The 288,358-nt window shown below is 44.2% G+C and overlaps 4 protein-coding genes across 7 annotated transcripts; 3 read left to right on the top strand and 1 right to left on the bottom strand.

The window, feature by feature from the left end:
• The first annotated feature begins 61,441 nt into the window (after positions 1–61,441).
• On the top strand, positions 61,442–65,952 carry DUSP4 (dual specificity phosphatase 4). The gene is made up of 4 exons (XM_061477175.1): positions 61,442–61,872; positions 64,438–64,574; positions 64,930–65,149; positions 65,355–65,952. Exons 1-4 carry the CDS (start codon positions 61,476–61,478, stop codon positions 65,738–65,740), a joined length of 1,140 nt encoding a protein of 379 aa, XP_061333159.1. The 5' UTR covers positions 61,442–61,475; the 3' UTR covers positions 65,741–65,952.
• A 1,037-nt stretch (positions 65,953–66,989) lies between these two features.
• On the bottom strand, positions 66,990–206,796 carry TNKS (tankyrase). 3 transcript variants are annotated; one of them, XM_061476963.1, is made up of 27 exons: positions 206,254–206,796; positions 195,507–195,731; positions 171,713–171,808; positions 134,065–134,101; positions 133,102–133,177; positions 112,424–112,518; positions 109,535–109,601; positions 109,037–109,223; positions 106,903–107,024; positions 105,332–105,423; positions 105,164–105,242; positions 96,269–96,440; positions 92,576–92,655; positions 91,433–91,578; positions 90,249–90,414; positions 87,385–87,604; positions 87,008–87,117; positions 84,305–84,493; positions 82,738–83,011; positions 81,998–82,080; positions 79,245–79,365; positions 78,525–78,622; positions 77,099–77,173; positions 75,822–75,927; positions 74,788–74,974; positions 73,868–74,024; positions 66,990–72,034 (listed from the first exon to the last, which is right to left on the bottom strand). In XM_061476963.1, the coding sequence occupies exons 1-27, from the start codon at positions 206,756–206,758 to the stop codon at positions 71,948–71,950; spliced, it is 3,852 nt and encodes a 1,283-aa protein (XP_061332947.1). In that variant the 5' UTR covers positions 206,759–206,796; the 3' UTR covers positions 66,990–71,947. The 3 variants fall into 3 exon arrangements, with proteins under 3 accessions (XP_061332947.1, XP_061332957.1, XP_061332968.1); XM_061476973.1 differs by having other exon boundaries at positions 82,774–83,011; positions 206,254–206,795; XM_061476984.1 differs by lacking the exons at positions 171,713–171,808; positions 195,507–195,731; positions 206,254–206,796 and adding an exon at positions 134,270–134,523.
• A 5,937-nt stretch (positions 206,797–212,733) lies between these two features.
• Positions 212,734–247,212, top strand: MFHAS1 (multifunctional ROCO family signaling regulator 1). 2 transcript variants are annotated; one of them, XR_009747469.1, is made up of 4 exons: positions 212,734–216,074; positions 241,543–241,669; positions 243,150–243,579; positions 245,039–247,212. XR_009747469.1 is itself a non-coding variant. In XM_061476730.1 (3 exons), exons 1-3 carry the CDS (start codon positions 212,888–212,890, stop codon positions 243,151–243,153), a joined length of 3,318 nt encoding a protein of 1,105 aa, XP_061332714.1. In that variant the 5' UTR covers positions 212,734–212,887; the 3' UTR covers positions 243,154–243,580. The 2 variants fall into 2 exon arrangements, 1 of the variants encoding a protein (XP_061332714.1); XM_061476730.1 differs by lacking the exon at positions 245,039–247,212 and having other exon boundaries at positions 243,150–243,580.
• A 1,338-nt stretch (positions 247,213–248,550) lies between these two features.
• ERI1 (exoribonuclease 1) lies at positions 248,551–261,741 on the top strand. Its single transcript, XM_061476716.1, has 7 exons — positions 248,551–248,699; positions 249,606–249,781; positions 252,059–252,269; positions 253,526–253,609; positions 254,284–254,393; positions 257,211–257,325; positions 259,214–261,741. Exons 1-7 carry the CDS (start codon positions 248,619–248,621, stop codon positions 259,454–259,456), a joined length of 1,020 nt encoding a protein of 339 aa, XP_061332700.1. The 5' UTR covers positions 248,551–248,618; the 3' UTR covers positions 259,457–261,741.
• Positions 261,742–288,358: the final 26,617 nt, after the last annotated feature.

Genomic DNA, 288,358 nt, shown 5'->3' with positions numbered 1-288,358 from the left:
ACTTGCCCTCTTGACGTTTTAACCCACCAGGAGGTTTGGGAATGGCTCCCACTGTGTCTGTACTACTTTTGGATTCACTTTCTTTATTCTGGTTCAGGTCTTCACCATCCAGAGCCTTGGGGAAAATGTGCATTTTACAACTGATTCCAAGAAAGGAGAGCCAGCTTATGTGCTGTGGGTCAGGATGGGGTCTCTAGGCCATTCAGCCACCTTCACTGGAGCATCCCATCAATCAGAGTTTGGATGAATGCTCCAGCCTGTGCTTCAGTTTGTACCATGTTACCTCTGGTCCTTGTGTCCTTGCTGAAACATATCTGGATGAAGTCCAGGAACACTTTCCAGTTTCAGGCAGTCTAACTCTACCTGCAGTAATAATAATGATAATTAGATTCTTTTTATCATACCCATTTGCTGCCATTCCTAAGATCAAAGCTCCTATAAGCACCTGAAAGCTGTGTTAATCTGAAATTCTGACTGTCTGAGCAGATGCATTTGGCAGAGTGGTTTCAATCGCAACAGGCTGAAGATCTTACTCTTGCTGAAGTCTGTGGCTGAGTCTTTGCAGATAATCATTCGCCTTCTTTACTCCATTCCTAATGGAAGCCTGCATCTCACAGGATGTAAACAGCATGCCTGATGTTTCTGCTAAATTAAGGCAATTAATTGAACCACTCCTGCTGCCCAAGCAATTTAAGGTAGTTCTTTGCTTTTGTAAGCACCTATTATTTCCTTGGTCAAGTAAAAAGATTATTGTGGGAGTGAAGAAAAAGAGACTGCCACTCAGAGAAAGATTTGGGGAAAGAAGATGGAAAGAAAAATAAAGGTTTGAAAAGCTCCCATGGTCTTGCTTTTTGGGTGACTCCACTGGAACTTAACCCTTTCCTGCCAGCGCAGGTTTTTTTCCTATTTACAATAGCATTAAAATTTCATTTGTTCTCCCACTTTTTGAGTGGCAGAAGGAAGGCAGTGTAGCATAGCACACCTACATCTGCTTTCCTTTGCTATTAGATGAGCAGCTCCAAATTTCATGAAGTTTGTTTCAATGTCATCAATTTTACTGTTTTCACACTTGCTTCTTTTAAGCAGGTGCTGATGAAAAACAAAGCACAATTTCTGAAGGCTATGGTAGGACTGTAAAGACTGTAAAGACTAATACCTGCAGAGAATGAATCATCTCCTCAGCTTATACACCTACCCTAGGATGAGATGAAGCCCATCTGCAAATAACTGCATCAGCTCGCTCAGTTTGAATGCCTGCATGTCAGGTGATCCATCAGACACAAGGGAAAGGGTTCATAAGCAAATCTAATGTGTCACACTGGCACAGTAGTCTAGGCTTTGGTTTCCCTGTTTTCTTTTTGGCTTTGAAGACTCCACCAGCTGTAAATATGTGTTTCATAGGTGGGGGAAAAATGAAAGGAGCTCTCAGCCCAGGTAAAAGTCTGCCAGCACGGGGAGACCTCAATGACAGGACACGTAGCAAGAATACCACCACCTCTTCATAGAGAAAAGGGATTGCAAGTGAGCTTGAAAGCTGAAGCAGTATTAGAACCAGGTCTGTGATCTTGATAAAGGTGATCCTTTTTCTTAAGAGAAAGCCATATATTTGGTGCACATTCACAAAACTAAAATAATTGCTTGTTTATCTTCAAACCACAGATAAAGATAGATAGTAAAATCAAAGTCTCACTTTAGCCTGTGCCCACCTTGTGTGCCTCCATGAAGGACTTCTCAGCTCCTGACAGGCTCCTGGTGCTGTGTGCTCAGCTCACAATGCTCAGCCTGACTCTGATGCTCCTGATTCTCCCCTCTACTGATGAGACAAGATGTGACAAGACCATTTTCTGCACTACATGAACAATAGCTATGTCTAGGACTAATCCTGAACAAGAATCGAAACTAATGCTAAATCGAAGACAGCCGTAGGACAACCACATACCAGGGTGGCTTCTTTGGTGACTTGGACTTGGCTTGAGCTGCAGTTCCCATTCATCATCAGTTGCTGCATTGAAGAGCCCCAGCACTAAAGCAAGCAGGATGGGAATAATTTCTCCAAGGGCATCAAGGATCTCAGTAGCAGAGCTAGTGTCCAGGAGCTGTGAGGGCCAGCCTTAGGTCATCCCTAAAGGCCAGGAGCCAAGCATGGACACAGGTGGCAAAGCAAGGGCTTTGCAAACCAGGGCCCAATTCACAGTACCCAGTTAGTCAGGCCTAGATAGCAGCCAGGTTCAGCCAAGAATGAAGATCATCAGGCAAGTTCATGGTGCCAAGACATGCCCTAGGGCAAGTCAGGAAGCCAGCCTGCAGATGAAAGCCCCAACCAATAGGGTCTGTGGTGAGGCTCAGGCATAGCAGTGGCTGAGCAAAACCAGAGCACAGCTCTATCAGGAGCTGAAGGCCAGGGCTGGGCTTAAATGGAGCCACTGTTTATGATGGAGTATGTTTCTATGCATATGGAGTGTGTTTATGTGCACTCAGGGCCCTGACAATTCAGGAGACCTGGCTCACAGCCGTCTTCTTGGGCAACCAGACCATACTGTTGAGTTAATAAACCAGGTAACTTGAAAAACAAGTGCTCTGATTTCCCATGTTTATTGACTTGCACTATTCAAGTCGGACCTTCTTTGTAGGTCCCTGTGCATCCGTAGTCAGTTGAATGGCTGCAAGCCTGTTGAGTCATTCCAGGGTAAACTGGTCCTTCTGCAAGTTCAGCGGAAGGACAAGAGAAACTGTTATTGATGTTTTGCTTACCCAGTAATTGCACAGAATACATGACACTGAAAAGGTGCTAATGAGCAGTACTGGAAGAGTTGGTGAATATGCCTGTTCCTTTGGAGAGGAGAGTACACTTCCTGAGAGGCCTGTTCTAGCTGTTAGAGGCTAAAAAGACCTGTGCACAAAGACGAAACCTGGCAAAACTAAAAGCATTGTTCTTTTCCCTTCATAGAGTTTTCACTAGGAAATACCATAGCATCAGAAAGAGGTTTAGGTGGGAAGGAACCTCTGGAGAGTTGTCTCTAAACCCTGCACTTTGCAGGGTCACCCTAATTGCTAGATCAGGTTGATCAGAACAAAGTAGAGAAGTCCATCTCTTCCATCCTCTGGACTTCTGGAATGTCTCTGCAAGTCAGAGCTCAGAAAGGAGCTGGGTCCAAGATGTCAATAGGAACAGGCCTGATTTCAGCGTGCTTTTGGTTTATTTATTTTTCAAAAGAGCCAATTCAATTGCTAGACCTTATTCATAATGCAGCTTAACACCCAAGTATGGCTCAGTCTTATTTGTGACTGATGTTCTCAGGAAAACCTCTTCCTTTCCTTTTCTTTTCCTCATCTGAATCACACAAAATGAGGGATGCAGCCTCCTCTTGCATGCCTGCCATATGTCCTAGGAAGGTTCTATGGCCAGCTCTGGACTGCAGGCAGCATGCAAGGTCTTTGGACCATACCTACCTTGCTGCTCCTGCCTGTGAGGTCATGCCTGTTTGTATTGTGGTCTGTGCATTCCTTCGCTGGCCTCCTCCTGGGATCTGAGTCACTGTGCCCTCTCTTAGGTGCAGAGTAATAGCAAAACCAGTGGTGAATAACCAGAGTTAATAATAATGCTTGCCTAAGGTAATTTGCTCCCAAATATCTGTTGAATGAAAACACCCTGTCTGCTAGGGACAAGCAGTGGCTGTGCAGTGCTGTGAGATATAACAACATCTGACAACAGCCGGCCCCTGTGGCAAGCTGTGGGTTTCACCCAGCCATTGCTGAGTCCCTTTTTTCCGTGGAAGTGCTGAAAGTCAGTGAAGCAATGCTCTTCCAGTGAATGAATTCCCCCAGCGGCACGCAGACCAGAGTGGATCCATTCCCTGGGTGCTCTCCCAGGAAGTCATTAGCAGCTTGCAGGCAAAGGTCGATCCCATTACCATGGTTTTGTAACACTGCTGGAAAAAGTAAGCTAGTGCCTTAGGACAGGAGCTGACCTTGAATGAGCAAGAAGGAAAAGCCGCGTCTGGAGCTTGTTACTTTGTGGGCTGAAATGTGATTCTGTTGGGATTCTAATTATGGGGAAAGCAATTTAGGGGAAGAAGGTAGTGTTGGAGCAATGTCTGGGAGGTGGAGCAATTGTTTTGTCTGCCCCCAAAGAAGAGCATTTCTGTGACCCCTTGTATCCTCCTCAGTATGACTGAAAGACATTTGGAAAAGGACCTGATGAAGGCCTCACTAATTGGTGTGATGATCTCTGTGCAAATATTTGGGCTGCAAGCAGGTAGCAGTCAGTTGCACACATGAACAGCCTCCAATCCTTTGCTTGCAGATAGCTCTCATTTTGGTGCCTTTCCTTTAGGGCTAGTGAGTCATTTCCATGAATGGAAAGTAGATTCTTTCCACCAGTAGATCCTGGATACATGACAAGTACCCAGACAAAATCCAAAACTCAGGGAGGCTATCCAGCTACATGAGTTTTACATTAATCCATGCTCCTCCTCAGTTGGATTTTCCTCCTCTCTGCAGTTTTAGCTTTCAGAGTACCAGTGCTGGGGACTGCAGGTGGTTGTGGAGATGGGGAAGGTTAAGATGTCTCTTGCTGTGGGCCCACTTGCCTTTTTCTGTGGCTTGGGTGGATCAGGAGGAGCTCCGTCCCAGATAGCTACATGATGTGCAAGGTGATCTGAAGAAATAAACACACTGTGGTTGATACTCATGCAGATTTAGAGATGGTTCCTGGTGTCACTAGATACTTTCTCATCCATATCTGGACTTCCTCTGTTCTTCCTAGCAGGATCTTCTCTGTGATGGCCTCTATTAGATGAGTCAAAGCATACCACCCACTTTGAATGCAATAATGCAAGTATAAGCTGCTTCCTGCTTAATGTGAGTCCATTTGCTTCCATTTATGATGAATTAATATTTTCTTCTGTGCGGCAAATGGTAGCACTAAGCATACAGCAGGTAGCTGCTAATTTTGTCAGCAAAGCTGGTTAGGGAAGGAGATAAAAGGGGAAATAATGAATCACTGAAGGGAAGAGCTGGCTCAGGCACTGCCATGTTATCATCATGACTGCACAGCAGTGTCTGTGCCCACTCACAGTGTTCAAGGCCAGGTTGCACAGGGATTTGAGCAACCTGGTCTAGTGGAAGGTGTCCCTGCCCATGGCAGGGGGAGTTGGAACTGGGTGAGCTTTAAGGTCCTTTCCAACCCAAACCATTCCATGATTCTACAAAACTGTCTTTCCTTTAAGCTTCTCAGCAAGCTCTGGGCTCAAATGAGCTGGCAAAGAGGTAGCTCCAACCACTGGGAACCCTCAGAGCATTCCTGAGAGCAAAGCCCTGCGTGATTCAGTAGACAGAAGCTAATGCAACTGCTGGAATCAGATGTGAAGCAGGTTAAGGACAGGATGTACCTACCCTTATTACCTGGGAAAGATTAAATCCTGGGGCAGCTCATCCAGTAGTTTTTCTGCATTCTATACAATGAGAGAAGGTGTCACTTTCTAGATGATCCCATCAGATGAGATTTGTCAGAAAGGGCACACTGTTCTGAGTGACGGGAGAACAGGGTTTCAGAAGCTGACAGAAAAGTGGAAGAAGATTAAACGCTATTTGGTAGTCCTGGATCACCAGAGGTCTCTGTAAAATGAAGATGAATAAATTGTAGTACAGTCCTTACCGTCTGACCATAATATTTCACAGTGCTGCTGCTATTGGGTCCTCCTGGCTCCCACAATTGCTGCATTAGACACTCCAGGTTTGGTAACGGTGCCCACATGTTACTATGGCTTTGGCTGTGTAAAATTGTCTTTCACAAAAAGAAAAGGGTTTGTTCCAGGACAAACAAACCCTTCAGCTCAGTCAGAACTGCTTAGAGATAACCACACAATGCAGAGACCATGTGATACCAACCCAGGTCCAAGTCCAACATCTCCAAGCTCATCTGCAAAACACCTTGAATTCCTGCAGAAGTGCAAAGTGGTGTTTGTTTTAGAGTAAACAGCAGAGAAAATCCCCCTCTTCTTTATTTTTCTTCCTCCATATCTACAAGTAAAGAAATCAAAGAGGATAAAAAGAGCATCTTAAGGGGGAGAGTTACCATATGCTGTTCTCTGTGTTAGGAAAACAGTATTGAGTCACACAAATAATTTTAGATGCTTCTAAATACACTGTGCTCTCAGCAGGCAGCCTTTCCAGCTGTAATCTTGCCTGCTGCCCCTAATTCTGAGCACACAGTACACTCTGCTTCCTTCCTTGTTGCAAATGAGTCGGAATTTCTCTCTGTCACTCACCTGAGCCAAAAGGAGTTCACCAGCTTGGTGCTTGAACACTAATACACGATTAGAGAATGTATTCTCTCTCCCTGGAAAAAAGCCCTCACAAGCCCAAACCAAAAATGTAAGGTACAATTGTGATTCTCTACTGAAATGTGACAGCTGGGGAACAGTTTTGGCTCTGTTGGTGTGGATGAGTTTAGGATTCTCAGGAGAATAGTTCGTGTTTGTACACTGCTGTCTGGATGACAGTAGCGCTGGGAGGGTAAGAGATGTGTCTTTTGCAGGGCTTCTCTGTAAGATGTAGCAGAGTGAAAATCACTCTGTTTTCAGGAGCTCCTCTACTAACAATGTGTTTCTCTCCCAGACTGCCTGCTAGAAAGGACAGGACTGCAGAAAGAACCTGCAAGTTCTTGAGCAAGTAGAGCACCCACACTTCAACAAAAGCTGTAACACATACCATGGCTAGACCACAACACACATCTTGAGTATCTGAAGCACAGAAGAGCCACAGGGTATCAAACACTGATTTAGAGCCCTGTGGATCATCAGAGAAAGCTATCTCCTGCAATGCCACTGGTATGACTTCTTTGATGCATTAAATCAGCACATTTAGGCAATGGAAGCCTAACAGCCCTTCTGTAACTGAAGTAACAGTGTCCAAGGGATGATTTTCACATCCAGCCACCTAAATATTTTTAGGGGTCTGTTGTGACTTCTTGCTTCAAAGCACTGAAACATCAAGCAGACCCCAAACCGTGTCCTAGTATGGGGAATAAGTTACCTGGGAGAGAAGAGATGATAGCAGAGGACCATGGTGTATAAGGCTCAATGCTCTGGCAGTATCTGTCTATGGAGAGCACTTCACCACTCTGAGAAGGACTGGTGACAGAAGAAGAAAGAATAAAAAGAGATAGGACATAGAAGGAGGAGACATCTCTCTTTGGTGTCATCCGAAGAAACCACGGAAGCTGAGCAGACAGCTCAGAAGTACTTATGTCAAGCTTCAGCTTTTGGAGGCATGTGATGGAGGAAATCTCAGCTGTTTTTTTTTTGTTGTTGTTGTTGTTGTTAAATAATATTTTAAAGTAAATTTGAAAATTCTGCCAATCCCAACATGGAAAAGGTGGAGAGGCCAAACTGAGTCTTAGATGAAGTGATATGTTTGTCCAATTCTATATTTTTATCAGATTAGAAGAATTTAACTACTTTATTTTGTCTGTAGAAGTTGGCTAAGTGAAAGCGCTCTGGTATTTTGCTTTCATGTGCTGTCCTTCTCTCCTTCTCTGTATATCACCTTCAGTACAATCTTGTCCACCTCTTCCAATTATTTAACCTAGATGAGCCTTTGGTTTTATTTGTATTTGTCCGTTTCTGTATTCAGTATACACAATCTTTTTTATTCACTCAAAGAAAACCAATAACAAGTTAGTCAGGAAAAAAACCTTATCTAAAAAGCTCTGGTAGGTTTTATTAACTTCATTTCACAAGGGCAAAAGAAAGGGGATTGCCAGAAGTAAAGATCTGAAGTGAAAATCAAGGAATAAATTGGAGAACACATAAAAATTAGAATGCAAATGAGAGAAGAGTAATGCTAAGGTGCTAAGGGGAAAAGTAATCTCGGGTAATAGTAAGCACTCTCCAGAAGAGTAATAGGATCATGACTCAGGGGTTGTTCTGTCATCAAATGCAAACCAATGAAATGGCAAGAGTGCAGATGAAAATTAAGCCATGGTAATGCACAGAAAGAGCAAGATGTCACCAAAGGAGATGGAAGTGTCTCCGAGGGATATCAAGAGCAATTTATTATCAAAAGATGTTGAACTTACTTAAAAAACCACCACTACTAAATGAAATGTTGTCCAAGTGTTCTCAGGGGAAGAAGGAGGACAGATGTCCAAATGTTCTCTGGGGAAGGAGAAAGACAGATGGCAAACAGACCCAATAGCTCCCCCAAGAAGGCTGAAAATTGCTGATGGAAATGACAATGTTGAAAGAGCAGGTGATGAAAAAGTAGTGCATCTGAAGACAGAATGAGCCCCACAAGCAGATGGGACACTGGGCACCTGCTGGCTGAGACTGAAGATATGCTTTTGGCTACTCTTTCCCAAATCAAGTGGATCAGATCTTGACGACAGGGAATATCCCTATGGTGTTCTATAAGCTCTGTGGTCCTTTGAGGAGAACAGTGGCAGCCATGAAATTCAAATGCAGTGTGGGGGTGATGTGGCTATCCTTAGTCACTGAGAGTTGTACTGCTTCTTGAATTCCTTCTTTCTAAACTGCCACTTTGGAAAAAGTGAGAACAAATGACTGGAAAAGTACTTTATAACCAATACCCCCAAAGAGAGTTTTTGCTAAAATATGAAATACAACCCCCCCTAAAAGTTGGTGGCAAGAGCTGAAATCCTTCTGATCACCTGAAGTGCATGGCGACGGTATGGAAGGCATCAGTATGAGCTGGATACTTCATATGGCTTATATGGAGATGCATTCAATGCCAGCCCCACTCCTTTTACCATTGTGCTGACTCAGTTTTCCCATTGCCTTAGGAACTCTGACATCAGGATAAAGTGCTTTTTAGGGAGCAGCACCAGAGACCCTTTCAGTATCTGCCACCCCACAGGGTTCACTCTGAATGCAGAGCTTCCTGTGAGCACAGGTCCTCCTCCAGCCATGCAGCCTTCTGTAGCCAGGGTGTGATCAGTTACTGTCCCTGTGACTTGGCCTCTGTAAAACCTGCTCTAATCTTCTTGTGAAAAACTTTGTGTGCTGCAAACCTCTTCATTCCTGACCTCTGCTTGGGATCTTCTCATCAGTCCGGACTGCCTTTGGAGGGAGAAATCTTCCCACGGAGAGCTGTGTCAGCACACAGGGGAAGGAAGGCATTAGTGGCTAAGCTGAAAAGACACCAGCTAGTCCAACGGGTGCTCAGCTTCCTCATACATGTATGTTCAGAAGAAACTGTGAAGGAGGTATTTTAGTTCCAACACAACTCAAGGGTATTTCTGGAAGTCATAGAATCATAGAAGAGTTAGGGTTGGAAAGGACCTTAAGATCATCAAGTTCCAGCCCCCTGCCATGGGCAGGGACACCTCACACTAAACCATGTCACCCAAGGCTCTGTCCAACCTGGCCTTGAACACCGCCAGGGATGGAGCACTCACAACTTCCCTGGGCAACCCATTCCAGTGCCTCACCACCCTCACGGTAAAGAACTTCTTCCTTATATCCAATCTAAACTTCTCTTGTTTAAGTTTTAACCCGTTACCCCTTGTCCTATCACTACAATCCCTAGTGAAGAGTCCCTCCCCAGCATCCCTATAGGCCCCCTTCAGATACTGGAAGGCTGCTATGAGGTCTCCATGCAGCCTTCTCTTATAGGCCCCAACTTTCTCAGCCTGTCTTCATACGGGAAGTGCTCCAGTCCCCTGATCATCCTCGTGGCCCTCCTCTGCACTTGTTCCAACAGTTCCATGTCCTTTTTATGTTGAGGACACCAGAACTGCACACAATACTGCAGGTGAGGTCTCACTTTGTTTAAAAAGAAATTCTAATAACTGAACCCCAGCCTGAGTTGTTGCCTAAAAGTTTCTGTGCACTGGGGCTCTGACTGAATCTGGGTTTCACCAAGCCCAGCCCAGCATTACTGCTAATGAAAATGACTTGAGAGAGACATAAGACTGCTGAGAAGCAGAAGACTACTACTCAAGGCCATGTCCCATGTTAGGCATGCAAGGGACTTGAATCAGAGCGTCAAATAACAATGGCAAAGTGCTTTAGAGACCAGCTGAAGGCCACAGAGGTGGAGCAGACCTCCTTCTTTCACAGTAAGCTGCTGGTTAGAGAAAAACTGCTACACCTCCATGGAGAGGCAGGACTGCTTTTGGAGCATAGGAAATCATTCCTGTCTGTATTTTGTATGTTGTGGTTGTTGTCCAAATCAGATGGTGCAGCACAACCCTATGCTGATTTCTTTTGTTTAAATGCTAAGTTTTTCTAGCTAGATGTGGGCTGTTGCTCTGACTTACTAGTGAGCTGACAAGATAATAACTGAGCAATCACTCTGCAAGAGCAAACTGTATGGGAACTGATTGTATTACAGTTGTATTATAGGCTGCACTGGTTGCAATGCCTCTTGTTATGATTGCCTGATGCTTCTAAGAACCTATTTGGGTTGCATCTAACTTAGAATGTCAGAAGTGAAATTCTCAGTGTCACCCTCTGCTTTGGGCTGACTTTTTTCAGCCAAAAGAAGTCCAGTGGCTTCTGAAAGGTGGGGGAAAATCTGTCCCTTGCTCCAGATAAAAAACAAATTCAAGCCTTCCAAGGTTTGTGCTGCAATTTGCAATCGCTCTGGGAGTTGGAGAAAAAAACATCCAAAACCCGGTGGCTGTATAAACTGCTGGGGGACCTCAGTGCTCAAGTGCCCAGATTGACCTTTTTTAATCCTAGTTTCCATGTAGGATTGGTGGGCAAACCTTCCCCTGTCAACAAACACTGCCATGAGCTGGGGCAAATGCACATTGTGTGGTGGATGAAAAGTATAATCTTGTGGGTAGCTGGAAGTCTCAGAAAAGAGACTAGAGTGTTGTAACAAAGGCCAATGGCTTGATTTGCCCTTGGCTTTGCTCTTGCAAACAGCTGAGTCAGTTGCCATGAAGATTTGAATGTAGGTGGGGAGTTGGCAGGAAAAATGGGAACCCAAAGTCTAAGCAGCAAAAGACAAAGGAATTGTTCAGGTAGCTCCCTGTGCTTTATGGCTTCTTCCTTTTCATTGAGACATGGGCATTAGATTGAATCTAGTTGGAATTACTTCCTTTTTTGTTATCTGCATGCTAACAGCTTCTCAAACCTGCCCGAATATAGCAGAAAATGCAAAAAGCTAGTTCACAGAACAGGACTAGATACCACTTCACCCCGTGCTTTAATTACTATAAAAAATGGAAAACACTTTCAGATTTTATTTCCTCATAAGTTCTTCTCAGTGTGATTGATTCCTGTCTTTGAGTGGGTTTGTGCATTACTGGGGCAATATCACTCACTAACAGATGGAAACATATGAATTATCTCCACTTGTAATGGAAAAGAAAATAACTACGCTTATATTTTTTTTCAGGCATATTTTTTTGTGGGTTTTGATGTGAAGTTAAAGAATGCTGTGATAAAAGCCTTATGCTTATTGATGGCCTGTAGTAGCCATAGATGTTGTAAAGGAGAGCCACACACTTTGCTGAAGGGACATCCTTTTTGATGGCTTCTGGGATGGAAAGCAAGAAGCAGTGGATGTCATGTTGGCAACCAAAATGCATAATCGGTTTTCCTCCGGCTCTGTCCTACCATTTAATGCACCTATAAACTGCACATGGTCATAATCAAGACCTGTGCTTGATTTTGGTTCAGTAACCAAAGCAGTTACTGAAAAGCAGCCTGATTACCAAGAGCCATTAACAGCAAATGTTGCATGAAAACAAAACTCTGTGGAAACACTTCAGTGCTGCCAATACATTTATGGCTGGTATGGGAGATTATATCAAGTTAACCTAATTTTCTCATATGGTAAGTCAGTTAGCCTTGAAATCAGGGCAGGTCATAAGCACGATATGCCTTGACAGAAGATGTTTTGAGATTGCCCCAGGTGACAGTCTCAAGATCAAGTCAGGAATTATAGCTCAAGTTAGACTTTTGTTAAAAATATAGAATGGCATAGAACAGAACAATCAAAACAGAATACTTCAGTTTGAAGGGACCAACAATGATCATCTAGTCAAAATGCCTGGCCAATTTGGGGTTGACCATAAGTTAAAGCATGTTAAGAGGCATTGTCCAAATGCCTCTTAAACTGGAGTTAGTGGCTGCTCACAAGTGGTACTCCCCAGGGCTCCGTGCTGGGGCCAGTTCTGTTTAACATCTTTACTGACCATCTGGATGAGGTGGTTGAGTGCACTATCAATAAGTCTGCAGACAACACCAAGTTGGGTTGGTGTGATCTGCTAGAGGGAATGAAGGCTTTACCAAGGGCTTGGATAGGGTGGACCAATGAACCAAGGACAACTGTATAATATTCAACCAGGCAAAGTTCCGTGTCCCGCATTTGGGCCACAACAACCCCATGCAACACTGCAGGCTTGGGGAAGAGTGGCTGGGAAGCTTCTCAGTGGAAAAGGACCTGAGGGTGTTGATCAACAGCCAACTGAACATGAGCCAGCAGTGTGCCCAGGTGGCCAAGAAGGCCAACAGCATCCTGGCCTGTATCAGAAACAGCGCGGCCAGCAGGACTAGGGAAGTGATTGTCCTCCTGTATCTGGCACTGGTGAGGCCGTACCTTGAATACTGTGTTCTGTTCTGGGCGCCTCACTACAAGAAAGACATTGAGGTGCTGGAGTCTGTCCAAAGAAGAGCAACAAAGATGATGAAGTGTCTAGAGCGTAAGTTTCATGAGGAACAGCTGAGGAAACTGTGTGTCTAGCCTGGAGACATGTAGATGTGGCACTTACTTAGGAACACAGTTTAGTGGTGGACTTGGCAGTGCTAGGTTAAGAGGTAGACTTGGTGATCTTAAGGGTTTGTTCCAACCTAAACGATTCTACAGTTGACAGGCTTGCCGCATTAACCACCTCTTGAGGAAGCCTGTTCCAGTGTTTGACCACCCTCTTGGTAAAGAAACACTTCCTAATATCAAGTTTAAAAACCCTTTGATGCAGCTTTGAGCCACTGCCATGCATCCTGTCACTGGATACCAAGGGGAGGAGATCAGCACCTCCCTCTCCACTTCTCCTCCTCAGGAAGCTGCAGAGAGCAATGGGGTCACCCCTCAGCCTCCTTTTCTCCAAACTAGGCAAACCCAAAGTCCTCAGCTGCTCATCATTGGACATGCCTTCTATAACCACCCTTACTAAAGAAAGAAGAAAAAGAGTTAACCGTCAAACTGGAAAGGCTTTACAGGATATAAGGGATAAATCACAGTCTAGTCAACATTTCAAATTTCTGTTAATAAGTTGGACAAAGGACCAAGGGACTTGCTGTTTAATTTGTGGGGGTAGATCACAGGAACTTTGACAGCAAGGATCAGAAGCTCAGCACGATCTGTTGAACTGGAGAGAAGCTCTGAAATCCATGAGGTAAAATTTGATAAAAGAGAGGAGTAGCACTTTGCACTTCAGGAGAAGTTAAATTCCCAATGCCACACTAGCTGGATGGAATGAAAGGTCTTGTGAGCATGTGAGCTATGTTTTTTTTTATGAATGGAAAATAACTGTCTGAGCAGCTCTTCAGGAAAGCATCTGGGGGTTATAGAGGAATATAGGCCAAGTGTGAGCTGTCAGTGTGCTCAGAGATGCACTAAAAGCGTTGTTGACTGTCTTCTAATAAGTAAGTGTTCCTGAAGAGGCAAAAGACAACCTGTGATTCAGGAGGAAAAATATAAGATGCTGTCTGGAAAATTCATCTTCTCATCTCCATTACATATGACATTTCCCTCCTCCCAAGATCAGATGATGATGGAATTTCTTTGGCTAACAGAGGTTGGACTAAGTAAACTAAGAACGTCATCACATCTCCCCAATCCTGTGAAATAAAATCACAAGAACTCTTATGAAGTAAATAATTTGCATGGTGCAAGTAAATGTAAATCTGCATCTTTAACAGCACAGATAATTAATTAGTCACAGGAACAGCATACCCATACAGTTTGAAGGACACTTTGTCCAGCGGACAAGTCAAGACCAAACAGTCCTTATGTTCAGCACCAACTAAGATTCTGGTCTTCCCACAGGAATTTCTATCGTATGCAAGCCTTCATGCTAACTGAACAGAAATGCATTTCTGTTAAAATTTATGAGCCTTTTTCAGCTCCCAACCCATTTAAATTACTGTATTGCTCCCCTTTTGTCTGATGATGAAGCGTGAAAAGACATTGGCAGCATCTGCTAGAACTTCTTCCCTGGCAAACCGAGCAAAGGACAGCAACAAATACTCAGAACAGAAGACTGTTTGCGGTCTTTGCATCAGCTAATCTGTGTTGTAAACATTTCTGCTTTGGCCAAGCAGAGATGTGTCTGCTGTGAGGGCAGCTCCGAGTTCAGCCCTTACTGTGCTGTTGTGGGATGGCAAAACCTACCCAGAGCACCTCCGCACATCCTCGTCTTTCAGGGAGGTAAAGGCCTTCACTTGGATCTGCCTCATTGCCACCAGAGGGCTCTGGGGGAGCAGCCCTCAACAAGGAGGTGTGCCCTCCAGTTTGGACCTTTAAACTGAGCTAAGCAATTGCAAAAGTCTGTAGAAAGGCAGCAGAGACTAGGTTGGCGAGGAGCAGTATGTTGGCAAGGGTCTGGAATAATCCACCAGTTTTAAATCTGCCGTGTCCACATAGCTGTTGTTTGTCGGGACAGCAGAAGAATCAGAGTGGTTTGAGTCAGGAAAGCTGGAAGAAGCCATCCGGAGTAAAAACCCTGTCTTCTCAGGCCTGATGCTATCTGCTCTGCAGCAAGTTGGCTGCAGGCCGTCACTTCCACAACTGAGCCACAGCTTGGAATTTTTATATTCACAGCCTGGACAGCAAGGCCACTGTTGAGCTTTGGCTGATTCCTTTTCTGCTAGAGGCTGATTTCACAGAGCAGCCAAGGCACAGACCAATATCTGGCCAAACTGGACTTCTCATCATGGCAGGACAATATGCTCTATCATGACTTACTCGCCCATCGAAAAGAAGCTTATGCTGAGGTGACAGTAGGATGGGCTAGGGGAATAGGGAAAATGTACACCAAAAGCCAAGTTAGCAGTATGTGTTTGGGAGAGAAAAATATACCTTTTATTTCCCAGTCTTCCCACTCCAAAATCAGCAGAAGGTTTTATTAGATAAGTGGTTTAAAGCACACATATGCCCCTCTTCTTCCTGTTTCTTGAACACATCAGATGTAATGAGGTAGTAAATTAGGCATTTAGGTGGAGTATTGAAATCAAAGACAACAAGGCCATTTTCTCCCTTTTCCCCATTGTAATTTAGTTTCATTCACTTATTCTATAGTAATTTAAGTAAATGGCTGGGAAATTATGAGCTCTTTGCTGCATACCATGTTGTGATGATGAATTCATTCAGCTTTTTCTTAAATGTCACAGATGGTTACAAATGCAAGCCCAGAATGAGATGGACTCACTTACTAGAGATGTAGGCTAGAGGAGGGAGGAGGAATTCCCCTCATAGCAGAAGTTCCTCTTCACTCAGCAGACTTAAATTATTCTCAGACCCTTTGAACAGATGTATTTGGGAGGAATACCAACCAAATAGGACGTGACCAAAGATGACTGTGGATACAGAGTTGTATAAGAAAACCTCTCCTGTCATGTACCAAACTAGTAACATGAATAAAGCCATGGCATGGAGGCAGGGGGAAGAAGGAGGGAGTCTTGCACACAAGAGATGCTATTGTTTAGATCTGGATCTTAAGACATCAGAAGGTGTTTGGGGAACAGAGGAATAGACAATGTCCCAGGATTGGCATCTCAAGAAGACCAGCAACAGAATGAGGCCTCTTTCAAATTGCCATGGAAGTTGATGGGAAGGTTTCTATTGAGTAATTGCCTTTTGAATAAAACCTGCAAGGTGGAAGGAAGTCAGACTCATTGCTTGGAAAACTAACCCCCAAATCACCATCTGTCCTGGAGCTGAAACCTTTCCCTTCAGAGGGATGGCCTCTGGGACGCTCCGTTAAGGGGCAGGTTGGTGAGAAGAAGGGAAGGGTTTAACTCTTCAGCATTTCAGCATCCTGTGTCATTCTGAGAGCTGCATTAAATTGCTCCCTTCTCTCTTCTGAGGTTTTCCTGTGGGTAATTAATTACAGAGAGAATCCAAAGGCCTTTGTGGGTAGTTTGCAACTTGGTGCTATGAGTCAAGAGGAGTGCACCTCAACAAGGCCTGGAATGTGGGCTGGGCTCCATGAAGCATTCCCAAATTTGGTAGTTTATCTGGATTTGTCTGGGACATATTGTATCCTCTCTGTATGGCCAGTCCATCTTGCTTTCAAGGCAGCACATGTCATAGAGCATGCAGCAAGCAACGAGAGTGTTGGCAGCCATCATAGTGTCCCAGGGACTTTGACTTGTTTTCATATTCATCAAATCAATGCAATATTGCAATGTCTTTCCTCTGGCTTGCCCTTGATGTGGTGAAGAACAGCAATGCAGAAAGAAAATGATGATGCAGTTCTTCTATTTTATATATAATAACAATTGTGACAAGAATATGAAAATCCAGACTTGACATAAATGTTTTCCTTCCTTCCTATTAAGCAAGAGACTGAAGGAATACCTACCCATAAACATCCCTTTGATCTCCAGACTTCACTGTTAAGCCCAAACCTATACAACACACCAGCCCAGGAAAAGCTATGCCTTTTTAAACAACTGGGGAATTTTGGGCATGACATGGGTTCATCTCCTTACCATCTGTTCAGAGTCCACTTCTCCAGGAAGTATTTCCTCCTGCTTCTATATAATCTTGTGGCTCTGGCTCATGGCATTACTGCTGTGGAAATTCAAAACACTCAGTGTTCAGCTTGCAGAGGTTTGATCATAACTTGCCAAGTATCCCCTGGGGAGAGGCTGTCTTATTTGAAGAACCTCAGGTCTGTGGGCAAGCTCAGGTTGTCTCAGCAGGAACTGGTCTTATTTGTGGTTTATTACTATGCAGTGAGCTGGAAGAAATAATGGGTGACTTCAGTGATCAGTCATACAGCCTAAATAACAAATGCATTGACATCCAGATGAAGTTGAGGGTCCACTGGCTGATACACATCAAGCAGATATTCAGCTGGATTAAAAGTAGGTTCGTAGGCAATTCATGAGCAGTAAATTGGTGAAATTATGCCAGAAAGAATTCAACAAGCCCCAGTTCTCATCTCCCCAGTCATCTGAACGGTGCAGTCTACGTTACATGTGTTCACCTTCTGCCTTGCTTATATCACCGCATAAACCCTGCTAAGTGAAACAGTCTTAAAAAAAGAAGGGAAAAGATTCATAAGAAATGCAAGTGAAATAGCACATGTGTGAAGGAAAGAAGGATGTTTAAGGATCAGCGTTAGGGCCTCAGAAGTAACTGTCTTTTGGAGGCTTCTCTATTTTGGTGCTGTGTATTGCAGTCTGTATATTGCAATATGTGATTTTTGGATGTGTTCCCATGTTACAATTGTTGGTCTTGGTCTTCAAATCACAAACAAGAGAAAGAGGTGATAATGGGAGCACTTCAGTAATCACAGGCTTAACAGAAGAAAGAAATTGGACTTGTTTGTACCAGCTGTCTAGGCTGTCAGAGTCGCATGGATTCAGCCAAACCCTGGCCAGTATCTGGGCAGACTTGGCAGTCGCAACTGATTTGAGCTAGTCATGGCTGTACTGCTAGCACATGGCAGGGCTCAAGTAAAACCCCAGTTCTCTGTATCCTCTGGGCTTCCCTTTCACCACAACTGAGTCTCCTCATGAGAAGGTGGAACTTTTCCATCTTTTCCGGACTTGACTCATGGTGGGATCCTGGAGACTGCAAGACAGATCCCCAGGACTTCTCACTTGAGAGTGCATGTGTGGCAGGAGCACAAGGACTTGAGGAGCACAAGACTTGGGCTAAAACAGCAGGAAAAGCTGTTGACACTTGTGTGCATGGAATCATAGAATCGTAGAATAGATAGGGCTGGAAAGGACCTTAAGATCATCAAGTTCCAACCCCCCTGCCATGGGCAGGGACACCTCACACTAAACCATGTCACCCAAGGCCTCGTCCAACCTGGTCTTGAACACTGCCAGGGATGGAGCATTCACCACCTCCCTGGAGCTGGTGTTTGAAGGTACAAGTACAGAAGCTCATATATGAGCCTTGAACCTACCACCCAATTTCCTTTCAAGGATGATTTCAAAAGCCTTTGAATTGAATGGCATTGTCCAAAGGAGATTTCAGCAAAGCGGCCTCATATTTTCAGATGTTTTTCCTAAGCTGCCACGAAGATGGGATGGGAACTTGAATGTGTAAACAACCCATATGTTAAGGGAAGGTTGTGGACATGCGTTGGGCTTACTTTCCTGGGGCATAATTATTACAGATACTTAAGTAGCAGAGTGGTTGCACAATACCTTAATTACTGTGTTTAGATGAAGCCTGTTCATTGTAGGAATCATACTCTGTGGCTCTACTTTCCCTTCAAGGTGTAATTTGAACAGTCATTGATGAGACGCATGGGTGGCCAGCATGCACTAAAGTTTTCTGTATGGTTCATACAGTTTATAAACGGGTATTCTTCACCCTACCATTCAAGGCACACCACTCTGTGAGCTCGTGGCCTGTTGTGTAAAAGGTGCCAAACCTTTGAAGTTCAAAGAAGGCAGATGAAGATACATGTGCAATGGTGATTGCTCTTACAGGCACCTTTTGGTTGTTTCCTCTTTATGTCTGAAACATATGTGCATCTGCACATACTTGTACTACTGAATCTGACTGGTATACAAATTGTTAGGGGAGCAGAAGGAAATTTGCAGATGAATTTGAGCAAGATTCTGCTACAGTGCACCACAAATATGTCTGGTTTCACATAAAGCCCATGATGCAGATCCAGGAGAGGCGGTACCTGGCTTCCTGGGTCTGCAATCGAAGTTTGCTACTCGGTGCCAACATAACTAGTGGTGAGAGGAGGGCACTGTAGGAAGTGGGGTCAGTAAACTTCTTCCCTCTGTTCAGGGACTTGTCTCACCCCAATGGCGAATCTGTTGGTACAGGAGTTTACAGTCCTTGTTCTTTCCCATCACAGTCTTCAGTAAAACTAAATGGATCAACCAAGGAACCTCATCCCTTTTTCTCTTCCCCAACTCAGCACTGGGGGTGCAGAAACATCTGAGGATGCTGGAAGAGGATATCTGGAAATGGAAGATCATCAGGTGGTTTCTCCCCTCTCAACCTTGGAGGGCAACTGGCCAGAGCCATGTCATAGGAGATAAGGAATTTGGGCAGGCAGATCAGTAGGAAAAAAATGAGCAGCAAATGAGCTGTGGTCAGCACTTCCTAACAGAGGTACCCATGACTGGAGTACCTGTATTGGACCTCAAGGACTCCAGCTTCTCTCAGTCGTGTCAACGCTGTCAGCACAAGTAGATTCACTCAGCCACCTCTCAGGTTCATTCTGAGGAGCTTAACACCTATAGTTCTGCTGCCAGTCTATGCTCAGTATCCCCAAATGGGCCATTTAGTAAACCACAGACAGGTTAGTTAGGAGTCCTTCCCTTTGGGGCCCCTCACTGCGAACACGTCTTCTGGATCCTGCTGCATGGCATAAGCCTAAACAAAATATTAGTGCCTCATGTCAGCTCATGCTGTTTGCTCAGCTGGCTCTTCCCCCAGCTTTTTTCCCTAGCTGAATGAATAAACAAAGCCACCCAGTTTAAATGCCTGTGTTAAAATTTTTGTCTGAGCAAGAGAGCATTTCCCAGTAGCTATAGCCACGTGCACAGGAGTAAGGACCTGTGGCAATTAGCAAGTGTGGGGAGAGAATATTGGGTCATGTTGAGGCAGGTTTTTCAGTAATTGTATAGGGGCAACAATTAGAAGAGGCAGGAGGCTCATTAGATAGGCTAATCCCCTGGAGTAGGCAGTGGATTGCAGAACAGCCATCCAGTCCAAAGGATTGCTCATAGCTCATGGTGTGCCTGAAGTACAGTGAAAGAACCTCACCCTCTTCTGAGGGGCAACTCTTATGGGTGCACATCAGTGGTGGGGCTGGGGGAAGCAGTGTAGGTTCTCTGCACCAGGATCCCTTTGCTTTGCAGAAGCTGAGGCCTGTGACTAGAAGGGGCAAAGACTGATATCAGTGCTTCAGTGGTGGTTTCATTTGTTTCTCTCCCCCTCATCCTCTACCCCACAGCACTCTTTGCTCTGTGGTGACAATCACAAACTGCAGTGCTGGCAGCTCTCACAAGCAGGGCAGATACAATCATCTGGGATATGAGAAGCACATGATGTACAGATGGAGGTGCTGAGAGAGCTGAGTATGCTCAGACTGGAGAAGAGAAAGATTTGTGTGTATGGGGGGAAGGTGTCTGCTGTCTGTCTCTGCCAAATGGGGGATTACAGGGAAGATAGAGTCAGACCCTTCTCCACACTTAACAAGTCCTTCAGCTTCTGTCCTCATATGCTCCAGACTGACCATCTTGGTGGCCTCTACCACATTTGCTCCTGTTTATTGATACCTCTCATGCACTGGAGGGACTCAAAATTGGACACAACCCTTCACTGTGATGCAGTTGGGCTTCATCGCTGTGAGGCACACTGCTGAGTTATGTTCACACTCTTGTCCACCAGAACCCTCAGACCCTTTTCTGCAGAGCTGCTTCCCAGTCAGCCAGCTGCCAGCTTGTCCTGGTGCAAGGGTAGCTTCATCCCAGGTGCAGGAGTCTGCCCCTGCCTTGGTTAAACTTCATAAAGTGCCTGCTGGCACAGTACTCCAGCACATTGCAGTCCCCCTGAATCACAGCCCTGCATGTCTTCCAGCACATCAGTCACTCCCCTCAATTTGTTGTCACCCTTGAAATTCAAGAGAGTACTCTCAGTCCCATAAATCCAGCTGATGAACAAGTTGGTTTATGTATTGACAGCCCCTAAAAACTCAGGAGATCTAAAGGAGGCAATAAACGCCTTGAGAACAGACTCAAGTTTTTCTACAAAGTGGGAAAGAAATGTCTATCTTCTGGGGATATTTAAAACAAAATGCTGAGATTTTCTCAGAGACACAAGATTCTGGGGCCTCATGGTTTCAGAGGTTTCAGGAAATACCATGAGACCTCATAACACGTTAACACTTACGCTTATGGTTTAACTACATGCCTTTTGGTGTTTTGTAGTTTTATAGTCACCTGTTCTGTCTGGGATTTCTGTATATCCCTAATATATTTCACATGGGCTACAGTGATGTGCAGTAGGGTCACAGCAAGGTGAAAGTTGTTTACTGCACTTCTGCCCTGCCCAGAACTGGTTCCTGTGATTTTCTCACAGGACAAGCTGTTTATATTATCCGTGGACGAGCTCTCTGCGAAAAGTTAGTGCTGCTGTTTTGAAGCTCCAGTTCTCTGGGACTCTGGGATCTTTGGTCTCTTTTTTTCTTGAAAGAGACTAATCTTATCGAATCATAGAATCATAGAATAGTTTGGGTTGGAAAGGACCTTAACATCATCTTGTTCCAACCCCCCCATCATCTTGTTCCAGCCATAGGCAGGGATGCCTCATCCTGGACCATGTCACCCAAGGCTCTGTTCAACCTGGCCTTGAACACTGCCAGGGATGGAGCATTTACCATTTCTTTAGGCAACCCATTCCAGTGTCCCACCACCCTTACAATAAAGAACTTCTTCCTTATATCTAACCTAAACTTTCCCTATGTAAGTTTAAACCCATTACCCCTTGTCCTATCGCTACAGTCCCCGATCAAGAGTCCCTCTACAGCACCCCTATAGTCTCCTTTCAGATATTGCAAGCCAATGGGCTTGTTTGGTTCATTATGAAGCCAATGAGGGGTACGCTCCCAAGGACACTCTAAAAGGTGTCTTTGCATGTCCTGGGATGGATTTTGTCTGTGGCCACAATTAGGCTGCTACATGAAAAGGGTAAGCAGAAATAGTGCTTGAAAGAAAGACGTGAAGCACACCTTACTTGAACGTTGAAGACTGACTACAGCTAAGTATGGAGGATGATGCTGCATCTATGGATGCCACTGAGCTTCCAAGTCCATGACTGCTGTGTCTTGCCTGGAGTTAAACAGGCCATCAAATCTGTAGTTGGGGTGGAATTTCAAGTCGTTTTGGCTAGCAAAAGCAGGGTTAGTTTAGTTGTTGTTTTGCCTTCTGTTACAGGGATGTGGTCTAGTTACTAAGCACACATGGGAATTTCACTTACCAAATTCCTCTCCCTTGCACACACCAAGTATATTGGCAATAACCTTCAGCTCTCTTCCTGTCTTCCTAAGTAGGAGTTTTTGTAGGTTTTTTAGTAGAGAATCTTAACCTTGCTGAAGAGGATTAGGGTTTCTCTATAGCTCATAGAGTTGCTTAATAGCTCATGGAGTGCCACCTTGTTTCCCTATCAGGACTGAATGATTCCTCAGTGGTTGCCTCTGACTGCAGGAGGCTGGATTAGACAGCCTAAATGCTCCTGCTAAGTGTTCTACATCAAGCAAAGCAGAGCAAATCACAGTCTTGTATAAAGGACAAGCGCTGCTCTTCTGAACCACGTTCCATCAGGAAAAGTTGTGTATTACAGGGTCCTCAAGACCAAGCCACCAAGATCCAATCCTTGCTGAACTGCTACAACAGCAAAGTTTTGCCCTAGGCTCTAGACCATTTCTCAGCTCTCTGCTGCCCTGATTGGAATGAAAATTGTAATGGCTTTTAAAACAGGTCTTCTCACAGGTTTGCTCCAGATGGAGTAAAAAAAATATGCTGGGGCATGTGTAAGCCCCCTGTGCATCAGAAGAGAAGCAGGTATGCCACCAAGTTGCCAGACTGATTGTTCCCAGGCTGTCCACACATCCTCGGTGCCACAGAAAAAGCCCAGATGCTTCTTTGAAAGGCAAACGAGTATAGGGCAGACTCCATCTTGTGTAATACCTAATAGAAAGTCTGAGCCACCTCCCAAAAGATGGGTGTCATGTCTCCCCACCTTTGATAAAACATTGTTGACAAATAGCAGGTTTGCCATAATTAGAAGCATAATAACTAGGAAGTGCAGCTCAGAACCAATTCAGGCATCTAACTCTCTCCAGCTGCTATTAAAGCTGATGTCTCAGGCAATCAGCTGCAAATGGGTATTATTTTCTAATTGAATCCACAGCTCCCTACATGTGAGATGTGAATGAATGAGGTAAACACACGTGCAGCCAGCAAAAGTCGCAGCTGGCTGTCATCCCTTCAGCGCCACTAACATGGTCCTCATTTATCCCAGAAGCTGTGGGGACCTTGCTACAGTTTTCCAGGGTCCTTATGGTCCAACACAGTTATCTGGAGAAACTGCATTTGCTTTGCTTCTGATGGTTTGATTAAAGACCAGCTTAAGCTGCACAGGGGACTTTCAAACACACACCTAGGGTGTAAGCTATGCAAGCCATACAAAAGGGCTGAGCTGGGAAATATGCAATAGCAATTCCAGCATGATAAATCACTCCACCTGGTTTATGTGGTCTTGGCTCCAACCTTCATTCTGATGGAGGCTGTCCTGTCTTGTGAAAAGCCTGTCATAAAAGAACTTGCAAGAGACACCATGGTGTTAGAGTCCCAGATGAGCACTGTGGGGAGACTAGCAGCACCACACTGACCTTTCCTAGTTGGAGTGCCCCAGACGTACCCCACAGGAATTCTGCCAGTGCATTCTGTATGTGTGAATGGATAGAGGTGTTTTTCTTTGCCCCTCCTTGTAAAGCTGTGATACCTGTGCAGAGCGGGAGACTGTAGGGTCCCTTGACTCTTGCAAGTCCCTCATGCCTCCTAGAAGTGGTTCAGAGAAAAGGTATCATGTCTCTGGTACCCATCGACATAATACATGAATGTTTGATCAGAGCACAAGGAAGGATGAAGATTTCAATAGAAGCACGTGGCAAGGCTGCTTCGGAGATTTCATGCATAGTGTGCCTTTCTCCCTTCCATGCAAAGTACTTGCTTGAAATGTTAATTGATGGAGGGCTCTCCATACTCCCCAGGTACTCCACTACCTTGTTTAGAAAATGTTTGGCTTTGCTTTCAGCCTGCATTTGTCTGGTATCCATGTCCAACCTCTAGATTCTGTTTCGTATTTGCCTGTAAATTAGAAACCTCAATTGTCAGAAACCTTTCCATATGGATGTATGTAGAGGCATGAGGTCTCTTTCTAGTCTAAATGGATGAGCTTCATCACCTCCCATTGAGAGGGAGGCTATCCAGCCTGTGTCCTACCATTCTTGCTACTTTTCACCTGAATGCTTTCTGTGAGTCAGCAAACACCGTGTGACTCAATGAAAACACACATAGGGCAAAACAGCCATGGACTAAATTCAGGGCTTGCTAAAGAACGTGCAGGTGTTATTCTGGGGATCAACAAACCTTCTAATGATAATACCAAATGGATTCCGGCCAGAAAGTTGTGCTGTGCTGAAGGAAGGTGGGAGGAGGGCCTGGGAGCAATGCAGCAGGATTTGGAAAGAAAGAGTTGGCTCCTTGGAGGCACAGTTTCACAGGATTCACAGCAGGGCAAGAAGGAAGGCTACTAGAGGGGAACTGAGTCTGTGGATAACCCTAAATAAGATAGCTACATGTTGTGGAGGCAACAAACAGTACAATAACCTGCCCCTTGGAGTTGCCTTCTCCAGTTCAGCTGTGAGGTACTACTATTGCTCTGAAACAGCCAGAGATTCCTAGAGGCAGACCAGCTCCCATAGAGCCTGCTAGTCTTGTTGAAGTCAGAGCACAAGATGCCCTGCAAGCATGAAACACAATAGAGGAATCTACAAGAAAACCCTCCTTATTCTGAGAGAAGCAGGTCAAGGTAGAGAAAGACATACTGAAAAGGCTGGGATGGTGAGATACTGATGCAAAGGACCTGACGCAATCATCTCAGCACAGTTCCTGTTCCTCCTGGCTTGTGTGAGTGTTTCCTCAATGCATGAGACATGCATTCAGAGGGTGACACCACTCCTTTCTCTACCCTTCCCATGCCCAGGAGCACTTCTGACCGTGAGAAAGTTCTGACATGCAAAGAAGACTCCTGTAACAACGCCTTGCTTGCTGTCAGCTGAAAGCAAGTGACACCCTCTCTAATGACTAGTTTCAGAAAGAAAGCAAATACACAAGGATGCGCTCACCTGGGACAGGTGTCTCCCACGGGTGGAATTGGTGGGGCTTTTCAGCACATGTGTTACTAGCTCTGTCACCAAGGTGAGGACACGTCCTCCCTGGGGAATCAGAGGGCACATATGGACCTTCATCCTAGCAGATGCTGCTCTGAATATTGTGCATCTGGACACTGCTTGTGTAGTGCAGGTGTATTTCCCAAAGACTTCTCTCTTCTTTGGTATAAAGGTGCAAAATCCTTTCTATAGCATCCACAAGTGGGGAATGGAGCAAGAAGTAACTCCAAAGCTTTATTTCTGCATATTTTCTTGAGGTTGCTGGCCCATAGACTAGAACTGATGCACATACTGAAGACCCTAATGCCCCCTTTCCTTCCCATTCCCACTGTACTTGGCAAATGGCCCCATGGGAGCCTCTGGCTGGCAGAAGCAGAGAGCCATGTTGTGCATGTGAGGGTGATTTGGGAGCCTGGCTCACAGCATCCAGAGGGAGTGTCTGCCACTGTCGATAGCATTTCCAAAGAAAGGAGCCAAATCCACCCACATGGGTCACGGGGTCTGTGTCCTGCACATGCCTCCTCTCTCTCCCAGCCCTGGCAGGGCCCTGTCGTTCCTCATGTGTTGCCCTGCATGCTGAGGAGACGAGCCAATGCCTGCCAGGCTCTGTGGATCTGGCTTCAGATCCAAAGCATCTGTCCAATCCAGGCATTTTGGGGGAAGGACTAGGATTTGGGCTGTGATTTGGTTTGACAGAAGGAGTGGGAGTTGTAAGGTCAATCACAAATCTGCAGATCCCCGTAACGTGATCGAAAGGATATGCTAAAAATAATAAATAGTAATACATAGGGTTCTGGTTCATGGAAAAGACAAAACAGAAGAGGGTTTTCTGACCCAATGCTATGATTTTTTTTCCATTCTTACAGACTTCCCATGTTTGTTTTCCCTATAGCCACAGCTTTGTGGTTCTCTGCAGAAGTAAAATCATTGTTATTTCAGCATCCCCTCCAGATGTGCCAGCCTTTGCTCCAACTTCAGAGGCTGCTGGTCACTTCTAAGACAGAGAGCCCAGAGTGAATCCCAAGCAGCTGGCTTCCAATGTTTATCCATCTTCTCAAAACCTTAGGCTATTAAGGAGACCTATAAGTTCCACTCTATTGCTCTTCCAGAGATCCCCATGTGGCTTCTCTTGCTTTGGGTGTGGGCTTGAAAGCTCTTCTTTTAGGCAGGGTGTATGTGCTCTTGAAACAAAACTAATAATTACCTTAAAGGTTTAAAGTGCTGGTCTTCTGTCCGCAGAGGGTGCCGCATGTACAGAGGCAGGAACAGAGACCAGAGAAGTGGCCAAGAGAAGCAGTGGGATTTCTCCCAGCAGCAATCCCTCCCTCCTTCAGAAATGTAGATCCAGATACAGCAATTTCCTTAACTAAGAGTTTAAATTTAAGCATCTGGGTCAGTTAAAGCCCTCGTGAGCTGCATTATGTGGCCCAGCAGAGCTTGGAGTGGCATGGCACGCTGCTCTCTGCTATCCAGAGAAAGTAGCTCACAGGGCAAGAAAATCCTCAGCGTCATTGTACAGAACTATGGAAGATCCCAGCAGCCCTGTTTTCTGGCATAATTTGGCTGAGGAAATATCAGTAAAGAGATGACGAACTGTCAGCCATGGTGCCCAGGGCCTTTGACTGTCCAGTGCTTTCCCCATTTTTAATAAATCTACTAGCATGGCAATCAGGAGCAGTTCCTCAAGAGTGGAAGAAAGCAAGTGCTGTTCCCATCTTCAGGAAGATCAAAAAGGAAGATATGCGGAAGTACAGACCAGCCAGCCTCACCTCACCTAATCCTGGAAATAATTTCCTACCCATGAAGGACAAAAAGGTTATGAGGCGTAATCAGCAGAGAGTTACAAGGGGAAAATCATGCTTAACCAACTCAATAACCTTCTGCAATGAGGTGCAGGATGGAGGAAGTTACCATGCTGGCTGTGAGCTATACCACTTGTTTGCATGATTTGTACAACCTTGTGTGGCCGAGGATGCGATGCTGGGAGAAGCCAATTGCTAATCCCAAGGGATGAAACTTGGGAAGCTGGGATTCTGGGGAACTGCTACCACAGGGTTGGGCCTTCCCACTGTCCTGGGAGACTGTCAGATCCTGCAGTGTGCAACAAGACTTTAGGGGAAATTTCATCTCTGCTTTGCCTGGACATCAGGAGGTAAGCACCTTCTCAGATGACTTCCAAGATGCCTTAATAAATTCATCAGTCAGCCTTCAATGGCTGTTTGTCTGCCTGTCATAGTTGAAAAACCAGCCAGCTGCTGTGTCTCAGTGGTTTTGGAGCTTCTGTTGCAGTCTTTTCTTCCTTTTCCTTCAAACACCTCCTCTCCATCCAGAGGCTTCCCTGAAATGACATCAGGTTTTCCATCACTGGGAGGAAGAGAGAGAGCAAGACCTGCACACAGCAGTCTTTAACACCAGCTTGTCCTCTCCTGGTCAGCGAGAATCTGTCCATTTGCATCACTCAAAACCTAGAAGCTTCCCTGTTATCCCACATTAAGCAACCATCTGTTTTTGTTTTGGAAGATCCATCCTTCTCAGGTGCCCTGTCCTTGCTGGGCCATCAGCTGGGCATGCTGCTCTTTTGCTGACATTTGACAACTTTGGAGCTGAATTGGTGTCTCTGTCCTGCCCTGCCAGCAGCGTGGTGGCACCGAGCTGTGCTTGTTGCAGATGCAAGGGAAATGGATGGCACTTTAATTATTACTGTTTTTTTCCTGGCTTTCAGCTGCCTGAATCTAGTCAGAACAAGAATGCTGTTACCTGTCCTGAGTGCTGCGCTGGCAGAGCAAGCCTGCTGCTGGTACCTCCCTACTTCCTCTAGGGAATGTCATCCGGCAGTGGTGGTGCTTAAAGAGCGTCAGACAGAGGAAAGGCAGTGGGAGAGACAGCTTTTGTAAACCAACCAGTGACCTACATTGCAGCCTGCTGCAGATATGGAAGGTGTCCAGCATCACCATGGTTAGGATCATGTTCCTGTCTTTTCTTTCCCAGACGCATTGGTGTACACACAGAAACTTGTTACAATACCGGAAACCATGTCCCTGGCATTTTCAGACCTGCCTCCATCAGCAAATGATAACACATATGACCACACACACAGTCCCATGCATGCAATTCCAACCCCCCCCCAAACATTTTCCGTGGGAAGGAAATGTTGATGCTTCAGCTGAAATGCCAGAGATATTTCAGACAGAAAAGGGAGTGTTTCAGAGCTGGTTAGAACCATCCCATAGAAAAATCATCACTTTTGACAACCACCCCCCCCCCCCCCATTACTTTGACAGAAGAAAAGACAATGAAGGCCATGTTGAACAATGCAGTCAGATGGTATCATATTTCTCATCAGGCATAGTTAGTTCCAGTCATGGAGTCATGGACAGAACTCAGCCAGGTGAGAGCATGCTGCAACTGAAATCCTCAGATAAAATAAAGAGGTGTCTGTACACCCCAGCTGCGCCAGCCGCTCCAGCCATCAGTCACCTGAAAAAAGGCAGTGGAAAGCAAGAAGCACCTCTCATGCTGTGTGATGGATGTTCCCTCTACAAGGAGGCTAGTCTAGCTCAAAGGTAGGACTAGAGATGAAATCCACTGATGCATCAGAAGATAGTGCTGGTCTTGGAAAAGATCTTCAAATAAATCAGCCCTGGCTTCTTTTAATTTGGTTGTACCTGGAATGGGGGAAGTCACTGCAGTAGTCTCCTAACGATTCACGAGGTGCAAGTATTTCCATGACTAGAATCTCAGTCATGGATATCTTGCACTCAACCAAGTGGAAAAAAAAAGATGCGGAGCTCAACCAAGTGCCCTTAAAACATATCTTGTCCCCCTTTGGTTAAAACCCCATTCTCCCTGGTTTTTGCACACTGCGGAGCATTCACACATGTCCCTGCCCCAGCACTGATTTGATCTGTGCTGACCGAATTCCATGCAAAATCTTGAGGCAAATTCACCTTTTGTTTGTCAGCTCTCCCCATTCCTTGACTGCTTTTAAGTTGAACCCTGATTTTGAGCACCTGTTATTTGTAACACAACCCAGGTATTGTCAAGGTGCCTCAATAAACTGAAACATCTTAACCAAAATGAAGACTAGCGTGTTCATTAAGAGGACATGCCAAATTTTAGTTAGGACTTTCATGTAGCACCAAGATTTACTGCTGGAGGTGGCCAGCCCACCATACCCATCTTCCTTGTCTCATTTTGCCTGTCAGGATCTTGGATCTTATCAGGAGATCAATTTGTGACAAAAATCTCAAGAAAAGGGTGACAGAGCATGGCACTGGAGTACAACTGAAAAAACCCCAGCGAGGCCTCATGTTCAGGGCAAACATCTTTCTTCTGACGGTTGATATTGGTGTGAATCAGAGCAAACCATTTTGATTTCTTGTCCAGTTTTCTGATTTTTAGCCCTTAACTGTTCCTTGCCTTCCTTGCAGGGTTTCTTCCATTCATTTCCCCCCCAAAGGCAGAGATCTGGCAGTGGCATGACCCAGATTTGGTGAAACTTTGTGAACCAAAACCATTTCAGATTTCTCAGCGAATATGCATTTGTAAAGGAGCTGAGTGGCCCTTTACATACACCTGAGATGTCATCAGCACGCACAAACACACCCATGCACACCGATAATGCACGGGTACTCACACAGTAATTAGAGACAGCTATTGTCAGATGCACAGAGGTTTATTAGGAACAGTAGAAAATAAAATAAACAACTATTAAGAGCAGCCCAGTAGAGCTCTATTAACTCTGCAGGAAATATTTGTCCTTTCTGACAGGATGACAGGTTTACACTGATATTAAATACAATAACTTTGTCTCCATAACCCATTTCAGTGACAATTTTAGGGCCAACATTTTGCTACTTTAATTAAATTCTCTGGCACACTCAACCCCATCCTTTGGGGTAGGTGTGGGCACCTCACAGGTTTGTAAAACTACAGAGTTTAGGTGGGAAGGAAGGTCTGAGGGTCTCTGTGCCCCTCCCCTCCCCAACACCCTCACAGCCAGGTCGGACCTGGTGGTGGATGGTCCCCAGGGGTGGAGATGCCACCATGCCTCTCCACAGCTGCCATGCTCTCCTGGTGCAGATTTATTTCCTCCTATCTCATCAGTGTTTGCCTTACTTCATGTCTTTGCTCTGATCTCAGTTGACCTCTCAAGCACGGGCTGTTCCTTTTCCTTCTAGATCAAGCAGCTCTGGCTGGGCTGTCTTTCATCTCCTTTCTCTTGACTATGGGGAAAGGAACTATGGTGTTGTCCTAGCACAAGGTAGATTGCAGTCCACATTTATTGGGAAAAGGAGAGGCAGGGAATAGCAGAGAGACCATTAGTGTGAGGATCTGAACCCAAGATGCAGATTAAATCTTCCACTTGTATCTGGGTATCCTGTATTTTCCCTTTCGGACAGCTCTGTATATAGCCTTTTCTAATACGTGAATCATCTAGGTATGCTTGTTAAAAATGAGGTCATTTAATTGAAATGCTAAATATGGCCTAGGATACAATTTCTATTTTTACCACATCTGGGTTTAGGACAAATAATTCCCTCCCTTGATGGTGAGCAGAATGCTGCTCAGGACACATCATTACATGGAAGTTTCTCTATCACTTCACAGAGTGAGCACTGACAGAATATTCACCACTCTGTTTTGTGTAAGCTGTCCACTACTGAGCTGTGTTTTCCAACAGTTCAAGACCGGGTTTCCCTTTTGACTGTAAAATAAACCAAATTGCATTAAGAACCACCAAACAACAGAACCAAACCAGAATCAAAACAAAAGCAGAAGGGGCCCTTAAACTACATAAAGTTGTGTACACTCAGACCTGCCTGATGGAATGGAAAGACCATATGTGGCAAAAGGTGACTGAGCAGTCTGTGAGGCCCATGTTAGGAAAGGGAGTTGGTGACTAATTTTAGGTGACTCCTTTCTTGCTCATTCTCCGAAAACACTATGTCCTCTTGATACAGAAAGCTGCCTTGCCCTCAGAAAGGGGTGTGTGTTGCTCCTTGTACAGATGGGATCTGCGCCCAAGGAGGGGTAGATATCAAGCTAAGCCAATGTCAGACACGCTTGTTGGCTGGGTGGGAAAAGTGTCTGATGTCTCTTGAGATGGAACAAACAAGAGATCAATAAAATCAACGATCTAACCTAGTGCATGAGATGCATGGGGAGATGCATCCTCAGCACTTTACTATGACCTTTGGGATCTGTCTAGATGTCGTGGTTTAAACCCAGTCAGGTAACTTGTTCACTCACTCCCAGTGAGTGGTGCCAAGCTGACAACAATCAAGGTCCGTGTTCGTCTCCCCCCCCCTCCCTGCACCGGGGCTCTCCCCTTCCCCGCTCCCGGAGGAACGGGGAGGAGGATCGAGAGAGTGCAACTCCTACGGGTTGAGACAAGAACAGTCCAGCAACAAATCACCACCGCTACTATCAGCTAAAACAATGATAAGGGAAAATAACAAGGGAAGAGAATACGATACCACCGGCCAAGAAAACGAGTTCCACCCGGAAGCCCCTGTCCTTCCGGGCAACTCCCAGTTACCCCCCACCCCGGGCATGACGTGCTGTGGTATGGAATACCTCCCCGGCTAGCCCGGGTCAGGCGCCCCGTCTCTGCTTCCTCACAGCTTCCCCTCCTCCCTGGCAGAGCATGAGCCTCACAAAGTCCTTGGTCAGGGTAAACATCACTTAGCAACAACCGAAAACATCGGCTTCACCAACGCTGTTCTCAAAACTAGAAGTCAAAACACAGCACTGCACCAGTTAACACAAAGGAAAAAACATGACTGCTACTGCTGAACCCAGGACATTATCCACCCCTTATTCCATACCATTCACGTCGTGCTCAGATCCCACATTTTCAATACACCATCGCTCTCCCACATATATACATCCATATACATACAGACCAAGAGGAAAAAAAAAATCATTTTCTTAGTGCATGGACCAATCCCTATAATGCTGCCGAGTCCATTCGGTCCATGATGTTCCAAGTTCATTCTCTGTTGGGATGATGGCTGGAGGGAAGTCAGGGCCAGTCGCTGGTGACCTGGAGACATCTAGTTGATGGGCTATAAAAGCATTACACAGCAGGCAACAGCATACAATTGAGTTCACTGGCTGTTTTCCCCTAATATCAAATCCCCTTGAGGTATACATCGGACTTCCCCATCTTCCCGCATTACCCACCAAGTATATCCAGGTCCCTGAGCAAAAGCAATCCCACGAGTGGGTTTGCCTTTACCTGAAGCAGGAATAACCCAGACTGTCTTCCCCAGCAAATTCTTCATATGCACCACGGGAACTCTGTCCCCCTCTACAATATGTAAAAGTTCTGACTGGGCTGGGCCAGCCCTGTTGGCAGATCCTCTGGTGTTGACCAACCAGGTGGCCTTTGGTAAATGTGTATCCCAATGCTTGAAAGTTCCCCCACCCATCGCTCTCAGTGTAGTTTTTAACAGCCCATTGTACCGTTCGATTTTCCCAGAGGCTGGTGCATGGTAGGGGATGTGATATACCCACTCAATGCCATGCTCTTTGGCCCAAATATCTATAAGGTTATTCCGGAAATGAGTCCCATTGTCTGACTCAATTCTCTCTGGGGTGCCGTGTCGCCACAAAATCTGTTTCTCAAGGCCCAGGATGGTGTTCCGGGCAGTGGCATGGGGCACAGCGTATGTTTCCAGCCACCCGGTGGTTGCTTCCACCATGGTAAGCACATGGCGCTTGCCTTGGCGGGTTGGTGGCAGTGTGATATAGTCAATCTGCCAGGCCTCCCCATATTTATACTTCAACCATCGTCCTCCATACCAAAGAGGCTTTAACCGCTTGGCTTGTTTAATTGCAGCACATGTTTCACACTCATGAATAACCTGGGCAATAGTGTCCATTGTTAAGTCCACCCCTCGGTCACGGGCCCATCTATATGTTGCATCTCTGCCCTGATGGCCTGAAGTGTCATGGGCCCACCGGGCCAAAAATAATTCACCTTTATGTTGCCAATCTAAGTCCATCTGAGCCACTTCAATCTTAGCCGCTTTATCCACTTGTTGGTTGTTCTGGTGTTCCTCAGTGGCCCGACTCTTGGGTACATGGGCATCTACATGACGTACCTTCACCACCAGATTCTGCACCCGGGCAGCAATATCTTTCCACAGTGCAGCAGCCCAGATGGGTTTACCTCTGCGTTGCCAGTTGTTCTGCTTCCATTGCTTCAACCACCCCCACAGGGCATTTGCCACCATCCATGAGTCAGTATAGAGATAAAGTACTGGCCACTTTTCTCGTTCAGCAATGTCCAGGGCCAGCTGGATGGCTTTCACCTCGGCAAATTGACTCGATTCACCCTCTCCTTCAGCAGTTTCTGCAACTTGTCGTCCAGGACTCCATACAGCTGCCTTCCATCTCCGATGCTTTCCCACAATACGGCAAGAGCCATCAGTAAACAAGGCATACTGCTTTTCACTTTCTGACAGTTTATTATATGGTGGGGCCTCTTCAGCACGCACCACCTCCTCCTCTGGTGACATTCCGAAATCTTTGCCCTCTGGCCAGTCCATGATGACTTCTAGAATGCCTGGACGACTGGGATTTCCTATTCGAGTTCGTTGTGTAATTAGTGCAGCCCATTTACTCCATGTAGCATCAGTTGCATGATGTGTAGAGGAGACCCTGCCTTTGAACATCCAGCCCAGCACGGGCAGCCGGGGTGCCAGGAGGAGCTGTGCTTCAGTGCCAATCACTTCCGAAGCAGCTCGAACCCCTTCATAGGCTGCCAGTATCTCTTTCTCAGTTGGGGTATAGCTGGCCTCAGATCCTTTGTATCCCCGACTCCAAAAGCCGAGGGGTCGACCTCGAGTCTCCCCTGGAGCTTTCTGCCAGAGGCTCCAGGTAGGACCGTTCTCCCCAGCTGCAGTGTACAGCACATTTTTTACATCTGGTCCGGTTCGGACTGGTCCAAGGGCTACTGCATGAACTATCTCGCGTTTAATTTGCTCAAAGGCTTGTTGCTGCTCAGGGCCCCATTTAAAATCATTCTTCTTCCGGGTCACATGATAGAGAGGGCTTACAATCGAACTGTAATTTGGGATGTGCATTCTCCAGAACCCCACTGCACCCAAGAAAGCTTGCGTTTCTTTCTTATTAGTTGGTGGAGACATTGCTGTTATCTTGTTGATCACATCTGTGGGGATCTGTCTACGTCCATCTTGCCATTTTATTCCCAAAAATTGAATCTCCTGTGCAGGTCCCTTGACCTTACTCCGTTTTATGGCAAAACCGGCTTTCAGCAGGATTTGGATTATTTTCCTCCCTTTCTCAAAGACTTCTTCCGCTGTATCGCCCCACACAATAATGTCATCAATGTATTGCAGGTGTTCTGGAGCTTGCCCCTGTTCCAGTGCAGTCTGGATCAGTCCATGGCAAATGGTAGGGCTGTGTTTCCACCCCTGGGGCAGTCGGTTCCAAGTGAACTGGACACCCCTCCAAGTAAAAGCAAACTGGGGCCTGCACTCTGCTGCCAAAGGAATGGAGAAAAATGCATTGGCAATATCAATCGTGGCATACCACTTGGCTGCTTTTGACTCTAGTTCATACTGAAGTTCTAGCATGTCCGGTACGGCAGCACTCAATGGTGGTGTGACTTCATTCAGGCCACGATAGTCTACTGTTAGTCTCCATTCTCCATTAGACTTTCGCACTGGCCATATGGGGCTATTGAAGGGTGAGCGGGTCCTGCTGATCACCCCCTGACTCTCCAGTCTACGGATCAGCTGATGGATGGGAATCAGGGAGTCTCGGTTGGTGCGATATTGCCGCCGGTGCACTGTTGTGGTCGCAATTGGCACTTGTTGTTCTTCAACTTTCAGCAACCCCACAGCAGAGGGATCTTCTGAGAGACCAGGCAAGGTGGACAGCTGCTCAATTTCCTCAGTCTCCAAAGCAGCAATACCAAAAGCCCACCGGTACCCTTTTGGGTCTTTGAAGTACCCTCTCTTGAGGTAGTCTATGCCGAGGATGCATGGAGCCTCTGGACCAGTCACAATAGGGTGCTTTTGCCACTCCCTCCCAGTCAGGCTGATTTCAGCCTCCAGCACAGTCAACTCTTGGGATCCTCCTGTTACTCCAGAAATATAGATGGGTTCCACCCCTTGACAGCTTGATGGCATCAGGGTACACTGTGCACCGGTATCTACTAGAGCCTTATACTTCTGTGGGACTGATGTGCCAGGCCATCTGATCCACACAGTCCAGTAAATCCGATTGTCCCCTACCTCCACCTGGCTGGAGGCAGGGCCCCTCTAATGGTCGTCACAGCATTGGACACTTAAGTCGTGTTGAAAGGGATTATTCTTCGTTATCACAGGAGCTGGAGTAAAATCAGCTCTTCCACTCCATCTGGGAAACTGCTCACCAGAGACTGAAGCCGTAGCTCTCATGGGACGATCAGTCTTGGCCCTTGCTCCCCTCTTCAGTTCACTCACCCGTTCCTCCAAAGCTGAAGTAGGTTTTCCATCCCACTTTGTCATGTCTTCTCCGTGATCCAGCAGGTAAAACCATAGGGTACCCCGTGGCGTATACCTTCTGTATCTCCTCTCTTGAACAATAGGACGTCTTTTGTTAATAGCTGAGACGCGTGTTGGTACACGTGAGGAGCTGGATAAATCAGATACATCGTCCCTCAATTTGTCGAGGTCCTGGGACAGTTTTTTCACAGCTGAGATGATGGAAGGAGTGAGATTGTCTTCGAACTCTCGGAGTTTATGAACCATTTCATCCACTGTTAGTGGTACTATGTCATTCCAGGTCACTGTTGCCAATGAATGGGCATATGATGACGGTGCATTCCGTGTAAGTTTTCGCCACATGGGTCGTGTACATTCAACTTCATCTGGATCTATAGGTGTATCCCCGTTATTCGGCTTGATGTGATAGATCATCTCTACGATGGCCGATTCCCTCAGAGACTGGATGCCTTTGTCTATAGTAGTCCACTTGGCCGAACGACTCGTAACATCGTCCTTGTACGGAAACCTTTCTTTCACAGCTGCCAAGAGCCTCCTCCAAAGGCTGAGGGACTTTTTCTCTCTTGCAATTGCTTTGTCAATTCCCCCTTCTCTAGCAAGTGATCCCAGCTGCTTGGCTTCTGTACCTTCTAGTTCGTGACCATCGGCCCCATTGTCCCAGCATCGGAGTAACCAGGTGATGATGTGCTCCCCTGGTTGACGGGTAAAATCTTTTCGCATATTCCGCAGCTCGGTTGAGGTCCGAGGTCGAGAAGTTACCTCTTCTTCTTCTTCTTCGTCATGTGAGGATGACTCCTGATCAGATTCTGGACCGGGTGGTGAATTCATTGGTTCTTCATCTCGCTTCACCCTTTTTGCCTCCTTTTTGCTTGTTCTCTTGCGTACAGGGGCAACTGATATTGGTACGACTTGGTCCTCTGGTTTGGCTGCAGTGATTATCACTGTGGTTTGAGTAGCGACTGTACTTGTTGCTGGGGGTGGTGTAGCTACCGTGCTTGGAGCTGGGGTAACCGCGCTGTCTGTTGCAGTTGAAGTTTGAGCAGCTGCTGTACTTGCCACTGGGGTAGCTGCGCAGTTCATTGCAGCCAAAGTTTGAGTAGCGACTGTCACTTTGCCCTCAAATCCGCCGACATTCTTTTCCTTTTGAAGGTGCTGAATAGTGTTGAACAAGGCCCTGTAAGCATAGGCCAAGCCCCAGCACGTTGCCGTGATTTGTCCATCTCTGGTATGGCCAGAATGACCACACACCTCATTTAAGTGTTTTACTAATTCTTCTGGATTTTGCAGTTGTTCGGTAGTGAAATTCCAAAATACTGGAGGGGCCCACTGACCTAGATACTTGCCCATACTATCCCACACACCCTGCCACTCATGGCTGTCCAGCCTCTGGGAAAATCTCTCGGTCCTCCTACATCGTCGTTTGACCCCAGACAAGACCCAAACCTGAATCTGCTTAACTCTTGAAATCAGTAGTGGGCAAAACACACTCTGTATGCGTGTTAGCATGGTGATTCCCATCACCATCAGCAAACAAGTCTCAAGAGCATTAAAAGGCCATTTAAAAAATTCAAAACTCTCAAATGTAAATGGTCTGGGGGGACGACTAGGAGGGTAAAAGGATGTCTCCTTCACAGGTTGAGCACCTGAGAAGGAGAAAAAAGATGTGTAATTGCTAAGCACCTCCATCATATACCTCCCAAAGTATAAAGGTGGTGACCACACTGGGAACATAAACCAGATCAGTTTCATGATCAATGATTCTATTGTATTACAAGTCATTACCATAAAGTACAATGGGATAAAAACCTTAGCCCAAGCCCCACACTTGAAAAACACTAATACAGCCAATACCGGATGGACGTAAGATATGGTATACTGAAACTGTGAGATCAAGAGGAAAAACCTTGAGAGCCAATAAATCAGCATTGTGACGAGTGACTATCAATCCAGTCAGATCTGTTCTTATCTCAACCCCTCGAGCCCCACGTTGGGCGCCAAAAAGAACTGTCGTGGTTTAAACCCAGTCAGGTAACTTGTTCACTCACTCCCAGTGAGTGGTGCCAAGCTGACAACAATCAAGGTCCGTGTTCGTCTCCCCCCCCCTCCCTGCACCGGGGCTCTCCCCTTCCCCGCTCCCGGAGGAACGGGGAGGAGGATCGAGAGAGTGCAACTCCTACGGGTTGAGACAAGAACAGTCCAGCAACAAATCACCACCGCTACTATCAGCTAAAACAATGATAAGGGAAAATAACAAGGGAAGAGAATACGATACCACCGGCCAAGAAAACGAGTTCCACCCGGAAGCCCCTGTCCTTCCGGGCAACTCCCAGTTACCCCCCACCCCGGGCATGACGTGCTGTGGTATGGAATACCTCCCCGGCTAGCCCGGGTCAGGCGCCCCGTCTCTGCTTCCTCACAGCTTCCCCTCCTCCCTGGCAGAGCATGAGCCTCACAAAGTCCTTGGTCAGGGTAAACATCACTTAGCAACAACCGAAAACATCGGCTTCACCAACGCTGTTCTCAAAACTAGAAGTCAAAACACAGCACTGCACCAGTTAACACAAAGGAAAAAACATGACTGCTACTGCTGAACCCAGGACACTAGATCACTGGCAGGACCAAGACTCTGCTATAGCAGGTACCAAGCAGGAATTAACAATACTACCCTCTGCGAAGAGGTGGTCAACAGGGTCCTGATGTCCTCAGATGTAGACAGGTTTTTGCATTCAACAGCAGGAGAGTCTTGAATTCCATGAAGGCTAGAGCCAGGCGGCTCACCTAGACAATGGTATTGGAGGAATCACAGACAAAATTTTGACAAGAGGTTTGCATAAAAATTAATGTCTGGAGCATGTACAACATGCTCCCACTGCTGAATATTCTGAAAGCAAACCAAGCTCTGTTATGCAGGTAAAACCTGAGCATCACATATATTTGCTTCTGTGTGTCAGAGTGCAGGTGGGCAATGGAAGGGAATGAGAGAACGTGCGCTTCTCTCTTGCCAAGGCCTGCAGGGTTGTTTCCCTTTAACCATGCCAGTTTCCTCTGGTCCTCAACAGGTATCTTTAGAATCATAGAATCATAGAACAGGGTTGGAAAGAACCTTAAGATCATCTAGTTCTAGTTTATCTTTCAGATAAAGGTGATTGAAGGAAGATGCCAAGTAAAGAAACAGCCTGAATGGGTAGAAAGACCAAAAGACCGAAGTGTTAGAGATGTCTTCCCATGTTGCAGAAGTCACACATGGGCACCCAAGTTCATCATGACAATGAATGATGGAAAGAAATCTCTTTCTTGGAAAGAAATGCCACAAAAACTTTGGATCATGTTGTAATTCTCATTCTCTTCTGCTCTGTGCATATTTACCCCTTATCTATATGCCTGGTATCTAACTCTTGCTGCTGTGATGATAGGCACCTGCAAATGTGCAGATTCAGATGAACAGCAAATCCAGCCCTGCTGCAGGTAACAGGAATTTCCACCCCAGCAACAGCAACTTTATTAATTGGCCGAATCACATTGGCTCAGGATTAATTACGCAAACCATGATAGCACACATGGGCCCTACGAGCTTGTTAATGATTCATGTGCATTTTAGCCTCTGGGAAGAAAAAGTCAGCAGGAGACCGGGATGGTGCCTTCAAATCAAAGGTGTAGTTCGGGCAAAATGGCATCGCTTTCTTCTCTGCTTCTTCACATTAGTGATAGATCTTGCTCCTGGGGACCTTTCCACAGGGGTCACAGATATGCTCCAAAATAAAATGAAAAGTGTTTTGGGTATTTTTTCTGGACAGTTTTGTTTGTAGTCTCATGACATCACTACTTGGAGGGAATTTTCTTCCTAGGCAGGAAGCCCTGTGTAGGCTTGTGGTATTTCCCAGGTCAACATCCTATGGCCATAGTTCACATGAGACCAGCGCTACTCGGCCCATCCATCCTCTCCCTACTAAGGGCCAGGGAAAAATGCCTTACAAGAAGTAAAAGCATGGGGGTAGCATGTTCTGATGCTATCTCAGGCTACTGTCCTGACCTCCAGGTGTGTGGGACTGATGGAATTCCTGAAGCAGAGACTCTGTCTTTGCAGTTAATACCCCTTGATGGATTTTTATGTCATGAATCTGTCTAATTGCTCTTTGAACTTGAGTGAGCTTTTAGCATGCACAACATCCTGTGTTTCAGCGTGTCCATGCTTTAACTACACACTGCGCAAAGATGTCCCTTCTCTGAAAACTGTCACCTGGTGTCCTTTGCTTCTCCCAGCCCCTGTACAATCCCGGCTCACCGACATGTGAACCAAGCAGCTCTGGCCCGGGTGCTGCTTCCCCCTGTGACTCTCCTCCTGCCTACTCTCCTTTAAGAAATTAGCCACAAGCACACACAAAAGACACTCTGTTGGATCCAAACTTAATTTTATATGGAAGGGAAAGACAATATATTTATAAGACAATTGATGAGCTTTGCCAGCTTGGTGCCGGACATCACTTTGGGCTTGATTCATCCAAGTGGTAAGGGTCTGCATGGCTCTTCCTTTTGTGGTCCTACTAAGTCAGCTTTTGCAACAGCAATCAGCCTATGGAATGAACATGTCCAGGATAGGATCAGCAGAATATTTACAGATATTAGAGGAGACAATCTCTGAGCCATGAAGGAAATTGAATAGCAATTAAACATTCTATTAAGAACAATCTCTTCTAAAAGAAGCCCGACTCCTGGACCATGTGTCTGAGACCATACAGAGAGTCCTGGTAAGCCACTGCACTTACAACTTGGTAAGCCACTGCACTTACAACCTCCATAACAATAACATAACCTCAGTCAGAGTCTTCACACCCATAGTTTGCTGATGGCAGATTGAAAAGGTTCATGGTAGGTGATTTTAAATCATTCATAAGGATAATGACTGTGGCTTAATGCTCTTTTTTCAGAATAAACCTCACACCTTATTGGTGCCATCAACTACAAGCAACCCCTGGACACCAGCTGCTATGCACTGTGTGGTAGTAACGTGCCAAGTGCACAGCTGAGCTGCTACAGTACTCTGTCATCTTCTCATCAGGTTAGGAGGAGGATCACGCAAAGAGAAAGACCTGCCATAGAAGGATATTTGTTAACAAGCCCAAATATCCATCCTCTTTGGAAAAGTGATTTTCTGGTGTAGTTAAAATAGTTGGCCTGGCTGAAGGTGGTTTTTTTCTCTTTCACAGGCAGCCTTCATCAACTACGTTTTTGTCCTCCATGTCCCTGGCTTCCTCTCCGCTCGGTTTTTCTGTCCTTCCATTATCTTATAAGTTGTTGCATGGTTTTGGAGAAAGCTTTATTAAAAGTCCTAATCCATTTACACAATTCAGGAAGCTTTACCATGCTGCTGAAGGTGATTCATCCATCAAATGAACTTTTGGAGCTTTCTGGGGATACCTTCAAGGATCATGCTCTGTTGACCTTTCTTTTATTTCTCTTAGTCATAGAGGAAAGAATGGACCATTACTGTTGAATGTGTCTATAGCTCCCACGATTAATGTCTTAAAGTGGCAAGAAATTCCTGTGATGTTTTCTAGCCGGCTGCATTATGTATGTATCGGCTGCTCTGATTTTCTCCACATCCTGCATGGCTGATCTGACCTGCCTGTTAAATCTGAGGCACCCAAGGCCCTCTACCAGAATCTGAGAGAGCTGTGCAAGGATAACTGTATTTTGTGGGCCTGGGGTTTAGGGATTTTAGGTTCTATTTTTAATGATTCAGTTGTTTTTCAAATATGTTTGAGAGTGCAGTGCCGACTGAAAAGTGTCACAGGTAGGTCGGTGTTACCTGTGAGATACCCCAGTTATAGCCAGAGAAGCCAGTTTAATTGCACTAATTAAACCGTTAAAGAAGACTTGCATGGAAAGTAAAGTGTTGGTTCATTGTGTGAGCTTTCTACTGGTCTGAAGGATGCTAAATTAGACATGTCTTCCTGGCTTGTCTTCGCTGGCAGGTCAAAGTGACTTGTAACTTGACTTACAAGCTGGGAATCCAGCATGAGTCCCATCAACAATTCTGGCCTCTTTGAAGCATGGTTATGTTTAACTGTCATATGCTAAAGGCTAGCTTTTTTAACATCATAAACCCACTCTCCCAACCCAGAGTTAAACACCCCTACACTGATGTGATGGCCTGTGTTGAAGATCAAGTCCCAGTAGCCTTCAGATGCTTAGTAAATCTAGACTTGATCTTGCTAATGGTCTCACATGAGATAGGTAATATCAAACAGCCAGTATCTCAAAGCAGGACATCTGAACTCCTGTTGTGCTGATGCAGAGGAGCATCTGCATTGGATGATTCATCTGAACTGTCTTAGGAAGGATGAATCACTGGCTGGCAGCGGCTGGGTCTCTCCCTTGCCTATGACATGAGAGATGGCAGTTGCAGCCTGGGCCTTCAATGTCCATCCTTCAAGATGAACCTTCACTGGTTTCCTGAGACATGGGTTGAACTATCTGTGCTTTGCTGCCCTGAGAGCCAGCAGCAGCCTACAGGTCCCAGCCATGACTTAATTTCTGGTACTGTCTTGAAGAGACCTCTTCCCATACTGGGTTTTCAATCCTAGGATACAAAGGCATAGCACACCCCAGGGTTTGAAAGGAAGGACGATAAAATCAGAGAGGAATTGTCAGCTGGACCAACAGCTCATAGCATGAAGTGAGCTCTTTATCATGTAGAGCCTTTACCAGAAGCTGCGCATCTCTAGGTATGGCTAGCAGTCTCCCTGTCACATGCCAAGGACTTCTCTGTCTTATTAGGGAACAGGAGGGGTCTTGAGTGCTCTTAACAGAGGATGTCCTTCCTAAAATACTGATTATTTTCCAGTGACAGGTAGTGTCTAGCAACAGTTGACATTTAATTCCAGGCTGAGCCATTGCCTGCCTGGGAAGAGCTGAGCTGAGCTCCTGCCAGGTTCTTCTCTCAATTTTATTTTCTTTAATTAAGTGAGCAATAGGTCTCCAGTGTCTTCTTCCTGATGTCTGAATTAATTACTTGTGTGTGTGTAGAGTGTCCTGCCTGAGTCTGATGAGTGGCTGGATGTAAGGGAGCATTGGTAAGAGTCCTGTCCCTTCACTCATTCAGCTGTGAGCCAATGCTATGATAGGGGCTGACTCTGCCTGTGCATGGCCCTCAGCTGAACCACCTGACTTTATTTTTCATCACCTCCTTTTTCTTTTCTCTTCTTCCACTTTTCCTCTTAGCTTCACTGCTCCTCTGTGACGAGCCATGTGTAGCTGTGGGGCTCCATATCACATAAGGAGCTGGCAGATGCAATCCTGATTCATTTGCCCTATTATCTTGTTATGGGTTTCTTTTATGGTCTTTATGTCATCTAGACTACAGAGAAGCACTCCCGTCGTCTTGATTCTGGCAACTGGCATACCAGTGACGTCTACCATTACTCTTCCATTATTTTCTCTTGGGCAGGAACAGCTGTGGCAGTGAAGGCCTCTCAAAGCTCAGCTTCTTCCCTGTGCACACATTTCTGTGCACGCTTTTGTAAAGGTTGGACTCAATGATCTCAAAGGTCTGTTCCAACCCAGCTGATTCTATGATTCTATGTTTTTTACCTAGTCATACAGACACACCAGAGCCTAAGCTTCTACATATGGGCCTGGTCTGAAGCACATGGAAAAACAGGGTGTCATAACTCACTCTGGACTGCAACCCAAAGCAGCGATAGAAAACAGGCTAAATACTATGGCACCTGGAAAACAGTGCTTAGTTCATGTTTTAAGTGACTTTTGAATAACAGTACCAGCACATCAGTGCAAAGGAAACTAAAAGCCACATCCAGTGGCTGTGACATGTTTTGAGATGAATTGTTTTGAAGATTCTGCATGCAAAAAGCACATCTGTCTCCTTGGGTCGGAACAGACCCTTGCACGTTGATGGTCAAGGTATCAGGGTTACAAAGACATCTTGTGTGTCCGGACAAGACAGGGTGCGGTGTCTCCATCTGACTTCAAAATGGGGTTTACTGTTAAAGGGAAGCAATGACATGGGACACTTCATCCTTTGAAGGGTGCAGTACACAAGGACACGGCATTGTGCAGGAGCATGTGTGCCATTTAGTTCCTCTTAATTCTCCCTTCTGCCCAGAACCTTTAAATCGGTTGCACATATCAATTAAGTACAACTCACACACCCTATGAGGCAACTAAGTGCTATTTTACTTATTTTATTATGGATGGGGAAACAAATGCGTAGAAAGGCTTACTGACACGTGGCTTCAAAACCCCTGCAGAACACAGAGCTGATCGTCTTTGCTGCGTCCCCTGGGTCGTCCTTCTCCCCTGTTGCTCCTCTGGGTGAGATGGGCTTACTCCACCACGCTCCCACTGCAAAAGTGCCCATCTTCAGAGAGGGCTCTAGGTGCTTCTTACATGGCCCTGGGTGAGCTAAGGGTGAGCCCCACAGGGTCTCAGTCACCCACACACAGTCTGCTTTTCATGGGCAGGAGAGCAGCAGCACCCATCAGCCAAGCAGCCTGTGTTAAGGTCTGAGGGTGCCTGGTGAGCACCAGTGTTATTGGTAGGGGCAGAGTAATTGGTTGTACTGATTAATTCTGGGCCTAGTGGGGGTCACATATTAACAATAAACTGGAAATGCCAACTAGGCTGCGTTCATGCTTGATTGATGCGGCATGATTTAATTAACCCAGGCTTACATTTGAGCATTGCCCATTAGCATCTGGTATTAAAAACTCTGAACTGTCTGAGCTTAGCAGCTACCTTAAGGAAGTCATTTGACATCTATTCAGGAGATTTAATTGTGCCATTATGTGCCTGTGTAAGGTACCGAATGCCATTTAACCATTGCCCTTGCTAGCTGATTAATTACTAGGCCTGAGTGAATAAGTGTGGGAGCTCACTATATGGTTCTCCATGGCTGAAGCAGAGACAATACCACATTCAAGATGAATGCCAGCCTGGTTGTGGCATGCAATGGATACGTTTGGATCTGCAGGCAAAACCTGTTTGTTTTACTGAAGAGGCAGAAAGTATTAGGAGCTGGCATGAGCCAGAGAGGAGTTTGTGTGAAGTAACCCAAGAAGCTTTCCAGCTCCAGGGCTTTTTGGAGAAAGAGGCCAGCACTTAAAATAGCTAAATGCATTTCAACTCCGACAGAGTTCCCCCCCAGGGAGGGGGAATGTTTTAACTGATGTATTATGGACACCAGTGGGAATAGACTGCCAGGATGCCTTTTCCCCTTCTCTTTTCTAGTCCTGAGCTCCCTGGGCAAATGAGTTGGGTTCATCCAGTGGGACTGAAGATGCTGTGATGGAGAGCCTGCTTGGGGAATCAGGCAGAGACCCAATGAGCACGGGCAAGCAGAGGGGCCCTGCGAAGGGCAATTACTCGTGCAGGCAGTCCCGCTCGCTGTGTTTTGCCCTTGAGCAATGCGCCTGTAGGAGTGTGTCAAGGCGGTGGCCGAGGCAGGTCTGCGGCGTTACCAGCTGACGCCCACCGCAGAGCAGAACCGGCTCTAAAGCATCCCTGCCAAGCACGAGTGGGTCCTGCCCCAGGCACGTGGGGGAGCTGTGGGCGACGGGTGGGAGCAGGGCCCAGCATGGAGGTGCTGGATGGTGCCGACAGCCTCCTGCTCGTGATCTGACCCAGCACCGAATGAAGAAACACAGGCTGGAGTTGGCGTGTGCATAAGAGAGGGTTGAAATTTAGGAGGCTCCTGCAAAAGCAGGTACACACACACGTGCCTCTGCTGGGCTGGGCACCTTCTCCATGCGTGCATTCACTCTCCTCCTCAGATAACATTACCCCTCTTTTAATTTTGCTGGAAGGAAGCAGACAGCAATTTGGCAGGTCACAAGAGAGCCCAGCATCTCTCCGAGCCTGCAGCAGCCCATTTCCGGCTGCGGTTTGATCAGGTTTCTGTATTCATCACTGCGTTTCCTGTGGGGGTATTTCTGATAAGCTCTTCACTTCGCATCCTGTGGTGCCCCCTTTGCCTCTGGTGCTCACAGGATGTTCACTGCGCTACGAGCAACTCAGGGCTGCTAAATCACTTGCCAGAAATGAGTAATTGCTGGGTGTTGTGGGCATTGTCCCAAGGACGGGGTGAGTGGAGTGAACCATGACACTGGCAGGCAGAGTGGGCTCCAGGGGCTGGGGGCTATGCCAAGTCAGATCCCCAGCTCCAGGGGCTGGCTATTTAACAGTTACGGCCTATGGACCCAGGAGAGCCCTAGGAGATGGTAACTTCAGCCCAAATTTTGCTCAGTCCCTCTTGGGTGTCCTTTTACCTTCTCTGTGGAAACGCCCCACTCCTGCTGCATTCAAGGACATGCTGAGCTGAAGGGTTCAGCCTGAGTTATTTACGTACAAAGAGAGAGGCAGAGAAATTCAGGAAGTGGGGAAATAATACAAAGACAAGAATTATGACCACACTTTCAGATGAACCCCATTCCCTCCTGGCAGGTCCATATATCAGTGAATACCGCTGATTTCCTCTCATTGCATTTCCAGCAGTGATATTTAACAGCAGAGCTTAAAGTCATCTCCAAAGGGAGATTTAGGGAATTGATGTGATTCCCAAATTGAAGACCGGGAAAAAGCATACTTAATTGACTTTCAGTACAGATTTTTATTCCTCACCAGTGGAAACCCGCCATCTTCCTTTGACACCCATTACATTTACATGGGGTTTCCTTGACTTCCTGCTTTTTTAATAATCAAAGCCTGAATTTTGTTCTGTTGTGCTGGTGTAAATCCGGGCCAGCTTCGTTAATGCTCCCACACTTGGCTGAGCGCAGTGGCTTGTATGTCAGTGACTGTAAGCATGCCTGCGCCCTCCTGCAAGTACTTTGCTATGTATTTTCAGGGGCTGAAACGAGGAGTGGGTTTTATCTTTGTGAGTCATCTGGGAAGGAGTTTCCCAGATGGGAAGCTCAGCAATGGGGAGCAGTATTAGGCTGTGGCTGGGAAAGAAACCCAGTCAACAGTTCAGGTGCCCTGCTTTAGGGGGAAAAGTAGCTTAATAGCATGGATGTGATGGCTCTGTCACAGGCTGCTCGCAGGGTCTGCAGAAAGGGCATGAGAAGGTCCTGGCACTTCTTGTTTTGTGAATCTACAAGTATCTGCAGTTCACTGTAGGTACGACGGCTGTAGGCTCATATGAAAAAGCCATGTCAGAAGTTGTAGTTCCCATTAAAAAAGGAAGAAAAGCCTCATTAAACAGCTTCTCATCTGCTAGAGGAGAGCATGGGAAAAGTCACATAAACAACCCCTGATTTCCAAACAGATACAGTCTCCCACTTTTCCAGGGTGCAACAAATAGCTGTCACACCCCCCAGGATCTTGGCGCAGGGAGCCAGGGACGTAGCAAGTGCCAAATATTGTAAGCATTTGTGGAGGAGTGCACCTTGGCCAAGGGAGACAACTCTTCGGATGGGAGCCAGGGTGCGGCTGACTCCGGCACGGCTGTGGCTGGGAGGGCTTCACCACAACCCTGCCTGGATCAGCACGTTTCCAGCACAGGCAACCCCCCTGCACTTCAAACCTGCCCAAAATCCAGGATATGGGGCCTGGCATGACCCTCAGGCTGGATTGGGGTGGGTTCCTGCTGGGTAGCATGGCCCCAGTGTAGGGGGTGTTGGTCATGATGAGACATGGGCAGAGGCTGGTGCCCCACACGTATGGGGCATGGGCACTTCACCATCCCACTGGAACCTGAGAGCACTCCAGGCTGGGTCTCACACCCAACCTCGCCTCCTGGATTGCCCGTAGAGCATGGATTAGTGCACAGACACCGGTAATTAGGGCCATGTGCACTGAAAACATAAACAGGCTGTTTCATCAGCACCCGGCCCCCAGCCCTCACTGTGGTCGGATGCCTGTGAAGCAGCTCGCTGGGATTCATGGCCTCTTTCTCCCATGTTTTACAGCCTATGGGCAGGAACCACATTATTTGCTTGCTGGCTCAGTTGCTCATGGTTTGCCAGACGCTGTGGAGAGCTGAAAGGAAATGCCACTTTATGGCTGCCTGCTGTAGGGGGCTCTGCACATCCTTGGGGTACACAATGGGCAGTGCATGGATACAAACCTTGTACAGCAGTCATCAGCTGACTAGGGAAGGTTTTTAAGGCTAACACTAAATGTCCTCCATTCAGCACAAGTGGAGCTGGAGTTAGTTCTGGGATAACCTGGATGTTGCCCTGTGTGGGACAGGTACTGAGCCACAGTGGGCTTTCACAGCTCTAACTAGTCTTCCTACTTTCAGCAGCCAAATAAGTACAACCTTCCCCTTTGCTGCCCCTCTTCAGTAAGTTTCTCCTGAGAGTCCCATCATGCCCTTTGGGTAGGCTTGGGTTTTTTTGCTGCCCTGCACTCAGGCCATGAGGGCCATAGCCATTGGCTTGAGGAACGGAGACTTACCTGAACTTGGGATCCTAAATGAGAGACTACAACAAAGCACGGTGAGAGGCAAGCAAGCCAAGGACTGGCTGAAGGAGACAGGCCAGGCAGGGGCTCTTTCAGGCACTGCACCAGGAGCCAGGGAGAGAGACAGACAAGCAATTATAGCTAGGGTCAGAGGAAGAAGCAAAGGGAGGCAAAAGCAAGGCATCATCTGCTTGCAAGGCAAGTCCCCTGTAACATCCTTCAAGATGTGACGTCTGAGCGAATAGGAAGTACAAGGAATTGGACATGGAAAATATGATTGGGATGGACATTTCACCCTTGGGAATTTCCCTTGGGCTGTGGAAAAAAAAATCACGACACCACCATGCACAAAATAGAGCAAATGCTGTTTATTTATACTGCTGCCCAGGGCTGTTCCTGTGCCTGGGATGCAATTTCTGCTCTCTGCTGCTACTCTGTGTTTCTCATCTAACCATTTCAACTGTGGTTCAAAACAGTGCTCCTCTTGGGTTTGGAAAAGGAGATCTCCATGCTGGACACAGCACTGAGGAGGAGAACAGGTAGTCATCAGAGCACCTCTGAGAGATGCTGGTCCTTTGGGCTGCACGAGCATCCCGACTGGTGACAGTACCTTTTCACAAACAGGAGTGATGCAAATTAGGAGCAGCCTGCTGAAACCCATTAGCAGGCAAGCAGAACAAGCTGTCCCATCTGCTGTTTACTCCTTTCAGGTTCCCCAGGGGGAAGCTAACCACAGATAACGGCTTCACAGACCCAGACCCCCGGGCTCAGCTTGGAGCTGCTGGGGATCAAACCTCCCTGCAGCAGCTGCATAGAGCTCAGGCAAGGGCCCCACTAGAGCCTGGATGATGGTGGCCTGGGATGGTCATCACTTTGTGCCTTCAAGGGAAGCTCAGGGCTGAAAAGCTTCCCTGCTTCCAGGTTATTTGACACAGGAGAAGCCCAAAGCATCGCAGCGCAATGGCTGTGCGTATGTGCATCCTAGAAACAAAAGCTCTGCAGTCAGCCCCGACAAGCCAAAAGTGGGTCAGGTGGAAATGCGGGAGACCAGTGACTCATCTTGTGGTTGACTGGGCAATTTGGGAGGAGGAAAAAGCGGTCGCCTCTAGGAAATGGAATATGTTTCCAAACCTTTCTTTCTTCTGCCCCTAATACTAACAGCTCTTCCACCAACAAAACGATAATGCTAGAGTCAGTTCTTAATGCCAAAGAGCAGTGGCTCTCAGAGGAAGCATCTAAGGGCTCAGATATGCCAGAAGGACGAATATGTGTTTGAGTGGAAAAAAGCCTGCCTCCCCAACTTCCCTGCCCCACAATTGAGTGAGATGGGCATTAAATTGGCCTGAGTGGGTGGGTATCTGGGTTTAAGCACATGCATCCTTACACCATCATGTGCAGAGGGGATCCGAGAAGCCACGTAGCAGGTATAATAGCTGCTCTGGCCCAGAGGCTGCAGGACCAAGGGAAGGGGGAAAGGGGCCATGCTGGCTGGTGCAGCTCTGCAGAGCATCTCTGCTGGTCCCAGCTTGCAAGAACACATGGTGTTGAGAAAGGAGATGCCTACCCTGACACCCTAACAGTGCTTCTGTGCATGGAGAAGGGGGAGGGAAAAAAGCCAGGAGATTACAGCTGCTTGTTAACAGTATTTGCTCAGTACCTCAAGCAAGCAGGGTCATTCATGAGCCTGGCCAGCCTTCCCTGCTGGGACTTTGTGTCTCATGGCCAGTGGCCACAGCAGCTACCCAACCTCCCTGCCAGCACCTGCAGTCACGGCAGAACACTGCCTGCTGAGAGGTGAACAATGCGGGATGCAGAGCTGCTGGGGGAAAAGGGGACAAAGAGGACATCTTGCCTGCCAGGGATTTCAGACTAAGGGATGCTGTGGGAAGGCAGGTCTGCAGCCAGCATTGCTGTGCAGCGAGGAGCAGTCTGTGCTGCTGTGATGGTCAGATGAGGAGGAGGATGGTGTGTTCCAGACAGGGCTGACCCGTGTGGCTCTATGGTGGAGGTTAAAAGCTGAGTCTGACGTGCTTCGAGCGGACGCTGAGGCAAAGTGGGCCCCCTCTGCTCCTTCCCCTCCAGCCCCAGGGCCCCCTTCACCTGGCATGGCCTTCAGAGAAGGGGATGTGGCCACCACCCACTTCTTCCTTTGCAAGTGGGTAGGAAACAACACTAATGCAAGACAAATTTCTCCTTGTCAGGGAGGAGGAAATGGGCTGATACAAAACCAGTCCATGCCGGCTAAGCGCGCCTTTGCTCCCCCTGCAACGGGCACTGGCAATGCTTAGGGATGTGTGTGGCCCAAAACAATTCAGTGTTGAACTGGTAAGACTGTGGCAAGAATTCATGTGTAGAAATGAAAACAGTGGTTCATCCCAGTCCCTTTCCCCGTGAGACCCTGCCACCACAGGCACATGCACACCAGTGCTTGCGGTATGCCCTGGGTGCACTTTCCTGGGAGGAAGAATGCTCTACCCTTGTGGTTTTGGTGTTTCCAGGCTCTTTGGAGCCTGGCAAAACAGCTTTGGCATAGCTATTTTCTTCCAACGTCTCAATCAAGGAAGTCCAGAAAACAGACAGTGTGTTGTAAGAAATGGACTCTTTCCCCATTGACCTTTTCTGATGGACAGGATGTGGGGTAGGAGGAGATGGGACATCTCAGTGATGCAGTGGGTTTCCTCGACGGTCCAGCCACAAAGCTGACAGGGACAAGTGTAACACAGGGGGGGAAGGGGGAAAATCATCACAACAGGTTTCACTAGGATTGGAAAGTTCAGCTTGAGACCTCAGCAGTTTTTCCCAAGCACACAGAAAGAACGAGGCCAGCCCTCACGTGAGGAAGCAAACGTGAATCCCTGACAATTTGCTCTCCAAATACAGGGAGGAAAGTCAGGTAGGTTTTCCCTTGGTCCAGGAATTTTGCAGGAGGGATACCACTGTGTCCCTCAGAATTCTTCTGCAAAAGCAGTTGTGTGGCCATGCTGACAGGAATTTTCCTTGCAGACAGAGTGAGCTTTTCCAATGCCAAATGAATGCAATGGAAACCTCTGGAAAAACCTTCTGTTGGAAATTTTCCTTTCCTCTTCTGTCCTATACCACTCACTTAAGCCCAGGAGGAGTTTTGGGTAGAACTGAAACTGGCACACGGTGCAAGGGGGTGCAGGGACTACCATGGGTTGCAACTGCATCTCTGGCTTTGACCTTAGCAGGTGATCCCAGGTGCTAATCCTGATTAATGAGGTTCCCTTAATGTGGTGGTAACCTTGCTGAGGTCCCTACTTCTGGGTGAATTGTCTCAGTTTAGCTTCTCCAAACAAAGCCTCCTGGTTTCGAAATTATAGTTTGGGTTTACTTTTCTAAGCAGCGCATTCAGAGCTGGGTCAGGTCCACCAGCTGGGCATTCCTCTATTCAGGAGGTACCCAAGGATGCTGAGTTTGCAGGATGTTGCAGGATGCTCCAAAAGCAGCAGCTGGGGCTGGCTGTCCCAGAACTGGTGCTGGATCCCTTCTCTGCATGAGGAAGCCTAGTAGATACTGGGAAGGTTGTGGCCGCCCCCAGGGGATCCCTGTGATTACAGACAACCCCTCTCCCCTCGCAGCAAGGTGTGTGGGATCAGCATGTGGCAGACGGGGTTCAGGTTTATGGTATTAGCAAGGGCAGTGCCTCCTAAAAAAGCTCACAGAGGTGGCCTGGGAGGTCTGAAGCAGGCAGCTGTGAGGCCCCCCCTGTCACCAGCTGGCCACACATGGCCCCATAACGTGCTCTGGGGACTTGGTCTTGCACACCTTCCCCAAGGAAACCACGATCTCAGCCCTGAAAGGCTGGCAGTTCCCCATTTTTTTCCTTTTGCTTCCTCTTTTGTGCGCTCTGTCATCATCGCTCTGCCCTTTGGACAGCCTGTGGGGCTGCACTGTCTGTGCCCCTTCCTCCTCCTCACTGTATTTTCCTATGTCAGTCTTTCCTCATGCCCAGCACTGTCAGTCACCACGCTGTTCCCCAGCCTCTGAGTAATGGTCACACCAGGAATACTGAAGGAGACAGATAGAGAAAATTCAGTCAGGTTTTGCCAACAGAAAATGAAAGAAGGAAACCCAACAGGGAAAGTCCACCCAGGGAGAGCAGCCCGACCATAGCCTCTCCCTGCTAAAATGCAAGGGAGTAAAGAGATGCCTTAGGACCTGGCCACCTTGCAGCACAAGAGGGATGCGGTGTGAGGCTGGCAGAGCCTGGTGCCATGGTGCCCACAAGTCTCTCACTATGGCAGCTGGTGGCTTTCAGCTGGCATGGCTGAAATGGCTTTTCTTAGCAAGCTTGGCAGTAAGCTGGCTCCGAAGGAGGCAGACTATTCATGCTGGCCTCTGCTAGCTGCCAGCTGTCATGGCAGAACAGATGGCCTTGTCACTGGAGCTGTGTGCCGGGGACTTAACAGCAATGATGCTGAAAACAGGTGAGAACAGCCCCCAGACCCCGTATACACATTTGTCTGCATACATGACTTGTCCTACTCATACGTTTTGCTCCCCTCCTATGTGAAGCTTGCTGGAGACTATGTATTTATTCCTCTTTGCATTCAGAAGTGTTGATCTGGGCACTTCTCCCTTTATTATCAGTCGCCGGTGAGTGTGTGCCAGCAGCACAGACCAGCACAGACCAGTGCAAATGTGCGTGGTCTCTCATTTCACACCAAACTCTGCAAAAACACCACTTCCTCTCTGCTAATCATTACACCCCATGAGCCGGAGCTCAGAGCCCAGAATGATAGGACTTGGATGACCAGCCACGTGGGGAGCTCTCACCTCACAGGAAGACTTCCATAAACCATTTCCATCCCCTGAGAAGAGCATGGTGCTGTATGGTGTCATTCCCAGAAGGTGATGTCCTGAGAAAACAGTTTAGCAAGTCTTGATGATGGAGAGCAGATGCTGAGCAGAAACCTGGCTGTGCATACTTATGTGACACAGCAAACAGGCTGCACGAAGGGCAATGTTTTCCGGAATTAGTTGGGCAGGATTATACTTAGAGCTCATTAGTTAATTCAGGGCAACACTGTTAGGTCCCCATATACAGCAGCAAGCAAGATGCCATTTCTTCTGCTCCCATAGCTGTGGGGCAGATGAGTTTGAAGTGACTGCCTCTTCCAGGACAGAAATAGAGAGAAACAGTGAAACAAGGAGGTGGCGGGTTCAAAGCAAGCCCAAGGAAGTGGCCGTGGCATAATGAAGCAGTGGAACTCCTCGCTGCAGGATGCTGAGCATTTGCATGAGTTCAAAAAGCACCTGGGCCTATTCATGGGGGAATAATCTATTAGGGGTCATTAGGGACACAGATCCCAGACCTGGCTCAGGAAGTCCCCGAGGCACATTGCATGAGACAGGAAGAGTTGCCTGGGAAGCGCTGGTTTGCTCACCCAGGTTCATGCTGTTTCGAGGTGCCTGAAGGTTAGCTGCACTTGCAGCTAGGTCATTGATCCGGATGGGCTTTTTCCATTTCTGTATTATAGATGGAGTACAAAAAGCTCCCGAGTGCTCCCAGCGTTGTTGGACTTGCTGGGACATCTACTAAATGCACCTGTTTTGTGTACAGTTTTACTGTTTGTGCTGTTCCTGCTCTTCTCCTGCTTACTATCTCTAGTGTTTGGTGAGTTTCCCTCATTCCTTTTGAGCCAGCACTGCTGGCGCTTGACACCACTCCTGGGGCTGAGCTATCTGGTTTGGGGCAGGTGCTCGGACAGTCAACAGGGCAGAGGTGGACTCTGGCTGGGCAGACACCAAGGACCGTTTCCTATTCATCTAGGGGTTTTCTTTTCCCTTTAATGAGCTCACTGGGCAAAGCAGAGAGCAGAAAGAGTGAGCTCCTTTTCAAGGGCACAAACTCGTGCCAGCCAGGCTGTGGCACGTGCCTATCTGTCTGCGTGCCAGCTGCTGCACAAGTTGATTTCAGCCACGAAAGCATCTGTTTGGCAGCAGCCTGACAGCCTGAGGTCTCTGCTGGTCCCCTCTGTCCCTGCTGGAGCTACCCAGGGCTTTATGATGAGTGCAAAGGATTAGGCCTTTCTCAGATCAGGTCTTTTATGGCAAGAGACCTCACGCTGGCACAGGAAATCACTGAGAACTGAATGGCAGAAGGCTGGAAGAGCTGTCCAGCCCAGTTTCACATTCCTTACGGAGGCACAGATATTGCCAACAAAGGTTTCCCATCCACCTGCCCCTCCAGAAGAAGGTCCAGCTCCAAAGTTTAGTGGGGACACTCGGGGTGAAGTCCATGAAGCCCTTCACGGGTACAACCATCTGACGCATTTTGGGTGTGAGTCAATGCCTGATGCACCAAGACAGGAGGTGAATCAGCCACAGGGCTCTGCTGGGGGTGTCTAGGAAAACATCACGGCAGCTGTGATCACTTCTGACCCCCTGGGCCATCCACACTTGACCCTGTGGCTGCCTCATCTCCGGCAGGGGACAGCAGGGCATGACAAGCCAGGGCCATGTGTCCCTGCTGGATTTGTGTGATCAGGCCGCAGCGGGAGCTGAGATCATCTGTGAGGCAGGGAAGGAAGATTAGCCAGAGGCACAAAGGAGCCCCACAGGGATTTCAGACTTTCTCCCCTTCCACAGCCTCCCGCAGACGTTGCGATGCTCAGGTCTCCAGAGGCCATGGCTGCTGGCACAGGGACCACGAGAGGGACTGCGGCAGAACCAGTGATGTGCAACTGTTTGCTGTGCTGAGACAGTGCTCAAGGCAGAACCCAGACTGGGAGGCGATGGAGAGGGAAGAAGCGTGGCTTTAAACTTGAACCTGACTGGGAGTTCTGTCTCATCGCAAATATGATGACTGCTGCCTCAACAGCCATTTCTGGGTTTGACTCTTCCTCTGATTCTTTATATACAGCTGCCATTAACTTGATCCCCAGCAGGCATCAGGCCATGCCAACCAAGTTACACCCACACAGCCAAGGCTGCATTAGCCTAAGTGTGGCCATTTTAGTTTGGACCACTCTGCTCAGCAACTTTACACTGAGCAGCACCAAGATCAGGGGCAGATTTATGGGAACAGAGCAAGTGTATGCTGTAAGGACTCCAGCTACACTTCTAGCCTCTGAACATCTCTGTGTTTAGTAACCCCTGAAGATATTTGCTTCCAGGAACGTATCCTTTTGTTTTTGAAACCCGGTAGACTCTGAGCACACACAGGGTCCTGCAGCGAGGCAGGTAAACACTGCCCGTGAGCTGGTGCTCCTTATGCTGGTTTGACCTTGGCAGCTGATACTTTTGGTTCCTGTGCCTTGACGCCTGGGAGAACACTCCACATCTCCAAGCCTCATCACAGGGCACAGTCCTGCTGACAGAGCCTCCGAGGAGCCCTCCTCCTGCCTGGCACACTGCTTGAAGGACAAGAGCCCAGGTTCATCCCGGGAAAGACAGCAGGTTTCCATTCCCATGGTGTCCGCCATTTGGGCCTTGGGATCACGAATGGGTGCTAGGGAGCTGCCTGAAGCCAGCTGCACCCACTGCACCTGTATGAGAAGGCACAAGTCACCTCTGTATAATTTGGAGGGGAGTCCCAGTTACTGCTGACACAGAGCACCACGCATTTCCACTGCTGTTTCTAAACTCAAACAGGTACCACTGTTACATTCATAGAAATTAGTGGAAGATTTGTCATTCATAGCCTGGTTGGACGAGTCTGATGCTATGTATAAATAGGTTATGGTCACACTTACATAACACTGCCTTATTTGTGATCTTCTTAAGCCCAGGGGAGAAATGTCTCTTCCCCAGCCCTTTCTTCCTAGCAAAAAACGTCATTCAAAGCTCAGCTTCAATCCTATCACTGAGGCCGGATGCTTATCCAAACACAGGGAAATTCGAGTGAGGCATTTCTCTTTCAACTTGCAAACAGTGATGTCCCCAAATGAGGCAGCTGCTGGGATCCGCATGCCTGCAATTAAATACCGCACTGGGGCTCTAGAGCTTTCAGGAGTGATCTCTGGCTTCACAACCATGTGGGATCCAATGTACGTTCAAGGCAAAAATGTCACGGGTGATGTTAAAGGTTAAAAATGCCACATCTTTCACTGGCTTCAATCTAGTTTCCAAAGCAAATTCCTTACACCAAGTCTGTCTTGCAGCAAATTGAGAGGAGGGGGTCAGCTTGCTTCACAGAGTCACTTTTCTGGCTCTGCTGCATCCCCACATCCTACAGCCAAAGGTACTAGTCTAATGCCCACAGCACATGGAATTTTAGGGGTTAAAGGGACCTTTGTGCTTGTTTAATCCACCTCACCTACATATCTGCTTTATAATCCGTGGTTGTGATAACATGATCATAGACCATGTGCACCCTGACACCTGCAACGGGGAAAGCTTCAGGGCTTTTGGAGAAGACAGGAGAATTGAGGGGATGGGCAGAGGGTGCTGATGGGGTCTGACAGCCAGCACAGTGCTGCAGTGGTATCAAATGTGACAAAAAAATGTCAAGGACAGCTCATGCAGATTCTCCTGTCAGGAAGCAGCTTGCCCGGGTAGCTTGCCCTTGTCTGCCATGGTTGTAGAAATGACCCTACATCCAACCAGGCACCACTCAACTGAGCCATGTGCTGGAAGATGCTCTGCCCAGGGCACAGCCAGACTGGCTCTGCACCTGCTGGGCCCTGTGTCATGGCTGGTCTCTGGGTCCTGGTGAGACTGAGGGGCAAGTCTGCCATGTCTGTGGGATCACTCAGCTCCTAAGTCCTTTGGAGCCAGAGGGATGCATCAGATCCACAGGCACTTACCTACCATCCGGTCCTTGGGAATGCCACCAGCAACTAACCTCCAAGCCTTGTGGTTTGTGTCTCCTCACGCTTCTGCCCCAGGGAAAGCCAGGTCAAAAGGAAACAGCATGGGGACTTCCCACAGGCAAGCAAACCTGCAGCAGAAAATGGCTTGGGCCACTTTGCATCCTGCTGATTTGAGTGGGTCCTGCCCTGATCACGTTTGCATGGGCGCAAACAGGCTGCAGCTGTTGGGGACTTGGAGTGCCCTATTGCTGTTTTGAAGAAGGGTTGCTTTTTCCATCTCCTCATCTAGATCAGAGGAGGGGTGCCTCCTATCTAGTGATTTATAGCTGATTTATTCTCCTATTTAGTAATTTATAGCTGACATCCCCCTGACAATAAACCCTCAGTCTGTCTGCTATTGCAGGGCAAAAGCAGCAGATTGTTTGTCCTTGTAGAGATAAAATCTGTAGGGCAGTTCACTGGTGTGGAGTATTAACTGAGGCCTGAGTACACAAGGCAGATGTGCCAAAGCTCCCAGCATTTTTCATGCGCTGTCAGAGGCTTTTGGGCTGATGCGTGGGCACTTGGTGTTTGAGGCAACAAGGATTGTGGCAGGTTTGGGTGAAATGGTATAGTGGGAGGTGTCCCTGCCCATGGCAGGGGGGGCTGGAACTGGATGATCTTAAGGTCCTTTCCAACCCCAACCATTCTGTGATTCTATGTGCTACAGCTGCCTGCAGCCCGGTGTGAAGGAGCAGGGTTGAGAAAGGGAGGTGCTTCAGCCCAGCCTGGGTCAAATCCGCTCCTCTGTCTCCATTACACCCTGCACCAAGCACAGCGCTGCCGAAAAGCCCTCAGAGATGCTCTGCTGGAAGCGAGTTGTATACGAGCTGCTCTGCTGACAGCCCACCAGGAGCTGCATTTTATCTGGATGCCTTGGAGGACAGGGTGATGATTTGGGACACGCTTGCTGAAACGTGCTGCCACGGCCCTGGGTTTAAAGTAATGCCTGGGTCGATGTGAAGCGTAGCCACGAGAAGCCAGCACAGGTGGGTCTGAACAGCCCCCTACGCTCAGGTACTCCCTTCCCCCCCAGGATGTCCCAGGCTCAGCAAGGCACTGCCCTGGAGCTCAGGCTGCTCACGTGCTTTTGCAGCTGAGGGGTTGGAAAGTGCTGGAAATGAACATTTTCCCCTCCTCCACCTCCTTAACCAACCTTGCATAATTTTCCCTTTAGCCTCCCTAGACAGGTTCGTTACAATTCCCCTCCATTAATATGCAAATATGCCCTAGAGGAAAAGAGAGCCTGGATTTATTAACATGAATCTGTTAACTCTGTCACTGCTGCACTGCCCTTTGTAGACAGGAGGATGCTTCCCCCAGCCTAGAAAGCTGGGAGAAAGACACTACGAAAGGAGAACCACAACGTGCAGCATGAAGACAGAAAGGAGCAATGACCCCGCAGCACCCCGGCAAGGCTGGGTTCTGTGGGTAAGTGCAGACTTGCGAGTTGTTAAGACCTTGATTCTGCCTTTCACTTCTGCCACAGGCTTCCTGCACATGCCAGGGCAAACCACTCAACCCTTCGGCTAACCGCTGGGAGCTGCTGGGGGAAGGTGCCAGCATCCTTACGCTGCAACCTCTGCCACGTGCTGAGAGCGGCAGGGACACAGCTCAGCACAGCCAGCTGACCAGGAGGACGGGGGGGAATCGAGCTCGTGGGATAACTCCTGCAAAGCAAAACCCTGGCCCGTCTCCAGCCCAGGTGGTACAGAGGGAGGCACATCTGCCCTGTGGCTGAGGCCTGTGTCATGATGCAGCATGCCAGAGCCCCACGTGTGAGCGCTGGGGCCAGGAGCTGGGGGAGCAGGGCCAGGAAAGCCTGGAGGAGCCCAGAGGGATCTGGGCTGAGCTCAGCAGGTTGCCCACCCAGGGGAACTCGTGCCTCAGCATTTCTCTGGGCCGGATAAGCCTTCAGATAGCCAAACAAATGGGTATCTATTGGCTGGCAAATTCGCAGCCTGGATCTAATTTGGTTTCCACTGCCACAGTGACATGAGGTGTAAATTCCTTTTCCTTAATTCAAGGTACATATTGACATTTAATCATGCAAATATGTGCCTCCTTTGGCAATTCATTTCCCTCCGGCTTCTTTCAACAACTACCTCTTCTGGCCAGGGCCCTATAAAAGATGATTCTTTGACTGTTGCAAAGGAAATGAATGTCTCTTGCTCTCCCTCTCTTTTCTTTTGGTTGGTTGTTTTCCAGCAGGGTATATTTCAGTTTATGCTATGCAGATACCGATTGACAGGAATATTAGCTTTCACGCTTCTCTAGGTTTGCAAAGTCAGAACACGAAGCCATATCGGCTTCTCCCATCCCCTCCCTTCCCCCTTTCCCCAGCCCTTCCTGCACCCCCTGCCCTTCCACCCCAGGAATTGTGTTGGTTCTTCTGCCTTGTGGCTTCTGCCTTTCAAGGTGGTTCTTGGTTGTCCCATCATAACAGACAAGGTTTCCTTCTCAGCTAACTGCTGAGATCCCTTTTTATCCCCAGTGGTGGATCCTGCCTGGGTGCCATTGACTTGGTCCTGTTTGGGTGCTCTCACCTTCGGGTTCAGCCAGCAGTCTCTGAGCCATCACCATCCTCCTGCACCATGTCAATGCTGTCTTCCTCTCCGACCTCAGACCATCTTGGTCCAGTCACATGCTGGACCAAGAAGAGAAAAATGAGGATGCCAGGCCCTGCCTCCAAGGATATATGCTCTGTGCCCTTGGTCATCCAATTTTAGTGTAAAGGCTGAAGAGAATAGTGCAGTGGCATTGAAGCCAGCAGGCCAGATCATCACATGATAGTGGCCAACATCTCCTGCCCAGGGGAAGCAAAGAAACAAGAGTATTTTGGCATCAGCTCTTGAGTAAAGCTCCCTGAGACATTTCTAATGGTCCAGCTTGAGTTCCAGTCACGCTAAGAGAGCATCACTTCCAATTACTTTGAAATCACATTCTCGGTTTGAGGTTTTTTTGGTCTCTGGTAGCGCTCTCTAAAGGAAGAAAATGTGTCCCTGGCACGTCGCTGGCCACTCAGAGTTTACTTCAGTAGAAATAGGTTTCTTCTTCCCTTGTGCCTGCTGCAGGTTGGAAGGGGAGAAAATCAGCCTTCCACCCCTGCTGCATTAGGCAGCAGGCTCCAGTAGATACCTGGAGGGGGTGTATTACACAAATGGCAGCTATGTTTCCCCCATAGCTCTGCTTGGCTGGTGAAGGGTTGGCATAGCACACAAACGGTAGGGGTGCAAAGATCAGGCTGACGCAGATGGAGGGCAGAATCCAGCAGCAGTCAGAGAGCAGAGTGTGCGGGAGAGGCAGCAGTGGGACACAGCTATAGAACATGCGTGGTAGGCTGTATTCCTCCCAGGTGGACACGCACAGCAAGGTGTTACCCTGTTCAAATCAACAGCTATGGGCATGCAGGGGAAGGGAATTCATGCTGCCTGTCCAAAATGCTGCTCTCTGTGGAAAGCAGTGACCGGGGCAGATGGGCTTGGGTAACCATTGGGCCCTTCACCTTACTCCCACAAAGTCCAGGTCTTACATTTGGGCACTGTCAGGTCTCTGGAGCAGACCCACCTGGAACTGGCCAGCATCTGTTCTCAGGAAACGCCCTGAGCACAGTTGCTGGCAGTGAGGCTTGTGGCATCGCTTTAGTTTGAAAGCAGCCTGATGGGGACCAGTGGGTGAAGATGACTCTGTGTAAGGCGGCGGTTATGGGGAGGCCCTCTTGGGGTCACTTCAGGGCTGTCAATTTCCCCCTGTGACTTTTAACCATAAACAGTTAATAGTCATATAGTTAACAAATCCCATGTGAGGAATCAGACTGAAGAGCCTTCCGTGGGGCTGCTCCTTAGGCAGGGTGCTGTGGTGCTTTATGTGGCTGTTTTCAGACAGCGACAACGTTGCAGTGGCGGCGTGCTCCGTGTGGCCCATGCTCTCTATGTGCGCAGTGGCAGGCACACACAGCGTATACAGAGCGGGCTGCGGAGCTTCCTGCAGATCCCTGCTTCGCCCTACCCAGCCCAGCCGGGACAGGAGCAAAGCGACAAAGCAGGGATACGCAGCCGTGTGCGTCCTATAGCGTGTACCCCGCCGCCTGTGCATACATGCGCATACCCAGCGGGGTACCGGGGTGACACCGAGCGCGGGCGTCACCACCCATTTCCCCTCTCCCCTCCCCCCACAAACTCCTTGCTCCATTCACAAAACCGAGGGCGAACATGGCCGGAGTTTTTTTTTTTTTTGTGAATGGGAGGAGGCGGTGACGGCGCGCGCGCGCGCCCCTTCGCCCCGCCCCGCCCATTCATCCCGCGCCGCGGTTCCCGCGGCGCGGGATGAATGGGCGGGGCGGGGCGAAGGGGCGGGCGCGCGCGCGCTCGCCCGGCCCGCCGCTCCCCTCCCCCCCCCCCCTCCTCCCTCCCCCCCCTCCCCCTCCCCCCGGGGTAGTAAAGGCTCCGCCGTCCGCCGCGCGCGGGGGTGCGCGAGCGGCACCGGCAGCAGGGTTCCCTCCCCCTCCCTCCCTCCCCCCCCCCCTCCACCATCCCCTTCCCTCGCTGCCGGTCCCGGTCATTCCCCGCCATGGTGGCCACGGAAGGTCTGCGGGAGATGGAGGGCAGCGCGCTGCGGAGGCTGGTGTGCCGCGAAGAGGCCGGCGGCGGCGGCGGCAACGGGAGGTGCCTGGTGCTGGACTGCCGTCCGTTCCTGGCTCACAGCGCCGGGCACATCCGCGGCTCTCTGAACGTGCGGTGCAACACGATCGTTCGGCGCCGGTCGAAGGGGTCCGTGAGCCTGGAGCAGATCCTGCCGGCCGAGGGGGACGTGCGAGCGCGGCTGCGCGCGGGGCTCTACGCCGCCGTCGTGGTGTACGACGAGCGCAGCCCGCGCGCGGAGGCCCTGCGCGAGGACAGCACCGTGGCGCTCGTGGTGCGCGCGCTCCGCCGCGACACGGCGCGCGCCGACATCCGCCTCCTCGCAGGTACCGGCGGCGGCGGCGGCGGGGCTGGGTATCGTGATAGTGGGGGGGGGGGGGGGGGGGGGGTGGTCTCCGAGGTACCGTGAGCGGGTTGGGAGCGACCCCGAGAAGCGAACCCCCCCTTTGGAAGCGTGTGTGTGTGTGTGTGTATGGGATCCCCCTCCTTGCCTGAGCTCAGCCCCACGCTGCCGGTGCCCGTCTGCAGCGGGCAGAGCCATCCCCACATGCCTCCGTGTTTGCGACCGGAGCTTTGCCCCCGCCGCGCTCTCAGCGCCGGCATGTAGTGAATGAAGTGCCGCGGGTGGTGGTGAGAATTGCCGTGAGGCGGTTGAGGGGAGGGGACGCGCGGCTGGGGCTGCTGTGGGGGCTTTCTTCTTTGTTTATAGCCTGAGAGTTAATTTATCCCTTGGTTTACTTACAGCGGGGGTGAGGATGTGTATGCGGGGTAGCAAATCCATTAGGAGGGTTGATAGATGGGGGAGCTGGCGCTTGTGTTGTACTAGGCACAGTAAAACCAGCAGGAGCTGTTCCGCGGATGCGATACGATGCGCTGCTGCGGGAGCGCCGGCACAGCGAGGGCTGGCTCGGGTGCACGCTCTCTGGTCCTTCGCCATGAACCATCGCGGTGCTGGGAGCCGTGCGTGTGTTAGGAAACACTGGCGGTGCTTCAGGGGTGGCCTTTGACAGCTGAGGGCTTCTGGTGTCCCTGTGGCAGAGTGCTTGGGGTTTCCAGCCCTTTACTTTTGAGGAACGGGCTCCTAGAGACTCAGTCTTGGCGCAGGAGACTTCCTCCTTCCTTACCACGGAGCTGCTAAAATGGTTGGGCTTTCACAAGAGCCGTGCTAGCACAGCACTGTGCGGCTCCGAGTGCAGATGTATCGGGTGCAGGTCACAGCGAAGACCTGTGTGTGTTTTGTGTATATCAGACTGCGGCCAGGCTCCCTGTGAAAGTGCCCTGCTGGGTGCTGCTGGGCCATGGGCACCAGTGTGGCATGGTTCCTGTGTCAGGCAGGGTCCACATACACGGCCAGCAGCAGCAAACCGCTGCATGGAGCAGCTGGATGTGGTGCTTGCTTGGCCAAACAGGCATTAGAGCTGATAAGGGTACATTGAAGAGATACCCCTTTGTTTGAAAGGGTCGGTTTGCCTTTCCAAGGCAGAAGGTGTGCACACGTCACCCTAAGCAGCTCAGGATGGTGCGATGGCCACCTGAGTGGGATGTGTGTGATAGACCCAGGGATTTTGGGATCAGACCTCCTGAAGATAGACGTGTAGCAGGGGCACTTGGTTTTGGGTGCGCTTCCAAATTGAACCAGTGGGGCCACAAAAGGATGTCAGGTCCTGGAAGCAGAGCCTCTGCAAACTGTCCTGCTCCTGTGGGAGCGACAGTGCAAATTCAGGGATGCACACGCCTGTTCCCGCTTCAAGGTGCCAGAGCCTTTCCTTGTGTAGGGGGATGATACCAGGAAGGACACTGGGATACAGGCAGTGTCTGTCTCTAGTTGCTTAGGGATTCCTGGGCCGCTTTGCTGCGGACACTTACATCCACTGGTGGTGTGACTGTCTTGATCGGGGCAGTCTCAGAGCTGAGGCTGGGTAAGGAACGTGTCCTTGTGTGTGTGTGCTCTGGCAAGCCCAAATGCAGGCACAGGACCTGCAGTTAGGGTGAGCCTTCAGGAGCTATCCTGGGAATCAGGGCTTGGTCTAGCGAGATTCCTGTGGTGATAGTTCAATACCTGATTTCCGTTGGTTTTAAGGCTCAAGGTCAGGCTCCACAAGGATGCCAGGGGTTTTGATTCGATTTGAATGGGAGAAGGAAATCTCACCTGAAGTGTTTATTTGCAGCCAACACGGCAGTTTCTCTGGCCTGGGAAGCCAGTGGGGTTTGCTCTTGTTTTACCTGCTGTTAGGAAGACCTGAGGTCACCTTTGCTTATCCCCCTGGCAGCGGGTCAGGGAAGCAGCTGCTCTTTCACAGGGCACTTGCCTGTTCAGCTCACACCTGTGTCCTTGAGAGGCAATGGGCACCTCTCCGGAGAGCTGCTTTGCTGTGGGGTTAGCTTCAGTGTACCTGGCCAGCGCCAGGGCTCCCCTGACCCATTGTTTCTGGTGAGCTCGGGGCTGGAGGGTCAAGCTGGGAAAGCTGGAGACCTCCCTGTGCTTTGCAGCAGGATGATGCATCTGAGGAAGCTGGGAACCGAACAGTCCTTGGCATGGGAGCAGCTTTTCCCATTGAAGTGAGAGGATGCTTGCATCAAATCCCCTCTCCATCGTCTTTGATGGCTTTGGTTTGGGGTTTTGGCTAGCGGTGCGTAGGGGACTAAACCTGAGAACAGGGACTTTGAGGCAGCCAAGAGCATTGCAGAGTTCTTGGAGCTCTGGTTCCAAGGGAGTGGTGGGGCCTTAAGGATTCCCCCTGTGCTGCCAGGAGCCTACTTGCGCATCCTGGGGCAGGAGACCACTCTCCATCACTGCAGCATCATCTAGTGGCGAAGGGCATGGAGGGATGCGTCAGCTCCAGCTCCGGTGTTCTGCAGTGGGATAACGCTTTCTGCCTCTCTCCTTGCAGGGGGTTACGAGCGCTTCTCCTCGGAGTACCCCGAGTTCTGTGCAAAAACCAAGTCCCTGAGCAATGTGTCACCCCCCACCAGTGCCGAGACCCTGGATTTGGGCTGTAGTTCCTGTGGGACCCCCTTTCATGACCAGGTATGTCTAGAAGCCTGGTCCTGCTGGAGTTTCAATCTCTCCCTGATTCCAGCAGAGCCAGAGCCTGGCTTCCTTTCCTCTGTATGGTGGTCCTCCCGATCCCAGAGTGTTTGTGCTTCCTGGGGAACTGACAAGCCCAGATCCTATTAACCACGCTGGCCTGTTCCTGAACAGGATGGGGGGGGGGGGCAAAATGGGTTTAGCAGCCCAGAAGGGCAGCCTCTGCTCCCTCTTTCCAGGGCCTGGACCAGCTGCCAGGTTCCTGCGCTGCTCAGGGCCTCCAAGCCATCTGGACGTGTCTTGCCCACCGCTGTCCCCTGGTCACCCCCACAGCTGTTGTTTTCCTCTGTAACAGGGTGGCCCTGTGGAAATCCTTCCCTTCCTCTACCTTGGCAGCGCCTACCACGCTGCCCGGCGGGACATGCTCGATGCTCTGGGCATCACAGCCCTCCTGAACGTCTCCTCAGACTGCCCCAACCACTTCGAGGGGCTCTACCAGTACAAGTGTATCCCGGTGGAGGATAACCACAAAGCCGACATCAGCTCCTGGTTCATGGAGGCAATCGAGTACATCGGTGAGTGCTTGTGTCTGTGTGTGTTTCACTGGGAGGGAGGTTCCCGCCTCGAAGTCCTGGAGGGTCAGAGGGGCCTGGGGTCCAGCAGGTTCCAAGCCAGTTGTTGCTGTGGTGGGAGGGAGGTCAGCACCTCCTGCAGGTCTGGTGAGGGGTTGGGCTGTGTTGGAAGCGCCGTGGTCTCACCTCTCATGCCGTTGCCCTCCAGACTCAGTGAAGGAGTGCTGTGGCCGGGTCCTGGTCCACTGCCAGGCTGGTATCTCCCGCTCAGCCACTATCTGCCTGGCTTACCTGATGATGAAGAAGCGTGTCAAGCTGGAGGAGGCCTTCGAGTTCGTGAAGCAGCGCCGGAGCATCATCTCCCCTAACTTCAGCTTCATGGGGCAGCTGCTGCAGTTCGAGTCACAGGTGTTGGCCACCTCGTACACAGTGGAAGCCGTCAGCCCCTCTGGGAAGCTGCGGGAGCGGGGCAAGGCCACCTCCACACCCACCTCTCCGTTTGTCTTCAGCTTCCCAGTCTCGGTCGGTGTCCACGCCACCCCCAGCAGCCTCCCCTACCTGCACAGCCCCATCACCACGTCACCCAGCTGTTAGCTCAGGGGCTGAGGCCAGCCAGGCAGAGGGGGCTGGGCATGGAGTGGGGCAGGAGGGCATGGAGCCCTGTGATGCTAAAGCAATAGTGCTGGACACTGCCATTCACCCTGGACTCGATGTCTTCTTTTCGTAGGGAAATTTCTTACCTCATCTTGGTTTTTTTTGCTTTGTAATTTTATGTTTTGAAAGCATGAAAGTTGTAAAAGCCACAAGCCCTGACACCGTCCAGGCTCTTTGGGGAAGGAAAAGAATGGTATACTGGGTTTCCTCAAGTGCCTGGGCTTCATCTCTTTCCATCCCTATTTGATTGTCTTCTTTTTAAAAGAAAGATACAGCTCCCCTTCTCCCCATACTTCTGCCCCTAGCTCATCCGGGTTGAAAAGGGAGCACACCCTCTTTTGATTGTGCAGCTGTCTTCCCCCTTGCACAAAGAGACATGGGTGTGTGTGGTGGGTGCTGCTTACCTGAGCCAGTTACACTGGGTGAGGAGCAGAGCTGCAGGCACGGCCTTGGGGTGAGCAGGAGTGGTGGCACAGTGGCGGCTGCCTGCAGTCAGCCTCAGCCTTGCCAGTTGCTTATGGAAGTGATGCAGGAGCTGGGAGAGGCACCAGCTAAACCCATTCCTGTGGCTGGGAGGGGGTTAGGACAGGGAGATGCAGTCCTAAATGACTCTTTTCTTGCCTCTGTGGGTCCCTGGTTCCTACAAAACAGGTCCAATCTCCTGTGGCTTAGAGAAGAGAACGAAAGGGTGAGGGCAGCAGTCTGGGCTGCTTCTGATTACTCCCTCTGTTTCCTCCCCACCCATCCCACCGCTGCTCTTCCAAAAAAGGCAGGATGGGATGTGGGTGTAATGGAAGAGAGAAGCAGCCAGGTGGAAGAAAGGCTGGCCCAGAGACATCCATCCAGCATCTTCAATCTTCCTCCAGCCCTTCTCCACCTGAGCTGGGTGTTGTTCACCTGTACAACACTGCTGCAGCCTGCGGTCCAAGCCTGGAGAATGCCTCATCCTCAACCCACCTGGAGCCGTGTTTCCCCCCCGTCCCATCCAGCACATGAGATGCCCGTGTGGCTGATGTACATATGTATGGTTTGTTCCCTTTTTATTTTCTAGAAATTAACTTTTTATTTATTGCCTGAGGGAGGGAGAAAACAAACTGTTTGGAGAAAATAAAAATAAACCTGTTTTCAACAGTTGTGGCTGGAGCAGGTTTGTGCTAAAGCCAAGAGACAATGGCAGCTTCTACAGAGCAACTGTTAAAAATGTATTTATTGAATTTTAAACTAGTACAAGTATTGCAGATCAGACATTTAGCCAAGCACATTTATAGATCAAACTCGGTTGTTACAGAGATGTTACCTAAAGTCCACCGTGTGTAGGTAGGCTGAGAACCTGCCCATCGTCTTCTTTGAGAGAGAAGGTAAAGGAGGAAATAAATAAATGATAACCCAGTCCCAGGTAATTGGCAACCAAGAGAGGAAACACGCAGGGCTAGTTATGAAAACAAGTTATACAAAGAAAGGTCTAAAAACTCAACTCCCAGGTACACTGTCATCTAAGTTGGCAGAGAAAGCAACCGAAAGAAGATGCGCAAGCTCATGGGACTGCGGCGCAGAAACATCCCCACTTCAATGGCCAGAGCTGAAGCAAGTTCTGCAGCTGTTAAGGAGGAAGTGTCAGAACTACCATCTGATGCAGGGACTCTTAATGGTCTGTATTAGTAATTAACAGAACCAACACTAAAAATTGCCACCAACAGGATCAGTAGGACAGAAAAAGATGTATCGAAACCAGTCAGAGAATATGACCTGACAGGCATACGTGAGAGTGTAATGGGAAATGCATCTGTTTCTCACGTCCCCTGCTGGTTCCTGGGCTCGTTCACCTCGCTTCAGAAGTTGTAACATTTGCTGTCTCCTGGTCCTCTAGCTTTCACAGGTGGGAACACTGCCACTCCACCTCTGCTGCTCCCTGAAAGATGAGGAGAGCATGCTCTGGGCTGTGCCAAAGCCACCACCTCTGATCATCAATAGATTCAAGTCTATGGTGGCTCACAGGCCACTCACTACCCAAGGCTAGAATTGCATCTGTACTTACCTACATCTTCCCCAGCAGTGCTGCAGCATAGCTTAAAATGACTGAAGCGTGCATTAGACCTTCAGCTGAGAAAGACCAGCAGTGTTCCAACTAACCTGTTCTGTGTTTGCACCCTTCCTTTTACCCATCTTTCTGAATAATCTGGGTAATTTCTGTTAACAGTTCCATATGGAAATTCTAGGTGGTGCAAGTACTGTGCAGGAGCTTGGACTGCACTGCAGGGATGCAGGAGTTTCTCGTAAGAAGATCTGCCGCTGTCTTTAGTTCTGCAGGCCACGCAGTGGCACATGTTAGCATCCCTCAAGCGCATCTTGCATTCACAGTGAGCAGACATTTCCTCTAACCTACAAAAAACAGTAGGATCAGCTGGTTTCCAGAGCCAAGGAAGCACCCTTCTCCAGAAGCTACTCTGTCCCCTGTACCACATGCCTCTTGTGTGTCTGCTGCTCACCAAAGCCAGCAATGCAGAACATTTTGTGGGGCTTTCTTTTTGCCTAAGTAACTGTAGAGGTTAGGTTTGGGGTGCTCCTGTTATCAGTAAGCATGGTAATAAAGTTTGCAGGCAAAATAAATTCCTGCTGCATAATGCAATGGGATTCCATCACATGCAAACATTCAAAACGAAGGTTAGAAAAACACATTGCTCATTCCTTGGACTGCACACCAATAGTGACCGCAAAATGGTGGAAGTAGCACAAGAGGTTTGTAACAGTCTCTGTGGAGCTGGGATCAGAACAGAGTGGCAGATAAAAATAAGGGTGAGAAAATAAGATACAATAAGGTGTACTGTACTCTCTGCTTTTAATCCTAACAAGTTTTGTTGACAGCATTCAGACTGCTGTGTCACTCTGCACCATGTACCCGATTCATCTGTCTCATGGAAACAATGTCAGCAACGGAGAGCAGAACCCTCCATTCTTCGCTACGTGATGAAGTTTCTTTCTGTTTGCCTATTAAGGTCCTGACGTTTCAAAACGCTGCCTCAAAGGGACATGGGCAAAAATCAACAGGCCTGAGAGAGACAACTGTCCTTTTCCCAGCAGACACCACGCCCTGTCCCAGGGGGAACAGCTCTTTCTGGAGCCAAGTGAGAGGTGCCCAGGCTCCCAAACCTATGAGATGGCTTAGCCCAGAATGTTCTTGCATCCTCGGCTCCTCCTGTGCCTCCACTGGTGACTCAATGCTGCAAATGAGCAACTGGTGAGCAGGGGACTGCCCTTCCCAGGAAGTCAGAAAACCATTTCTCAGGAGACAGCAGCTGCCTGGTCACAGGGGCATGCCTTTTTTAAGGTCCCATTCTCTAGAATTAGGAAGCATCATGTTAACTCCCTTGGCTGAAGCAGCAGCATCTGTACCGTTAACAACCTGCCAAATGCAGCTCTACCACCAAAACCATCACCAGCTTTCTCACGGGTAACTTTGATACTGATGGGCAGATCCTCACTTTGTTTGAAACTGGAAGAGGAGCTACAACAACATACGCCAGGAGAGGCAGATGCTACTCCCGTACAGATTTCTATGACACACAGACGCACCATCAGGCCTAGGTATTCCTCTCTGTCTGGTCACGAACAGACAGGAGATCACATCATTACAAGACAAAAACCACTGCAAAACGATTTCCTCACACAGCACCTTTACTCTGCACGGAACATCAGGTACGTTAACACTGGCAGTTCAAAGATACTGGACAGTATTTTTATCCTCTAGAAGTTCAAGGCTGCAGAAGAAATCCAGACTAGCCATTAGTTCAATCAGCACACAGGAAACAACAAGCAAGAACGGAATCTGTGCGGGCTTGGTGGGGTTTTTCTGTTTTTAGGTTTGTTCGTGCTTTTGAAAGATGTAAAGCTGTTAACTTCCACACTGACATTAACCATTTTGCTCACCTAAGCAGCACAACTGTTTCACCATTTAAAACTATGTCTAACTGGGGATGGTGAGCAAACACGCACTCTCACTGCTATCTGAAACCCTAGCGTAGATAGGCACATCTCCCAACTCCGTTATTAGCTAAGTTAAAAACAAACCCCAAACTTTAATGATGAATACAAAGCTTCAAAGCCTAGTGGTGATCTCTGCAATCCTAACACTATTAAACAAGTAGCCAAAATACAAGCACCCAATTTCATCAATGAAATTTGATTAAAAGGACAACTAGGCTAGAGCCTGCCTTGGACTTCAAAGCTACATATTTAATTAGGTCACAAAATGAAGCGAGAACCATAGATCCACTGCCAGCTTAAGAAAAGTAAACCCCAAAGTTCAAGGATTTGTTGGAATATTGCTACTTCTAAGGTTTTCTCTAAAGAGAATTACAAACAGATGATGTGCAGGTAGCCATATTGCACTAAATGACTGGTTTTACAGTGGGTGAAGCTCCTCTGCGAGGACAGCTTGCTTCAGCATTAATGTCTTCATGCTAAAACTGAAACTGCGTGTCTTAATGCTGAAAGTGAAAAGCTCTTCAGGTTTAAGTCTGTTTTATCCAAACACGTCTGCAAACTCCCACTTACGGGGAGCACATCCATTTTTACAAACGAAAAGCATGCTATTCTGCCGTTTCCTTGCTTTAAGGGGGATGACACCTAAATGCATGAACTGGACCATCAGATACTCAATGGTGCTGGTTGACAGGAAAACATACGGCACGTTGTGTTCCAAGGAACGTCTTTTTCTCCAGTCGTTACATGCTCAACACTGAAGCACATCTCTTGGTATTGGTTGGTAAGAAAACAAAACGAACACGGCTCGGTTTTCAGCCTTCTCTGAAGCTGTTAAACCAACAATAACAAAAAAATCTGTTTCTACTGCTGTTAAATGCATATCCTCCATGAGGGGGACTTCTGAAACTGTTTGATGCTGTGCTATGCAATGCTTAAAAATAACTTTCTCTTACCCAGTGAAATAAACCTGGGAACTCGCGGGGAAGGGGATTCGAGTGAATAAATCCTAGCTTTGTTCTCTGGTATACCTGCAAAGAAAGCCACTTGCCCACTGGTGTTTTAAAAGTTCATTCTCATCAAAATGTAAAATCGATATTTAAAAAAATTACTATTTTTTGTAAATCCTTTAAACTCTTCAACTGTGATGTCACACGCAAAGGTGTGACACAAAGCTGTTATAATACACTCTTCACGACCAGTCTGAAACCCATATACTGGGTCTCATATCACAGAGGGACATGAACCAGATATGCCCTCATGCATGCAATCTTCTGACTTTTCACCTGCTATCTCCCAGCAAAACCATGCGCCACTGGAACCGGAGAACGTTTCACAGACTTCATGTACTTAATAGAAGCCTTATAAAACGTTCTTTTAGAGATGCCAGCAGAGGGCATTGACCTGCTTTATGAAGTTGTTCTTCCAAGCCCAAGAGCTGGTTTTACCCTTGCAAACACTTCCTAGGGCTTCCCCCAGAAAACTCACACAGACAAAGCAGTGAACTGACATGATTTGTTTCCACTCTAAAGCTACACTCACTCATATTATCATTTGCTCAGAGGTGTGCAAAAAAACCCCTATATTGAAGAACTGGACCTAGCCCCTTCTCAGATTAAATTCATATTGCATTGTTAACAATTTTAGTCAACTTGACTTTGTGCAAAATATCTTTAAGAAGGTTCTGGCTCAACTTCAGAATACAAAAGGAAAATAAATAGTTGACTAGGATCTCTTGAAAACATAAAATGAATGGTGTATGCTGAAAAGAAAGTTATGGGCTTAATGCAATTGGTCTGCAAATAACTAGAATAGTAGTGTCTGACAATTTAACATGTGAGATGGCACTGATAAAGATTTCTGTTTGCACAATAATGTTCCCAAAGTCTAGATCAAAACAACATTATTTTACACAAAGTAACTGCAGAGACTAGGAGCCTGAGATATGTTATTAAAAGGCAGTCCCTTGTAAACTTTCCTCAAAAGGAACAGTAGCAGTTGAGTATGCAAGAGTTACTCATATCATATTCATCAAGACAGCAATGCTTCATAAAAGACATACAGCTTATTTCCAGGTTGTTAACAATTTTATATGATACTGATTTTCTGAAACACGCATCCATCCAGTCCAAGATTGAAGTCACATCCTTCTTCACTGCTCTGTAGCTACTAGGTCTTTTGCTCTGCTGCTGTTGCTGTCTGTGAGGGAGCTTCTGGCTTCACAATCTGGTACGTAATGAGATATTCTGGGTAAGCCTGGAAGTGAGGCAATAAAAAAAAAAAATAAAAAATCATTGCTTTATGCAAGGGTATGCTCAGCAAGTTCACGCACTGGATTTCACAAAACAGTGATCAGGAAGGACACTGCACGGAATCGGCTCCGTGTTCTTAGAGTGCAAAAGAAAAAGCAGACTTCAAACCTAGCCAGCACTAAGTGGGACCTCCTTAATGCAGTTAATACCTTCGGTAATGCACTAGCATAAAGAAAGATGGCTCTTCCATGCAGACACTGCCGGAAATCGTGTGCGCAACAGGAATTCACAGTCAGAGTTACTCTCCTTGTTAGCTAACCCTATAGGTCAGTCAGTGCCTGTAAGTCACTCAGAAATCTCAGACAACCAACACAGTCTAACCCTAAAATGCTGACTTGCCACGTGACCTGCAAATGCCTTTACTGGCAGTAAAATACTTAGCACGTCCAAAACATGTAGCCCAGTCATCTGTCCAGGGTTTTCTGAAGACAGCTGAAGTTGCTGGAGGGCAGGACCCCACTCAGAAAGAGCCAGACAGATGAGAGGAGACTGGGCAAACAGAAGCCTCAAGAAATCCAGCAAGGGCAAATGCACCTCGGATTAAGTCCTTGTAGTAACATCGCAGGATGCGAAGCAGTTCTGCTGAAAAGGTGCTGGGTGTCCTTGGGTGACGGCAAGCTAAAGTGGAATCAAGCATGTCCTGGCAGCAATAAAGGCCACCAGCATCACGTGGTACATCGACAGCAGTGTAGCCAATTAACCAAGTGTAGCAGTGATTGCCAGTTATTCAGTACTCACTTGAACACATCTAGACAACCGCATACAATTTTTAGGCCTTCCAGTACAAGAAAGATGCCAACAAGCTGGAGCCAAGTTCAGCAAAGGACCAGTAAGACAGTCAGCAGGAGAGAGCACAGGGTAAGAAGAGGCTGAGGCAGATGGGTTTGTTTAGTTCAGAAAAGGAAAGGCTTTGTGGGACCTCATAGCAATCTTCTGGTCACATATGGAAGGCTACCGAGAAAATAGACCCAGACTCTTTTCTGAGCTGTGCATCAGGAGAACGAGATTAATTAAAACACGGGAGGTTCCTATTGGATTTTTTTACTCTGAGGATAATTAAGCACAGGAACAAGCTGCTGAAGGAGGCTGTAAAACACTGTTCTCTGAGGGTCTTTGAGACCTGTGTGGTTAAAGCAAGCCCTCAGCAATCTGGTCTGAACTGAGTGTGAACAAGAGGCTGGCCTAGGTGACCACCCCAAGGTTTCTTCTAGCCTGAACTTGATTTATAATCCTGGAGCCATCCAGAGGAGTAAGCAACCACTTTTCTAGACTAAAGGTCTAGATTATTATCTGAGTTATTCAGATTAAAAATCAGCTCCTGAAGATTGCTTTGTTTTCAGCTGCCATTTAAGGGTACTGTCTGGCAGCCAGTGACACTGCCATTGCTGGCAATCTACAGGTAAAAAGCCCAAGATCCTCAATATATACAAGAGACCCAGAAATTCACTGTTCTTACTACGGCAGTAATGCCAATAAAACACAATGGGAGAAACAGTGCCTACTGAGAGAAAACTAAAACTCTTAATAGGCTCTAGCAGTGCAGCACAGGAGGAATTAGGCAATTCTGCATGGTGTAAATGAGAGCTGCTCGGTGGATAGACATAGCATTTGCTGGCCCGATACAGTTCACTGACTGTTTCCACATTTAAATGGAAAACAACCCTATAAATAATAAATCTAATCAACCTGGCTTTCACAGCGAAGTCGGTATGGAAACCAATCATTCCCTCTCCAAGCTCTTTGCCCTTGCAAAGCCAGTCCTTGCAAACCTACATACCTGTTCTCCTCTATAGATAACATATTCAGCGTATGCAAGTCCATTCACGCTTGGCCTGCCAATAACAGAATGGTGCCCTGGAGGGGCATGAGCCATTTTCATTGTGCTGAACTGAAGAAAGGATTTTCCAAGGGTCACTCTGCAGAAGAGCATTTGTCTAAAAGGAAAAGAGAAAGCATAATTTTCATATCTCTTACTAGGAACTGCATGCTTCCAGAATGATTTCAAACTTGTGCTTATTTCATCACAATTAATTTCTCAAGGCTTTTTGGAGAAACAGTTGTAGAAAGCAGTTCTAAGGCTGTATAAAACCTGTCACACACAAACAAAAAAGTCTTTCTTGACATGCAGAAGGGAAAACGCACACTTTGTTCTTTGTTTGGCCTTCGCGTGAAGGCCTCTCCTAGTTCATTCTATATAAAGCTATTGAGATACAAAATTGTGTTCCTACCAGCAGGGTACGGGCAGGTGTCAAAGTGCAAAAAGCACTCTGATCTGCTCCAGTACAAAATAAAGCTGTGATTAAGTCCCATTCACCACCTCCAAAATCATCTGATCCATGGTACACTATACCACTAGACCACCACTCTGCACTGCAGTTTTGTTCTGATAGTGCCTGGAGTGTAATTGCTATTTTCATCTGACACTTCATTTTCAAACTTGCTGTTTCAGGCCTCTTTCCTGAGACACAATTCACTTTGATTTATACTCACTGTATGCTTAGATGTAATTTTTGACCTTTCTGTGTGACTCGCTGTATTTATAACCTTTTATGTTTAGCCTTGACAAATGGAAAACTGCATTTTTCCAGCCATGACCAAGCTCAAGTGGCTGTTCTTTCCCTGCAATTCACCCTGTGCCAGGATCATAAAAACCAGGGCAGCCAGAATTATGCATAGGGAACTCTGCTGTACTCATACCTGTGGCAGATATAACAGGACCTGTCTTTGTGTGTGGGACAGCCCGTTCCTCCCCCTATCCCATACACATATTGGTTGCTTTTCGAGGAGTTCTCAGCGAAGTAAATCCCAGCTCCAAACATTCCTCCAATGTATGCATGTCTTTCATCAAATCCTTTGTGAATGATAGCGTTAATAAAAGGAGACCCTAGAACAGAAATGACATGAAATGATACATACTCGTTAAGCTCTATCGTAACACAGGACTCTCTGTCAAGAGGAGCTTGTCTGCCTCAAATAGACCATTAAATACCACAAAGCACACTCAGTCAGCTGGAAGGGGGTGATACCCAGCAGGATGCAGTGATGTGTGGGATTTATCGTTATATACCAAGATCCCACGTGTGACTCATATTTCTTACTCATTTCCCAGATCTCATTAAATGGCTTTCCCCCCACTCACATTTCAGTGCAATTTATCTTGTCAATGCACACCTTCTCCAGCAGTCAGTACTGATTACGATGGGGTAAGGTCTTAGGACAATCATAGCCAAAACCAATTTCCTATGCAGAATCACAGAAAGATCTAGGGCAGAAGGACCCTCAGGCAACTGTCATCTGTAGGCACTTCTGGATGCTTCTAGAGAACATCTGGCTGAAACTCATGGTTGGTTTTGATTTCTTACCCTGATGGTTGCCTGCAGCACCAGAGTAAAATGATTTTACTGTGTGTTGCTCCCCTCTTTTAGAAGATACTCTTTCTCATAGCAATGTAACATCCTCCCAGCAGCTTTACTGGAAATGACTAAGACACGGCTTAGCAAAAAACTTTTCTTTTGGAAGAAAGAAAAAGTATTTTTTCTCTATTGTAGCTTTTCAGATTGCAGTAACCACACAGACCAACGTCACCACCCCCACACCCCTCCATTTCCAATGTACAACTACTGTACAGGATGGTGACACAGCAACGTTAACATTGCCTGTGGGTCCTTGGAGGCTGGTTGTTTTTTTTTTTGTTAAATACCAGTACTTATGAACAGAGATCGCTTCCTTACCATGAAACAACATGCGCTCATTGTGATGATTATGATTCTCCTCTGAGACCTCCTTCTGCCTGTGACAGAATCTCTCTCGCAACTTCTTGTTCACGACCTTTTGAATCTGCAGTGGTACAACAGGCCCAAGCATACTTGAATTGGAATTGAAAGGGAATGTAGTTTGACAGTTTGCATAAATTTGACAGGGAAATGGAGTAAGACATATGAACAGTATAAACAAACCCCATGGCTGCTGCGCATGCGAGGCTCAAGCCTTTCAAACAAGCTGGTAGCACACGTTTACAAGGGGTTAAAGCTACTGTGAAAGTGCAGCCAAGAGTTCTCAGGCTCTGTCCCTCAGAGCCTGTAATACCACCAAGACCTACAAACTGCCTGAAATGCCTTCCGTCTCTGCTTTGAGCTCTGTTGAACAATCTGGGCCAGCTTTCTGAAGCCTGCTGTCTGGCTTAGGTTGAATTTTTTATGAAAAGAAACAGCTTCCGAGGAAAGAAATTAGAAGATATGCTGTTTAATCTATCTCGAGACATGGTTCCAGCCATGTGCCCTAATGCCACTGTGGTTCCTTATAAAGGACTTCCTCTTTGGTTGGGAGTAGGATGGAAGCAGAGTTTACGTCAGATGTACGATCTACTGAGACAATTGCAAAGGTTCTGCACAAGCTCACTTTTCAAGCAGATAGGTAGCAGGGTGCTCAGGAACTGAGTTCTGTTCTGATACCCTCTACTTCCTCTTCCTCGCAAAAAGGAGCAAGTGTACTCTTCCTCAGAAATACAGCAGTCCATTTTCTGATATGCCAGGGCTTTTAAAAGGTATTTTTCTAGTTGTGAGATGCAAAGGAGGTGGTGTCAAGATCCAAAGTAGTATAGGGAGATAAAAACTTTTAATAGAACGTCATGCTCATGCCTTCCCCCTCACCCAAAATCGCCTTTAAAAAGGCAAGAAAAGACTCACTGAGAAAAAAAACCTGTGCTGCAAAATCAAGTACAGAAGTTATAGTCCTCTCAAATTAAAATCAGGCTGTGAAACGTAAGGCAGGCTCTTCAATATCAGTTCCTCAGACTGCTTTTAGAGCGCAAGTGGACACTTCTCCCTAATCCCATGTGCAGAGCACACAGTCTAATTTTAGCATTTAGTACTTGCTGTAACTCTGCTCATGAATATTATCTCAACAAAGAACTTTAAATATAATAGGGCAATCCACTTAATCAATTGTGCCTGCTCGCATAAGTACCAACTGATTTTACCTCACAGAATTAAGAGGTTTTGGAACTTACCCTGATGACATTGTACCTGTTGAAGATCCCACCAGCATTTCCACCATCCCGATGCTCCCGGATTGTACTCTGCATCTACATAAATGAACACAGCTGAATGTTCAGCACATAAAGCTTGCTAGCAAGGCAAAGTATTAATGCAATACCTCAGTATACCACTGGCAACAAGAGTCAATCTTCTGGACAATTAAAAGGTGTAAAAAACCCAACCCCAATTCTCAGTTTTGAACTGCTGTAGACCCTTTTTCTCAGGCACCCAATGTGCTATGCTGTTTGGCAGTAGAGAAATTGGATGATGCAATTACCCAACCTTGTAATGAAAATCTACACAGGAAAAAGGAGAATAGTGGCACTTGTTATCAAAATTACACACAACTAGAACACCCGCTTTAGATCAGAAAAAAAAGGAATCTTTGAAAATGAATACACAAAAAGATAATTTTGATGTAATAACAGATGTGTTTCTAATGAGTTCAGTTTATATTTCCTAGTGATAGGAAAATGCTTGCACTGTAGATTTTCGCATGTTATTAGCAGCCTCTGAGAATTTCAACAGATTCATGGTGTCTTTTCCAGAGGTATTTATAGCTACAGCAACGTTTAGTTACAGCTCAAATAATTACCCCAATTTACTCTGGCAGACAAGTCCCCCTTTCTGTCAGAAAAGTTTATAACAGGGATCTGCACAAACTCCAGTTTACACAGGCACTAAACAAAAATATATCAGGTTAAGCTGGCAGCAATCCTGAATATTTAGACTTTTAAAAAGACTCCAAACACTTCCATGCCACTGTATAGGAACACTACACAAATAGCAAGTGCACAGTAAAATGGAGTTATCTTCCAAACACAACTCTTTGGAGCATCTCTTTTCTGTTATGATTTTTCTTTCAAAATGGTATCTGCTTGGAGTTTACTCAAATAAAAGAGCATGTGTGTGTGGGAGGCAAAATTACAGTCAATTTTCAATTATCCAAGAGCTGTTTATCTGGGTTACAGATTAACTACGCCACTGAGACAAGAGAAAACAAGCTGGTTTACAGCCAGAAAAGAGTCTGAGCAGAAAGAATGCCTACAGACTTGCAAGACCGTAATCCCTTGTTCTTCATGGGTCCACCTATCTATGGAAAGCTATGGAAACCCTTGCTAAAAACACAACAACAACAAAGCAAAATTGGGATAACGCTAAGTAACCAAACAGAGCACTTAAAAAAAAATAGGCAGGACACAGCAAAATAATTTCCATCATTGCTCTACAAAAAAAGACAAATGAACAGCCCTAAATTTCATGTCTGATCTACACAATTCATACATCGAAGCATATTTTATCACTTTCAAGATGCAGTGCATGCTTTAGTTCTGATGGGCTATAAATGAACAGAGAAATACACAGTCACTGGAGCTTTAAGAAATGTATTTGCAATACCTCCTCTTCGACAGACTGATACTCCTTATCATCAGGAGCAAGGTCAAGGAGAATGGTCCCCTGACTCACACAGTGGAAAGTCAAATAAGGATTGGTGCCTGCAAAGAGAAGGAATTAAATGAGTAAAAATCAACAGGAGAAAACAATAGCAGCTCTATTTGTATTCATCGTTATTACCCCTCTTAAATAACCCCAGTACAGCAGGAAATGGAAAACAAACACAAGGCAGAAGCACAACATTAAAAAGATAAAGTGCTTCCGTTGGCAGCAGAAGCTTTTAAAGAGAGATGGCAAATGCATGTGGGACATAATTGCGTTTTATTGTTTCCGCTGTCAAGAGAAGCATCCTAGAAGTGTGAAGTAGCAAAAAGCTCCATCAGGTCCATCCTTCAGGATCCAGCTGGCCTGTGGGTAAGTGTGTAGAGCAAATCAATCCAAAAGCTCCTGCCTGGGTCAAACAGAATCCCTGGAAATGGGCACAGCCTCCGCAGCTGTCTCGGGGATGTCCATTCTCTGGAAAGGCAAGTGACTACTCACACTCCTGTATGCCCTCAATATACCCATTACTTGTCACAACCGACCCAGCCACCAGGTCTGCCAGCGTCATGCTCCTGACGTATGGACTCTTTCAAGTCCCGGTGACAATGCCCACATTTACAGAAGATGACTTCTGGGAACCTCCTGTATGCTTAGGCTGACCAGTAAAAACGTCATATTTACCTTGCTGCCCTCCTAGAAGCCTCTCCACACCTTTTATTAATTTGTGGCGGTGTCCATACGCATTGATCCCAATTTCCTTAAGCTCCTCGTGCCCCATGTCTGCCAACACGTCCAGGGTTATCTGGAAAGGCAAAAGACCACAAAAATCAGTTGCCAAACCTGGCCCGATTCCCAAGATTGAAGACCCATCAGTTCAGAAAATGGAATGCATTCACGGTGCAGCCAAGAGAGTATATGTATTTTATGTTTTACTGCACTTCTAATTGCTGCCACCTTCTGGCAAGAAGCCTCTCCCTATTACAGGACCATACCCAGCTGCCGCAGCCTGAAGCTGTGCAAAACTTCATTCTCTTCCAGCAATTAACAAGAGCTGGTTCTCACAGGAAGTTCTCCAAAACATTTTTACTTACATAGGCAGAGGATGCATGGAAATGCTGGGTCAAATCTGGGAATATTTTTGAAGCAAAGTTTCACATTGCTGCACAATTCATTACTTTCACTACACAAACAGAAATGATTATTCTATAAGCTTAATAATAAATGCGAAGTGTGTTTCACATCAGCATTAGTATGGTGTGTGCTACTTTTGTGTATATGCTTGCATTTGGATCAAACTCATAGTTCAGCTATGCTAAATCATGCTCAACTATTACACTATTTTTGGAACTAATCAGCAGTAGGAGGACACAAAACTATTCACTTGGTCGCAATCTATGAATACATTTACAATCACCTAACATGGTTTTAAATTTCAAGGTCACAGATTACTGGTCCAAGCAGAAAGGCAATAAAACATGATGTCAAATCAACATTTCTTCAAAGAACAGGAGGTAAAAGCTAAATAAAGTACACATTTTTATTCCTACAAAGCAATTGTGCACTGAGGCGATTCTGTGAAAATCGAAGATTTCATCTGGACAAGACAGCTGTATAAAATCTACTTCCAAATTCACATGTTAAACTAGAATGGGAAGCTCAAAAAATAATGGGAAACCATGTAAGTTGATTTGAAAGGATCTGTATTGTTTGCACAACTGAACTTGCAGGTCTGCATTCTGTCCACTACAAACTGAATATCTTTAATTCAAAAGAAAGCAACTCAAGCAAGGAATTAATAGCCACACTGAACATCCGTCTAATTGAGCAGAAAACAACCTACTGGGACTGCTGTGGAAAAACTACTGAAGACATTCATCACACGCAGTGTTCAAGACCAGGTTGGACGAGGCCTTGGGTGATATGATTTAGCGTAAGGTGTCCCTGCCCACGGCAGGGGGGTTGGAACTAGATGATCTTAAGGTCCTTTCCAAGCCTAACGATTCTATGATTCTCTGCAGCAGAACGTTAAAAAAATGCAGAAGAAACCCAGACATTAGACAGCATCAGGAGGAGGCTAGAGCCAAGGTGAAAAAGCGTATACAAAGGTACTGCAGTACTTGGGAAAAGCAGCTTGAAACAATAAACTTAAGGAAGATGAGCTTGTTTTCACCTCCTCACAAGAGGAGCTAAATGGCTTCAAAATGATGAATGAATGCAGTGAATCTGATCTGCATTATTAAATGTTATTAGTAGGGGAAGATCTTAAAAACAGGTTAGGAGTTGAAGAATCAAAAACAGAACAAAAACTGCACGATAAGAGGAGGGTGTGAAAACAATAGGAAAAAAAAGAAATGTGAGTAGAATATAGGCTGGTTTGAGGTTGGTTTGCTTAACAGAAGCAGTTCCAAATTAAAGAGCTTATGCTTCATATTTAAGAAAGAAAGAAAGACTATATGGCATTTTAACTTTGGGGAAATACCTCCTGTAATATTTCGTGGAAAGAGTTGGAACTTTTTCTGTCAGTGACACATTGCATTTCATATGTTTGCTTCCTGACCCCTCATAAAAGATTAGCAGCAGAGGCCTGGGGAAAAATGACCATCAAATCCATTCTCTTACACTGGTACCTGGTACTTTTTACTTTCACCACTGTGTCCATCTCACTCATGTGAACAAATAATCTATTTAACCCTAACATGTTAAATTTAAGAAACGGGACATAAAAAAAAAAAAAAAAAGAGTCTACAATTACATTAGAGGTATTTCTGCTCTAAAAAGTAATGTAAGTTTGAGAAACTGTTCCATTAGTTCTATTCTTCTCATATATTGTGTCAGTGTTTTGCCCCCATCTCCGAATTCCATTTGAGACTTGTTAGCCCTGTAAAACCCAGTTAGCGCTATAGTCCTAACTTGTTAGGAAATACAGGTTCTGCATTCTCTAGTGTGATTACACCCTAGTAAACTAGATGTTTTAATTCAGCTTACAGTCTAACAGGAAGGTTTCCTAGATCTAATCAAAGTATCACATGCAGCACTGCAGGTGGTGAAAGGCTTGTCTGGATTTGAAGACTGCTGAAGGACAAGCGCAAGTAACATTCCAACCCACCTTTGTTACAGCTGTCATGTTCAAAGTTCACAAGGTGCAAAGTAACTCTCAGAATACAAGCCAAACTGGCAGTCATTATGTATGTATAAGAAAGTGAAAGATACTGGATACCTGAATCAAACAACAAAAGTGATTTTCACAGGTTTCTCCACTTCCCCATAAAGTACCTGGAGACTCATTCGTTGTTTTCTTGGATATACTTGTTTTTCTGTACATGTGAATTTGTGTTTTTTTTGTTTCCCTTTTTCAATTAGAGAATGAAAATATGACTCAAATTCGTTAGATTAATCTGTCTTTTAAACATACAGAGATGAGGCTTGCCATTTACCTGTTCTGTCTCAAAGATGTCCCGAAGGTGTTCAAGACCCAGGCTTTTTAGGAACTGGGTAATGTTCATGTCAAGACCAGAAACTATAAGAGAAGAAACAAGACATTATATCCTATGCACCTGAATTTAAAACAATCCACAAAATAAACTAAAAATCAAGCAATACCTCTGATTCTCTCAAAATTCCAAACTCTGATTCTTTTTACAACCTAATAAACAATCCAATTCCACATTGTGTAAAAGCTCAGTGCAAAGCTCAACACTGTTCCCTCCTCAGAATCAACTATTAAAAAGCATAAGTGATCTGTGGCAAATACAGGCTCATATTGCAAAGAAAAGGAAAGGAAGGGTGAGTGTATTTTTGCTATGTAATCACCCAGATGCTGACATAAAGCATGCATTCCAGATACTAATCAAAGGGTTTAAAAAGCCTTAGCAAAATCCCCCAGCCGCCACAATCATAATTCCTTCATCAAAATAATTCTCATTTGATTTTTCTGTATAAACTCAACAACGAACATCTGGATATCTAATCAGATCTGCTGTTGTTGTCAGACCTAATCGTTGATGGCAAACACAGATGAACAGCCAACAATGCTCCTAGAAGAGCACATGAAAACAAGAGCAAGCATCAGACACTTCAAAACACAGATGACGTTTCAAGTTGCACAGTATTTTCTGGCTAGTCAGAAATGCTTTTCAGATAAAGCAAGGCCTATTGTGATACTAAGCTACTGTACTTCTGGCAACGTAAACTTGTCCAGCAGCAAATGCACCTTCTCCTTCCTTCCTTTCAGTTCCGGCTGCTCCATCACCAGCATTTGATGCACCTCCAATGGCTAGTTCTGCCAGTGGCCCAGTGAGGTTATCTATACTGCTGGCAGCAGAGAGACAGGATGGCGTAGATGCTGGTGAAATCACAGAGGCACTAACAACAGTAGCTTGAGGCTTAAAGCATGTAGGCAAAGCTTCTGGAGGCATTGCATCTATCAGCAAAGCTCGGATATCATCAGCCTGAAAAACAGAAAGAACATTCAACATGAGGTTATGTTCTCCTAAGTCATCAATCTCTGAAATGAATTCTTCTTTGAATTTGTTTTTGTTGATTTCTCTGTTACTCCATCAAAAGGAAAACACCAATGCAGGAATTCATGGTTGCAAGAACATTCTGATTCATTGTGATAGATGAATTGGGTTCTCCCCACTTCTAAAGGTAGGTAAGAAGGTACATCTAATTTTCTTTCTGGCAGAATGACTTTATAGGTTTTAAAGCCAGGAAGAGCGATGCAGCAACTTTACCTGAAATCCTTCAAAACCTAAGCCAGACAATGCCATCTCATCATTTCTCTGTCAGGCTTAACTTCTAGTGAGTATTCTGTCCTGGATCAAGGTTTCAATGGAAAGACTACAACTGCCTTTGCTATAATCACATCTTACACGGCTACCATAAAAAAAAGGAGCTACAGAAGTATGAACAGAACAACTGCATTCAGCCTTTGTTGACTAAATTAAACAGGACCCTCATCTTCAAGAATTTCCTCCTTGCACATTCTTGTAGAACATGATTAAGACATCTTTATATTCCTCCAGAAAAATCATATCCCTCATCACAAAGCAAGTGTTCTAGAGCTCAGGTTATTCTTGAGGATATTTCTGGAACTCTCCATAAATCAATAGCCTTAAAAGGTACACTATAACCAGACAGTATCCAAGTTGGTTGCATTATCTCTTCCACCAGGTCTGGTTAATCTGGGACATACAAGCTCATGTAAGCTTATTAGGCTCTTAACCAGCCACCACTAACAAAAATGTTTCTGGATGCCAGTTTTAGAAGAGGTTTGATGGCAGATCTTAGAATGTTGTTTTGGAGCTAGACAGAAAAAAGACTGAGGTAATATACAGGCACTGAACATAACTGTCCTCTAAGTGATCCCATTCCTCTAAAGACACATCTGATTTTCCTCCCAGGTTCAAAGAAATCATCACCAACAGGACACAGATTGATCTCATCAGACACATTTCAGAGGTTTATTTCTGACAATGAGGATATTGATCCCAGGAGTGAATCAGATCCATCCCAGGAGTGGAGCAAACATTAAATCACAAGTCACATTAAGATTGCAGCCAAAGAAAAAACCTGGACCTATGGGTAAAAAGTCAGACAGGCACCCTGGAGATGCTCATCTCCTTCTACATCAGCACAGTGAAAGCTGAGGACTGCTGATGCCATGGAGCCATAGAAAGCCATTTAATATGCTGAGCAAATCCTCCAGGGCAGCTGTGGCTGGCATGCTAGCATGAACTTACTGTTGCCAGGTCTAACGGTGTCTGACCCTCTTGATTCTTCATGGTTGGATCTGCTCCATGAGCTAACAGCAGAGCACAGAGCTGTGTCCTTCCTTTTTGTGCAGCTTCATGCAACGGTGTGAACGCCCATTTATCTGTTGCGTTTACGCATGTATTATATTTGATCAACAGTGCTGCTATATCCACATGCTGGAAAACACAAGAACATCTTAATGAATGTGACACCGGTAAAACATATATTTCCTTTTTCCTGATGGAGGTAATGGTGCTTAGGCATCCCTGTAATTTCCATTAACTCTCTTCTCTGCCTCCTGTGTCTATGTAGCAGCACACCTCTTTGGGTACCACTTTATACTGTAGCTCCAAGGCCATCTGTATCTGTACACTACCATATCATCCACCAGCACATGTAAAATTGTTATCAGGCACAGAATTATATTTCTGCCAAATCACCCCAAGTGCACAGCACGAAGTTCATGTCATCTGCAGGAGCAGACATGCTACCTGATCCAGCATAAAACTGGTAAGAGTTAACTGTCAAATATTTGCAGACAAATTTACAGGGCTGCAACATTTGCGATATCGGAAGCTCTAAAGATCTATGTGTGGTACTATTGGGCCACCACTTAAATGTCTGTACGCAGAAGTCTTCATTGTACTTTATGCCTGTCTTGCGATTTCTTGCAAGACTTCGCACTCATCTGTGGCAGATTGTTCTTTCTCCAATCATATTAGTAACAGGACTGATAAAACACATTACGTGTGACATAAGGAACAACTGTCTTAAATAAGCTATAAAAGTAATGGACTTATAACAGCACAGTTCCATCAATACCCCATTCCTTTAAGTTTTTCAAGTTCAAATCAGGGAACAGAAAACCGGCAGATAAAAATTTTGGCTGAAATTACTTGTGCGATACAACTAAGAAATAGAAAAGAAGGCAGTCAAAATGAGTTACTGGGAACATGAAACACTGCAATTGTAAGCAAAAGCACAAAGACTTGCCAATAGATTTCATTTATCCTTTCAAAGGCAACCAAGTGACTCTCAGCAGCTCTCATAAAAGGGCTTGCTCTCTGAATAAGCATGGTTTGAAAAGACTGGCAATCTTATTCTTCCTCTCTGCCAAGCCTTTAAATCAATTGCTGTTCCTGTGACTTTTCTGCCACACGAAACTACTGAGGGACACACAGCATGAAGTGCTGGGTGGGAGAACTGAAGATACTTTGTGAGAAAAAAGTGGTGAAACTTTGCCAGCTATGAACTCGTGAAACCAGCACTCATCTCCTTTCTACCTCCCATCACAGAGAGCTGAACGAGCCGATGACAGCTCAGAGAGCAGTGTGGGCTGCCATGGAAAAGGTATACAGCAGCTCTTAACCAGATAAGCTGAATGGAAAAGCACCAAACACGGCCTCATTAACTTTTCTGAGAGACAGCAAGGCAACCACATTAGACTGGTATTATGATTTTTAGAAGTGATAATCAGCTTGAACCAATTTCTAACATTTCCTATGACAGTAAATAATGTTTTGCCTTCATGTAAAATATGTGCTTTTGGTTTCCTGCGCTTGAAAATAAAGAACACAATCTTTGCAACAGAATTTATCTTTAGATCTAAGCAACATCCTGGGAATTTAATGCTTATGGCAGATGCTGGTGAACAATACTGCTTGGTATTAGGACCCAGTATCAGAAAGAATTGTGTTGCATTTCCAAACCTTCAGCAGGATTTGGAGCTTTTTGCTCTTTAGGATACTGGTATCCCAGACTAACAGAGAACCAATGCAAATGATGCAAGCTGAGTTTCATTGAGATGCTCTCCTTAAAAACAAGGTGAATACTGTACTTTTTATTTCATTTGGCTCTCAAATGAAAGCAATCCTGGTTCTACTACAATCATTTCTCCCAGATTTTGCTCTTCTTGTGCCAGCTAATAACAGACAAAGCACGTCATGAGACCATCAAAAACCCTACCTCTTGAGCTTCACGTCCTCTGCCTAACTGTAACCACACTGTTATGATTATTTGTAAGAGACTTCTTTCTCACCTCATCCACAATTAACAGCTCCTTACAAGCAATCTATCAGGCATCTGTGCAACTGGTATGCACACAGATGCTTCCTCCCACACAGAGGAGGGCCCACCTCTTCCAAAACGGCTTGAATCAACTACTGCACCCCCACTGCAGTAGACAGCTTGCCCAGGACAACATTCATACTACAAACTCAGTAGTCCTTCAAGACTATAGCTTTAGCAATAGTTCTCCACCAGATACCAGCTGTAATAGACCTCCGCTTTGCTGTCATCACCTAGATATGATCCCCTGACATTGTTTTCTTCCTTCCATCCAAGTCTTTCAGCAAAAATTTGAGGTCTTTTCTGTTTCAACAGCCACCCCAAATTTAACACTGTTCAACGCTATGCATCTGCTTGCCTGCATAAAAGCTATGTTCTAGCAGACTTTCCAAAACACAGCTTTTAACTGCTACAACACCTGAATCTGTGTCTGATTTAGATCGGTAGGGCTGCAAACAGGACTCACAATAGCAACTTAGCCCAAGAAGTATTTCATGCCATCAAAACCTATGAAGAAATAAAAACTATAGTCACAGCAAGACAGCTGCAAAATAACTGGCCTTAGATGTGACTTTAAGGAGTTCCCTTGTTGGTCTACTCAGGGCAAGAATGCCTGCACTTACCCCATAGGATGCTGCATTGTGTAGGGGGATTAACCCTCCTTTGTCCTGGGCATTAACATCAGCACCATGCTCAAGCAGGTATTCAGCTACTTCCAAATTGTTGTAACCAGCTGTAGAAAAGGCACAGGAAAAGAAAGCAGGTATTAGGAGAACCAAAGAAAAATTATTAGACAGAAAAGCTAAAGCAATTTTCTGACTGCAAAAGCTTCTCTTTCCTAGTAACTGTATTACCTCCTGAAATACAGCTGCCATAGTTAACAGCTGTCTGTACAGAACAATCCTCTGACATTCTTACTATACCAATCCTGGTTTTGGTGATTAACTTCTGTAGCCCTATCATCAGTATACAAGCCTTCAAACCCTGGTGAGTCACCCACCTGCAAGATGTAGCGGTGTTGAATTTCTTCCCTGGGTGTCTCTGCAATTGATATTTTCTTGAGTACACAGCTTCTGCACTCGTGCCAGGCACCCCTTCTTGGCAGCATCTAGCAAGGCAGCATCTCCTCGCAGCAAGTCCTGGATATCCGTGTCTCCTTCTTTCACCAAATCTAGAGGAGTGTTCCCATCTCGATTCTTTTTTGTTGGATCAGCTCCATGCTGGAAAGAGCGAAGTGGAATGCTACTGTCACAACCGTGAGCAGAGCGCTGCACATCAGTGTGTCACTATTTTGCCCTATCCACAAGATAGGAGGTGGAGGATTTTGCCCATCTGCTATCATGAGGTAACCACTGTATAGATTAGTAGGCACATGAGAATAAATTCAGAAGGCTGAGGCTTAAAGCACTAGTCTGCAACACAACTGTGCAAACCTCAACTCCACAGGCAAGAGTGTTGCCTACCTGCAGCTGAAGCAGGTTCAGGAGCATAACCTGCATATAGCTATACTCTACTATCACAGCAGGTGCTAAAGAAAATCCAACTGCTGATACCTTGCTGGCCAGCCCTTCCTTTCTCCTGCAAACTGGCTGACAGAGGTGCTTTCTCAGCACATCTTTCTGATCTAGTGAAGCCAGGCCCCGAGTTGCACTAAATGCCACTCTGCTATTGAAAAGCACTTATTTCAGAAGAAAATTAGAAAAACACTGATTTCTACACTTTCCAACAGGTAACAGCACCATCTCCAGTGGTTTACAGGTCCTGGAAAGCAGTGAAAAAAACATTTTGGTGGGCAAGTGGATTTGGATGACTGCTGGAGTGTATCTGTACTGGTAAAGCACACAGATCAGCCAGTGATAGGAACACAGTACTGGAGCACATGATAAGGAAGGGAACATACATTTACATACAGCATATGGTGTGAATCATTTCCACATACAACTTTGTGGGAGGACAGCTCCTTCTCTGTTCACTCTCAGCAACAGTAGGGATAAAAACAAAGACAGATAAGGCAGAGGCAGCTGCTGGCATAATAGCTCTCTGGCTGGCCCCTTCAGAATAATCAAACACAGTGGTCCAACCCCTGCCAGTAAGATTACTCTGCCATTTCTCACTGGGTATGCTGGCAAAGCTGCATTAGTGTGTACCACAGGGAATGAGGTGGAGGTGGGGAGAACATAAGGAATTAACTGCCCTGTTTTTGGAAGCAGCAGAGCAATGCTCAGGGTGTGAACGGTAAACAGCAAGGGACAGAATATTGATTACACAGAACCAGTTACATATATATACAGTGCTTTTGGGAAGAGAGGGTTCTTTCTACAAAGCCTTTGCAACTGCAATGACTTCTCCAAGATAAAACCTCAGATCCCTTAACTTAAAACTCATCAAAATCAGAGCTATTCAAATACTCTCCAGAATAAACACCTAAATTAAGAGGCAGTGCCCCTTGAGACTTCTTCAAAGACATAGAAACAAATGAATGAAGTAATTTTAAAGAAAGGTGATTAAAAAAGAAAGTCTCTCCAAAATGCCTGCACTTTTGTTTCCTTCTTCAAGTAAACCAGGACAGAAAGAGCGCATGTCAGGAGGAGTCAAGCTCGACATCCATGGCTCAGGAGAACTGACAGCACTGCCAGCTGGCATAAGAGATGCAGCAGGAGAAGCCCTGAGCAAACTGCAGTGTGAGAACATATCCATGGACACCCAGAGCCTTTACAAAACTGTGTCACCTTAAGGGTGTATTTAGCTCTAGTGCAAGAGAAATTTCAAAAAGAAAGATTTCAGCACTTCTCTGTTTCCTGTCGTACATTCATTCTGGACCCCTTGAACACAAAAAAATGGCTACATCCACAGTGGAATTATCAGAAAAACCCAGATACCTCCAATGTCTATAAAGCAACGCTGTGCTTGAGATATTTCGAGTGCTCCTAGCTTGAGCTAACATCTGTACCACCTGTGTTACCACCACGCCATAAGCGTGCTTGCTTCACAGATATCTCTGAATATCTTCCAGTTTCTACTGCAGATGCATTTCGAACGGATGTGTTACCCCCTTTGAATGCTTTTTTTTTTTTTTTTGGTAAGCAAGTGAAAGAATTCATGGGATAAGGGGGAAAGAGTGGGGCTTTACAGCAGCAAATGAAGTGGATGGGGAAGAGCCTCATCATTTTAAGACTATCCATATCCATACTCCTCTTTTAAATGCTGTGCTTCAGAGGCACACGAAGTAAGCAAGACTAAAAGGAAAACTAGGATATGCAAGAAATACTGCTCTAGCTCTCTCTTTACCCTCCAATGGCAGGATATGACCTTCTATTAAGAAGTCTCTCAAACTCCTGTTTCTCACTGGAAACATGTAGGCATTACCTCATGCCTTTTATGATTTCTTACACTAATTATAATGAATATTTATGCATTTCCTCCAGGAGCCTGACAGATTAGACATTAACGTTGCAGTTTTAAATTTCTTGTGTGCCAGACACCATCTAGGACCCACCTTCAGTGACTCCTCTTGTATTTACAAAGCTTTACTTAGCTGCGGTAACTGCTCCAGAAAGGAATGAATAGGATAATGTGGTGACTTTTTTTTGTTTGCTATTTTTACACAAATCCAGCTTCTTCTTCCATTTTGAGAGTCTTGCCCTACTTAGCTAAGAGCATTAATACACGAACTGGAAAAATTAACTGCACTGATGATCCTTTGTAAGTGAACTGTCATTACACAAGAAACCACCTGACAACTGAAAATAGATTCAAAGACACCATAAAGAACTCACTGAATGCAATTAAGTTTGCATTAATTAATCTTCAGCAATAATAAACACATACACATTTAAAGATACATCTAAGAACTCCAGCACATACTTTCAAAAGCAGCTTGCAGATTTCGTATTTTCCTTTTGCTGCTGCTTCATGTAGAGGAGTGAATTTCCACAGGTCTGCTACATTGACAGAAGCACCGTGCCTCACTAAGAGCTCAGCCACTTCGTAGTGTCCGTAAGAGCAGGCATTGTGCAGAGGTACTAAGCCACTAATCAAAGAGAAAGTATTAATAGCTACAGAAAACAAAATCCAATATGCAATCATACAAAGTTCCAGTCGATAAAACTCCCATTTCCACAAGACGTTATTGGTATCTTTCAGTTGTTCCCATTTTCATGGCTTTATTTCCCTGCTATTAAAACTTTAATTAAAACTTCATTATCCTCCTTCAGTTCTCACCCATGAGACCTTTAAATACTTAGCAAGCATCAATGTTACTTCTTCCACAAGCAAGTAAAACCAATGCTATTAACAACAGCCAAAACCTAAATTGCAAGAATCTCTACATTCTGACTTTGGCTATTTGAGTGTAAATTTCAGAAAAGGTACATGACACTATAAAATGGGTTTGAAGCAGTTGCTAGTAAGCACTGCACACCTGATAGATACACAAAGATACCCAAACATTTCTTTCGGGGAGAGCCTGAAAATTCAGTATTGGAAATGTTTTAGCATTGGAAATTAATTATTCCCACCCTGAACCAATGCACTGCAATGAAAGATCAAACATAATGGTGCTATTCTATAGGGTTACTTTGCAACTAATGCAAAAATTCTGCAACTGGTTCACATAATTTAACTGACTATTAACTGAGTAACTATATAATAAAAGCTATCTAACAGAATTAGAAAAATTAGGAGAAATAATCCAGGAATTTTACCCATGCAACTCAAACCTCATTTTAGAACACTTGAAATAACTTAAAGACCTCTTTTAAGCAGATTAAAGTCTCCAAATGGGCAAAAGGGGGAAGAGAAGGATCATGTATTATAGTGACAAAGATGTACCTGACAACAGCTTTGCCAGAAAGCTAAGTATGCCTTAACGGGGGCCATAAATCTCCCTACAGTGATTTCAGGAACAATGCAGAACAAGAAGAAAGAAAAGAGAAAAATTTTCAAGAGAAAAATATGATGGTTACTGAATCCAAAGCAAAATGAACAGAGGGGAGCAGAAGTCTCACACTAATAGAAAGCAGCAGAGCATATCGTGGAATGAAATGTACCCTTTATCTTTGGCATGTACGTCTGCCCCATGGTGCAACAGATACTCCACTACCGATACGCGGTTATATCCTGCAGCAAAGTGCAGTGGCGTTGAATGACGGCCTTCCAAATCTCTACAGTTCACATTCTGAGGGCTGCAAAGTTGCTGTGAAGACAAAAGAAGAAACCAAAATCTAGTACAGAACTAAAACAAATCAAGTAAAAAACCAAACAAGAACAGTCAAACAAACAAACTCCCAAACCAAAAGAAAACCTTACACTACCATCCTAACACAAAATCTGATCCATTTATTATTACACACCAATTTTTAGAAGTTAGGTTTCAGGAAATTTCTTTCCACTTAGGCAAAGTTAAAAAACAATGGCTGCTTTAAACTTATGACTGGACATACTTCTATAACAAACAAGACTTAGGCGATGGAAGCAACATGAAGATGCTCCTAATGTATTAAAAAGGGTGAGCCTCTAAATCATCAAGTGCCAGGAGGTCCAAGGCCATGTAACTTTCTTCAGATATTACCATTTCCAGCTTATGCTGTCTTCATAAATCCTGAGCTTGGCAGTCACAGTTGTTGCTGGTGCACAAAAGTGCTGCTGCTAGAACTTTAATATGTATCACACTGAAGTTCAAGGTGAGAATGCATGCAGAATGGTTTATCTGCAGGCTCTTTTGCTCATGAACAAGATCAAACCTTTCCGTGATGGTGGGTTTCTACGGCCCAACCCCTCACCCTCAGATTAAGGATGGGTTAAAACGTGAAGTCTGCTACTCATTAACAGTTCTGTTTGCTTGCCTTCTGATTGAACCATGCACCTGAGGCTTGCTTCTACTAAACTGTGATTCTGAGGATCACAGGATCCACTTCAAAGAATTACAGCTGCATCTGCAATACTGCATCTGAGACCATCAAAGACATGATGGTGCGAAGGACTGGGAGAATGAGCAACCCAAAACTCAGAGAAACACCTTAGGACATCTTAAAGCACTGATTTCTACAAAAAACAAATATGAGATTTGCCTTCCAATTTTTTACGATTTACCATCCACCATGCACTACTTCCATAACTCTCATAGCAGAGGCTTCCACAAGCTTTGCACAGCAATGCAAAGTGGAAAATTAACATGAATTGCTGAAACCTACCTTCACAGTTTCCAAGTCTCCAGCTTTGGACGCTTCTAATAACCGATAATCCACATCAGATGTGCGCACAGGTGTACTTTCTACATAGGGAAAAAGAAGTTTTAGGATTACTTAGGATCATTAAGTTATATTAACTTGTGCTCAACATTTTCAAAACTGGTGGGGGACAGTCTCTTGTCATTTGTAAAAACAAACGTGGAGTTGTGATGTTCAAGCTCATATTACCTAAATGGATATACAAGGAGCCTTAGTTTCAGTGTAAACCAGACAGATTTAGACTCCTGACATTTAGATTAAACTCTTGTCAGATTTAGAGCTGACATTATTCTGCCAAATGGAATTTCAATGCTTTGCTCATCCTATGTATGGTAAAAATGACTACTTCTGCATGTAAGAAACCTACATGCTCACTGGGACACAGTCAAAGTTTTGCTGATGATCAGAAGCACCTTTCAGCAAACTGAATTGGGGCCAGTGAGCAGCCAGGGGTAAACATGCTCAATCCAGCATCTGAATTACAGTTTTTGCACTCTGCACTTGTGATTAGATCTCATACTATGAAGCAATGAAAAGGGAATGGGATTTCTAAAATGACCCTGGCCACATGGTTAAGTGCCTGCAGTTGTGTACTGCACTCCAGAGTAACAATGAGATCAGTCCCTTGTTATAAACATGGAGTGGTTAAAAACAGAATCAGAAGAATGATACGTGACTAAGAGGAAACCTTAAGAGAAAAAATGGTATCTCTATAAATTACTGTAAAATAATCACAGGTTGTGGCGTCAAAACTCTTTTTTACCCCACTTTTCATTAGAAATATGGCTGTGAAAAAGGAAGCGTGCACTGAGGGAAGAGGAAGAAGTGGCTGGAAAGGAGCAGTGGATTTAGCTGTCCCTACAGCTCTTCAGTGTGGCTCAAAAAGGAGCTGAAAAGGCAGTCTTGATTACTTAATTTTTAAGAGAAACGGCTTTCTATTGTAGAAGCCACTCCTCTCAAGCTCAAGGACTTATGGAATGGATATTTTAGCAGCGTGTTGCCTGATCAGCGACAGAAATTACTTCCTAATGCAAAACAAACTGGACAAGCTGAATTTGGGCTTGTAATCCTCTGTGTAAGAATGCTGTAAGGAAGTCACTGTCTTGTTGTAATAAGCTAAACATATTCTAGATGGGCATGCAACTCCATCAAAAATACTTAAAAGACTTCTTTAAATGTAGAGAGAACTGATACTATGTCCCAGTAGGAAAATGCAGTGATGTGAGAAAGTACTTCTTACAGGCTAACAGTCCCTGCAGAATCCAGTCAATTCTTGACGTTGCAATATAATCTGTAACTGCAGTCTCCACAGGAGGGGAAAAGTAGGCATCATTACAGAAGGACATTAACCTGTCTATCACTTCAATGTAACAGACGATCTTAAGGTCCTTTCCAACCCTAACCATTCTATGATTCCATGATTTCCTATTGCAGTCCTATTTTCTCTTCCTAATCTGTATTTTGTAGCCTTTTGTTACCTCCTTGCCTCCATACTCACTGCAGGAAGAGGAGGAAGAGGAAGTGAGAAGCAACTCCTACAAGCTCAACTGCTAGGTGAAGAAATGCTCTCAGTTGAAGGAAAGGCTAAGAAAGCTCAGGGAAGAGGGACAGTGGCATGTTTAATACAGCCAAAACTGCCAGAAACTTTCCTTGAGTCTACCTCAGTCCTCAGGAGCAGTTCCACTAGCAAACAGTTAGAATCTATGATCTTAAAGGTATTTTCCAACCCAAATGATTTTATGATTCTAAGTGATTCAAACAGATGCTGCAAGAGAAGGATGGCAGCAGGAGTTTGACACAAATGCTAGTGACTGTGGCAGAGTATAGCATGTATCAAACTCCTGTTGTTGGAGCAGGTTAAGATTTCAGTTCACAACTTCTTCACCTTAAGTTAAGCCTTCCCTTACTCTTTCCAACAGCATCACCAACTCAGTGTCCTGAGGTAGGGATAGGTGAGGCTAAATCCTACACTGGATTCAAAGCTCTGCTCCTTAGCAATTCTTTATTTCTTCTCTCTGGTTCTTGTCTTCATAAGATAGCAAAGACACTAACTTTGGTGAGGATAAAAAAGGAAATCAATCAGAAACACAATCTAATTACTCCAGGAAAGAGAAATTTCAATTCCACTAGACTACAACTTGAGTACCAAAAAGTTGCACTGAGCAATGAAATAAAACCAATCTTACTCTTCAAGAAAAGCAAAAGTAGCACCATTTTCTAATGCATTTGAAAAAATAAACAAGCTCAGTTTACAAGTCTTCTTATATTACACGGACATACTCCTACCAGTTGCAACCAAAATCACAAGCAGCTAGACTAAAGTGGTATCCACTGGCTATTACGCCATTAGAAAGGTGTTGCCATGACTTTTCTCACAGTTGGGAAGTAGTTCAGCAACCAAGGTGAGAAAAAAACATCTAATACTATATGCAAAGTATTTTAAGCTCTGAGCTCAAGACTCAGGTAGCAATCTCTATCAAGACAACTAGAACAGTTTAAAAAAGCATTTCTTTAACCCAATCTTACAAAAATGAACAGTAATATTTGGTAAATAATTTCAGCATTCATTTACTAGCTTTGAAATACAGAAATGAAGCATCAATAACTCTACCCTAAATGCATTTTTTCAGCTTTTGAATCTTTCAGCCTTGAACAGTATGACATCTGCAATTAGTCTTCTTGGAAAAGGTAAACAAGTGAAAATGAATTTTTAATTCAGAATCAAATGAGTGTTTTCAGAATCCTTGTAAGTTTACTAGGTTTTTAAATCAAACTTCTATGCTTTTTAAGAACAGGGGATATGATTACTTTCTTCTGATTAATAGGTAACCTCTCTCAATACATATACTTACAGTCACATGCATATTTTAAACAGGTAATGCTACCCATGTAACCAGCTACATCTCAGGAGTGGGTATACTTCAAAACAGTCCTTCCTCACACTGCTGTAAAATGCCACTTACCCCACTCCTCATCCCCTGTTTTTGAAGCAAATGTGACATGGATATGAGGATGCCAACACTCAAGCACTTAGATGAAAAATAGTGGCACCTTCTCCAAACATCTATTCACCTTTTTTAATGCAGGATATAAACAAATTGTTATCTAAATAGTATCTGGAGCCCTTTCACAATAAAATCTTTCCCTGCTGTACAAGCAAGAGATTTTAAGTAAAAGTTCAAATGATTTAGGAACTATCTGTATATTTTTGCCAGTAACACTCTGCCTTGACTGCTAACATACAGAGTACCTAACAGGGTGGCTCACGAGAGGAAAAAGGTTTCTCACATGTTCAGCAATACTCCAGTTGCCATGGAACTTGTTATCAAAACCACCCCAAACTACCCACATCTGCCTTCCTACAATCTCCCTGTACAGCTCTAAATCCACAAGATGTTTATTTTCTTCCCAATTGGCACAAAATCACTGAATTGAGCAGGGCCTTTTTTGTTTTGGTGTGTGTGGGGTTTTTTTTTAATATTTTTCTTCCTCTTCTGAAAAGTATCATGAAGCACATACTGTAGATTTGTGCACGCAATGGCAGAAGGGAGGGATGACAAAACAACTGCTTGCCTCTTGTATTGAAAAAGAAGTAAGATCCACAGCTGTAAAAGGAAAAGCTGAAGTTCAAATGCATGAGCCTTTATTTTTACCCACCACTGAGAATCTGTTGCACTGCTTCATTTCCCATCTGTGCCGCTGTGAAGCCTTGTAAAGAGATGATGGAAGGATCAGAGCCGTAATTCAGCAAGAGCCGGCAGGTTTGCAAGTGACCTGCTAGCGCAGCCCTGTGCAAGGCTGTTTGACCAAGTGTGTCCAGTGCGTTCATCTGAAAAATCAGCAGCAATATAAAATATTATTATAATTAAAAGCCTGCACCTGTCCCTGTCTCTAAGAGGAGCAGTAACATGAATTTTCCGTCATACAAATTTATCTATCAATTCCTCCTCACTGCAACCAAAAAAAACCCCAATGACAAACAGGTAAACACTCCAATGTAAAGACAATTTACTGCAGATGCTTTCCTATCTTTTAACAATGCACAGCTAACATGTTGGCGTGGCTAAGAGACAACACAGGGTCCCCAAAACAACACTTAAAATAGTGCTCAAGCTTTGGACAAATTCAATTAAGATCAATGTTTGTGCAAGAAAAGCAGAACTCTCAGAGAAGAGGAGGAAGAGGTAAATAATTAACCAAATAATTCAAAGGCCTTCCAGCTTTAAGGAAATTACCATCTGTCATCCTCAGAAGGGGAATTAACAATACTTACTACCAAGAATTAAAGCAAAAAAATGATGTCAGATCAGGAATTCTATGGGGGGGGGGGGGGGGGAGGGGGAGGAAAGAAGTTGGATATAAACAGTCCATCTCCTTATTTTTGTACTTTTACAGAAATGTTAAGTATAACTGGATATAATTCTACTTACTACAAGACTGTATAAACAGGCAAAATGGAGTATCGCTTTCAAAGAGTATGATATAATGGAAACCTATTTGTCTGTCAAGATCTAACAGAGTATCTAAATAACTGAAAGTATCTCCACGGGTTCACTATCAGAGAAAGGAAGAGAGCAAGACAGAGCTTTAAAAAGTGGAAAAAAAAACCTTGATGAAAATAACCTTTCAAGAAGGCACTTTGTACCTAGCAGCGACTCATGACAAATTTAAATGCAAATGTCCAAAAGCTTTTTTACCACATTATGAAATACAGAATACTCCCTATTCTCTGCAAACAGCTCAGAACCTGTTATCTGTTTCCAAGCCTACGGACTGCAGGCTGTGAACCGCATGCATAATCGACTGTTACTGTAAAAACCCACCTTTTAAGCTTCTCAAAACCTTTGTGGTGGAAAAGAACAATGGTTTCGCTTGTTATTTCTCACCTAAAATGCAGTCTGCAAATCCTATTACCTTTCCACAAAAAACAGTGAAAGAACGTTTTGGGCAAGACACACATTCTGTAATTAAACTTAATTTAATGAGGGGGGTAACTGTAGAAAATATCTACTACCAGATAGGGAAGGAAAAAAAGAAAATAAAGAGTAAAATGCTTGCAAGAAAACAGCATCAAGCCTCAGGAAAGAAGAAAGAACTATCCCATAAATAAAGCGGGGTGTGATTTGATATTGTCTGAAATTCTTCCATATCCCTAAACAATTCTACAGAATGATAAAGCAGGAATTTCTCAGATCACAAACCTCTCTTGCAGAAAGATGGATAGGAGAACAGATCTGCTTTCTTCTAACCATGCTCAGCTCATGCCACTCTAATGGGATTTCCCTAAAAGTATTGTTTTAAATGAAAACTTACTGCAATCATAAATATTAATTAGATGCTGAATGTCCCAAATCCATCATTTTGTTCAGATGATGATCCTCATCTCTTTCAGGACACCGGATACCTTTCACCACTGATAAGGGCATGGAGAAAAGCAGAAGTCCGGGGCTAGACAGGTTTAGTGATAGTAAAGGCAGAATGAAACGAGACTTGTGGATTCTGGAAGAAGGTGGTAACTCTCTTTCCCCAAGAAAGAGAATCATAACTAACATCTTCTGTAACTCTGAATTCCTGTGTTAAACATGCTTGTGCTGAACAAATTGTGGAAGAACAGCAGCAAGGTATTCATGCTGCACAATTTGATACTGTGTTCCCGGAAAAAATGTTAATATTCATTTGAAAAGAACACTGGCAGAGTCATCAGATCCATCATCTCACATGTCTTACGCAGGTCTCCTTTCACCCATCACCAAATAGTTATCTTTGCCAGTAATTGATTCCTGTGGCAGAATATAATGCCAGCCATTTGAAGGAATGCCTGCTTACTCCTGGGACAAAGAGCTGACAGAGGGATGCATGCACCAAATGAAACTGTTTTTTTTTCCCCTCAGGAGCAGAATCAGGCTTTGCAGGGCAATTTCATGGGGAATATGTCCACTTTGAGGCAGATCTGCTCTCATCAATCATGCAGCACTGTCTAAAACCAACCCAAGAACATACTGCACTAAGGCTGAAGGCAACAGGATTTATTTCCAAATGAAAATCAATTTGCGCATTACAAATTGAAATACAAATTAAGACTATCATAAAAATGAAATCTCGTAAGATGTAAGCCTGAGTTAACCACTGCCCAACAGAAGGTCTAAAAACATACATCCTTTCAAATTCAAAGGTCAAGTTTAAGCTCCATTTGAAAAAATGTAAAATACCCAAGGTGTACTGCCTTATTTGTGTGACTATTCCAGCTGCACTAATCAAAACAAGAGAAATATTCAACTGGTTCCCTTTATAAGCAAGGTAAAATTAGAAGGCTGCATCTCCTGAATTACTTTACAGACAAATTTTCTGCAAGGAGTTAAAAATGACAGATTTGACAGCTGTTATTCCCCAACAGACTGTCTCTGCTCTCCTCACCTTTTAGCATTAAAGCAGCCACTCCACTGCTCAAACCGTAGCATTGAAAGCAGAATGCATTTATCAGGGGAAAAGTGTTTTTCTGGAAAATCCTTTTCATTTCTTTTTCCCCATCCTGGATAGATGCAGTAGAGAAATCAAAATGGTCATGTATCATCAGACACCGAAGAGATTTTTTTCCCCTTGCACTGCTGCTGTCTTGGAGCAGCATACACAGCTACAGCAATATTCCCTTGGCTGCCAGGCACTTCTGGTAGTCCAACAGCTGGGGCCTATTCAGGAAACCTTTCTGGCAAGACTTTACAATCTTATCAGCTTTCTGTTCATATCAAATGCCCTAAATATCCCCCCCTAATCCTTGACACTACAGCAGCTCAAGATGTGACATCTTCCAAGCACTGAAGTCTTCTCTGTGAGATGGTTCTAGATGTGCGTTCTAAAAATCACATGTAAAACTTGTGCTCTGCCAGCAGCTCCAGTATCGGAGTATCCTCCTCTGCAATGCAAGTGTTTTAACTGCTCTCCTGCTGTATTTATTCTGAAGACAACTTGCAGTATGTCTTGTGTCTTTGAGCATCACCAACAATAAACAAGATAGGAATGAAGAGGCACTGGTGGCAATTTCAAGCTCTGTCAGAAGACGACAATGGAAAAACAAGAAGGTCTAGTTTCACTCTGAAAGCTCCTACATGATACAGCCATATGTTCCACAGTTGTCCCTTTGCATAAAAGCTCAAGATTAATGTCACTGAGTTTGGATGTCTAAGCAGTGAGAAAATAAACCATGCAATCGCAACAGATCACACAGTTCTTTGTGTTGTTAATCATCATAGTCCAGAACCTGCTGCATTTCTAAAGGAAATTTAATTTTTCAATGCTTATTCTTTCCTGAGAAAATCACACCTCTACCCAAAATGTTGGAAGCAAATGTATTACACAACCAAGTCATACAAACCCTGTTGTGTGCGTCTAGCTAAATGGTGACTGTTTTCAAATCCATGGTCATGAAAGGTTGGTCACACGTTACTCCAACACACAGAAATAATTGTATTATGCAAATATCTATAAAGAAAGATGCTTCTAGCAGAGCAGAATGAAGCCATTTCTGCTACCATTATGAACAGAGACACTGTTGGACATGACCTTAGAAAAGGCTCATTTTCTCTTGCAGATGAATAGTTTCAGCAGTATCCTCTGGAAACATAACACAGTTAAACAGTATTCATCATGGCATGTCTACACTTGCCTAAGATACCAGTGTATTTGCATGCTTGCAGGTCGGTCTTTCCAACAATCATTCCACTTCAGAAAAGGCCTTAATCCTTTTCTTTTGCACAGCTAGAAAGCTGTCTTTCTGAACGTTTTCAATTTCCCATGTATCTATACATTCAGACAAGGAGCCACTTACAAGAGGTATCCAACTACCTAGCAATGAAACAAAACAGGATGAAGGTGACTTTTTCCTTAGTTCACCACCTTCAAAAGATTTTCTTTTTAAACAAAGGATTTTAACCATCTTCAAAGATACAGTTGTGGCACTTGAAGATTTGTTCATGGGTCTAATATAATAGTTTATGCCTGAGGATTCTTTAAAGATGCTCTGTTTGTATTTTTCATAAGGTACTTTGAGGATATCCAACATCAAATTAGAAGCGGTGTGAAATGCTGTTTCACACTGCAGTTCAGGCAAACAGGTAAAACTGATTATGGCACTTGAAACCACAGATATTTATGATCAACATCTTGAAGAAAACTCTAGGAAGCCCCAAGGTTTCTCATCTGTGCTTTAGACGTACAGTTGACAGTCAACTTTGCAAACTCAAGTAACAAGTCAGTGTCTCCACTGACCATGGAACGAGCATTGCTTAGATGTAACATGCTGACGTGCAAGTGATGTGCACTAAGGACTTTTTCACAGTTCAAATTACAAATCTAGTCTGTGCTGTCATTGAAGGCCAGCAAAACACACCAAAATAAGCAATTCGTGAATATGGGTTAACTCTTGCCAATACAAATGTTCTTAGAAATACTGCTGCAAAATATGTCTAGATCAGCACATTATTTAAGCAGCCCTTCACTCATTATTGTCTAACATACTTCAAACAGGAAATTTACAGAGTAATAAAATATAGGATAATCAAATCCAGCTCCAAGACAACAAGCCATCTCTTATTCATCCCAAGCAAATACCCTAAAACAGTCTTTACCATGCTTCAGCCTGTTTTGCAAAACATGAAAAGTATACATACTTCCCATTATCTCACTTTTGCTGTCTGACACAAATCACAGCTTCTCCTTCTGAAAACAGCAGTTTCCTCTCTTCTGCTAAAACAATCACAAATTATTTTCCACCTAAAAAACTTCACGACTGTCTCCTAAATCCATTAGTGGATTTTGTATTTGTGGATCAGGTGGCTGCCTTTTGGCACTGTATTTCAGCAGAAGAAATTTCCACTTTCTTTGAAGCCCTAGTTACTCATCTGTCTCAAATTGTTTCCCTCTATATATAATCAGTAGTGGTTTCTAGAAGATAGATTAAAGCTGACTTATACAGCACCTTTCCTTTGACAGAAGTAATGGTTGCAAAGTAAAGAAAATATGGTAGGTGTCATCCATCCACACTTCAGTAAGCATTTGATATGGGGTCACACGGGAAATTTTAATTTATTTTATATGGAAAACTAGAGACTGGTAAAAGAACTGAATGTACTGAAAGGGGGTGAGTTGCTCAACAATTGCTTGTGGGATAATTGTATTTTAATATCTTTATAAATGATCTTGGCACAGCAGAATTGTGCAGAAGGGTTACGAATACAAAAAATTGCAAGAAAAATACCCTGACAGTCTCTGGGTACTACAAGACTACAGGAAGGGTCTGAGTACTCTTGTGTTATGTGTACCAAAAAGGCAAACATGACCCAAGAACACATCAGTCCAGCATTTACATTAGAGATATGTAAGTGCCATCATATAAGGCAGTGGAGGAATCAATTCCATTCTCATTGCCTGAGCTCCAAGATTTCATTTGCGTGCAGCCATGCAGCCAGTTCTTTATCCACTGAGTGGTCCACCTATCATAACTATTCCTCTGCTGCTAGTGAGGAGAAGGGTTATAAGGATGATCAGGAAATGCCAATGCTCCTGTATGAGGGAAGACTAAGTGTTTGGGGCTTTTAGCCTTCCAAAACAAAGGCTAAGAAGAACCAGTTTATTCACTGCAAATAACTCAGCAAAGGAAGCATCAAAATGGAAAAGAGGTATTTGAACTGCAGGACAGTGCTGTCTGAAGAACAAATGGATATTCACTGCGAGGCTGCTATTGCAGTGGGACCTGATTCACCAGCTCACAAGAACCCTCCCATAAAAATCATAACTAGACAGGATCAAAGAGTATGTCTGACTACGTCTTATGAAGTAACTAAAATTCAAGGCATTAAGTAAGTAAACAGGAAGAAAAAGCTTCCAGAAATATAACAAATGGAGAAAATAAAAAAACCTGTATCATGCTTAAGGGATTAAAGCTGTCATGTTCCAAGACCCAGAAACAAATAAATATCAATGTTAAAGAGTGTCTGATGAACTGAATGCCTACAGTCAAAGCATGAACAAGAGGTCAAATGGCAATATACAAGCAACACAAATATTTTAGAGTGATTAAATATGCCTAGTTAACTAATTAATACTCTAGAACATATACATCTGGGAATTTCAAAATGCTTCGTAAGTCTTAATGACCCATCTCTCATGAAAAGCCATGATTGCATTACCTACCGTTTTACAGCTGAGGAACTCTGGAGACTGACAAAGAGGGACCTAATCTATTGCAATACAGAAATAATGCTTAATTTTAACTATGAGTGGTCTGCTGTCATGCACTTAAGTGCTTTACTAGATCATAAATGTGAATGGCTAGCCACAGAATAACCTAGAAAGCATACATCACGATACAACGAATGAGTTCTAATGAGCATCATATACCTCTATTTGCATACTGTCAATGGAAAAAACAAACGAAACACACCACTCAATATTGGACCACAGATAACTATGGGCTTCTTATCACCATCACTCAGCCCAAGTGCCTGATGCATCATGATTTAGGAACCCCTGCTTCAGGATATAAAAGAATTACAAGCTATCATCAGAATGTGCTCCTAGAATCATAGAATAGTTTGGGTTGGAAAGGACCTTAAGATCATCTAGTTCCAACCCCCCTGCCACGGGCAAGGGACACCTCACACTAAACTATATCACCCAAGGCCTCGTCCAATCTGGTCTTGAACACTGCCAGGGATGGAGCGTTCACAACCTCCCTGGGCAACCCATTCCAGTGTCTCACCACCCTAACAGGAAAGAATTTCCTCCTTATATCCAACCTAAACTTCCCCTGTTTAAGTTTTAACCCGTTACCCCTTGTTCTGTCACTACAGTCCCTAATGAAGAGTCCCTCTCCAGCATCCCTATAGGCCCCCTGCAGATACTGGAAGGCTGCTATGAGGTCTCCACGCAGCCTTCTCTTCTCCAGGCTGAACAGCCCCAACTTCCTCAGCCTTCATACAGGAGGTGCTCCAGTCCCCTGATCATCCTCGTGGCCCTCCTCTGGACTTGTTCCAACAGTTCCATGTCCTTTTTATGCTGAGGACAACAGAACTGCACACAATACTCCAGGTGAGGTTTCACAACAGCAGAGTAAAGGGGCAGGATCACCTCCTGACACAAACAATAAAATCAGGCCATTCCAGTAAAGATGAAGTCTTTGAGCTTACTCCTAACTTAGCTACACAGAGCTAAATTTTCAAGGGAGCATTAAATTAATTACCTACAGTATAGTAGCAGGCTTCCCAGAACAGAAAGTCCTTCCATTTCAAAGCAGGTAGTACATTGCTATCAATACACTTGAAACTCCAGCACATCCAGTTCAGTGCCTATCCAAATACCATCAGTACTGAATCCCTGGGCAAAATGAAATCCATAAAGAAATGGTGTATCTATTTCTATGGCAAAATGTATTTTTTTCACTTTGAGTGCGCATGTATGCTATTAAGAGTGAATCTGGGAAAACAACAATGAATGGTTTTAATGACTATAACTGAGACCTCTGGGCCTGCTTTCCCCCTCCACTACACTGCATTCTCAAATGCAATTAACTCTGTCATGGTATTGTTGTTAAGCTATTTCATGACGCCATTAAAGTACCGCAAGTGAATCAGATACTGAAATCTGGCAATCAGCTCTCATAAAGGCTTAGAAATTATAATTCATTGTTTCAAAATAAAAAGACTTAGTATTAACTATGCATACAATTACATTGCTAGCACCTCCTAGAACATCAAGACTGACTATTAGATTGTTATTACAGTTATATTTCTTAATTTCTAGCTACCTGAATGAAAATAAAAACTCAAAGAGAGTAATGTGGAGCTCCCATGAAAGCCAAATTATGGAGATTAAGTATATTTTAACCAGTGCAAATAAAGTACCCATCAAGAAGAGTTTCTGAGAAAATTAAGTGCTAAGTATACCATTACCATGTCAAGTTTACTGTTGAAACTCAACATCATTTTGAAATATTTCCGAAAGATGCATAAACGACATTCTAAATACAGTTATATTTTCCTCTGCTGTACCACGTGTTTCTAAGCAAGCTTCACCATAGACTCACAAATTACTTTGGTCAGCACCTACCAATGGCTAAAGGGCATGGCAAAACAATCTGACAAAGAGAATGAGAAGCAAGCAAGAGGATGCCCAGCAGTAGGCTACTAAACTCAGCATCAGCAAACTTAGACATTGGATATTTTCAAGCCAACAAGATAAAGCAGCAAGAGGCACCTAGATGAAAACATTTATTAGAAACGAGTAGCAAGATTCATTACAAATGAGTAAGCTAGACTCCTAATGCCTGTATTCAGTTACTTGGAAAGAAGACCTAATTTTCAAATGGGATTCCTGAACATCTTTATACTGATACAAGATAAACACACTTCAAGGTTAACGTGAGAAGCACAAGGCACACAGAAGAAAAAGCAACAACTATCATAAAAACTAACACTGGTTAGTGTTATATAGTATTTTGGTGTATAACCAATCTAACCCTTCTTCTTGCCTTTTGCCTTAAATATGTGTAAATAAGGTTACCTTTGCTCCATGTTTATGCAGAACTTCCAAGACATCATTATGAGCTTTTTCAGCTGCAACATGTAAAGGCGTCATGAAACTAGGAAAAAAAAAGAGGGGGAGTATATTAGTTTTACGTTCCTAGTATGACAGGGTCATCTGAAAAATGAAGAACTTTTGGAAACCTACTCTTTGTTTTTCTCATTAACATTTGCTCCTTTCCTGAGCAATAGTTCTGTAACTTGCTTCCTCTTGGGATGCACAGCGGCCACAGCACAGTGCTGCAAGAAAGTAAACATAAATTATGCTTCAACTACACAGATGACAAAGAGCTTTAAGATCAATGACTTCATCTCTTAATTACTCTGCTAAACATCAGACTATAAAATTTACAGTATCCATCATATTTCTGCTGAAGCACATAACATACTGAAAACACAAGCTAGTGATCAATGCTAAGTTATTCTACCCAGAAAAAACAATTTTAATTCTAAAGCTATTTGCCACTTACAAAAACCCCTATATTAACCCACTGTCAGGACAGAACCGGCACATAATGCACACAGGAGGTAAAGACGGTGCTTGAAACAGCCTAGCTTTCTACAGAGGGACTCTGATTAGATTGTACATAACCTCATCTGATCCTGGAGGCTAAGTCTTGCCACCTGGAAATCTCAAGTACAGGAGGCAAAAACTGAGAGGTCACAGTCAAACACTTATTGAACAATGAACTGAAGACATTAATAGAGCTAAAATATCCCATTTTGCCTCGCTGTTTGCAGAATGAGCAGGTGGAGAAGAGCAACCACCACCACAGGACTACGAAGTGCTCACTACACAGCTAAAGAGATGCTACATGCCAGCAGCTGATACACTCAGGAAGAAAAAGATAACATAATTTCAAATTTCATACTATCTTCATGTTCAGCCTGTAAATCTCTCTTCTCTGTCTTGCTTTTAAGTTCAGGCTAGGATGCTGAGTTCTTCATGGAGAGAACAGAGCATATGGATGCTTGGTACTCAACACAGAATGTTCTGATCAAAATCTCAATGTCTGTAAAACTAAATATACAGTTGTATGCCTGGAGCTGAGACCTACCACTGTGAAGAAAATGTTCCATTGGAATAAAAGTATCATAACTATAATTGTTTTAATAACACAATCAGTCCCTCTTAAGTTCAACATCCACACTGCATCTGGATACCAGCTGTGTTCTTTTCCTGCACTGCTGCTTCAAATAATAAGAGCAGGATACTGCCAGGAAATTTTCAGACCTCTGTTTCCATAGCTAATATGGCATTGTGAGTACTATTTCAATCCTGTAAGACCTGTGATATACACCTGGCATCTATTTCCACAATTTTCTGTACCCTATGAAGAAAATTTGTAATCCAAGTTTACAAACACAAAACATGAAGGAAGCACTGGGCCACTGGAATAGAATTTAACTCCAGAAAAACCACAGCAACTGGTCTAAAAAACAAAGAGGACGATGGCAAAAAAAGGAAAGAGAAGTGAAACATAACAGGTGAGGAGTGGCTGGAGAGATTCTGTAATCTACCAGGAAGGAAAAAAAAAAAAAGGGATAAAAAATTATATGACGTTTTTTCTAGAATTTAATTTTTATGTATCACGTATTTGATGGCAAATCCTCAATCTCAGATGATGAATATATTTTCATAATGTAGAAATAAAACTCATCAAATAGCACTACCACCACATTTATCATAAAACAAATGGATTGATTGTGTAATCTTACCAGTGCAGTCTCATGCGACTGCGGCTGCTTAAAATTAATGATCTCCAAAGCAAGTGTCTTTTTCACTTTGGCTAGGTCTGCCTCTCTGGCTGCTTGCAATAAAGAGTGTCCTTTGAATTCATCTGTTAGAGGAAAAAGATGCATTTCATATTCAGCAACATGGCACATTTATAAATGTTATTGAAGAAAGGTAGCTATGCTCAATTAAGAGGAAATAAAGAGTATTTCTGTACATCTTCAGATAATAGATGACCTGGGACACAGAAAATGGTATAATGAAACCAAAGGGTCATACTAAAGGAGAGGGGAAGTGACTCCTTGAGTAAAATCCTTGTAGCTTTTCTGCCTTTTATCCTCCACCTCCTTGATTTTAAATGCATGGGACCTCTAAATTAACTATGTGTTCAAGTGAGCACAGTGCTACTGCATGCTCTTTAGAGAAAAGCATTAGCTGCTTTTCAAAAACCTCATTGTATTCACAATGACAAATAATTCAAGGTAAAGCCTGAATAAATATATTTATAGAATTATATGTATAAATTTATATAAATACATATAATTTGAATATAAAATATTAAAACTCTTAAAGAAAGCTAACCAGCTAAGCATTTGAAACCAGTCTACTATAAAGATGAAACAGATTTTGATAGCAGCTCTATCTTTCCAAGTACAGAGAGGTAATTTTGTTATTTTCAGTGTCACATCTTGTTCAGTTCAGCAACTCCTTCATTTTAGTTTCAAATCATTTTGAGTTTGAAAAATTTCCCTTAAAATGTACAAATGAAAGCTGGGTTAGCAAGAATGATGTCTGAACATGAGAACAAGAAAGAAAATAAGCTCAATCTCAGTAGAAATATCAGTTTTTTTCTTTCATAAGCAAACTTGTAATACTAAGCTCCTTAAGAGGGGCTTTCTTCTCCCCCCCTTTACTTTAACATCTGGTGCATTTGTGGATTTAGGAATAAGAATAAATATAACAACATTCTAGTTTTCATTTCAAACAGAATTAGTATTTCTTTCTAAACAAAGCATTACTCAAAGCACAAGTACAAATAAAACCTGAAATAACAAATAAATGTGATATTATTCCTAAAGTATAAAACCAAACACTAATCATGTTATTTTGGGTATGCAATTACAGGATGTCCCATCAAGCTACTGCCAAATTTGGCATAACGCTCACAATTGTGTATACATTTCAGTGGATATTAATGGATATGCATCTTTCCCCACTCCTCTCGAGGAACTATAAATACAGAAATAAAACAAAATTTAAATAGATTTTAGTTGCTTGCTTGCTAATTTAAACAAATGGTAATTTGACCAGCCTCAAAGCCAGAAGCATCTCCCAATTTAGCCCAGAGAGTAGAGGAGTAGCTAGAAGACACTAATGCCCTCCTCTTTTCTCCTAGAGCCAAGCTTTCTGTTGCAAATGATCTCACTACCTTCACACGCGAAGAATAGTGACAGACGACAACCTGACCAGCTGTGACTTTGAGTACTACAGGATCATATTCTTAGTGTGTCAGGTGGCTTCTGCGGGACAGGGAAGTTGACAGACAAAACCAAAGGCTTACTTATAATTGAGTTCAGAATTTACTTCTCAAGGAGTTTTCTGTGCCTTCGTAATGCTTTGTTTCCATACTTGTATCATTTAATTATCTCTTTACAGTTTATCACAATGAACACACGAATCCCCAGTAGAGGCAAAGGCAGACAAACTCAAATTAGAGCTGAAACACTCTTTGGTAAACAGCATACGGATTTCAAAGACTACAAAAGAAGGTCCTGGAATTTCCATCTCCAAGCCTGCACACCGAAGCTACCTACGTTCTGGAAGTTACTCTTTAAGTGGGATACAGAGGCTCTTCTGTATCTTAACTGGACTCGAAGCATAAAAACCACCCTATGATTAAGCGCTGCCTTAAAAATTTTAAACCTAAGAAAACCAGGCAATACCACAAACAGTGTATTACAGGTACCTGCATACCTGTATTACAGGTATCTGCATACTTCAAAGTGCTGCAGTTACTCTGCTCCTTTGCATCTACTTGTGAAGTACAAGGAAGCTGGCTTGAACAAAAAGCACCCCTTTACACCCACTGACAACAGTTTCCACCTTGAAACCACTTACAGGTCAGTCTCTCTCTTAGCTCAGGTGTTGGAGCCATATCGACCGCACTCTTGCCATGGCAGTTGACTAACGTGGGATCCGCACCGTGACTCAGCAGGAGGGAGCAAACCTCTACGCGGTTCTTGGAAGCTGCTTCGTGCAAGGGCGTAAACTGCCAGAGGTCCATAGCATTCACACAGGCACCATGCTAGCACAGCAAAGAAAGCCTTGTATTAGTAAGAAACCATCATCAATAACTAAAAGCTTATAAATTGTCATTTCATTATAAAAATCAGTTCTGCTCTTAGGTATATGAACACATAAACAAAAGTTCACTATAAAAATACTGGTATGAGCAAGTTTTTAGTAGAACAGATTTTTCCACAGAAAAATTCAAATAAATGAAGCTCTACTACCTACCCAAAGAAATCAGGTAGGGCAAAAAAGCCCCCACTGATACTGTACCACAGAAAGACCTACAGTTGCAGCCTTCTGAAATGACATACACGATCTGCTTACCTTAAGCAGCAGCTCTGTAACCTCATAGTGTCCATATGAACATGCATTATGAAGAGGCACAAGACCACTGTATGGAAGAAGACAAATGACAGAACTTATTTAAGTGGCATTTTTACAGAAGGGGGAACAATCTTCTCTCTACTGAGAGATGAAGAGAAATCAAATTAAATCCAAAATATTTAAGCATTCAAGTATTTAAAAATTAAGGTTCACAAACAAATGGAAAAATCTACCCTTCCCAAATAGCACGTTACTTGAGAGTAGCATTAAAATTCTTTTTGTCCTATGAGGCCACAGATGTTTAATCTACCACTAAGATTAGAATTAATTGGCTCTGAAATGATCTTTCTTGAAGCTATTAACGGGAGGGAGAGTTCCATTCCACATTCAATTTGCTCAAGAGAAGTCATTGTTCTGTTTCTGCCTAAACATGAACTCCTGAGTATTTTAAATGCTATGTGAAAGGCAAAACTCCCCCAGATAACACTAATGTAACTCCCGCATATATTATGAAGATGTAAAATATCCATAGAAAATATCCACATCCAGCAAGAATAAAATTGCTGCTCTAGACTGTAGAATGACCTGATTTTACTCCATGTTTTACAGCACAACCTCTTCAACTGTGCAAGATACCTCTCAGAGAGTCCCTGTAATTTTTGGACAGCTATATTACTGGAGACCATACTTAAAAAGACACTAGTAAAGTAAATAATAGGAATTCAGTCATAAGCGCAAGCCATAATAAAAAAGCCAGATATTGGAAAGGAGATGCAACGAGGATAATTATTAGAGAGGACAAAATGAGTTTCATTCAAGCTGAGCAAGACAGGCTAGTTATGGCTCAACAAATCCGGATGCATAATATACTGAAAACAATAATTATGAAAAATACAAGGTATGATCCCCAGAATTGCAAAATCAACTCAAAGAGCATTAGCGCATCAAGTACTAGACAGCAGGGTAAACTTAATTTTAAGACAAATGCTCTCAGAAGCAACACTTATTACAGGAGAGGAAAATTTGTCAAACTGTTATTTTCCATCATTTCTTTTCTTAATTACAACTTTTGAGTGTATGTGTGTGAGAGAGAGAGCATCCAGCCCACAGAGCACTCAAGAAACCTGCCCTCTTCCAAAATGATCGTCATCTAAGAGGACTGAGGCCTTCAAGGTCTCATCAGCAAAGACAGTCAGTGCAGCGATCCACTTGGCTGCTTCTGCAGCATACCCTCCCCTTTCCAGCACATTGTGACTTTGTGCACAATAGCAGTAAGGCAACGAAAGGAACAGTGGTAAAAGAGCTGCTTCCTTGGCTGTGGTCCTCTCTTTGTGAGTAACTAGAAGTGACAACCATTTTGAAGAGGTGGCACAGCTCCTTCAGACTCTTTCTGAAGTGACCCTATTGAACAGACTCTAACAGGTCTATAAAATCAATGTAATCCAATTTAGTCCCATAAACAATAAATGACATATATTTATAGCCTATTCACTTATAAATTATATATAAATAAGAAACAGCAAGGACGAACAAAGCACACACTGATTGTAAATGTGTGATGTTGCTAAAAAAAGAGGGAGCTCGCTGGGATGTCAGGCATTTCCAAGTATGTTTGGGTTGGCTTTAGGTTTAATAGAAAGTACGTGTATAATTTTTCACTTTTTTCTTTCCCCTCCGTACCCCCTGCTCAAGTTTAACTTAACCACCTTTTATACTTTTCATACTTTCCAGATAGAGCATTCAAATCTCATTAAAGCATCCACATGGGAATTTTCTACTAAGTGATGTTGAAATTTCAGAGAAGTCTGAAATGCCCAAAACTTGCTTAACAGTGCTGGATCTACCTGAGCAGGTATTACATGCAGCTTTCCTATGGGGGGTTTTGAGGGTTTTTTTTTGACTTCCATAATGTGTCATCATGCAATTCACAACAATTCTGATCAAAAAAGCCATTAGGGGTGAATGTATAGGCAAAAGTGCTATAATCAGTCAATATTCAAGAGTTTAAGTACTCTTGGGAGCGGCTTTGGAAAGAAAAGAGGAAAAAAACAAAAAGCGAAGATCTCAATTTAACATCTCTTTCAACATTTAACAGCAGAAAATGAAGATATAGGAAGTACATTAAGTTTTCTGATAGAGACAGAACACGCACTCATTAACATCTTACCTCTATGGACTCTGAATACAAAATGCGTACCCTTAACCAGAGTCCCAGTTTCTACACTGTTAGGACTAAGCCTTCCTATGAGAGCACCGTAAGAATCATAACCTTACAGTTCAGAAACTTACGGCTCAGAACAACATTATCGTTCCAGATTTCTGACTGCTGTACACTTACGGTTGGTGTCTTACATAACTAACATCCATACTGCAAAAATAGAATAGTTTTGCTTCTTCTGTATTTTGATTTGTGCAGGCAACATCAATCAAAATAGGTCTCCAAAGAGCACTAGCTGTGAGCAATAAGAGTTATTGACATTACTTGGAATTACATCTATGTATATATGTGACAGGATAATGAAACTATAGACAAATTTTTCAATGCACATTTTTTCCCCCTAAGCAGATGCATCTTCTCCCCATTGCCTTTCCTAAAATAATAAGATTAGTGCATGATTTCACAGGGTAGTCTGTGCATCTAAAAAAAGAGTAAGGTCTGGAAGAAAATTTAAAGGTGTAATAGGAGACTTGAGTGCAATCACAGCTAATCTGTTATTTGGGCTCTAACACAAGTTTATGACAAACCACGCTCAGACTTTGGAAGCAAATGTCAAATTCTCAGCCAGCTATTAGAGATTACGGTGCAATGTGAAATAGAAATAATTTTTCATCTTGATTAATACAAGACCACTTCTGCAAACAGATAATAACTCATTCCATTTTACATACCCTTTGTCCTTCGCGTGCACATCTGCACCATGCTGAAGCAGAAGTTGGACTATTCGAACTCTGTTGTAGCCTGCTGCTAGATGTAAAGGAGTAGACTGCAAAGTAAAAGAAAACAAGATGAAGAATGGGGGCCATTCCTGCACTTCCTGCCATCTAAGTACTCTCTTACACACTGGATCAAGTTATGCTTTCTTTCTGTGATTAGCTAAATTAACAGACACACAGCATATGTACGCCTTTCCTGTTGTCAAACCAAACGTTCCTTAAGGTGGGGAGGAATCCAGGTATCACCCAAGGCAATAACAAGCTAATCATTTCAAGATCATTTAAATAATGGACCAACTGTGTTTTGTTTGCTTTGTTTTCCCCTTTTAAATGCTACAGTTTGATTAATTTTTACAATGCCAGTTATTTTGGTTTGGGTTTTCTGTGTTTAACTCACGACCAAATTTATAACCTGCATACTCACTTGTTGTAACAAGCGCACAAGAGGCAGGCTGCCGAACAAGAAATAACGTTTATCCCATAGCAGGAATGCACCAAACAAGTAGCCATATGTGTTCTGTACTGTGCTGTGGTAAGACACACGGAGCAAACTGGATGCAGTTTGCAGGTTCCTGCAAAATCCATGACTTCAGCAGTAACACATCTTGCTGCATAATAATAACACCACCATCACCTTTCTCCACACTTAATTTGTCAGAATTTTAACTGACAGCTTTTGAAACTGACAACGGTAATTTCCCTTGACGTTTATTTTAAAAGCTTTTTATTATGAAACAGATTTTGTGTGCTGTCTCAGCCTGAAGGAACTGATTTCCTACACAAATGGGTGATGCCATTTCCTGCTTCCCAAGGCTGAGAATCAGAGGATTTTAAAGGGATCTTTGCTGCAATTTAATTTGTGGCACACAACCAAACTACACAATTTTATTACAGCAAAACCCCATATGCAAACCAGCTTGAGCACATGGGAGGACTTGCATATCTCACAGTATTAAGCCAAGTACAGATTTGCTGTTACCATTAGAACACCATTATACAGTATTACAGGTGAGATCACATTTCACTATTATCAAGATTTAAAAAGCTAAAATCAACACAAATGGTCTCATCTGTGGTAAACAGCAGAAGGTGCTATATATCCATAAACAACATGGATTTCCCAGAATTTAATACTTGTTTAGTATGACCATAACTTGCCCCTCTACTTTGCTCTTGTGAGACCTCACCTGCAGTATTGTGTGCAGTTCTGCTGTCCTCAACATAAAAAGGACATGGAACTGTTGGAACAAGTCCAGAGAAGGGCCACGAGGATGATCAGGGGACTGGAGCACCTCCCGTATGAAGACAGGGTGAGAAAGTTAGGGCTGTTCAGCCTGGAGAAGAGAAGGCTGTGTGGAGACCTCATAACAGCCTTCCAGTATCTGAAGGGGGCCTATAGGGATGCTGGGGAGGGACTGCTCATTAGGGACTATAGTGATAGGACAAGAGGTAACGGGTTAAAACTTAAAACAGGGGAAGCTTAGATGGATCTAAGGTTAGGGTGGTGAGGCACTGGAATGGGTTGCCCAGGGAAGCTGTGAATGCTCCATCCCTGGCAGTGTTCAAGGCCAGGTTGGACAGAGCCTTGGGTGACATGGTTTAGTGCGAGGTGTCCCTGCCCATGGCAGGGGGGGTTGGAACTAGATGATCTTAAGGTCCTTCCCAACCCTAACTGTTCCATGATTCTACTCTGTACTATTGCTACTTTGCTCCAGTAAAGGATAACTACTTTGGCACCTACCAAGTGGCCTGTGTACCATGGTGAGAACATAGCTTGTACTGTCAGAATGACAGCAGAGGGCATCTCTAAGAAAAACAGCCAGGTAACTCAAGTTCATCTAGGGAGGCAGCTGTGCAAGTTTCCACAGCAAAATACTTCAGTACTTTATTCAGACAGTTGCCTTGGTTTGGTTACTAAATCCAGTTTTATCAACCTGAAAAGACTTTGAATCAGATTGCAGAAAAGTCAGTCTATTGAAAGGTCTGAACGCCAGAACTGGAGCAAAACCTAAACGTTTGAACCACTGCAGGATCCTTTAACCTCACTACAATTAAACTACATCCATTCTTGTCTGCATGCTACTTCTAAAACAACAATGGCAGACTTCCAACATGCTGCATTCATATTAAGCTTTATTAGTAGGGATGTTCTCAATAAAGATACATCAACCCTGGAGTCTTGTTCACCACTTAAAACTATTATGAATCAAGCTGGGACTGTGCATTTTGTACTTCTAAGGTTCTCAGATCTGCATCTGCCAAATAGCTTAATTAGAGAAGAAACCCACATCCTTTCAAGCTTATAGTTGCAAGAAAAATTACGTTAAGTGAATCTTTAGACAACTTATACCTTTACCTTTCAGAAAGGTGAGCTACTGCCTTCTCCCAGAGCAACAGACACCACAGCCCCATGAATGAACACAGAATACCATGTCTTCCCAAAACACCAGGACTTAGTTATTTAGCTGCAGCCAGGCACCTTGTGTTTGCCGTGCTTGCCTTCTGATCCACAGCACCTCCAGTGAAGCTGTGTGCCATGCTGCAGCTGCCCCTCCAAGGAGGAGATAACTGATGCTCCCTGCACCCACCCCCGGAGATGCGCCCGAGATCTCCACCAGTCTGCATGCTACGACTCTGCAACTGAAAGCTGTCTAACCTGGAGGACCATGCAATGCTGGAGACACAGGCAGGTAGAGGGACAGCGAGACCACTTGACTGAGGGGCAAGGGCAACTGAACACACACATGGGGCGTGGAGAAGCTGCGCTCCTGGAGGGATGCTCCTCCTGTATCCATGCCTGGTATATCAGAACCTGCCAGCTGCTATTCAGTTTGGCTAAAAGGCTCTTATAAACACTGTGCTTACATATGCTTCGGGGAGGAGGAAGTGGGAAGACCTAACCTCAACAATTTAAGGACTTACTTCCATTTCTTGACAGAAAAAGCATTCATTAATGTCACAGATTTCATAGCTGAAAATACTGATCTGCTGTTACAAGCTCGTATGCTGATTACACAAACTAAGTACCTAAAAGATAATGTGGTGCTACACAAACTACTCATTATCTAGGATTATTAGCCCTTAAAAAAAATTAAGAAGAAATAAAAATCAAGTGAATGGTGGCAGTAAAGAGACTTGTGTTTAAAATTAACATGTTGTCTATACTGCAGCAGTAAAGTAGAAACTAGCTATCACAAACAGCAGTATTGTATACTGCATATGCAAGATATATCAATCACTTAATATTAAGAAACCAGATTTAATTGAGCTATCAATTAACCCCTCCTCCCATGTGTTGCAATACCTGGCAAGAGACTTATTAACAAGAATCCCTAGAGGGCACTTTCAAAGACTCACATTCACAGATATCAAGCCAATCACACTGTCTTACTTGCTAGGGTAATTAAAAAGAGTACAACTCCACTTTTATTAAGTAAAGTAGACCCTCATGTGAAATGCTCACATTATTTTAAAGTTTTATGGCAGCTGTAATTGAGTCAAAGCAGGTCCTGTGCATTTCTAGGAAGATCACTGTACACAAGATGGCAATCGCTGTCAACCTGTACACCTACAATTCATACCAAAGCAGGTATTTTTGCCTGCAGCCTTTTTGAAAATGTGTTGCCTGGGAATACGAGATGCATTTTTATTATTAAAAAATGTACACAGAGCAGTCTGTTACTATTTTCATTGAGCCTTAGGTATTTTCACACTGCTCTGTAACCAACAGATGATTTGATGATCTCTGTTCAGGGCCAGCTGTCTTGGACCTGCTGTCCCCTGTTCACCTGCATCAAACAAAAGGGGCCCTGAGGAATCACCAGAGCTGCAGGCTGCTGAGCTGCTTTTACTCAAACCAGAAAATTGGTTTCAGCAAATCGTCCACAGGCAATATGGGAGTGCTAGCTCCATGCGCCATCCACCTCCCCTCCTGTCTCGCTCAGAGACTTCAGCAGCTCTTACAGTAATGCTGCCACAGCCTCAGAAAAAAGCTGCATTTCCAGTTTCAAATTATGAATCTTTATACTGAGGGATCTTATGTACAGTTCTAATATGAAGCATTATCTGAGAGATCAGTAACAGCTGCAGGAATGGTTTTAAAAAACTAATACTCACTGTTGTTGATTTCTGCTACCAAAATCTCTATATAATGCTACCTGATAACAATCTAAATCAATGCGTTTCCCTAGTTCTCAAGTTGCCACCCTAAAGGCTATTAAAATCAACAATCTTATCACATACATGATGTCCCATCATACAACTAATTTACAATACTCTACAGTATTTTAGAATTATCATAACTTAATTCCATCTTCTAGAAGAAGGGCATTCATGCAATAAAGAGGCAACACCCTGGTTTTGAGAGCCAGCTCTGGCCTTGACATGGCTACTCTCCTGCTCAGAAAGTCCCCACATGGATACACACCAGCAAAGGTGGTACTTACATAAACAAACACGTCTTGGCAGCAGATGTGTAAGGACACTTGTATGTTTACTGTTAAGTCCTACAGAACACCCTGCTGACAAAGAAAGCCAAAAAGAAAAGGGGGGGGGGAACAGGGATTTAAAAATGTTTCATGTAGGCTTTAATGTATGTGACTTTGTTACCTCGTCTATAGTTATCTTCAGGTTTGGTAAACTTGGAAATTGCAGGTATGCAGCAAATTTCCACCTAACTTTTGTCATACAAAACCTTTACTCTAATCAAGACCATACTGCCTGTAGGGAGCAGTAGCAATAAAAATACTACATGAAACTTCTGTAGTTTGTCTTAAAGCTCCCTTCAAAACAGTGTTGCACCTCCTCCAAATTATGGGATGAGCAGAGAGGTTTCTAATCACAGAAGAGACCTTGCTTCACAGTTTTGCATAGAACTGTTTGGTCTGAAGGAAGTCCTGACTCCTGGCAAAAGAACTATTTGAGTCTGGCATACTAAGGAAAAACCTCTGAGCAGGAAAACAAACCTCTCTTCATTTGGTTAGAATTTGATAGAATCTTTCTGTACAATCGCAACAGTCTGTCTGCGTGATGCTGCTCTCTGACAGAATTCTCTAAAATGAGTTGCATCAATCACGAGTGTACATTGGGAAGATACTCTGGATGTGAGTGGAATACCTCCTGTTGCCACTTCATCATTCTGATTAATGGGGTAAGAAAACAAGCTGCAACAACATCACAATCTTAAAGAGACATTCCTGACCTTTTCCACTGTGGAAATGACCAAGCTTTTTCTTTGCTGCTCAGATACCAACCTGCATTCTAATTTTAAGCATTGCGCCCATCTTACACCTCAGTTTTAGACTCAGTTGTAAGCTTTCTTGGGAACACATCTCACTGACATTTGTTTGTATGGGCATATCATCATATACAAAAAAAAATTCCCTCTAGAAACACATATTTCAGGTAACTGAAAATTACTTTATATTCATGCTACAATGCTCTTGCACACTAAGTACTACAGAAATAAAGGTCGCTAACCTCAGCTAGACAATGATGCTTTATAATGAGCAGGATAGGGGCTGTGCTTCTGTATGTCAACCACATGGCTTGTCAACTTCAGTCATCCAAATTGGGTAACTTCCTTGGTCATTTTACAGCAGTACTGAATTATTTCATTTCATGGTCAACAATAGCGCTTTAGGGATAAACTTATAGATGCTGCTACAGGAAAACAAGTTATGTCAGACTGCTGATGGTAGATGAGCTGGCTGCAGCAAATTCAACTCCAGAGATAAAGAAGATGAAAAGAGATCATCTAGGGATGAAGGGCTTCATCTCTGTGAAAGAAAACTACTTTTCTCATGGAAAAAACAAGCAAACAAACATAATCCCAAACAAAACAACCCAACCGACCAAACCATAAAACAAACCAGAAAAAAAAACCAACCCAAAACATTTCCTAAGGGCAAAGATTACAAAATGCCAAAGGAAGATATTTCTCACCCCGCTGTGTTTCCAGTGGTAATTTAACTACTTCATCTTCAGAACACAACCAGCAGTACTTAACTGGATTGTTGAACACTACAGACTTAGCACAGTACATCACATCATGAATTTCACATAGTGCTTTCTAACAGCTGAAGGCAGGGAAAATGAACGAACAGCTCACCAATTCAGAATCTGCAAGCCACACAGTATCTTAATTTAGAGCTCTGGCATGTCAGGCAACCTCTCTGAGGGCTGAAAAAGAATCTGCTGTTTTGAGCTGTAAAACAGTGACAACAAACTCAGCTTGATTTCACATACACATTAATGCCAGGGCAGAACATCACTGGGTGAAAATGAGGAGTACATTAATGATAAGAGAGAAATACTGCATTCCTTTTCATTCTGTCACTTGGCAGAAAGAGAGAAAAAAGAAGACTGCATTAAAAAGAAATTCTTCCTTGCAATGCGGCCTTGCCTTGGCAGGGGGGGCTGGACTAGACGATCTCCAGAGCTCACTTCCAATCCTGACAGTTCTGTGATTCTGGGAACTGAACACCTTTCAGAAATGTATTCAGGTAAATATGTACCAGCTACAAAGCATTGCTTTGCAGATCACAGGTTGAAGACATGTTCCTCTCTGTATTCAACTGTACAGAAGCCACAGCTGGAATGTTATTTTCAGGTTAGTGTTGGACATCTCCAGACCAGGCAAATGTCCATAAACTGAAGGAAAATATAAGAATGTATAATAAAGGTAAAATAGAAAAACTAAGCAAATAAAAAGAGCAGCACAAAGACTGCAAATACACTGACAGAATAAGTTCTCATTTGGAAAAGGTTTATGTGGGTGACAGGCCAGGACTCTTCATTCCTCATCTCCAGTGAGTATTCAAATCTGGTCCCTGGTCCCTCTCAGAGGGCTTTAATGTCCAAACTACTGACTACTAAACGTTTCTCTAGTAGATCTGACCTTTAAGAGACAATACAAATGTCAGGCTGTACCTCTGAATCTCAAGATTGCGTGACAAGGCTTGGCATCAGTTCTACACATTAACATGGTGACCCTGTTGCACTGCAAGTTGGTATAAGAGTTGACAAAGAAGGAGCAGGAGACTTACAAGAGAAGTTTTTTCAATCACATAGACGCCCGAGGTAGGGAAAGACAGAAAAGATGACAAGCGTCATCTTGCACAGGACTAGACAAAAAAACAGAGCGTCTTTGTTGCTTAGAAGTTAAAAAAGGAAGAATAGGGAATGAGTGCTTTCACTTTTCTGCCCAGGAATTCCTCCTGTTAGCACAGTAACAGTGCCACCACAGAGAAGGTAGATATGTCAAGGCAAACAAGATATGCCCAAAAGCAGAACAGGGCAAAGGGCAAGCTCTGCAGGACCACACAAAAAAAGAGTTTCATCTGCAGAGGCAGGCTTAAGATGAATGTTTGAAGATAACCATGTAAAAGCCTTATTAAATTCCAGAAGAAGAATAAGTCTCCCTGCCCAGCAGGTTTCTCCAGACAATGACACTTGACTTTCAAAATTATGGAGATTATCATCGTTGACACCAGGAAGACACATCCTTAACCCACGCAGAGAGCAGCTATATATATTAAAAAGAAACTAACTCAAATTGATAACTTCAGAGAAAAGGAAACAAAGTCAAACCTGAGAGAGCATCATTACCTGACAGAAAAAGAGCTAAAAGGCCAGAAGAAAAAGAGATACTGTGAGACAGAAGGCAGCAACCATGTTTGGATTGAACCTTAAAAGCAAAGATCAATGTGATTCACTAGAAAAGCAGGTATAGCAAAGGGATAAAAGTGATCTCAACTCCCCAAATACTAATTAGGAAGCTTAGTTCCCTAACAGCTCCATACTAATTTGCTGCCATTATTTTCAGAGACTGACTTAAAAGCAGAGACTAAGAGGGAAATGGTAAAGGGCTGGGAGAGACACTTAAATCTTCACATAGGAGTATCACATTGACCTCTGATCTCAGGATTTCACAAACAGCAGGTTCTGTAAATGGAACATTAGCAATCCTTGACCTCTTCCTGAACAAGAATTTAAATGTAACAGCTCTCCCCTCCCCCAAAACTCTTATTTATTTGCACGTATCTCAACCTAGCACCCATTTGGTAAAACAGTTCCATAGGGGATGTGAGCAATATACCTCACAAACCCATGGCATTCTCAGAAAACTGAGATTCTTATAAGAATCTCTTCCGTTTCTACATGCAGACGATGAAGGTTTGGCTGGGGGTAGAACTGCCATAAGAAAAAGAAATTCTGGAGCTTCTACCATGAAGCAGCATTTGCAGTTTTCCCAGATTCAGAAGTACAGAATAGATCTCTGGCAGCACTCAGTGACATGGGAAGACAACTTTGAGATGAATTGTTAGAGAAACAGAGGAGTATACACAGTTTCTTTGGTGATAGTTGCTGGCAGCTGAAGGAGTAGTGGCTTGCTGTGATAGATAAAGATGAAATGATGGTGAAGACCCACTCTCTTAGGAGAATGTTGCTAATGGTATTTAACACTGAAAGGAGATGTATGCTGCCTTGAAAAATATGGCAGAACACCACATAAGAATTACTTACAGTATCATTGAGTCCAGGATGGCCATTTTTGTTGCTTCTTTTCATCACCTGGAATCTGTCAGAAATGGAAGTCAAAAATGGACGAGTCTGAGGTGAGGCACTGAGGCACAACGGACTCTTGCTGAGGCAAAGGTAAGAAGAAGAAACTGCCCTTGCAACGTTATTAAGTCACCAGACAGACTTCAAGGAGTACTGGCAACTCCTCTAGTACTCCAAGGAGCAGCTGGCAGCACCTGCCAGCTAGAGAACAATCTCATCTGGGCTGCTGGACTGAGCACACTGGATGCAGGATTTTCTCACATCAACAGCCAGAGCTGTATTCGTTAAATCACATGCTGGAAGCTGTGATTCAAGTTCAGTGCATGGGGAAGAACAGATGCTACTGCTGCTGGTCTGAGCAATGGGGCATGGATAGCCAAGTTTCCGCAGAGGTTTTGAAAGCATCTTAGCGCCAACCAGCACAGTCTGCAGCTCAAGTCTCAACCCATGAATCCCATCAAACTGCAAGCCACAAATGCTTATCACTCCAGGAGAGCAGGATGAGACAACTTTCTCCCCTCTTCCAGCACAAATACATACATTTTTATCTGTCCTGTCAGCCAGTGTCAGAAGCTATAGAATCCCGTTCTTTAGTTATTTGCTCAAGCTGCTGTTCCCTCTTTCTAATGAAACATTTTGGTGCTGCTCTGGCAGCACAAACAAGTGCCAACAAGAGACTCCTCTCCATGGCAGATGAGTGGGGAAGGCCTGCATACATTAAAACAATCTGAAGAGGATGCATGCTGGAACACCAGAGAACAAAAACTCTGCTCGCTTTTGCTGTTTCAGTCTCTTCTTCTCCACTCGCTATCAAAACCTTTTTCATACTACAGTCAACTAACAGTCTGTTATTCCCTTTTCTTCTCATATTTTTTACTATTTTTACCTCTTCTCCCACTCCATCTTTAGGTATTTACTTTGCTTCTCCTCCTTCCCCTTCCAACTAGAAACTTTCCAGGCTTCAGTTTGTAAGATTTTCATATTATTAAGAAAGATTAAAAGCTTCTCAGAATATATTGACTGTCCCTCTGCTAACATGACATTCAAATCAGCACTTTGCTCATTATATTGAAAGTAGGGTCACAATGAACTCCGTTCCGAACAAAACTTGCAAATCGATTGCATTTTCAGCTCCAGTGCTCAGTGTGAAATAAATAATTATGCCTTTCATTTTGGAATTAAATTAACACAAAATTATAAAATAATTCACAAAATTAAATACATTAAAATGTTCTTATTGCATTACACTGATAATTTGCAAATTTTAGAATTTAATGCCTTTATAGTCCAGTCAAGTAGATTTCGATGTTCCTTTGAAGAGCCTTACAAGATACAGAGAAAAAGGCAGAAAATTTATCTTGTACTTCCTTTTAGTACAATTGAAAATTGAAAAGTTATGGTTATTAGGATATGAATATTCTAAAGAATTTAATCTGTAAGAAATAAGTCTCTTTCCTAAGTAGAAATGTATTGTATTACTTAGAAAATACTAATAAAATAACCTCAATTTTCTTGTTCATCAGTGACACATCCATCATCAATTATAATGCCCTATTTGGCATATTCCTCCCCTTTTATTGTTCATCTGCTGCCTGCTCACCCAACTCACACAATTTAAAACATGGCTATGTAAATACAGCTTCCCTGCATGTAAGTATTTGTATTTCTTTTGTTTAGAACTAAACTGATCACTCTGAATTACCCATGCAACCTGTGAAGTCAGTGATGGGGTTGTACTGGCAAGTGATAACTGATGTGCTGAGAGAAATCAGAGGCAGCAAGGACAGAAAACAGAAGGGCAGTAAAAGTTGCCCTTTAACAGTGACTATAACATCCTTAGATTTAACTTACCTACAGGGGAAATGCCTGCCAAAATGATACAGCAGGAGCTGTGGAAAAAAACTGGGAAGTTTTTTAACAATAAGCTAGAAGTGGTAGCTAAGAAAATTATGTCCTTACAGACAGCATACAGACTGCTAATGGGGCCAATACTGGAAATGCTGCGCTAACGCATACCTTCTATTGAGAAGAGCTTGATAAAATGAAAGAAGCCAGTGTGACTAAGAGCAAACTAAAAGAGATTACTAGAATTAAGAAGACATTATTCAAACAGCTGGATTTACAAGCTGAATAAAAACACAAGGACCATGAACTCCAGCAGATTAAAGGTAAAAATACAATTAGGCAGGCAAACCAGTTTAACACTGACTAGCAAAAAGAATTCAAACCAGCCATAAATCCCTCTTCCAACCCATCAGGAGCACAACATCCACCAGACAGTCCAGTGGTGCAAGGTGACACTAAAAACAGAGCTCTTGCAGGTAAGAAACCATCATGGCACAACTAAAGAAACTTTTGTCATGGTATATATCTTAGAAAAAAGGTGTAATTCACATACCAGGACCCTGGCAAGTGAGCATTTGCCTGTTTATGAGCATGGTGAAGCTTGGCAAAGGATCTATCTGACACTAAATTATGTATAAAAGAAGTAATGAAACCAATCACCAAAATGAACATCAAGCTGCCAGGACTGGACTGCATTCACTCAAGAGAACACTGGAAAATGAAAAAGGTGAATTACTTGCGGTATGTGACCTTCACTTAAGATTATTCTGGTACATGAAGAACCGGAAGCTGCAAACCAATCACTGAAATATGTTTTGGGGAACTAAAGGCCTGTGATTTTGTTGTCTGCATCAGAAAGAATACAATATAGCAACAGCTAGAATTAGTGGGCACCTGGATAAAAATGATCTGCTTGGGAAAAGTCAAATATAGTTAAGGTTAGTTCCACCTCTAAAACTCTTGGGAGTTTTCTGAAGCAGTCAATGAGCACACGCGTAAGGGTAATCCAACTGATACAATTTACATGCATATTCAACAGACTTTTAACTCAATCTTCATCAATGGTTTTTGTTAGATCCTGAGACAGTTTCATGATAGCATGCAAAATAGGAAGCAGTGTACAACTAAATAATAGGTGTAACAAGAGGAAGGCCACAAAGTATGCAAACACCACATTCAAAAGTGAAAAGTGACAAGAAAGCAGAACGGTTTACTTCTCAGTACCTCTCATGCTCATGTGCACAGACTTTGAGGGGAAAGTGACACCAAGGATAAAAATGGCACCTACAGTATTCACTGTAGTCAACCACAGACAGAAATCACATGTATACAGTCCACAGACTGAGCTGCCACATTTCATCTCAGACATAACCTCAGCACGCTCTGTGAAGGAAAGGACTCTCAAGAGCGCAGTAGAAGAAACAACAGTTCTTGACTTCTGGATGCTCTGTGAGCTGACAGAGCCAAATCCAGACCATAGCATTCAGTTTGCATGCATAAAATATTAAATGTCAGCTCTGCCCAGTCTGCCAGTTTGACTTGTTTTGTCTTGACAGTAGATGGATAATGGCGTAATGCAAGAAGGTGTCCCTGTGGGAAGCTAAACATCATGGGGAAACAGTCTGGGTATAAAAAAAACCCCACACCTTAAACATATTTGATGGTTTCATGAAGAGCCTGTTGACTGAGACCTAACAAATGAGATTTCCTGATTTTTAGAGAACAGTGCAGAGAGAATGACTGCAGTGTAAACAATTTCTTTCTAGTCCTTCAAGTCACAATTTCTATCTGTGGACACGACAGACTCAACTTACAAATCTCTGAAGAAAATGAAAGCAGGTGAAGAGATACTCACTGAAACTGTTTTGGGAAAGTATTTAAGATCTCATAACAGAAGTTATGATTAGAGCAAGTTTTACATTTTTTTCAAAAGGTATCATCTTTAGCTATAGGGAGGCTGAAGAGACACCACAGAGAGAAATTAAGCCAGGTCTTCTATACGTTACAAAGTCAGAGGTGGGATTCTTGTGTTATCAACTTTGATCATGCTTGGCTGATGAAATGAGATCATAGCATAAGAAAGAGCGTAAGTTTTCACTATTTCTGACATGTAAGAACACCAAGAACTATCTTTTTGAACAAAATGGTGTTTAAAGGCAAAAACACAGATGTGGCAATGTTTGAATGTTCTTCTTATGTGTGCACTGCATTGGGCATTTCTGCCCCAGGCACATAATGAACATTATGGCATTTGCTTTGTAACCTTTCTGTGGCATTGAAAAGGTCACCTTTTCACAGGGCTCCATTATCTAAATCCAGGAAGGACCTGTAATTTTGTGTGCAGACTTTGATTTTAAATATTTAACCCAATTACAGAGTGTAGCTATAACTGAAGAGACTACAAAAATGTCTGATCTACAGTACCTACTTTCACCACTGAGGCACATACTCACTAAGAGAAGGACTTCATCTTCCCTCCATCAGTCCTCCTAATTATAGCATACACAGAGATAGGCTCTAAGGCTGTGTCATCCAAATGAAAGTTGGGAACATGGATCATATAATATGTATTACTGTGGGGCATCACAGTACTGCACAAAACTGAGGTTGGAAGTGAGCTTTGGAGACCAAGGCAGAGTCCAACCCCCAGCTGCCCTTCTCCATTCAGATACTGTGACTGACTTTGTACCTGAGGTGGGATAACAGAATGTGTAAGTCAGTTGCCACTGAGCAGCTGGCGTATGATGACAAACTCTCCCATGTCTGTGTACATGCCCATACCCAACACAGGTCACTGGTAAGGCTGCAGAAGCAGCACAAACAATTGCAGCACTTGCAAAACATAGCAGTCATTGAACATAGTGAATAATAAGGATCTTAAATCTGAAAGTTTTAATAAAATAAACTCTTAGAATAATATTTTTGTTTTAAACAGAAATAGATGTGCTCTCCATCCTCCCTCAATCCCCAGAAAATATGCTTGCAGAAATAGAGGAGTGCTGGCTCATACCTTCCCCTAAGGCAAGCATACTACCTTGCTATGTCTTTGAGGTACACACACATAAACACACACACATAAATAAAGACACAGCTAGGTATACATAAAACTGTATAAGAACATATCTGAGTCAATATATAGGAATATACACCTATATACTTTTATATTTTTATGTATGCGTCTCAATATACACGCTCACACCCCTAGATGTACCTTTGATAAGTATGCATTCCATGACACACATTCAAGATTAGTGTCAACAAAGACTACAGTGTTCCGAAGCCATCATCCAGGGCCAATCTTCTACTAGCAAATATGAGCTAGCAGAGTACGTTACCATCATTTGTTTCGGTAACTGCAGTTCCAAAAAGTTGCAGTTGTGCATCATAAAACTTCTGGCTCATCTTTGCAGGACCACAAGTAAAGGGTCAAAAATCTGCACATTTCCCATCCACAGATGTGGTTTCACAGCACTTCATTAAGACCAGACTGACATTTTATGCTAGTAAGCAACAAATGAGCAGATTCAGCAGGGGCTTGTCTACCCAGTTATGCTGGAATAACATTTTTGTATTTACTCCATGTGGAGTTGTCTTCTTCTGAAATAAAAAGACATTAGGAATATTTTTTTACATTTTTTAATTCTTAATTTTATTAGACTAATCAAGGAGAAAGCACTTGTTCTGAACCAAGAATACACATGGTCAATCGTTAATCTGGTTTTAATGCATAACTCCTTTGCCCCTCTCCTCGAGTTATTTTTCTGTTGTAGATAAGCCTTGAGACTAGAGACTCTTGATATATCTACAAACAACACAACGTATACCAGCAGAAAAAGCTCACTAAATTTTGGGGAAGATAAAATGTAAACAATATATCACATGTGACATGTATAGAGTATACACATACATTCAGACATACCCTTGGGTATGACAAAATGCCTTGCACCACGTATCTGCTCACAAGTCCCTCCTATGAGGAAAAGCTGAGAGAGCTGGGGTTGTTCAGCTGGAGTAGACTCCAGGGAGACTGCGGAGCAGCCTTTCAGTTCTTAAAAAGGCCTCTTAAAGACAAGAAGAGACTTTATCAGGGCCTGCTGTGATAGGATGACGGGTGATGGTTTTTAACTAAAACACGAGATTCAGGCTGGATGCGAGGAAGAAATTTTTTACAGTGAGGGCGGTAAAACACTGGCACAGGTTTCCCAGAAAGGCAGTGGATGCACCACCCCTGGAAACACCCAAGGCCAGGCTGGATGTGGTTCCCAGCAACCTAATCTAGGTGAAGATGTCCATTTTCATTGCAGGGGGGTTGGACTAGATGACCTTTAAGCATCCCTTCCAGCTCAAACTGTTCCATGATTCTAAGTCTTTAGCTCAAATAGGCAGCTTTTGTCCATAAAAAAGTGCTAATTTTCACAACATTTATTTATATTAAAGAATGTTTTTTATGTACGGGAATTTTTTTCCAAAAGATGTTCCATACTCACCTGAACATAATCTGCACACCATAAATTTATAGAATAAATAGATCTACAGGTTTATTAATATTATAGGTTTATTAGTTTTTATTTTTATTACTGTAGCATGAGAAAAACACACACAGCTGTAAAGGTTTATAGTGTCACTAGCATGCAATTTGTTCACAAGTCTTGCAATACATGGCATTTTTCTTCAATCCCACAGCTCCTAGAGCCCAGATGATTCTAAGAGAATCTAAAGCTCTGGGCAAGTCTATACACTCAATAATGGTAGAGAAAAAGCTTGTGAAAACATGGATCAATTGTTCCATCCAGGCTCAGAAATCGGAAGGCAAACCAATTTTATTTTGAACTGCAGTATTTTTCATGAAAACAGTCAAGAATAACGAGAATTTGGGAAGAAGGGATGCTAAATCTATTTACCAACAGCAAACTGGAGACTCCCTGGTAAGAGGAGACATAACTCACCTGATCTTGTTAGAATTCAAATTCTATTCATCAGTCCTTTGTTTACATGCTGATCAAGGCTGATCTCTCAACAGAGAAAGCAGCAGAAGAAACAAGAAAAGGACTCTACAACCCCGTAAGACAGACTGTTGTTTGGTATCAGAGATGTCTCAATAGCAGGAGCTGAGGGGGCACTCCATCCTCTCCACAGAACACACACCTGCAAGATCTTGTGCAGTGTTTGCTTCAGGCCAAGGATGCTGGTACTCAGCACTGCATTGCAGACCTTCTCAGAGTACATCTTACATCTATACCCTGCACCCATGACCCTGGATGATGCTGTGCACAAGAAAAATGAACATTTGTATGGCAGGAAGGAATGGGCTGAATAAACAGCCTCAATCAAACCCAAGAGGCAAGTATGTCTCCTATGACTCAGAGTTTAACGTAAAGGCATGCTACTGGTATTCTGGCTCCAGGGTTGTCTACATCTGGTTTGGAAAAGGAAAATAACAGCAGCACTGGAGAGGCATACTAACAAGTAGTAAGGACTGGTACTGGGATCTGTTAAGGACTGAAAACGGGGAATAAACAAAGAAAGGGACACTAGGAGCCAGAAGACTACAGTGAAATTAAATGAAGTACCACATCCACACTAGGAATGGCCTTGTAATAAACAATTGCCTTTCTTTTTTTTCCCCCATGGGATCACTGCCTCATGATCACTGGAAATGCATTGTTTGCAGGTTCTCTAGTTCACTTGCTGCAGAGATTTCTGCATTTCTAGTTTCTAAGGAGCAAGGCAGGGAGGGAAGGTGCAGGAAAGAAAACAATGTAGCTGTGGAGGCTGCATCCTGCGCTGCCTTCTGGTAGTAATTCCTGCCTCATGCTGAACAAATACCTGGGACCAAGCTGCTCACAGGTAATGCCATGGCATTCTCTCTTTTCATGTGGTTCATACAAAATGTAAATACAAAATGCACCTGCAACAGATCAATGGAAAATATGAGAATGTATATGAATCATCCATTTTATTTTACAGAAAAGAAATTGTTCTGTGCTCCAAAGAGCTCAAAATCTCAGCTGTCTGCTCTACTTCAAGAGATATGAACCTTCAGAAAAGCAGCAAAACTGTTTGAGTAACTCCTGACCAGAGAAGCTGGGTTTCCTTGCACAAACGGAAGGTTTTATTCAACTGACACCTGAGTATTTTAGTGCCAGCAATATCTGAGCATGCATACAGGAGTAGGATATTACATACCAGCAAAACTCCAACCTCCCATTGCTAACAGCTACCATGTCAGCTGGATGCAGTTCACTTTGGAAAGCTCTCAAGAAGTGATGTGGGAAGTCTGCCTTGTAGAGAAGAGCTCTCATCTGAATTGCTAAAACCAATGCTTTCTTATTAGCTCAGATACTTCTGTATTTAAAAAATGGAGGTAACATCAGTTTCTTCCTGAAACAGCTTTCCAAAGCAAATGAGAGAGCCAAGAGCTTCAACTCCACCTGCAACCATGATACATCCTATTTTAAATCTGTCTCCCGCCACTAACTATTAGATTAGGTAAACTGTGGCTGGTAACAAGTCAGAAGTCCAGTTCCCATGACAAAATAATACAGCCTTAGCTTCTGGAAGCAGAAAGGATGGAACCTGTTGTTTTAAAATAGTCAAACACATCTTTTGAAAATTCACCCACAACTGACTCTTGAAAAAGATATCCCCAGAAGAAAAATAAAACGCATTTGAGGGAAAACAACGGGGGCTGTAAAGCAAGTCTCCAGAGCCCACATACCTTCACATACACACAGACATGTAAGTAGGCGGTGTGGCTTTTAACAGTGTGAAAGTTCAGCACCATGTGTTAACTTCAATACTATAACATGTCTTCTAGAAAGTCATTCCTTCTACAGATCACATGAAGACCAAAAGGTTTGGCAGAGCACAGAGGCTGGACACAGTGAAATTTCAGAGCCTTTGGGAATAGGCTTTGCATTTTGTGTGAGTTCCGTTTTGACAGAGCAAATACTTTGCAAAGCAATCTAAACAGAAGTGATGTAACACACAATTGTTACACACACCACCACATCCTAAAAATTCTCTAATTTTCAGCCTCCTGATGGAAAAAAAATCAAAACAAGACTAACTTGCATGAAAAATGACTATTGTATTTCAGCTCACACACTGCTTTTTAAAAAGCAAATAGGACAGCAGCTTCAAAACAACCCCTATAGCTCTTGTGAAATTTGAGCCTTGCACAACACTCATTTGCACACGCTGCACCATACAGCTCTGTACTGCACAGCCCTGTACTTGTGTGCTATTATTTGTGCCCTCATCTATATTCAACAGGCACACAGTCAACACTTACTATTAAATCAACCATTATCTAGCGCAATGAAATAGGTGTTTCCTCACGGTATTGTTGTTGATTTTCCTTGGTCATCAAAACAAAACCCCATGAATTACCTAAGTCCTTTGAATGAAGATACGCTTTAGCTGATGTATAAAATTGCTTTCTCTTTTTCACACAGTCCTTCATTTTTCACTCCAGAAAATAACTGCAAGAGTAGCAACAGAGAGTGAATTCCCTCTTCAGAACAGCTGAAAAGCTTCAGTAATGTGAACGTTCCTACAGTGCTCATAATCTAACCTTGACTTGGAGGGGAAGAAGCAAGTTTAGTTTTCACTCCTATTCAGTCTTTGACCTCTATGCTAAACAAAGATGGAGCGATGGTTATCAGCACGTTTAGCAGCATGGACTCCAGTCCAGTAGGAATTAGACTCTGGCTATTAATACTTTCCAAAAGGCTACAACCAGCATACAGAATGCGGTAATTCTTTGTTATTTCTAACCTAAGCTGGTTTCAAACCAGTGAGCTACTGTCAGTTTTCCACTTCTTTTATCCATTTTATGAAGCACAAGATGGGGTATAGTTGGGACAGAGAAGAGATCTGGGGCAGGGGTAAACTTCATACAGCAACAAAATAAGCAATATTGTATATATCCTGACTATTCTGATATTCACTTCTAGTGCAACGGATATTAAATAACAAATTCTGGAAAGTCACACCCCGAAGTATGGAAAGACAGAATCACCACCTGTTACACAGAAAAAACAAATCACCCACTTCGTACTAGGACTCAATTTCCTCACCTACAAAGCACGCAAATCTGAGAAATGCACAAACTGTAGAAGGATGTACACAAGAGTTTATGGATGTGTCCATACAACACAAGTAAGCATGCTGCTCAGAACCTCGGGCCACCCTGCAGAGTCTGCACTTCCGGCCTGGCAGCTACATCAGGTTTGTGGCCTTAAGCTGTGAGAAGTTTGAGGCTTAAAAACTCAAGGGATCTGTAAAAAAATAACTACAAAAAGCATCAAGGAATGCAAGAAACAACTCCCAAAATGGAAAATCAGCAGAGGTCAGCTGGAGGCAGCTACACCAGCAGAGACTTCATTTACAAGAATGCTGTGCTGTAGGCTGAAAAGCTCATTTAACTTGCAGCACACCTTAGAATGATTAAACCCAGAGTGATCTTGGAATACAGGACCTGAAAGCTTTGCCGTACACATACTTAACAGTTACGAAGCACACTTGCTACGGAGATTTACTTCAATAAAGATTCTGCTCATATATGGTGGGGAAAAACAATTAAAATGGTATCTGGAAGACATCATTAAAAGAAGCTAATTAATATCAATGGCAAGTCATCTTAAAAGGAGCTCATTTACCAACAACCAAACACACACACGGCAAATACCAAAGTGTCCACATTAATTAGCTTTAGCTTCTGAGCTTCAGGCATAATTTTTTTAATGCAGAGGTTGTAATAATACATAAATATTTTCTACTGTCTTAATGTAAATTTTAAAAGCTTTTTAGATTTTTTTTTTATTTGCATTTCAGAGTAATAAATATTCCAGACATCTGTGAGGGCTTATTCCCATCTATATTAACAGAAATCGCAAATCTGCCTTTGGCCTTAAATCAATAGCGATGGGGACTCAATTACTCAGTACAGCACTGCTGTATACCACCATGCTTAATTACAACACAGTGCACTATTAATACCTAAATACAATCTCATTTGAATGGTAAAGTCTTAAAAAAAAGGAAAAAGGAGGAAATAAAGAACTACGGGCAATACGTTTAGTTTTAAAATACGGGGAGATCAGATCTGACACAGCTGAATTAAAAGCCCTTGCTCATTCGCCTGTCCTCACATTATAAAATTGTTTTAAAATCCTGGAATATTCATAAACTTTCAGTCAGTGATACATGTAAACAAGCAAAAAAATGGCTTCCTTTCACGTAATAGGTATCATATGCCTTACAATCAAGAAAACATTTAAAAATGTGTATTAAGAATAGGATTGTTTTCATATGGAGCTGCATTTTTTTTATATACATAATCAGCAATGACATGTTTTTTTAACGAAAATGCAACATGAACTGGCTTATCTTCATTGATTTCAGTGAAACTGGGCTGTTCCACAGCAGCTCCAGCATGAGCAGAGGTTGATATTATGCTCCAACACATTCCACCCAAAATAAAGCAAACTATGAAGGAAAACACTCCCATGCTTTTTTCTCCAAGAGTGAGATGTACTGTTACACGTGAAAGACAGTTGTTAAGAGATGCAGATTAAGAACATTTTGGTACATGGCTAAAAAAAAATAAAAATAACCAGCATTAGTAAATCCAACAGTCGAGACAGACCATCGTCTCCATGACTAAGTCAAAATCACAGGATCTACTTCTCACTCCGTATGTTCTTCCCTCCTCCAGTTTCAGCCTAATCCTTAATTTAACTCATTTAAACATCCCTGCCAGAGAAAGTCAAAACAACAGTGTCAAATTTAAGAAAATGCAAAAGGTGTTAAGCACACCAATACAGTGCCAGTCTGTATGGTAGGGCATCGGGGGCTAAGCCGAATACCAACCACCGCACCTAGACAATGTTCAAATACAAGTGACAACTTCCCTTCCTTAGTTATTTTATTCATCTGCAAGAGTGCATTTTGTTTTTCTTATACAAGGTCTTAAGGTTTCACTTCGCGTGTACGCAGGGTCTGACATTTGAAAGACTCACTCAAATCTGTGTCTGCTGACTGTTGATCTGTCAAAACTGCCAGCATCAAGTACAACAGCGTTTAATTTTATGATGAAAAGACATCACTGTTTTTCCTCCCCATACACTCTCTTGGTTCCTAGTATCCATCTCTGGTTCCTAGCATGGTTAAATTGGCCCTCCTTGAATAACAGAAATAAAAAGCAGGTATTAACTTACCTTACGCCCATCACTTGCATGGCAGTTCACATTTAAAGGTGTCAATAAAGCCATCAGTTTTTCTTCATTACCACTCCTGTAAATGGAGAGGAGATGATTACGGGAAGGGGAGGGGAAAAAAAAAAATACAGAGCTCTTTGCAAAACATTTGCTAAGGAGCTGGATATCAAAGACAGCATAGTGAAATTTGTACTCTGTCAGGGAGAATGTCTGATGGCTTAAGGATCTTCTGAACATTTCAAAATCAAGGGTAAATACAGAAAATTAAATTTGCAGTTAAGTGAATTACAAAAGATCACGCAAAAACACCTCTTAATTTATCTTCTTAATCGCATCTGTATTTCCTTTATGTAATTTTACAGATCCTCTGAAAGCCATCTGCTGAATGAAACGTTCTGAATTAAATACATTTTCATAGTATATGGCCCACAGCATTTGAAACAACTACATGGCAATATCCAGAAAATTTTCAGAAGGGTTAACGATCTATATAAAATGGTCTTGTGCTGTCAGAAGGAAGGATGAAAGCATCTTTGGAATATATGACTGAACTTTACACCTTTTGTATAGGCTTCCTTACACTCTGTTCTGATAAAGCCTATTTTCAAAACATCCTAAGGTAGCAGTAAAAACCAAAAGGAAAAAAATTGCATTACTTAAATTGCCCCTAAAAAGAACAGTCACAAAACGATAAAGAGGATTTAAGCAGCTTACAAGCAAAAACTCAATATTAACCTTATAACCACCATAGTGGGGGATTTCAATTACATAAACAGGCTTTTCCATTTGTACCAGACAGTAAAGTCCAAAGAGATTCATGCTAATTAAGTGGTTTGTTTGCATCATTTAACAGAAAGGCAATGACGAAACATTACTGCTTTAAAAATCCCTTTTCCTCTCCTGCTTCTCCCTCCACCATCCCCCAGCCCCACCAATATGCTTTATATTCTAAGCAGCACTCACCTAGCAGCTTCCAGGAGTTCGTCCTTCTTGTATTCACCTAAATGATTGCAAAATATCATGCTGTTAGCATTTGGCAGAAGACAGATTAAGAAATGCAGTAGGAAGCAAATACAGAATTAAAACAGAAGAGGAGAAAAAAGCCCACACCCCGCTGGGTGATGGAGCTGTGACGTTAGCCAGCTTGTGGAGGCAGCATCACCAGTACCTTGGAGACGGGCAGCAAATTGACGCATCTTCTTGTCCAATCCTCAGATGGAAAGGCTTTCTTCGGACGACCAATGACTGCGAAATCTTGTGTCCAGAAACACAGTCCCGCTGATAACAGCATGTCAGCTGAAGACAATGTCCCCACCCCCTGCCCTATTCAGTATGTCACATTATACTTGGGAAGCATAATAAATTCCGAGACAAAAGCGAGGCAGTGTGGCTTTTTAGAAGGTACAAATTACCGATCTCCAAAGCTCTCACCTGCCTATTTGAATAGTAATATTCAACTTCAAGTTCTTTACAAGAGCAGTGGTTATTTTAAAAAAATCAAATATTATATAATCAGCCACTTTCCAAGAAAATACGCATTTGAAATAGAAAGCACAGACAAAAGAGCATGAACTCTCCAAGAGATTTTGTTGTGAGACTCTGAGATTAGAGATAAGTACGAGCAATGTTAAAGAAACATTTACATTTGAAATTCTCAGCTACAACAGACAACTCAGGAGGATTAAAATTGCATGTCAATATCTTAAAAAGAGCAACGAACAAGACCACCTGTGTACGTAAGACCATATTCTATAAAGCTGAATCATGATGGCATTCTGCAATACAAATGTAGGGGAATTTCAATTCAGAAATTAGAAAAATAGCTTCTTAGCAGCTTTATAAAGCCACAGAGCAGAGAGTATCCTAAAAGCCAAAAGATGCAGGGCTTGAAAAACATACCATATACCACCTCTGGCACAGAATTAAAGCCTAACCACAATGCTGTAAGAAAAACAGGAAGACGAAGCTGTCCTGCAAGAAAGAAAAAACCTGCCTCCTATGTATGTTTATAATAAGCCTCCAATGAAATTCTCCATTCAGGGAAGGAAAACTGACGGTCATAGAAATGCCACATTGGACTGCAGGTAAACTGGAAGGTTCCTCTGGAAACAGTATCACTCAACAAATTGCTTCTCCAGGCTGCGGGAGGAGAGTTGGAGTCCTCATCCATCCAAGCAAACAGCTTGATACTCCCCCCATCACAGCTCCTCCAATTATCAGCAGAGGGGGACAACAACCACAACAAGGAGCACTGTTCAGCATCTTGCCTTTACAAAAGGGTAAGTAGTAAGAGGGTGAGTACACACAGCCATGCACTTCCCACCCTTCTCCCTAGCCACAGGGAATTCTCAAACAAAGGCAGAATCTGCATCTCATCATACTGGTGATTTTTCCTTCCACAAATGTGTTTAATTGCTTTCTGAAACATACTCAGCTTTGAGGATTCACAACCTGCAGCAAAGAGTTCTGCCATGCGACTGCCTCCCACATGATGGGTTTCTTAACAGAGAGCAGTTCTGTGCTGCTGAACCCCAGTGATGGAGCAGATGAGTTCAACGCAAAGCTGAAGAACTGTAATTGGCGTTTCAAATATAGGCCATGAAGGTTAATTTAGCTTTTGGAAGAAATTATCATCTGTCTTAATGAAAACTTGATAATGAAACAAGTAAAATGACACAAAAATATGACTGCCTTTGTCTTGCCACTGCTCTTTGACTTCATCAGAGGGGGCTCCTGTCCACCACAGGCTTTTTTGAGCCATGGTATATGTTCCTCTTTTCTGACTTTAATGAAGCTAGAATACTGGGCACAGTTGTAAGTGTTTCAGATCAATGGTGAGTGAAAAGCTTTGGTCAGCGTGTGAGGAGGAAAACAAAGATACTCCATTACTACAGCGTTACTTGTGCAACAATTTCAAACAGCTGGATTTCCTGCAGGAGAGTTACTGGCCTGTATTAGATCAACACTTTATGGATGTAATCAGATTAAAAGACCAGTATGCACATTCTGGTTGCAGTGCGTCTAGCAGTCCTAACCAGGCTTTTGAACGCTATTAGGTTAGACAATTGTAATAACATTTTTCCTTCATGCTCAGTAAGTTGGTACTTAAAAACACAAAAGCACTTCAATTAGCTGACCATCAGAAATGTAAGGCTGTGGCTCTTGGTTTAGAAATGTCTCACTGTATGCCCAAGTAAATCAGTTACTTTTACTAAGTGGTACTTTTAAAAAAAGGTATTTACTGGTACTGTTGAAATTCATAAAAGCTACTCTTGAAACTTGTCACAGCTCTGCCACACTGTAATATGGATTAGGAAAAACATTACCTTCTAATGGACTAACTTTATTACTCTCAAAAACCCAACATATTTTGCAAAGTAACACCTAAAATTATGCAGGTGTTTATAGCACGTCATCATGTTTGCTAAGAAAGGCAAAGCACACATCACAGGGCTCTGCTCTCCTGCCTAGGAGCAGGATGAAGGGATAACCCTTGACCACTGGAGCAAACAGCTGGTGGGATGCCACTGAGCAGAGAGGGCTGATGGCATTTGGGAGAAGTGGGTGGCACTGTCTGCAGGCCCAGCTGCTGCTGGCGCAGGCTGTGTTCCCACCAGAGGGCTCTGCCAACACAGCTAAAGCTGCTTGACTACGGAGTGTATCAAAGGCCATCCTACAGCATTTGGCCACAGCTACTTCATAAAATATTCATTTGCAAAGCATTTGAAAACAAACCATGCGTGCTTGTGGCAGAGATGAATTTGAAGTTCTGAGCTGAAGTACAGGAATACAGACCATCAACCTCACATAATACTTCTGTAAGAAGACATTCAAAGAATGTCAAACTGTTTGACTTGAACCAAGCTAACAGCATCACTTACAGAGCTCCTTTGGGCAGGGTAGGATTTACAGTTTTGCAAAAGGGCACCTGCAGAACAAAGCATAGGTAACAGCCTGAATTACTCTTCCAAATCTCTTAGCAGTTACTACCTTTGAGAGAAAAACATCCTTCAAATCACAGTGTCAACACAGATGATTTTCGGCAGCAATATTTTGGATAGCACAAAGCCTGCCTGCCAGAGGTGTGAAAGTTAATGTTGTTAGGCCTTGCCACAGAAGACCAAACCTGATATATAAGGCTGCAAATAATTTTTATCCATTTGCTATTTGGCCTCTCCATCATATTTCAGGTCAACCCATCCCTTCTGTGTTTCATGGGAAGCCATAACACCACCAGACACATCCTGCCACACCAGAACTTGCCAGGCACGCCTCCCTTCTCTGTACAAGGCAGCCCAGAGTGAAAGCCCAGAAAGGCTACCACTTCTTGGCCCACCAGCCCACAAAGAGAACACTGAACTTGCTCACCTCCACATGCTGCGTACCCCAGAGACAGCTGGCCTGGGAATTTGCCAAAGGTGAGGACAGAAAGTGTGTGAAATGGGGAATAGAGCTATACTATAACAGTGCCCCTGTTCCCATCACATAGCAGGCAAAAGGGTACTTAAGCAGAAACTGCCCAGTGTCTGGTGCTCACTGCATCTGATCAAATTCACTGCTTACAGCTTGCTCAACACCATTTAAACCATGAATTTCTCCACTTGCTCCCAGCTCCAGATCACACTGCTGCTGCTCCATTTATGCTGGAACTAACAGGTCGCCACTGGTAACTACAGATAATTGGTTTCAAAACACAGCTACCACGAGGCACCTAACTAGCCCTATTGCTTTCCTCTCCCAGGAAAAAAACAGTTATCTCCCAGACCTCCGATTAGCTGCTGTGAACTAGTGACCACAGCTCCACATGCTATGCAGCCACTGCTCTACCTGTCCCTAGCTGCATTTTGCAGTAGCTGATTAGCAGTGAATGCTTATTAGTTATCAGACATCAGTGGCCGCTTGCACCCAGCAGTTAAGCAGATCAGTAGCTGGAAGCTGAACTGAGATCTCAGTAGAAGACAGGAGACCTTGGCTTGCACCGAGACAACATGCTGATCAGCAGCCACTTTTAATCCAGCCGCAGCAGATGAAAGTAACTGAAAGAAGAGGGCATACTGAGCTGGAGACATACACCAACAAATGCAGGAACATTGTACTCGGAGAATGAAAGGCTGAAATCTTTATGGGCTCCTAATGTATTCCTTTCATTTGTGCTTTCCAACTTAATGATAAAAGCTGCAGCCAGAAAAGCGCAACTAGGCTGCTGCAGCTAGTCTCCCTGAGTCCTCCTCTACCATCAACCTGTTCTTCCTACTCCTCATCTTCAGGGTGCCATCTTCCTAATGTGGTTATTGGCGCCACATGATTATGTGGTGTTACACTGGGTCACACTGAAAAGCTAAGTGCAGCATATATCAATTCTGTTATTCTGTTATCAATTCTGTTAAAGAGCTACAAACAGTATTCTATCAATCCACTCCTAGATTTAATTCACTAGCAACCTTTGCATTTTAAACTTACTATATGAGCCTATGAAACATGACCATCATATACAAATGCATATGAGACAAAAGAAAAAAAATCGCAAATTCCGGAAACAACTAACACAATGAATCAATTCTACAGTGTACTTTACAAATAACTTTTACCATCTCTTAAAAGTGTTGAAATTTCATCTGAAAAACCTATCTGAATGCATGGCATAATCCAATGGGGCTTTTCCAGTGCAATGGGGCTTTTTCCAGAAACAAGGTGAATTGCTCTCCTCTCCCACTCTCCCCTTACATGTCAGCTAACACAGAAACCTATTCAGAGCCAAAATGTCAACCTGGACAAAACAGGTTTTGTGTTATCATACCATCATGCGTCAGTTTTTCACAGTGAGGACAATTCCCTAAAAATTAATGTCAAAGAGATTAAACCAAGCCATTATTATCCAACATAACAGCAGAAAATGATGGGGGAAAATCAGACTGAAAATATGTTCAACCATACTGAAAAACTAAAGAGTATGAACAAGACAGACATCATATGGAATCACAAATTTAAATCCACAGATCGCTGATAAGGAGTGAAAAATTTTACACTAGTCAATGGTACCCTGCTTCGGAGATATGAGACAAAAGGATGTGGGCCTCATGAACATAGTACCGTCGCCAACGGCTGAAGAGAGGAGATTAATGAATATTACAATCACAGAATGGCTGAGGATGAAGGGAGTCTGGTGGCTGGTTCTCCCATCTAGCCCTTCTATTCAGGCAGGCCACCTAGAGCAGCCTGCCCAGGACTGTGCCCAGGCAGCTTTTGAATCTCTCCAAGGTTGGAGACTCCACAGCCTCTCTGAGCAACCTGTGCCAGTGCTTGGTCCCACTGAGCTTTACTCATTACCTTTCCAGGTGGCCATGTCTTCAGGACCTTTTGGTTCTTTCTCAGCAGCTGCAGACTTAGCAACACTGAAAGTCTGGGGTGAAATCTTCCTCCATTTGAAAACATGGCAACTCCGTATTCGACTGACCATGTGCAGGATTAGGCTTCATACTGGCTGCCTACCTTGAAAACCTTAATTACTGCTTTTAAAAATACATGTCCCACACAAAGACTGAGAAGATATTAATGAACAGCCCAGCAGGGATTTTTTTCAAATATTCACAACTACCCAGCAACACAGGGTATATGGGATCTCCAATACAGCAGTAGAGACAGTGGGTATCAGAAGCTGTCCTTTTTTCTCACTGAAGTGTTCCTGGTAACATCCCCAGCAGGTACTCTGCTAGCATATGACTGCTGGGAAAACACCATCAGAGTCCTGATACAGGGAGTGGGAGGGCTGAGAACTTGTTTTTCCATCAGATCCATTACTTCATACAGCTCAGCCCATAGCCATGCAAACACGTCCCTGAGAATAAAGAGTCTGTACAAAGTAAAGCAGAGAGGAGGGAGGGGCACTGCTACAAAGAAAGCAATCTATGGACCAGAATCTAGGGTTTCGCAAGAAATAAATACTGCAGAAATATATTAAAATACATCTTCTCTCTGACCCTTCAGGACTTCACAGATTTACAAGTGAGCAAGGAGCACACATCCACATATGCCATCCTTTTTAATCCACTGCAATCTTTGGAGTAATATTTAAGTATTTAAACAAATATTCAAGTTATAATCAGAGCAAGAGGTTTTCAGTGCTTGTGACAGACTAGTAGGCGGCTTGTTTTGATGGTTTGTTGTCCGTCTGTCCACCCTTTTTTTCTTAAACCACCATTTTTCTGGCAAACTCAGATTTTATCTTCAATGTGGCTACTTTTGGAATGGTCCAATCATGCCATTAAAATACTCAGGAATTCCTTCTTCCCCATTTAACTTTTCTTATAAGTAAAGCAACAGGTGAGACTAAAAGATGGAGTTAAATCAGAGCAAGGTATTTTTACTACCCAAAATGCACAAGCTTGTGGAAATAACTGCCTGACACAGCAAAAAAAATAAATTCAACAATACAAGAGGTGTGTTGAAATAATATCCTTTGGGAAAGGGCATTTATAACTAAGAAATACAAGAAACACATGAGAAGAAAAAGGAACAGAAATAATAATTTCAGATTTTATTATTATACTCCCTTACATCCCATGTGTTTAGGGTTAATTTCTTTACGCCTCTTGCACTTCTCCACTCAGCTGTTTCGCACAAGTAAATGGGCTGATTTTATAAGCTGTCTAATAGGTTTCACCAGGAACACAGCAAGATCCTAATTTTAAGTTCCTGTCACAGAGGAAAAACACCAAAGCAACCCTAGTATATACAAGAGTAACAGAAAAGCAACTCAGCAAATAACATCTTCAAAAACAAGTTGCAGACAATGGAGAATGTTACCATGGGGTTTGGTACTTTGACTCTTCCTCTTCTGTTGAGCACATGGATTCAGATTAGCCATTTCTAACAGAGATTTAAAAATTGAAAGTGCCTGAGCTTATAGTGAAGTGCTTTTAGGGACATGTTTTAAAGGGGACTGGGAATTACAGAAATAAGCATACACAATTTGGTTTGGGCCACAACTCTACTACTGAGCTAGCAGCATCTTGCCTGGAACAACTTCCAGTTAGGCAGACAGAGCTCAAATCCAGAGCACTTCTGATTTAGTCTTCTAGAAACAGAAAGCTGCATCTCTTCTAAGGCCTGGCAGGAAGCAGCACATTGGGAAATCTGCAGCCTTGCATAGTGCAAAGCCTCTGCCTTAAGTGATGGTAGAGGCTCTTGCGTAGTAAGCCATGAATTCAAAGCACATATAGTAAATAAGCATACATAAGAAACAGTGGTTATTAAATGCCATCTTCATATCAAAGTATAAATTGCACACATTCTACATTATGCGGTTTAGTCACTGAGAAGGATTAGGTGGTACATCAAAATGAGCCTTTGGTGCATGTGCAATAATAGCACCATTAAGTTTACATTTGGCATACAACATACTTTTGTCTCTCAGAGGAGCTCTTTCCAGTGGTGCTGACTATTTGTTAAAAAATGCTATCAGATTTCCTTCACCATACAGTGGCAGGAAGATGAAAAAGTCCCTCTGTCAGATGGTTTCCAATTTCTTAACTCTTAAATCATAAGAGACGAAGACGAAGTGAAGTTAATCACAGAAAAGAGAAGGATCTTCCTGAATGTGCAGCAACAAAACACCCTAAAACCACCCATCATGTGGTAATCCAGAGGGACCTCGACACGCTTGTAAGGTGGGCTGATGCCAACCTTATGAAGTTTAACCAAGGTCCTACACCTGGGTCGGAGCAATCCCAGGCATAGCTACAGGTCAGGGCAGGCTGGGGGTGTTGGCTGATGAGAAAATGAACATGAGCCAGCAGTGTGCATTTTCCCAGAAAAGCCAAGACAGTGGCTTTTCCCCAGAAAGCCAACCGTATCCTGGGCTGCATCAAAAGCAGTGTGACCAGCAGGTCAAAGGAGGTGATCCTGCCCCTTTACTCTGCTCTTGTGATACCTCACCTGGAGCACTGTGTGCAGTTCTGGTGTCCCCAACATAAAGAGGACATGGAACTGTTGGAACAAGTCCAGAGGAGGGCCACGAGGATGATCAGGGGACTGGAGCACCTCCTGTATGAAGAGAGGCTGAGGAAGTTGGGGCTGTTCAGCCTGGAGAAGAGAAGGTTGCGTGGAGACCTCAAAGCAGTCTTCCAGTATCTAAAGGGGGGGTGTATGGGGATGCTGGGGAGCAACTGCTCATTAGGGACTGTAGTGATAGGACAAGGGATAATGGGTTAAAACTTAAACAGGGGAAGTTTAGATTGGATATAAGGAAGAAGTTCTTTACTGTGAGGGTGGTGAGGTACTGGAATGGGTTGCCCAGGGAGGTTGTGAATGCTTCATCTCTGGCAGTGTTCAAGGCCAGGTTGGACAGAGCCTTGTGTGGCATGGTTTAGTGTGAGGTGTCCCTGCCCATGGCAGGCGGGTTGGAACTAGATGATCTTAAGATCCTTTCCAACCCTAGCTGTTCTATGATTCTAATCCATATAATCATCTTACCTTCAAAAATGCTACCAGACCCTACAATATAAATCTCTTCTGAAATAATAAGTCTGACAAATCTTTTAAAACCCATTCTCTTCAGTATACCTTTACAAGTAGTTTGAATTTCTTCATATTAGTAGTGCATGCTACTCAAACACCACACACACATCCATTTTTTATTTGTAGCATGATAAACATTATTTTCAATACATCTGTGCTATTTCAGAATGCTGTACTTTCCTTGAAGACACAACACCACTCATCTGTCACATTTTCAGACTGAGACTGGAAGGGGAAAAAGGGGAAAAGGAATTGCAGGATTTCAAGAGACTGGGAAGAAAATCCAGACATCCTGCAATCAAAACACACTGGTGAGAGGGGAAAACCTAAAGGGGTCGAAGCTCACCTTTTCAAGTTCAGTACTCACAAGATCTCTTCCAAAATACATATGGAAAAGGAAACCCGATTGTGTTTTTTACCAGAGCTTTTGAGCTTTCCCCATCACCCACCCCTTCATGGCTAATGCTAAAGCAACATTCCCATGGCTCTCCCTCTTCCCTTCATTTCTTTTTGCTATCAGCAAAAACAAACCACCAGTAATTTCCACTACTCCAGCCATGCTCTGTATTAACAACTAAACAACTTCCATTTTCCCAGCAATTACTTCTTTCTCATTTCTGCTATACAACTGCATATGTATTTCCTCTGGGTTTTCTAGGAAATCTTTCTGGAGGAAGACAAAGGACTATGAAATTTCGTCAGAGACTTGAGTACAGTGAAGGTGGATAGACAGCCAAGTAGCATATCCAGAACTGAGCAGGAGAAATAGGCTGCTTCCATATTAGTGCATCCTTTTTAAAAGCCAGGTCCCTCTCCTGTCCTTCCAAACAATCTCCTCAAGCAATGAACCCTATTTTATTCCCCCAGAATATTCTCTAAAGAGAAACCCCAGAAATGCCCATTTATAACTGACACAAAGCACAGAATATAAAAAGCAACCCTCAGGAAAGCCATACTATATAAAAGCAAGCTCCAAAATTATGCTGCATCACCTAATCTTTCTCCAAAAAGAACTCCAAAGTGAGCATAAACAGACTAAATTTTGCAGTCTCTCCAATTCTCCCACTGCAGATAAAACATACTTGCAAACTGGGGACACTGTCTGAAAATCTATACCTGGATTCAAAATTGAAGCCTTTATTTTAATCAAAAAACCTTATACTCTTAGACACAGCAAACATGACTGATTTTGTACTAACAATTTGTACACATTTAAAGAAGTGGGGGTTTTGATGTTTGCTAGGAAATTAATAAGACACACAAAATGTGCATATGTGCCAAAGTGTACTATTACCAACTTTAAATGTTTTTTACTGAACAGTACAAACCTTCCTCTTTAAGTCTGAAGCTGCCCCATGTATCCAAACTTACTCTACAAGCTTGAGGAAATGAAAGCTGCAACACTGTAAAAATGCACACATGTTGCCAGGATTGCCCTGCAGCACATGGCCTGGAAGGAACTCAAAGCCACTTAAATCACTTCTCTACCTCCTAGATAAAAAAACACAAAACATTTCCTATGCCTGCTGGGCTACAGTAGTGAGAAGGAGGAAGGAACTCCTTTATAACTGGAGGAAACACAAGGCAAACCTGTCAAACACACAGCAATGAAACTACCTCGCTTTATTTTGGAAGTTAAATCAGTGCCACAACATTATCTGTATCACCAAGAGCAGATATCATTAAGGGGGGGCAGGAGTCAACTTATTTTAATGCAACACTTGGCAAAGTACAGCAAGTAAATCCTTATGAAAAGGATGCAAAACAGAGGTAATAGATTTCATTATAATGAACAATCTTGTCACTCCAAACAGGAAGCCAATCTGCCAACAGTTCAGTTTAAGTATTTTGAAAAGTATGCATTTCCCCATAATGAAAGGGTGGTAACAAAACAACCAAACCTCTTTTCCACTTGTATTAAAGTCATATAACTCAAATAACTTTGCCTCACTGCTGCAGGCAAATTTTCCCTCCCCATGCATTTTTATTTGCCAGTTAAGGGTCAAAAGACAGTTGGAAAATAAAGAAAAGCTTGGTACAATCTGGGGGAGAGAGGAGATTGCAGCATGACTGGAAACTGGGTAAGTGGATGAATATGCAAGTTTAATGCTAGTACCCCAGAATAAAAAGCAGCTGTGTTTGACTTGGAACATCCTTCCCCTCCCTTCATCCTTCCCATCAGAACTTAAGGTATAAGGAATATATACTTAAAAACAATGCTTCCCTTTGTTTTGTGCCATTTTTAAAAATAATCTTTAATGAACACATCTTTGCACTAGCAGTGATCAGTCACAGTAACTCAGCTCAAGCTTTGCCTGCTCTGAGAAGTGGTGTGGTCTCTGTGTACTCAGGCAAAGAGCTGCTCTGTGCCCTACATGTAACTAGGGTTGTGTTTTAAGCGGAAAGAAAAGTATGGATTTACATATGATGTTTAGAATCTAGACCTGCAAATGGCTGTCCTCACTAAAAAGATCTATTATAACATCAGCTGGGGGAAAATGAATTTGTTATTTATATTCAGACACTATTTGCTACTCCTGTTGCAATAACATACCACAAGATGGAAATACAGCAATAATCAGATACACTGCTCATACACAGGAGGTTGCACTGTGAAGGGTTACATTATTTACCAACAATGAAAGAATAATTACACATTACATATATCTCAAGTTTTGTAAATATTTTCAGTCCCTTATATCAACCTCATTGTTTTAAATGCTTTGCTAGACGAATGCCTGATGGACTAAAATAGCTGAAGGGACCTACAGTGATCGTCTAATCCAACTGCCTGATAACTTCAGACCAAAAGTTAAAGCATGTTGCTAAGGGCATTGTTTAAATGCCTCTTAAACACTGACTGGTTTGGGGTGTCAATCACCTCTCTCTAGGAAGCCTGTTAAGAGTGTTTGTCCACCCACTTGGTAAAGAAATGCTTCCTCATGTGCAGCCTAAACTTCCCCTGGCACAGCTTTGAACCATCCCCACACATCCTGTCACTGGACACCAGGGAGAGGAGCTCAGCATCTCCCTCTCCACTTCCCCTCCTCGGGAAGCTGCAGAGAGCAATGGGGTCACCCCCCAGCCTCCTTTTCTCCAAACTTGACAAGCCCAAAGTCCTCAGCTGCTGCTCATAGGAATAAAAGGATTATACATACGATCTCTTCAAACAAATAACTTGTAGCCCTAAATGACAATATGGTTCACTACAAAGACTGGAAACAGAATAGCGCCACTGTAAAAAAGAAGGCTGAAATAGACACTAACTCATTAATTAAAAGCAAGAGCTTTAGTTCACCAGACTGCTGTTATTATGTTTCACCTCTAAAGAGCGTTCGTTCTTCAATTTTTCATTTATGCACACAGTTTCATTTCATGCAATATAGAGCTGCCTCCTCAAGAGACACCCTACACAGGATGACTACGGAAACCAGTCACCCATTATGTCCAGCTTGACACTGTTGATTCCAATAAACCATATAATTATATATAATAAAGTGCACATGGTATAAATTTAAATACCAGGACTTCACTCTCACAGATATATCCATGAATAAAGCACTTTCCAAACCCAATGTTCCCTCTTTGATGCAGGCCAGAAAGGAAATACATAAACTACATTTATCCTCAGCACGACAGCTCTGCAGGTTTCTGTACAGACCTGCAGTGAAAGGTACGTTTTAATTACATTCTGCCTGATGTGGGAAAAAATATTGCTTTCCAATCTCAGTTACTTCCAGTAATTCTCATTAGATTTCAAAACTCTGCTCACCTCAAATAATTCAAGAACGTAATTGGCCAAAAAGCATCCCTACATTCCTCATTCATCAGAACCATGAATGGTATTAAATACTCCCAAGAAAATACATTTAAATGATCCTCTTAATAGGTAATAGGATTACCAGCAGCTCCTAAACCAGCCTATTTTGCCAGTGGCTCTATTTCAAAGTTATTCTGAGGTACCTTTCATTTTTAACTTCCAAAACCTGGCATTTTAAACCTCCATTTGACTTAAAATGAAAGACAGCCATGCAAGAGTTAATGCAGGTCCTCTCTGTCCTATGCATGAGTTCAGCATGAGCTAACCATGTAATACCACTCCTTCCAGACAGCACATACCATCAGAGAGAAATAATACTGTACCTTTCCCACCACCAGCTTCAGATTCCTGCTTACTTGCTTCTGTTAGAGCCCAGTTACTGATTTAGAAGATGGTGAGATCTACTACAGAGAGATCTTGTTTTGCGAGACTGACTCTTCTTTTGGCCATTCTCTGTGCATACCTCCCCAGGGCAAAACCAAGACAGTTTGTAAGAGAACTCTGTCTTCAGAGAGCTGGATGATGAAAACTCCCAGAGAAAGGGCAGCTCTTGCTAGATCACAGTGTGCCATTAAAACAGTTCTAGCATACATGACTAGCATAACATCCTTTACTACAGTCAAAATGGTTTTGGATTTGGATGAAAGACATAAGGCTGAAAAGGAACAGGCAAGGAAATATTCAAAAGGAGAGAGTACTGAAAGCTTATGGTTTTCTTTTTTCTGCTCAATGGTCACATCAGCAGCCTGACCTGGGCTCTCTAGGAGTCATCAAACTACACAAGACATCAGTCTGCCTCTTTTGTCAAGACAGTTTTTGTATTTACCATTCTGGCCCAAACAGAAGGTTATGCTTAGATAAGGAAGCCCTCATCATTCTTGAGCATACAGATCATGCCTCATCAGAAATCTTCCCTCTAAGAATCAGCAGTGCTCTCTGGCAACTTGAGTCATACTTGGAAGTATGGTACTTTCAGGTCTTTCTTCAAGATGCTGCTCCTGACCACTGCAAAGAGAGAATATCTTCGAAGGGAACGTAAAGTCACATGTGATAAGAGGCCCCAGTGCATGCAAGTAAAATTGCTTTTCCTGTGCCTTGCCTTGTTTTTCCAGGAGAAAAACACTCACCTAGCATATTGCAGCAGTGCAGACAAAAGTGGGTGTATTCTTGAGATGGAGCTACACTTTCCCTTTCAGTGATCAGGAGCAGGTTTCCCTGGACAGCTCAACACAATTTCAAGAGACAAAATGATCCATGAGAGGAAGATTTAGTAGGTAATTAGACCAACAATTTCTTGAACACTGATGAGAGTTCTCATCTAGCTCCCTGAGGATACTACATCACTTGAAAAGGATTCACTTAAAATACCTAGTTTTCAGATTGCGGGGAAGATCAGCAATGCAAACACAGAAATGTTATTCTCTCCATTCTTAGGCAAGTATTGGATTTAATATATTAATATGCTCCTGATGGTTTTTAATGACTGTCTTTGCTCTTTCCATCCCTCATTTTAATCACCAAGCTCTTTTTGTTTGTTTTTTTTTTTAACCTATAAGGCAAAATCCAATTGCCTTTTATCTACTGAAAACTGGAAAAGTTCACAAAAGAATTTTTGATATGACTGCTAAAAATTAAATAGAATCTGCACACCTCCCTTCAAATGAAAGGCTGTTTTTCTATGTTCGGTCAGAGAAAAAAAATCCTTCACTTCCAGGGCAATGGACAACAAGAGACCAACCAGCAAAGCCACATATGAAATAGTCTATTACTGAGAAAATAACATCTCTTCACTAAGGTCTGTTGTGCCCCATGTATTTAGAATGTATAACAAGACCACAAAACTTCAGTTTCTGTACAACTGCTAAATGGACAGCCAGGTTTCTGGATGGTTCTGCTAAGTGGCAGCAGCCTCTCAGTAGCAGATCACTTTTCAATTTCAGCACAGAATTGGCTTTAACAGGCAAGATTTACCCCGCAGGCAAAGCAGAGCTGAAACTTTTAACTCCCAGCATTCATTCTAGCCATAGCTTGGTCACAGAAGGAAGCCCTTCCTGAAGAAGGTTAATTCAGACCGATCACACATTGAAGCGAGACTGCTCTTGACTGGGCTGTGTAACAGTGGATGTAAATCAAGATGCAAATTCAGCCTACACCCTGCCTCACTCTTGGGACAGACTAGTGGGAGCCACTTACATCACATGGCTTGGCTCATGTCAGGCACAAGCATAGCAAGAGGTGACGATTTTGTGGAAGACTGCAGTCACACGAAAATTGCTCTTAATGCCGCAACTCCACAAGTCTGCTGCTAGTGTACGGATAGAGCTACTTCTGTGCCCAAACTGAAAAAGCAAACTGAATTCTGAATCTATGCCATGTTCTTGCCATTACACAAAGTTCAAACAGACAAGAACACTGTATTCTTTAAAGGCAATGAAAACCAAATCTGCAGAGCACAGGAGGTGGACCATGATGCCCTATGGGCAATAAATAATCAAATGAAGTTACATGCCGAAAATGCTACTGAAACAGCAGAAAATACAGGTTTCATTTCAGAACACAATGAATGCCCTCAGAAGAGTAAAGTGCTTGCTTTTTAGGTGATCAAGAGAAAATACAGGACTATAGAAAGGAAACATGGCATTCAAAAATCTGTACCCTACAGAACCAGCAACTATTTCAAAATATACGCTTGAAAATGTTGTAACGTCAACCCTCTTCTCCATGCAGTGTGCAGTGCTGTACTGGACCATATACAGCTTCTATTCAGAGAAGAGATGTCTGACAAGAAGAACGATATCTATGCATAACAGTCTCCTGGAGATATCTTTTGTGTACTTTTTTCGGTTAGCAAATTATTTCAAATGGTCCTTATGTATCGAGACATTTCTATTACCAGTCCCCTTTCTTGCACCCTCTAAAAAGCCTCAAATCATTGCTTGCACTCTTTGCAAAGTAAAATTCCATGCTTGGCTTCCCCCAGCATCTGAAAAATGATGCTGATCTTTCTGGAATATAATATTTTGCTCTTCTGCCAAGAAGGAAGCCATCAACCACCAGTCAGTATTTCAGCTTCCCTTGGCTTATTCACCAACTCGAGGCTGGTACCTCGCCATCTTAATTTCACTCTTGAAAGATGTTTCATCTGTGTAGTAGTACAGGTATTTCACTGCTGCAGACAACTAGCTGCAATTTAGGTATAGAAAAGGCAAGCTACTTCGTGAAGAAATAATGTGTTTTTAATGTTCTACTCATTCTTGCCTTCAGTACTAGGTGAAGATAAAACATCCTACTCTACCTGGCAGCACTTGTTTTCTTCACAGCACCTTTGCCTCGGTTTTTAACCGGGGTGGGAATATACAACATGAAGACAAAAGAAAAATAACAGTAAGTATGCAGAAATGGAAAGTGCACAGTATCACAAAAGGAAAAGAACAAGTGTACAAGAACACTGAAGGAACCAGCACATCATTTTTACTGAAGTCTTAGTAAGAGATTGTGAGAAATTTACATTGCTAGTTCAGTGCCTCCTTTCAACAGGCGATAATTCAAGCAACTTCAGATCCACATGCTTCAACATGTGGACTCAACACATGTACAGCAAGTACAGGTCAGAAACAATCCTCAGGGGAAGATGACACAGTAAGCAACAGCATCAGAATGGTAAATTACTCCAAACAAATTTTTGATGCAATTACTGATGGTGAAAAGGAAAACACAGGATACTTCATCTATGCAGAATTAGTAGTTCAGATGGGGATTAGTACAGGTATTACAGGAATGCTAAAGAACCTGAAGGGATGACAAATCAGGTTATCTTTGAAAGACAAACCACTGGGCTGATATTAGGGGGGTAGCCTACTCCACTGTGGCTTCAATTCAGGGGCAATACCTCAAATCCATGTAGTGAGTGGTCTGGCAGGGTACATCACTATGTTAGCCACAGCAAGGTTTCCATCAGACTGAATTACAACAGCGTGGTAAGGAAGAAACAAAAAACGCCATTAACTCTGTGACCAACTGTGTGACAACACAGGTTTTAGACTTGATGATACAGGATGTTCTCTGGGGTTCAACCTCCTCCACTTCAATTTTAAAAATGCCTTCTGTTAACCTGGTTTTCATAGGTCTGATCCTCAAACGTACAAAACCTCATTTGCTCTGCTCTGGCAGTGTAAAAGAATCCTGAAGATCAGATTCAATCACCTTTTAAGACACCAAAGTATAACAAGATGACTTTAAAGAAATTAATGAGAAATCAATTCACTCTGTATTTACTTACATCTTTTATCTTCATCTTTAAAGCTTAATTCAGCTCTTTTCCTTTTCACCTGAACTTTTCAAATTTTATATTTTCTCCACTACTAAGAAACTGCAGATGACAAAACACCTATTCTGAGTCAAAAAAAACAGTATGGTTAGAACACGCTAATGGATGCTTAACTTGAAGCATGCATGTGAGCAGCCCTGCTGACCTTGATATTCTCATGTCTAATGTGCTTTGTTGAACTGCAGCTACAAAGAACAGCTATCATATTTCCTTACTGCAAAACAACCTAAATCCTACCTTGCTCTTCAGCTCAGCCTGCATTGGAATGAATTCTGGCCAGCTGCCCTGCACTGTGCTGCCATGCTCCACTGCTAACATATACCTATTTCAATAAATGTCAGATTATCATTGCTCTCAAGGAAGACAGTAATACCTGCCTATAGCATTTCTGTATCTCTTTTTTCATTACTATGTCGCCTTTTTAGAAGGCAGAAACAAGTTTGTGTACTACTTCATTAATCTATTGTCTAACTCATGTCATTTTGCCTTTTCAGCAAGGCTGATAGAGCAGCACAAACCCCAAGAAAAAGACATGAAATCAATTGCTCTACCTGGTGCTGTTATCACAGCCAACCTTGCTTCCTAAAGTGGTTTACGCATGCATAGTATAACGGTGGGACAATACAATAATAGTAACAGTTGTTCTATCTAAGCACTCAACATTCTATTGAAACAATAAGCATCTGTGAGTACTGAATGATGAAAATCTGCACTCTTCCTGAATTGCATAGAGAGCCAAATCTTCTTCTAGTCAGACAAGCTAGGACAAGCTCTTCTTTCAACTTTCACATGATAAAGACTTGATTCTGTCAGGCAGTTTTCACTCCAAACCTCTCTAACCTCTCCTTGTTTGCCAAGCAGGGAGAGGTGTAATTCAACCCTCTGGAGACCACTGCAGGAGGAAAACAGGAAAAGGAATAAAGATTTGTTTCAGATATAACACTCTCAAAGTACACAGAAACATAGAAAGAAGCCATTCTAGAGAGAAGTATGAGCGGCAGGGAAAAGAAACAAAATGGGACAGAGTCAGAGCTGGTCCAGGACAAGAGAAAGAAGGGTTACAGACACATTTCAGTAACAAGAGAGGCATTAGGAATCCTCCAGGTGAATTAAGGTGTACAGGTATTTCCTTGGTGTGCAGCAAACCTTGCTGAATGCCTCTAGCATTCATACAAACAAAATAAAATATTAAAAATGACACCTGCAAAGACTGAAGGAATATGAGCAGTAACAGTACTGCAACCTGCAGCATACACCTGTGTTTATGCAAAAGACAAATGCCAGCAAATTAATTCATACTGATGTCATTCCTCAATTTGTTAAAAAAAAACAAACCAACAACAAAAAACAAAACAACCCACTAAACTTTGATTGCTTCAACTGTACTAAAAATAGCATGGCAGGATCAAAAGAATTGGGGACTACAAATCAGGCATTAAAGAATGAAAAGGAATGTGACTGGAAAGAGCTAATCCTTTAAAAAAAAAGTACCGTTGGCCACACATAGAAACACCTCTCCTTATTTCTGCCAAAGGCAGTGCCAATCCAAACATCTACTATAAATGTCTGGGTTAGCTCAATGACCTGGAAGAGTTTAACTAGAGGGCTGACTGTAAGGAAAGAGGCGGACAAAGGTGCCTCAAACTTCTGAACTCCAGTGTATTTACATGAGCACTTTATTCTAGATCTGGCGAGGGCTTTCAAAGCGATCTGCATTATCTTGACTTACTGCAGTTGTGTGCATGCACTGCATCATTCCTGGACTGGAGCACATGCAAGTCTTTCAGAAAATCCACAAAAGGATGCACTTCAGACCCTTACACTCTTACTTAATGTATGCCAACTGCTAGCAAGTGCTAAGTACACAAGAGTGGACCAGACTAGAGTTACCATGAACCAAAAACCCAAACAAAGCCAAAATAACGTAACACACACACACACACACCCATTTAATTATTGGCCAGAGAGTCAGTAAAGGCTTCTAAGGCTTTGTACTTCCCAAAGCAGGGAACTGAAACTGACTGCTGATTAAGCCTATCTGGCAACATACAAATTCAGTATACTAAAAACCTAACTTGAAAAAAGCAGATATAACAGAGGAAAAGGAAAGAAGATGAAGGGTGAAGGAACATGAATTAGGCAAAAAGGTACAGAAAATAGGTTCCAATCATGTAAATTTTGTTGCCCCCACTTCTATAATGCACTTCCCTAAGACTATGAATTCAGTTTAGTTAGAACAAAGCTACAGGCTAACAGTCAATTTTTTACTCAGGAACTTTCCCACTAGCAGTTTACATGTGTTTCCCAAGCAGAGGTATTAACAAGAAGCACCAATCTTGGATAAGCACTGCTAATGGCTATAACTAATGAAAACATAATTTACAACATTTGGTGTTTTGTCTTTGGTAGGTGGAGAAATTTTAATTTAAGAAATCTAATTGCCAAAGCACTTCACTAGCAATTACTTAACTCTATATACCTTATTTATACTGAATAGCTGTATTTTGAATAGATCTTGAACAACTCATGGCCAAGCTGAAGCATTCCAGTATTATTTGCTTTCAAAAAGTTTGGTAAATATTATTTAGACAAAGCTTGTTGGTGTGCACTTGCACCGTCTCCTCAATCTTCCACTGTTTCCACACCTGGTGACGCATTCTGGTGTGTAACTGGTACCTTATGGAAGTAAACTGGAACAAGTACTTCCTACTACGGCAATGAAGTATCCATCCTTCAGCTGTAACCTGGGAAGAAGTTCTTTGGAGGTTTTGCAAATGAAACTTTCCAGAAACTTACAGTTTAGTCAAACTGAGGTGGACTTCCACAGACAGCCAAAGGCACAACTCTGAACCTGGCACAAACACCTGCCAAATATTAAGTTCCTGCTCCAACCATGAATATACTGAAACAATTCAACAGAAATACTTGGTTTCAGACACTGAGAAAACTACTTGGTTGTTACTTTGTTGTCACTAAATCTTTTTTACCCCTGGAACTTTTCAAAACCCAAGTGGACATGGTCCTGGGCAATCTGCTCCAGCTGATCCTGCTTTGAGCAGGAGGATTGGACTAGACCATCTCCAACCTGAGAGTTTCTGCAATTCTGTGCCACCAAACCAGTTTTTAGATCTCAGGTCTCCAAACTGTAAAGTACAAAACAAAACAAAACCAAACCATAAATCCATTAATTTTGGTGATAAACAAAATGTTACTAAATCAATCTCAGACATTTCTGGTTCTCAAGCAGTTTCATTTCTGTTAAACCCAAAGGCAAGTGACAACTAAGAAGGAAGAAAGGAGATCAAACGGTTGTTGGACTAAATCACTTCAGTGCTTCTATTTAAGCAAACTTGTCTGAACAGACCCATAGCAAATTCTGATTTAAACAGCATGACCTGACGACACTTCCTTACTTTAGTTATCAAGTAAGCAAACGAGGACAAGAGTCAAAAATCAGAAAAACAGTAAGAACACCGCAGCAACAAGAGACAGGCTCAAACAGAGAACATATTTTTCAGAAGTGTTTCAAAGAAGTTATCTTTGTAGATCACACATTATGTTGGCATGAATCCGGTACAGCAGCCCCATGCCAAACAATGTCTTTTACATGCTCATGATGTTCTCAGAAGGACCACCCTGAGCAAGAGTTAGCTCGCCTAGGTCTGATGAAAGATCTGACTCCAGCTGCCTTGTAGCAGGAATTCAAATTGACAGGTTTGTGCAGCAAGGCTAAAATATCTACAACAAGGGGAGACAAAAAAACCTCCACCCTGTACAAATCTTCCTAGACTTAGCTTCCAAACACCTTTGGAGCAAGTTTACCAGGTGGAATACATAATGCAGAGAATCCTTTTAACACAGGGAAAAGGAGGAGTGACCTCTTGGTAAAAGTATGCCACTACATAGAAAGAAGCACAAGCTACACTGACAGAAAAGAAAACCGCAAGCAGTAGCGCCACCCACAGTCCCGTGAGCTGGACCTAGAAAAGAATTCTCTTTCAGTAGCCTTGATGGTACCTGAGGTACATCAGAGGACAATTTGCTTCTCAGGTCAGGATGGTTTCCAACACACTGGTAACTATATATTAACCAGTTCCACCTCAAGTGCAAATACATTGGTTTCTGTCTCCCACAATGCATTCTCTTCTTAGAATCATGGAATGGTTTGGGTTGGAAAGGACCTTAAGATCATCAAGATCCAAACCCCCTGCCATGGGCAGGGACACCTCACACTAAACCATGCTACCCAAGGCTCTGTCCAACCTGGCCTTGAATGCTGCCAGGGATGGAGCATTTACCACTTCCTTGGGCAACCCATTCCAGTGCCTCACCACGCTCACAGTAAATAACTTCTTCCTTATATCCAACCTGAATGTCTCCTGTTTCAGTTTGAACCCACCACCCCTTGCCCTGTCACTATGGTCCCTGATGAAGAGTCCCTCTCTAGCAGCCTTCTACGCCCCCTGCAGATATTGGAAGGTTCTGCTCTTGCACCAGAAAAAGCCACAGGTGGTTCCCTCTGCATCACTGCATATACCCATTATGAATGGCCCTATAGAGCCATTCGATCCCTCTCTTATTAATCCCAAAAAACAGAACAGACATGGAAAAGTCACTGTAATAAACAAGAAACTGCATTTCCTCAGGACTTCTCATGGAGAAAGAGGGAGTAGAGGAAGTAGAGGGAATTTCAGAAGCGTTCTTGTTAACTACTAAATTATTTTTCTGGCTGTGATGCCAAAAATCCAAAGATTATTAGCTAAAGTACTAGTTCTGAAGCCTCTGGAAAATGTTAAAGACTTATTAGGGCAGGAAGAATGCCACGAAATAAAATTTCTGATAAGTAGCTGCACAGCGTGACATTTTCCTTACCCATTAAACGCAGTACTTAAAATCCTCAGTTTTATTTATATTTGCTCTATACAGAGGAGTAGATGCATTACTTACGGTACAGTGTGTTATCTTAATTAGCATAAAAAATTGGTTTTAACATTATAGCAGTTTTTGTTTAGATAAGTGTTAACCACCTTCACTGCTGCAATGCCAAGTGAAAGCTAGGTATGTTTTTTAAATGCTTACCTAACTTGTAGCTGGCACTGTGAAGGAAAATGCAATAGAAATGACTAAAATTCACAGCAGTCAACTATACCAAAAATGATAGCTGCTCTTCATGCACACTAACGAGTTACTATTACATTCTGCATTTATGTCATCTTTGAGGAGTTGAAAGATCATACCTTATATAATGGCACAGTCTTTGTCCTTCATTACAGCTAAAACTCTCTAGAAAAATCTCATGAACTACTGCAGAAGTGAGATATTTAATTTTTCAAGAGTAGAATATGTTTCTTCCAAGGTCAGATATGGCTTCAGAAAACAGCAACATCACCCACATTCAGCAGTAATTTTTTTGAGGGCTCAAATCACAAATATTCAGATAAACTTTCACGTCTAACCTCTGTAGCAGCAAAGTATTTTCCAGGACAGATAACAGTGTAAAACAGAAAATTCAATATCCCAGTTTTAAAAGTGTTTCCAAAATAACTACATGTAAAATGTGAAAAGTTGCATGATTTTGAGCCAGAAGGTGCAGCCATTACTACACTGTCCCCAGTTATAATAAGTTTTAATATGAAGATTGCCACTTTCACATTTAGGCTTTTTTACATTGAGAAAGAAAAGATGAAAAATTTTCTTCCCATAAGCATGAAAAAAAAAAAAAAAAAGAGATGACATACTGCATTCAAAATTCCATGATGGATAGAAGCAGAATGACTGACATATTCACATTACGGACCCAAGAGGTTTTCTGGTATGGGCAAAGTTAAATAACTGAGGTTAAACTCCAGATGTCTGTATTTCAAATTAGCCTGTTGGCATTGTATATATAAAACATGGTACACAGCAGACGTCAATCATTACCACAGAGGCTTATTCTGTGAGCTGAAGTTCACACCGCCTTTAACAAACTTGAGTCTCAATGTCTCCTAAAAGCAGACTTCATCTATCTAGCTTTCAAGCTGTACTGGGTGCAGCATCCAGGAGGTGCTCCTCAGGTGGCCTCTTAGAGAAAGGAGCAGGGGTTGACATATTTGCATCTGTTCATTCCCAAAAAGCCTCTTGGTTCACCATTTTGACAGCACAGAATATATTAATTCCTCTACTGGTTAATCTCATTATTCAAGACAATACAGACTTCTTTGGATTGTCAAGAGACCACCAGCTTCCTATGCTCAATGGCTCCTTTCTCTGTTTTCAGGAGCATGGAGAAGTGTTTCCTTCTACTAGAAACAGAGAATAAAGACAAAGCCAGTACTTGTAAAATGTTATTTTTCTGAAATTTCAAGATAACAGTACTGCCTAGTGATTCTAATTAAACCCTGCTACTTTGTTTTGATGAGCATATTATTTATAGCATGCACTTCATAAATCTTAGGCAAGCCCTGTATTGTTTTCTTTCAGCTTGTCAGGTCTGCCTGCCTTTTCCATGTGTCAGAAAGTAGAATGGTTTCTGGAAGGCAAAAGACACACATAATTTTTAGAGGCATCTTGTCTGGAAACAAGGTGTATCAAATAGAAATGTGAAAAGAAATATGGAGAAGGAATGCAGGGAATAGGCTTAGGGTCCTCCTGCCACTTCTAACAAAGCTATGTCTGTGAAAATAATAAAGGCACTGCAGGGAACTGAGGAAGGTGCAGGCAGAGAGACCCGGTGACATGAACTTTGCTGTCAGTTTGCTCCTTATTTGGAGCCAAGCACTCGTATCTTCTAAGGTCTGGACTTTACTATTATGATCAAATGCTTCCAAGTTTAATTACTGTGCGTGTAACTTTTTAGTAACTACTGACTTTCAGAGAGCTTTTACAAACTGACTTAGGAGAGCTTTTAGAAACTTGCTTGAAATAAATTATAATTGAGCTGAGGTTTTAATAAGGGAAGTTTTGGCTGATTTGTGGAGGCGGATTATTACATATATGGGTCAATTAAATACCAACGCCATTTTATTTCTACTTCTGAAGTCTTCATGCAGACGTCACTGCCCTATGTTCTGTAGAGCCTAGGGCATCCCTCCCACACATCCAAGCTGTCCTAACTCTCTAAGCTACAGCTATATAAATTGCCATTTACAAAGGAATAAGCTTGGGGTTATAAAAACAATTTCCCAGTGAAATACTAAAAGGACACTGTTAAAAAAAACAGCTGGCTCACTACCATAGTCCTCTTCAACCAACAATACATCTATCGATACATGTATAAAAGGAAGGGAAATTGAAAGAGTTAACTCACAGGCTCTCTTTCACACCCTCAGTGTGTTTTGTGTTCCTTTTATCTACTTGATAAAAACAAATCAACCTCCTCACAGTTATTTTATAAAGCAGTTCTTGTCCACTGAGATAGCTTGTGCTTCTTACTACTAATTTAGGCCCTAACTCTACCACCTGCTTCTTGCATCAACCCTCAAAGATCAAACTTAGCTGACTTAATCACTGAATTTCTGCTGCCACAAGTCATCTTTCAAGCTGTTTAAAAGGACTAATATAGGCAGCAATGAAGAATATATGAGTCATGTGATCTAGTAAATTCTTAAAATTATGGGAATACTTTTATCACCCAAAGCAGCAGGATCTGTGGAATCAAACAAAGTAGCAGAGAAATAAGCTTATTATCCACAAAGAGGGAAGCCTAATCTGAAAACATTTCAGACTAATAAGGTATCAGAACACAGCCTGCTTTTGTTATAAAAAGGAAATTGTTAAGACTACAGGAATCACAACAGAGGATAAATCTTCTTTTGTCCAAGTTTGGGGCCTTTAAGGAGTTCCAAGGAGAAGTAAAATGACAACGATGTCTATATATCATAACATATCTATAACAAGTCTCAGCTACATGATCTAAATTACCACTGAAAACTATTATTCTACTCTGAACAAAAGATGTAGCTACCTTTGCAGGACAGGAACAGAAAAGCATAATAAAAAACAAAGGTTTCTGAATAGTTACTATTTATGACAGATAACAGCATGGAATGCATACATTCATACTATAGCCTGCTGGTTTTTATTTCTGGTTCTCTAAGTGTTATGACATAACTGAGTATGATTTATCCACGTATTTCCAAAGCACCAAAAGAGTTTTGCTCAATTTATTTTATAGCTTGCCAGATGTATGAAAATTTTCCATTAAGAATGCAGTATCAATTCAAAATTTTCTATGTTGGTGCAAGACCAACAACAGATTAACTATTATGTTAAAATTAGAATCTGTTCAATGCCACCAACCAAGTAAAGCACTTAATCATATAGTTTTTAAGCATAAGAACAGTCCCATTGCACTACAGGGGAAAGTTATAAAATGATTAAATGGAACTAAATTAGGTAAAAATCACAAGGAAAAACATAATTCTTTAAAATCTCTAAAGCCTACTAGAAACAAAGAGTCTTGTGAGACATGGATGGCTGAATCTTTGCTGCCAGTTTCTCTTTCATGTATGAAACAATCATAAAGAAAGACCACTGCTGATGCATTATCAAAAGCATAGATGACTTCTTACCTCTAAATGAGGTCATGTTTTTTCAAACTACCTCCAAAATGATTACACAGAGGTTTAGCACGTCTTAATATAAAGTTCATTTCTGCTGTATTATAAACTTTGAAACTTCATGACAGCCTGATAAACAGCCATGTACAAATGACAAATTTAGTCTAATTTCAGAGAAAACTTCTATAGCCCCCAAAAGAGTCTCCAGACAGTACATCCACAAGAGACGGACAACAGCACGGATACATAGTAAAGTCTTTTTCCTCCCCTGAAAAGCAGTCCTGCATGCATGTTCTGCATGCAGTAAAGATAATTCAGTATAGGACCATTGTCCAAGGCTTTTTGTGCACCCATAAGTTATCAGAGGTTCCTCCTGATGCTACTCTGAAGAACCACACCCCGAAGCGGAAGAAAGCACTGCAGGAGGCAGTGGGAGAAAGCTAAAGAGGAAAGAGATTCCATGTTAATTCCAAGACTAAAGGTGTTTGAGCTGTGAGGCCCCATTTCTAAGGACAACACAGAGAGAGACATCTTCAAGCCAGGAACTATCCTGGACAGACACTCGGGAAAGGCTGACTCACAGAGACACAGCAGGTTTGAAGGACAAGTCTTGCCTTTTCATATCTGAACACAGGTCATCAGGAATAGAGCTTAAAGTCAGAAAAACTCAACCATCACATTTAAAAACATGCTCTCTACAGCCCAGAAATTTTAATTTCAATTTTTAAAGAGAAACCCCTCCCTGTGTTCCTTTGACCATGAAGACAATAAAAATATAAAATGCAAATTAATGGGGCTGCCTGCTAATTACTCTGATGGGAAATACTGCTTTGACATGCATTATTCATCTATACCCACATATTATGCTTCTCTTAAAATAATAGCATGTAGGGGGAAAAAAAATAATTCAAACAAATACCTTGCTTTATAGAATCTGGAACAGGGCTTTATTTCTCTACTCACAAGACAGACACTACAGCCACTGCCCTCAATTCACCCACAGTAACCAGGAGCAGAACAGCACACCCAGCAAGACCTTCGCTGGAATGGTCTCCTTCTTCACTCCAGAGATAGTGAACACTGCAGACCTACTTCAGCAAGCAACACTTAAACGCCTGAATAAACCCCAACTTAACCTCAGGTCTTTCCTGTATCATAGCTAGAGTGACTCAGCATCTAGCAGGATCAAACCCTAAGGACATATGCAAGAGGAAATTAGCAATTTCCATTTAAATGCTAATACTTACTCTTCCCAGTGAAAATTGAAGTATAACAAGCGCTCTCTTGTCACACAGAAACAGCCATGATTGTTACTTAATGCTCACAACAAATAGTTAGAAAGCATGAAATGAAGCTAATAAATCTTCTGCTGAGCCTGACAGTTTCAACAAACAAAAGTTCTCAAAGTTCTCAAAAAACAGTTCAGTCTGATTTTCTTCATCTTAAACTAAACTTCCCACGTTCTTCAGTCACAGATCCATCTACTGGCACCACACACTTAAACTAAAAACTGAAACACCCAGCTACTTGAACAAATTTAAGACTCTTTTTTTTTTTTTTTTTAGCTCTACCTAAGCAATCTAAAATACATCTGTGCCCCCAGCATAAAACAAGCTTTCTCAAACTATAATTTCACAGAATGAAAAAGCCTATGTAAAATACAACCAAGCAATACAGTTCCATTTCAATCTTATACACAGTCTTTCTCTTTAAGTAGAGATATATGCACCAAGCCTCCACGTTCAGACTCCAAACAGTTCTATAGCCAACTCTAGAGGGACATCTAGAATATTTCTAGAAAGAAAACAGTCTCTTATAAGCTCAAACTATTCTTTGCAACCCATTCAATAAAGAAGAGGTCATAGATGTTTATTTCAGGTTACCTCCCCTGCCTTTCTGTCTTCAATTTACCATCCCTTTAACGGAAGTCAGGTGGATGGCCTCAGTGTCTGGACACCAGGCTTGTGTTAAGGCATCTCAGATGACATCACATCAGACCTGTGGCACTTGGCCTGTCAATACAGGACAGTCGAAGTGATGGAGTAAATTACATGATACTAAATATAAGCTTAAAACTCCTCATTCATCTCTGGACAGTTTCGTACAGTACAACAAAAAACTAACCCATGGCCACATGAAAAGGAAACTTCATTTTAGCTTGCTGAATCAGATCACCTCATCAAATAAGTCAGGTCAATTCCATTTCCATTATATATTTCTACAATTATAAAAGTCCCCTGTGTCCTGAAATTAATTTTGAAAGGCTGCAAGGTAGGTGGTTTAAGCTTAGAAGCACATGAAAGGAAAACAAGTTACATCCAAGAAATTCAACTCTTTTCAATATACTAATTGTAGACACCGCTAGTAGCAATGCTGATAGCTGCTAGGAAACTAAAAGTTACTTAACAGCTATGATTTAAAGACTAGTTTCCATTGTAACTGCCAAATTTGAATCCTGCAGGCTGTAATTCTTCTTGCTTAGCTCAATATAATTTTAAAAATTATACTAGAAGAATTGCACCACATCTACAAGACAAAGAGTTTGTGCTGTCCACAAAACTCACACATAATTTTGAGCAAAACACAGAACCTCTTCTAACCTCTTTGGGAAGAAACTTTTATGCCCAGTTATTTCACAGTAGAAGCTTGAAATGTGACAGAACACTTAGGTCATCTGAAAGAAGAAATGCCTAGTATGGCCAATTTGTCTGAACTGTAGGCTGCTGAAGACTGCAGCTTGGATTAGACAGGTCGGGGCAAAGCAAGAAGATACCTTGGCTAATGGGGGACAGGAACAAAGGAGAAGGATGGGCAAAGTCAGAAAAAGCTGATACTACAGGGGTCTATTTATATTAAAACACATTCACCTTCAATAGCTGGTTGACTTCCTGTGCTCACTAAACTCACCTTGTATTTATGTGCATTCTGCTATGATCGTATCACACTTTGCCTCCCACAAGATCCCTGACTCACGCTCTGCATTCAGTATATGAATAAGGACAGCACAACAAACAATCTTATCTGCAGGACAAGTGCTTTATTTACTGCATAAATGGGAAAGCACATATAACTATTAGAAGCAGCAAAGGCAGAAGCAGAGTCCAATCAGCATCTCCATTCAGTATCCTAGGATGCAATGGGATACCAAACACACATGCTGTGCTTCAAACCTTGTTAGGAGAACAGCAGCATCAGCAAAAGTCTAAGACAAAACCTGGGGCATGGAAATTTCAAAGAGCTGCAAATAAGCCCACAGAGGACTGTCACAACCTTAAGAATAAATTGTCTGATTTAAGAAAGAATTTTCAAACGTATTATTAAAAATGGATTTCCTACTATACGACAGCAATCACAATCTTCAATTCTAGGTTAACGAAGCCACAGGGACTTGAGAACTATCACAACAGTTTTCAAAGAAATAAAAGTTACACAAGCAATAAGTGAAGAGATTTTAAAATACAATTTGTACAAAAATTCTTTTAGACATTTAATGCTTCATAAGGAAACAATGGAAGCAAAATGGAATTTTATTTCTCCTTTCTAAACATTGCCCTAAAAGCACCGGATCATTTACATTAGCAAAATGTAACTCAGGAACCCAAGCCCCTTTAAATTTCAGGAGTACTAAGTACGTTTTAAAAGTTTTATCCTCAAACTTAAGTCACAGCTTGCATACGTGTAAGAAAACTAAAGAGGGAAAACAAGCTTCTGACCCAGCCAGGTGCTCTGGGCTGTATAGAACTGAAGATGCACCCTGAGCCCCTTACTCATCAAGTTAGGAGCACTTCTCAGCTGGCCAGAATAAGCCCACTCTCACAAGAGCAAAATTGGTGTAGAAGCTCTGTACAGAAAAAGCTCTCAACACAACCACATGCTCAGAGCTTTTCTCAGAGCCAAACCAAGAGCTTTTGTAAGTACTGACACTTTCAACTCTTCCTCACTTTAAAAGAACTGGAAAAAACCTTTCTGTAGGCTAACATATCCCCTCCCAATCAGAACAATTTATGGATTTACTTTTAGCAGTATTATTAAATTTGGTATACATGTATAGCAAATCTTCCTTAAATGTGTACATTCAAGTCTGACAAAGCTTCTTACAAGAAGACCTCTGTTGAGCAAGTGTTTGCAAGTAGGGCATGAGAACCATGCCTCTTACTGAGATTATTCCAGTACGACCTTTGAAGTCACATGCATCTGGCTAGGCTAGTTATTTTTAAAGAATCAAATTCTTTAAAGTACAATAATTCCACAGTTTGCACTCTTCTTCAAACTTAAAAAGAACTCCTGCGGAAATAAAGGATGGAAAAATAAGAAGTGGGTTGCACAGAAGAGGGTGACTGAAAAGCTGCAACAATTAACAATATGAAACATAATATCTACATGCTATTCAAATGATTTTGATATCTGAGCATTTATTTAATACTCTCATATGAGTTATTTTGCTAGCTCAAGAAAATAAGAACAAAAGTCATACCAGAAACTGTGGTCTACATAGGTGAGGGGAGGAAGAGGAGAATGGGATGTAGAGTCAGGAGGCTAGACAGACAGAGAAGCTGAACTGATCATGGATTCTGGATGAAGAATTGAGAAGACAACCAGGATTAGGAGCTGGGACACATACATACACACACCCCAAATATAAAAACAAGAACAACCTAAAAAAAACCAAAATCAACAAAACACCTCTCCAAAACCCCCCAAAATATAACAAAGAAAAAAAAACCCACCCCCATAAAAAACCCATCACAAACCTACAGGTCTAGTAAGAGGCAGAGTAAGGGATGGAGATCTCAAGTAAGGGGTGCACATACGCATGCATGCACGCATGTTAGCAGGAAGCAGGGACCAAGATAAATTTAAGAAGGACAAGACTGGGTTCTGAAACTGGGACCCCAAGTTAGACAGCACTGGGCATGAGCTGGTGTTACCAGGTCTAGAAAAAATAGGGAAAACAGCCTATTTCTTCTACCAGACACTACCTTCTATACACTGCCTCCTTTAGGGAGGCAGAGAAGTAAACACATGACTGACTTCAAACCTACATTCTCTATAGAGGATGCCATGAATCTCAGTTGCTAGCAGAGATGAAACAGAAAAGCAAACCACCCACTGTTCTTCTGCATGCCAGAATAACACTCCAGACCATGCAGAAATGTTGGTCAGAATCAAGAAGATCCTGTTTCCAAAGGAAATATTTAGCTGCCTTAACCATATATGCAACCTTTTTCTTCCCTGTCTTGCAACATTCACTCTTGCTTTCAACTTTTGCAGCAAATGAAGCAGGAGCCATACGGACAATACTGTACTTCACTCAGCAGTCTTGATTCCTCCCCAGTGCACAGCCATCAGTCCTGATGAATGAGGCAGTGGGGAACAGTAAGCAATCTTGTAAGCAGAGCCTGTGTACTAATATGCACATAAAAAGATAAAAGTCAGATGATCTGCTTCTCCCACTTCCTACTCAATATATTTTCCTTAACATTAACATTCATTCAGATTCATCTGTTCAGCCTGGAAAAAACAGTCTTAAATGTTTTGTCTACACATTCAGAGACCCCACAGATTTCACAGTTGTGAATGCCTTTAAAAATTTAAACATGGCTTTGCTTTCAGAAGAAAACAGTCCAAATATGAAAGGCTGCTCTTGAAGTTACAGTACAAGAGATAAAAGCAACGAGAGCTTTTTCTTGCTGGAATAATCCAGCAAGCTAAAAATTTTTGTCTTGCTTACAGACGAGATTACACATTAAAATCAAAGAGAATACAGAAAAGCTACATTAAAATAGTTACAACAGCAACATGGCTATCCTACTTATAAACAGAACTAACAAATGAGAAGTTACCTCATCTAACATTCTCCATCCACTCATTCCTTGCCACTCAAAACCCTAGCTTACTATTGCATGCAGCATACAGTGTTAAAAGGTCATTTTGATACAATAATCCAGAAAAATTCTCCACAGACCATGGGAAAATGTAACAGAGATCAAATATCTGGTCTCAAGACTGGCAGAAATAGCTATCAATAACCAGAAATGCACAGAATTGGCTTGAAAAAAATAACCAGCCACCAAACCATCAAAACCCCCTGAACAAAAAAAAAAAACACAAACCCCAACAACATCCAAAAAACCAAATTTTAAACTTAACAACAAACAGAATTATCTAATCAACATTTAGAGAAGAAAAATTTTCTGTAAAGACTGGTCAGTGCTCAAGGCAAAGAAACAAAAAGATGGTGAGTGCTCTGAAGCGCTATAGAAATAGAACTGCTTCTTACACATTTCTGCAATTATTTTTCCTAAGGCAGCACGGTAAATACATTTTGGGCTCTTTACTTACAAGGTTTAGAGATCTTATTTGTTATTCTGTCCATTTGAATAACAACAAATCTTAGGGAGAAAAGCTTCTTTTGAGTTTGATATTGTTAAATTGCAGCATGTAGCATAGGCTAAGTAAATTTGTGTACATCAGGTTTTTGAAAGCTTTCAAAACATCCAAAACTCTATACAATAGCAGAGCTGAGAATCAGAGAACTAAAAAACTGCATTTAGGTGCTTCGTGAAAGCTTTGAAAGGATAATTTGTTCCTTTGACAAGTTAAGACTTTGATTCCATTCAAAGAGCTCTTATTAAATATTCCTAAATGGAAATCATGGTAAAAATGAAAGGTGAAAGAGTGAAAAACCTGGCAAAGGGGATAGTGTTAATCAAACCCAGGCTTTTCATGAAAGCACTAATCTGGAATCCCACAGTGCCAAGGAAACATCATCTGATCTAGACACAGCCATATTCCAAACAAGCCAATTCAAGTCAACACAACTAAGAGGACGACAGCACTCATCTCTAAAATAGAGAGCAGGGTGAAAGAGAGAAGCTCTTGTTATCCTAAAATTAAGCCCCATGAAACAAGAGCATCCAGAGCTAAACTTACACTAGGAAGAAATCCAAGCACATTAAGTCCAGTCTTACTTCAGTCCCTGGTAAAATTATGAAACAAATCCTCTTGGGGGCTACCACAACTCAAATGAAGCAGGCAACTGGGAAGAGCAAGCACAGATTCACCAAGGGGAAATTGTGCTTGACAGATCAAACCTGATCAATCTGATCATCTCCTACAACCAAGTAACATGCTCGGTTGATGTGAGGTGAGCAGTGGACATTGTCTACCTGGATTTCTCCAAGGCTTGATGCAGTTTCCCACAGCCTCCTCCAGACTAGGAGATTAAAGAAGCTACAATCATAGAATCAGAACCAAAGTACTCCCAAGGATCAGACACTTAAAACCATGAGTAACTCGTTCCATTTATGATAAAACACATTAGAACATGTTAAATAATCTATCACATTGAAGGAAGCATTTAAATTATTCAATTACCAGCAAAAAACTGAAGAAATTAGGAAGACCTAAGAAAAACTGAGGGAATGGGCAATAAAATGGGTAGACCAAAGGAGTACTGACAAATTAAAACAATAAACATTGCATGCATAATATAAATCATCTGGAATTATACTGGAATCTGAGCCACAAGCTTAAGAACTCAGAATTCCTTTGGAGGCTCCCATAAAGCATTTAGCTCTTCTGCAGTCACAGAGGTAATATAAAAGTAAACTTGGCCTGAAAAAAACTTGGAATTAAAAAATGCCATGAAGGCTATTAAATCATCACTACAGAAGTCAACTGGATGTTATACCACAGCAAAGTGGCTCACATCAAGATATGCTATACTGAAATAAAAACGCAGTGCTGGAAAGAGGAAGGAGTATCAGTCACACTGGCCACTGACGTGCAACACTGAATGCGCATACATTCAATGCACAAACGAGTGCTGGAAAAGGCCATCCATGGCCCAAACCATTCTAGTGGCACCCGCCCTCCTTACAACTAAAATGCTTCTCCTTTTGCACTGGTATTTACTATACTGTTTCTTAAAGACAGAAGCTACACCTTGTTCAAATGCCATACTGATGAGCACACTATGTAACAATAAGATCAATAAAAGGAAAGGGAAAGGAGGCTGGCACCTTTCAAAGTGAAGTGTCTGTGTCTATCCGGAATACCTTTAAAATCTTAAAGAGTATCTGAAAGAAAATAGCACCAACCCAGAAGGAAAGAGTTTGGGATTTGAGACTGTCAAGCTATAAAGGTACCACAGCAAAAATAAAATCAATACAAACTAAAATAGTTTCTTATCTTCTAATTTTAAAATGGATGAGTTGTACCTACGATCCATTTTGTCTAACATTCAGTTAGCTTTCTGAAGTGAAATATCAGATTTTTCCCCTCCCTGAAGGCAAGTTCTGCCTAGACGGCAGTTCACTTAAAAAAATTTGCACAAATATATTATATTTTTATATACATAATTGACATTTATATGTGCAAATATATGTTTATATATTATTATATATATTTATACATTATATACATTTATATGTGCAAATATATATTATAAATAAATGCAATAAACAGATTCCCCAAAATTATTGTTCCCCCAAAATTAAAAAGTTGACATGACAAATAGATGAAAACATGAATCCTCATTAACACCTCTAGTAACCTGAACTCAGCTGTACTCCCACTCATGTGAAGCTGTCCTTCACATCCAAAAAACAGAAGTGAGAAATGCTCAGCAGACCTAAGCAGTTTGTAAAGGACATAATTTCCATGGTAAGTAGGGAGATCATAGTCTTGTTTAATTTTGAAAATTCATTCTATTAACAAACAAGACATTATTTCATACCCAAGAAATCATCTTCAATCTGGAGATGCAGCGGTTTCAAAACTTTTTTGTAATCCTTGAAACCAACCTTGCAAAACAGTGGCATGGAGGAGTCAAGAACAGATTATCCAAAGTGCCTTCAGCTCCTGCTAACAGCTTTGAAAACCTCTCAAGTACAAAGAACACCATTCATGTAGAGAAAGCATTTTGAAACAGCAGATGATATGGGGAAGTGGCAAAAAAGCATCACTGTGTGAAAAATCAAATAAATCATTCGCATAAATCATTAACAATATTGTTGGCTCTTTATATACTGCACAGGAAAAATATAAAAGGATATTAATGTTTAAAGAGGCAATACGCAGGGTAAGAGAATAATGAAGACTGATATGACTTGTAGCACAAAAGCTCCCAAAGGCCCTGTTCTGGATGGGAGTCCCATAGTGCTATGTATGGCAACAAAGATGAGTCCTGATCTCAGAAACCACACACCCAGAGGCAATTAAGCTAAAATAAAATTGACCAGGATATTAATCTGATGTAACAGCTCTGAATTTCAGATGCAGTGTGTTTTTGGAGTCTGTACTACCACTTCAGCCTAGAGAAAGAGGGGATTACAATTGTTTTCTGATAACCTGATTCTAAAACAGCAACAGATGCTAAGAAAGAAGAAACAAAAAATATTCACCCCCTTCCATCATGAAGGGCTTGGGTCACACAAATGCTGCTTATCCTGCAGAAGGTGAAAAAAAAAAAAAACCAACCCAAAAGCCTGCTTTCCTATTTAAGCACGAAAAAGCAGATTCCCAGTTATAGAACTTTTTTTTTTTTTTTTTAAGAATCTGGATCTGGGTGTTTAATTTCTATAAAATTCACTTTAATCTACAAGGAAATTTTCAAAGTCTGTTTCCGTCAAAATATTAGCCTTTGATTTGCATTAGGTATCCGTTATAAAATGCGCATTTTAAGAGAACATCGTAAGGAAATGGCTGGAAGTCATCCCAGAAACTACTGCATTATATATCCTCTCTGTAATTCAGGTGAAAAAGATACTATACGTTATTCTGGATTGGGAGACAGAAAAGAACAAATCATTGTAGATTCAGCATCCAGAAATGCTTTTTATGCAGCAGGAATGTCCCTTTTAAAACATGTACCAAATTCTTCATCAAACTGAAAAGGTTTAATGAATTACCAACAAGTCTTCTGATCACTTTTGCTAAGCTGGAGGTCAAAGAGAGACTATAATCACAGTTCATTTTCAAAGTGATTAACATCATCACATGAATTTATGCAAATAATTGGTAAAAAAAGTAGTAAGAGGAACCTTGTTCTCCAACAATCAATACATTAGCGATATCGAAAAGTCTATTACGGTCATAGACACTGATAGAAAAAGGAAGCCAAAATAACATCACCAGAACAGCCTTGACACGCATGCCATTTAATGATGCAAATACAGTAACAATTACAGATTGTGCTTTCAGGATCACTCCACTTTTAAAAGATCCCAATGTTAGCATTTCTAAAATCCCACCATTCAACATTAAATACTGAAAACTAAGTTAATACATCCCACTCATCCTTAATCCAGTAATACCTTTAAGTTTCAATGCACCTAATTGCAAAGCATTGCTGTAGCTAAAGATTATTCCAAGACAGATAGATACTAAGAAATCCCTTAAGCCCCCTTCTTCAAGAGGAATGAAGCAAGACGTCAAGTTAACAACATATGGAAAATTAATGCGAAAGTAGCAGTCTAACATAGATACTAGAAAGCAGGGTAACATCCAGAAAAATTCAGCTCTTAATAGAAAGCTTCCATTTAAATGGCATTCAGGGTCAGCTTTTTCAGTTGTGCATCACACGGCAGCTACAGCCTGATTCAAACCCTGTTTACACAGCTTGGAGCTCAGGTGCACAGCATAGAGGAAGCTCAGTGTAGCCAAGAGCCACCTTGAGGACAAAGCTGATAAAACCAAAGCTGATTTTCTTGCTAGGAAGAATGAAAACATACAAAATTTACATCTTTTAATGAACAATAAAACACCCAAATAGCAGCAAAAGTGGCTTTGTGCTTGTATGTTTATACGTACAACCTGGTAATATCCATTGGCTGCAGAAGCTTGCAGTCACTGTATGCTCACATGAGGCATGAGGGGTGAGGTCAGAGACATAGGGTGCTTGCTGCACTTGACAGGACACTGTGAAGAGGGCTGCTTCTAATCCATCTCCACTTGCTGGCTGTGACACATTGCCCTCCCTATTGCCTAAGGCACAAGGTGGTGATCTAGTATCCAGAGAACTCAGGGGAGCCACAGTGAAATCACTACCACAGACCTAAAGTCTTCTACTATCCTCTGAATTTGACCTTTAAGCATAGCCTGAAGAGCAGCTCAAAGCATAGAACCCCTAAATGTATACCAAGTTCCCACAACTAAATGCCAAATACTTATTAACACCTTTGAGGTACCCTGACTCCCTGGTTCTCTTTCCATCCTCAACATCTGTACAACCGTACCCATTAGCAGCCGAAAGTCAGATTAAACTGCTTAGCACAGCTAACATTAGTGTTAACACTGTAGGAATGCGTTTAAATTTGACACCGAGTAATTAAACTAAATCATATGTATTTAAGTGCTCTGCTCCAGAGGCACTCTCAGATCACTGCAGAGATGTAGAAAATTATGTATAACAGTCAGCACACTGAAGAGAAGATAAGGAAATTTTCCTGACAAAGTCAAGGGAGCTGGTGTACTCTGAACATTGTCTGAAGAAGGAATATGGGTGTTGCATAGCACATAACCGATAAATTAAGCCATCAATAAAAAGAGAGGGAGAATGGGGAAAAATAAAGGCAAAAAGAAAAATAGCTATTTCTTCAAATGAAACTCAGATGCTGAACCCTTTCTATAAATGTAATTGTATGCATTTTAAAATACAAGAATACTTTGTTCTAAACATTTTTTCCTAGATGTCAAAATCAGCACAGAGGGCTATGTATTACTTGATACAGATTTGACAGGCTACTATATTATGCTTTTAATGCTTACTGGTATGCTACAACAGTTAACCTATTAAAAAACCAAAGCTGTGTAAAAATAAAGTTATATCCGTAGACTATTTCCATGAAAGGTTTTTTTTGGCAGCTAATAACCCCTATAAATGAAAAAATTGGTGGGTGAGAGAATTCTACCTAAAATAACTAATTAGGAAGAGGAAGGAAAGGGTAGCATGTGAATATGCAGCAAAATATTGATCTCTGATAACTGGTAGCAGGTTGTCTTTCAGATCACAAGTACTTTTATAGTTACACAAACGTCCTTGCTTGCTTAACAGTGAAGGTCTTAAAACAACTGACCTGATTTTTATCCCCTTTTCTTTGCAGGGATTGGGGGCTCCTATTCAATATGTCTCTTGGGCAAAATTATGAAGAAAACACGCCGCAGAAACAAAGTGAAGACTGAATGATGTTATAACAGAAAAATACACCATTAGCATAAGTAGAATAAGCAAACCTACAGCAGCACAGCACATTAACGACAGTTACATCAATATGAAATCTGCTAAAAGACAGTTTTAAAATGCTCTTATACCACAGAAAATCCAGACAGCTTTTACAATACTGAACTTGTACAACACACAAAATGAACTACAGGTAACATTGCTGAGAGATGTATGCAGCTTACCCGTGAGTACAGCTTTTGCTGAAGGGTCTGCCAGATCCAGCGCAGATTTCCCGTCGGTGTTCCGAATGTTTGGATCAGCTCCGTGCTGCAGCAGCACTGTGCAGGGAAAGCAGAAACAGTATCTTACCTCAGGTATGCACAGATTATTTACTGTTAATTGTCTCCTCGGCATGATGTAGGCATAAACACACATTGCACAGTTTTCTTTATGTTTTCCTTCCTTTTTTTTTTTTTTTCCCCTTTCTCTTTTTTCTCTCCCTTTTTCGTTAAGCACTGCAGCAAAGGATCGTAGCAAAGGCTAAGTTGGCAAGTTAAGGTATAGTAAGATCACATGACTTTGCATGATAAACATGAACCCTGAATCTCTTGCAGTACTCAGTTTTGGGTTCCTCCTGACAGCTTTCTGGGAAGCTGTGCATTCACTGACTACCCCCAGCAAGTCTGCTGTGTAACCTGCTCCTGCCTTTACTACCACTACTGCTGCTTGTTACCACTCCTGTTCCTTTTTGTGCCAAATATCCCAAGTCACCCCGCCTCTGTAAATCAGTAACACTCCAGCCTTTCAGTGGCTCATCACTCACACAGAAAATCTTAACCACACTATTCCAGCTCGCTTTCAAGAAGTGTAACAAATAGGGTAAGATGTGTAGCCTAGTACCCTGCAGTCTGGATATTCAGAGGCTATTATTCTGACTGGTATTTCTTTTCCCTGCTAAGCTTATTAACACATAAAAACTCAAGTACATAAAAATACTTAGCATGCAATATGCAACCATATGGCTAGGAAGGCATTGATACAGCAAATTACCATCTAGAAAAGCTCATTAAAAAAGGAAAACACTATTTCACCTGTAAATGCTTTTGACAAGAAACAGCCTAACAGCAATGCAAACCTGACTGCCCACCCACCTCAAGATTAAGACATTTTCTACAGAATTGGACAACAAAGCCCACAGCAAAATCAGAGGTCTGACAAAAAGACCTCCATTCCCCCAGTGTTGTGCAAAATAAGCACAATGTATTACAAGTTCAGAGCAATAACAATTTGCACAAGTATGAATAACAGGACAGTGTACAGAGGTGTAGAGACTCAATGTCAAGGAGACAAAATCCAGCAGATGTTTATGCTCATATGACCATGTCTGTTGAGATACAGCTGGACTGAAGGCATCAAGACAAATATACTTGCCAACACTTTTTGTAACTAAGGGTGCAGAAACACTTGAAAGACAGGTTTCTCCAGGGAACAACAACTATCTAATCCAAACCAAAAGTAATTACCAATATTATATTACATATATCATTTTAACCAGCAAAAGGCTTTCCAAAAATATTTTTTTTCTACATTAAAATTTTAACCGGTAATTTACTCAAACCTCTTTTCTTTTACAATTCTGACTTTAAATGTTTTTAACATTGCCAAATTTCATATATTTTAACTTGCAGGGCACTACGTTACACGGAAGTCTGGTGCTTTAATGAAGTAAATTCACTTATTTTGTGCTTTAACAAGAAGGTGCAATCCTCCCCTGTTTTTGAAAGAAGATCCAAGGAGGCAGATTGGGCTTCTCCTAGGAGGTTTATTTTTGGTAGTGTTCCCCCCATGTCAAAATCAAGAGAACAAAATGGAAAAATAAAATAGAATAAACCAGCTAGCACGTGCTCACAGAAACTTGTTAAGACCTGGCACCCATGCTTCTGAAGATGCCATCTGTGCCATTCATGCTACCACCCCCTTAGAGATCTTACTCAGGGACAGGTTTGACTCCGAGCCAGCCTCACAAGCCAGTCAGGCGCCCTCCAGCAGGAAGTGAACAGGACTTTCTGCAGACTATTTTTTAAACACAGTAGGTAGTACAGAAAGTCTGGAGAGAGGAGAGACACACTCGCCATGCCCTCTTTATCCTCCTGGACCCTGCTAGTAAGTTTATACTCCATGGGAAGCCATTTGTCCCAAATGGCATCAGAGTAAGAGTAAGACTCTAAGCGAGGGAACCAGCAAGTGTCTATCAAGAGAAAGCAGGCAATACAAAGTGGTGAGACAGTATGCACTGGATAAGAAGACAATGAAGGATTCACATGGCAAAAAGCCTGAGGCAGTGAGCTAGGGCAGAAAACTGAACAAGATGCAGCAGGGAAGAGATAATAGCTCAGATAAAAAGTCCAGGAAAAAAAGACCAGGAGAGACGAATGACTGGGATTTGACTAGAGTTTGGAGGTTTGGACCAGCACATGAAGCCAAGCTGAGGCAGGTTATGTTAGAAGAAAGGCTTTGAAAAACAAGAAGTAACAGGCATAGAGATGTCGAAGGGATCTGCAACTGCCCGAGCCCAACGTTAAAACAGAAGCACAGATTTTCAAGTCTCTTAATACTGCAGTCCTGTGCAAACCCAAGCAAGAGTGCTTCCTGGCTACATCTGCTGGCACGCAGAGAAGATGACACCACAGTACTGCTTTCAGCTCCTCTCTCCTAAGGATGCACTGGGCTGGTATGGCTAAGATGATTAGGCAGTGTATCTGTTTAATCATGTTAATGAACCAAGAAGAGTTTTGGTATGACTTGCAACATACAATTTCTGTGCCAGGTTTTTTAGTGTATTTTAAAGACTTAGAAATTTACTATCAGTGCTTAAGCTGGTTGCCTGCAAAAACCCCGAATTTGTGATTGCCTGTGGAACATGCACTTGAAGTGGACAAACCAGGTTCAGAGAAGAACTGGTCAGAATTCAACTGCTGTAACCTTGACACTTATCCTTCTTGCGTCTGCAATCACACATCCCACCTATCGTAACCTTTCCAGCCTCTCCAACAGCCAAGGGTATGGTCCCACAGATAGCTCCCTTGTTCAGTCCTAGAGACAGATCTGCCCTGTGAATTGAATGCAGTAGCATCTTGGGAGAAAAAAAACCAAACCTAATCATATAAATAAAGACTGTATTAGGATGCAGATAAATAAAGGAAACAAATTCAGGTCACAACAGAAATCTTATTCTTTCATCTTCTCTACTGACTATTTCATTCTATCCTCTCCATCCTTTTTTAGTACATAATCTCACAAAAAGCTCTCCATGTGAGCAATGTTGCCATCAACATGAATTAACAGAAGATATCCAGCATTTGATGTTTAGCCTAGCCGTGTAACGCAGCTGCACTTTTATGCCCCGCAAACCACAGGTAGCTTATAATTGAATGCTCTCCTGCTTGTTCAAAACCTTGAACACTTTAGCCTAACACAAAGTTTCTGCTAACCACAGGGTATTTGAGATTTAGATACAACGCATGTGTCTTAATTTCCTTTCCAATGCACCAGGGATGTGTAAAAATGTCAAGACAGATCTCCTGTTTGAGAAAAACATTCTCTTTATAATGAAACACAACAGAACAAGCCATTGTAGCTAACTACAGCTATTTTGGATTTCAAACGCTGAACACCAGTTTTAGAGAATGGTTTCTGAGTAGCCTGAACAGGAAATGTGGCAATAGTTTCTGTCAAGAGACTGCCGTTAACCAGCAAGCATAAGGATGGTGTATGCATACAAACTCACTCCTGGAACGAAGCTAATTAGCACATTTTGATATGCTGGTTTATTTTCTCTAGATAGTGGGGACATTGGGGTTTATTATTTTTCTGTAGTGCAGGCAAAGCCCTTAATCTAGCAATACCATTATCTGACTATCCTTGCCTTTCCTACAGACTACACTGTACAAAGAGTATAAAGCAGCTCTTCTTTTAATTGACTCTTCATATTGTATATGAACATCGAAGCCCTGTAAGCTTAACTATAGAACAAACATGAACTGCTATGGAGTTCTATTTTTACTCTCACTGCAACTGCCACAATGCATCACTTTCTGATCTTCACATACCATCTGAAATGCTTTATTTAATTACACTGCTATTATACCAGATCAGTACTAGCGATAAGAAAGGCCACATTCTTCCCACCAATTAAAAATAAAAAAGTTACAGTATTGCACAGAGCATGAACTACAACCACAAACCCTTACACATCCCTGCCAACTTGCTACAGTAGGATGAATCCTAAAGTTAAACACTTGGCCCACAGCCTCCTGGCATAGGTATTTTGAACTGTGAAGCTAACCAACACTCTTTTGGCTATCAAATTATAAACTCACCAAGAACAAACATTTTTACTTTTAGCAGTTTCAACCTTCACATTTTCACCAACAAGGTATGGCAAAACCTTCTCTGGTAGCTACACAGCAACAAGGGAGAAGTAAGTTTGATTAGAAAAAAAAAAAATGGGAATTTGTCTACACACAGACCATCACCCAAATACTTAGCCCTTCCTCCTTCCTACTACTGCTCCAGTTAGCAGTACGCCAAAGCAAAATATTTTTGATTGAAAGAAAAATACAATGGGGAAAAAAGTGGGAATAAAAATCAGTTTGATTTTTCCAATATTAGGCATCAAAGATCAGAATACTTCTGTTACAGTTTGTCTAGGCCCGATATCCACAAGCTTCCTGAGTATACTTACAGGAATGCTGATGGAAAGTTCACATTTGGTTTCAAATTGGATGCACGTAAGTACAAAAAAAGACATATCCAAACCTTTGACTGTTGAGCAAAAAGCAGCAAGATTAACAGGCAAACCATCCAGAAGTATCTGTATTTAAATCTGCCTACTGCTTTTAATTATTTTTCCAGAGCTCCTCAGAGCTCTCTCTCCACCAGCTTTTTCATCACTGCATCTCACCGTCTTGCATTTGAGGTCCCTTCCAGCATACCCTTGATTTAGTATATACCTTTTCTTCTCTCTTTTCAACTTCTCCTCCTGCAGATGATCTCCAAAGGTGCTTTTCAAGCCATGTAGCTTTATCTACTTACTCACAAAGTATCAAGTTACAGAGCAAACAGCCTAGGAAAAAGCCCTTCTTTTTACTTGCAATATATGCGCTATCTTCCATCTCTCTAAAGGATACCCTTAAAGCTGGTCACTCTCTCAACAGCCTTAGGTCCCAAGAACACACATACCTCAGTACTAGTCACATGCAAGACATGTTTCAACATTTAGCTACACAGGATTTGAATAGCTACACAGGATTTGGAGAAGGCTGAGGTTCTGAATGACTTCTTTGCCTCGGTCTTCACTCGCAAAGGCTCTGACCAAACCACGCAAGTCTTGGAAGGCAGATACAGGGACTGTGAGAATGAAGACCTTGTGCCCACCGTAGGAGAGGAACTGGTTCGAGACCATCTTAAAAATCTGAACGTGCACAAGTCCATGGGTTCTGATGAAATCCATCCACGGGTCCTGAAGGAGCTGGCGAATGAAGTTGCGAAGCCACTGTCCATCATATTTGAAAAATCATGGCAGTCAGGTGAAGTTCCCAATGACTGGAAAAAGGGAAATATAACCCCCATTTTCAAGAAGGGGAAAATGGATGACCCCAGGGAATTACAGAGCAGTCAGTCTCACCTCTGTGCCTGGCAAAATCTTGGAGCAGATTCTCCTGGAAGGCACGCTAAGGCACATGAAAAACAACAAGGTGCTTGGTGACAGCCAGCATGGCTTCACTAAGGGGAAATCCTGCCTGACCAATTTGGTGGCCTTCTATGATAGGGCTACAGAACTGATGGACAGGGGTAGAGCAGTTGATGTCATCTACCTGGACTTGTGCAAAGCGTTCGACACTGTCCCACACAACATCCTTGTCTCTAAATTGGAGAGACATCAATTTGATGGATGGACCACTCGGTGGATAAAGAACTGGCTGGACGGCTGCACACAAAGAGTTGTGGTCAATGGCTCAATGTCCGGCTGGAGACCAGTAACGAGTGGTGTCCCTCAGGGATCGGTGCTGGGCCCGGTCTTGTTTAACATCTTTGTCGCTGACATGGACAGTGGGATTGAGTGCACCCTCAGCAAGTTTGCTGATGACACCAAGCTGTGTGGTTCGGTTGATACGCTGGAGGGAAGGAATGCCATCCAGAGGGACCTTGACACGCTTGTGAGGTGGGCTGATGCCAACCTCATGAAGTTTAACCATGACAAGTGCAAGGTCCTACACCTGGGTCAGAGCAATCCCAGGCACAGCTACAGGTTGGGCGGAGAAGAGATTCAGAGCAGCCCTGCAGAGAAGGACTTGGAGGTGTTGGTTGATGAGAAAATTTACATGAGCCGGCAGTGTGCACTCACAGCCCAGAAAACCAACCGTATCCTGGGCTGCATCAAAAGGAGCGTGACCAGCAGGTCAAAGGAGGTGATCCTGCCCCTTTACTCTGCTCTTGTGAGACCTCACCTGCAGTATTGTGTGCAGTTTTGGTGTCCTCAACATAAAAAGGACATGGAACTGTTGGAACAAATCCAGAGAAGGGCCACGAGGATGATCAGGGGACTGGAGCACCTCCCGTATGAAGACAGGCTGAGAAAATTGGGGCTGTTCAGCCTGGAGAAGAGAAGGCTGCGTGGAGACCTCATAGCAGCCTTCCAGTATCTGAAGGGGGCCTATAGGGATGCTTGGGAGAGACTGTTCATTAGGGACTGCAGTGACAGGACAAGGGATAATGGGTTAAAACTTAAACAGGGGAAGTTTAGATTGGATGTAAGGAGTAAATTCTTTCCTCTTAGGGTGGTGAGGCACTGGAATAGGTTGCCCAGGGAGGTTGTGAATGCTCCATCCCCAGCAATGTTCAAGGCCAGGTTGGACAGAGCCTTGGGTGACATGGTTTAGTGTGAGGTGTCCCTGCCCATGGCAGGGGGGTTGGAACTAGTTGATCTTAAGGTCCTTTCCAACCCTAACTATTCTATGATTATACTTGACAAGAAACATAATGTGCTCATTTACTTCCACATTCTGAAAACAGATAGACAATACCCTGGAATCATAGAATCATAGAATAGTTAGGGTTGGAAAGGACCTTAAGATCATCAAGTTCTCCCCCTCCGCCATGGGCAGGGACACCTCACACTAAATCAATCCAAACTATTCAATTTTTTTCAGCCAATGCTAAAAGGCATCTTCTCCTCTAACTAGTTCTACACGTAAATCAAACCACTGAGGTTTTGAAGCTTTTCTCATGTTACAAAAACAACAACCTCTTGCCTAGAAATTACACTTCTGTGATTCAGATCCAACAACCCCATTTTGGCAAGTTACTAGACACATAAGCCTTTTTGCTAAATGACTTCATATAACACAAGTTGTAGCATCCTACTCTTAACAACATAAAGTTGAATATATGACACACAACTAACAATATTAACAACTGTATCATTGATTAACTCCACCTCTCAGAGCAATCCTAGTCTTGGCTGCATGGTTAAGAAAAAGACTATATTCATCTGTCATTGGAATTATGAGGTGAAAACATGAGAGGCAGTATCACTACAGAGGCTGCAAACAGCTCTATATATGTTTGAGTATCACTACTTGACCTGATAACATCCATGGCCTAAAACGTAACTGCTGGCTCAGCCAAGAGGAGTTGGAAGAAAAGAGAGGTCCTCTGCTCCTGGCTGTCCTTCTATAGCAAGCCAAAGCTGAATGAAGAGAAGATTCTGAAGCAGGCAGGCTAAGCACACTGAGGGATTTACTTCAGAGTTAGGGTAGAGTTGATAATTAGAAGTATCTGGGCGCACCACAGGTGGCTTTTGGTAAGAAGAGATGATAACCAGGTGGCAGTTAAGATGACAACCAGGTGGCGGTCCAGGATAGGATTGCATTTGGTAGGAAACAGACAAACATGAAAAAAGCAAAAAAGGATGAATAAAGGCAAATCCCTAAGGGAATTTAGGGAGAAATATAGTAGAAGTTCCCATGGGTACAGGCTGGACAAGTAAGGAAAAGTTGCAGAAGACTGGATCTCCAGCAACAAACAAGTGTCTGCAAACACTTAACTGCTGAAAACTTCAAAGACCTCCATTACCACAGCTGCTTTGTAGGGTTTTATTGCTCAGATGGCAGACTGAAGTGGATCTTTCAGGCTCAGAGCTGCTTTTTTTCTGAGGCAAAGGCTAAGAAGATCTCACTAAGCTGAGAAATTCTGTCCAGCAGTCTCAACACTCCTGGGACAAAGGAGTCATGCAGAACAGTGCTTAACTTTAAGGGAAGATGGGAGGGTACAAACACCAGCCTCCAGGGGAATAAGGAACATCTCTATTAGGATGAGAACAGATGGCACTTTGAGGCAGAGAGCAGAAGAGCATGCAGCCTTTATACCTCCATCCCAATTAAAAAAAACCCAAACACCTATCTTTGAAGGACTGCAAAGAATTGTAAAGCTGCCTGGTTGCAAAAGAGCACTCTCGCAGGCTACAGTTTCACCTAGAGCAGGGTGGCAGAATTGCCATCCCCAGTGTTATGCTGGCAACAAGACAAATGAGAAAAATGATCACTTGCCCAATCCAGTTTATCATGAAATGACACAACATGCTCTGGTTAGCACCAGAAAAGACAGTAGAGGGGCTCATGCTGGTGATGGGAGTTAAAAAGGATCATTTTGCTGTTCAAATTAAGAGTATATCTAACATTACCAGCCAAAGTCCTGGTGGGTCAGCATCAGCTGCATGCACTTCTCATCATATTGTCTTCCCTGCTTCTCTTTTTCAGGGCATCTCAGTTTCCCATTACCCCAGACAATGGCTTTATTCTCAGTGAACCAGCATGTTAGTTTTGTTCTTTGTTGGGGCCAGACAGAGCAAGAGACAAATATGCCAACCACAGTAGTATGAAGTAGATGAAGAGGAGCTTACAAAGGCAACACTAGCCCCCACTATTCTGAAGCAAAAAATTGTAACGGTAATTAGAGTAGTGCTCTCCAACAGCATAGGCAGAAACAAAAAGTTTCAACAGCAGAAGACAGCAGCAGACAAGTAGTGGGGGAAAGTGATGGAGTTCTGAACAAAAAGTCAGGGACTGCAGACATATTAGGAACCAAGAGGGTATCACCTGTGAAATGCCTCAAAGGAATTAGGCCATGTTCCTCTAAAAAGGTGACACAGTCAATGACCCAGTGCCTCTATGTCAATGCATGCAGCATGGGCAGCAAAAAGGAAAGAAGCCACAGGGGCTAGAAAGCTATGATCTAATCACTACCACTGAAGTATGGTGGGAAGGATCACACAACTGGAGTGCTGAAATTGATGGCTTGAAACTGCTCAGAAGGGATAGGGAAAGAAGGAAGAATAGGCAGGTTCCCTCCATGTAGAAAAACCAAACATGGATTGACTCCACAAAGCTGCTTTGAAAAACAGCAGTGAACAAGTTGAGAGCTTATGGGTAAAAATTAGGGCAAAGCCAACAAAGGAAACCTCACGGTTGGTGTTTACTACAGGCTGCCCAAAGAAAGGCAGCCTGTTGATGAAGAGTTCTTACTTCAACAACAGGAGGCATCATGCTCACAGGCTCTGACCCTGCTGGGGGACTTCAATCACCGTGACATCTGCTTGAAAAGCAGCACAGCAATCTGTAAGCAGTCCAGGAGACTCTTGGAGTGTGACAAGGATAATTTCTTAATCCCAGTGACAGACAGCACACCCAGAGGAGAAGCATTAATAAACCTGCTGCCTACCAACATGCATGAACTAATTGAGGATGTCAAGACTGGTGGCAGCCTGAGCTGCAGTGGTCATGCCCTGGTGGAATTCACAATCTTGAGGGATATGGGCCAGGTGAAGAATAGTCAGGACTCTGAATTTTAGGAGAGCAAACTTTCAGTTGTTTAAGGAATTAACGGATGGGACCCCTGGGAAACTGCTTTCAGGGACAAAGGAGCTGAACAGAACTGGCAGCTCTTTAATGACATTTTTCTTAGAGTGCAAAAGCTCTCAATTCCCATGTGTAAGAAATCAGGAAGAGATGCAGGAGACAAACACGGCTAACTAAGGACCTTCTGGTCAAACCAGTGTGCAAGAAGGAAACACGCATGCAGTGGAATCAGAAACATATATCCTGGGATAAATACTGGATGTGTAGGGATGGGATCAGAAAGCTAAGGCACAATTAGAGGTGAATTTGGCACAGGTTGCCAACAATACAAAGGGCTTCTACATTAGCTAGAAAAGCAAGACTAAATATAAGAACTAGTGATAACTGGTATGGAGAAGTCTGGGGTACTCAACAATTCTTTTTCCCACATCTCTCAAGCCCCTGAACCTCAAGGCAAGGAATGTAAAATGAAGTCACTCCCATCGTTAAGTGAAGATCAGGTTCAAGACCACCTCAGGAACCTGAATATACGTAAGTCCATAGGACCCAGTGAGATGTTTCCCAAGGTCCCAAGAGAATTAGCTGAAGTAGTTGTCAAACCATTCTCAATCATACTCAAAAAGTCATGGCAGTCAGGCAAATCCCCACTGACTCAAAAAAGGGAAACATCATGCCCACTTCTAAAAAGGAGGACCCTGGGAACTACCAACCAGTCAGCCTCACCTCTGTGCCCAGTGAGATCATGGAACAAATCCTCTTGAAGACATGTCAAAACACACGGAAGACAAGGAGCTGATTAGAGACACCAAGGGCAAATCATGCCCAACTAATTTGGTAGTCTTCTACGATGACTGATGATTGCATCAGTCAAAGGCAAAAGGACAGATATCAACTACCTGAACTTCTGTAAGGCTGGAACAGGCTGCCCAGAGAATCTGTACATGCCCATCACTGAAAGTGCTCATAGGGCTTTCAGCAACCTTGTTTAGTGAAAGTTGTCCCTGCCCATGGCAGAGGGACTGGAACTAGATGATCTTTAAAGGTCCCTCCCAACCTAAATCATTCTATGACTGGAATCCTGCAACCTGGCTCACGGAGATAAACTTTTAAAATTTACACGGACTCACTGTCTTAAATGGTTGTTTCTAACTAAAAGAAAGGTACCTCTAGTTTGGCCAAATGGGACATAATCTAGATGAACTCATAGCACCTACCTGCATGTTTCATTACCTTGTCATTAGATGAGCAATAACAAGAACTGCTGGGACATCAATATATGGTGGGCAACCATTCTATGCAGATGGCTTAGAATATAGCTCCTCGCAGAGGCATTTCTCGCTTTATGACCAAAATGACCATTTGGTTAATCACGGACAGATGACAGCCATATCAAACATCTCACTTTCTTGACATAGATCTGCTCTTTTAAAGAAAAGTTCTCACACATCCATACGCTATGGCAACTGCACCAGTCCCTACAGTAACAGGATGCAACTATCAAACTGAGCAGAGGCCCAGCAAAACAAGAAACGGAAACAACGTTTAGAGGTCAGACTTTGCTTCAGCTCAGATGAACAGTGCTCAGAAACAGGCTTCAAGGCACCAATAAGAAATAGTCAAAGCAGCAGCATGAACTTACTTGTTACTTGTATTTGTTACTACTCCCAGCAACAACTTTTTTGTTTGTTTGCTTTGAGGGGAGAAGGAATTAGACAAAAAATAATATTACAAAGCATCACTTTAAAAGGACTTTATCCTACTTTCATGCAAGCTCTAATTTTTCAGAACGACTTTTGTCTCAGTCCCATTGTTTGTCTCCAAAGTACTTCTAGGCTTTGCCCACTGAAGTTTCAACTTCTTAGCAAGATAGCCTGAGTCCTGGTTTATACACAGATTCTATAAACTTTACTTCCCAATACACTAAAAAAATACTTCTATGCATTCTAGAACTAAGTTTTCACTAGATGCTCCAGAGATCAGATTTATCTAACCAAAATAGGGGGAAAAGATCTAACCAAAACCACAAGCATCATTTAACAGTCAGAACTCTTTCAGCAGGATGAGAAGATACCTTTCAAAAAGGCTCCCTCCTCCCTCAGTGACTACCCACAGCTGTTTTTCCGTAAGTAGGTACATCTTAACTATGATTAGCTTCCTATACGTAGGAAGCACAACACAATTGCTCCCTGGTACACCAAGTTCTGCCTACCAGTGATTAAACACACATAGGGGGCGAGAGAACATGCAGAAAGTTCCAGAGGCTGTGGGCAGCACAGCAGGCTGACAGTATCCTTCTGCCCTCAGAGAAAGAGCCAGAGTTGGTAGATTGCTCAGCCTACACAAACAGCAATTCAAAACCTTGATCTTGCCTGATCTTAATGAAGTAAATATTCCCATTTCCTTTTTTCGACAGAGTACTTTTCAAGTTAGAGTTTTCCATTTCAGCTAACAGCGAGGAAAGACAAGTACATACAGGTTATGCAGAATGCAGTCCTTCACTCAGCAACCTCAAAACTTTAGTGTGACTGCAGCTTTTTTGTTGTTTGGTTGTATTTTTTTTTCACCATGCAAGAGATGGCTCTGTCATTCCAGAACACTCCCTCCAAGCACAAAATCCACACCAAAAGCTATATAGTTTAGAGGAAGCTTTGGGTTTCCACAGGGAACTTAAGCTTCCAAGTTACAAACAAAAGAACAAAACCAAAATCTTTGAGCTAACAAGCAATAAAGGGTAGCACACTAAAAATTTATTTAATCCCATTTATTTGCATTCATGAACATGCATTCCTTTTCACAGAATCTCACTGAACCATGGAATAGCTGAGGTCAAAAGGACCTCTGCAGATCATCTAGAACAGCCCCCACTGCTGAAGCAGGGCCACCCATAGCCACTGGCACAGGATTGTGTCCAGATGGCTATAGGCGGCCCCAGATCCCTTCAAGGAAGGGAAGTCAACAACCTCTCAGGCAACCTGTGCTGGTGGTGGTCACCCTGACAGTAAAAAGTGTTTCCTGATGTTCAAAGGGAACCTCGCATGTTTCGGTTTGTGTCTATTTCACACAGGGGCTTAAGAATCACACCTCAATGTGCTCAAGCAGGCATTTGGAACATTATGTTGCTAGTGTTAAAATGGAATAGAAAGCCTTTAACCAGAAGAGCTTTTTAATTAAAAAAAAAAAAAAAAACAACCAACAAACCCTACACCCCAAAAAAAACCAACCCCAAAAAAACCAACATTAGCCCATTTGGAGATGGCACAGGTAGAGGTCTCACTATGCAACAACTAAATCACACCCCTTTTCCTTGCAAGTGGAAATTTTGCAGCTGCTTGCTCTCTAAGCATTTAGAATCATAGAACAGTTAGGGTTGGAAAGGACCTTAAGATCATCTAGTTCCAACCCTCCTGCCATGGGCAGGAACACCTCATGCTAAACCATGTCACCCAAGGCTCTGTCCAACCTGGCCTTGAACACTGCCAGGGATGGAGCATTCACAACTTCCTTGGGCAACCCATTCCAGTGCCTCACCACCCTTACAGGAAAGAACTTCTACCTTATATCCAATCTAAACTTTCTCTGTTTAAGTTTTAACCCGTTACCCCTTGTCCTATCACTACAGTCCCTGACAAAGAGTCCCTCCAAAGTATCCTTATGGGCCCCATTCAGATACTGTTTTAGTATGCTATTTTGTTGAACACCTAGAAATCTTAACTGCTGCCCTACTGTCTGTGCAATTTATGCTTTCATCTATATCCCAAGGTGAAAAGTACTTTAAGGACGGGTCTTCATTGCTTGGTCCCAGTTTCACTTTTCTCTGAATGAATTCATGTTTCTACTTCAGATTTTACTCAAATAAATGTCAGCTGTACACCCGATATCCCACTTGAAAGATTAAGGGCCCTTCTTTTAGTGTCCTTGAAAAGCAAAAGCAGCCACCAAGGTAAATCAAGTCAACAACTAGCAACCTGAGAGGAAAAGTAATTGTGGAGAGTTAAGAGAAATGAGAGACCAAGTCCAATCTCTTCCTGCATATGCATGGTGTCACCTCACTTCTCCCCTTCTTCCTGGGCTTAACTTGTCATTTGCTCTACCTTCTCCCCACCAGCAGCACAGGCAGACAGGGAATAGGGGGGTTAAGTCAGTTCATCCTATGTTGTCACTGCTGCTCTTTCCTCTTCAGTGGAAGGACTCCTCACACTCTTACCCTGCTTCAGTGTGGGGTCTCCCGCACAGGAGACAGTCCTCCACCAACTTCTCCAACATGAGTCTTCCTGAAACGCTCCAGCGTGGGTCCCTTCCATGGCTGCAGTCCTTCAGGAACAGACTGCTCCAGCATGGGTCCCCCATGAGTCACCAGTCCTGCCAGCAAATGTGCTCCAGCGTGGGCTCCTCTCTCTATGGGGATGCAGGTCCTGCCAGGAGCTTGCTCCAGCACAGGCTTCCCATGGGGTCACAACCTCCTTCCGGTGCCCTCCTGCTTCACCACGGACCTCCATGGGCTGCAGGGGGACAGTCTGCCTCACCATGGGCAGGGCAACCTCCGCTCTGCCGTACCTCCTTTCCTCTTTCTGCACTGACCTCAGTGTCTGCAGGGCTGTTTCTCTCAGATTCTCACCTTTCTCTCCAGCTGCAATTGCTCCCACACAGCAATTTTTTCTCTCTCAAATACATTATCACAGAGGTGCTACTGCCTTTGCTGACTGGCCTTCTGTAGGTGTCGTGTCCCGCCCCCTTCCAACCCTGCCATGCAAGCCCAACACATTATGCTATCCATTTCTTCCCACTGAATTTTGCAGGGAAAAAATCTTGCAAGTCAGGTGATAGACTGCATGTGGAATTAGCTATGCGGCTATCAGAATGCATTGTTTGCCAGCGCACTTAAGTCTAGCACTCAGGAAGCAACATACAGAACCTGGCCTGGATCTACCAATTTTTTGAAACAGAAAATAATCAAAACCAGTTTCTCTTTTTATTGCCAGAAGAAATACACATTGAAGACATTCAAACCCTAGCACAACTGAAGAGCACAGCCTTTTCCAAGCTTTTCTAGATGAGAACTTCAGTGCCTACCACCTTTCAACAGCACAAAACTGTTATAGGGATGGCAACTTAGCCACACATCCTATGGAACACACACAGTAACTTTCTGATGTGATTAAGAGCTAAACTGTTAAGATTAAAGAAGCCCCAGAAAGCCAAATAACTTTTGAATATTTCACATAAAACTTGGACCTTGTGCCAATTTTGTAAACTCATCCTTAGTCCACAGCACAGTTACCAAATATTTAAGAAATACAAGAAGTACATGAAACCTCAGTACATGAAATCAAGCTGATCAGCCTATGAAATTGTTGATAAAGCTACAGGCTGGCCAAAAGACACTGCCATGCCTTCCTTATACACAGCAGTGCAAGTCTTCTCCTATTATCAAGTCCTTGACAAGCAAGTATTCTACACTGCAAAAATCTCACTGTCAAGTAAGATACTTTCACTATTGTGGGTCTCACGCTAGGGAAGGGCACATCTGATCAGTCTGAGTGGGTTCCTCTCCTGCATCACACCTGTGTCCTATGCCATCCTTTTATCACCCCAATAAAAACAAATTGCTGCAGCCAATTCCTCTTGGCTCCCTTGAACCCTTGACATGTAAGTTCAGTATCCAGTACCATAGGTAGGTCAAGAGCACTGTGCTTAATCAAGGAATTACTCGGTGCTGCTTGCCTGGACAAGACATGAGCAAAACATGAAGCAGCATGCACCGCAGGATTCACACAAGACACTTCAGCCTTTCCCAGAAAGGATTAGCTTTGTCAAAGAATCATGGTGCATCTGTATAAACATGAAAAAATAACACAGTGAATTAGTGGGGCACAGGAGTCTACGTTCACCATGAGTCCCAGCTGACAGAAGACTGATAGACCACACAGAACAAAAGGCAAGTGCTCAGTATTTTCCGTAGGCTTCAGACACCCATAGTTCATTTGTGCAGTTCCTCTACATTTCAGAAAGAGCAGAACATTAAAAATAGACACCTTCCTTTGCTCACTGTATAACAAATATTTAATTGCATGCACATTTTTTACAAGCAAGACCTTTATATTCCATAGTAATACTTTAATCAATGTCTTCCATTAGACTAAAAAAAAACATAGAATCTTAGAATCATAGAATAATTACTCTGCTAGAATGGCCCCATTCATTTATGCCTTAGCAGCTACACATATATCTAGAGATTGATTTTAAACCACATATGAACTGCATTAAGACCATATGGTTCCTCTCAGAAGCTAAAAGCAAATATTGCTACAGTAATCAGTAGCACAGTCTCATAAGATTAAGTATGTCCGCAAGATATTCAGAAAGCCACTGTAAACTGGGATGGAACATCCGAAAGCTGTTTCAGTGTCTGCAAGAGCCATATCTGTTCATTACTCTGTCCTGGATAATATGTAACTTCCTCTTTGCCTCCCTCTCAATTTGCTAATAGTTAACATCAGAACTTTTGAAGACATTATTTCCCATAAACATCCTACAGCAAGTTTTCCAACAATGTTTTGCATACTATCATACACCCTCCTTTGCTGCAAATAACTAGATTGTGATTTAATCAACACTTGTAAAGAAACATCATAAAATATTGACTCTTCTAATTCTTCACAGATTTGCCTGTGCCAAGCAGACAAAAAAGGGCAAAAAGACTAATTTACTTGATACTTGAATTTTAGGGAAGAAGAAACAGAACTGGGAAAAAGTCTAAACTCACAGACAGGTTGTAGCATATTAGCTGTCAATACAGTTCAAACCTAACAGAAAGACAGATGGCTTTCAAAATATACAATGTATAAAGACCCAGACAAGGCAATCCTTCTCAATCTTCATGAAGCCGAATTTCAGTCGACTTTTAGCAGTACAAATACCATAATATAAATGAGAGCCTTAAGGACTCTAAATAACAAGGTAACATGAGAGGCTTTACAAGCCTTCAGCACCACTAGTACAAGATACAAATAAGTCATTTTATTGGCAGAATCCTGAAGACAAGCCTTTTTCAACCGAAATAATGCTCATTTTCAATCAATCTGTACAAAGCACAGAGTGTTACAAAGTTTACTACTAATTTTGTTTATGAAGAGGATTTTACCTCAGGATTAATCAGTTCAATGTTTGGTCCTCTCACAAAACACTGTGGTAGGACACTCCCACCTTGCATCAATGATCCACTCATTTCAAGGCTCCTGGCACTCAAGACCTTTGTCAGGCATACATGGGTGACTGACAATGCTCACAGAGATTTTCTTCATAAAGCATCTACCACAGCAACATGTGCACAGATGCAAAATGCCAGCAGAAAGGATCCCCCAGAACCTTTACAACAACCAGCCACACTCTCATTTTGGTAGCTTTTTCCGTAACTCCTTTTCCATAGCTCCTTTGAACTGCACTACACTAGCAGACCTGATGCATGCAGATGTCACATACTGAAGAGGTATCCTTTACACACAGGTACTGATCAACTTCCCTTCTGTCTTTCCGCCAAAGTCCACCAAGGAGCACTGCAGTTGTACGTGCCACAGCAGAGTATCCTAAACCATTTTCTGCAGTGACTTTAGACAAAAGTCCTGTTGTCCCACACTCCAGTCCACTGTTACTATGACAACAATACTACAATGCCTCTATAAATTACCAGTGTATGATTTCAGTCATGGGCTCCTCCATCCCCACCAGCTCGCAGAGAAGAACCCTTATACTCTTTGAAGCTTTGATTTCTGTGATGACTATTAACTATTACAAACTGACTCAGCTTAAACCAGTGGTTAGAGGACACAAAACTATTCAACACCATGAGCAAGAACTCCAGTGAGAAAGCAAAAGCATCTTCCACTCAACCTAAACCATGGAATTTTTATCTTATGGTTGCTATCATGCAGGGTTTGACAAAGACCACAGAAAAAGCAGTATAAGTAGACAAGCATATTAAGTCTTTGTGCCACTGTGTATGCATAGGATTTAAACCCATTTGCTACTCAAAGAAGCAGAGTTCCACACACATGCTACTACTCACAGAGCAGAAACAGACCAAACCAATTCATAACCTGAATAGTCTGATGAGCCTGTTTCCACAACAGATTTGGCTTTGATCATTAAACATCTGAGTAATAAATACTATTAAGAACAGCCAGGGGGTTTATTCCATGTATCTTGACAGATAATAGATAGATGCTGTTAACAAGGTCTTAAGAATATCAAATCACATGGTACTTTTGCTCTGTATGTCAATGTTAACTGCAATCAACACAGGGTAGCTCCCCACACTGTAAGGATTAATTCATGTCACCCTATTGGACAAAATTCACATTTCTGGTACACAAGAACAGTCTGAAGTTCTTTAAATCGTTCTGCAGCTCTAAAAAGTTCAAATAAAGTCATTGTCTTCCCACTGCAAACTCTAAGCAGTCAGTAGCAGAAATGTTCCAACTTTGGAAAGTTGGTCAAAGCAGGAATATTAAGAACATTCAAGAACTGCTGATATAAACAACATAGATAATCTCCAGAGGTTCCTTCCAACACTAATGATTCTGTAAATAGTTAAACATTTTACACGAAGTCCTCACTTGAGAGCACTTTCCAATGAACTTCCTAACCTCTGAATATTGGATTCCCGAGATGTCTCTCTGAACCTAAGCTTCCTTCTAGAGCACAAGTTCTCCAACAGAATCTTTGGGAATTCAGTACATCTCTCCAAACATGCATAACCAGCTCCCAATACACCTCAATTAGCAATACCCCCTTTAATACTTATTAAGAAACCATCGGTCTTTCTACAGGCTTTTGCCAATTCAGCAGCTAAATCTTTAGTCACTATGATAATTTTTCAGTTAAGATGCTAAAGCTTCTTCCCCTCACCACTCCCCACCCCCAAAAAGAACTTGCTACTGCACAATTTGCTCTTTGAGGGAACTTCCTGTGATTTTTTTATTTATTTTCAGGTAATAAAATCAGATGCAGCTCTAACTTTTAGAGCAATACAATTCCTCTGCTTGGAAGGCAAAATGCTTTGAGTATTACAAAAAATCTCAAGGGGCAATAAAGTCATAAATTGTAATAATTTCACTATTTGCTGTACATGCCTTCTTTGCAGTTGAATGATTGGGCAAATCCCAACTTCTACAATTCCTTTAAGGTTTACTGTGCACTAGTTGTACCCATAAAATACCTTTTATAGATTTTTTTTAATCCTGCCAGAAGGCTTATCTGCCCTGCAGGAAGGGGTCAAATCGTATTCCCAACACATTTAAGCCTGAAGAAATGCAATAGCAGAAGGTAATAGCTGATGAATTCTTCTCCTTTCACAGTTGTGAGGAAGCGCAGCAGCGTGAGCAATGTTTTGACATTCTTAACAAAGAGACATTTAAGTAACAGTGATCCATATGCTAAGGGGAGGACATGTAGGTTGGAAAGCCTGCTAGGTTAAAAAAGTTTTAGTTTACTTGCTTACTGTATCTTTCAAGTACAAAGAGAGTAATGGGAAAAAAAAAAAAAAAAAATCAACTTCCTCAGAAATTCTCTGGTCAGAGAGACAAATGCACCTTGACATTTCCATTAGAGATGTTTCATAGCACTACAGCAGTAAACTCATCATGCCAAAGGATCTTTGCAGGAAATTTCAACTAGCCCAGAGGAATCCAGTAAAAGCATTTGTGTAGTGTAATATTAAGTAATTCCTGATGGATTCTTAGCATTGCATGGACTAGAAGTAATTTTTTAAAACTTCTACAGTTTTGTAGAGTGTTGAAGGGAGCTTTTTAGTAGCTAGAATTTGGTAATTTTAAGGAAATAAATTAAGTACACTGTATGTTCAGATCCATAAATCACGGCATCACCATAGAAGATGCTCACAATTCGCATATTTGTGTAGCATGCCCTTAAAAACTAAGCAGATGTATGATACCTGAGATCACTTTCAGGCTAGCAGTCCTGTAATAGTTTTTACAGTACTTCACTGGAAATCCACCTGGGGAAAAAAAAAACCTACAAAACAAACCCACCAAACAAAAACCTCTGCAGGAACCATAGCCTCTGCAGAAACACACACAGTGGAGGGCAGAGCAAGCCCAGGCAAAACTGCATAAGCACAGCTTCTATAAGGCTATTTTTAGCCTGCTTTTTTTAACAAAGAAACAAAAATTAAGTGTGTTGCACAAACACAGTTTTAAAGAAGCTGTGGAAATACCTTGGAGCTACTCCCATTCCATGTTCAGCAACCAGAAAACCAAAATAGAAATAACACGAAGTTACCCTATAAATCTACTACACCCAGTTTTTATGTCTGTACTCCCAATACCAACCCCTAACCTAAAAAACACCAGAAAAGACAATAATTCCAGAGTATTTAACAGGATAACATGATGGAAGACTTACGTTTTTCACAGCTTGGAAAAGAGACATTTGAATGAAGAAGAAATGTAGGCCTATAAAATCACAAAGGATGTGCAGAGTACAAGTAGAAATGACTATTCGCTACTTCCCATGAAAATCCTGAATGACTTGTAATAAAAGTCATAGAGAATAACATTTTGAAGAAAAGGAAGGGTTGTTTTTTTGCTACAAGACTACTAAATCGTAAAATTCTCTCGCTACAGAACACCTTCAAAGCCAAAAGTATAGCAGCATTTAAGAAATAATTAGACCTATCTTTCAAGAATTTTGTGTACCAATGGCTATGTAACACAACGGAGATGCAGCCTCTGCTTTATCAAGTTCCTAAGCTGCTGATTGCCATGAGAAAGAAGTATATACTCAAGCCATTCATTAACCCTGAGCATCTTCACTACACACCACTGTTGGAGAAAAGTGAGCTATGTGGATCTTTGGACTGCAGTAGACCCTCAGATGAAGAAACAGATCATCCTTTCTCTCCAGCCCAACCTGCACAACAGTTGCTAACCTGACATCACAGCATTTCTCCAAACACTTTGCAGAGTTCACCATTCATTCATTATTCCATGAGCAAACATGACACTGAGGAACAAAACCACTTTTCATTAGCTCTAGAAACAGTCCACAGACACCAAAAATACATCTTCCTGACAGATAAAGCAATCCTAGGAGCCATAAATACTAGAGAACACTTACCTAACAATTGGTTTTTATGCTTCAATTCATTTAGTCCAAAAACTGATTACATAGCAAACAAGGCTTTAAACTGATTAAATTACTTGGCAACTAAACAAATCTGCAGCTAAATATATTGTAAGAGATGGTCAGCAAACCAGCTAAGCACTGCTTATCATCCTCCAAGATATCCCACATTTCCAGACCCAGGACACAAACTGCCTAAAAGTGCCACAGTCCCTATTCCTCCCAAACTTGGCGCACTTGTATTCTCTGCCTTTAACTTCCAACACTGTCCTATGATTGCAATATGCAACCAGTAAAACAGAACAAGAAATCCTATCAGTCATTTGCTGGAGTTTCCCGGAGTAGAAGCTTGTACATAACCTGATGAGTTTTCATCAGTTCATGTACACTTCTTATTTATTCCTAGTACTTTGAGCATAAATATGCACACTCTATTCCAAGTCTAGGACACAAGAGCATTCTATAGTTGTAGTGCAGTCACTACCCAGCTTTTGCTGGACTTCCACTCTGCTTCAATGCCTTGAGTATTCCTGCAAAAAATCATTATTCCTCAATGTGCTGCATCTCCACACTGTTCAGTTATCCCTTCTCCCTTTTTGACCTGTAAAGTGGCCAAAAGAACAGCATTCTACGATAGATATGACAAAGAAAAGATGCAAACTGGGGTGGCAAAGAAGAAAGGAAGGCAAGAAGATAAAGTGGAAAATTATCTCCATTTGAAAGAAGATGCCAAGAATAGGTAGCCAAACAATACAGCTAGATGACCAGATCTTACACAACCTGCTTTCCAGACAGACATCCAAGTTCAGCAATAAATTCAAGGTTATGCCAGGATTTCCAGAGACTGCTCTTCAATTAATGCATTTTAAAAAACACGCCTTGATTCTTTAAAAAGGAACACTCTTAAGAATATGTTTGGGATGTTTTGGGTTTGTTTTTTTTTTTACAAGTTATTTTCTTCCATCGTATCTGCTGTAACAGGTATAAATAGCAGCACGGTACAAGTATATTCCAGAAAGCTGTTCAAGTATTCCTAGTTAGAATTTGTGCCCTAAGCAATCATTATTCATTATCCCTATGCATAATGTGTTTCTTTAAAAGACTTTGAGATAAAAACTAAAGACCTTAATATAAAAGTTATATACAAAACCACTGGAAAGAAACAGGAACTTGCAAAAACCAGCAAAACATGCTTGCCCACTAGATGTAAAATGCAACCAAACTCACTGCAAACAAGAAAGAATAGAATTCTTTATCTACACTCATGTCCTAGCAGGTTTATGGAATCATAAATCCCAAAGTAGCATCATACTACAGTACATATTAAATCTAGTGACTGGTGACACTGCCTTCAGTAATAACTCTCACTTTGATTGATCAAGTACCTGACTGAAGTACAACACACATGGATATTTGTGACTAAACTGAGCACAACCACATCATGCTTGCTTGTTTGCAATAAAATAAATTTCTAAAGGATTCCCAGACTCCAATCTGCCTGCAAGTAGCTTTGTGAGGAGAACAGCATCTAGTACCCGCAGCCCTGCTCCATGCTGCCAAGGAACCCTACAACTGCAGTGAACAGCAGAAGAGCTTTGGGATTTGATCAGTACCACATACTGAATATTATTTATTTTATATATATACATATATATATATCTCATCCCCTTAGTCCAACATGTAGAGTCACAGAACAAATCTGAGCATTGGAACACAGAATGAAGTTCTGTGTAATACAAGACATAAATTTGATTCTGTACTTCCTTTCATGAAGGCCACAACTTACTAAACTGGACTATACCTTTAAAGGTATCACCAGTTCTTTGATCATGGAAATTAGACCTAAATAATCTCAAATCACTTTCAGCACTGTACATTAAAATTGATGTACCACAATCTCCCATCTTGATCTGACCTACCCAACCTCCTCCAAAGAGTACCAGAGAGCCTTTAGACAAACCACCCAAAGAGATAAAGCTAATGCAAGAACTTGTCCTGTAAGTTATGGAGCTTTCTCTGCTGGACTGTAACAAGTCTTTAAGCAAATAGATATTATCTGAAGTTCTGAAAATTGTGTCTTGTTCTATACGTTATTGTCCTAGTTTCATCTGTAACTGTTATTTTTCTTCCTTGAACAAATTTATGTTCGTAATTTTAACTGCGGTTCCAAAATACTGGTTTTCTCTCCGTGTTTGATAAAAACCATTATGTTGAGTAGACCATTTTATTCAAGTTACTAGATGTGAGAAGAACTAGCATTGATAAATAAGTTCAAGGAACTGATCTGAGTATTTAAAAAAAAAACAAAAAAAAAGGAATAAAAAAGTAAAAATAGAAGTTCCTATTTAGAAACAAAGTGATACTAAGTACACAGAGAAAAACCATAAAAGTTAAAGACATCCTGACTGAAGAGCTGTTTATATGTTCTAGACACATTTAAAATGATTGAAGTGTTCAATTTGATTTGAAATTGCTTTGGCTCCAGGCTACAGCACATACACTGAAGATATATAACCACTGTGAACAATGGTGTCCTGTAACTTGTATTGGGAAGCTCCAAATGACTCATGAGATGTTTCCCCATACTGTATAGAGTGAAAGGTTAACCATCTTTCCAACCACTAAGACAACATACAGAGCAGACCAAAAAGCAAAGACTTTACCTAGTAAAGCTAGTTTTCTTGAGAACAACCAAGTCAGACAAACCTCCATATTCAAACTTTTGACTATTGTAATTTAACAGACAAGGAGACTTTTCCTAACCTCCTCTGCTTAGTTTCATATGCAATTTCAGCAAGGCTTGTATTACAAAACTTGGAAAAGTTAGCCTTAAATGACTATCACTATACCTACCTGCAAGCTTAGAAGATGTTATCTTTTAAGAACAAGCAGTATCTTTCATCTCAAGTCCAGCACAATAACAATTACAACTGCACAATACACGTATCTGGTAAGAATTCAAGAAGTGACAGACACTTACCAATACACACATCTATCTTCCCCTTGATAGCAGCTTCATGCAAAGGAGTATAGTTCCAATTGTCTCTAGCATTTGGGTCTGCCCCTTGACACAGTAGCAGACTAACCACTTCAGCATGACCAAAAGAGCAGGCGTTGTGAAGGGGTATCAGCCCTCCATCATCACGAGCATGAACATTGGCTCCTGTCTGTAGCAAGTGCTCTACAACATCCTTCCTTCCAAAACCTGTAAAAGAACATATTTCTGTTCATTCATCTGGTAAAACAACATGATTTAATATTTAAAACTGTTCACTTAGCCCAGTGTACAGACATCAGATGATATTATTCATGTCCCTCTTCTACTGCTTGTTTCATTTCACCACCAAGTGCAACTATATTCACCCGCTCAAACAACAGTTGAAAGATCCACTTAAACTCATGACAGCGGTGAACAACGTTGTATTATAAACAGCTTCACTGGCTGCACTGTCTCATGAAAAAGTTCTACAATAGGCTTGCCGTTCTTTTTCCAGAAAAGATTATTAGGAGATAAAAATGAAATAAACACTGGCTTTAAATTTCTGTTACAATGAAATACTTTGCAGACTCCACTGTGGAGATGACAGAAACAGAACTTAGGTTCAAGAGGGACAGTTTAAGCTAAAACACAAGTGTTCATTTTTGTACTAGATTGCATCTCAAAGGTCAGATTCCATTTCTTAGAAACCTCAGGGCTAAAAGCAGCATCACTGGAAATTTTAAAAGCCTGACACTTTAGAAGTTATTGTGTCTTCTGGTAATGATGGATACCAACCAGCTTAAGGATGAAAAATCCCATGTATATGAACTATGTTTCTGAAACGGCTGAATTAAATGCTGCAGCAAATGAAATACCATCACAGCAGTGCTAACTGGCAGTTTATAGATTGTAGCAACTCCATAGATCACAGATCAGAAACATAACTAAAAACGTTGTTTCTCTTCTTGAAAGCAAATACAAAGCTCAAGTGAAGAGACAAAGAAGCTATCAGTTCTCCCTCAGATGACCACAGCAAAATGATGCTGAAAGTGACAGAAATGGTTCTCAAAAGTCAGTACTCTCCACCGCAGGCAACAACTCATGCACGAAGACTTTATAAATCACAATGTTTTACCCCAGATCAGTAAATCCCTGGATAGGACCTCCATTTCAATGAATTAAGCCCCCTTTTTGCCAGAGTACTGTACTAGTTATAGCTATGCAGACTTATGGCATAGAATTAGCATGCTTTTCCCCCAGAGTCCATACGGTGAGACCTCTAAGCCAGATCTAGCAGCTCTGCATCCAAACTAGCTTAATCCAGTTAAGGCTAATGTTCTAACTCAACATCCAGCTTTCAGGCAAACGGCAGGCTAGCCATTCTGCAGGAATTTACAGTCTCCTCAGTGAAGCACAGAGTCCTTCAACATCCTCTCCTGAAGGCCGTAAGTTTTCTGGAAGCTGACTAACGCTATGGTTAAGGCAAGCACAGCCACAGAAAAAAGCCCCTTTACCAAGGTTTACCGTGGTTTGAGTTTTGATGACAATTTAGCAGCATCTTTATTTCTGCCCCAAGCAAGCAGGTAGAAGAACAGTCTGGGGAAGACATCATGGATACACACACAGATGCTCACATCTAGTAGAAAGTGCAGCAGCTTACACTTGGTTAATCCTGTATTGTAATGTAGTTCAAGTGTGCCAGCGAGCAAGTACAACTTGGTTACTTTTGGATAGCTATAAGGATTCCTCAGTCCCCACTGTAGAGAGCCTCCAGCTGCTTGGAAGCACCGATGCTGGACCACTACAAATCACAAGTTAGCACACTTAGATACCAAAGTGTGTTTTCTTTAATACATGGGGCTGAACAGCAGTTGAGCAGCTGCTGCACAAGCTGCCGAGCCATACCAGCTGCCGGGCCATACCAGCTGCCGGGAGGGGCCCACAACCAGACTGGCTCCCACCTCAGCAATCCAATTTTAGCCCATCACTGCAGATGAGTCAAAGCTTTTTGGTACATTATATACTGATCACTTCATGTTAGAAATTACACTACAGAAATGGAAGCTCGCAAATCAAAACTGGTATTATTAAAAATGATACTTATTTATCATGACAAAACTGCTAACAGAAGACACGTTTTTCTTAACTGAACTGTCAGCAAGGCCACTGCTACTGTAAATCATTGCAGCTTCTCACATGAAAACTGATTTGTTTGTTCCTGTTACGAAACAGTCAAGGAACATCACCTCTAAGTCTTCAAACAGAAAATGACAGCTTAAATGGGTACAACAGCAAAGGGTATCTGGTCCCACAGCAAAGCTAACAGGCCTGGGGCATAAATACCAACAAGCAAGCCCTCAAGATTCCCAAGTTTATATTGTTCATTTAACTGGCAAAGGAAAATTGAAAGACATGAATTAGGAAAGAATGGTTTCAACTGAACAGCAAATCAACAGATTTTATTAGCCTTTAGTTTTTATAGACTGAACTACTAAAAAGAGTGCTGAAACTAAATTAGCATTTGCTTTACATGTACTTCTGGTCTCTCAAGGAAAAACTACCTTACAGTGCCCGTAAACCCAAATTTCTTTTCAAGTTATTCAGTGTTGAGATTTCCAGGACTACACACACACACTTGTTAGAGGTAGCCCTTGATAAAGGTATCTTTGGAAACACCAGCAATAAACGTTTTACAGTTTTTGGTGACTTGGCTCTTCTGTTCAATCCTCAAAAAGCACAGTAAAGGTTACTGTGATTTTATCCCACCAGACCACCCGCTTTTCAAAGTGATGAGTTATGGGAATAGCCTCCCCATCTCGACTGCAGACAAACCTGTAAAAACTTGAATTGACAAAGTACCAGAAAGTCTTCAAAGTGATCACAAAATCCAATCTGCCAAATTGGTTGTAATTACTGAAACTCCTGCAGTGTGGGGGTCAGCTTTTTTACAAAACCAGTCACATACCAAGCCATTTGCAACAGATCAAGCACATATAATTTGGTTTAAAATGAAGAAACTAATGTGATAGCATTTAAGATGATTTTAAAAATCTTGCTCTTGTATGTTTCCGGTGCAACTTTAATTTGCAAAGCCTAAGAGTTCCCAAGAAAGGAACTGTAATCAAAGATCCCCAAAGATGATCAAATAGAAGGTTCCTACAGATAGCATCCAAAACCAGAGTAACTATGGAGAAGAGTCACATTTCAAGGCACAGAATGCAGGCCTGTTTTAATGAGGTTCATCTCCCAGCTTTCAAAGCACACACATGGCCAGGGTCCCTTATTAGCTTTGGCTATTTGACATGGGTAAAATGCACAAACTTTGCTCTCATTTTAGCTTCTTTACACAACTTAGAAGTTACAAGCAAATCAGAGTACCTCAGAAAACATACTGTCCAGAAGAGAAAGGAAGCAATAATCCCATTACAATAAAGTAGTAGCAAGAGAACATTTGAAATTTAAGGGTGAAACACTCATTAGTCAAACCAAAGGCAAAAATTCAGAGTGACTGACAGGCTCTTAATTTCTCCAGTCATCTCACAGAAACAACTGAAGTGGTAAAAGCCAGAACACAGACACAGCTATGAAAGCTTCACATAAATCAAAAGACAGGCACACAATTTGGAGAAAATGCCACTTAACTAGTTCTTTGCCAGTGCTGTATTCTATAGCTGTCACTTTAGGCTGAAAGTAAGGGGAAAAAAAGGCTTTGGGTAGTAAACTGGCAGCTTGAATATTAAGCTAAATAAAACTTTCAAGTGCTGTCAGTCAAGACGGCACCTAGATACCACCAAATGCTTACTGCTAAGACCAGTCCTTTTCCCCTGTCACATCCTGCTCCCAGCCCACAAGGTTGTCCTGTTCCATCTCTTCTTGTGGCATTGAAACTAAGTAAGCAAGAGGCAATAGAGTGAGCAGATTGAATAACTGATGATAGAAGCAATGCAAGGAAAGCAACAGGAGCATCAGATGATACCCTGTTGGTACATGCTCCTGTTAGGACTTCCACATTAAACTTGGGTTCAGTTAGTCAAAGCTTTCACATGGTAACAATTTACAGGCACTTACTAATACTCCAAGATGCCACACACATCATTGCCCAATTTCAAGACTCATTTTTAGAAAGTCTGGTAAAAAAATCAACCAACTATATGGACTTCCCACCAAAATCAGAAAAATGCTTTCCCCAGTGCCAGCCATACATCAAATAGTTTGATCAGTTTAAGTACAGCTGTACTGTTTCACCCACTGCCCAATTAATGTCACTTGATCAACATAGCATGAATTCCTTCAAATGCTAATTCTAACTTCTGCAAAGCTGCTAATATGTGCAGAGTTTAATTTATCACATGAAAGACCCTAACTCTCACTAGCTGTTTTTCCTCCTCCTTTCACTTGTTTGCTCTTAAGAACACACTGACTCCAAAAGGAGTTAGATTTTACAGAAGTGCATAACCACAGGTCAAGCACACCTGCAGGTATTACTGTGATCTTAGGCAAAGCAGGAAAGATGCTCTTATTAAATGCAGTCCCACTTGTTACAGCACTAAATGTAACTCTCAGGAGAATATAATCCCTTGGAGAAGCACACATCTTAAAGATACATGACATTTTGAGAATGGTTTTAAACAGTAAGCAAAGGCTAAAGTTCAAGCTAAGCCACTGTACATCTCTTTGCTTTAGTACTGCATTCCTGCATAGATACCAGATTCCTTCCCCCCCCCCCAAACAGGTCTTCCAAAAGCCACCAGCTACTTCTCCCACTTCACTTTTAGTTTAACAAAATAAACTGAAGAGCCTTCAAACTGGGAAAAAAAGGCATCTGCTTCAATATTACCAAAGGTCTGAAATTTTGCATTTATATCCTCTTGTAAATTCCTTCAAAGGATTTTAAGTAGGAAGGAGATGCAAGTATTGCAAGACCACTCAAGACAGCAAATAGTCACAAAGCAAGCTGAAACTTCCGAGGAAGTAATACGCTTGTGACAGTAGAGTTCATGTACTAACAAATGCAACAAAAACAAGCAAGAACTTCAAAATCAAGGACAGTAATTTATCAATTCCTCTTTTTATATTAAAAATCTGTATTTTGCAGGCTCTGAGCCTGTAAGGCTGCCAGGATGTTTTCTAACTGACTGCACAATCTTCACTCTTCACTCTATCCATATGAATCCAGCCAAAAATTGTTATTATTCCTGCTTTAAGTTCCACAAGGAAGAACTGATCGGTGACTTAGCTTTACAAACACCTGTTTGAGTAAGGTCAGACATCTCTCCTATGGCATGGATGTATAAGACAACAGCAACAAAATGAGTCAGAGTAGTTTAGGAACAGTATTTCAAGCAAGGCTTTCCTGGGCAATTTAAACTAATTTGATGTACACTGCACCACAGATGGAGTGGTCAATTCAGGTATCTCTGCATAGAGTAGAAGCCTGTAATAAGTTACCAACTGCTTCTTGCTGCTTCCTGGCTCTTCCTCAAGGAACACTCAGTCGGTAGTTACATTTGTTCTGCCTCCTCAGTTCCTTACTTCACACATGTTGAAGCAGCTTGCATTTTTATGATTAATAGCTTGCTAGTTGACAAATCAACTTGAATGGCTCTCTTCTGAAACTCTGACCGCTAACTCTTCTCCAACCCAAGTGAAATCCCTTTGCCTTCAGGACTAAAGTCATCCAGAAGCTTTCTAGAGAATAGTTATATATGTTAGCCTTCAAAAAAATACTTTACTTCCAACAGTTATTACCAGTGATATCAAAAACATTCTTACAGGGAACTACCTTTCCCAAATAGCTTTTGGCCATTACTATAGACCCAAGCAGAAAGAAAACAAAGGAGCATCACTGATGCCCTAACAAATCACCTTAAATCATGTTTCTTCAAGCCCGAGTTTGAAGCGCTCTTGGTGGTATCAGCCCCAACTTGTCATCCCAACTCTATACATTCCAAAAGCCGCCCCAGAAACCTCTGCCTCAGTACAGAAGTGGGCATTAACCCACAGTTCAGCAATTACTGTTATTACTCTCTCTAAACTTGGGTTAAACATTAGAAAGAGAATAACAGTGAAACTACAAGAATGTGTTGCCTAAGAACTAACCTAAGGGGCTAACTTCATGATAAAAAAAAAGAACTTAAACTTCTCATTAAATGGGTGTGGAACTCAACAAGCTTATGATTGTGGATATATGAAGAAATTGGCTAGGACTCAGCTTGTTTCTATCAGGTCCATCCATCTACTCATTTCTGAAACAGGTCGTATTACTAATGATTTACCAGCAAGGACTATGCCCAAAACCAGAACAATCAAGGTGTCAGCAGCAAATACATATCTATCCTTTTGTAAGGCTAAACCTTGTTTCAGAAGGGAAGAAGCAAATCCATCATCAAGCCAGCTCCTACAAATTCTTGCTGGCTCCAAGAAAGAGCTGGGATTTCAGACAAAAGGTCACACAACTCCTCCCCATCCAGGCATATTAAAGGTGGAAAAGACTTGGAAAGCCAACCTTGGTATGTGAATGCTATACATGATGACACACACAAAAAAGAGCCATGAAAGCATCACTGCCAACCTGCTTCAAACACAATAGGCCGATACAGGCAGTCCCATTCGGTGATTCACGGAAAATATGTAGGCTGAGGGTGAAGTCCCACTCTACCCCATGCAAAGTTTACCTAAAATGCGACACATTATCACATAGACTGAAATCATCCATAAAAAAAAAAAAGTTCAGAAGTCAATAACATACCCCAAGGTGGCGGGGTGGGAAGGGAGAGACTCTACCTCTCACACAGAGCCACCAACTCATTTGGTTATGCTGGCAAAAAGGTATTTTGTCAACTATGTAACATCATCACCAAATGCAGGATTATCAAGCTAGTTTACAAGAACAGACAGCACAGGCATAATAAATTTTTTTAACTAGTGAGGGCCATATAATACAGTAAAGATGCTCATAATCCAGTGAAATCAACAACAGTTAAAGTCTTTCTCAAGGAAAAGACATAACACGTCTGTAGATCAAAGGAGGAGTGCAGTGGAAAGGCAAGAGAGTGGAACAGTTTGTCCTCACACAATGCAGTTTGAAGAAGAGAACCATTAAGAACACAGGATACTCCAGCAAACAGGATGGAAAAATACAAGAGGAAGTTGCAAGTTACTTTTAATACAAATTAACAGTCCAATTATTTAGTGAACTCCTTCTATTAACATGCAGAAACTGGGTCTTGCTCAAATAGTTGCTGAGCTACAAACTGCAGGAAGAGTACTTGGAGAAGTATATACAAAGAGGGTAAGTGCATAACTCTTTCCTAGATATCTGCTTTTTGGCCGCCAGTACAGCTAAAACCTTTAACCAAACATACCTTTGTTTGTGCCCAGCAGAGCTGCCTTTTTTTTTTTATTTTTTTTCATAGTTATAAGCAAGCTAGTTTTCATTGGGGAAAAAAAAAAGTGTTAAAGCTCTGAATACATTAAGACGTCCACTTAATTTCTTCTTTGTATTTTGAAGTCATTCAATCACTTTCAGGTCTTTAGAATCCTCTTCTTGGGTGCCAAGGGACAACATCCAAAGCCTGCACTGATCCCAGGGACCCAAAATAACCCAGAATCCACACAGTTGTTGAGAGACTACTGAGCTTTCCTCTTTCCAAACACATGTACCTCTATAGAAGAGTATCTCAAATGACTTGCAAAGGAAGAGCTGAACACCACACATCCCGAAAGATATTCAGAATTTCAAGAGACTCTGCTAAAATAACAGTCCAGTTGGAGGATGAAAGGAAAATAATCCTTTGTTCAACATCTTCCTGCTTGCAAAAGAGGTCTCTGTGACCTCGCTATGGCCTCAATATTAATTTCTGCCTTATTAATAGCTAACCAAAGCAGGTCAGATTTATTCAGCACACTAGGTGACATTCCAGAGTTGAAGAACCAATTCCCCTTCATTCAGATCAATTGAAAATTCACATATCCCAGAAAAAGAAAAAATCTGGGCAACACTTGCTTCCACTTGATGTGGCCATACACATTTCATCTAAAATTGGATAATGGACAAATTACTCAACCTCCTAGAAAGAGATTCAGATATATCCCCAGCTTTTTAAATAACTGATTACAGGGATTTCAGTTCTCACCTCAACCCCAGCTTACATACATGCTAAGGATTCTGAATGCTCTCAGAAGTCACCCCTTTTATCTTACTTCTGCCGTGAGAAAGGAGATAAAGGTGATTTTGAAACTAGAAACCTCACAGGGCTTAAGGAAACCTGAACTTAGTGCTTTTTACAAGAAACTAGAGTTAGGGAAGTTGTCCTTCCCTGTTACAGTAAAAGTAACTGCCTGGCACTGCTGTCAAAAAGGACACCTGAGAAAACCAGACAGAGTTAGAGAACTCAGGGAAAATAAACAAACAAACAAACAACAAAACAAAATCCAGCTACTCCCAGAATTGGAAAATTAAGAAGAAATTAGAAGAATTATTCCTCTACCACAGAGGACAAGAGAGAGAGAGTTCAGCTTCTGATCTTGTCATTTAAGAGTTTAGCTTCCCAAGGTTTTAAAGCAGCAGTTTAAAATACTGCATACTGCACTATCCAACCCTTGTTCCTTGAGTGAAGGCCATACAATTCACATTTAGCTACGGCTGATAAAAAACGAGCTATTACCCACAACACAGCTTCATATATACAGCAGATTCCTATAAGCAAGCAAGTTTTGCCCACAAAGGAGAAGATCAAATCAACGTACTTTATCACTGGCAGATACATACTGCCCAAGATCTGCTGCATCCAAACAACGTGCTTACAGGCCATTTCAAAACACAGGACCCCAAGAACTCTGCACTAAGAAATCTGTCTAATGCTATTACAGGTCAAACCCATTTGGACCAGACATACTGCAGTGATCTGAGATAAAATATGTATGGTAGCTAAGAAACATCTGTCAATATAGAAAAACAGAGGAATTTGTTAGCTATGAGAACTTCATCTGCTGTTTTCCATGTGCTAAAAGGAAGCACCTTGCACTGCTATTACTATAACATCTTACTGACATTATAAACTTTCAGTGTCTTATCCCCCTTAAGAAAGTTTTGTCCCTTACTTCTCTAATCAAAGTAGAATTTACCACCACAGCTTCAGCACTATAGTTTGTACTAGCACAGAAGTTCTCAGAGTTTAAGGGGAAGCAGCAAGATCTAATTTTAAGTCTGAACCCAAAAACAAGCAGAAAAGACTCAAGATGAGCCTTCCAAAATATTAAGAACTTCATGCTCACACATGCAATTGTACTAGCATTATGTTCCAGGGTTCATTAAAATGAAGTCCTTCTCCGTATCTCAGAAATTCACTGTGCATCCACCTGCATAAGGTTAGGTTTTACTGGCAGAGCTCAGAGATTAGAGAATGAAAAGGAAACAGCCCAGGACTATAAACTCCCTTAGGGGCATTGTGAAATGCCAACTATACTTTGAAAACAAAAACAAGCTCATACAATCTCAGACAGTATTATCTGACTGCAAAATTGAACACCACTATCCAGAGATCCAGGCAACACTGTGCCACAAAATGCTCATTTTTTATTATTGATTTCAATAACAGTACTTTAGAGCCATACACAAGCGTTTAAATACTGACCACTCAAAACAGTCTTGTTAGTTATCTTAGTTCATGTGTACCACTGCTAAAGCTCAAACAAGATCTGTGTCTCTTACTACATAAGGTCTGGTCCCGTAACACTGTGGCTCAGGTCAGAAAGCCCTCAGCCTGACCACAGCCCTAGCAAGTCCTGAGTTAAAGGTGGTGACCTAAAGCAGTTTCCTCGTTTTACTTTTAATGTGAGCTTCATGTGCCCTGTCCCACAGTGAAGACCACATCCTGCACAAAACATTCTCTTTATGGACTACAGTAACCTGTAATAGCTATATTTACTAGAAGGTATTGTTTACTTCCTGTTAGTGTAAACACGTTGTTTAAAACACAGAATCATGGAACAGTTAGGGTTGGAAAGGACCTTAAGATCATCTAGTTCCAACCCCCTGCCATGGGCAGGGACACCTCACACTAAACCATGTCACCCAAGGCTCTGTCGAACCTGGCCTTGAACACTACCAGGGATGGAGCATTTACTGATTTTATGACATTATTTCTGATCACAGTGACATCTCATCTCTGCACTAAGAGGCATATTCTCTCCTGGGCACATCTGTAACTTCTATTAAGTACTGCTGTTCCACTTCACCTCTCTTCCCAGCCAACTCAGACTACAAGTGCTGCAGAGATCCAGCAGCAGCTATGCCTAAATAAAAGAGTTATAAAGCACAAGGCATCAGCTTTGGTTCCTATCAAGTCTATATGCATCACTACGGTCCCCGACTTTCAAACTACAAGTCATGTGACTTGAAGCCAACTCTGTCCTGAACTACAGTTTCTCACTTCCTAAGCACACATGCACATGTTTGCAAAAGTGTATGTGTCAAATACAGAGAAAAAGGTCTATACAGTCTCCTTTACACCTCCACGATCTCCTCTCCCACTTGTTTTTCCATTTTATGACGGGAAAAAAAGATTTAACGGCCGCCTCCCCACAATCTGCAATGAAAGGCTGCCGGGGAACTGTGCTCACACTCTTCCTCTCAGCTTAAGTTCTCCCGACACACTGAGATGCTGGAGGACCCCTTCACGGAGCTAGGGACGCTACTCCCTAGGAGGCAGGTCGGGAGCTGCCCCTCCCCGATGGCGGTACCCACCGGCTGCGAAGTGGAGCGGCGTGGACTTGCGTCCGGCCATGTCCTTGGCGTTCACATTGCCCGTGTCCACCAGGCGCTTCACGCGCGTCACGTCCCCATTGCGGCAGGCCTCCAGCAGCTCGCGGAAGGCCCCGCTCGCAGCGCCCGGGCCCGCAGCCTCGGGACTCTCCGCCGCCGGACTCGACGCAACGGACGACGATGCAGACGAGGAAGAGGACGAGGAGGAACTGCTGGAGCTGCTGCCCGAGCCCGGCGGGCCCGGGGGGGCGGCGGCGGCGCCCGCCGCCTCGTCCGAGCACTCCGGGGCCGGAGGCCGCTCGGTGTCGGGGGGAGCCTCGCCTTCGGGGCCGGCCAGACTGTGGCGCTGCGCGGCGGGGGTGAGATCGGCTGGCGCCAGGCTGGGGCTGCGCGGCGGCGAGGCGGCGGCCGGCGGCGAAGCCGGCCCGGGCGGCGGCGGGGGGTGATGATGGTGATGGTGGTGCTGAGAGCGACGCGGCGCCGCCATCTTCCCCCTCCTCCGCTGCCCCGCCGCCCCCCTCCCGGCCCCCGTCACTGCGGCAACGGCGGCAATCCCCGCCCGCGCTTCCGCCAGCACATGGCCAATCTCAACGCGCGGCGCCCGGACGTGACGCCCACTTCGTGACGGGGGGGCGCGGCCTCACCGGGACACGCCCCATGGCGGGGCAGCGGCTCTGGCCTGCCCCCTGGTGGCCGCTGCGTGCGCCGAGGCGGGGCGGGGAGGGCGGAGCCCAGCTCGGTGTCGGCCCTGCCGGGGTCCGAATACCCGCTTGAGGCCGCCGGCGGAGGGAGGACGTGAGCGGGAAGGGAGCGCCAGGGGGGCAGCGCCCCGGACGTGAGCGGGAAGGGAGCGCCCGGCGGGCAGCGCCCCAGGTGTCACCCAGCCCAGGAGGGGAGCGCGGGGGGCAGCCTTCCTCTCCTCTCCGGAGCCCAGTGTCGCGGCTGGTAAGCGGCAGCTTCCTCTGCCTCTGCCGGGGGGGCGGCACCAGCCGTCTTGGTCACGCCAAGGGCCGTGAGTTTAGCCCAGCCCTTGGCCAGGCGCTCGTCCCGGTTCCCCTCACGCCATCCTGCCACGGTGTGGTGTCCTGCGTTGGTAGAGACCAAGCTGATGGAGAAATCTAAGTGCAGGCTGGCAGTTCTTCACAAGTTGGTTAGCTAAGCTGGAAGGCTCATTCATTGAAGGGAGGAAAGCAGCTTTGGGTTAACCCTGTTCTCCAGGGCAAGGCAGCCACATGCAGCAAATGGCAGAGAGAGGCAAGTGAGGAGCTCCATCCGCATCAGAAACAGCGACGTGCAGAGGAGTGGGCAGCAAGGCAGATGGTGGCTGTCGGTGCTGAGGGTGAAACAGAGAAGTCCAGGGATGTTGGGGACCCAAAGAGTCTGTGAGTCCCTCTGTGGATGGGACAGATAGATCTGAACTGTGTGGGAATAAAGAGAAGCATTTAAATAAGGAATTTGGTTTGGATTTGAAAAGCAGCAGGATGATGAGAACAAAGTGCTTCTGGCTTACGGGTATCTAGGGAGGATATAAACACCAATAATGGATAAACTGTGTAAGTCGGAAAGCTCCAGTAACTGTCACCAACAGACAAGGTTCACTTACCTTAGCTTTAATCTGTGAGCACAAGAGAGATTCCATTGACAGGAATATCAACAGCAACAATTCCTGGAGGATTTCCAGTACACCAGGTTCTGGGGCTGCCAGCACTGATGGGTATGAGGAATCTGATGAGGAATTTCTGTTAAGGGACAGAATATGGCTAATGCCAGCCAAGTTGTACTGGCAAACAGATCTGCTTTAGCTGTCTGGCAGGGAAAGAGCTTTGGGAAGTGTTTGTGTAGCAATGTGTGATGTGCTGAAGAAATGCTGGGCAGGTCTAATGCTGGGGGCACAGAAAACCATGACTGGTGGAGGAGTAAATGAATATCCACCCAAATGTACTGGCTCAGTCCTTGTTCATGCCATGGCTTTGAAGCCATGGGCCTTGACCAGGCACTGAGAGAGCTCAGCAAGACTTCCTTCACACCTGAGTCCAAATAGCTGCTGCTTCTCAGTCTTCTTTCAATTCAAAACCCCCAAAAGGACTACCAAGAAGGTAGCTTTAGACTGGACATAAGAAAGAATTTTTTAACAATGAGGGTGGTGAGGCACTGGCACAGGTTGCCCAGAGAATCTGTGGCTGCCCCATCCCTGGCAGTGTTCAAGGCCAGGTTGCATGGGGCTTGGAGCAACCTGGTCTAGCTGAAGATATCCCTGCCATGGCAGGGGGGTTGGACCTAGATGATTTTTAATGGTCCCTTCAAACCCAAACCTTTCTGCGATTATATGCAAGCTGTACCTAGGAAGGAACAAGTAAAAGGATTAGGATTCATGGTATGAGACCTGTCCATGGGAAAATGGGGCCTGGACCTGAGTTTCACGGGGTGCAATGCCCAGCAGTTCTGGCAGTGCACCTCCATTTCAGATCCCCACCTTTAGCTGGGGGTCCTTATCCCATTGCAGGCCTCGGTTTTGCCAAGCCTTCACCTTCCTGCCCCACATGTACAGCAGCACTGCTTCCCTTCAAATAGATGTGGCAAGCAGCAGTGCTGTCTATCCTCAGTCCCTCTCTTTCCCCTGCCCAAAGCATGGCCAGGATCCCTCCAGGTGCTGCTATCACCATTTGTACATGGCTTGGTGTGCCTTGGGGTAGATTCATATAATTCCTGCAGAAACAGTAAGCAAAACAGTGTGGGCAATTAAGTTCTGGTCAACATTTCTTCATCCTTACAGGATTTCTACTTAAGGTCGAGGAGGAAGATGGGGAGTAGTGTTCAGTCAACCCATTGCTTGTTCCAAGGCCTGACACTGAAACACGGCTTCTTCAATCACTGCCAAAGCAGGAACCTGGGGTTTTATTATCTGGGTTGTGTGTCTGGTGGTGTGGAAGGCAAGCATCCTCCTAAGGGTGCTCAGTGCTGGTGCCAGAGCCCACGCACTTTGCAGTGGCCACAGTGCTCCCCACATCCACTTGCCTCAGTGGCTTCATGCTTCTGTTGAGCTGATTTAGGTTCACATTGTGTCACAAGTGGCTGATTACATTTGCACCTCTTGTCCTGCAAAGCCCAGAGCCAGGCTCTAAAATGTCTTTGATAACTCAGTGTCTTTTACCTGACCCAGGAGAGAGGTGCTTTAGATAGAAATCTTATTAATGATGCAGTTGCAAGGCTCAGTGAAGTGGAGGCGCCTCAGAGTTCAGCTGAATAATTAAATGCCATCAATAAGACTTAACAGGGCCACTATTTAAAATTAATAACTTCAAATGCAATTCTGGCATACAATAGAACCCACTGGAATGGATTGCTGGCAATTTTACAGCCACCTGCCTCTCAGCCCCAGCTGAAGACAGCTAGGAGAGGAACTGAATATATTTCTGAATATGTTTGAGCTCCAACAAATAGGAAACTACTCCAAAACCAGCATCCATCCAGCATGCCGGTGCTCATGTTTAATGGAGTTCTAGGATGCTGACGGTTAAATCAAGAGGAAGTGAGGAAGTCCTGTTTGGAGAACCACATCTCCTCTGCCTAAGCAGGTGAGAGGACAAGGGATCATTTAGGTCTGTAACAAAAGCGGTATTTTCTGAGAAACAAAATCTTCCCTTTCCCCAGAAAGTATCTGTCTTGCTCACAACTGGCAGGTTTAACCATGGTGAATGTGGTTAAGAAGTCAAGAGACCCATCCCTGGCTGTTTGAAGTTACAGATTTGCATACCTGTGCAAATATACAGTATGATAAAATGTAAGGTCCATGGGGAAGCACTAGAGCTTTTCCCCTTGGACAGCCTCTGAGCAGCACTGGGGACATCTCTGTGGAGCATGGGTTTTCTAGCTTAGCTGCATTCATCATCTACAGGAGCTCATCAAAGTTTGACTATGTGTTGTGTGACTTCTTTCCCCCTCCTCATTACCTTGGGGAGGCATTCAGCTCCTGCTGCTTTGCATATTTTGTAATAGGGGTTTTGATAGGAAAAACTTCCTCTGCTCAGGCCAGCTCCTCCCTGGCTGTCCTTGCATGCTGTCAAAAAGATGTGTTTAATACAGGCCATGACCTCTAACAGTGGGTAAACAGAGATAAGTGCTTCTCTTCCTGGTATTTTTCAGCTGTCTGAGTCAAGCAGCTGCTTGAAGTGTCCCCAGTGGAGGGATGTGTCCAGTTGTCCCATGGGAAGCAAAAGGATAGTGCAGAGTAGCAGCCTTGCAGGTTACACTTGCTGCAGATCACAGAGCAACAGGAAGCCTGCCCTGGCTTCAGAGATAATCTGTAGTGCTCATGGGCATCATGGGGTAGGTGGTCCTCAATAATGGTGCTGCTTTCTTCGCCTTTACCCTCACAAGGGAGCAAGAAAATCCGCTGCAAATTTGATGGTGGGATCAATTTTCCCTGCAGAGAACTTTTCTTTCTAGAAACATCATCTTGATTTAAAAACTTGACTTTGATAGCGACAGGCTGAGTGGTTTTGCATGTAGAGAGCTGGAAATGAAGCCACCAACCTGGCATCACAAAAGCAATTGGGCAAGATGGTGGGAGAAGAGAATTACTCTTTCCCCAGGAGGAATTAAATGTGCTGCTTTTGAAGTGAGGAAGGACAGTGCTCTTTTCTGCATGTGGAGAAGAGCTGTTTCCCAAGTGATGTGCAGGAAAAGACACAAAAACTGGGTTAGCCCAAATAAAAGATTTACTTACCCAATCCAGGGATGCTCTGAAAATAAATGAGTGCAAGACTGGAAACTAACTCTAGGTGGGCAAAATTTAGCAGCTATCTATAATCTGATCCCAGGGTCAGGATCTGACACCAGCCATACAGGAAGGATGGGAAGAGTTTTATCCCCAGGTTTAGTCCCCCTCAGCAGGGCCTGCTGGATCATAAGTATTCCTGCATACCTGTTCCCCCCAAGCCTGAGTCATGATCCTAGAGCCAAATCATGGTCCCAGATCCAAGGATTGCCTTTGCTAGTTTTGGGCAGCTCCTGAACCCTGCTTGTAGCTGGGTCTTACCTTCCTGTAGTCACACTTTCTCCCAGGCCCCTGTCCTTCCTGATCCTTTGTATCCTTTGTATTCACCAGGCAACACTGCTACTTTTTTCCTTACCCATGGTGACCTCATGCTCAGTGAGGCATTTAGCAGAATCCTGGTGAAGGTTTGTTAGGATTCAGAGGGCCTAAAAAGATGATTTTCTCTTGTCTGTTTCCGATGGAAAAGACTGCAACTGCACCTGAGCCTTTGTGATCTGTAGCTTAAGCAAGTAGTAAATTTAGCAATTTAGTGCAGTGACTATGGCTCCACATTGGATCAGTTCAGCTCCTCTCCAGATAGGAGCATGGTTAGATACACAAGGCCATCCAAAAGACAAGGCATTGTTCTTGAGAGGGCTCTCCATAATAAGGAAGACAATAAAAGCTGTGACACTGGTTGCCCTGTAGACCACTTCCCATTTCAAATTGTTTTCTTTCTCTTCTTGGCTCTGAAGTGGTAACTTGCAGCATGCTGTAACAGTAGCTGCTACGGCATACCAAGGTGAGAGCAAGTGACCCTCCTCAAGCCCCAGAGCACTCAGTATTCAGTGCCATACAAAGGCAGTGACACTTTTAAACCTTTTGCCACGGTGCACTGCTGGCATTTGTAAGGGTAGGGTCACATAACCCGAGAGATACGAGTGTCCACAGGCTGCCTCGCAGCCCTGCTATGAAACAGCTCCGTTTCCTCCTGCAGCAGGGGTGGAAATTTCCAGGCATATTTCGATCCCTAGGAGCAAAGCTTGGCTGAGGCTCCTGAAGAAGGCAGTGTTCAGGATCTGGCCAGATGTGTGCAGCAGAGGAAACAGCACGGCAGGAAGGTGGCAGAGTTGCTCTGACTAACCGGAGGGTCACAGGCTTTCGCACCCTCCGACAGGAAAAACACTTATTTAATGGAAAGGAAGGTTAACATCTCGGTTTCTTGCAGGGCTGGGTGAAAGAACAGCCTTCGCCTGCTGCAGAAATCACGCGAGGCAATGCAGCAGCTTCCTCTCACACAGCCAGCAGCGACCCAAAGGGCAGGATGAGCCTAGAGAATATTGTCACACACCGGGGGGCCGGGGAAGCGCCTGCACCGCTGCCGCTGCTGCCTCCCCTCCGCGACCACCAGGAGCCGTACGGAGGTGGCGGGGCCGCTCTCTCTGGCCTTGCAGACAGGGCTAAGGGCTTGAACCGCCGACCGGGAGGCTCAGGACCGTTCCTGCCCTGGGGGAGTGGCCGGTGCCCTGCGGGCGAGGGTTTCCAGGCAGGCTAGGCCGGGCCCGGCCGGGTCGAGGCGGGGTATCCCGGCGCGGGGGGCGGTGCTGGCGGGGCCGGTTGTCTCCGCAAGCGGCGCGGGGCGGGCCCTGCCCGGGTCCCGCCCTTGGTGGGGCGGTTGCAGCATCGGCGGCTACGGCTACGGCTACGGCTACGTGCGCGGGGTGTCGCGGCGGGTCGTGCCGGTTCGGAGCTGCGGGGAGCTCTGAACCCGCCGCGGCGGTGGCGGCCGCGCCCATGGCGAGCAGCAGCGGCGGCGGCGGCAGGTAGGGTCGGGCGGGGCGGGGGCCCGCTCCCCCGGCCATGGCGCAGACGGAGCCCCCGAAGGCGGTGCAGCTGTGGCGCGACGCCGCCCTTCGCGCGCGGAAGCTGCGGGGCGGCCCCGGCGAGCCCGAGCCGGAGCCCGAGCCGGACGCGGGGCCGCCGGGGGGGCCGCCAGCTCCCCCCGCCGCCGCCGTGCCCCGCCGCCTGACCTCGGCGGCGGCCCTGGGGGAGCTGGAGGCTCTGAACCTGAGCGGGCGGGGGCTGGAGGAGCTGCCTGAGGAGGTGGGCGCCGCCCTGAGCGGGCTGCGGGTGCTGAGTTTGCGGCGTAACCAGCTGGGCCGCCTGCCCGCCGCCGCTCTCCGCCACCTGGGCCGCCTGGCCGAGCTCGACCTCAGCCACAACCGGCTGCGGGGCTTGGGGGACGGCGGGGCGCTGGCAGAGCTGCGGAGCCTGCGCAAGCTCAGCCTCAGCCACAACGAACTGGGCGCCGAGGGCCCGGGCCTGCCTCCCCGCCTCTCTGAGCTGGGCCGCCTCGAGGAACTTGACCTCAGCTTCAACCGCCTGCGCCGCCTGCCCGAGGGCCTAGGCCGCCTGCAGCACCTCCGCACCCTCGACGTCGACCACAACCTGCTGCCCTCCTTCCCCGCCCCGCTGCTGGAGCTGGCCGCCCTGGAGGAGCTCGACTGCTCTGGCAACCGCCACCTCGGGGCCCTGCCCGAGGGCATCGCTGCCCTCCGCCGCCTCAAGATTCTCTGGCTGAGTGGCACTGGCCTGGCGACCCTGCCCGAGGGCCTCTGCCAGCTGAGTGCCCTCGAGAGCCTCATGCTGGATGGCAACCGGCTGCAAGCGCTGCCCGCTGGCTTCGGCAACCTGCAGCGGCTCAAGATGCTGAACCTCTCCTCCAATCTGCTGGGGGAGTTCCCTGCTGCCATCTTGGCTCTCCCCAGCCTGGAGGAGCTCTACCTGAGCCGCAACCAGCTCACCCTGCTGCCTCCTGGTCTTTGTCAGCTCCACCAGCTCCGAACGCTCTGGCTGGACAATAACCGCATCCGCTACCTGCCTGACTCCATCGTGCTCCTCCACAGCCTGGAGGAGCTGGTCCTGCAAGGCAATCAGATTGCCATCCTCCCTGAGGGCTTCGGGCAGCTTTCCCGAGTCACCCTGTGGAAGATCAAAGACAACCCCCTCATCCAGCCCCCCTATGAGGTGTGCATGAAAGGCATCCCTTACATTGCAGCCTACCAGCAGGAGCTGGCCCACTCTCAGCCTGCCCTCAAACCCCGCCTCAAGCTGGTCCTTATGGGCCTAAAAGATGCAGGAAAGACCTTGCTGAGACGGTGCCTCATGGAGGAGGATGGGCCAAGGGAGGAAGTGGGAAGTCTGGAAGCAGGGAGCCCCCAGCTAAGGGGGTGTCCTGGACAGCAGGACAATGGAACATTGCCAGTTGGGTGTTGCCCCTTCCCGGAGCCTCAGGATGCTTCCTCAGCGGGGGTACCTGCCACACAGCAGCTGGAACATCTCCCCATTGAGCGACAGGACATCCCTTCTCACATGCCCGTTCACCGAGTGAAAGGGGAAATATCGTGCCCTGCACCATCACTGCCACCCACTGCCTCCCAGCCACCATCAGGACTGGGGCTGTCAGGAGGCAGCAAGGGCATTGAGGTGATGGACTGGACAGCAGATGCAGAGAGGGGCCTGACATTCATTGTGTATGAGCTGGCAGGGGACCCGAGCTATGATGTTATCCAGTCTTTCTTCCTGTCTCCCGGAGCCCTGTATGTGCTGGTGGTGAATTTGAGTGCCTACGTCCCTCAGCACTTTTACCCCTCTGTAGGCTATTTCTTACACTGGCTTGGTTCCAAGGTGCCCCATGCTGTGGTGTGTATGGTGGGAACCCATGCTGACCTCTGTGCGGAGCGGGAGTTGGAAGAGAAGTGCCTGGACATCCATCACCAGATCGCTCAGCAGGAGAAGAGGGATGCTGAGGGACTCCAGAGCTTGGTCCAGCAGGTGGATGAGGCTCTGGGACAGGACTTTGACCTGCGCTGCTCCAGCCCGCACGCTGCCTTTTATGGGGTCTCGGACAAGAACTTGCGGCGGAAGAAAGCCCAGTTTCAGTACCTGCTCACCCACCGCCCGCAGATCCTCTCTCCAGTGCTGCCTTTCAGCTGCCGGGACCGCTGCCAGGTACATCGCCTGCGGGACAAGCTCCTCTCGGTGGCTGAGCACCGAGATATCTTCCCAAACCTGCACCGCGTGTTGCCCAAATCTTGGCAAGTGTTGGAAGAGCTGCACTTCCAGCCACAAGCTCAGCAACTGTGGCTTAGCTGGTGGGACTCTGCCCGGTTGGGCTTGCAGGCAGGCCTGACAGAGGATCGACTCCAGAGTGCACTGTCCTACCTGCACGAGAGTGGGAAGCTGCTCTACTTTGAGGAGCACCTCACCTTGCGGGAGTATGTGTTCCACAACCTGCCACGGCTCATTGACATCCTCAACGTCTTCTGCCAGCGGGATGCTGCCGTGCTGCTCCAAAAACTGCTCAGCGACACCCAGATAGATGAACTGAGGGCTACTCAGCTCCATCATTACGTGGAGGGCTTCTTGCTGCATGGCCTCCTGCCTGCCCATGTTATCCGTCTCCTTCTTAAGCCCCACATCCAGAGCCGGGAGGATCTGCAGCTCATCCTGGAGCTGCTGGAGAAGATGGGGCTCTGTTACTGTGTCAACAAACCCAAATGCAAGCCCTTAAATGGGGCGGCCGCTTGGTACAAGTTTCCTTGCTACGTGAAAAACGAGGTGCCCCATGCAGAGGCTTGGATCAACGGCGCCAGTCTGAGTGGACAGTCCTTCGTGGTCGAGCAGCTGCAGATAGAATATAGCTTTCCATTCATTTTCCCACCCGGCTTGTTTGCACGCTACAGTGTCCAGATTAACAGCCACGTGGTTCAGCGGTCAGATGGCAAATACCAGATCTATGCCTACCGGGGAAAGGTGCCCGTGGTGGTGAGTTACCGGCCTGCCAGGGGAGCTCTGCAGCCAGATACTCTATCTATTGCTAGTCACGCATCCCTACCAAATATCTGGACAGCCTGGCAAGCTATTACCCCTTTAGTGGAAGAACTGAATGTCCTGCTCCAGGAATGGCCGGGCCTGTACTACACTGTGCACGTCCTCTGTTCAAAGTGCCTTAAAAGAGGGTCACCCAACCCACACACTTTTCCAGGTAAGGCACAGCCCAGCTTGCCTTCCAGCCTTCCTGGGGCTTTGTCCCTTGCAGAAGAAAGTCTTATCATGTTGGTCTTAGCTCTGTCTCTTTTCTTTTTCTCTTTTCGTTTTCTCTAACTCCCTTCCCTGGTGACTTGAGTCATGGGAGAAAATATTAGGGTAGCTCCAAGGAGACAGGCTTAAAATAACCCTATTCTGAGACCAGGGGGATGTTACATGCCATTTGTCCATGCCTTTTCTCTCTGCTTTTTGGGGTTTGGCCCTGGACATTCACAGTGCCATTGTTGAAAAGGCCCTTATCTGTCTTTCTCCTTGTTTTGATTCCTTTGAATAGCACTGTGTTTTTTTTTTTTTTTTTGTCCTAATTCCCTTTACCCTGCAGCTCCCCCATCTTTGGGGCTATTTGTAAACATAGATAGGGATGCTTAAAGGACTGCAAGTATCCCCTTCTTCCCCCTTCAGTCCTTCACCCCCAAAACCTGGCTTGTGCTGCTGTAGCCTCTCTGAATACAGAAAAGCTGCTCCTGGAAGACAATGGGTGTGTTGGTCTCCATAGGCCAGTATAAAATGCCTTTTCTCATATCTGAGTCCTGTCTCTTGCAGGAAGCTTTCCTCCCTCAAGAGAGAGCGATACTCCATGTTCTTTGTTTAAATGTCTCACCTAAAAGGGATTCCCAGACTACACCTTCTGGAGCTGTTCTTAAGAGCAGTTATTTTCCTTCCTCTGTTCCCTTCATCTAACAAAAAAAAGCATAGTCTCTGTCCTCTGGAGTGTGACTAGTCATCGTGCTTTTTAAAGCTTGATTTTACTGCTGGTGTTTTCCAGCAGCATCCAGTTTACTTTGTGTATATGCAGGTACTGCCTCCTAACAAGTAACCTCCCTGCACCCACTCTGGGTGTGTGGGGGCCATAGGAAATGTGCTCCATTGGGTAGGTCTGCATGGACTCAAAACACACGCTGGACTGCAAGCAGCTCTCTCGAAATTCACATTTTATTTACACACACACACATACACCTATGTTAGAAATACGTTGGAACGTTCTTTATTTATGGGTAGCTAGAGTGTGATTTGGATTAAAACAAGTACTGGTGCTGAATTGGTTCATAGGCAAATGTGAATTGTAAGATGTGTTTTGGGGGTTGGCTTTTTGTTTGTTTTATTGTTGCTGTTTTGGGGGGAGGGGATGTCCAGTTTGTTTGTTTTTTTTTTTTAATCTGAGAGTAAGGAGATGCTGTTTCCTCCTCAGCCTGAATCCTGGCTCCGTTTGTTGTGTCTCCCTCTAACTGTGCTAGCTTATGTAAGATCCAGTGGACTGGGGGGTGGTGAGCCCATGCTGCCTGAGTTACTGAATGGTATCCACATGCTGGGTCTTGCTGCTGACTTGGTGCTTGGAGTAATGTGATCTGCCGTCCAAAAAACCCTGTGAAAACTAAAAACCCCAAACCCACCACCATAAGAACCCCTACAAGAAACAGAAAAGCCCCACCAAAATTAACCAGGGCAGCACACTGTGTGCAGGTGTGATGGGTGGCTGCTGAAGGTTTAGGTTTGTGAATAATTCAGGCCTGCAGTTGTATATCTCCTTTTTTCTTTCTTTTTTTGGGGGGGGGGAAGGAGTGGGGGTTTAATGGGAGGAGCATGTGTATGTAAGTGTTTTGTGGCTGACCCTTCTTTTTCCCTGGTGAGCAGATGATGCTTTAAAAGTAAAATACAAATAGGATCTGGACTATGCAGGAGATTGGTATCTTTGCTGACCAGTGACAGGCAGAGGAAGCGTAAGGGGGACACTGAAATTGAAAGGCCTTTCCCTCGGAATTTGGCTGTGCTGCATGTATTTCCTCAGACATGGGAATGTATTGCTGTCACCTCGGAGCCAGGCTGGGTGTGCTGGGAAGCGGAGTCATAAGTAAGCAGTGTGTGGTTGGGCATGGAAGGAGCAGGGGCTCAGAACACCCCTGAGTGATGCTGTCTGTGAAAAGGGGGTGTCAGTGTTCCCAGCATTCTCCAGGGAAGAAGCCAGGCCTTGCTGCCAGGGACACAGGGCTTAATATCCCAAGTGGCCTTGCCTCAGAGCAGGGGATGATTTTCTTAACATGAATACTATGTGAGTCTAGCTGGGGAGAGAGTACGTTGAGAAGACAGACATATTTCAAAGGCAGATTTAATCTGTGGAAGTGCTGAAGAGTGACTAAAGGCTGCAATTTATCAAGAATCTTGCTTGTCCTCTTGGATGATGCTTAATTCTAGCCCAGCTATGACCTGGATTGTATGAAAAATGTGAACTGTGATTTGGCTTGGTTAAAATCTGCATTTAACCTAAAATATTCTTTGCTGTGTATCTGCTCTGAATAAAAGGCTGTTTAAAAGTCCCTAAATGGCAGTTGAGAAGCTGAAGATGTTTTTTTCCTCCTGATTTTGTTGATCAGGAGGTATGCATGTTTAAAGTCATGCTGGCAAGCTTGCTCTCATGCAAGTGAATTGTGCTTGGCATCACTTTTGACAGGGTGTAGGAAAGCGATGGGTCTAATGTTATGAAAATATGTAGTGAGGGAGATGTCTATGTTTCTTTTCAAGCTCTTCCAGCAGAAATCCCTGGCAATTACAACGCTGCTAATTCTTAAATAGGGCTGTGGTCTTTTTAGGACTGCCCTGAAGAACTGCTTTGCAGTGTGTTGACCTTAATAAGGGAAATATTTCTGTGGAGACACTGCCAGATTTGTGCTCAAAAATGGAAGTGCAGGGTGGCTGTGTGTCTGGCTGCACAATCTGTGTCATCATTCATGAAACCGATGGGGCATTCTTCGGTCATCCAAAATTTTCGTTAGAATCCCCTTCAAAGAGGGGGTTGGTTGCTGGTGAGTTAAGGATTAATCCTTGCTTTTCCTTTCCTTCCCTTTCTGTCCTGCATGCACACGCTCTGTAACTTCCATTGATGATACAGAAATTCTCTAAGAACAAGCTAGGGTGTATAGAAATGGTTAGTACGAATTGAGATTCTGAATTGAGTCTTCTGAGGGTTTATTGCAAACAGTGAATAAAAGGGATATAAAAATGCCTTGATAGGGTCCTTTTAAGGAAGTTTCTGTGTTTGAAATGGTTTTGTAGCTGGGTGAAGTAGTAACTGAATTGGCATCTGAGCTGGAATATGTGTGCTTTGAGGCTGGAGTAGCCTACTCAGCTGATAGGTAGTGTGTAGATTTTCTTTTTTTCTCATTTACATTTGTACTATATATGAATAAAAGTATCCCTGCTGGGCTAAGAAAGGCGTATTTGTGCTTGGAGATACCAGCAAGAATGGTTCACCACTCCAACATGATGAGACCTTGACTGCGTTGTTGCTGGCATTATGAAACACTGTGGTTTTGTATGTGATGTCCTTTTAGTGCCTGGACTGAAGGGCTTTTAGGTTATTCATGTCCCATAAACTATTAAGTGACTTGGGTCTGGAGGTGGAGGTGATTTGCCATCTGTCTGATAGTAGATGTGTGCTTTGTTTGGAAAAACGTGACTGGATTTTCCAAGCTTGCCTTCCTGTGCACCTGCTACTGCTCTGCTGCTGTCTCCTCTTGCCCTGTGCTAGGCTGAGGCTGGGCCACCCTGGGTTCTTCCAGGCTGGGGTCTGTACAAGGTGTCCTGATGTCCAACATGGAACACTTTTGGTTTTTGAGGCGGGGGGATTGTTTGACCAGTGGTTTTCCTTTATTCCTGCCTATGAAGTTGCCTGTATGAATGCAGACATAGGAAAGCTGGAGCTTGTGTCCACTGCGGAAAACTGGCAAAATGCTGGCACAGGCAAGACACGATGATCTGGGTTTTCACAGAATAAGGGTGTGACAACAGAGAGACAGCCATGGACAAAGGTACTGTATGTAAGCCCAGCAGCCCCTGCCTGAAAGGATGCTGCAAAGCTATTTGGGAAGCTTTGAGAGCATAAACTTCTTTGGTGGCCAGCATGGAGTCAGGAGATGGAAAGGCGGAAGATCCTGTGATGTGTCATGCTGTCAGGTTGGCCATGCAAGGTGAGACAGGAGTAGGTGGGACTGGTTTTGTCAGAAGGGCTCAGAAGTAGCTCCGAAATCTGAGCTGCCACTTGGTGAAAGGCTGGTGTCAGGTATCTAATTGTGCTTTGTAATTAAATTGCATGGAGCTGTTGGGGTTATTTTTCCACAATGGCAGTAGAGCAACACCTGCTTGTTACAGAGCCTGATGCTGGCGTTTGACAGCCTTTTATTTTCCTCATTTGAGGGTGGAGTCCTTTTCCCTGACTTTCAAAGTAGATGCTGCAGATGTTTTGAGGCTGTGGTCATGCTCTCCTGAAGGCTCTGGCTTCAGCAGAGTACTGTAGTGTAATCAGACAGTGGGGCAAGATTTCAGAACACTGTGAGGACTGGACAGGGATGATCTGGGTGGCAACATAAAGCTGAACAAGGCCCTGTGATTCAGGAGAACATACCAGTTGCTGGACTTGGGGAAGCTAGTGTGATTCTGTAGCTCTAGTGGTGATGATTTAGTTTACCAGCCAAAGCTGATTTCTGTGCTGTTGAAGTGACAACCTTGAGTGGTGTGACTTGCTGTACATGATATAGAAGCACAGTCTATTTACCACTAGGGAACTTTAGAGATTTTCCTTCACGTTAAGCTGTGTGTTATGTGGTAAGCACCTGAGGTCCTCTTGCTTGGTGCCTGTGGCTCCAATTTAAACAGCAGATTTGGGAAGAGGAAATAAACATTCTGTGATATTGGAGAGTGCAGAGAAATTACCAGAGGAAGAGTGTGGTGTGCAGTGTGAATGGCTGCTCTGGGGCTGTGTAAGGTGGGGTTTAGATGTGGGAGCCAGTCCTTGGCTGGAGTAGCCAGCACAGAGCTGGGCTCATGAGGGAAGATCTGGCCCAGGAAGACACAGGAACAAAGGGGTAAACTCAACTGTGGATGCTGGAAGAGAGGCTGAAGCTTTGTGTTGCCACCTTAAAGCTGTCCTGTTGCCTGCAGTTTCTGGTTACCTTGTATTGTGTGCATCCCTATGAGTGTGTGTGTTTGAGGGCTTTTTTAAGGCTCATAAATGGAACTTGCTACAATTACTTGGTATTAGGGTGGCAACATGGACATTTAACACTGCTTCAAGGAATCCTCTTCCTTATGCAAAAAAAAATCCTATGCATTTCTGCTGAAGGAAAGGGTTTCCTGTTATGCCAGCACTGGTACAAAAATGCTCTTCTGGTTTGTTCCTTAACAGCTTGTCTTGCCCTGCCCCATTCCCGTTGGGAGTTGTCTCTGGGCTTTTGGCCTCTGGACTTTGAGCTGCCATCACTGAAGCAGGGAAACACTAGATTTGGTTGGGCGGATATTTTTTTTGGTTTGGTTATTGAAGCAGAGCAGAGTTCTTGGCCTCTGGTGCATTACCTTTTTGTTTCTTTCTGGTTTTGGTTTGTGGTTTTTTGTTTTTACAGTTGCTGAAACTTGCACTTGCAGGAAATGAGATATGGAAGAGATGCTCACTGCCAAATGATTCTTTGTTTCAGTGCATGAGAACTAGTTTAAAGTTACTAAAACTTTTTCCCTCTGCAGAGCCAGCTGGTCAAATCAGCTCATCAGGAGTGACTTGTGCTTTGCATGAGTGTGCTGTGGACACAGGCACCATGAAACGTGCTTTGCTTCCTGCTGTATGCACGCACCTCTGGTGGCAGGGTTTCCCTTTCTAAAAACACTTAGGTGTGAAAGGTTTTCCCATGTAAGTTCAGTTGAGGTGTATCATGTGCATAATACACTTGCAGGTACATTTCAAGGTCCTATTCCTTTTGCATCTCTGGAGAGGATGGTGAGAAATCACTGTCAGTGCTGGCTCTTTGTTGCCTTTTGGTGATACTGTGAATATGTTATTTGACATTGGGATAGAGCTGTGAAGGAACAAGTATCAGTTTAAAAGCAAAATACAGGTGCATCTGTTAGGTAATTCGCCTGTATGCTTTGGAGTATTTTCGCATTTGCATGATCTCCAGTTAGTGATTTACTAATAATAGTGCAGGCTAGTTGGCTCTGGAAAGCAATTTGCCAGAGGAGAAGGGAGGTAATGTATTTAATGGAAAGTTCTGTGTTGCATTTGAAGACATCAGAGCACAGTTTTACTTTTTTTCCCTTCCATTTTCTCTTCCATCTCTACTGACATACAGATGTGGACAGCCGTAAGAGTAAGCAGGCTGACTGGTGCCAAACAAGGTCACCTCTTCCCAGGTGAGCCTATGGGATGCTAATTTAAGGATGTGCTATTTTAGGGAGCTCCCCATGGGGATGGAGGGGGGGAGTGCTTAAAGTGCTATGTCAATTATAACAAACTCCTGCTGCGGTGAATAAAATGTGTTGGTGCTTTTGACTAAGTATGTATCTGGGTCTGAGGAAGCAGTGCAGCTGGATTGTAGAAGTCTCAGCCTGCCTTCTTGGTCTTCTTGCCTGCAGCAGGGAAGCTGATGGCATTCAGGTGACCACAGTGTGAAAGAGCTGTTTCATATAGAGGGTGAAGAAGCCTTGGTGCTTTTAGAAGCTGTTGAGTGGATGCAGTTTACAACCTGTAATGGGAAGATCACCTCTGTGGATGTGGCCTTTGTTCCAGCTGAGCAGCCAGGAGAGATTTGTTCTCTAGTGGTTTCTTTCTTGGGAACCAGATGTAAGAACTAGTGGTTTCAAGACTTGTGAAACAACTGTCTGGTTGGCTGTGGGAGAAACTTAATTTGGGGTGTTCGGCCTTCAGCAGCAAAATCATAAGCCCTCAAAAATGGTCTGGCTGAAGTAATATTGTACTTGTGGTATTCTCCTGGCTAAAGCTTGGTCCTGAATGTGCTGGTTAGGTTGCCAGCATGGTCAGTGGCAGTGGTCAGGGGTGACTTGCCTTTGGGCAGTGGATGGACACTAAGTGCAGACTGAGCTGTGACTGCTGGAGTGCCTGCCTGCTGAAGTTGGCTGTGGTTTAAAGCGAAACCTTAATTTCAGGTTTGTTTTTTCACCAGTGGTCATTTTCAAGAGCTCTGTGGTCCTCGCAAAGGTGTACTGAGTGTGCTTACTTACTAGTTTCAGCTGTGGCTAGGTTGGACTCTGAGGGGGCATGTGTGAAAGTTGCCTAGTATCTACAGACTTTACAAGTTAACATTGATTTTGAATTGACAGTTCAGCATGGCGAGCTCTGCTTGAGCCAGATGGCAGCTTTGAGGTGAGCTAGGTGCTGCTGTGGAATAGTCCATTAAACAATGCTTTGTGAGGATCAGACTAAACTGCAGTGTGGAGGCAAATAACCTTCAGAGCAAAGCAAAGCTGCATCCTCAATCCTGTTCAGACCTGCCCTACTTAGCCCTATACTGACTCGGAGGTGATGCTCCAGGAAGGAGCTGCAGTGTTGATCTAGGCTACATTGAGTTGTGCTGATGAGATGACAGGAGATTCTGCTGGCTTTTGTTAGCAGGGTTTCGCAAACTTGGAGAAGTGCATCTCTGAAAGGCCCTTTGTGAAAGCAGTGCCAGGGTATCTTCCCCTTTACACGGTTTTAAGGTGAGGCTTGCCAAATGTGCAGTTTAGATAAGCATTTTTGTTTGTATTACATGGGAGGGAACCCAGACCATTCTGGGAGAGGTCTTCTTTCACCTGGTACCCACAGCTTTCTTTAGAGTTTTCAGGCTTCCCCTGTTGCAGCATAACAGGAAGGAAACTAAGGCAGAACAATGGTAGGACAGGGATTTGTGGGCCTCATGATGTGACTGATGGTAAAATTAATATTGTAGGTTTATGTCGTAACAGAATGCAACATCATGGCACACTTCATAGAATCATAGAATAGTTAGCATTGGAAACGACCAGATTTGCTCAAGACTTTCTCTTGAATGATCTGTACACAGTAACTGTCAAGTGTAGGTATGCTGAATTCCTTTTTGAGCACATTCTTTGGATTTTCAGCTGGTGTTTTTGTGTCCAGCAATACAGAGTGAGCAGTGGCCTGTGATAAGGGACAGATCCTGCCCTGTAGGAGGGAAGGGGTGGTGATGAGCTTCCTAGAAAAATGAATTTGCCATGGTTTCCACAGCACCAAAGTCCTACCCCCATATAATATCTTCACATCTGCTAAGGCCCCTTGCTGCATGGTCAACAAGCTGAGAGTGAGCTTCCCGCAGCAGAAGAAACATGCATTTTTGTTGTGTGGCTTCTGAAACATTATGGTGGGCACAGCAGAACTGAAGGGTTGTCTGGCGGTACAGACCAAGGGTGCTGCATGGTGCAGCAGCACACTGCTGCATCGGTAGCTGTTCTTGTAGAGATCTGTGGCTGACTGTTTAATACCTTTCTCCACTCACTGTGGGCTCTTTTTTAATGCAGCGGTCAGGTATGAATGGCAAGCAATTTTTCTCTGAATAAATAATGTTAGAGGGCAAGGACTTAGCACTGTGCAGAGCTGAAATGCACAGGCACAGGATGTATGGTGTGGAGGATGGAGTGGCAGGGACCTCTGTCTGAGACTGCTATCTGACATCAGTCTTTTACTGTAAGTATTGCTGTTGCCTCTGAACAGATGCATTTTCATTTCTCATTTAAATTGTTAGATAAATCAAGATCAATAAAGAGTAAAGGAACCAGTAATGGTCCTAATGGCTGGGGATAGTGATCCTATGAAATCAGGTTGAGGGAAACAGGGGTTGTTCAGCCTGGAGAAGGCTCTGGGAAGACCTTAGAGCAGTTTTCCAACACCTAAAGGGGGCCTACAAGAATGCTAGAGAGGAACTTTCTACAGGGGTATGTGGTGACAGGACAAGGGGGAATGGCTTTAAACTGACAGAGGGGAGATTTAGATTAGATGTTAGGAAAAATTCTTTAGTATGAGGCTGGTGAGGCGTTGGCACAGGTTGTCCACAGAAGCTGTGGCTGCCCCGTCCCTGGCAGTGTTCAAGGCCAGGCTGGGTGGGGCTTGGAGGTACCTGGTCTACTGAAAGGTGTCCCTGCCCATGGGAGGGGGTTGGAACTGGATGAGCTTTAAGGTCCCTTCCAATCCAAACTATTCTGTGATATTGACCATCCTGATATTTGCATTTGTAACTTTCCACCCTCCCTCTGTATTTATACTGTGTATAATTCACCAGTCTATACATGTGTTCTCCTCTACTACATTATGGGGAAAAATACCATAATTGTCTGTCAGATTGCTGACATTTGCACAGATAGCGAGATGCAGCTGTATTTATACAGTGGGTGATAGGGAATGTTTCAAGGCATTTATGTCCAATTCATTTTGGTTTTTTTTCTCAAAAAAGGCTCAGCAGCTGGGGCCTCGTCTATGTGGAAGCAGAGGGAACTTGGGCAGCTACATAAATTAGGTGTCCCTTTTATAATTTCTCTATCTGTGAAGCAGGGAGTGCCTCACAGGAGGAGCAATGACCTTCCTTGGCAGGGGAATTTAGTCATGATGGGACGTGTAAGAGCTGGAGCAGAAGAGACAGCAAGAAGGCAGCTGAGCTGCTCAGCACATATCTGTCAAGAGATCTGTAGCATGGAAGGCGTCTTGCAAATTGCAGCCTCACCCAGGAGTCGCCCAAGGGTGCATGCAGGGAATAGTAAATCCAGACAAACTGGTGTCAGACTGAGCAATGGCCACGTGGTGCCAAACTCTTACTCAGTGATGGGGAGCTGTTCCTGGGCCCAAATTGGTTTTGAAGAGCACTGTAGGTTGAAGATACACCTGCTGGCTTGGTCTCTACTGCTTTAATGCAGGCTCTGAGCCAGCCAACCTCTGTCCCACCATTATCCCTTTTGAGTGACTCCCATGTTGCGCCACTGCGTTGCTGACCAAGCAGTCAGAGCTAAGATGATCAGTGCTGGCTCAGAGCAGTCACCAAGTAGTTCTTTGGATAAGTTGGCTTTCCTGGGAAAGCCTCATCTGGACTGTATCTTCAGGAAGGCAGCATGCCAGGTGGCCTTTTCTCTACACTGCCAGGGCATCACACGCAGGGAGAGAGGCACAGATTGTGTCGTGTTGATAAGTCTGTGCTGCTGCAATGAGAGGAAGAGATGGGGGGTTTGTGTCTGTCCTGGTCTGCATCATGCTTCTTACCCCCTTGCTGTGTGTGGCTGTATTTTTGTACTAGGTTTGTGCGACAGAGTTTTGGTAGCAGAGAGATTATAGGGGTAGCTTATGTTTGAAGCTTCCCCTGTGTCCAACAGAGCCAGTGCCAGCCAGCTCCAAGATGGACCCACCACTGGAGAAGGCTGAGCCCATCAGGTGGTAGAGCCTCTGGGATAACAGATTTAAGAAGGGGCTGGGGAGAAAACCCTCTGCAACAGCAGTTGCAGCCAGAGCAGGGGGATGCTGGAAGGAGGCTGTAACCTTGTGGGAAGCCTCCTGCTGGAGCAGGCTACTGGCAGGACCTTTGTCCCCATGGAGAGAGGAGCCCACGCTGGAGCAGGTGTGCTGCGGGACTGGTGACCCACGGGGGACCTGTGCTGGAGCAGTCTTGTTACTAAAGGACTGCATCCTGTGGAAGGGACCCACGCTGGAGCAGTTCATGGCGAACTGTCTCCTGTGTAGGAGGCCTCATACTGGAGAAGGGAAAGAGTGTGAGGAGTCCTTACTGAGGAGGAAGGAGTGTCAGAGACAATGTGTGATGAACCCCCATTCCCTGTCCCCCTGCACTGTTGAGGATAGGAGGTAGAGAATTTGGGTATGAAGAAGGGAGGGATGAAGGGAAGGTGTTTTATGATTTGGCTTTATTTCTCATTACCCTTTTCTGATTTGATCGGTAATATAAACAAATTTGCCTAAGTCGAGCCTGTTTTGCCCCTGATGGCAATTGGTGCATGATCTCTCTCTGTCCTTATTCTGACCATGAGCTTTTAGTGATAGATTTTCTCCCTCCTGTCCAGTTGAGGAGGGGGAGTGATAGGAGTGGCTTTGGAGGGCACCTGGTGTCCAGCCAGGGTCAACCCACCACAGGCAGAGCTGCTGGATGGGGTTAAATGTGCTGAAGTAGGGGTTACTTGGTGGCAGGTTTCCAAACCAAGGAGTCTGCAGCAAGCACCAGGCCTACTTACACGCATTGTGTAACCAGATGAGTTTTTAGCTCCCTCTGCGTTTCTCTAATTCTTCCTTTTGCAGGCTCCTTCTTTGACCGAGAGAGATTTTCATGCTCTTATTTCAGATAATGATGCATGCACTGGGTATGGAAAATTCTATCGTCCATATGACTTTCTCTGGTTTATTGAAGCAGCTAAATTTAGGAAATCTATCAAAAAGAACTTCCCCTTCCTGTGATCTGATATAACATTTCTTGGTCACTGTTATTTTTACTGTGGAATAGCTTAAATCTATTTTGGTTGGGCACTAACTGCTGGCTGCAGTGCGAAAGAAGAAATTTGTTTCTGTGAAGAAAGGTGGCCGTGTTGCAGCTCTGAGGGCAGTCTCCTTCCTGCTGAGCTTGTGCCAGTGCTGGCAGTCCTGCCCAGCTCTCCTGAGCCCTGAATGTTTAGCAGAGGATTTCTGGGCCTCCCCACCTTGCTCTTGGGCTCAGGCTCTGTTTAAAAGGGTAGCAATAAACCCTTCATTCTGATAACAGTTAACCTTTTCAGCATCTTGGAGGTGTAGTGAGTGGTGGTGGTGGTGATAGATTTTAACACCTCCCCACCCATCCTCCAGATTCTGGGAGGATGGTGTAGGGGAGATGGTGTTTCACTGGCACCAAAGTAGGGAGACAGCTGCATGCAGTGGGAGTTTGTGTGGGGACCAGTCATGCCTCTGGTTTCAAAGGTCTCTCTAATATACCAATGTCCTTTCACTGTGCCCCGTTAAGGACCAGGACTGAGCCATCTCAGGCTTGAAAATGCCCTGCTGGAATATCTTGAGCTCTTGGTGTCAGGAATATGACAAGCTTTTGTACCTTTTTATTGGTTTTGGTTTGGAGTTTTGGTGGGGGTTTTGGTTTGTGTTTGGTTTTTTTATTATTGTTGTTGTTTTGGGCTTTTATGTTTGCTCCTTTGTTAAAGCTAGCTCTGGAGCTTTGAGCTTGTATTTTAATATAGCTGACTGCTCTGCTTCAGCTGCTACCTGACTTGTTCCCCATTATTGCTTTCACACTGAGATGGGAGTGAAGGCAGACAATGGGGACACTGGGAAGAGATGCTATTTCTTGCTGATTGGAATATCCAAGAGATCTGCTGAACAAGAATTTATTTCCTTTTTATCACTATTTTTAAAGCTTCTGGTGGATAGTTGTGCAGAAACATTCAGTGGGTGAAGATGGAGGTGATGCAAGCCTTGCTCTGGAGCTTTGGTCATCTCCAGGTACTGTGACAGTGGTGGAGGACTATGTTGGGAATGAAGCGCCTGTGTGCTTTGTCCTCCTTAACAGGTCTGGTCAGGTCTGTGTCCCTGAAGCTGTAGTGTCAGGGGTTTTGGGCAGGGAGTCTTGCTCATGCTGTTGAAGAAGCCTGTGATCTAGCATGAGTGACATTTTCATGACAGCTTTAGTGAGTGAGAAGTTTGTCATTTCTTAGAGGAGCACGCATGTGCCCAGAGGGAGCCTTATGGGCTCTTACTGGATTCTGGCACAATCTTAATTGATGCTTGCATTGGCAAGTAATTCAGCTCAGCAAGTGGCTGTTGTGGTCAGCTTGGGAGCTTTGCTAGGATGAGATGCTGAAATAAATGATTAAGAGTTGAGTCTTGTTTGTGTCGTTGTCTTTTCCCAAACAATGTATTTGGCTTAGCCAAAGTAAAGACTGACTTTTTTTTTTTGATGAAAGAAAAGTTTGGGAATGTTCCTTTGGGAAGTACTTTTCTCTGTCTTTTGTAACAGAAAGCTACCACAAAGAATTGGAAGTTGCCTGTTATTTTTAACTTGTTCCTAGTCCTTCTGAGAAATAAATCGCATCTTCTATGACAAAAGAGAGCCTAGCACATTATGTACATGCACATTTTTGAGTGTCTGCAGTGAAGCTAAACAAGATCTTCAGAAAATGTTGCCAAACAAGGCAAGAGCATGCTCAAGTTAGTGATTCACACAAGGATATGGTAATTAAAAAGAAGAATAAAATGTAAAAAATAAAGCCCCAAACCACTGGGCTGAAGACAGTATGATGAGAAGAGATGCTTGATGGGCTGGTTTGAGTAGCACAGTAGGCTGGCTCTGAATCTGTGACTTGTATTTCTGTCACAGCACTTTGCAGGTGCTAAAAACGTGTTTCCCATGAAAAGCTGTCAGCTGCAAGCTTGGCTGGGTGCTTTTGGCTGTGAGAAGCTGAGCAGCATGGCTGTTGGCTCGCTGCATGGCTGCTCCTGCCCTTGAATGGCAGGGTGGATGCTGGCCTCTGTAGAGAGGCTGGGCAGCTCAAGCAGTTCTTGCCAGGCCTCTAGTTCATTGCCAATATGGCATTGCAAGTTGTCATGTTTTATGGCAGACCTGTGGCGGGGTCATGAAGAAGGGATACAGGTGCCCTTAGCTCCCATGAGGCTGCTGGTGAAGTCCAGAGCTGTGGGACATGTTTCCACTAGCACCAAGCATGCAAAATCCTTATGTGTGCAAATAGAAGCAGCCAGCAGGTCTGTGCTTTCTCTCATGTTTTTTCTCTCACAGAGCAGTCTTGTGATGTGGAGGGAAGGAAAGGCTGTTTCTAGTCCAGTCTGGCTCTTGCTCCCCTTTCAGACTCTATGTCCAAATTACTGGTGGTCCTGCAGGGCTTCCTGTATCTCAGAACAAACTGGACAAAGCTCAGCAGAGGAGAGCATTCTCTTTGCCTCTCTTATAATGGCCTTTTGTGTGAGTCTGTGTGTAATTGACCTTATTTCCTTGGTTGTTGTTCTGCCATTTTTGTTGTGGAAAGTGTACCCTTATAACATGATCTCTGAGTAGCTCTGAAATGGGACATCTCCTGTATGCCAGCGTGTTGCCCACATTTCTGCCAGTATCTGTCTCTTGAGCTGCCACGTCTGCTTCACCTCCCCTCAGAGCAAACCTGGCTGGGGCTTGAACTCCAATGCTGAATGGCATCCTCCTGGTTCCTGCTTTTCCAGTCCCAGTAGTCCTCACTCTTGGGGTATCTTGACCATATGGTTAAGATCTCCCTGAGTCTCTCTTCTTCGATCAGTTCAAGTAAATGGCCAGGAAATTTTAAGGTTATTTCTTCCCAAAGTGGATGCCTCTGAGGGCCTCAGTGTTGGGCATGTCCAGAGCATAGCCATCCAATTTGTGCTTAGGTGGGTTGGTGGTACATCTGAAGGAGACGGGCCAGCGCTCTGTTGCAGTGACACTGGTGAGTAAGTGCCTGAGAGTTATCCACCTGGTGGAAAACTTCCTGGAGAAAACCTGTGAGTAATACAGATTTGCATCGCAAATAGTTAGGGGGCCATGAAAGAGCTCAGGTCTGTCCCAGAGCCCCATCGTGGAGCTGGCAGCTCCTGAGAAGGGGCAGGGGAGTAAGAGGAGACGGTGGAGTGAAATGTTCTGGCAATGCTGCTGCCTCCCTGGGAGGCTGATGAGTTCTTTACAGCACCCAGGGCTTCTTCCTGTTTCAGTAGCAGACATGTCTACCATAGAAGTGATTTTTAAACAGCAAAGATGGATATTGCAGTTTATTTTTGGGGACTGAGAACCCCAGACCAGATGGCATTTAATAGGCAATGAACTCTTCAGAAGTAGCAAAGCTATTGTTTCTGAACTTCTATGACTTGTTGTTGGAAAGTGTTCCAGTGGCAGAATAAAAAGTGGTAAGAATTGGTTTCAGCAGAGGTGTAGTAAAACTATAATATTAATTCCATAAATAAGCCCTTCCCCTTGGGGAAAAGGTGTCTATAAGCAAAGCTAGTTACTGACTTGATTTACAGCTGTTAGTTGTCACCTGTTGGGATATTAGGGAATGAGAGGATTAAGAGAAGAATGCTTAAATGATTGGAAATGCTGAGGAATCATTAATAGGAAAAGGAAAAACAATATCTAAAAGATTGGTCTCATATCCTCGGGAAAACGGATACAAGTAAAAGCTCTTAATAGCAAAAGGACAGACAGAGCTTTGTTCTTGACCCTTGAGCAGTACAAAGTCAGCAACTGACTCAAACTTCAAAGACAGCAATTTTAGTAATAACAAAAATACTTTAAACCAAGCAAAGGAAGAAGATTTGAAGCAAGTGTCTGTTGGCATAGGGAAACTCAGGCTCAGAGTTCTGTGGCGTGTGCGCCACACTGCCATGTGCACCAGCAATGCTTTCATAGAAGAAAGCAGACTTACCCGTGAAACCAAGAGGAGAGCTGGCGGCTAGTCTCAGTGCTCTGCTTCTCTGATTTCAGACATGTAGATTTGCATGAAGCTGTCTGTATCACGCTCTGCCTCACAGGGAGGAAATGCTTGACCTCAGGATGTACTCATGAAACTTCCATGTAAAGGGAGAAAATATATGCAAGAAGCAAGTTAGATCTGATGACCTTGTAATTATGGAAACTTTTGTGGTCCTGCAGGTTCCTACTTGGCTAAAGCTTGTGGTCAGCATGTAGTATGGTGTTAGTTATTAACTAGCAGGAAGTGAGTAGCAGAAGCACCAAGGAGGCATTTAGCTCCAATTAAACACAAGCCTAGAATAAATTCTGTGATCTATGTGCATAGATCAAATTCCACAGTAAAGTGGTTTCAATATAAAATGTTAATAGTTCAGAACAGGGATGAGTTCAAGTTGGTTCAATTAACAGGTAAAACACTAGACTTTGTGCCTTAGACCAGTTGATGATGAAGGGAAGGGGGAATGTGTTTCTTTGGTTAAGTGGGCTCTGGTTGTCCTGCTGAACAGCGAGGGTTTTGGAGTGCCCAAAATAGCTTTACAGACACGTATTGCACATGCATTTCACCTTGAATGATCTGGAAGAGAATACTTACCACACAGGTTTGAAAATACAGCTCCCTCCAATTCAGTTTGCAGAACACACTGAAGCTTTGGAATGGCTTTAGGGCAACAGGAGCTCATGGAGCCAAGTTAATTTTACCCAGAAAGGAGTTTATTTAAGCTCGGGGAAAATTGTTGGGCAGCACATGTTCATGCATGTCTTTCATGTGTGTTTTGGTTTGTTCTTGGCTGGTGATAGGTAAAGTTAAAGAGGAAAAATAAAGGGGGTGGTTGTGGCAGAATGTAAACAGCTACTACAAGGGAAACTGTGGGTCTTTAGGTCCCCAGATGGACTTTGCTGAACTTCCAGAAAAGGGGCTTCATGCCCAGGATCTTACCTTCAGCTATGGCATGCATAGACATTTTGTGGGGAAGAAGCAAGCCAACTGGGAAAAAAACTTGTCCCAAGTGTTCTCCCAGCCCTTGTCTATCTTCAGCACAGGGATTTGTCTCTTTAGTAATTCTTAAAGACACTTTGCCAGTTCCTGGTCCAGTCTCTTTGTGAGCCCTTGTGAGCTTCTTGAACCTACAGCCTGGTGCAGTGCGGAGTTCTGCAGCCTGTATCAGGTGCTGGACCACTTCCTTTGGTTTTCATCAAGTGCATCTTGCAGTACCTGCATTGAGGCTGCCTAGTTCTTGTGTTGGAGCAGGCAGAAAATGACCAGGTGGTTCTGGGTGCAATACCACAGCCAAATTATTGTGAGGAAAAATGTCTTGCAAGCTTGCCTAATTCTCTGAATTTAGCGAAGGGGCAGGCTGAGGCTTGGCCCTGCCTCATCAGTTTCGTAAGGCTGGAAGTCCATGGGACTGACTTTTGTAAGTCCCCCTCCAGGGATTGGCTTTTCAGGTGGCTAGCTATTAACATGTTGTGACCCAAACACAGAGAGACAGAGCTAGCAGGATGCTGATCAGTCCTGGTAGCTCCCTGCAGACTCTGATGAACCTGGCCTCTTAACTTTGTCTATTACAGTAATGGCTTTGAGAATGCTTTTAAACTCTCTGTTTTCTCCCTTTAGTGGGACCTGCAGCATGTTTATCATTTGGATGAGAGAAACACAGCATCTCATCTGTGATGGAGGTGGAATAGCTTTGGAATTACTGTTTGGAAGGGTGGGCTCTCAGCTGGTGGGGATTGTTTGGATGGGCTGCAGCTGGTAGTGTTTAGTGTCTAGGTGATGCTTTGCATGCAGACCTGCCTTGCTGTTACTGAGTGAGGACAGGTTGGGGCTGCCTGCAGCTTTCTCTCCAGCTGATGGCTTGCTTTGGCAGAATGAGAAAGTACTTATGGCATATATGGCTGAAGGGGTAGAATTAAAAATAACTGAAAGGTAGATTCTGGGCTTGGTTACTCAGTTTCTATTCTGGGATGAGGATAATTCACACTGAGCTCATTACACCATGACTCTCCCTTAAAATTCCCTGACAGTCAATTTTGTTCCATCTCATAAGGTCCTAAAATGTTAATGAGGCAAATCAATTTTTCATGGCTTTGTATTGCAGTCATCTGAAAGTGCTGTATTGCAACCTGCCAGTTCAAGATATTATAAGGGCAGCAAAATATTCAGCAATTTGGAGGATGCTTTGTTTTCTATTTCAACTTTTGCTCAGTCCCCTCTCTCATTTTACTGAGCCTTTATGCTGTGCTGTTTACTTGTCCCCTTATGTTACTTCTTTTCTCCAGTGTCTGCTCTGGTCACTCATGGGTGGAGGTGGCTTGCACCTTCCCCATTGCACAGGGATAAGGATGGAATGCCCAACAGAGCAGGTAGAGAAGAAGCTGAAATACTATTTGAAATAGAATGAGTTTGATGGGACGGAGTGGAGAAATGGCATCATGTTCACTACCCCTTCATCTTTTTGGAGTGGGCAGTCATGTCAAAAGTCACAGCCTCTCTCCTCATGGCAAGTCTCTTACTGAGGTGTCAGTATAACCTGTCATAGATGCTCTCTGTGCTCAGTATTTCATAAATTGCAGAAAGAGGAGAGAGATGTCGCATGTGTTATGTAGCCACACTGATGCTAGATCAGTTACCCGTACTGGTTTAGGATAAGATAGCTGTCAACCGTCCTTTATTTCTCCAAGCTGTTTATTTCATACTGTCAGAAGAAGAAAGAAAAGCTCAAGCCTTCATGACTGCTCCTGGAGTTATTTTGAGGCAGTCTTGATGGTTTCCTACTGCTCTCTTAATTCTGGTTTGTGACTATGGAGATAGGAAGTACCAAATTACGGGGTTTGGGGAATGTGTGGGTTTTTTTGTTTGGCTTTTAATTGCATTCCAGTTCTAACTATAATCAACTTCTGTGTGCCTGAGAAAAAGATAATTAACAAATGTTTTGGGATAAAGGTTTTCCAAGTTGGAAATTAGCCTGGCGGCTCCATGGGTAGGAGGTAAAGTGCACAGTGATCTCTGCTGTAGGGAAAGCTGCCTGGGCTTGAGCTCACCAGAGCGCAGCTGCTGCAGAGGGTCTGGGGTTCCTGGCCTGGGGAACTGTGGCTCTAGGTCTTGAAGCTTGACCTAGACCTGTCAGCTCCAAGCTGAAATGCACTCCTGCCCGTTTCCCGAGATCCACCATGGAGATTGTTTCATGTTGCTGTCAGCTGGCATGAATTAAGGCCCTTGGGAAAATATTTTCCAGTGCAGCCAGCTGGAGAAAATAATCAAGGTGAGCCATATACATGTCCACAGCCAGAGCTGTGAGATGAGGTGCTTGCTGGCTGGAGAGGCAGAATGTGGTGGTGTTTAACCCCTACCAGCAATTAGGCACCATACAGCCACTCACTCGCTCCCTCCCTTGACTCTGAGTAAGCGCTGCTCAGCAGTAACTAAAACATCTCTCTACTATCAACACTCTTTTCAGCACAAATCCAGAATTGTTGTTTTTTTTTTTCTACAGTGATCTCTCTCACTGGGGCACTTTGACAGGCTGGGATTTTTGCTGCTAATTTGTTTGCTAGTTTTCAGCTTCTTCAACCACGACTGCAATGGGAGGCTCATGAAACTTTTATTCATAAGGTGGATTTCACCCTGTTCTGCTCCCTTTTGTGATGTGTCTGTATTCTGATTCCTTATTTTTGTTGTGATTGCAGGCAGAATAGCCTCCAGTGGGAAGAAAATTAAGTCCTAACTTGCAGGTTTTATCCAGCCGTCTGTCTCAAGTACACCAGGTAGATAAGGTCACTAAGGACTCCAGAAGTAAATCAAGCAGAATGCAGAGTTCTGACTTTCTGGGGAATATGTTTGTGCGTGACATCCAGGCAGTGCTGCAAGGGGCATATTAAATATTCATACGAATACAGAACAGTGTTTTCTGTGTGCAGTGCTTGGGTATAAGCTTGTGCATTAAGCACAGCAACATTTGCAGGAAGCCACTCTGCTTGGATGAAATGAAGGAGTTGTGAAGACAAGATTTAAGTGGCATGGTATAGAAGCAGGCTTGGTGTGAGACACCATCATCCTGCCAAGACTCCTGGCAGATTTCTTGTCTACTGTAGAGCTGGCTGCAAAGTCCCAGTGTATGAGGACGTTACCTGTGCTTACAGCAGAGGGGGAAATATGTGCATGTGGCTGTTCAACTCACCCTGCCTCTGTGACAGGTTTGATCTAACTGTGTAAGTGCTCCAGCTATTGAACCTCCAAGCAGCTAACAGCAGGCAGAGGATCTGTAGTCTCTTCAACCCTAATCTCTCTGCATGCAAAGCAGAGGGGTGTCCTGGGGCTCTCTTGTGAGCCCTGCTTTCTGACTGCTGTTGGAAACCGAGCATGGGACACATGCCTTTGGTACGAAGGCAGTGTTGAAGTGTTTTGTTCTCTACTTCCCTGAAGGCATGACTGCCGAGTTGCTGTGCTGAGAGATGTCACAAGCAAGGATTAGTCAGAGGAGGCTTGACAGAGAAGCAGTTGAGGCTGAGATGTAAAGTCTATCTCCTGCCAGCCCCACCTGCAGTGGTTGGTATCTGAAGGCCCTCAACAAGGAGGAAGAGTGAGTAGAGACTGGAGTAGGAGCAAATGAGCAGTGGGGCTGCAGAAATAGTGGGTACATGGTTGTAGCAGCTCTGGGGTGTGGGATGGGGTGGGTGGGTCGGTCAGTACTGAGGCAGGGCAGGATGTAGGAAGAGCTTGGGTTTGGCTGCCCCCAAGCAGACTGAAGAGGGAGAAGCAGCACCATGGAGAGACTGTGTCGGGGTCCTGTTCATCCACTGCTTGCTGCTGGTCCCAGGGGAGCCCATATCCTGACACATGACAGCATGAAAATGACATAAATGAAAATGAGAAGCATCACCAGGCTGATACTGTGTAAATGTGTTCTTCTGGAACACTGAAGAGAGGAGATGGCATGGTAGGGCCAGGCCAGACCAGATCAGAATCTCTCAACCCTGTGCCCTTGCTGCGCATTGTTGACACATGAACAGGGGACCTTGTGCCACTTAGCAAAGCCACAGCAGTGGGAACTGTGTGAAGGAGGCAAATGGTCCGGGTGGGATTTTCGTCTTTGTGTGCAAAACCCTTCTCTCTTTTAGGCAGCTAAGTAGGCTTACGGCTGGCCTTGTCTGGCTGCCAGCATGGAGTAACCGAACACTCATGCAAGTACTCACTTTTCCTGCTGTCAGCCTCCTTCCTTACTCTCTGATTTGTCATGGGTATATGGCATTTCACGGGTATTCCCTAAAGGCCAGTGAAGTGTGCTTTGCAGCACGCATGGGTCTGATCGCTGGCATGAGCTCTGAGGGAGGCATCCCTCTCCAAATCACAGTAAATCACAGACAGAAGGAATAATGTCCCTAACTGTGCTTGAGCAGAAATTGTACACTGATGCTTTTCTGTATTCCTGGGCATATATGGCATCACAAGTGTCTTCCTTGTGCACTGAATGCCAGTATGTGGTTGAGCTCCGTCTGGCACTTGCAGTTATCCTTGTGGTCGTTGGCCTGGTCTGGGAACTCAACACAAGAGCCTCAAAGTAGGCCATGCCTGTATCTGTTCTGGAATAAAACAGTGGCAGCAAAGAACATCTTGCTGACATAGAAATACCTGCTTCGGGTGAGCTGGCTAATGCTGCGAGGAAACAGCTCCTTCATGTAGAGCTTCGGGCATGCCTGAAGGTTTGTTCCTACCTTTGCCAGTGACCACTGACATGTAGCAGTTTCTCTCACATGGTGTGGACAGCATGACTTGCTCAGCCCATCTGCCTGAGGGAGTTTACAAACCAGGTAATGCTGCAGCCCAGCCATGGTAGTTTCATTACAGGGTCTTGGTCTCAGCCTTAGCTTTCTGTACAGCACATTTTACACAGTTGTAGAGACCTGTTTCTGAGCAAAAACACCAGGAGGGTGGCCACTGGACAGATGGAAGTCCTCTACACCATTTGTGCCATCGTAAATGTGGAGGCAGCAAAGGAGCATCTTCTAAAGCATCTGCTGTCTGTTGGCAGGTGCTTTTAACCAGGCTTGGTGTGTGCCTCTCTGCTGTTATTGGAACTGGGACTTAGATGCATCTAAAAATCAAACCTTAGTAAGAACCCAGCATTAAAGTGCCTTTGCAAGTAGGGCTCAGGCTCCTATATCAGCTGAATAGCCTTAGTGGTGGAGATTTGTTTCCTGGAAGATGGGATTGTTCAAAGGCTCATCTGTGTTAAAGAACTAGCATTAAAAGGCCACGTCAAGACTAGGATAAGCTTCATGGCTTGTATGTGCTATTGCAGGGCAGCCTTTCAGAGGGGGCAGGCAGAACTGAGGTTTCCAGTAAAATTTGTGACATGCTCGTGAAGGAATGTGCAATCAAAATACAGCCTGGCTAGTCTGTACATGGGGCAGAACAAGTGCTGCAGACATGGGCTGCTCCAGCTACGTTTAAACTTAACAGTTAAACCAGGCAAACACCACCGCATGCCAAGCACTTGATTTTTCTTTGTATCAGTGAAATATTTTGTTTGATCTCCTTTTTCTCTCCCTGCCAGAGCCCTCAAGACTTACGCTTTTAATCTTCTGCGGTTTGAATAATTTCTAAATAGAAATGTGAGGGTTTTGGAACCTCCAAGAGACTCTGGGCTCTGAGAGTTGCATCCAGGCAGTATCTGAATGTTAGTTTGCTACACTTTGAAGACTGCATATTGCAATGGAATTTGCATTGGCTATTATTTAGCAGTGATTTGAAGTATGATTTAGATATGCCTGGTTTAGTACTGTGATGAGTTTGTGCAGCAGAGATGAGCAATTTGTAAAGACAAGGGGATGAGAATGCTATGGGGGAAAGCAGTGGGACATCCCTTAGCTGGGAGAAGGAGGAATAGGAAAGATGTACAGGTCACCTTCTTCCCACTTGGAGCATGATCTGTGTCATGGAATAACTGCAGGAAAAGTCTTTCTTCTGGGGAGCAGCGTATATGTCAGCTGCTCTGGAAATGGGAATGGGGACAGAGGGAGGTGAGTTTTATCCCAGGGGCAACCTAGAGGGGACAGTAACGCCATGACATGAAGAGAAGTAGGGTTGACTGAAGAGGAGTGGGAAGGGGTTTGCCTGCAAATCAGGCATCTATTTAAGCCTGCAGCAATCTCCTCTGCTTGAGAAATCTCCATCAAAGGATTCCTGAAGTGGGATGGTGAAAATGGGAATGAAAAAGGGAATGCTCAAGCAGAGACCAGTCTACTGCGCTCCTCCTGTTTAAGATCTAATGGATATTAGCCTTGTCTTTAAAGCACATAATGTTGCACTGATTTTATGACTCATCTGTCACAGCAGATGTTTTCAGTACTATTAGCAATACTGCAGTTTGGAAGTTAACCTGGGGTTGGAAACCTGGGAATCACTGGGCCACGGAGCCCTGTGGTGTACGTGCTTGCTGGTGTGCAATGCTGCTTTCAGTATGTGACAGCTCATGTAATTGAGGACGCTGCCTTGCAAATTTAACTTTGAATTGCAAATACGGTCACGATTCTTCTGTTTTGGGGGACGTGTCTGCATGGCTTTAAAGCTGCTCTGCTGCTTCAGGTTTGAGTGTGGGTGTAAGACGAGGGTAGGTATTCAAACCAAATATGAATTCAGATGCAGACCATGAGGGTGAACTGGAATTACTGGCCCGCGAGGTGAGGTATCTCTCAGAGGAACTGTGTGTGTTCCCTGCCAAGCCCTCCCCTCTGCTTTCATGATACCAAGTGATGTGTTCTTGCTTTGGAGAAACCAAAGGGATTTAGATCTGCTTTTTCATGAAAGTGTGAAGAGAAACAGTGAGGAGGAGAGGAGGGAAGCAGCATCTGGGAGGCTTCAGGAATGGTGGGACTGATTGTTGTGCTATTGGTGCACAGGCTGGGCAGTACTTCAAAGTGTGATTTCTTTACTTGTTTCCCTGGGGTGCATGGCATTGACAGCTGGACATAGGAAGATGTTTTCTGATGTTTGTTTGACATCAGGGGAATTTACTGCAAGTACATTTTGAACTATGGAAGTCTAAGGACCATCTGTCTTGACTGTTTTAGTGAAAGTGGGGATAGTTCACAGTCGCTGCTTGGTGGATGGGTACAGAGTTTTTGTGTTAACCAGTGACTGCAGCCTGCTTACAGCTGGCCTGCCTTTGTAGAGGAAGTCACTGATCTAGCTGGCACAAGCCAGTTGTGGCCTGGTGCCTCCACCTCAGATAGGTCTGTTTGGCATCAATATGGGCACACTTAGAAAAACTGTGCCCTTGCTGGACATGGATGATGCCATCCCATATTTGCCTTTGAGAGCAGACCCCACCTGCCAGACTGATATCAAGTGATGGTGCTATTGGGTGTCTCTGCTGTGGCTGGGCTACGCTACTCTGAAGACATGGTATGTTGATGGCTGGGGAATCTGCCTGGCTGGGGCCAGTCGTGTGGAGTGGAGCCAGGAGGAAACTTGAGTTGCTCTGATCAAGCTGTTGGGGAAGTGTTCCTTGGAGCTGGGCACATCTCTGCACCTGGCTATCCCCTCTCACTGTGCTGAGCTACGTCTTGGCTGGGACTACATGCTGCAAGGGTGCCAGCATTGGGGAGCTGTGTCCTGGATTCAGCTGTAACATTTATTTTTCTCCTTCCAATAACTAAAGTATAATATAAAACTACTACTACTACTACTAAGGGAAATGTTAAAGGGGAGAGAATACAATTGCTCACCACCCGTTGACTGATACCCCGCCCAACCCGAGCAGTGATCTGGGCCTTCTGGGTAACTCCCTCCAGTTTATATACTGGGCATGACGTGCTGTGGTATGGAATACCCCTTTGGTTAGTTTGGGTCAGGTGTCCTGTTTCTGCTTCCCCCTGGCTTCCCGTGCCCCTCCTCACAGACAAAGCATGAGAGACTGAAAAGTCCTCAATCAGGGTAAGTATTACTAAGCAACAGCTAAAACACTGGTGTGTTATCAGCATTATTTTCAGACTAAAGCCAAAACACACTACTGCAGCAACTACTAGGAAGGAGAAAAATAACTGTTACAGCTGAAATGACAACAACTTGCCAATTTGGCACTTGAACAGCTGACCTAAGGCATGCATTTAGCAGGGGGATACCATGCGGTGCGACAGCCCCCCTCTGCTACTAACTCAATGCCGATGTGGTAGTGCCTCCATTAGGGAATAGCTGATGGCTGGGAGCTGGGATCTGTGCGCTCAGCAGAGTATAGGGTGGCTCAGAGCCCTGACAGGACACAGCGGCAGTCCCGCGGCACCCAAGGAGAGGGATATTAGGGAATCCTCTTGAGTATTTTTACCTGCTTCTAAGTATTGTTCTGATAGCGAAGAGAGGCACCCTGCAGCTGGCTAGCCATCGCAGAACAGCAGGGCCTTTCCAGCGTCTAGCTAGCTCCAGCTTAGAAACACAGTACAGGAGCAATGGCTGGACAGCTGCAGTGGCCAGGGTTGCTCAGGGACAGAATAGCTTCAGAAAAGGTCAAGCATGCTTGTCTGTGGCTAGTTTGAGGTCCCTCCTAGAGTTTCTTAGAGGAGAAATGTGTTACTGATGCAAAAATCATTCTGAGCAGTGCTTTCAAGCTGTTTTCTTTCTGGTCCATGTCAAAGAAGGCGGTCTTGACAGGGTCCTTGTAACATCGTTCTGCTTGAACTGGAAGACAGCTGCTTTTTGGGTAGCTTTGTGGGTGTGGGTAGCTGTAGGATACAGATGTTCATAATAAGGCTTGTATCTGTCTCCTGATTTGCTGCTGATGCTGCAGTTCAGCTTCTTCCCTTTCATGGAGATGGGATCCAGAAGTTTGCGTTCAGTCTGCCCCAAAGTTTAATTAAAACACCTACTCCTAAAACCTCCATCTCCCTAAGGAGCTCTCAAGTCTGTGTGCGGCTGTTCAAAGCAGAGACAGGAACGATGGCAGATGTTACCTTTGTGTGGAGCAGCATGTCTCCAAGCTGTAATCATCAGGACATTCACCATGGTTACGTGGATGAGACCTGCTTGGGTTGAAGAACCAGTAAGCCTTCTTAAAGTGCTCACTTGCATTGGTCATGGATGTTTACCTAGTGATGCAGAGGGGAAGGGCATGGTCAAGGCAAAAATTGCAAAAACTGCCTTGCTGATGCGTAAATGTTTTCCTTGTTTTCCCCTATTCACAGGAGAACTGCTGAGTCAGCCGAGACCAGAGGGACTGACGGAGATCATCTGTCCCAAGAACGGCAGCGAGCGAGTTAATGTTGCCTTGGTTTACCCCCCCACTCCTACTGTGATCAGCCCTTGTTCCAAGTGAGACCTGAAAGCAGACCCCCATTTCCCTCTCAGTAGACATCAGAAAGCCTACATAACACATGCCCTCACTAAGCACTTTTCCTGGAAGCAAGCAGCCCCACAGCCTGGGGACTGCTGTAGATATAGACAGCCCGCTCAAAGGATAAGAGGTACAGTGAAATGGGTTAAAGTGTTCCCTCAGCTGTGTTGTTGCTGATGTGAGACACACACAGGGGTCAGGGCAGATCAAGAGATAATACAGTCATGGGCAGGTTTAGGTCAGGAACTCAGGAAGTCTCTGTGCTCACCCTCCTCCAAGCAGGGCCACCCTAACAGCTGGGTCAGGTTGCTTGGGACCTTGTTATAGGCAAGGGCTGATGACTGCCAAGGATGGAGGTACCACCTCATCTCTGGACTACAGAATTACACTGTGCTGATGTGACTGAACATTTTTCCTTCTGTCCCATCTGAGGCTCCGTTATTACATCTTGGCTTTTATTGTCACAAAGATGCACTGCTGGCTTGTGGTCAACATGTTCTCCACTGCGTCCAAAGCCAGCTGGATCCCAGGCTGTGGTGGTGCATGGGCTTGCCCTGTTCCAGGTATAAGGTTATGCACTTATCCTGGTTGAATTTCACAGCACTTGTTGGCCCAGTCCTCCACCTTGGTGAGATCTCTCTGGACGGAAGCTCTGCCCTCCTCTATTAATAGTCTGCATGTGCTTCACTCCACAAAGTAGGGATGTGCTGGGGAAACAGAGCTGTGTTGTGGTGGGAACAAATATGGAACAACATTGACAAAACCAGACAGTGCCTTGGCTTCTTGATGTGTAGGTTTTTCTTGCAGAACAGAAGTGCAGCCGTGATCTGCTCTTCTCAGAGTACCACAAGGGAATTTGGCAGGGAGCTTAGAGAAGCAAGCCAAGTGTCTTGCTGGTGGCTGTTACTATGCTGCATGTAAATGCCTATTACTTTCCCTTCAGTATCTGAAAGTAGTTTGGATGCTGCTCTCTGTTCAGTATCTTTTCACCCCAAAATATGCTCATCCTGCTGGAGAATAGCTTCAGTGATACTGGGCTGTTGAGCTGTGTGTGAAGGGGAGGTGCCCACCTGGGCAGGAAGCAAGTTTGCTGCCCTGATACTGAGCCACAAGTTGCCGTGGTCTATTCATTTGCTCCTCCTATGTGTGTACTTGTTCCAGCACATTTCTAACCCAAGGCTGCAATTCGTGTTCTACTGTGCTGTCAGGCTTTGCCTGTGCAATTGTCCTCTTGTCCTCTTGTTCTGCAGCCTACCTTCCACAGTGTCTAATAACTGTGTCCCAGTTTTGCAGTCACTGCTGGCAAGAAACTTGTGTTCTCAAAAAGGCCTGTGTTACTTGTAAAGATCTTGCCCTCCCTATTTAGAAGCCTACAGAAAATTGTGTGTCTTAGATTATTTATCACATGCACCATGAACCCTGCTGCTCGTGCTACATTACATTTTCTTTATCTTCCAGATAAATCGTCAGTGCTGGTGCCAAAGGTTTTCCACCGGGCAGAACATGGCTGATGCTCTGCAGTGCTCCCATCTCTCCAGTTGTGGAGTTGCATGCTGACGGGGATCGATGGGACTTTGGACTCTGAAATGCTGTGGGGCAGGGGCAGCTCTCAGGTGGGGCCTCATGGCTGGAGTGGACGCAGTCACCTGGAGGTGTGGGATGACAACGAGGCATGAAGCAAAATGATTGCTGCAGATGACAGGGCCACTGGCCAGATGGAAAGCACTGGGGATAGGATTCTGTGGACACATTGATCACATGTTGAAAACCCATTTGGATCTCATGATGAATGTAAAAATGTTCTTGGTACCATTTAATTCAGACCTACTTGCAGGAGAGTCTCTTGAAATGAGCTGCAGCAGGATTCCCTGGATTTGTTCCTGGACAAGTGAGTTTTGTGGCAGTTGAACAAGGCTTTGTCAGGGAGGGGTGTGATGCTGTGAAGCCTTTAAAGCTGCTGCACTGCAAAAGAGTTGGCTGTGTCCCACACACAGGCTTGAGCAGTAGCTGGCAAAGCAGGAGGAAAAGCAGGCTGGGAAATGTTTCCTGCCTTGTGTGTTCACATACACTATGCCATGAGGTGGTAAGAATGTGTTGTAATCACACAGGGACACAAGAAGGGCAGTCACTGTGTGCCTGCCACCTGCCATTTCTTCCTTATTGATAGCCGCCAAAAGCTCATGGTCTGCCATGTTTGGATGCTTTAGATTTGTCATTGTGGCACCCTCCTTATGTAGCAGCCACTAGACCAGTAGAAGTCTAGGTCTGGATCCTAGTAGAGCTACCCAGGCATCTTTGTGTGGAGATCTGGTGGAGCAGCATGTGGCTGTATTGTACAGACTGGCCCTGATCCCCGTAGGCTGACCCTGGCAGCCATGCTTCCTGATTGGCCATTCTTTTCTGGGCCAGATGTGGAAAGGGTTGGGAAAGTGCAGGTTGAGCACTGGTACCACAGCACTGGTTTCTCTCTGGACCATGTGGTTTTGAGGGTTTCTAAGATGTGGCTGTCAGTTTGTGTCCTACAGCTGAGCCCTATAGCTGGGCTGTACGCGTCCTGCTCCATGCAAATACCTGGTTTAGTGTAAATCAAATAGGAGGCAGGCATTTCCAGAGCCAGAATCCCTTCAGCAGCTGCTGGTGAAGGTCTGAGAGATGAGGGACTTAAACTCTTGTCCTGTGATGGCAGAGCTGGGATGAGTGATACTGGTAGAAGGCAGTCCCCACCTGGATGCAGGCTGGCCAGGCCAGTGCATGACGGTGACATGCATCCTGCCAGTACTTGCTGCTATTGCAGAGGTGACATTCCCCTTCTGGTCCTTCACATACCAGTCTTGTGTGCAGGGCTGCAAATAACCCTGTTAGCAGAATTTAACACTGGGAAATGCAAGGCAGAATTTACCAGGAGATTGTGGAAATCAAACCATTGTTGGGGGAAACTGCCAAATAAAAGTTATCAGCTTCATCAGTTCATGTCTTTTTCCAGGTATCATTCCAGCTGGGAGGAGAGCTTGGGCTCAGACTTAATTTGTTGATCTGCCAGCTCTGGCAATATGCATTTAAGCCTTTCTTATGTCAGTGAGAAGCAGTGACTGATTGCGCTTCTGTATCACTGTAGATAAATTAGAGACTAGAAATTGCCTGTGGCACCTGGAGGGGATGAAAGTGGGGTGAGATCTCCGAGTGGTGTCAGGAATAGCGCTAGGACACTCCCTGAGTCTTGCTGCCTATGAGGCATAAAGGGCCCTGATATAGTCAGAACTTGTGTTAGAGCATTCCCTGCTGTCACCTCCTGTGCTGGGTGGCCTTCTCTTTGCTGCTACTCACCTCTCTCTTTCCATTCTCCATAGGAAGAAACTAGCGATCTGTTGCTGTGATGTTGCGTGGAAGCCACGTTGTAAAGAAACCACAAACTGGAATCCTTTTCCAGCCGGAGGCCTGTTTCCCAGTGCGCCCATCTGGTCTGGGATGCGTGAGCATTGAAGGAGTGAGAGGACAGAGCAGATGTCTTGCAGCCTGCTCCTTGGGACCACAGCCCTCCTGCCAGGGCATGCCACATCATCAGGAGCATGGCAGTACCTGGCCTGTGCAGGCACTAAGTTGGCACTGAAGCTGAAATGCCGGGAGCATGGCAAATCAACCTAGCTGGGTCTATCTAATATAAAATGGTGATCACTCATCCACCCACTGTTTGGTAACTGGTGTAACTGTGTTTTCATCTGTGGTTTTTTAATATGCAAAAGCCATTTAATTTTCTATGCAGTTAAAAAACATCTCCCCTTTGCAACTGCCAGGTGGGAGATCTGTGCAGGAGAACCAAGCCAAGTGGCTGAGAGTCTTTTTGATTTTACTGTTGCTCTCTTTTAAGGATGCATCCTGGAATCCTCTGCACACAGTGTCCCTTTGATGAGCCCCTGCTTCTTAGACCCCACTTAACATCCCTGAGACCCAAGGATGAGGACCTCAATTTTTTAAAGGGTGTCATTTTTTGGGGAGTCAAGCCACAAGGAAAAAGGGCTTGAAGGCAGTGCCCTAAAAGCAGAGATACCCGAGTTCAGAGCTTGTATTACATACCTGTTCTTGTCCCTGCTCAGAGAGTTCCTGTAACTGAAACAGCTAAGGCCTCTGCAGAGCACCCTGCAGCCTTTACTGACAGTGTGTTATGAATAGGGCAGAAAGGACTGGGGCATCAGTTGTCTCTGTGGAGCTGACAGTGAATTTAACCCCTTTGGAATAGAAGAATCTCCTGGTACTAGATGCCTACATCACTCAAGAGGATTGTGCTGGTTTTGCCTGTTGGTGTCCAGACCCTTTATTTGCTGACCAGTTGATTTCCTACTGAAACTGGTGCAGACAGGTTTGGAAGTAGAGCTGGCAAGTTGCTTTGCACTGCAGGACTTTTAGCAGCTGGATCATGTCCTGGAGTATCTTGTATTATGCCCTGAAGCAAAACCTGGGATTCAAACCTGCATCCGTCCAAGTGAAACTCCCAGGATAACAACTTTGCCATCTGCTGGGTCTGTGTAATGAGAGAAACTGCATGTCCCTAAGCAGCACACAAACTTGTTGAGGTAGAGTGAGATGGAGCTAAAAGGTGATGTTGCCCATCTAGCTCATCTTAGGGCTTGCCAGGGTACTTGGAGGGCCCTGGCAACTGCAGAGGGTCCTGGGTGATGGGACACCTTTGCTTTTACTGTGCTAAAGGCAAAGAGGTCAGAGAAATACAATTGTTTCCAACCTGCTGCAATGTCAGGATGCATTTGACTAGTCTCCTTTTGTGTTCTTTCTGTACTGTCTCTGCTCTGAGTTTGGGGGACTCGGCTTTTAAACAGAACTAGAGAACAGATTGGGATCTAACCTGCCTTGTGGTCTCTCAAATCAGATGGAAAAGACTGGGGGCTGTGGAAGCTTGGGTTTTCTCCCTTGCAGCATCCCCCATACTGGAGTTCCACGGTGGCTGTGAAAACTCAATAGTGTATGTGGGTGCTGCTTTCCCAGGAACCCAAGATGTGCTTGGCTGTGCTGTAGCACCAGAGCTTACATGAGGTTCCTGTCCTCTTCTCTTTGTACCTCTGAGGTAAAGTTTGTAATAGTGGCTCCTTCATCTGAGGAGTTGGATACAGTTGTGTTAAAGGGAACTGCAAATGGTGTTAGGAGCTCACTAAGTGAGATGAAAACCCATGAGCTCCCTTCTGCAGAGCCAGATCCCAGAGTTCAGCTCCTCACATGGCCTTTGGATGGGATCTTGGGCTGGCATCCTTGGAAACGCAGCGCAGGGAGATGGGGATGCTGCACTGCAGTAAGCACAAGAAGAGACAAGCCACAAGTGGGCCTCCATGTAGCACTCATCATGCGCTTCATGGCTCAGTTCATGGACTGTAATTGCAGGTATTCATATACTCAACATCAGTGGGCAGGACTCTGCGCACACGTACATGCATGCCCAGAAGCACATGCACCACACCCACACTTGCCCACACATCCTCGCCAAAACAACTGAGAATAAAAGCAATCTCAATCTCAAGGGGAGGTTTGGCTCTTTGATTTGATTTTGCTCTTCCAGTGCCTCCTCGGGCCCTGCCTCTGGAAGGGTCTGCGCCTCATTGTACATCTGGGGTTTTCCAAATCCATTAGGAAAATTTGTTAGGAGCACTGTTAGCAAATGGGTCACAAAATCAGCAAGAGATTTGGCATTGAGTGGATCTGAGCAGGGAGCCCCTTGTCTGAGTTAATATCTAGGAACCATTGCCCACTCCAGCAAGGCAGGTGATTTCTGGGCAATGGCTTTTTCCCTGCTGTGTTCAGGGTGTTGTGTGGGTTTGTGAGGCCAGCTCAGTGGTTCTCACTGGTACCATCTTTGTTTCCTTGCAAAGCTTGGTTCCCTCATTCTTCAGAGGTGAGAGCAGTCAGGCTGATGGCCCTTTGCTTGTGGCAGTGCCTGCAGGGTGAATTAAAAGTAGGAAGTAAGTCCCTTCCCACACAGCCCCAAGCAGCTGTGTGACCCCACTTCCATCACCACTCTCATCTGAAGGAGACAAGACTGATCTCTGCGGCAACCCCACCGAGCATGAAGGTGCTGCATAGCATGTCACGGGGAAGGAATGTCAGCATCTGCAACAAGCTGCTCGTGTGCCAGAACGATACAGGAGGTGACACTGAGGGTGGGTGCCTGAGCCCCAGCCACAGCAGGGCAATGAGGAGATGCTTGGATATTTAGGAGCTGACATAAGTGGAGGTGTTGGGGTGCCGCATACACTGCCTCTATCGCATGGACTGAAGAGGAATCTTTGAGTATGGGTCTGTGGGAAGCACCAGCAAGAAACCTGATGCATGACAGAGACGTCTCTCCCCTTTGCCTTCACGTCCTGGCTGAGAAGGCCCCTATGCCATCTCCCCTGCCTGCTTGTTGGCTGCAGGTTAAAGGCTACTGGGAAGAGCATGCGAGGCAGTTTCACAGGGCAGGAAGGGGATGGGGTCAGCTGAATCGCCCTGGTGGGCGTGCCCTGGCCTCCGACACACTATGGGTGTCCTAGGTCCACATTTAGGACGCCCTCTGTAAAGTCCCTTCACAAAGAGAGGGACGTGGAAGCATAAATACGGTGTCAGTCCAGTGCATCTTTCCCGCAACACAGCCAGAGCTTCCAGAGAGCTGCTGTGACCCCAAACCTAGGAGGCTACTCCGCCAAAGCTCGGGAGGGTATGGCAGGAGCAGGGCAGCAGAGGTGCTGCCGAGGCGCAGCGCTCGGGGCTGAGGCGATGAAGCAGGTTTCCATCCCAAGGCGGTAAGGCGGGAGCCGGTACCGAGCCGCTGTCCCTGTCTCACGACGGAGGAGGAGGTGGCACCAGCGGCAGCGGGGCCGTCCTGCAGAGCAGGGGCGGGCCCCACGCTCTCCCCGCCCCCCGACGGGCGCCCGGCCCTTCGCCGGCGCCATGGAGGAGCAGAAGGAGAACCGCCTGCAGGCAGCCCCGAATGAGGCATCGGCGCCGCCCGCCGCAGCCGCCCGCCCGTCGGTGAGTGCGCTGTGGCGGCGGGAGGCGGCGGCTGACCCCGCTGGAGCCGGGCATGCGCCCGCTCCCGCGCCCCTGGCCCGCCGCTGCCCCCGCGCATGCGCCGAGGCCTCCCCGCGGCACTCCCATGGCGGCGGCGGTGCTTGCCACGGCCCGAGCCAGGTGCTCCGCGGTTCCGACGGGGCGGGGCCCGGCCCGGCCCGGCCCGGCCCGGTACCGAGGCGGCGCCTTCGCTGCCGCGGGCCCTTCCGCCTGCGCTCGAACCTGGGAAGGCTGCGGCTGCGGCAGCGGGCTCGGGGAGGCCGGCCTCGCTTATGTCCTTGTCCCACAAAGCGCGCGAATAGCCGTTTGGAGTGGAAGTGCCTGTAGTTCATCTTAATTTACTCTTTTATTTATATTGCACATATTGGCCATCTGCCCGTGTGTCTCAGTCGGTGTAGAATCAGTAGCAGGGCGGACAGGGCCTTGAGCAACCTGGGCTACTGGGAGGTGTCCCTGCCCACAGCAGGGGGGTTGGAACTGGGTCATGTTAAGGTCCTTTCCAACCCAAACCATCCTCTGATTCTGGGTAGTTGAGGTGCCGAGAGGAATCTCGATGCCGGTTAAGGTTTTGTCACCTCATACCAGAGAACTAACTTTCTGTGTTGAAATTAGGACCCCCATTTAGAGGTTTGTCTCTCAGCTGCTGATAGGCACGACTTCAGACACGTGCATTACTGTCCCCTTAATTCTGTCTGTCGGTTTTTAGGCTTCAGTACTGATTTCCTTCCCTGTCTATAAGCTAGTTCACCTGCAGCGTGAAGCAGCGTGATGCTTCACTGTGATTTGGTGCCAAGATCATGTGTAAATCTTAATGGTCTAGCCTCTTGGTTTCACCTTAAATGACCTTCATGTTTCTCTTTCTTCTAGGGTAGGCAGCATTGTAGGATCAGTGACCAAGAAACTAATGGGAAGAAGTCAACTGCCAGTCCAAACGACTTCAGTGATCCGGTTTACAAAGAAATTGCCATGACCAATGGTTATATCAACAGAATGACCAGAGAGGAGCTGAGAAGTAAACTTGCAGAGTTCAAGCTTGAAACCAGGTTAGGCTGATTTGTAAACCTTTTGGTTTATCTTTGAGAGCAGCAAAGACACAGGGAATGAGTATTTTGAAGTTTAGAAATACACCGTAAAGCAAAAAGCAGACACTTCACCAAACACCAGCTGGTTTGTGCGCAGTCTTGATGCAGCCTTTGTTGTTGGATTGTTGCATGTGATGCTGCTTCATGTGTTACCAGCAACGTGTGCTGCCTCAACTGCTAACACGAAGTGGAACAATATGTAAATGTAGGGTACTTCTCAACACATATTTGGTCAAGTAGAACTGCAAGGGTTCTCAGGTGGTGGTGCAGACCTTCAGGGTATAGAAAGTCGCTTCAGGACATACACGGTTTTGTTTACTGTACACACTACAGATCTGATACTGGCTGGAACCGCTGTGGTGATAGGGCTTGGAATTTAATTGATGCAAAGGACAGGTACCTTTAGATGGAGGATTTGCTAATCTGAATAGATGAGATAGAATAATGAGAATAGGTGAATATGTTATTAGCTGGATGTGTGCTCACTGAGGAGGAGGAGAGGGCTGGGAATATAGAGTGGTTCTTGCTCTGTTGGAAATGACCTGCAACACCCTTTGATATTGCTGTGGCAAAGCAAATTTGGGATGTTGAGGAGAAGGTCAGCTGGGAAAAACAAAGTGTATTGTGTCTATTTGCAGCAGGAATGAGGAAGTAGTAGTGGTGGTGGTGAGTTGGCACAGTGAGAAGCTACTGCTCTAGAGGAAGAGGGAATATGAAAGGTGAGAGTTTAAAAGGAGAAGTCTGGCTTTCTAGAAAAGATGACTGTAGGGAAGAGGATGTTGGGGGGGGAAGGAAGTAACAGAGGTTCCTTTGAACAGAGTAACAGAAAAGAGACTTGTCTGGGTGGGAAGTGCAGTCTGTCTGCAGATGTTCTGATGCATAGCTTTTTTAATTCGTTCTTTGGATTTAGCTCCTCAGGAGGAAAAAAATTATCATTATCTGATAGATTTTTTGTAAACCAGTTTAGATTTGTACAGCTGTTCAGCAGTCACCCTGATTTAAAAACAGAAAGCAGAATTCAAGTAGTTAAGGATATGTTTATGGTTTCCTCCTCACTTATTAATTTTCTATTTGTTTTTATTCAGTTGTAAATGCAGAAAGCTTTAAACTTTTAGCTAAGCTAGACTTACCTCGTCAATAAATTCAGTTCTGTTGGTCAGAATATGTCTACATGTAAACGGTAGTGCGTCACCTCAAGTGTAGCGAACTGAGCAGATTGCCACACACCAGTCCTTTTCCTTGGGGTTGTTTTGATAGCAGATCATCTTCTCTTTCAATTCCCTGTATAGGTTTGATGAAGAAAAAAGTATTTTTCCCCTCCATTGCCTTCCATACTGTCTTAACCTTGAATGAACTGGTGGCCATTGAGTTAAAGTAGATTAATAAACCAGAGTGAAAAAGACTTATCTGTGTTTGCAGAAGCAGCTGATGTTCTCAAATGCAGGTTTAGTAGTCTGATTCCACTTTTCTCCTTGTGGATCAGTGGGCTGCTTTTCTGATAATACCACTTGCTACAAGTAGCTGTTACAGCTTCTGTGGTTTCATTTGGAATGTGTAACTTTAAAAATGACTTCATTGGAAGAGTAAATTATCCTTGTTTATTCAGCTCTGGTTTGGTACATGGCAATTCTGGCACCTGCACTTGCATGTTATAATGTTTATATTAAAAAGATGCAGTAAGTAACTTCAGTCACTTGCTACTGTGAATTCATGTGTTGTCCACGAACCTCCTGAAAAGCAGGATCCCGACCAGGAAGTTTTTCTGACAGCTGAAATCTCAAGTACTTTATTTGAATTGAGTTACTCAAGCTCAATTTTAAATTTAAATTGAGACTAATTTAAAATGTGGATGTTTTAGCTGGATTCTGCATTGTCTGTGTCACTGATGCAGAAATATCTCAGGCATCAGTGCTTCAGGCAGAGGGCACAGGGAAATACGGATGAAGCAGTATTGTGCTTCCAGGTCCAGAGGTCATCTGGGAGCAATCTGCAAAGACTTGGGCTTTGCAAAAACTTTGACTGCTGTGTTATTTGGGGATGTTGTGGGTGATATTGCAGCCTCTGCATTACCCCAGGTAATGGATGGTAAAATTGAACTCGGACTTCACAAGTGATCATGCTCAAAATTAGGTTCATAAATGATAAACTTTCAAATGTTAAACAGAGCTTTAGTTCTACAATGATGGAATACTCAGTCACATGTGAGTGTGATCTTTGTCACTTTCCTTATCTCTTTAGAGGAGTAAAAGATGTGCTGAAAAAGAGACTGAAAAACTATTACAAGAAACAGAAGCTGATGCAGAAGGAAGCCATTAATAGAGACAGCTGCTATGACTACATCTGTGTTGTTGACTTTGAAGCAACATGTGAAGAAGGAAACCCACCTGAATTCATACATGAAATAATTGAGTTTCCTGTTGTCTTACTAAACACGCATACCTTGGAAATAGTAAGTGATCTGATTATTGATTTATTTTTTTCTTCCATAAAGACCTATCCTCTGTGCTTCCTTACATACACATAGAACTTTCTTTCTGTTCTTAAAGTATCTGGAATAGATCATGCTGTTGACTCCCTCTATTTATATGAGGGACTTCTGGTTTCCCAGTCATCTTGTCCCCCCTACTTCTTTCCCTGCCTTCAGATCCACAAAGCTATTTCTAGGACTGAAGAGATTAACCATAAACAAGAATTGGCAAATTCAGTGGTCCTGTGTGAGGCAATCTAGAAGAGACTAATGCAGAGGCCTAGAAAGGGTGGTTGAGTGAACATTCCTTCTTGTCAGGCTAGACTATATCCACAGTGTACTTGCCAGACTGACAGCTGTGTAACCTGATTTTAAACATACTTAATAGACATTTGGCAGCCTTGGGTGCTCTGTTCCAGTATAGCTGTCTTTTAGAAAAAATGACTTGCTGTCTAACTGAAACTGTAACTCTGAAATGGAGGAAGTGCACCCACCTCTGCCTAACGGTTCATTTATCAAGAACTTCTTAAGAGGAGGAGGTCTGCATTAGAGTGTAGCTGCATGTATGACTAACTGCAGAAAGAGCATTGTGAACATTACCAAGATTGGTTTATTACATTTAGAGTAGTAGGAAACAGAGTGAGGTTTTTTTCCCTCTGTCCAAAAGGTTTTATGTAGCAGCAGGGGTCTGGGGCTTTCTTCTTCCTATGAAACTTTTTATAGTTGTCACTCTTGCGCTGCTCAGTCTCCTAGAGTGAGCAGTCATTGTATTTATCTCTGGCTGGCTGGCATCCAGAGGAGTGTGACTTGTATGCAGCCTCTGACATGTGTGGCCAGTTGCCTTCCTTGAATTACAGTTGAGCCTTTAGAGATACCACCTAAAAATTTTCAGGCTTTTGTCATGCCTCTCACTTCTCTTGTCCTTACTCACGCTTTCCTTTTCCATGGTCTTCCCCTTTATTACAGTCTGTCCTTCTCCCCTCTTACCCACATTCTTGTTTTCTGGTGTCTCCTAGCTGAGAGGAAGGACATATTCTGGTTGGAAAGCCACCTCTCTGTCCCCTTGGGAACCTCATGATGGTCAGTCAGGACCTTCATACTCGCTTTGGAGGTGCACGCACCTTTTTGACTCCAGCAGGATGCAAGTAGTTGCTGTTGCCTTTTGGCTATAGTCAAGCCCAAGAAGTTGCCTTGCAGTCTATATAGTGTGCTGTTGCTGAGTGATTCTCTTATTACAGGAGGACACCTTTCAGCAATACGTGAAGCCAGAGATTAATCCCAAGCTTTCAGACTTCTGCATCAGCCTGACAGGAATCACCCAGGTACTTTGCATTTTTGTTTTTTCAGGGCAAAACAGTAATGAAAAAAAAAAAAAAGATGTGGTGTTGATGTTTTCAGACTGGTGATCTTTCAATGGTCATTTTTTTGTAAGGGTTATTCTCTTAATCCTCATTTTCCCCCTTTCTCCCAATTATCACAGAATTGATTTCCCTAAGTTGGTCATTTAGTTGTTCGTAAAGGACTATAGGGAAAAGCATTTACTTTGTAATCCATGTTCAGCAAATTAGTCTTTAGCAGAGGAAACCGCTTTTGAACTGCATCGGTTCCTTTCCTATGATTTTTATTCTAAAGGGTTTAGAGTCTTGCAATGGCTTGTGATCGAGTGACTGAGCAGGAAGGAGTCTGAGAAACAAGCTCAGAGGCTTTAATCCAAGTTTGACAGCTGACTAACCTTGTTACCTTCATGGATGCTATTTGGAGTTTGGCTCTTATAGTGCTTTTGTGGTGCCCGTTTTTAAGTTCAGAAAAATGTGCCCAATTGTCTGCTTATCTTGGTGTGTAACCTGTTTCTAAAGATTCCTGTGAAGCCAACTGAGTGAGTGAGTTAGTGAGTGCCTATATACCAGTAGAGTTCTTACACTTCCTTGTGGTTTGGTTTGGGGTTTTTTATTTTAAAATGTTCCTCACTGATGGTTGGGTTTTTTTGTTCTCTTAGGACATTGTTGATGAAGCTGAGACATTTACTCAAGTTCTGCAGAATGTCATAGAGTGGATGAGACAGCGAGAACTGGGAACAAAGTATACATATTCCATGTTGACAGATGGGTATGTCCTTATGCAACCTTCAGCACAATCTAAAACTGCGAAACAGTGCCTAATCTTTGTGAGAGCATTGTTAAATGTGGATCGTCGCACTGCCATTTTATTACAGTTTTAGCTTTTGGGAAAATCAGACAAGATGAACTAAACAATTTGAAATGAAGCTTAAATCCATTAGAGGGCACTGTTTCCTTCCCAACTCTTCATACAACTGAATGATACTGATTAGACTTTCTACCCTTTTTTTGTTGTTGTGATTCTCTGTTTACATCTAGCTTTCATATAGCACATAATACCTGAAAATAGCATTGTGCAGTTTCAGTTCTAAGCATTTCCCATGCTCCCCTGAATCTGAGGTTTCAGAGGTGTGTGGTGGTTGCATTATATCCTATGTTTGTCAGTGTTGCTGTTAATACATCCTGCATGTTTCACTAGAAAGCAATAATGATTATGCTGTTTATAAAACAAGGAGAAATGGCTAGCACAGAAACTTCTCTGTGTGGCTCTTGGTGAGTCCCACCTCTGACAAGCTTTGTGGGTGAGGGATTGACTAGTCCTTTTAACTGCCATCTGAACTTGCTCTCTTGCAAGGTCTGTGTGGAAAATCAAGTTCCCTAATGACTGCAGAGTGAACAGATCTCGAGATCTAGGTATATCTGTGGTGCACTATTGTTCTTGTGACCTTAGCTGTGGTACGTGATGAAAGGTACTGTTGAGCCTTATGTAGTACTGGCCAGGGATTTTTTCTGTAGATGGTTCTTGCTTTTTAGCTGTGAAACACTACTATTCTGTTAATGTGTCTGCTTTCCTCCTTCTTTTGGAATGAGGTATTCAGGTAGAACGGGGAGTTTTTAACATCAGCCATGGCTGGGGTTTAACCCCAGCTGGCAACCAAGTATTGTGCAGCCACTTGTTCACTCCTTACACCAAGTGGGATGGGAAAGAGAATTGGGGAAAAAAAGTAAAACCTGTGGGTTGAGATAAGAACAGTTTAATAATTACAATAAATATAATATAATAGTACTACTAGTAATAATTATGATGATGAAAAGGGAAATAACAAGGAGAGAGATATAAAACTAAAAGGTGGAGGGGGGAACTCAAGCAAACAAACAAAAGCCCCTCAACCCGACAAACAGCACTGATGCACAGTACAATTGTTCAGCACCCACTGACCAATACCCAACCCATTCCTAAGCAGCAATCAATCTTTTATGGCCAACTCCCCCCAGTTTATATACTGGGCATGATGTGCTGTGGTATGGAATATCCCTTGCTTAGTTTGGGTCAGGGGTCCTGTCTCTGCTCCCTCCTGGCTTCTTATGCCTGTTCTCATGGTCAGAGCATGAGGGACTGAAAAGTCCTTGATCAGGGTAAGTGCTACTGAGCAAAAACTAAAACATCAGTGTGTTATCAGCATTATTCCCAGACCAAATCCAAAACACTGCACCAGCTACTAGGAAATAAAATAACTCTATCCCAGATGAAACCTGGACACCTGTGTTGAGGTGAATGGCGCATTTTCACGTTGCTGTGCCTGTTGTTTGGCTTCTCCTGTGCTGGATTAAAAAGGCAGTTCTCTGCTGCTCTGCTACAGTGACAATATTGATACAGAGGGAGATGAATCCCAAAACAAAACTGTAGTTTATGAAAAAAGAGCGTGGGGGATCTTAGTATGACTTCCTAACGCTTCTGTCAAGTAAAACACAGATAAACAGTGGTGTGAAAAATAATGTATCATAGGAGATGAATGGATACGTAACAGAAGCTTTTTTAACTAACCCATCTTAGTGACTGGGAAATTGTTTTTTTGCCATGACACTTTTTTCTTAAACCTCGTAAAGATCTGGACAATGGCTACAAATCACAGGTGTTTTCAGCTGAAGAACCTGTATCAATGAAATGCCATTGTGTTCAGTGTGAACAGTGAAGGCATGTAGAAGCTGTCACACAAGATTGGAGGTGTACAGTTTAGATCTGTGTGCACGTTAAAAATAAGGAATTAAAATAATGTCATTCCAACTTTAAGTAATATAAGCAACTGTGGTAAATACTGCTATTTGACTAATTTTTTACCTATTATTAGGTTTCTCTCTTTGGAAGCAACAGTAAATTACAAAATGCTAAAGCAAAACTGGTGCATGACTGGTTGTATTGCTGGGCCTAAATGTGTCTGGAATTCCCCTGCAGAGGAGTCCCCTCTGTGAAATTCCTCTAGGAATCTAGGTGCAGTGAAACCTCTGCCATATGGGTGAGATTGCACAGATAGCTGCAAGAGAGGGGAAAAAGGGCTTTATCTTAGCTTGAAGCCCAGAAACTTGCTGGGGTGCAGGCTAGAAGTGCATAGGGTTGTAGTTTCATATTCTTTCCATGAAGGTCTGGTTTCTCCTACAACTAGCTGCAGTCTTGTTTCAGTAATCTATGTGAAGCAGAGAGATGCATGCATACCCATTTAATTAGGAAAATTAGGAAATTTAAGGTGTCACTTGCTTCCCCAAGGGCTGCATAAGCATCTAGTTTATTGGCAGTTTTTGGAACAGACGTTATAGGTGGAGAGGTTGACATGCTGTTTTTTGTTTTAACCATGCTGGACATGAAACCATACTCATGAAAACCTTGCTCATGTCATTATTTGTTCTCCCCATGATTAACAAATTCATATTAAAAAATCCTTTACCATAAGTGTAGGAAAAGAGCTTTTCCTGAACTGTTTTCCTTCTACTAGTCACCAAAGAAAAGGCAGCTTTTTGTGCTGTGCTATATGTAGAAAGCAGAGCATCTGAATTATGTATTACTAATGTTTTTCTCTTTTGACTTTTTAAGATCTTGGGATATGAGTAAATTTCTGAACACCCAGTGCCGTATTAGCCGTATCAAATACCCTTCTTTTGCCAAAAGGTGGATCAATATTCGCAAATCGTATGGGAACTTCTATAAGGTTTGTACAAATTGTTGTTTCTCTTGCAGGAAGATTTGGTTTAAAAATCTAGAATGTCTTGTTGTGCTTGTCATCTTTCCTTGTGTAGTATCAAATTACCGTACCTAAGCAAGTTGCCTGAGCCCTGATTTTTAATTCTGCTTCATACCTAAATCCCACTTTCCTAATTGAAGATCATATAATTTACTGCATTTTGATTGTAATCTTGTTTTCAGGAATCAGGTGTTCCACAAAGGATTGTCTAAAGATGACATACCAGTGCTCATTGATCAAGTTTGACTGAAGTAGTTGACCTAAAAAGACTCTATATTGATTTTTTCAATTATTTTTTCTTGTTTTAATGTAATATACTATAAAATTAACTTGCACCACTACCCTCAGATATCTATGCTTTTGACAGTGTAATGGGAGACATGGGAGAGGAAGATTAGGACATACCTAATGTGGAATCAAACTGCCAAGAGAAAAGGAGCACCAAGTTCAGTGCTAAGCCTTATTACTGCTTTCTTTCACTATCAGGTTACCATAAAAGGGGTTATTCAAGTTTCTAACAAATTCCTAGTCAGTCTACACTAAACCATTTGTTTGAACATGATTTCGGCCTAGCTTATGATCTTCTGTTGAAGGGCTTTTCCATACTTAATGTAACCTTTAGGAAAAAAGAGGTTAACATTTAACAGGAGAAGAGCTTTACATTGGGCTGGGCAAATATTACAGGGTTATTCCATGTCTCCTTCTATTATTGTGCCTTCTCTGCATAAGCATTTCTGTTGGAAACATGCTGGAACAGAGAACAGCCTTGTTAGACCCATCAGCTTTAACCTAGACAGACCTTTCTCCTTTTTGCATTGAGCAGTAAGGGTGCTCAATGAAGAGCAGTGAAAGATTGTAACTTAGAAGGAATAGCTTCTTTTTATTTTGTGTGATTTTTTTTTTTTCTTTTTTTACAAGCAAACTATTTAAGCATTTATAGTTGTTCAGTGCTTCTGTTTAGCTATTCTGTGCTGCTGTCAAATCTGTTGTTAAGTAATAGTAATAGATAAAATTAAGGACAAGGAATGTATTATAACTTTCCTGTGGAATATCTCACAATATGCAGCATGTCTCCACTGCCCAGTTTATGGGTGTTTTTCTTGGAGCTTCACATTGCCAGGTTTTGGCAACTGTGTAGTCATCATTCTGCCTAGCTATTACATCCAGCAGTATGGTGCAATATCCTGGAACTTGTCCTGTCCCATGTTCCCCCACCCCAGCCACCCCAAGAGTAAACTGGAGCTTTCCTTTAAAGTTACCCTTTTGTTTTCCTGTGACTCTTCTGAAGAACAAATGTATAGCAGTTAATCAGAAGAACACTTGGGTGTTTTGCTGGTGTAGCACTTTGCCATGGGTAAGTCAGTTAAGCTTCCTTGTCTCTTCATGCTGTTTGCCATCCCTGTAAACATGGGTTGCTCTAGGTATTCTTGATCAGTTCATTTGGTGTTTAGAGGCATCCAGAAGCTTGAAAAACAAAATCTGATACCCTCTGCAATGCCACTTTGGGTGGTAATTCCTTTTATATAAGGCTGGTTAAAGCTAGCTAGACCATGGCTTCCATTGTTGCCAGTGTTGGGACATCTTGAACTGGTGCTGGTAATGGTGAGAGGCTCTTGACATCATTCTGAGTCTAGACAAGCCCCTGTTGACTGTGTCTCCTCTGTAAAAATGAGAGTGTCTGTCTCACCAAGGTGCTTTGAAGTTAAATTGTTAGTAATCTGTCAAAAGGCAACATGAAAGTAGTATGTGACTTAAGTAAACTTAAAATCTGCATATGTTTCTGCTGCATTGTGTTACATTAAAAAGACTTCGTACAGAACCTAATTCTTGAATGCGGTTCACTTTCTCCCACCAGGTTCCTAGGAACCAGACCAAGCTAACAATGATGCTTGAAAATCTGGGTATGAATTATGATGGGAGACCTCACAGTGGACTTGATGATTCTAAAAACATTGCAAGGATAGCTATAAGGATGCTACAGGATGGCTGTGAACTGCGGGTGAATGAGAAGATGCATGCTGGACAACTTATGACAGTCTCCTCCTTGGCCCCCTTAGAGGGAGCCCCTGCTCCACAGATGCCCCGCTACAGAAACTAGCAGTACAGGGATCTGCCTTAGGAACTGCTCCCAGATACCCACGAAGGACTGTTACAAAGCTTATTGAACAGACACCTCTGCCAACCTGTCTCCAGTGCAGAATCCAGAAGCACCTTAACTGATCGTCTCTGTTGAAATAAAGAGTGTGGAAGCTCTTTGCAGCCTATGTTACAGCATTTTTTTTTCCTTATGATACTTTGCTGTCGCTTGCAACTTACCCAGTAGTAAAGTTGATATGCGGGATCTAGGCAGTGTGTTAAGCTTTTAAGAACATGTAATTTAAACACATGCAAAGATCGATTTGGCCTGTGCATAGCTGTTCCACCCCAGCCTGTGGGTAGTATATATTCGCTATGCCCGACTCTTAATGATATCTAGCATCTGATTATTCATTGCACACAAATAAGACATGGCTGGAAGAACTGAAATAGTAAGTGGTTGGGCTGGCCTTTCCTGATAAGGCAGTCTTCTAAGGGCTCCTGCTGTTAACTTTCTGGGGTTTTTTACAAAGTCTAGAAGAAATGGGAGAATGTTCATCAGTTCTAAAGCAGCAGAAAAGTACTGTGTTGTCTGGGTGTTGGTTTTGTTTTCCTTTGAGGAATATGTTTGTCTGCTTCCACATTGAATAGAAGAGCTGTGTGTTGAATAAAAATTCCATTAATGTGGCATGGTAGTAATCTCCTTTTAACTTGTATTTAAAAAGAGAAGGATCCAGATTTTCCCTTTGAGGGTCATATCTCCTATTCCTGCTATACTCGTAGCTGCACTTCATTTAATGTCATTTTTGGACACTGTCAGCCATGAGTGAAGTAAAAATAGGTTCAAAACATGCCAGGTCATCAAAATTTTGTGCTGTGTGGTTATTACGCAAAACAAACCAAGAAGCTTCTAGTTCATAGGTAAATTAAATACATGCTCACCTATTTTTGGTAACATCCTGTGCTTCTGCCACCATAAAGCTGTGCCTTTTAATACAGTTTTATTAGTGAAGGCCACATCTAATTATTAACAACTTCTGCTTTCTTCTTAGGCCCCAGATAAGGTGATACTCAAAACAGGCCATGCTGTTAATTTGCCTTGCTTCCATGGGCTGTTAATGAAGTTCAACATCGATGTGATCAGCTTTGAATTGGAATGGCTTGTTCCGCAATGCGGAATGATGTATTTTGGTTGCTCTTAGTCAAAAAAGAAGTTAGATTGGTATCCCTATATTACAATTCAGTCATTCTTGCTATGATTTGCATCCAGGAAAAAAATAACCAATTCATAATGAAGCTTTGTTGATAACATTCGCTGCTTGGCTAAAACTCTTCCCAGCTCCCCTTGCTCTTCTGGCTGCTAAACTGGATCAATGGAAATGTGAAAACTATTTCAAATTCATGTAAGAGAGAGAAGTATTTGTCAAGTCTCAGCTGCTTCATATGGAGGTGGAAGCAGGTCTCTTTCTAGGGTTACAGATTTGGATAGCCACAACTGCTTTAGAATGATGTTCAGTTTTTTTCTGAAAGTAAAGACTTGTACTTGCAGGGTTTTTACTTTAAAACTTTGTAAGTTCCTTTCTGTAGTAGCCTGTGATGTATTTTCATAATATGTATTTTTTTTTCTATTTTATCCTTTTATTTAGAAGGATAAAATCCAGATCTCTGATATGCTTACTCTGAAAATACCATTTGTTAGCCCATGTTTGTACAAATTGTTAATTATATATTTGCTTTTCACCATAGCAACCACACTTGTTGTTTCTGAAGGACCATAGTAATTTACTACTTTGGAGTTACTGAGATGCACGTTCCTATGATAAAATTTAGTCTAGCTCAGCAGATCCCCCCTTGGGTGGGGGCAGTATCATAGACTTTGTCACTAGTCTTTTATTTACAGGTCTGTAACCAGGCTCACAGACCAATGAAAAGGTCTGACAAGGAAAAGCTTTGTTATGGATTATACTGCAAGTTTCCTAAGTGAAGAGCTGTTGTAATTTTACATCGTTTATTTTAAGTACAGAGTTGTTTATTTTTGTTAAATAACTTCAGAAAGATATTTTTTAGATACGGGTTAAATAATAATTGTTTTCTGTTTACTGCTTGAACAGTTTTTTATCAGTAAGTTGCAGAAATCTATAGAATTATTCCAGATATTATTTTATCTGAGTTGGATTAATGTCAAGCTAAGCTGTAACTATTTTCACAAAAATGTCTGATTCAGTGACTTTGAATTGAATTTTATGAATGTTTGTTGATTTATTTGGAATGTAAAGAAACTTATTAAAATAAGTTGGTATTTATTAACATGTCAGGTTATGAATTCACTACAAAGCATGAGATGACTCCAGCAGTCCTGGCAGCCTTGGTCTCAGCATGGCCCAGGGTTAGTCTTCTCAGATGGACTAGTAACATTGCTGTGTACATGTAGCTTAAATCTCACGAACGTGACTAGTTCACAACAACCAGTAACAGGATAAATCTTCCTGCATGGTTTCATCCTAAAGGGGAAGGAGGCACTTGAGGGAAACAAAATGTGGTACAGTGATTTTAGTAGTGACACTTGTGTTCAGCCAAACTATGTTTTTTTCAGGTTGATCTCATTTGTTTGTCCACTTTGCTGAGTGCATCCCTGCTGTAATGAATACTTTTATTTATTAGAGGAGTCATCCCATGCTGGAAAAAGTAATTGACAACCAAGTAAGAAACAATCTCCTTTTTATGCAGAAAAAACTCATGCAGACGCTCTCCTGCTGAGATAGTAAGAGGCCTTGTTTTGTTGTCTTACTTCACATTTCAGGAGCTGTACTTGAGCAACTGTAATGCTACTGCAGACAGACTTTGGAAAAACCACTCACAAACTTTAAACAAGGGAGTTGCAGGCAAATTTCAACACGAGCACTTTCAAGTAGATTTCTTAATAAGTATTTATATGAATATGAGAGGCATTCACAGAATCTTGGGGTTGTGTTAGGAAGAAAGGTCTCAGGTTAAAGGCAGTAACCTTTCGCAGTGAACAAACATCGGAATAAATGTGGCTAGTTGCATGCTGAACAAGAGGTCACAACAGCTTGTAGCCTCCCATCAGGCTAGTGTGGTATGGCTACAGGGACAAGTCTCAGCAGGTCAGTTATCCATAGAAACTGCTTCTGTCTGTGCTTGTCTTCTAATGAGGTAATTTAATAATTCAGTTTAACAAGGTGGTTGTTTCCATATTTTGGTGGAAATTAACATTGCAATGAGGAGGGACTGTTCTCAGCAATGGAAGTAAGTAAAAACTCTCAGTTCACCTTGAGCTGAGGTTGTCGTGCCCTTGTAGAGCTCTCTGTGCCTCACTGCAGCTGCTCTTTGGTGACCTTGCAGAAGTAGTGTTTTTTCACTGCGACTTTGTTAAAGAGCAGCTCATTTCTTTTGCCCTTCAGTTCCCAAGGCTGATTTTAAGGCCTCCCTTTCCCTTTTTCTTCCATTAGTGAACTTTTGCCTCCCCTGAAAAGAAGTTTGTCCTAGTTAAGATCTTTTTATGCTCTTTTTAATCTGGGAAAACAAACAAGCCCTTTCAAAAGAAGTTGGAAGTCTTACCTGACTGGAAGGATAGTTGTCAAGAGACCCAGGTACTGACTGGAGGCTTTTGAAATGGGCTAAACAATATCATTTCTGTTGCAATCAAGGTCATTCTAGACAGCTAAGACCTTCTAGTTCCCTCTCAAGTGCTTCATATTTGACAGCCCCATGGATAACAGCGCAGCATACCACAATGACAATATGTGAAGTAGCAAGGTGGTGGTCAGCCCATGCTTCTGCTCAATCTTGTGTTGAGCTGTGGCCTATCTGAACAGCCATAGTAGGGAGCTGGCTAACACTTGATTTTAGAAGATCTTCCTGCCCATCTAGTGGAGAGTGGGGTGCTGGCCTGCAGGTATGGATGAGAAGCCATTTCTCTCTTGGGTTCCCTCTAGTTTGGGCTTTGCGTGTTCAGAGCCCCCAACTCTGACTGGCTTTTGCCCTCTTAATTGGAGGTCTCTGTGTTGTGGGAGAAAAGCCTGAAGTAGCTTTGGGTGTGTGCTCCTTAAATTTAAGGTGCGTGACTGCTTTGCACCAAGTGGCCGCACATGGAGAAAAGGCTTTTTTGAATGAATGCCAGGAGTCTTAGACACCTCTTCATGGCAGAGGTGACCTCTGGGTGTGTTCTGATTAGGGATACGATTGCATTAGGGGTAGCTCTTCTCTGTGGCCACTCAGTCCAAGGGTGCCCTGTGGGTAGTACCATGCCCTGCTCCTGTGATCTTAACTCAGTGTGGTTATGACTGCACATGATAATTGTAAATCTTGTAATGCTGCTTGCAGATATATGGTGGCTTGGGGTAGTTTTTCCTACTTTCTGGCTAAGTTACTGCTAATCACGGGGGGTTTTGCTGTTTGAAGTGAATGGTAATAATGATCTTGCATTGGTAAAGTACTTGCACTGATTCTGACCTCCTTTGTTTATGTTCCCTGTTTCAGTGATGTTGTTGAAGAGCACACGTAGCCAAATGGACCCAGAGATGTCCCAATAAGCAGGAATTGCTTCATCATGCTTGTGCTCAGCTTTGGGGTGGTGTGCAGGTCCAGGGCTGCAGGCTGGCCAGGAAGCATGACACACCTTCCCAGACAGCTTACATGCTCAGCAAAACACCGTGCTTGGGCATCTCTTATTTTCACTTACGACTGCAATCATTGCGATTTGAAGGTCTCCTTGCTGTGTTCCTGTCTTTATTTCATGACGTTTCATAGTTTTAATTGATAAAGAGCTGAATACTTATGCTCTGAGTAGCATGAAAGCACTTTATGTGTAATTCAGAGGCAGGTGTAGCAGCCAGCAGTCTGAGACTCAAACTGCCTCCCTTTCTCACATGAAAACACTTATATGCTTGTGATTAATTTCCATTCATACAGGTATGGGCTAAGGTGATAGAGACCTAAAAAGAAGGAGAAATTACATGTTATCAGCTGATCTATGCATGGTAAGCCATGTGTGTGCTTGTAACTATCAGTATAGTCTGAGTGTTTAATACAGTTGATGAACTTTGGTAACAGGCTTTCTGGGAAGCTTAATGCCACGTACAGAGGGGTAAAGTGACTGTTCCTGCACTAAGCGCGGCTGTATTTAAGTAGAATCTGGGGGATAGCACAGTCATATGTCGCTGTCCTCCACAAAGAGAGGGGAGATGGAGCCAGCCCCCCAACCTTGTGTTAGTGGTAGCTCTGCTCCAAATGGGAGTCTTGACAAGAGACCTCTTTTCCAAATGGTTCTGTAAAAACCAGTCAGGGGAAGAACAAGAGATAGTTTATCCAGTAGTTTTAATCTGCTGCTGGGATCACTTTTCCTGGGAATTTTCCATGTGTTTTTGGGCACAGACATGGCCTTCAGTCCAGCTTTACTCTTCAGAGGCCTCTGTTTCTTGTTTCTGATAGAGAGCTGTGCTTTCCTACCAGCACAGTGTCTGGTGATGTACTGGTTTGGAAAGTTAAGCCACGTCCTGCCTGAGAGCAGTATCCCCAGAGCTGGTCACCACACTTGGCAGTCTTCAGTAAACAGGCAGCCCTGTAGATAAGGGGCATTTATTAGAGCTGAGAAGACTGGGTGGGGCACGGCTGAAAAAGAAACCAGGAATCCTTATCCGGCATGGGAGGGAGGTGCTGTGGTGCCTGCAAAGCCCATCTGTGGGTGTGCTGTACATCTTTGGGAGCAGTTTCCTTCAGCTGTCTTGGTGCTTTGTCTCCCCTGTTAAGCCACACAAGCATGTTTCTTCTTCAGACCTTTTCCCATACCTCAAATGTGCTGGTTTACAGGGTGGCTTCTCTGGAATTTACTGGCTTGCTCCTTGTTTGTGCTTGTTTTCCTTACACGCAGTAGTCCTTCCCTGACCCTGCTTGTACTGATTTTCTAACAGCCATGTCTGGAAGCAGCTGTACTCTGTGATGTAATCTTGTCTGTTCTGCTGGCCTGTTACGAGCAGCTCCTACAGGAGCCTTATCAGATCAGGGACTGCTGCCTGGTTAGGAGCTTGTATAGTGTGGTGCTGCAGTTCATCAATACTGCAGCCATTTAACAGATACTAACAGTGTAAGTAAATGGAGAGTCCCTCAGCCTCCTTCGCAAGTCATGGCAAAAAGCTTGTGGCAAGTTCTCATGCTTTAATGGTGCTTTCATTCATGTGTGCTTTCATTCATGTATGCTATCACATGTACATCTCCTCTGGGGCTGCTGCCACCATCAGTGATTAAAAATCGTGGTAAGGACAGGATCATTTTGAAACTGAATGCCAGTGAAGTCAGATGAGTGATGGGTATTTGTTTGTGTGATGGGTATTTGCTTCGATGCTAGAGCTGTGTTGGTAAATGTAGCATCATGTTGAGGAGGTACAGTGATGCTTTACTAGATTCAGTGAGTAAGCCTATTCAAAATGCCTTTGATTTCTGGGACATATTGTCATTAGCCCTCCAGCATGGAAGACTTGTGTTAGCCTTGAAAGAAGAAAATTATTGTTTTAAACTTACAAAAAATATTTTTAAAGTTCCTATCTGAGGGACTGGGAAGATGAAGAGAGATGCATATGTTTTCAGGAGAACTGGGAAATTTGAAGCACTTTAGAAGAAACATAGTGGTGCTGAGAAAGGGTTTTTGTGCTGTCGAGTACCTCAGCATGTGACAGACAGAATGGATTTTGTTCAAAGCAAGACGTTCCTGTGATAGCTGTGTAGCATTTAGTGTTGTTTAACTGCTTAACGCTTTCGAGTGTGGCACCCTGGAGGACCTTGATCAGCCTTGTTGGCTGTTTTTGTGGAGCCGTCCTAGCAGGGGTGCAGCTTTTAGCAGAGTGGAAGGTATGATCAGACTGAGATGGTGGCAGCTCCACAGAAAAAGTCACTTGTATTATAAATACTACGCCTCAGCATACCAGCAGGAAGCTTTCTTCCATAGTCATCACAGAGATGGTGATGATCTTGTAAGTGTTGGTTCAAGGCTTCCAAAATGAATGATCCTCAGACAGACAGTGCGCTTTCACTCTGAAAACAGAATCACTGTAACAGCCTATGATTTTGTTCCCTGTGGTAGGGAACAAAATACTCTGTGGTGGAAACATCAGCTTTTGTGTCTGAGAGCTGAAGAACATAGAGCTTGGCTGTGTGCCACCGGGTAAGAAGCTTGTCCAAATGTGTTCAGACGGTATGAAAGGGCTTCACAGCTTAGCGTCTGAGCTGGTGGCTGCCGCCAGATGGCCATTGCTGTGGCGAGCTTTCCATCCTCTTCTCCTCCTCCTCTCTCCTCTCCTCTCCTCTCCTCTCCTCTCCTCTCCTCTCCTCTCCTCTCCTCTCCTCTCCTCTCCTCTCCCCTCTCCCCTCTCCCCTCTCCCCTCTCCCCTCTCCTCTCCTCATCACCATTTAAAAATTGCCCCAAATCTCCTCAAGCACATCCTGCAGCTCAGCAGTTCCTCATTCTCTGGAGTCCTTTGTACATACAATTGTCTCTTTTAGAATATAGAAGTCTTGAAAGTGCTTCTATGCACCATCCCTTCCAATCTTTGAGCTCTGGAGCACATGTGGAATGGACTGAACTGTCTTCAAGTACTCTGCATAACCTCTGTTCTTCCATTCACACCAACTACTGTTCCACCAGGCAGACAACCACTGCTCATTCACTTGTAGGTTTTTGGCAGGACTAAGTGTCTGTACCGTACCTCAAAGAACAACTGACTGCTTTCTGTCCCCCTTTTGCTTTTTATGTTCAAGGTTTCCCTTTTCTTTTTCCCTTTCTCCCTCTTGTTTTCTTTTCCCTACACTGTGGTCCTGGCCATGGCATCTTATCATAGTTCAGCAGCCCCTCAATGTCAAGAATATAACCTCCCAAAGTATGTGTGTTGGGATGAGCCTTATGCTTGCTTTAAGGAGAGGGACAGGTGTAGTAAGTTTTATGTGCTGTGGTTTACAGCAAAGTTACTAACCCTGTTCTAAAGAGCATGAAATTCGGGCATAGAATTAAATTGCTGTTCAGGTTTATGCAGTGAATAAGGATAGTGTTAGAAATGGAAATCACCTGCCTTGTCTCCTCAGCCGCTGTCTCCCCAAAACCCTCTACTATTCCTTTTTAGTAAACAACATCTTAATGTAGGTTGCCACTAAAGGAAGAGGCTATGCAACTGCTGTTTTGATTTTGGCTGAGCTCTTCTTCGAGACAGGCCCTTGCCTGAGGGAATTCCACTCAAGCTCCTGGTCTCCAGAGCAGCTGGCTCTGCATCTCGTCTCTGGACATGAAGGATGTATCTTCTGCACATGCTTTCTGGAGCAATGGGATGTTGCAGTCTGCCTGCCCTGGCCTTAGTCCTGAGACTTCCAAGAGCTCTGAGTGGATTCAGTCACTTGGCCTGAAAACATAAAACCCTATAGACTATGTTGTGATGACTGCAAAGGAACATCAGCAATTGCTCTTCAGCTTTTTCATGCTACCAGTTCTTGAGATTTGTAACAGACACATTGATATGAATGGTGAAGGAATGAGAGTGTCTAGAAGCACCAGAAAAAAGGCGTTAGTGGTGTATGGGAATGACAGGCGCTGATGGTGCATGTGTTAGCAGGTCACCAAAATTGCAGTGCACCTACAGCTCCTTAGAATACCTAGATGGGATGGACAAGGGGCAGCCTAAACCAAGACAAACCTGAAATTTTAAGGCATAAAAATACGCTGGTTGGATGAGAAAAGAATGGGTGAAAAGTGATCTTGGGAGCATATTTGAGCCAAATTGTCAGGTTGTGAGGTGTCTGTGGACTTTGCACACCACTAAGGCACCAATGACTTACTGGACTGTTGGGATCCCACACGATGTAGAGGGCAATCTGGCTGTGCTTGAAACCATCTGTCCATAATCTGCCAGTATGAGGGCAAACTCAAAGGATGGCAGGGGCCTGCAGCATTCCACTACAAAGCAGCCTTGGTGAGGCACTCTGAAGGCTACGACCTCGAATGATGTGTCTCGAAATGGAAAAGGATCCTGTGAGTCTTTCCAGGCACAGTCTACAGAACATCTCAAGGAAGCTTGATGAAGTGTGCATTTTTGGCAGAGTTTAATGGGCAAGTGGAGACCAACTAGAAGGTTGTTTTCTCAAGGAGACAGGAGGGCTCTTGTTGATTAGAAATGGTTCCCACTTGCTTGGTTTGCCACAGATTTATAGTTTTTACTCTAGTCCCATTTCCGACTCCACTTTATTTCTTCTTATCTCAGAAAAACTTGGCACAACCAGCATATAATTTGCTCTGTCTTAAGCTCTTTAAGATTTAGACCTGTAGGGCCTGCTAGGGGAAAGGCTTTGTTGCCTAAACATAGGTGTCTGGTGCCCTTTTTTATCTGAGCTGTCTGTATAAAGCCTGCAGATACTATATGGGACCTGCAGGAGTCGTCCTGTGTCCTGAAGCAGCAGCTGGAGGCCAGGCTGGAGACCTCAGATTATCTCCAGTAGCGCTATTGCTCATACCTATGTGTGGGCACTGGAATGGTGCCCCTGGAGCAAACCGGTGGCCCAGTCAGATTAACAGGAAGAGACAAGTTCCTCCAGAGGATGAGCTGTCCCATTGGTCTTTGCTGCCTCTTAATATAACTTAGCTGGAAGGTAGAAGCTGTACTGCTGCTGTGCAGCGTATGAGCTTCTACAGACCCTTTGCCAGAGGGATGGGGATTTCAGGCAGCCAGGAGAGAGAATGCAATTCAGAGGCCAAGACATCATCTCCCACACACCAAAGCCTTTGGGAACTGAGGAGCCAAACAGAGTTCTGTTTGTCTCACTCACTAGCCTTCCCAAAAAGTATGGGAAGAATCACAGAATGGTTTGAATAGGAAGGGATTTTAACAATCATCCAGTTCCAACCCCCTGCCGTGGGCAGGGACACCTTCCACTAGACTAGGTTGCTCAAAGCCCAGTCCAATCTGGCCTTGAACACTGCCAGGGATGGGTTGTCCACAACTTCTCTGGGCAACCTGTGCCAGGGCATCACCAACCTCACAGGGAAGAACTTCTTCCTTTAATCTAATCTAAATCTTCCCTCTGTCTGTTTAAAGCCGTTGTCCTGCCACTCCATGCCCTTGTAAAACATCCCTCTCCAGCATTCTTGTAGGCCCCCTTTAGGGTGTTGAAAGGCTGCTATAAGGTTTCCTGGAGCCTGCTCTTCTCCAGGCTGAACAAGCCCAACTCTCTCAACCTGTCTTCACAGGAGAGGTGCTCCAGCCCTCAGATAATTTTCGTGGCTTCCTCTGGACTCACTTGAGCAGGTCCACATCCCTCTTGTTTTGCGGTCCCCAAAGCTGAATGCTCCAGGTGGGATATTATGAGAGTGGAAAAGAGAATTGCCTCCCCCCGTGTGCTGCTCACACTCCTTTCGATGCAGCCCAGCACACAGTTGGCTTTCTGGGCTGCAAGTACACATTGCCAGGTTATGTTGAGCTTCGTGTCAACCAACACCCAAAGTCCTTCTCCTCAGGGATGCTCTCAGTCCATGCTCCATCCAGCCTGTATTTGTGCTTGGGATTGCCCCAACCAATGTGTGGGACCTTGCACTTGGCCTTGTTGAAGACAGCTAGACCTGGATTTAGTTGTTTTGTTTCTGCACTTCAGTGAAAATTAGCAGAGCTAGCTGCTACACAATTGTTAAGATTGTCATTGCCTTCTGCAGTACTGCCTGATTGCACAAGGATGGTGGAGGAGCTGATCTTTGTGGAAATCAATTACCTGCCGAGGTCCTCAATTGCAGACTGGAGTGCTTATCCTTTGGCCTTTAGGAGGTCTTGAACTGATTCAAAGTTGTGAAGAGCCTCTGAAGCATTTGCTGAAGTGAGAAAAGAGTGATGTTTATTTTGTGGTAGTAGTTTGGTGCAAGTATTTAAGCCAGGATGAAGGGATTTCAGCTTTTCAGTTTCTTAGAGCAAAATGCTTCATTTGAGATGCCTTGTCTTAGTGCTTTCAGGATTAAGCATCACTCCCTCTCAGGGCAACTTTTGCCTGCCAAACTATCTCTGTGGTTGTCTGCACAAACCACAGAGCCCAAGACTTTTGCCTCCTTTCTGCTGGTAGAATATGAAAAGGCACTTCTTTCATGAGCAGGACAGAGCTGCTTCCTGTGCAACTGCATGAGAACAAATGGAGCAAACTAGAGTGCTAGGCAGTGAACCCAGCCTTGAAAGACACAGATTTGCCTTCAGCTCCATCATTCCTCTTCCCAGAAAGCAATTGTTTCTGTGCTAAAGACTGTCCCTGTAACAGAACTCTGCCTCTGGAAAGGTTAGTGCAAGGCTTCAGAGGGATGTGCCTGCAACACTGACAGCAGAGCACTAGCCTATTGCACAAGCAAGGACGTACTTTGTTTTGACTATCTAACCAGGAGAGCTGGAAGTGCCTGGGAGACTGTTGAAGGCAGAAAGGGACAGATCACTGGCTGCAGACAGAGGAACAGCACTAGAAGTGCAGCTGATGATGGACTCTCATCACAGTCTCCAATCTGGCTGTCCAGACAGGCAAAGAAAACCCCAAACCCTCTGGAAAAAAAGAATAACCTCCCACAAGAGAACAAGAAAAAGTGGAAAATGGATACAAGCAAATACATGCATAAACATCTGCGAAAAAGGACAGTGAAATCTACCCATGTGCTTCGCAAGCAGAATCCTCCTCCTCCATGGGCTGTCTTGTCTTTCTGCCCATGGGTAGGACTTAGAGGTACTGCATGGATACCACTCTGTTATCTGAGATGTGGTATAACTCGTGGCCAGGGAGTTGCAGAAATAAAGGACTGGCAGACAGCTCCTAGGCTTTTGCATGAACAGTTCCTACACTTCTGCATAGCAGACATCTGTAAACAGAAGGCAGTTTGCCCACAGTCTGTTAACAGGTAGCAGAGCTAAGGTTTGCCAGGGAGTTTGCTTGCTATGAATAATTCAACCAGTCCTGCTGCCTTTAAATTTTGAGAATAGTGCTGCAGTCAGAGGCTTTCTGAGCTTGGCAACAAATGCTGTTGTGGGCTTGTCTCTGTGTTTGGCCTGAGGCCGGCACTGTTACACAGGTGGCTTTGACCTTGTGTGACAGCATCACTACAAACTGGTCCCCTTTCTACCTGGTAAACCAGGCACAGGTTCTTTCACCAGCTTGCCAATACCAAACTTGTAAAGCAGCCAATGTTACTCTAGAAGAGACTGAAAACGGAGCTGGGTGTGGGGAATGCTGGCTGCAGGCTGCCATCTGAAACACCTTCCCAGAGTTCAGCCTGGTGAGACTTTTTCTTCCACATCACCATCTTACCACTGGTGGTGGTATTTGTTCAGGGCCCACTCAGAGCTTAGTTAGCATCCATTTCTCAGACTCTGAATCCTGTCTCTGTAGGTCACATCACCCCTCTCTTTGCCTTTTCTGATGACTGTAAGACATCCACTGTCCACAGAGCTACCTATAGGTGTCATTCCAGGTCATCTTAACCCCAATACTGTCAGGCTTAATATAAAAAGGAGTCTTAAGTGAGCACTAGGGGACTCAGAAAACAAGATTTCACAAGATGGAAAAGAAAGGGACTTTCGAACAGATTATATGCAAAGTAATTCTAGCATAAATTTAACACCCAGAGGCATTTTGGCCAGTGGCAAAGCCTTTCCTGCAGTCCATGTTCCTAGTGATCCAGTGTCCACAAGAACACCCTCTTTCCCAGTTGCTGCCCTGACTTCTGTAGAGGTTGCCAGCTTTGAGATTTACCAGTCTGTCTTTCAGAATAACCACCACACCTCTAACCACAGTCCTAGGTGGTGCTCACCTGCCTTCACTCCAGTTTTCGGATGAGCCGGAAAGTATCCTTGATGTGCTGGAGCTACACATCTTCTGTCGTCAGCGGTGATTTCTCCTGCCTACCTTGCACACAGGTGATGGGAGCTGTGGAGCTGACTGGTCTCCCTGTGCTTGGTGCTTTTAGGGTTGTATCAGAAGCATGGTGTTCAGTTTGAGACCACCAGAAGAAAGCCGTCATCAAGCTGGAGTGAGACAGGTAGTGATTATGTGTAAACAGGCCCCCAAAATAATAAGTTGTCAGAAAACCCCACTCCTCAGCGGTAAGACAGGAGCAGCCCTTGGACAGGGTGGTTTCTGTTATAAATGGTGTATGTGTGATGGACAGAGACATGCCTTTCTCCTGAGTCATAACTGCAGGGGAGAGACAGAGTGTGTGGAAATAGTGCTGCTCCCACCTTTTACTCAAGGCACTTCTGAGCACCTGGGGAAATGTCACGTCAGGCAGGGCAGGGAGGGTCTGAACACACTCAGAGAGAGGCAGGACTGAGGAAAGAGTCATGGCAAGATGTGGGGCTTAACGGTTTTGCTTAGTGCCTACTTGAGATGCATTACTTGAGACGCTCAGTTTTAATTTTCAGCCTTTCCTGAGGCTCCCCAAAAAGCATCCGAGTTTTTCCCAAGTTGCTGGTGCTTTTTTATTTTGTCCAGCCCTAAATTCTTTTCTAAACTTGCCAATATTTGATGGTAGAGGCTCTTGGTTTGTTTGTGGACTGCTGAAACAGAGAACTCTTGCTTCATTAATATACAGAAATTGTTTTGATCATTAGTAAGGAAAACATAAGAAAGTCCAAAGCAGTGCTTACCCTACACATTGTGCCAGTTTTCAGGTATTTGCAGAGATGTACCAGTTTTGCAGAGCCATTGTTCGTAAGAATCAACTGAGGGTGAATTTCTAAGCTGGGCATGCTCAAGATGTCATCAGAGATCTGAAAATGTCCCTGGCGTGATGAGGGTCTCATCCTGAGAAAGGTCACTGCATTTTGAGATGTCCAGTTTTGCCAGCTCTGACTGGAGCAAAATGTTGGCCAGTCTTTTGCAGAGAGGCAAGCACAGCTAGCAGTGACAGGTGAAAAACACTGATGTAGCTGAGGGCAGTAACCTCCAGAAAATAGGTCCCACTGGGCACTTGCACCACTGTAGGCATTTTCACAATGGTTTCCCATCTCATCACCCAGTTGCAATAGTTTCTACTTGCACTGCTGAAAACACGCTCTGTTTAAGGATTGTGCTTAACAGAAAATAACATCCAAGAAGGAAGCTTTGGGTTTCAGGGTTGTTGGGAAATTCAGGGCCAGTCCCTTGTCTGTGTTTGTCCAGTACTAAGTCTTCCCTTCAGAATTTGTTTTCTTGGTGTTGCCACACAAGGCTGTAGGGCTCTGGATATTTTTGAACACTTCTGAGAGCCTTTTTCTGCTTGAGAAGGCCTTCCAGTTCCTGATGAGCTGCTCTTGTTCTGGGTTCTGCCTAGCATGGTCTACTCAGAGGCAAGCGTTTGACTTGGAGGTGGTCTGTACTACGCTTGTCCTCAGCAACAAAGAAAAGGTCCCTGAGTGGGAAAGCACAGCTCAACTGCTCAGAGTTAAGAGTGGAGAGCATGCATTCTGTCAGAAGCAAGTCATTGGTTTTACACCTTGGACACAGTGTCACTTGCATATGTAGCTCTGTCTGGGGGGTCTCATGTTGTGCGATTATAGTGCCATATAATGGACATATAGTGATGGACACAGCCCAGCTGTGTCCCTCCTTGGTGTTGCTTGCATGTAGTGTTGTTAGCCAGTGTTCTCTGGGGCTCTGGCAGTGGGTCACATCATCTCAGATTTAGCACCAGGACTGCCTTCCCTGCCCTCTTCCTGGGAATGGGCTGAAGGCTGCTGTGGTGGCTGCCAAATGGCATGGGGCAACATGAGCATCCTGGATCTCGTTACTTCCAGCACAGCTTCTCTGCAGTCAGGAGCCAGCAGTGACAGGGAATCTCTCACTGCCAATTGTCCTGCACCAAATCACGTGGAGTGTGAGGTCCTTAGAGGATTCCCACTACTGGTATGTTCAGCCTTGATTCTTGCTTTGACGAAGCTGCATGTGTGTTTTCTGTTGCAGCAGACTGAAATCCTACTGTAGCAGTTCCCTCCTCCCTGTAGACTTCCGACCTTTCTAGGAGCAGTATTTGACCAAGGCGGATCTGAGTGACAGAAAGACTACAGATAGCTTATTCAGCTGTCCTGTCCCTGTCTCACAGCATCAGGGGCTGAGGAACTACCCGGACCTGATGTCCCTGTGCTGCTGGAGGGAGAAGAGAAAGAGAGCTAAGCACAAGTGACCACGCTGCATGCTTTTCTCTAGTTGGCTGGCTGTGTCAGAATAACTTTATGGGAGGCAGTGCTGCTGCAGAAACAGTGACTGTGGGTTTTTTCTCATTGATTTTGTGAATGCTGGCCCCGTTCCCATGTTTGCATACTTCTCTCTCTCCTAAAGTGCACGTAAGCCAAACATGCAGGGACCCAGTGAAACAAGGATTGCTAGCTTTTGCTCTTGTGCATGGCAAAGATGCTTTTTGAAGGAAGTGTAGTATGTTTGTTTAAACAAAAGGGCAAAGATATCAGACTTCAGTTAAGTTGGCACTAGCCTATTTACTGACTTTGGGGGATGAATAAAGCATTTGCCTCCTTTGTCAGGCGCTGGCTGAGCAAGCAGCACGTTTGAATAGAAACAGAGTAAATTTTGTCATTTTAACCTCTTCTGAGGTCACTGGCTTTCTGCACTCCAGTCTCACAGTCCTTCAGTGTACACAGCTCACGACAGCAGTGTTTTGGATAGCAACTGTTCATATGGCTTCTACCAGGGGTGGCTGAACTCAGAAACATCCTATTTTTAAACAGGATTTAGAAATGCAGGGGAGGGGGGGCAGGGAGTTACACAAGGTTTGCTTCCCTATATGGAAGATGGTGAGGTTCTGGCTCCAGCTTGGGTCCATCAGATGACTTCACAGGGAAAATTCCATGTCTGGAAACCTTGCCAACAGGCTTAAAACCTGGTAATCATCACCAAAATGTCCACCATGGCCTCCACCTCTTGGGAATGCCTTTGCTTCACAGCATTCCTCTGCGGTCACATTCAGGTCCATCAGTGTAAACTGGGAGCCTGTCACATACCTCTCGCTGCAAAAGCAAACCCAGAGAAGTGGTGCTGGGCCATAGAGCTGATCTTCCCCGCTCAGACTGCTCCTCAGTGGTCCTGGGCAGATGTCCAGGCTTTCCTCTTCTCTGCCTCCTGTTTGATCTTCATTCTGCCTGCATTCAACCATCTGCACAGAAGGCTGCCTGGGGCTGCGCTGGTGCTTTCTGCATGACCCCTTGATCTGCCTACTGCTTCTTAGGTCCTGAAATCCTTTGAGGTCCTCCAGGCTGGGTCTAGACAGTTGGAGACCCCTTTTTGTGGGGCCTTTGCTGTCTGTGGGAGCGGTGGCTCCTCCGCACCAAGGCCCAGCACTGTGTATCCTTTCACATCTTTGCAGGCTGCCTCACAAACTCACTGAAGAGATACAACTCACCTTCCCTGCTTTTCCAGGCTTCTCCCATCTCCATTTCTCAGACCTGTCTGGATCAGCCCTCACTGTGGAAGGTCTGTGAGTCAGTGTTGGTTACCTCCATGCAAGACACTGGTTTCAGTGCTTTAAGAGCGTGGCTGACCACGAAAGGTGGGATGGCTGCCACATGCATCCCAGGTCTGCAATGGGCTCTGTTCATTTTATCTCAGAGGAGGGAATAGCTGGCACATGTTCTCTTTAGCCCGTGCCATGGAGGCAGTAAGAAGGAGGGTTGTATCCTCTCTGTCTCCTGGGAAAACCCAAAGAAATCTGGGATTCACACTGAGGGATAGGACAGGTAAGCTGTGAGTGCACAGCTGTCTCTGCTGTGAGGGTTAACCACTGAGGAAAGGTGCAGCAGCTGGAGAACATACAGCTTCTTTCACCTCAGGGAAGGTTTGGATCCAACAAGCAGTAATAATCCTGCCCCAGGCAGGGAGGAGCTGGCTCCCAGCCTGGCAGAGCCCTTCCAGGCAGTGGGGTCTGAGTCCTGCTGGGATCTTAAAGTCTCCAAGGCCCGGGTCCAACTTTGAAGTCCAGCTTGGGATGCTCTGCCAGCGTTACGAATCAAGGAAGTCCTGCACTCCAATACGGTATCAGAGTGATTTTTCCATGATAATCCCTCTTTCTGGTTAAAAGCCTCCCTGAAGAGTGAGCATGTGGCCTAAGCTGAGTGCCTGGGTTTCAGTGTGGAGAAAGCCACATCTGTGCCTTATGCAAGCACTGCTCCCTGCCAGCCTGCATGACTCTGTCACGGTAAATTCAAACGCCATGTAGAGAGGAGGTTGCTTGTGCCAAGAAAACTACAGTTTTCACTCTTTCCTCACCCCAGACCAGGATGAGGGTCAAAGTGAATGTGGATCAAGGCTTGGGGGATACTTGATATTTGGTCTTCCAAAAATCTGGTAATTTTCCTCATAACTGAGCCATTGCTTGGACCAGCCTTTTCCTATGACAGCTTGGTCGTAAGCAACCTCACATTATTATGGAATCACAGAATGGTTTGGGTTGGAAAGGATCTGAAGATCATCAAGTTCCAACCCCCCTGCCATGGGCAGGGACACCTCACACTAAACCATGTCACCCTAGGCTCTGTCCAACCTGGCCTTGAGCACTGCCAGGGGTGGAGCACTCACAGCTTCCCTGGGCACCCCATTCCAGTGCCTCACCAGCCTTACGGTAAAGAACTTCTTCCTTATATCCAATCTAAACTTCCCCTGTTTAAGTTTAAATCCGTTATCCCTTGTCCTATCACTACAGTTCCTAATGAAGAGTCCCTCCCCAGCATCCCTATAGGCCCTCTTCAGGTACTGGGTATCTCATGGAGAGAATTTTTTGCCTTGCTACCCTACAAGCAACTTTGAGAACACTTCATATCTCTCTTTTGGGGTGTTTCCCAGGGGCCTTCTGACTGGAGCTGCATGTGCTTTCCTAAATGAATCTCAGAGCAGTGGGGCTGGCTCAGCTAAGCCACAAGGCTATTTTGCAGCTTTATGACAGCTGATGTGACTGTGAGCTGGTAGCTGGCTTCTGGTCAGGGCGTTACACGCATTCTTCTCCTCTTTCCCTCAGGGGAATCTGTTGGGCAGAGCTGTTTGCTGGGCGGATGAGAAACGTGCATCTTACCTCACCTTGAGGTGTCCTCATCTGTGGCTGCTGCTGTGTCTTGGGCTGAGGAGTGACCTCTTACTAATGCCTCGCTCTCCTCTGTGGAGCACTATGATGGAGTCAGATGTCTGTGGTGAGCCTGGGGAACCCTGCTGTCCTTCCTCGGACCTGGGAGGGCATGCAGTGCAAACAGAAAAGGCCATTTCCTTCAGTCTCCCATCCTTCATGGTGCTGCAGCATCTCCATTTCTGGCCCTGGGGCTCCTTCTCCCGGTCTCTGCCTCCTCCTGTAGCCCAAAAGCACGCCCTCAAACCAGGACAGCTACTTCCCTGGTGGCTGTGTACTGGAAGTGGCAGGAGGAAAGAGCAAAGCCACCAAGGAGGAGCAGCGTCAGGTTTCTGCACTTTTCCCTATCGGCCTTCTCCAACCTCTCCCAGGCTGCCCTTCCTGTCCCTCTGCATGGCTGCCAGTCTCTCCCAGTTTGCTGGCCTTTTTCCATCTTCTCTCCATGAAGGGGGGCGTATTTAGCTGTGCCCCAAGGTATCTGCCCTGTGCAGAGCACCTCAGCAGGATGGACAGGTGGATGGAGTCACCACTGAGGATGTCCCTTCTCTTGCTCTAGCAGTCATGGGGAGCAAGTAGTGCTGGAAGCTGTCCTGGTTCCTATGTGGGCAGCTGGGCTTTCCCTGGAGGCTACACCATGAGCAGCAAGAGGCTGGTTCTCTAGGCAGATGTGTTTGTTCTTGAAGGCAGCCTGGCTACCAGCAGATCTGGCTGTTTAACCATTCTGTGCTCTGCTCTTCAACTGCATGCTAAAAGCTTCTTCAAGTAGAGTAAACCGGAGCAGCATCTTCCTCCTGTTCCTGGTCAAAATGAAATGTGGGAGGAAGGATATTTTGGCAAATGCTGCGAAATAACTTCATTTCCTCATAGCACAATGAAATAAAGAGATCTGCTTTTACTGCTGTAAAGCAGGAGCCAGCTGTGGTTTGCGGAAGAGAAAATACTGCTGGGAAGGATTGTGCCATTGTATCTGCATGATGCTGGCAGGAAAGGGAGACACTCAGACTCCACAGAGGAATGGTATGTGCTGGGTGTATTAACCAGAGGTCCATGAGGTGTTGGATAGCAGGCTGGATCCTATGGAAAGAGGGCTGTGGTCTGCATGCAAAAGCAGATTGTGTAAAGGGGAGTTTGAGACTGCACATCTCAATGGCAAGTGAAGGGGCTGACTTGCAATAACTTTCCAGGATTTTGAACATGGCAGGAAACAACAACCCAAGTTCCTCTGGAAGAAAATTAGGAAGGTGGCCAGAAAACAAGGCAAGGAAAGTTACTGAGGTACTACAAATCAATGCATTATATTCTGGGGAAAAGGCATCTGGATCTTCAGTCCTGAGGAGGGAGGGACTTCCATGACGGTGAGCAGCTGCAGTGGATGGGCAGTCAGGTCACTGGTCCATCGCCTTGTGTCCACCAGGACCAAGATCCACATGCTGCAGGGGGAAGCCTGCCTTGCTGTCTGCTGGACTTGCTGCCTGCTTTGCCCAGCCATGCAGCCTCTGTGTGCTCCTGTATCACCCTGCAGGGTGAGCTGCCAATGGAGGAGTTGGGAGCAATTGCCCAGGGTGAGCCAAAGGCTTTTCTAATCTGTGTCTAAGTACAGCAGCTCAGTTAAGTGAGAAGTAAGAAGGGTGATGCCTGCCCATTGTGGAGTCCTCTGCATGGCAGGGTATTGCCACAGGACCCAACAAAGGTTGTTCATAGAAGAAGGAAACACTCCGGGGGTCCTGTGGTGTTTCCCTCCCAAGAACACCACAAAGTACCAGGATATTCAGTGTAAAGGTTGATCGGGTTCTGAGGGTTACATGTGCCTCCCCACGAAGGCACGTTGGGTTGCACATACCACACGATGATGGCCTCACCATGAGGCCCGGTGACATGTGGCCTGCAGGTTACGTCTCACCTGTTATTAATAGCCCCGTCTTGATGTCTCTTCATGATACTCTCGCAAACAGTATTTTTCTGCTTCTTCTTGGAGCCAATTGTTGGGCGAGAAGCCAGGCCCTTGGGCAGCATGGCTGTCACGTTTCTCACGTCACGGCAGGGCTTACTGCTCAGCCTGCACGGGTACCACTTGGCTATGCACATCATAGGAGAAACCTGGGCCATGGTTTGGCCTCTGGTAGAAGTGAGGATGAAATGATGGGCTTCTCTATCAGCAGCGGGTTTCCAGAGGGAAACTGAGGCGGGGAGGGGAGACCAGAAGGGGAGTGGGAAAATTGAAAGGGGGTATTCCAGCAGGCAGATTGCCAGGGGAGCACAGGGCAAGGGGAAGATGGGAGCATGAGAGAGGCAGAGAGAATCAGTTTCTCTCTGGCCAGGAGAGGATTTGTCTTTACCTTGCAAACCTGTCCTGTAGAGCACTTTAAACATTTGATTTCTTTTTAGGCATGTGCATTTTCAGTGCCAAACTGTATCAGAAGGAAACAGAACTGCTCTCTTCGTCTCTCTTTGCCTCCCCTACAGCTTCTTGCCCTCTGACAGACAGGTAACAGTGACCTTCACCCCTTGTTCACCTTTTCTTGGAAGGGCAGTAAGCCACATGTCATGCATGTCAATTTTGAAGTGTATATAAGGCTAAGAGAGGGGGGCAATTACAGAACCTAGTTTAGATGAAGGAAGTTGAACCTGCCCTTGGAAGTGAGTGATTTTTCCAGTCTGCCAGTGATAAGGTGTTGGGTGGGACTCTGTTAATAATTCACACTGCAGACATTAAATAGTGGTATCAGGTTCCATTAGAAAGTCAGGTGCTGCCAGCTTTTTGTTGCTGAACTAATGGACTTTGGCTCCAGTGTGAACTGTGCATTGCCTTGTCAAATGCCTTGGGGCAGAAGTGGTTGTGGCTGTCTCTTCTTCCTGCCAGGCTGATTTGCCAAAAAGCCGTGGTCGACCTGGGAGAGGGAGGCTCTGTCCTTAGCCCCTGCTGGTTAGAAATGTTCTCATCCTACCACTCGGGCAGTTCTGTGCTAGAAGTCACTCAGCAGAGTTGCCAGGTTTGTTACAGGCTGCTAGAGGCAGCTTGTAAGACCTACAGAGGAGATGGGGAGTTACACACAAAAAAGCCTTTACTGATCAAAAGTCAATGGGGAGACCGGATTTGTGCCACTTAGAGAATTTCTTCCTGCCATTCCTACAGATGGAGACCTTGATCAGTGTGAGCTAGGCCAAAACCTGTGCTGGGCTCTGAAATTCAAGCTTGCAGTTTATTTTTCACCCTTTGCTTACAGTCAAGTTTCTCAGCTCCTGCCAGGCCATGCTGTGCCAGTGATGACCTTTTGGCTAGCTGCCGTGGTTTGCATGTGCAGAGTTGACACAGGTAATTAGAAAATCACTCAGAATAAAACACCCTTTGCTGGACTGGTTCTCCCTGGATTCAGAGGAGCAACAGGAGAAACAAGCAATGAATCCATATGAGAGCCGCTAACCCCATCAGGTCTGGCTTAGAGCTCACACAGGAAACAGATTTCATACATAAGCAGATAGAGTTTCACAAAACCATTTCTCAGAGCAGAGCTTTAACTTTAAACTGCTTTAAACCAACAGAAAAGCAATTTAAGATGAGTGGAGGCTAAGGAATAAAGATTGTATTGCTTCTAAGAATTCACACAGCTTTGAAGCAAACAATAGGACAAAATTCATGTTGACATTGCAGAAAATAGCACGATTAACTTGCACTGGGTGGGTCAGAGTTTGTATTGCTGCCTGAAGGCATTGGGAAGAGGCAGGCTGTCAGTGTATTTAGTTCAGGCTACACATCAGCATGAGGCCAGCAGGTCTCCAATGGGAATGCTGGAAGCTGAAAAGGAGCCCGTCACCAAGATGTTTTGTCCTGGGTGAATGCCTGTCCTCAAGGAGAGTGCCACTCAAAAAAACATGCTTTAATCTCAGTTGGTTTGGCTTGGGTTCAAAACCAGAGGTACAAATGTACTTCCTCGGATACTCTCTTTCAGCACATGGGTCATCAGTTTGGTATCTGTGTTTGCCTCTGGCTCTTCAATCTCTTGCCTCTGGCTCTTCAATCCCTTGCCCCTGGCTGCCGTGTTGGCAGCTCAGCAAGAGATACAGGGATGATCTGAGGATGTAGTGAAGAAAGATGAACATGGTGCAGTCCAGAAGGCCCATGCCCACTACAGCACCTTGCTTGATGGTTGTCTCCATCACACCAGCATTTTGGAGGGGAAGCCAGAAGCAGGGAGACCCCTGGGTCCCATTTGCCATGTGAAGTGTTCATATATGAATACCATGTCTTTGTGCCATGAATATTTCCCTTGGGTCTTCCTCCCCTGTTTTCACTGAGTGGATGCTGTGTTGTTTTCTAGCACTTCAGGGGAGGAATAATAGTTTCTCTGTAGGCCACTGTGCCGGGAGTACGTGCTCAGCACTGGCTTACTGCATCAATTTCTCCTGGGAGCGCTCTAGGCTGGCTGAGCAGAACATGGTAAGGAAGTGATTCCAGGAAAATCAGAGTCACCATCAGAGGAAGATATTCACAAAACTACCCTTGGCAAGCTGACCAAAGCAGGGAGGGCTGCCTGGCAGGTTAGCCATGCAGTGCTATGAAGAGAGGGACAGCCTGGCCAACTCTACAACCCAAGGGACCAGGAGTGGCCAAACAATGGAGCTTTTGCTAACTCTGTGGTGTGAGGTTTGTGGCACTGAGATGGGGAGAGCTCTGTGAGCTACAATGGAAAAAGGAGAAACTGTCCCAAAATCTGCTGAATAGGGAAATGCCATCCCAACCATTCAGAAAAGAAAAAATAATTAGAAAAGAAATCCGAAGTGCTTTCAAAGTAGCACAATGCCAGAGAAAGCCAGTGCAGAAAGGTTCCAGAGATCTAATTATAGCCTGCAATCAATGCTGCTCTTATCTGTGCTGCTAATGAACATAGATGAGAAGAGCAGTTTTGCTGCTCCAGGGTTTCTTGCAGTAGAAATAGCAGCTTGGTAATAACTATGTGCCTTACTTGATTAGGGCTTGCTTTGCCTTCTCCCAGTTTCCCAGCCTTTGGTGCATGCCTTCCAGAGACATGGGAGCTGTAGTTGAGGCTGTTCAGAATGGGGTAATCAGGCCAGAACGTCGGGGAGGCTGCAGCACATGCATATGTGGCTCCGCTACTGGCACACAGAGACCCAAATGGTGAGAGACAGGCCTCCCAAGAGCTGGAAAATGGCATCTTTCAGGACATGAAAGATCCCCAAATACCCAGAAACTAATTGCACAGTGGAAGAGCCCTTTTCAGGCGCTGGGCTATGTCTGGCAGCTTCCTCATGGAAAGAAAAAGCAGCCATCGCCCTGCTTCTTGAGGCAATGAAGCACAGAGAGCAGGGATCTGTTATCAGATCAGCTGTTGAAGTGCACAGTGAAGTGTTTTCTGGCAAGGGCTGTGCCACGCAACTGCTTCTCCTTTGCACGCTCAACAGAAAATAGATCCTGCGCCTAAGGCACTGGTCCAGACAACACCTGCCAAGCAAAGGAGAGGCCGCTGCTGCCATGGAGGAGTTGCCTTCGTGCACAGATGGGGGAGGCCAGAGGCAGTTCTCTGGCATCTGTGTTTTCCTATCCTTCATTTTTTTTGCTAATAAAGCACAAGCTCTGCCTTGGTCTGGAAGGACCTGCAGCCTTTCATGAGGTGCTTCGGAGAAGTAGGCACTGGCTGCAGTGAATGAATATAATGACCAAAGATCAGAGTGTCCCTGGACCAGAAGAGGAGGCGCTGCTTTGCCAGGGCCTGACCTGGGAACCAGCTTTGTCAAGAACACTGCTCTCAGAGAGCATCCCAGAAACACGTGATCTCAGTTTTCACATGGTTGGTGACATTTCTTCCCTGAATCACCTGGAGAAAACCATTTGGATGATTGTTTATCCCCACAGTTCAGTAATTGCACCAGTTTGGAGTGGTCCTGCTCCCTGGGGCTGTATTTACAGTTTGGTCTGCTGGGCCACAGAGCAGCTCTGTACCAAATGGTGCATCCTCTGATCACTTTCCTGGATCAGCGGGGAGGTCTGAGTTCTGGAGATAACCAGGGTTCAGATTTGCCAGTGTTTTGTAAACTGCAGAACTTTTCTATACTAGGAACTCCCCTTGGTCACTGCTCACCCATTCCTCTCGCTGGGTCATTTGCACCTTAGAAAAAATATGGCTACTGATTCAGGTTCAGATGGGTTAAGGCTCTGACTTGTCCTCAGTGCCCCCTTTGTGCAAGATGCTATAAACTGCATCCACTCTTTTTTCTTGTAAGACCATATCCAAACTTCTTCACATCGTTAAGGAAACAAAGGCAATTCATTGCTGGAATTTGTAAAAGGGAGAAGCAGCCAAACATGTACACAAACAGCAGAGCTGAAGAGCTGAAAATACAGCTCCAAGGTAGCTTATGACCTCCTGTGTATTTCAGGAGAAAAGAGCCTTTGCTTTTGTATGGCTGCAGCTAGAGCTGGGTGGAGCCTTTTTCAGAGTAAGTTGTACAGAACTGGCTCACAAATCTCTCTGCTTGCAGCTGATGCTGGAAGGATGCTCTCCCAAGTAGGCAGATTGAGTGTCAGAAATGCAAATTCCCTGTGGGTGGAGGGGCAGGGTCCTGCCAGATGGGTGCCTTTTCCAGACTCTGCCAGGTTTCTCATTTTGTTAATTAGAAAGCTCATCTGAGGCCTTGTTGCTTTTCCTGCCCATGATGGGGGAAGATACTTGTCATTGCTGGGGGGCTTTGCTGTAAGGAGCTGGCCGATGGCAAGAGAAGACAAATAACTGCATGTGCCATAATGCCATCCTGCCTCCATTCACCAAAGGGACCACTGAGACAGAGAAGCCCAAGAGGATCAGTCAGGACTGACCTGCAGCTCCTTCCTGGCCCCATAAAAATCATGGCTCAACTTGGCAGGTAGCTTAGGGGTGTTCAGAGGAGCTGCACCTTCTGCAGTGTGGCTGTGCAACTGCAATGTGTGGAGGTCTAAGCAGTGCTTTAATGCTGAGCATGAACTTAGCTGTACTAAGACAGAGGGCACCTGAGACCTGTGCTTGCTCAGCACAGCGCAGTGTGCAGTCATGGTGGTACTCTTTCATCTCAGACATTCATCCGTGAGGCAGGATTTCCCCAAGCTGACATACTCCAGCTGCGGTTTTGATGGACTTAGACCTTCCAGAACACAGTAGGCAAGAGGAGTGAGTGTTTCTGATGCCTAGTTGTGTAACCCAGCACAAGGACTTGTCCTAGGCCCTACAGTTTGAGACCACGTTCTCCACTGAACAGCAGGAGTCAGAGATGGCATGGCCCTGCCACCTCCCTGGGACTTGGGCTTCTCTGTCTCCTCAGTAGGAGTGTAACCCACCCTATGGCTTTACACAGGGTATTGAGATGACCTGGAGCCATGGCTTCCACATGCATTGTTTTGCTTGGTAAGGGGCTTATATGTGTATGTTATGTGTATGTTATCTATATGCATGTATGGAGGTTGGTTAATGTAGCCAGAATTTGGCCACCTCCAGCTTGGCACCCACAGATCAGCCTAGCAAGCCATCTGTATAAAAAGGGCTATTATGCCAGTTCTGGCTGGTACTGCTGCTGGACCAGGGGGACCATACAGGAATTACATCTTGTGCTAAAAAGACCCCACTCAATTCATCATGCTTTCTGAAAGACATCCTACAAGACACCAGTGCAGCAGCACATGTTACAGCAAGCATCCAGAAATAATGTCTGTTCTAGTAGACAGGCATTCTATGGGTGAATAATCTGGGCTGCACGCTGAGGGTTGGCTCTACCAAACAGCGTGGAACCATCCTGGGGAATAGCATAAAACCTGTTTTGGAAGGATGCACACAACATGAAGCACAGCAGCCTGAGGGTAAACTGTAGCATTGCTTTCTGCCTGTCAGGGGTTCTGCCTGGCTATTGGGAGGCAGGTTGATGCTCTGCTCTTGGACAGGGTACATTCTTGGAGGGGAGCAGACAGTGTTGCTCCCGCATTACCTGAGACCTGATCTGGCAGGGAAGAGGACAGGCAAACTTGGGGGACCACAGCTCAGATGCTGGCAGGTAGCATGGTAGCAAGAGATGCGCATCTTTTCCCAGCACAGCTGAGTTCCTCCATGTTGCCAGTGTGCCGGAAGAGGATGGCCAATGCAAGCTCCTGGTCCCCTCACCCAGGGAACACCTACATCCTACAGGCATTACTGTGGCCAAGACAAAGCCCTGGGAGAGCTTTCCTTGCTAGCAGATACTGCTCTGATTTCACAAGTAGATAGTTCTGCTTTCTTTCCCAGCCTATCCAAGGTGGCCAGGTGCAGCCACCTCAGACATCCTTGGGTTCTAATGGTCCTAAGCAGCCTGAGACTGCTGTGGGTATCCCAGGTCTCAGAGAGGGCCACCAAGTCAAGTGTGCAGTGCCTGTATTTGTTAAGTAGTTAAACACTAAATCCAGTTTGATGCAGATAAGTAAAGACAAAAGCCTTTTGTACTGAACTATTAACAAATACCCAATTTTAGACTAAAATGGGATACCTATTAGCAGAAATAACGCTCACAAGACAGCTTGCCTGAACAAAAGCCATGTTGCCTTGCAGTAACACTGACACTAAAAAAAGGAAAAATGACTAAAATGCTCAGTCATCCTGCTTGTAGCCCCCAGTGAGTGCATCCCTGCTGGCTTTATGGCTCACTGTTTACCAGCACTGAGCTGTTATTGCAGGGCATTTAGAAGCACTGAAAGATTTGTGTGTAGGTTCACTGGTTGTCTAAGGAATCCGTAGACCACCAACTTAAAAGTTAGTGCATGTCTGCTATAATTGCTTGCATGGCTATAAAGCATTCAAGTGGTAATTGTTCTGGTCTCTGAAGTGAAGTTCTTCTCCTTCAGAAGCCAGCGTGGAGGCAGGAGGGTTCAATGGATTTATTTAGTTTTAGTTTGCCTCCTATTGTGAGTTTATCTGCTTGGAGACAGCTCCTTGGGGAAAGTAGAGCCGGGCTGTGACAGTCCCCAGCCCAAGGGGAGACCTGTTCCAACATCTACCCCAGTGACCAAGCGTAGTGTTGAGTGAGGGTTGGGAAGTGCCGCTCATAGTTTTTGTCACCACATCACGTATATCTACCCTGACCCCTGGCTTGCAATGCCATCAAGGACACATTCAGCTAAACTCAGATGAAGAAATGGTCTGCATTTCTGATGGCCACCCAGATGGCAATAACTCACAGCAAGCAGGGAAATGCAGGAGAAGAAACACCTATCAGGTGCCCAGGGGAACACTGAAAGGGGAATGGTCATAAACCCCTGAGTTTTATGGGGCTGGAGAGGGCTATTATATTTCTTCCTAAAAAAAAGTGCCTGTCTCCATAGCACTGGAGTGTCACCACACAAACACTGAGGAATTACACTCCTGCTGATAATGCTCCAGTTTTGTTCTGGCAGGGACCATAGAGATGGAAAGCAAGTGCAGGAGATCATGAGTTCCCTACTCCTGAGTACTGAGTGCTTGGAAGGAAACTGAGGTCTGGTTTGCTCAGACTGACTTTGCTGTGTATTCTTGGAAGGTGGGCTTTAGGTCAATTTAGGTCAATTTAGGTCTTCAGCTCTTGACAGAGAGGTTTTCGAGCAACTGTATTGGGAATATGGCTCTGCCATATACTATAGGATGCTTTGGGGAATGCCAAGTGCCTTGCTGTATGCATCTCCATCATCGACGTCGTCAGCATCCGCATGGATGAGGCCTTGACTGACCTCAGCTAGCTGTGAGAGTGGTTCTGATTGGAGCAGACGTCAAGAGATCTGTTCCCACTTGAACCTTTCTACTATTCATTAAATATAAATACACCACCATGGTCTCCAGAAAACTCCCACTCTAGAAATAGCTGGAAGCTATAAAAACATTTCTGGAAATATTCTCAGCATTTCACCCTCTTTCTGTGCTCTTTTGAGCAGATTTCTCCTGTCTTATGGAGTTTGAGCTTTTCCCCTCCCAAAACCACATAGCAGCATTGGAGCAGAGAGGAGATCTGTGACTAATGCATCGTCTCAAAGGGCTTGCCCATATCCTTGCTGCAGGAGCCAAGTACTTAACTTGGTGACTGCTCTGACTTATCTGTACCAAAGGAACAGCCAGATGCAATTATTTTTCAACAAAGGCACCCTTTTTCTTTTCTTTTTTTTTTTTTTTTTTTTAAGCCTTGTAAAATGTCAATAACAAGTCTTTAAAGACAGCTAACTGCCTGGCACAGTACCCCTCCAAGGGGGAGGATAAAGACAGGCGAGGCAGCTTCTCTGGCTGCAGTGTAGCAGAACCTTGCTGGGCCAGAGCAGCTGGTTTGAAGCTTAGCTCCATCAAAAAGAGACAAGGACATGAATGTGTTTTATTGCAATAGCTTAGAGCCAGCTGAACTGCCCAGTAGGAGCAAGTCTGTGGAAACACCAGGGGAGTTTCGGAGCATCCCAACCCAGCCCCATGGTGCTGGCTTTATGGCAAAGCTCTGTGCTGCTCCCAGGGGTGCAGAGTGCTCCTGAGAGCTGTGTCCTTAGCACAGCCTCCTCCCACTGCACACAAGTGCCCTTCCTGCTTGCAGACCACACACAAGCTTGTGGAAGACATCGTGAAACCAAACGCAAGCATGAGTTTGGTGGTGGTTATACTGGCAGTGGCAGAAACAGTGTCATGGTGTGTAAGAACAGAAAAGGGCAATGCCCTGCTATAGTGCATGAGAGAGACACTACCGAGCAACAGGTAGCCCTGTTAAAAGGGCTTCAAATGCCCCCAAAGACCTCATCTCTTTGTGAGCCTCATTTGCTGGCAGTTTGTGAAGGAGAAACCAAAGAAACACTGTCTGCCCCTGGGA

The sequence above is a fragment of the Pezoporus flaviventris genome, unplaced genomic scaffold, assembly GCF_033815535.1.
Source record: "Pezoporus flaviventris isolate CSIRO_AGI_PZ_B2104156 unplaced genomic scaffold, CSIRO_AGI_Pfla_v1 ptg000002l, whole genome shotgun sequence".
Lineage (NCBI taxonomy): Eukaryota > Metazoa > Chordata > Aves > Psittaciformes > Psittacidae > Pezoporus > Pezoporus flaviventris.
Note: the sequence above shows the minus strand (reverse complement) of the source record. Positions and strands in the feature narration are given on the sequence as shown.

Bases quoted from the DNA above. Each gene is read 5' to 3' on its own strand.
- DUSP4 (XM_061477175.1), top strand. From the start codon at position 61,476: ATGGTGGCCACGGAAGGTCTGCGGGAGATGGAGGGCAGCGCGCTGCGG. The intron at 64,575-64,929 runs GTATGTCTAGAA...CCTCTGTAACAG, and splicing joins GGACCCCCTTTCATGACCAG to GGTGGCCCTGTGGAAATCCT. The intron at 65,150-65,354 runs GTGAGTGCTTGT...GTTGCCCTCCAG, and splicing joins GGAGGCAATCGAGTACATCG to ACTCAGTGAAGGAGTGCTGT.
- TNKS (XM_061476963.1), bottom strand. From the start codon at position 206,758: ATGGCGGCGCCGCGTCGCTCTCAGCACCACCATCACCATCATCACCCC. The intron at 91,579-92,575 runs GTAGGTTTCAGC...TTGTCTTCACAG, and splicing joins GAGACTTGGAAACTGTGAAG to CAACTTTGCAGCCCTCAGAA. The intron at 78,623-79,244 runs GTAAATATGACG...TTCTCTTTGCAG, and splicing joins GCTTCTAGGAGGGCAGCAAG to GCACCAATCCTTATTTGACT.
- MFHAS1 (XM_061476730.1), top strand. From the start codon at position 212,888: ATGGCGCAGACGGAGCCCCCGAAGGCGGTGCAGCTGTGGCGCGACGCC. The intron at 216,075-241,542 runs GTAAGGCACAGC...CCCTATTCACAG, and splicing joins CAACCCACACACTTTTCCAG to GAGAACTGCTGAGTCAGCCG.
- ERI1 (XM_061476716.1), top strand. From the start codon at position 248,619: ATGGAGGAGCAGAAGGAGAACCGCCTGCAGGCAGCCCCGAATGAGGCA. The intron at 253,610-254,283 runs GTACTTTGCATT...TTGTTCTCTTAG, and splicing joins GCCTGACAGGAATCACCCAG to GACATTGTTGATGAAGCTGA. The intron at 254,394-257,210 runs GTATGTCCTTAT...TGACTTTTTAAG, and splicing joins TATTCCATGTTGACAGATGG to ATCTTGGGATATGAGTAAAT.